Raw genomic sequence first — 279,618 nt, forward strand, 5'->3', positions numbered from 1 at the left:
GGGGACGCAGGATGGAGCAGCACATAAGGATGGGGACGCAGGATGGAGCAGCACATAAGGATGGGGACGCAGGATGGAGCAGCACATAAGGATGGGGACGCAGGATGGAGCAGCACATAAGGATGGGGACGCAGGATGGAGCAGCACATAAGGATGGGGACGCAGGATGGAGCAGCACATAAGGATGGGGACGCAGGATGGAGCAGCACATAAGGATGGGGACGCAGGATGGAGCAGCACATAAGGATGGGGACGCAGGATGGAACAGCACATGAAAGGATGGGGACGCAGGATGGAGCAGCACATAACGATGGGGACGCAGGATGGAGCAGCACATGACAGGATGGGGACGCAGGATGGAGCAGCACATGACAGGATGGGGACACAGGATGGAGCAGCACATAAGGATGGGGACGCAGGATGGGTGCAGCGCATGACAGGATGGGGACGCAGGATGGGAGCAGCGCATGACAGGATGGGGACGCAGGATGGGAGCAGCGCATGACAGGATGGGGACGCAGGATGGAGCAGCGCATGACAGGATGGGGACGAAGGATGGGAGCAGCACATGACAGAATGGAGGCGCAGGATGGAGCAGCACATGACAGGATGGGGACGCAGGATGGAGCAGCACATGACAGGATGGGGACGCAGGATGGAGCAGCGCATGACAGGATGGGGACGCAGGATGGAGCAGCACATGACAGGATGGGGACGCAGGATGGGTGCAGCGCATCACAGGATGGGAGCAGCGCATCACAGGATGGGGACGCAGGATGGGAGCAGCGCATGACAGGATGGGGACGCAGGATGGAGCAGCACATGACAGGATGGGGACGCAGGATGGGAGCAGCGCATCACAGGATGGGAGCAGCGCATGACAGGATGGGGACGCAGGATGGGAGCAGCGCATGACAGGATGGGGACGCAGGATGGGAGCAGCGCATGACAGGATGGGGACGCAGGATGGAGCAGCGCATGACAGGATGGGGACGCAGGATGGAGCAGCGCATGACAGGATGGGGACGCAGGATGGAGCAGCGCATGACAGGATGGGGACGCAGGATGGGAGCAGCACATGACAGAATGGAGGCGCAGGATGGAGCAGCACATGACAGGATGGGGACGCAGGATGGAGCAGCGCATGACAGGATGGGGACGCAGGATGGAGCAGCACATGACAGGATGGGGACGCAGGATGGAGCAGCGCATGACAGGATGGGGACGCAGGATGGGAGCAGCGCATCACAGGATGGGAGCAGCGCATCACAGGATGGGGACGCAGGATGGGAGCAGCGCATGACAGGATGGGGACGCAGGATGGAGCAGCACATGACAGGATGGGGACGCAGGATGGAAGCAGCGCATCACAGGATGGGGACGCAGGATGGGAGCAGCGCATCACAGGATGGGAGCAGCGCATCACAGGATGGGGACGCAGGATGGGAGCAGCGCATGACAGGATGGGGACGCAGGATGGAGCAGCACATGACAGGATGGGGACGCAGGATGGAGCAGCGCATGACAGGATGGGGACGCAGGATGGAGCAGCACATGACAGGATGGGGACGCAGGATGGAGCAGCACATGACAGGATGGGGACGCAGGATGGAGCAGCACATACCAGGATGGAGACCATATACCAATATAAATGCTCGCCACCCGGGCGTAGAACGGGTTCAATAGCTAGTATATATATACAGTGGGGCAAAAAAGTATTTAGTCAGTCAGCAATAGTGCAAGTTCCACCACTTAAAAAGATGAGAGGCGTCTGTAATTTACATCATAGGTAGACCTCAACTATGGGAGACAAACTGAGAAAAAAAAATCCAGAAAATCACATTGTCTGTTTTTTTAACATTTTATTTGCATATTATGGTGGAAAATAAGTATTTGGTCAGAAACAAAATTTCATCTCAATACTTTGTAATATATCCTTTGTTGGCAATGACAGAGGTCAAACGTTTTCTGTAAGTCTTCACAAGGTTGCCACACACTGTTGTTGGTATGTCGGCCCATTCCTCCATGCAGATCTCCTCTAGAGCAGTGATGTTTTTGGCTTTTCGCTTGGCAACACGGACTTTCAACTCCCTCCAAAGGTTTTCTATAGGGTTGAGATCTGGAGACTGGCTAGGCCACTCTAGGACCTTGAAATGCTTCTTACGAAGCCACTCCTTCGTTGCCCTGGCGGTGTGCTTTGGATCATTGTCATGTTGAAAGACCCAGCCACGTTTCATCTTCAATGCCCTTGCTGATGGATGGAGGTTTGCACTCAAAATCTCACGATACATGGCCCCATTCATTCTTTCATGTACCCGGATCAGTCGTCCTGGCCCCTTTGCAGAGAAACAGCCCCAAAGCATGATGTTTCCACCACCATGCTTTACAGTAGGTATGGTGTTTGATGGATGCAACTCAGTATTCTTTTTCTTCCAAACACGACAAGTTGTATTTCTACCAAACAGTTCCAGTTTGGTTTCATCAGACCATAGGACATTCTCCCAAAACTCCTCTGGATCATCCAAATGCTCTCTAGCAAACTTCAGATGGGCCCGGACATGTACTGGCTTAAGCAGTGGGACACGTCTGGCACTGCAGGATCTGAGTCCATGGTGGCGTAGTGTGTTACTTATGGTAGGCCTTGTTACATTGGTCCCAGCTCTCTGCAGTTCATTCACTAGGTCCCCCCGCGTGGTTCTGGGATTATTGCTCACCGTTCTTGTGATCATTCTGACCCCACGGGGTGGGATTTTGCGTGGAGCCCCAGATCGAGGGAGATTATCAGTGGTCTTGTATGTCTTCCATTTTCTAATTATTGCTCCCACTGTTGATTTCTTCACTCAAAGCTGGTTGGCTATTGCAGATTCAGTCTTCCCAGCCTGGTGCAGGGCTACAATTTTGTTTCTGGTGTCCTTTGACAGCTCTTTGGTCTTCACCATTGTGGAGTTTGGAGTCAGACTGTTTGAGGGTGTGCACAGGTGTCTTTTTATACTGATAACAAGTTTAAACAGGTGCCATTACTACAGGTAATGAGTGGAGGAAAGAGGAGACTCTTAAAGAAGAAGTTACAGGTCTGTGAGAGCCAGAAATCTTGATTGTTTGTTTCTGACCAAATACTTATTTTCCACCATAATATGCAAATAAAATGTTAAAAAAACAGACAATGTGATTTTCTGGATTTTTTTTTCTCAGTTTGTCTCCCATAGTTGAGGTCTACCTATGATGTAAATTACAGACGCCTCTCATCTTTTTAAGTGGTGGAACCTTCACTATTGCTGACTGACTAAATACTTTTTTGCCCCACTGTATATATATATATATATATATGTATCTGCGCTGGAGGTACCATAAAATCCAAACAAAGCAATTAATAGAAAAGCTTTCTACATAAAGTTTCTGTCCCCAACATATATAAACAATTGCCTCATTGGGAGATATTAATACGGCATCCAACCTGCATATAAGATGTTAATAATTACCGGATGTTCACATGCAAGTGTACCATGGTCCGGGATTCCTAAATATATGCACAATGGTAGTGTAATCTTCTGCTCTATTTCCAAAAAGTATGCGAGGGAAGGGTGTAAAAAGCCTGTCCCAGCCGGAGACAGTCACCCCCTACCTCACAAGCGTTGTTTCCGGGTCTTCAGCGCGAGACCGCGCTTCCACACGCTGGTTGCCGGAAAAGTGCAGAAAGTCTGCAGGACCTCGCGTGACGTCACATACACGTGATGCTTCACGTGAACGGCTTACGGAGTGCACACAGTGCCAAAAAGGTTCTATCCAACGCGTTTCGGAGTCGGCGGACTCCTTCCTCAGGGATGGACCGGTGCATGTCAGCAATACCTTTTATATCATGTGGCGAGTGGAAGCACTGAGTTTAATTGGCTAAAAGTAAAGAGTTCAAACCCGCTGTTACGCCCATTTAGAATCATATATTGAGTGGAAGCACTGGGTTTTATTTGTTGAAGGCAAAGAGTTCAATCTCGCTATTAAGCCCATTTGGAATCAATGTATTCATTTCAAAGATCCATTTGCTCTCTTCCCTTGACATCTGATGGATGAAGTTACCTTTCCGCCAATCCTTTTTCACTATTTTGATCCCAGTGACCACAATATCTTTTATAGAGCCCTCATGATATTCCTCAAAATGGTGTGATAGGGGATGACCCGCAAATTTTTTGTTGATATTGCGTAGGTCGCCTTTATATGTGAGAATAACTTGCATTTTTAAATGCGGAAGACTGCTGGATATCCTTTCTAATGGTAACGAGATGACTCTGCTCAGTCAGACTTAGTCTACACAACAAAGCTGACAAGTGAGCTGCAAAAAATAGAAAGCCACAGCTTGTTGTGTTTGCTTTAACAAACAAAATACCTCAAATAACCAAGAACCCTCCCGCCCAGATGAATGTATGATTGCTTGGGGTCCACTTGTAATATGGACAATGAGATGACTCTGCAGACCCTGTTCTGTAGGTGCACAGCTTCCTTGTCCAGCTCTCATGCTACCATTGTGGCTTGTGCATGTTCTGATATGACTACGATGAAGCTTTCACTTAGAGTCAACCATAAAATGATTTTTACAACTTTCCCTTCTTGTTGTGGGAACTGGTTTGGCCTCATTAGTTCCAGTACATTTGCAGAGAACTTCAGGTATGCATAAATTACCCGGCAGTATCACGATGTACTGTAATCACCCGCGTTTCTGCTGATTATTAAGAAACCGTACACCAGGAATGGAGACGAGAAAGGAATTTCACTTCCACAGGTGGAGAATCACAAGCAGCAGCCAGAGACGTGACAAAGCAAAAATGCCAAAACACAGAAGAGCTCGCTGCCACCACACTGACATTGTGCTTACACAGTGACGCCTAAAAACGATGGCATCTTCGTATGGACATAGTGACCCCCGTCAGTCCTGTATATGGTGGAATTGGCTATAACCGGATTAAACTAAATTGACGGCGATAAGTCAAGGTCATGAGTCCAGGGTCGGACATATCATTGGTGCAACCTGGGCCGGAGAGGTCAGGGGGCCACTACCACCTACAAAGCAGGTGAAAAAATGCATCATGAGGAGCTATTGGACTGTAAAGGGCCCATATACTATTATTAAACATGGGGGCCCTTCTTGGTCCGTGTCCGCCAGTGCATGTGTCATTGGGGGGATCACCCCCAGCCGCCGTCCTCTGTAGTCATCATTCACATCTGCTCCTTGCAGGTTAACGCATGATCCTGAATATAGTTATCTCCTGCTCCATTTGTCACTGAGAGACCGGGATGTCGCAACAGACATATTTCTTTTACAAGCTCATAATTTACAGTTTCTGCTCAATGCTAACAAGCTGCTTTCCTGGAAGTGCCGGCCTGCAGGACATCACACACGTGCAGAAAAGGAAACAAGAAATTATGGCAAAAATGGGTTTGTTTGGGTCTTTTCCATCATATTCTCGTTTTTTTTTTTTTTTTAACTCGCTGCATTTTTAGACCCCAGAACAACATGACACATTGATACATGGACTACAAGTACCAGCCAGATATCATATCTCCATGAGCCCCCAGGGCTTTATTTACATTAGGATTGGTTAAAAACACCACAAACATAGTGCTGCCTGTGAAGGAAACCCAGTTCCTCCCACGTCACCAATCCGTGACGTCACAACACGGGCACAGCTCTCCGGCGCCCCCTTTGTCTCTCAGGTCAATAAGGGAACTGCACCTAGAGCAAATGGCCGCAGGGGAGACTGCCCTGTTACCCATGCTGGGTATTCTAAGATTCGCAATAAGAGTAAAAGGATCAGCCCAAAATTAATTTATGATTTAATTGCCTTAAGGGAGCACTAGGTAACTACAAGAAATACGGCAAAAATATATCAAGAGTTACAGTCAGAGTAAAATATAACAATAATAATACATGGCTTAAAGGTATAAAGCTGGAGGTCAATTTACCAGGTTGAAGGTCGCTTGTGGAAGCCGGGGAGCTCTGCGTTCCACAGGTATAAGACTTAGTTGCCGGGCAGCCCCAAGAAAGCGTGTGCTTGCTCCCCTCTGGCTGGCATATGCCCTCTTGCTTAGTTCATGGTCATCTTCTTCTGTTGAGTCTCACTCTCCATGTGTCCCAGCTCTTAACCCTGCTGTGTCCCTCCCCCTGTAGCTGGGTGGGCTAAGAATCTCCACCCCTCAGCTTCCCTGCAAGATTTATTCCAATATCTAACTGCTCTCAGGGTGATCGGATCAGTACATGGGCGGTACCAGGGCACGAGGTTTGTTCTGCCGGTCGCCCAGGGACCAAACCCGGACCCATTCGGTCGCTATGGGAGGTTGATCTCCATATCTCAGGTTTCAGAACTCCCATGGACCCAGGAGTTGCACTGTCAGATGCGCAATTTCTTTAGGGCGAGGGGGATATTTTTTATGAGCCTGTACCTCGGACAATGCGTCCATAATTCATGATTCCATGTTGAAGATGGTTCGACTGGAAGGCCATAATACACGTGTATCCTGTGGCCACTTGACAAGCGTGCTTTAATTAAGCCCCCAGGCACCTTCTTGTCCCCTGCTGGTGTGGCTTCCTCATTGAGCTTTGAAGTACCTTCTGCCTGCTACACTGAGCTTAATTCCATTACCATGCTAAAAGGAACTTTATTCATGAGAAAAGGTGGGGGCCAGGAGCACTTATCTCTGCAGACCTGTGACCAGGAGACAAAATGGAGTCACGCCAATCTCTGTTAGTATGCCGGTCCAAGATGGCAGCTGCTCCCTCATCACACCTCCCTGTTTTAGAGGGCGCTAGGGGGCATCACATTCCTGTGTTCCCCCATGCGTCCTTCCGCACCTTCTCCTTGCCTGGACAACCCATCAGCATTACCATGGTCGCAGCCTCTTCTTTCTCTCTCTGAGGCTGTCTCTGCCTCCTCCTCTGTCTCGCTCTGAGGCGGTCTCTGCCTCCTCCTTTCTCTCTGAGGCTGTCTCTGCCTCCTCCTCTGTCTCTCTCTGAGGCTGTCTCTGCCTCCTCTCTCTCTCTCTGAGGCTGCCTCTGCAACCTCTTCTCTCTCTGAGGCTGTCTCTGCCCCCTCCTTTGTCTCTCTCTGAGGCGGTCTCTGCCTCCTCCTCTCTCTCTGAGGCTGTCTCTGCCTCCTCCTCTCTCTCTCTGAGGCTGTCTCTGCCTCCTCCTCTGTCTCTCTCTGAGGCTGTCTCTGCCTCCTCCTATCTCGCTCTAAGGCAGTCTCTGCCTCCTCCTCTGTCCCTGAACGGATAGGGTACCACTGTCGGTCCCTGGGCCACGCCTCTGGTGAACCCTGCTGGACCGTTACCCGGTACAGCCGTCCCTGGTCCCAGACCACCCGCTCGCGGTCTGACTCCGTGGGAGGCTGTGCTGCATGCTCCTTGAGAGCTTTCAGGCTAGGGTCAGCTTCCAACGCTGCCTGAAATCCCTGGCTAGATGTGGCGAGAATGGACGACACTGCCACATCCATTGTCAGCTCCCCGGGATCTGTCTCCTGGCCGCTGTCTGAGGCTCCTTGGGCTCCGACACTCCCACTCCTGGTGACAGCAGCCACGACCTCTGTGCCCATGGGTAGCGCCTGCTTCCCCCCGGCTCCTGAGCAAGTCGCTGGGTCAGGCAGACTTCCCTGCACTCCTGACATCCCGGGTGTGGGGAACTCCTGCCCTGGGGTCTTACCTGGTGGCTCCTCTCCTGGGGCGCCCCGTCCCCCCATGGCCTGTTCCTCTTCCTGCAGGGGCCCTAGACTCAGCAGGCTGGATTCACTTAGGGGCCCTACACTGCCCGTAGCAGCCCCTCCCTCCACCTCTGAGATCTCCCCTACAGTCTCCTCACCTGTCGTGTGTGGTGTCAGGGCATGGAGTACCCTCAGGTTTCACTCCCTCCTCCACTCTTGGAGGCACATTCAACACATCAAAATTCACAGTAGTCATGACATTCTTGGGGAGCCGACCTTGGGGGTTCAGTTGCCACATACTGAGACACTAGCCGCCCCAAATCGGTCCCAAGTAATACTTTGGCAAGAATATTTGACGTTACTCCCACCTCCTGCTTTCCCCTCCCGACACCCAGTCCAAAAACACCTTGGCGACAGGCAGCGCCGGTTCCACGCCTCCAATTCTGGAGACGGAAAGGGTTTTCCCCGGTACCAAGTCTTGAGGGGACACCACCTCAGGACGTATCAGGGTTCGTTCAGCGCCTGTGTCCCGCAGTCTCATGACCGCTGAGCGGCCGATGGTGACGGGTTGGTAATTGTCCAGGGACCTCCCACCACCCCCTCCCACACATGATGAGAGCATTATACTGCCTCTGTACAAATCCCTAGTTAGACCGCACATGGAGTACTGTGTCCAGTTTTGGGCACCGGTGCTCAGGAAGGATATAATGGAACTAGAGAGAGTACAAAGGAGGGCAACAAAATTAATAAAGGGGATGGGAGAACTACAATACCCAGATAGATTAGCGAAATTAGGATTATTTAGTCTAGAAAAAAGACGACTGAGGGGCGATCTAATAACCATGTATAAGTATATAAGGGGACAATACAAATATCTCGCTGAGGATCTGTTTATACCAAGGAAGGTGACGGGCACAAGGGGGCATTCTTTGCGTCTGGAGGAGAGAAGGTTTTTCCACCAACATAGAAGAGGATTCTTTACTGTTAGGGCAGTGAGAATCTGGAATTGCTTGCCTGAGGAGGTGGTGATGGCGAACTCAGTCGAGGGGTTCAAGAGAGGCCTGGATGTCTTCCTGGAGCAGAACAATATTGTATCATACAATTATTAGGTTCTGTAGAAGGACGTAGATCTGGGTATTTATTATGATGGAATATAGGCTGAACTGGATGGACAAATGTCTTTTTTCGGCCTTACTAACTATGTTACTATGTTACTATGTTACATAAAACAGTGGACAGTTTCGGGGACAGGGATGGTGCCTTAAGACGCTGGGGACATACAGCCTTGAAGTGTCCCAGCTGGTTGCAGTGATGACATCTGGGTTCTGCACCTGGCCTGGAGAGGGCAGCAGGGGGGTACACCCCTTGCACTCTGGGGGCTGGGGAAACAGGCAGGATTTGGCTTACCCCCTCTCCAGGAGCTGTTGGCAGGCTTCTTCGGCTCAGGTGCCCTGTTAGTGGCATACTCGTCTGCCAGGGCGGCCGTAGCAGAAGCCCCCTTCGGTTTCCGGTCACGGAGGAATTGCTGGAGGTCCTCTGGGCAGTTCCACAAGAACTGCTCCGTGACGAACAGTTCCTGGACTCCCTGGCGGGTGGTAAGCGCTAGATCCGAGGTCCAGTGCCCTGCAGCTCTCACCAACGCCCGCATGTGGTCGGTCCAGGTGTCCTTTGGGCCCCACTGCAGGCTCCGGAACTTCTTGCGGTAGGACTCCGGGGTGATGTTTTAGTGCCGGATCAGGGCCCGCTTGATGCTGCTGTAGTCCTGCTCCACCCCGGCAGGTAAGTCCCCCAAAACTTCCAGGGACTTATTCCTCAAACGGGGGGTCAGGTATCGTGCCCACTGATCCGGGGCCAGATGGTGTTGAAGGCAGGTCCTTTCAAAGGCCAGCAAGAAGGAATCCAGGTCTCCATCCTTCTCAAGCAGAGAGAATTTCTCGGCCTGGACTTTGGAAGCCCTGGACTCTGGTGGTGCTGGGGCGTCCAGCGGGAGCCCGTGTTGAGCCATCTCCAGTCGGTGCTGGCGCTCCGCTGCTCTCTCTGCCACTGCTTGCTCTGCTACCCACTCTGCAGCTTTCTCTGCTGCTTCACAGTGTTCTGCACACTCTCGCTCCGCCACTTCACGGCGTTCTGCACGCTCGGCCTCCGCTGCTTTCTCTGCAGCTGCCATGAGTCTCATGTAGGCATCTTCATTACCTGCCTCGAGACGTGCCACTGCCGCTGCAACAAGGGCCTCTGATGTGGACAGGCTGGGGCGGGTAGGTGGTGGGTAGTCCCTTGCCAGACTAAGCACGGGTAAATGCCAGATTTATTCAAGTGAATGCTCCTGTGGCATAAATAGAGGGATCCTGCTTAGGGTGGGCCGCAGCATGTGGAGCTGTCCTGTGTCCAGAGGTCAGCGGCGCATCCCGCGCCCAGCTGTGCTGTCCTGGATTGGAGGTGATGCGCCGCTGACCTCCAGACACAGGACAGAGCAGGACAGCTCCACATGCTGCGGCCCACCCTAAGCAGGATCCCTCCATTTATGCCACAGGAGCATTCACTGGACCCATTATAAGGACTTCTTTATATGCTGCGGCTCACCCTAAACAGGACCCCTCTACCTATACCACAGGAGCAATTATTGGACCCACTATAAGGTTATGCCTTAAAAGGACCATTGTCTTGCCTTCTATCACTGCCACTCCTATGTCTGTGCATCAAAAGAGTTAAGTAACCCCATGAATAAGACCCGGGAGGGTCGAAATGTCGGGTTTCTATCTACGAATTATCACAGTGGCAATTGTTGACTTGTTTTCTTGAATAAATCTGGCAAATACCTTTTTGCATCATACCAGCTTCGAGTGTGCGGTATTTTTTCTTCTACTATTGACTTGACCACACGGTCTGTTTTACCAGCACCTCCGTGTCCTTGACCAGAGTGCACACCATTATCCTTGTTCATCTGAAAGCTTGCAAACATATTATTTTCTGGTTAGCCAATAAAGGTATCACTCCCAGAATACTTCTGTCATCATTGGGCAGAAAAGTATTCACATCGATTTTTCTGGCTAACACGGTACCACAATATAATTTGTTATTGTACAACAGATAGTGATGAAATAATACCGCTATACAGTTCTCAAATAACACCAAAGTAGAGCGCTCAAATAATACCATGTGAGACAGTGACCGCTGTCACATGCAAGGGTCGCTATGTGTCCCCCTCAGTATAATACAGGGTGTAACTCAGGATCAGTAATGTAATGTATGTACACTGCGACTGCACCAGCAGAATAGTGAGTGCAGCTCTGGGGTATAATACAGGATGTAACTCAGGATCAGTATTGTAATGTATGTACATAGTGACTGCACCAGCAGAATAGTGAGTGCAGCTCTGGGGTATAATACAGGATGTAACTCAGGATCAGTAATGTAATGTATGTACATAGTGACTGCACCAGCAGAATAGTGAGTGCAGCTCTGGAGTATAATACAGGATGTAACTCAGGATCAGTAATGTAATTTATGTATACAGTGACTGCACCAGCAGAATAGTGAGTGCAACTCTTGAGTATAATACAGGATGTAACTCAGGATCAGTAATGTAATGTATGTACACAGTGACTGCACCAGCAGAATAGCGAGTGCAGCTCTGGGGTATAATACAGGATGTAACTCAGGATCAGTAATGTAATGTATGTACACAGTGACTGCACCAGCAGAATAGTGAGTGCAGCTCTGGGGTATAATACAGGATGTAACTCAGGATCAGTAATGTAATGTATGTACACAGTGACTGCACCAGCAGAATAGTGAGTGCAGCTCTGGGGTATAATACAGGATGTAACTCAGGATCAGTAATGTATGTACACAGTGACTGCACCAGCAGAATAGTGAGTGCAACTCTTGAGTATAATACAGGATGTAACTCAGGATCAGTAATGTAATGTATGTACACAGTGACTGCACTAGCAGAATAGCGAGTGCAGCTCTGGGGTATAATACAGGATGTAACTCAGGATCAGTAATGTAATGTATGTACAGAGTGACTGCACCAGCAGAATAGTGAGTGCAGCTCTGGGGTATAATACAGGATGTAACTCAGGATCAGTAATGTAATGTATGTACACTGCGACTGCACCAGCAGAATAGTGAGTGCAGCTCTGGGGTATAATACAGGATGTAACTCAGGATCAGTAATGTAATGTATGTACATAGTGACTGCACCAGCAGAATAGTGAGTGCAGCTCTGGAGTATAATACAGGATGTAACTCAGGATCAGTAATGTAATGTATGTACACAGTGACTGCACCAGCAGAATAGTGAGTGCAGCTCTGGGGTATAATACAGGATGTAACTCAGGATCAGTAATGTAATGTATGTACACAGTGACTGCACCAGCAGAATAGTGAGTGCAGCTCTGGGGTATAATACAGGATGTAACTCAGGATCAGTAATGTATGTACACAGTGACTGCACCAGCAGAATAGTGAGTGCAGCTCTGGGGTATAATACAGGATGTAACTCAGGATCAGTAATGTAATGTATATACACAGTGACTGCACCAGCAGAATAGTGAGTGCAGCTCTGGGGTATAATACAGGATGTAACTCAGGATCAGTAATGTAATGTATATACACAGTGACTGCACCAGCAGAATAGTGAGTGCAGCTCTGGGGTATAATACAGGATGTAACTCAGGATCAGTAATGTAATGTATGTACACTGCGACTGCACCAGCAGAATAGTGAGTGCAGCTCTGGGGTATAATACAGGAGGTAACTCAGGATCAGTAATGTAATGTATGTACACAGTGACTGCACCAGCAGAATAGTGAGTGCAGCTCTGGAGTATAATACAGGATGTAACTCAGGATCAGTAATGTATGTACACAGTGACTGCACCAGCAGAATAATGAGTGCAGCTGTGGGGTATAATACAGGATATAACTCAGGATCAGTAATGTAATGTATGTACACAGTGACTGCACCAGCAGAATAGTGAGTGCAGCTTTGGAGTATAATACAGGATGTAACTCAGGATCAGTAATGCAATGTATGTACACAGTGACTGCACCAGCAGAATAGTGAGTGCAGCTCTGGGGTATAATACAGGGTGTAACTCAGGATCAGTAATGTAATGTATGTACACAGGGACTGCACCAGCAGAATAGTGAGTGCAGCTCTGGGGTATAATACAGGATGTAACTCAGGATCAGTAATGTAATGTATGTACACAGTGACTGCACCAGCAGAATAGTGAGTGCAGCTCTGGAGTATAATACAGGATGTAACTCAGGATCAGTAATGTATGTACACAGTGACTGCACCAGCAGAATAATGAGTGCAGCTGTGGGGTATAATACAGGATATAACTCAGGATCAGTAATGTAATGTATGTACACAGTGACTGCACCAGCAGAATAGTGAGTGCAGCTCTGGAGTATAATACAGGATGTAACTCAGGATCAGTAATGCAATGTATGTACACAGTGACTGCACCAGCAGAATAGTGAGTGCAGCTCTGGGGTATAATACAGGGTGTAACTCAGGATCAGTAATGTATGTACACAGTGACTGCACCAGCAGAATAGTGAGTGCAACTCTTGAGTATAATACAGGATGTAACTCAGGATCAGTAATGTAATGTATGTACACAGTGACTGCACCAGCAGAATAGCGAGTGCAGCTCTGGGGTATAATACAGGATGTAACTCAGGATCAGTAATGTAATGTATGTACACAGTGACTGCACCAGCAGAATAGTGAGTGCAGCTCTGGGGTATAATACAGGATGTAACTCAGGATCAGTAATGTAATGTATGTACACAGTGACTGCACCAGCAGAATAGTGAGTGCAGCTCTGGGGTATAATACAGGATGTAACTCAGGATCAGTAATGTATGTACACAGTGACTGCACCAGCAGAATAGTGAGTGCAACTCTTGAGTATAATACAGGATGTAACTCAGGATCAGTAATGTAATGTATGTACACAGTGACTGCACTAGCAGAATAGCGAGTGCAGCTCTGGGGTATAATACAGGATGTAACTCAGGATCAGTAATGTAATGTATGTACAGAGTGACTGCACCAGCAGAATAGTGAGTGCAGCTCTGGGGTATAATACAGGATGTAACTCAGGATCAGTAATGTAATGTATGTACACTGCGACTGCACCAGCAGAATAGTGAGTGCAGCTCTGGGGTATAATACAGGATGTAACTCAGGATCAGTAATGTAATGTATGTACATAGTGACTGCACCAGCAGAATAGTGAGTGCAGCTCTGGAGTATAATACAGGATGTAACTCAGGATCAGTAATGTAATGTATGTACACAGTGACTGCACCAGCAGAATAGTGAGTGCAGCTCTGGGGTATAATACAGGATGTAACTCAGGATCAGTAATGTAATGTATGTACACAGTGACTGCACCAGCAGAATAGTGAGTGCAGCTCTGGGGTATAATACAGGATGTAACTCAGGATCAGTAATGTATGTACACAGTGACTGCACCAGCAGAATAGTGAGTGCAGCTCTGGGGTATAATACAGGATGTAACTCAGGATCAGTAATGTAATGTATATACACAGTGACTGCACCAGCAGAATAGTGAGTGCAGCTCTGGGGTATAATACAGGATGTAACTCAGGATCAGTAATGTAATGTATATACACAGTGACTGCACCAGCAGAATAGTGAGTGCAGCTCTGGGGTATAATACAGGATGTAACTCAGGATCAGTAATGTAATGTATGTACACTGCGACTGCACCAGCAGAATAGTGAGTGCAGCTCTGGGGTATAATACAGGAGGTAACTCAGGATCAGTAATGTAATGTATGTACACAGTGACTGCACCAGCAGAATAGTGAGTGCAGCTCTGGAGTATAATACAGGATGTAACTCAGGATCAGTAATGTATGTACACAGTGACTGCACCAGCAGAATAATGAGTGCAGCTGTGGGGTATAATACAGGATATAACTCAGGATCAGTAATGTAATGTATGTACACAGTGACTGCACCAGCAGAATAGTGAGTGCAGCTCTGGAGTATAATACAGGATGTAACTCAGGATCAGTAATGCAATGTATGTACACAGTGACTGCACCAGCAGAATAGTGAGTGCAGCTCTGGGGTATAATACAGGGTGTAACTCAGGATCAGTAATGTAATGTATGTACACAGGGACTGCACCAGCAGAATAGTGAGTGCAGCTCTGGGGTATAATACAGGATGTAACTCAGGATCAGTAATGTAATGTATGTACACAGTGACTGCACCAGCAGAATAGTGAGTGCAGCTCTGGAGTATAATACAGGATGTAACTCAGGATCAGTAATGTATGTACACAGTGACTGCACCAGCAGAATAATGAGTGCAGCTGTGGGGTATAATACAGGATATAACTCAGGATCAGTAATGTAATGTATGTACACAGTGACTGCACCAGCAGAATAGTGAGTGCAGCTCTGGAGTATAATACAGGATGTAACTCAGGATCAGTAATGCAATGTATGTACACAGTGACTGCACCAGCAGAATAGTGAGTGCAGCTCTGGGGTATAATACAGGGTGTAACTCAGGATCAGTAATGTATGTACACAGTGACTGCACCAGCAGAATAGTGAGTGCAACTCTTGAGTATAATACAGGATGTAACTCAGGATCAGTAATGTAATGTATGTACAGAGTGACTGCACCAGCAGAATAGTGAGTGCAACTCTGGAGTATAATACAGGATGTAACTCAGGATCAGTAATGTAATGTATGTACACTGCGACTGCACCAGCAGAATAGTGAGTGCAGCTCTGGGGTATAATACAGGATGTAACTCAGGATCAGTAATGTAATGTATGTACACTGCGACTGCACCAGCAGAATAGTGAGTGCAGCTCTGGGGTATAATACAGGATGTAACTCAGGATCAGTAATGTAATGTATGTACACTGCGACTGCACCAGCAGAATAGTGAGTGCAGCTCTGGGGTATAATACAGGATGTAACTCAGGATCAGTAATGTAATGTATGTACATAGTGACTGCACCAGCAGAATAGTGAGTGCAGCTCTGGGGTATAATACAGGATGTAACTCAGGATCAGTAATGTAATGTATATACACAGTGACTGCACCAGCAGAATAGTGAGTGCAGCTCTGGGGTATAATACAGGATGTAACTCAGGATCAGTAATGTAATGTATGTACACTGCGACTGCACCAGCAGAATAGTGAGTGCAGCTCTGGGGTATAATACAGGAGGTAACTCAGGATCAGTAATGTAATGTATGTACACAGTGACTGCACCAGCAGAATAGTGAGTGCAGCTCTGGAGTATAATACAGGATGTAACTCAGGATCAGTAATGTATGTACACAGTGATTGCACCAGCAGAATAATGAGTGCAGCTGTGGGGTATAATACAGGATATAACTCAGGATCAGTAATGTAATGTATGTACACAGTGACTGCACCAGCAGAATAGTGAGTGCAGCTCTGGAGTATAATACAGGATGTAACTCAGGATCAGTAATGCAATGTATGTACACAGTGACTGCACCAGCAGAATAGTGAGTGCAGCTCTGGGGTATAATACAGGGTGTAACTCAGGATCAGTAATGTAATGTATGTACACAGGGACTGCACCAGCAGAATAGTGAGTGCAGCTCTGGGGTATAATACAGGATGTAACTCAGGATCAGTAATGTAATGTATGTACACAGTGACTGCACCAGCAGAATAGTGAGTGTAGCTCTGGAGTATAATACAGGATGTAACTCAGGATCAGTAATGTATGTACACAGTGACTGCACCAGCAGAATAATGAGTGCAGCTGTGGGGTATAATACAGGATATAACTCAGGATCAGTAATGTAATGTATGTACACAGTGACTGCACCAGCAGAATAGTGAGTGCAGCTCTGGAGTATAATACAGGATGTAACTCAGGATCAGTAATGCAATGTATGTACACAGTGACTGCACCAGCAGAATAGTGAGTGCAGCTCTGGGGTATAATACAGGGTGTAACTCAGGATCAGTAATGTAATGTATGTACACAGGGACTGCACCAGCAGAATAGTGAGTGCAGCTCTGGGGTATAATACAGGATGTAACTCAGGATCAGTAATGTAATGTATGTACACAGTGACTGCACCAGCAGAATAGTGAGTGCAGCTCTGGGGTATAATACAGGATGTAACTCCGGATCAGTAATGTAATGTATGTACACAGTGATCGCACCAGCAGAATAGTGATTGCAGCTCTGGGGTATAATACAGGATGTAACTCAGGATCAGTAATGTAATGTACGTGCACCGTGACTGCACCAGCAGAATAGTGAGTGCAGCCCTGGAGTATAACACAGGAGGTAACTCAGGATCAGTAATGTAATGTATGTACACAGTGACTGCACCAGCAGAATAGTGAGTGCAGCTCTGGAGTATAATACAGGAGGTAACTCAGGATCAGCAATGTAATGTATGTACACAGTGACTGCACCAGCAGAATAGTGAGCGCAGCTCTGGAGTATAATACAGGAGGTAACTCAGGATCAGTAATGTAATATATGTACACAGTGACTGCACCAGCAGAATAGTGAGTGCAGCTCTGGAGTATAATACAGGATGTAACTCAGGATCAGTAATGTAATGTATGCGCACAGTGATCGCACCAGCAGAATAGTGAGTGCAGCTCTGGGGTATAATACAGGATGTAACTCGGGATCAGTAATGTAATGTATGTACACAGTGACTGCACCAGCAGAATAGTGAGTGCAGCTCTGGAGTATAATACAGGCGGTAACTCAGGATCAGTAATGTAATATATGAACACAGTGACTGCACCAGCAGAATAGTGAGTGCAGCTCTGGAGTATAATACAGGATGTAACTCAGGATCAGTAATGTAATGTATGTACACAGTGACTGCACCAGCAGAATAGTGAGTGCAGCTCTGGAGTATAATACAGGATGTAACTCAGGATCAGTAATGTATGTACACGGTGATTGCACCAGCAGAATAGTGAGCGCAGCTCTGGAGTATAGTACAGGATGTAACTCAGGATCAGTAATGTAATGTATGTACACAGTGACCGCACCAGCAGAATAGTGGTTGCAGCTCTGGAGTATAATACAGGATGTAACTCAGGATCAGTAATGTAATAATAATAATAAATAATAATTTTTATTTATATAGCGCCAACATATTCCGCAGCGCTTTACAAATTATAGAGGGGACTTGTACAGACAATAGACATTACAGCATAACAGAAATACAGTTCAAAACAGATACCAGGAGGAGTGAGGACCCTGCTCGCAAGCTTACAAACTATGGGGAAAAGGGGAGACACGAGAGGTGGATGGTAACAATTGCTTTAGTTATTCAGACCAGCTATAGTGTAAGGCTCAGGTGTTCACTCAGGTATGTACACTCACTGCACCAGCAGAATAGTGAGTGCAGCTCTGGGGTATAATACAGGATGTAACTCAGGATCAGTAATGTAATGTATTTACACAGTGACTGCACCAGCAGAATAGTGAGTGCAGCTCTGGGGTATAATACAGGATGTAACTCAGGATCAGTAATGTTATGTATGTACACAGTGACTGCACCAGCAGAATAGTGAGTGCAGCTCTGGAGTATAATACAGGAGGTAACTCAGGATCAGTAATGTAATGTATGTACACAGTGACTGCACCAGCAGAATAGTGAGTGCAGCTCTGGAGTATAATACAGGATGTAACTCAGGATCAGTAATGTAAAGTATGTACACAGCGACTGCACCAGCAGAATAGTGAGTGCAGCTCTGGAGTATAACACAGGATGTAACTCAGGATCAGTAATGTATGTACACAGTGACTGCACCAGCAGAATAGTGAGTGCAGCTCTGGGGTATAATACAGGATGTAACTCAGGATCAGTAATGTAATGTATTTACACAGTGACTGCACCAGCAGAATAGTGAGTGCAGCTCTGGGGTATAATACAGGAAGTAACACAGCCCATGCAGTATATAGCAGCCACGCAGTATATAACACAGGCGATGTAGTATACAGTATAATACTGGCCACGTAATATATAGCACAGGCCACACAGTATATAGCAGCCACGTAGTATATAACACTGCCCACGCAGTATATAGCAGCCACGCAGTATATAACAGCCACACAGTATATAGCACAGCCCACGCAGTATATAACAGTGGCCACGTAATATATAGCCTAGCCCACGCAGTACATAACACTGCCCACATAGTATATAACACTGCCCATGTAGTATATAGCAGCCATGTAGTATATAGCACAGCCCACGCAGTGCATAACACAGCCCACATAGATTATAGCACTGTCTCTGTAGTATATAGCAGCCACGCAGTATCTAACACAGCCCACGTAGTATACAGCAGTGTGGGCACCATATCCCTGTAAAAAAAATAATTAAAATAAAAAATAGTTATATTCTCACCCCCTGGGATCCAGCGAAGCTCTGGCAATACGCGTGCAGCTGCCGCCATCTTCCGTTCCCAGGATGCATTGCGAAATTACCCAGATGACTTAGCGGTCTCGCGAGCGGCTTGGCGGACTACGGAGGGTGAGAATAGCAGGTTTTTTGTTTTTTTTTAATTATTTTTAACAGATCTTTTTACTATTGATGCCGCATAGGCAGCATCAATAGTAAAAAGTTGGGGACACACAGGGTTAATAGCAGCGGATACGGAGTACGTTACACCGCGGCATAACGCGGTCCGTTACCGCTGGCATTAACCCTGTGTGAGCGGTGACTGGAGGGAAGTATGGAATGGGCGCTGACTGCGGGGAGTAAGGAGCGGCCATTTTCTTTTAGACTGTGCCCATCGCTGATTGTCTGTGGCTGTTTTGCCGCGACCAATCAGCGACTTGGATTTCCATGACAGACAGAGGCCGCGACCAATGAATATCCGTGACAGAAGGACAAACAAAAGGACAGACAGAAAGACAGAAGTGACCCTTAGACAATTATATAGTAGATGGGGGTCAGTACATCAAGTTGGGCCCGGGATGGGGATCATTATACCAGAATGGGGGTCATTATACCAGAATGGGGGTCATTATAACAGGATGGGGGTCATAATACCAGGGTGTGGCCCAGGATCTGGGTAATTATATCAGGATGGGATCTTTGTGCCAGAATAGGGGTCATTAGGCCAGTATGTTTCGCAGGATAGGCCCAGGATTGTAGTCATACAAGGATGGGGGCCATCATTACACCAAGATGTGGTCAAGGATGGGACTCATTATTTCAGGATGGGGATATTAATACAAGAAGGGGCCAGGACGGGGTATATTATACCAGAATGGGGACATTATTACAGAATGAGGACCAGGACAGGGGATATTTATTACAAGATGAGGGTCAGGACAAGGGACATTATTACAGAAAGGTGTCAGGACGAGGGACACTTGTTACAGGAGGGGGCAAGGACGAGGGACATTATTACAGGAAGAGGCCAGTGCCGGGAGCATTGTTACATGGAGGGTGAACACAGACGTCTTTATTGGATCTAGAATGCTACAAGGGTCCGTACATCTGACCAACATGCAGGTGGGGGGCCAAGGTCCAAATTTCGCATCAGGGCCCAGTTCCGCCACTGCGTCTGAGCTAATAATTTATCAAAAATATTTGACTCCACTCGGTGAAAAAAAAAAAAAAAATGAAATCTCATAAATGCAATTTTTGGCTCAATTTGCCTTTAGAAAATATGAAAAATAAAAAAAAGAGACCAGAAAGTTGAAAGGATTCCAAAATAGTAAAGACAAAAAACTACAGCTCGTGCCGCGCTGAACGAGACCTGACTATCGAAAAATCAAAATCAAAGTATTAGCTCTTAGATTAGAAGGTGAGGACGAAAGACTGAAAGGGAAGAGGGGGCCCACAAAAAAAAAAACTGGGGACGGTCCTGGGAAAGGTAAATCTGAAGAACTTGACGCCCTCTGCTGATCATTGCATCCTATATGAGCAGAGGGACTCTTTACCTCCTCCCACCCCCCCAGCAGCATTGTACTCAGGATTAGAGGGAAGCAGTGAAAGGGTTAACGCTACTCAACTGTGCAGAGTGGGAGAGGAGTCTGGAACCTTCCATCTGAGTGCACAAATGGGGGAGGAGGGGGCACTTCCTGTATCTGAGCCACACCGGGGTCCTCACAATATTTCTACCTGGTGCTCCATTGTGATACATTGTATCCTAAGGGCCTAGGAAGGGGGGGGAGTGCCCCTGCAGAGGAGACTTTATTAAGGGGCGCTGTAACTTTTGCATCACAGGGATCTCCCCTCCTGCCATGCAGACAATGGTGCACACAAATTCCTGGACTCTCTGCAGCCTCTGAGATTTAGACTGGAGGAAAGATTTGAAGGGTAAGGAGCAGGCGGGCCGCTCTCCTCCTCTGTTCTTTGTATTTTCTTCACAGGGGACAATGCAAACTTTGAACCTGAGCAGAAAAAGGCCGATTCGTTTTGACGTTTCGCTTTTCGAAAAAAAATTTCCATTGTTGGGAGGAGAGAATTTACCAAAATTTTCCATTATTTGTGCCGATTTCACTTGATTTGTTTTCAAATTTTTTGTTGCAAATTTTTGACAAAAATTTTTTTCATCGTGAATTTTGTGCTTTTGCAGCCGATCGTCAGTCCTCAATCCGTAAGGCCGAAGTAAAGTTATGGGAAACTTTTTCTTTCTTTTTTTTTTTCTCCAGGAGTTTACAAATCTTTTCATTTTAAAGCATGAAAAACAGATAGGCCTTTTAATTTATTCTTAGATCCGTCCACCCCCTCTTTCTTTCTTTTTTTTCGTCCTCTTTTTTTTTCCCCTTATGTCAGGAGTTCGAGGCTCCGGGTTTGGGGTTCGGAAAACATTTTGCGATCTGTGACTGCCGTCAGAACTTGCAGGGGTGGGAAAAGCTATTTGCTTGAGAAAAAAGTTTTGAAAAGTTTTTCAAACTTTATTAAGACGTAATGCGATGAATTTAATTTTGAGAAATGTAAAATTTCGTCAAAATTTTTCAAATTTGCAAATGATATTTTGCGCTTTCAACAAAAGGAAAAAAAAAATCATTTTTTACCCCCTTTGAACTCTAATAGCTAATTGCTCAGGTCCAACTGTAGAGGTGAGTGTTTATTTTGACAGTTGACATGTGATGATGTCATCGTATACGACGCTGTGACATCAGCGGTCCCTAGGGGGGTTTACAATGAGCTAAGAGAGAGAACTTGTCCCTAGAGCTTGCAATCTAATATTACGCCTTATGCTATATTGCGTTTGTGTGTATGCACTTAAATATCTCTTGACTACTTCACTTCCAGATTTGTAAATGTATTGGGGACTACAAGTCTCAGCAATCCTTCATGAACCCGTAGCTTATCCTTTAACTAATATTCCATGTATCAAAATCGGTTCTAAATCCAAAAATTGAAAAAAAAAAATTTTTCTATTTTTTTGGAAAAAGGATCATTTTTTGGATGAAAAAAAAAAATAGCATGAAATAGAGGGAATTGTAATACATCCGCCGTCCAGCGAGGGACGCTAAAGTGCAACTTTTTTTTTTGGTTTAAAAAAAAAACTAGTCCTGCAGAAATCAGTTGTGTTTTTTTCTTCTATTCCTTAATACAAAAGCGTAAAGTTTGTCTTTTTTTTTCTTTTTTGGATTTGCAGCATTGCAGTAAATGCTCAGCGCGCTGACCGCTTTAGCTTAAAACGGGGGATGTCCTGATCTCACTATGGGGGGGCGGAATGTTGGCAATTTCCATATATTATTTGTAACAAGATTCCATCTTCTTTTTTTTTCAGGAAGACATTAGAAACAACAACAAAAAAAAATGTTCCCATACTCTCCCCTCCAACCTCGCCTCTTTTAACTTATGCTGTGCTGCTGCTGTTGCAGTGGGTTTTTCTCCCACGTGAAATCAACACACAAGAGACTGTAAAGACCAAAGGATTATTATACAAATATTTTATTTATTTAACTTTAAAAAAAAAAAAAAAATTTTTGGGAGATGTTCAATTCTTGGATACAAGTGCAACAACAGGAACACGTCACCGCAATGCAACGCCAGCCGGAATGGGCATTATTCTAGCTGAAAAGCGGGCGATGGCTACGACTGAAAGCTGGGGCTGAGCTCGAGCCAATAGAGGGTTAAACAGTTGTCAAGGAAACTTTGCGTAAACTTTTTTTTTTTCCCCTCTCGTGATTTTTTTTTTTATCTTACTGCTGAAAAACCAACAGGAACTAAAGTGGAATTAATTGCTGCAATTGTTAAAAGATGAAGATTTATCGACGGTCCGCCGAGGGCTTTTCAGCTCAATCTTTTGGAAACTTTGACGGGATACTATAGTTTTGGAGACGTCCGTTCTTTACCTACATGGATTACACATTTGAATGTATTTTAATTTATTTTTTCAAGACTTTTTATTTTTGCCTTTGAATTTTTTGGGTGGAAATTTTTAGTAAAAGTGAACCTTCCTTCCCTCCCCCCACATCCCATCAACACTACTTTCTTTTTCGGGTGCGTTTGTTTTAAACAATGGCTGAAAAAGATGTGGAGAGAAAAGTTCGAATATACAGGAGCGTGTCTTTTAAAAAACTGGGAAACTGGAATGCAAAAGCTTTTAGTGAAGAGGGAGGCACGGAACTGCCCGGGAAAGGAGATGTCACCCAACCCACATGTCAAAAAACACATCGTCCCCCTGCCAGATCCCTCAGCTTAACTAGGAAGGTGTCCAAGATCTCTTCAGCCAGCAAAGACCAGAATATCCCATCGGTCCGGCAGATTTCTCATCGGTTTTCGCCCCACCAGAGGGACGACGGGGCTGTGAGCGACGATGAAAATTTAAGGAGCTCAGATCATCGTTTTCCGACCGGAGCTTGTGAGGGCAACAGTATAGTGGAACCTTCTCAAGGCACTCAACAAGACTTTATAAACCCTACCGGGAGTGATGGACTCTCCCTGGCACTGCCAGGTAAGTCGCATGATTTTCATAGTCCAAGCTCATGGGAATCTCCGAGCTCAGGGATTTCACTAGATGAAGTGGACACCTTCTGTAGTTTTCTACATCAGCCAGATAACCGGGAACTGTTTGTGACAGAAGGGACTAACTGGCCAAGCGTTACTGAAATGAGAAAACTTTTCGGAGATAGCACTAGGAAAGCTCCATCTAGGGCTTCTTCACTGCCCGATTGTGAAGAACCAAAGCCGGGGTCTTATGTCAGGGAGATGTCAGGGATGGAACCACAAAAATATTGCCCTATTGAAACTGCAACTGCCAAAAACTTTAATCATTACACCAAAGACCAGCCTTCGGGTCCTTCACATTTGCCCAAAAATCCTTCGTCAAAGTTGGAAAGCAACTATTGCAGAACACTGTCGGAGAGTAAAAATGAACAATATACCCTGTGTTTGGATACAAAAGAACACCAAAATATTAACACTGGTCCCAAACCTCAACCTCCTCCCCCTCCTCCAAGAAGCTGTATCCCATTTGGCCTGAAATCTCACACACTTTCATCTGGTCTACCTAAACAAGAGGCAAGGCAGCAATCACTTAGTTTACATTCCTGGCATAGTTCAGGCAAACCACAGACAGCCCCTGATAATGTCAGACTCAAAGACAGCTACAGCATGGATGAGCTGCAGAGGAATACCATGCTGCCCACCATGGGTAATAAAAGCGGTTCCAAGATCAGGTCCCAAGAACCATCGTCAGGAAGTGACGAGGAAGATGGGTTTGATGTCCTCAGGGAAAGTCTCAGGAAACGCTCTACTAGGAAGGAAAATTACTCTTTAGTATGTGATGATAAAGACTTGGATGAGGGGGGATACAATATTGTTAATGTAGCACGTGACTTGGACCAAGGATCAAGTTTGTCAGACTTTTTAGTGCAAAAATTGGTACCAAGTTGCTTAGTTCCTTCAGTCAGTTCTGATGCTTATTCGCCAGAGCTAAGTACTAATGTTTCAACCACTATTCCTCATGAAACACCTAAAAGAAACTCTTCTGAGGCAGTAACGCCAGGTCAGCTGGCCTCGGTGTCTCCAATGCCCACCGTTTCTCGAGTTGCAAAAGTTAACATTCCACCCTTTATGCAAAGTCCTTGCGGATCTAGAAGCAGCAGTAGATATTCAAGTACCGAAACCCTCAAAGATGATGACCACTTCAATGCATATTATGCTGGGCAAGCACGAAACCTTCAGGGAGGGTACAATGTTCATCGATCACCAAGTTTTGGCCAACATGAAAGTATGTCACGACCCTTAGTCCGTTCTAGATCAAAGATATCATGTAGTGTAACCAAACCGAGAAATGAAATTGTTAATGATGGTCTACAGTGTGATCTTGAAAGCGAAGATGCTAAACACAAGAAATCTAGGTCAAACCCAGATATCACATCGGATACCCTAAGCTTACTGAGTTACTTAAAACCAGACTTTTCAGACTTTAAATTAAAAAACAGAGGTCCAGGGACTAGTGAGAAAGAAGGTGCCTGCTCCAGGCTTGAGGCCTGTCAGGAAACTTCTGGACAGCCAAGTTTAATTGTCCGAGGTCGACCTGTTGGGCAGAACCGATTACAACAAGGGAGCCGTCCAACATTAAAAGATTTGACGGCCACATTACGACGTACTAAATCCTTCACATATTCTGAAAAACTGGGATCCCGACGTGTGACCGCTCACAGCTCCATGAAGCAGAGTTCTTCAGAACTCATGCTTGCCACCCTATCCAACAGTGATGGTATATTTTCACATACAGACGTTGCTAATAATGTGAAGGAAAACTATAATGAACCAGAAGCAATGCAGGATAAATACATCCAAGAAGCCAGACAAGTATTTGAGAAAATCAAGCAGATAGGGTCTCAGGAGGACTATAGTTTCGACCAGGAAGTGATTGAACATCTCAAAAATAGAAAAAGACCTGATGTATCTCATGTAAGCGTCACAGAAGATGGTGATGGCAAATGTATAGCGAAATGTACATCCAATGAAATTGGGTCTGATAGGAAGACCTCTGACTTATCTGTACAAGAGTCCAGTTTGACTGATGAAGGCATTGTTACTGAAGTAGACCCTGCGCCTTGTACTTCATATCGAGACCTTGGTCAGAAACTTAAAGTTTGGAAATCAACAGAAATGTACCAAGAAGAAAATGAAATTTTGCATGCCCAGAATGGAGACTATAACACAGGTCAATCCCATACAAGTAATTTAGATAGTACTCAGTGCTCTGACGCCCCACAAATGGATGCTCCACCAACACCTGGAACTGTTAGGCGAAGACGGAAATTTCCTTCACTTGGAAATAGTGGTACAGATTCTAGTAGTGGGAGCAATGGTGAGTCTGGTATTGACGCCTATAGATCTCTAAGCGATCCAATGCCTCACCGGAGTTACTCAATCACGGAAGATGATAAAAAATTCTCTATGGATAGTAACCTCCTCGGATCGTTAAATTCAAAGTCAGGAATCTCAGATTCTTCAGCTACAGCACTATCTGAATGTACTGGTAGTGCTGCCAGTGTACTTTCTTTCAGTAGTGACGGTGTCAAGGATTACAACACAGTCATCCAAAATATCGTTAGTCAACCTGGAGCCCTTGATAAAGTCATTGATGAAAAGGGCAACGGGAAGACCATCAAGAAAAAATCATTCAGCGATCCAAGTCGTCGTGGAGAATTGTCACCTGCTGAAGACTCCAATGAGCCTTCCAAAGAGTTGGAACAAGCCATCTTGGCATCTACCAGTGAACCCATACTATCCGAGCAAAGGGACGAGTTAGAAGAACTGGATGAGATAGAAGAGGAGGCAAAGTTTCACAATGAGCCAGAGCATTCATCTTCTGCTGATCTGGAAGAAAACGGTCTGGAAGGAAGTCAAAGTTTAAGTTTCGACCCAAACCTTGTAAACGTCTTGTCTCCCAGGGTGATTAGACGCAGCTTTAAAAAACGCTCCAACAGAATTGGAAGCCATGATAGCAATAAGGAAGGTGAGGAACCAAAGGAAGCATTTTCTAAAATCAGGCAAGGAAACAAACATATCCGACACACCAGTGAACCGGCAACATTTATTCCAATCGCTCCTCCAGAATGCAAAGTGTTAGTCCACGGTAGTGCCCATTTGACAAACGTAGAGTCTACAAGGCCTACAATCAAACAACACCCAGTTTTAATAACCCCCTTAGAAGATGTGTCCAAGCCAACATCAGCTACCCCAAGTAGCTCTAATAACTTCAATCTCATGGATTTGCCAAGAACAGCACCAAGCACTCCAACCACAACTGAGCTGAAGCCCCTAAGGGTTCCCAAGCCTCTCGAAGAGACCGGTAACAGGAACAAGCCCAATGTGGTGAGTACAAGGCGTTGTTAACTTTCATTCAAATTTACTGTTCATTGTTTCATTATGGTTTGGTTTTTGGTTAATGCTGACCCTTCATAATGTATTTGGTTTTGTTGGCTTTGTTGTACACAACCAGATTATGGCCAATGTGCTACCAAGTGTTGCGGATCACCATTAGTTCATCTAAGGCTGTATTTATCTGGTAGACATCTGTCTAGTTCTACAAAGTTTTACTAAGCAATAGAAGAGGAACATGTTTATCATCCTAATGATAAACATACACCTTATACTACAGTTGTAATCTTCCCTTGTGCCGCCATATGGCATCGTTTTATGAAAGGTAAATTATCCCCAAGATACAGTGTTTCGAAAAGAATTCAGTATGGTCCGATGGACTAGAGTATGGCTCAATAAACTAGAGTATGGCCTGATGGTCCAGAGCATGACCTCTTGGACAAGGGTATGGCCTGATGGACAAGGGTATGGTCCGATGGACTAGGGTATGGTCTAATGGACTATGGTATGGCCCGATAAACTATAGTATGGCCTGATGGACTAGAGCATGACCTCATGGATTAAGGTATGGCCCGGGAAACTATAGTATGGCCTGATGGACTAGAGCATGACCCCATGTATTTGGGTATGGCTCGATGGACTAGGGTATGGCTCGGGAAACTAGAGTATGGCTTGACGGACTAGAGCATGACCTCATGGATTTTGGTATGGCCCGATGTACTAGAGTGTGGCCCGATGGACTAGGGTATGGTCCCATGGACTAGGGTATGGTCCCATGGACTAATGATAGACTACTGTAGGTGCCTTGGGCATGAGCAATTATATAAGCAAAGGTGCATGTTTCAAAATATTTTGATGATATACAATATATCCCAAATGGTCCATGAGCACTCTACATACAGCACCTTTAGAGGACCCTTCATCATGGTGATATTCTCCCAAAAAACAATAATAGTAGAGGAGAAATTCTCCATCATACAGGATGGATGGATAGATGGATGCATGCCATAGGTTGTTTTTTAATTAAGTTGAAGGCATAACGGAGGTACAGTATGGCCCCATAGACTGCTATTGATTGATTGTTCCTTCCAAAACCCAGACACCTTGGCCGTCTGATAACGTAGGTGCTGATAACAAAGTGTGTGAGAAACAGCCTGGAAAACATCTTGAGTGCAGTTTCTACATCAAGGTCCTGGGTGTCTTTCCAAGTTTTGTTTTACGAGTCTGTACTAGAAGTACAGGGTGTATTCAAGAACCTCAGAGTCCTCAGTCATTTATTTAGAGTCTTTTTTATACATATATTGTATTTGCGTATAGTATGAGTTTGTGTTTTTGCTTAGTGATTTATGTATGGAGCAGTCATTTTGGAATTTGACTTGCTCCTATTGAATTAATTACACTCTCCTGAACATTGGCCAAAAAATGTGCAATCGCTACAGAAGTTTAAGGGTTTTGGGCCTGACGGACTTACAGGAGGCTGGCGGCTGGTCTGTGCATCGTGGCCAGTACTTGGACCGTGTCTCACAGGCAAATGAATGGGGCTTTTTGGTCCTGCAATGTAACGTAAAAAAACTTGCTGGCATTTGTCAGAATTAGAATTTGCAGAATTTAACATGGTTTTTTACAATTTCCACTTTTTTTGGGCCTTGGGTAGACTGCGAGGATTGAAAAATGTCTTGATTTTGAAGACCTTGTTTGGGGAGGGAAGTCTTTCACTTTCCTCAATAAGTGCTCGTTTCCTGCTGCGAGGAGTTGGCAGATTAATAAGTGAACGTTGGATCTTTGCAGGGGACATTTTTGAGTGTGTTGTTGAGTAACTCGTGTCATTTATTGATAGTGTTTTTTTGTACTTTTTTTTTGTGCAGTCATACAATTTTTGCTGAGCAATAGCTGTACGGTCCTTAGAGACTCAAGTTCACGATCTCGTAACTTTTCCCAATAATATGGCTTGTATTCTGTATGGAAGAGTACTCACACTACAAAGACCATACTATTACTTGGGTGTGCGTAAATGCCTCACAGGTGGGCTTGTGGATGCAGTATTTGTCTGTTAAAAAGTCCCCGTCACTTGCCATAAATATATAATTTTTCCTACATGGTGTAAATGCCGCTTTTTTCCTGAATCCGGCGATGTTTTTCTTTTGTTCCTGCGCCTCTCCGTTCCTGAGATATGGTCGTATTTCCATCCTTAAATAAATGTTGTTTTTTTTACCAAGTGGGTGTGTTCTTTGTGAAGACGTCCATAAAAGGCTTAATGAACGCACCCATTTGACTAAAATAACTAAATTTCAATACAGAAAAGAGGAGGCCATATCTCAGGAACAGAGTGGCCCAGGAACAAAAGAAAAACATCACCGGTTTCAGGAAAACGGTGGCATTTACACCAGATAAAAAAGTAGACATTTATGACAAGTGACAGGTCCTCTTTAAGAGCACTCATGTGTCAGTGAAAGATACTGTAAGTGGTGGTTCATGTTCAAGAAGGTTTGTTAAAAATTGTTAAAAATTGTGTCTAACTTTTTGGTTTCTCATCTAATGTTGTCTATCATGGTTCAAATTTAAGGCCAATAAATGCCTTTTTGGCTGCTGACCAAGTTGCCTGTGGCTCCTAAAACTTGACATTTGCTGTTCTCCTGACTCAATAGATGGTTGACCACCGTAGATGAGGCGCACAGGAAGACCTTTTGTCTCACACAGGTTTCCTAAAATTTTGGATAATTTCCATATATTGTCAGGTTTGCTCGGAGATTGGTGACTCAATCCCAAATCTTCCTCTCTCAGTTGGACTGGAGACCAATGTTACTTACCTCTCCGTGGTCCAGTGATGGTTTCACGCTGGTGGCCAAGGCTTTCAGCTGTTGGACTTCCCTGGTAATTGTAGCCTGGTGGGAGATTAATGCGGAATTTAGCCTAAGCCTATTACCTGTGAATGCGCAACCCGTTGAGCTAGCCTTTGTCTTAGTCTTGACCTCGACCTTAGTCTTGTCGATGGATTCTGCCTTTGGATCTGTTGTACGGTACTTGTTGCCCAATCCCTTGGGTTAGACCTTTGACCTGTCCTTCTGTTAGTCGAATCCCGACTGCTCTCTCTGCAACGACTCTGGTCTTTGTTCTGGACTGTTGACACCTGCTTTGAATTCCAACCAAGAAACTCCAAACCTCCTCGTGGTCCAGGGTAAAGATTTAGGAAATTTCTTAGATTCTCACTTCAGTTTAGCCAGTCACTAATTGTAGGTGAAAGATACACTTCTCCTGTTAGAATCACCGGTGTCTTACCGCCCATTGGTGCTTGTTGAGGTATCGTAAACTTTAGGCACGTGACATAAAAATAAGTTTTGGCTCCTGTATCTTTCCAGACACATTCTTTACCCCATGTCAGATGGATCACGCAATTTTGGCCAAGTATTCTGATTTTTGATCATTGCCAGTCTCCGTCGTCCAGCCTTGGCTTCTTCTGTTGAGTGGTGTATCTTTGGTGGAGTATTTCCATCTCCTGTAACCGCACATTTTGTCCCCACTTTCCAGACTTGATAAATCTGCCAGTTTATCCCCTGATATTGTGAGGCCTTACCAATCTTCTCTTACTTCCCATGTTCCCTTGTGTTCTCTTTCCTAACACAATAAGTAACATAGAACATTAAAAGAAAAAACTGCAAAAATATGTAAGAAAGTTGTCACGTCACAACTGCTCTACTTCCTGGTTCTTGGCTCGTTCAGATGAAAGTAACATGGAGATTTGGTCTGAAACATAATCCCTTGAATTATTCTTGTCTGGAGACTTTACAAAGATTTGTCAATAAAAAAAAGTAATTCAATAAATTCAATAACGAACGGCTTATGGGCCCCATCAAGTTATAGAATAATCCTGGCAATCCTAGATAATTCTATAACCCAATATCTAAAGGGCGCTGTGCAGACAGCCACTCCCCCTCCTGCTGACAGCCACACCCCCTCCTGCTGACAGCCACACCCCCTCCTGCTGTGCTGATAGGCACGCCCCCTCCTGCTGTGCTGACAGACACACCCCCTCCTGCTGACAGACACACCCCTTCGGCTGACAGGAGCACCCACTCTATTCTTTCTGTGCTGATAGGCCCGCTCTATTCTTTCTGTGCTGATAGGCCCGCTCTATTCTTTCTGTGCTGAGAGGCCCGCTCTATGCTTTCTGAGCTGACAAGAACACCCACTCTATTCTTTCTGTGCTGATAGGCCCGCTCTATTCTTTCTGTGCTGATAGGCCCGCTCTATTCTTTCTGTGCTGATAGGCCCGCTCTATTCTTTCTGTGCTGATAGGCCCGCTCTATTCTTTCTGTGCTGATAGGCCCACTCTATTCTTTCTGAGCTGATAGGCCCCCTCTATTCTTTCTGTGCTGATAGGCCCGCTCTATTCTTTCTGTGCTGATAGGCCCGCTCTATTCTTTCTGTGCTGATAGGCCCACTCTATTCTTTCTGAGCTGATAGGCCCCCTCTATTCTTTCTGTGCTGATAGGCCCGCTCTATGCTTTCTGAGCTGATAGGCCCCCTCTATTCTTTCTGTGCTGATAGGCCCGCTCTATTCTTTCTGTGCTGATAGGCCCGCTCTATTCTTTCTGTGCTGATAGGCCCGCTCTATTCTTTCTGTGCTGATAGGCCCCCTCTATTATTTCTGTGCTGATAGGCCCCCTCTATTATTTCTGTGCTGATAGGCCCGCTCTATGCTTTCTGAGCTGATAGGCCCCCTCTATTCTTTCTGTGCTGATAGGCCCCCTCTATTCTTTCTGTGCTGATAGGCACCCTCTATTCTTTCTGTGCTGATAGGCACCCTCTATTCTTTCTGTGCTGATAGGCCCGCTCTTTTTCTTCTGTGCTATTAGGCCTGTCCTTTTCCCGCCGTTCATGAAAAGCGAAATATCTGCAAAGTTCCAGGATCGTTGTTACCTGGGGAGTGAGAACCAGAACCCCACGAGGAGCCACCGCCACGTGTCCACATCTGCGACAACTTCACAACAGGAGCACGAAGACGTTCTGTTGTCAGCCAACGTTCCTCGCCGCAGTATTCCTCAAAACTAAAGCTTCCTCTCTGTTTTTTGTTTTCGGGAATATTCCAGCTGTCACGCTGCGTCTTATATAGACCAGATCTCTGCAATCGAGCGCAATCAGACCCAATTATAGAAAGCTAAACAAAAAACCAAATCAATCAACCTTCGAGCTGTAAAATGTCGCGGTCCCGGCTGAGACGTCAACCCCGCGCTGCCGTCTCGTAGCATTATAGTCTGTAGGGTCGTGGTACAACTGTGGTCGGGCCGCCCACGTTCACTAACGGGAAACTACAGGTTATTACAGGATAACTCCTGTCATTAACAACATGGGGATAGTCCTCTTTTTTTTTGTACTATATTGCGGTATAATATTGGGGTGATATGGCACTGAGCATTGGCCGATGTGTTTCTGCCTATGGATATATAGTATATTATATTTTGGTCTAATTTACTTTTTATGCACTATATGGCAGTATAATATTTGATCACTGTATAGTGGTATTATTTAGGCAACACGTGACAGTATTGTTTCGGTTCTCTGATAGGATTTCACCTTTGTCTTTTGTGCACTGTGTGGCGCTGTAATATAGGACCAGTTATTTGAGCACTATATTGTAGTACTATTTAGTTGATATATGACGGTATTCTTTTGGTTCTGTTTTGCCAGTTATGAAGCATTATACCGTATTAGTATGACAGTTATTTGGCCACTATATGGTGGTACTTTGGATATAGTTCTGTTACTATTACCGTATATCACCATTTTCAGATCAGCCTCTCTCCCACAGCCGTAAGAATGCTTTTCCAGGGACCTGTTAGGTGGGAGGGCGGTAGGCCTGGCCCAATTCATGCGGCCATTGATGATGTCGCCAGTGGTCCTGGCAGTGGGAGCTCCATGATCAGCCCATCACAGGCTGTAAGAACATCATAAAGGGTTAATCTGAACTTCTGTCCAGGTAATGTCCTAAGGGGTCAAATGCTGCACCTGGCGGGAGAAGACACATTCCTGACAGAGGAGGAGGATCTGGGACTAGTGGTTCTCCTGGGCACCACAGTACCCGCAGGTCTGAGCCGGTGTCACATCCATACAGGAGCTCCATCATAGAAACTGCCGGGGCGCTACTGTCTGCTGAGCTACTGTATCTGATGCTATCCTGGGTGATGCTGTCTGCTGAGCTACTGTATCTGATCCTATCCTGTGTGATGCTGTCTGCTGAGCCGTGTATCTAATCCTATCCTGTGTGATACTGACTGCTGAGCTGTGTATCTAATCCTATCCTGTGTGATACTGTCTGCTGAGCCGTGTATCTAATCCTCTCCTGTGTGATACTGTCTGCTGAGCCGTGTATCTAATCCTATCCTGTGTGATACTGACTGCTGAGCCGTGTATCTGATCCTCTCCTGTGTGATGCTGTCTGCTGAGCCGTGTATCTAATCCTATCCTGTGTGATACTGACTGCTGAGCTGTGTATCTAATCCCATCCTGTGTGATACTGACTGCTGAGCCGTGTGTCTAATCCTATCCTGTGTGATACTGAATGCTGAGCCGTGTATCTAATCCCATCCTGTGTGATACTGACTGCTGAGCCGTGTATCTTATCCTATCCTGCGTGATATTGTCTGCTGAGCCGTGTATCTAATCCTCTCCTGTGTGATACTGACTGCTGAGCCATGTATCTGATCCTATCCTGTGTGATACTGTATGCTGAGCTGTGTATCTAATCCTCTCCTGTGTGATACTGTCTGCTGAGCCGTGTATCTAATCCTCTCCTGTGTGATACTGTCTGCTGAGCTGTGTATCTGATCCTATCCTGTGTGATACTGTCTGCTGAGCTACTGTATCTGATCCTATCCTGTGTGATACTGTCTGCTGAGCCGTGTATCTAATCCTATCCTGTGTGATACTGTGTGCTGAGCCGTGTATCTAATCCTATCCTGTGTGATACTGTCTGCTGAGCCGTGTATCTAATCCTATCCTGTGTGATACTGTCTGCTGAGCTGTGTATCTAATCCTCTCCTGTGTGATACTGTCTGCTGAGCCGTGTATCTGATCCTATCCTGTGTAATACTGTCTGCTGAGCCGTGTATCTAATCCTCTCCTGTGTGATACTGTCTGCTGAGCCATGTATCTGATCCTATCCTGTGTGATACTGTATGCTGAGCTGTGTATCTAATCCTCTCCTGTGTGATACTGTCTGCTGAGCCGTGTATCTAATCCTATCCTGTGTGATACTGTGTGCTGAGCCGTGTATCTAATCCTATCCTGTGTGATACTGTCTGCTGAGCCGTGTATCTAATCCTATCCTGTGTGATACTGTCTGCTGAGCTGTGTATCTAATCCTCTCCTGTGTGATACTGTCTGCTGAGCCGTGTATCTGATCCTATCCTGTGTAATACTGTCTGCTGAGCCGTGTATCTAATCCTCTCCTGTGTGATACTGTCTGCTGAGCTGTGTATCTAATCCTATCCTGTGTGATACTGTCTGCTGAGCTGTGTATCTAATCCTCTCCTGTGTGATACTGTCTGCTGAGCCGTGTATCTAATCCTATCCTGTGTGATACTGACTGCTGAGCCGTGTATCTAATCCTATCCTGTGTGATACTGTCTGCTGAGCCGTATATCTAATCCTCTCCTGTGTGATACTGACTGCTGAGCCGTGTATCTAATCCTCTCCTATGTGATACTGTCTGCTGAGCTGTGTATCTAATCCTATCCTGTGTGATACTGACTGCTGAGCCGTGTATCTAATCCTATCCTGTGTGATACTGTCTGCTGAGCCGTATATCTAATCCTCTCCTGTGTGATACTGTCTGCTGAGCCGTGTATCTAATCCTCTCCTGTGTGATACTGTCTGCTGAGCTGTGTATCTAATCCTATCCTGTGTGATGCTGTCTACTGAGCTGTGTATCTAATCCTCTCCTGTGTGATGCTGTCTGCTGAGCTGTGTATCTAATCCTCTCCTGTGTGATACTGACTGCTGAGCTGTGTATCTAATCCTCACCTGTGTGATACTGTCTGCTGGGCCGTGTATCTAATCCTATCCTGTGTGATGCTGTCTGCTGAGCTGTGTATCTAATCCTCTCCTGTGTGATACTGACTGCTGAGCTGTGTATCTAATCCTCACCTGTGTGATACTGTCTGCTGGGCCGTGTATCTAATCCTATCCTGTGTGATGCTGTCTGCTGAGCCGTGTATCTAATCCTCTCCTGTGTGATACTGTCTGCTGAGCCGTGTATCTAATCCTCTCCTGTGTGATACTGTCTGCTGAGCCGTGTATCTAATCCTCTCCTGTGTGATCCCGTCTGCTGAGCCGTGTATCTAATCCTCTCCTGTGTGATACTGACTGCTGAGCCGTGTATCTAATCCCATCCTGTGTGATGCTGTCTGCTGAGCTGTGTATCTAATCCTCTCCTGTGTGATACTGTCTGCTGAGCTGTGTATCTAATCCTCTCCTGTGTGATACTGTCTGCTGAGTCGTGTATCTAATCCTCTCCTGTGTGATACTGTCTGCTGAGCCGTGTATCTAATCCTCTCCTGTGTGATACTGACTGCTGAGCCGTGTATCTAATCCTCTCCTGTGTGATACTGTCTGCTGAGCCGTGTATCTAATCCTCTCCTGTGTGATACTGTCTGCTGAGCCGTGTATCTAATCCTCTCCTGTGTGATACTGTCTGCTGAGCCGTGTATCTAATCCTCTCCTGTGTGATACTGACTGCTGAGCCGTGTATCTAATCCTCTCCTGTGTGATACTGACTGCTGAGCCGTGTATCTAATCCTCTCCTGTGTGATACTGTCTGCTGAGCCGTGTATCTAATCCTCTCCTGTGTGATACTGTCTGCTGAGCCGTGTATCTAATCCTCTCCTGTGTGATACTGTCTGCTGAGCTGTGTATCTAATCCTCTCCTGTGTGATACTGTCTGCTGAGCTGTGTATCTAATCCTCTCCTGTGTGATGCTGTCTGCTGAGCTGTGTATCTAATCCTCTCCTGTGTGATACTGTCTGCTGAGCTGTGTATCTAATCCTCACCTGTGTGATACTGTCGGCTGGGCCGTGTATCTAATCCTATCCTGTGTGATGCTGTCTGCTGAGCTGTGTATCTAATCCTCTCCTGTGTGATACTGACTGCTGAGCTGTGTATCTAATCCTCTCCTGTGTGATACTGTCTGCTGAGCCGTGTATCTAATCCTCTCCTGTGTGATACTGACTGCTGAGCCGTGTATCTAATCCTCTCCTGTGTGATACTGACTGCTGAGCCGTGTATCTAATCCTCTCCTGTGTGATACTGACTGCTGAGCCGTGTATCTAATCCTATCCTGTGTGATACTGGCTGCTGAGCCGTGTATCTAATCCTCTCCTGTGTGATACTGTCTGCTGAGCCGTGTATCTAATCCTCTCCTGTGTGATACTGGCTGCTGAGCTGTGTATCTAATCCTCTCCTGTGTGATACTGTCTGCTGAGCCGTGTATCTAATCCTCTCCTGTGTGATACTGTCTGCTGAGCCGTGTATCTAATCCTATCCTGTGTGATACTGTCTGCTGAGCCGTGTATCTAATCCTCTCCTGTGTGATACTGTCTGCTGAGCCGTGTATCTAATCCTCTCCTGTGTGATACTGACTGCTGAGCCGTGTATCTAATCCTCTCCTGTGTGATACTGTCTGCTGAGCCGTGTATCTAATCCTCTCCTGTGTGATACTGACTGCTGAGCCGTGTATCTAATCCTCTCCTGTGTGATACTGACTGCTGAGCCGTGTATCTAATCCTCTCCTGTGTGATACTGACTGCTGAGCCGTGTATCTAATCCTCTCCTGTGTGATACTGTCTGCTGAGCCGTGTATCTAATCCTCTCCTGTGTGATACTGTCTGCTGAGCCGTGTATCTAATCCTCTCCCTGGTGACTACACCTCCCATCATGCACTGATGATGAGTTCTGCTTGTTAACCTCTCGCTGCCCTGCCGTCGCTCAGCTCCACATCAGTCGCATTCTTGGGAGATTATACAATAGTTTACGTTTTTTTATGAAGTCGTTTCTGCGCAGACAAAGAGCTGAAGATTCTTCTTCTTCATCTTCTTCTTCTCAGTGTTGGAATTTTTCTTTCTTTTTTCCACGTCAGGTATTTCCAAAAACAAACATGTTGTTCACTGGGAGAAGCCGGAGGTGACGGTATGGGGGGGGAGAGCGGCTCCAAGCCCTCAGGATTGGGGATGGGGAAGTTTAAAGGGGAATTCCACCAGAGCCGAAAGCCTACCGGACCCTCAGAAAAGATAGCGGAGCCCTGGAGGCAAATGTAGGGATGAGGGGGCGGAGCATAACACATGGTTGTCAGGCTCCGCCTCCTGAGGGCAAACATTAGACTTAGGATAGTAAAGCGGGCAGGGGAGCACAGGGGCCAAAGTCTATTAGGGCCCAAATTTGGCCACGGTCAAATGAGCCCTGCAAATGGCACTTTTTTCTTGTAGTGGAGCAGTGAGTTTCCGTCCAGAACCACTAACGCTACTTTCACACTAGCGTTTTCTGCAATCCGACACAATGCGTCGTTTTGCAGAAAAAACGCATCCTGCAAAAGTGCTTGCAGGATGCGTTTTTTCCCCATAGACTTGTATTGACGACGCATTTGCGACGGATTGCCACACGTCGCATCCGTCGAGCGACGGATGCGTCATACTTCTGCGGACCGTCGGGAGCAAAAAACGCTACATGTAATGTTTTTTGCTCCTGACGGACCGCTTTTTCCGACCGCGCATGTGCGGCCGGAACTCCTCCCACACCTCCCCGCACCTCACAATGGGGCAGCGGATGCGCCGGAGAAATGCATCCGCTGCCTCCATTGTGCAATGCGCTAAACGCTAGCGTCGGAATCTCTCCCCGACGCATTGCGACGGGGAGATTCCGACGCTAGTGTGAAAGTAGCTTAACTTTCACACATCAGTTTTTTGCCGTCAGGCAGAATCCGGTGCAAATTGTGAAAAACTGATGCGACTGATCCGTTTTTTTTGCTGGGTCCGTTTTTTTCAAAATACGCCGGATTGTGCCTGACTGCAAAAAAGTGTGAAAGTAGCCTTAAATAGAGCGCAGCAGTCAAAATGGATTTCTCATCGTCTGCTGCACTCTGCGTAAGCGGCAACTGACGAAATAGCAGCTGAACAGATGATGTCAGGCTACTTTCACACTAGCGTCGGAATCTCCCCATCGCAATGCGTCGGGCAGAGATTCCGACGCTAGCGTTTAACGCACTGCACAACGGGTGCAGCGGATGCATTTCTCCGGCGCATCCGCTGCCCCATTGTAAGGTGCGGGGAGGTGGGGGCGGAGTTCCGGCCGCGCATGCGCGGTCGGAAAAAGCGGTCCGTCAGGAGCAAAAAAAGTTACATGTAACGTTTTTTGCTCCCGGCGGTCCGCCACAACACGGCGCAACCGTCATGCGTCGCTAATGTTAATCTATGGGGCAAAAATGCATCCTGCAAACAACTTTGCAGGATGCGTTTTTTTGCCATAAACGACGCATTGCGACGTCTGGCAAAAAACGCCAGTGTGAAAGTAGCCTTAAAGACTCAATACTGTCAGTGTTTAGTGAGAGCGGTTTATGGTTTTTCACACTTTTTCTAACCCTGACTAGGTTTAGAGATAAGGTTATGGATAGGGTTAGGGCTAAGTATAGGCTTAGGGCTAAGGTTATGGATAGGCTTAGGGCTAAATATAGGGTTAGGGTAAGGTTATGGATAGGGTTAGGGCTAAGTATAGGCTTAGGGCTAAGGTTACGGATAGGGTTAGGGCTAAGGTTATGGATAGGGTTAGGGCTAAGGTTATGGATAGGGTTAGGGCTAAATATAGGGTTAGGGTAAGGTTATGGATAGGGTTAGGGCTAAGTATAGGCTTAGGGCTAAGGTTATGGATAGGGTTAGGGCTATGGTTATGGATAGGGTTAGGGCTAAGTATAGGCTTAGGGCTAAGGTTATGGATAGGGTTAGGGCTATGGTTATGGATAGGGTTAGGGCTAAATATAGGGTTAGGGTAAGGTTATGGATAGGGTTAGGGCTAAGTATAGGCTTAGGGCTAAGGTTATGGATAGGGTTAGGGCTATGGTTATGGATAGGGTTAGGGCTATGGTTATGGATAGGGTTAGGGCTAAGTATAGGCTTAGGGCTAAGGTTATGGATAGGGTTAGGGCTATGGTTATGGATAGGGTTAGGGCTAAATATAGGGTTAGGGTAAGGTTATGGATAGGGTTAGGGCTAAGTATAGGCTTAGGGCTAAGGTTATGGATAGGGTTAGGGCTATGGTTATGGATAGGGTTAGGGCTATGGTTATGGATAGGGTTAGGGCTAAGTATAGGCTTAGGGCTAAGGTTATGGATAGGGTTAGGGCTATGGTTATGGATAGGGTTAGGGCTAAATATAGGGTTAGGGTAAGGTTATGGATAGGGTTAGGGCTAAGTATAGGCTTAGGGCTAAGGTTATGGATAGGGTTAGGGCTAAGGTTATGGATAGGGTTAGGGCTAAGTATAGGCTTAGGGCTAAGGTTATGGATAGGCTTAGGGCTAAATATAGGGTTAGGGTAAGGTTATGGATAGGGTAATATCTAAGTATAGGGTTAGGGATATGGTCATAGATGGGGTTAGAGCTAAGTATAGGCTTAGGGCTAAGGTTATGGATAGGGTTAGGGCTAAGTATAGGGTTAGGTTTAATGTTATGGATAGGGTTAGGGTGAAGTATAGAGTTAGGGCTAAGTTGATTTTGAGTAAGGTTAGGTGTACGTTTGGGTTTTGTGCTAGAGATAAGGCTAGGGTTAGGACTAAGGCTACGGTTGGGCTTAAAACTAGGTTTAGGGTTATGGTTTAGTAAAGGGTTAGATATAAGGTTGGGTTTAGGATTAGCATAAGGGTTAAAGCTAAGGCTCGGCCTAGTAATAGAGTTACAGCGAAGTATAGGGTTAAGGCTAAAGGTACCGTCACATTTAGCGACGCTGCAGCGATCTAGACAACGATCCCGATCGCTGCAGTGTTGCTGTTTGGTCGCTGGAGAGCTGTCACACAGACAGCTCTCCAGCGACCAACGATGCCGGTCCCCTGGTAACCAGGGTAAACATCGGGTTACTAAGCGCAGGGCCGCGCTTAATAACCCGATGTTTACCCTGGTTACCTGCGTAAATGTAAAAAAAAAAAAAACACTGCATACTTACCTTCCGCTGTCTGTCCTCCGGCGTTCTGCTTCTCTGCACTGACTGTGAGCGCCAGCCAGAAAGCAGAGCAGTGACGTCACCGCTGTGCTCTGCTTTCCGGCCGGCGCTCACAGTGCAGAGAAGCACAGCGCCGGGGGACAGACACCGGAATGTACTGTAAGTATGTAGTGTTTTTTTTTTTTTACGTTTACGCTGGTAACCAGGGTAAACATCGGGTTACTAAGCGCAGGGCCGCGCTTAGTAACCCGATGTTTACCCTGGTTACCTGCGTAAATGTAAAAAAAAAAAAACACTGCATACTTACCTTCCGCTGTCTGTCCTCCGGCGTTCTGCTTCTCTGCACTGACTGTGAGCGCCAGCCAGAAAGCAGAGCAGTGACGTCACCGCTGTGCTCTGCTTTCCGGCCGGCGCTCACAGTGCAGAGAAGCACAGCGCCGGGGGACAGACACCGGAATGTACTGTAAGTATGTAGTGTTTTTTTTTTTTTACGTTTACGCTGGTAACCAGGGTAAACATCGGGTTACTAAGCGCGGCCCTGCGCTTAGTAACCCGATGTTTACCCTGGTTACCAGTGAAGATATCGCTGAATCGGCGTCACACACGCCGATTCAGCGATGTCTGCAGGGAGTCCAGCGACGAAATAAAGTTCTGGACTTTCTGCACCGACCAGCGATGGCACAGCAGGATCCAGATCGCTGCTGCGTGTCAAACTGAACGATATCGCTAGCCAGGACGCTGCAACGTCACGGATCGCTAGCGATATCGTTGAGTGTGAAGGCACCTTAAGGCTAGAGCTAGGGTTAGGTCTAAGATTAGGTTTAGGGCTAAGGTTAAGGCTAAAGATAGGCATAGGGCTACGGCAAACTTTAGGGTAGGGTTAGGGCTAAGGTTAGACTTAAAGCTAAGGCAACGGTGAGGTATAGGGTTAGGGTTAAGTTTGGGTTTAGGCAGAGTCGGCTCCAGGCTTTCGTGGGCCCCTGGAGAAAGAGTCTCAGTGGGTCGCTTTAAATATTGGGCACCACATACTCCTCCATACAGTATATTGACCCCATATAGTGCTCCATTTAGTATAATGGGCACCACACAGTCCTTCATACTGTATTATGGCCACCACAAAGTACTTCATAGACTATAATGGGCACCATATATTTTTTCAATTCAGTATAATGGGCACAACATAGTCCTACATACATTATAATGGGACCCATATATTGCTCTGTACAGTGTAATGATCCCGATATATTGCTCCATACAGTATAATGGGCCTCATAATATGCTCCATACATACGATAAATAATCAAATACCTCTCCCCGTTCCCTTGCTGCTCTGGTCTCCTCGACATCTTCTGACCCTCTGCACTGGCCTTAACTGAGACATCACAGAGCTCTGATGCAGGGGGAAAATGATGGGAGAGGGAGCATCAGCGAAAGGCTCCCTCTGCCACCATTGTTTTCAACTGTATCAGGATAACGAAACAGTTGCAAGTACGATACGGGGGGGGGGGGGGGGGGGTGAGTGTCAGCACCGACATCAGGCCCCCTTGACCCACGGGCCCTCATGTCAAGCGCTGGTGTCTCAAAAGGCGAGTGCCCCCTCCCTATGTTAGTCCAGGGCCCCAGCATTTGCCTGGGTGCACCAGGTGGTGACGCCAGCCTTGGGTTTAGGGTTAGGACAAGGGTTAGGGCTAAAACTCAGCTTATGAATAGCGTTTTGACAAATTATAGTGTTAGGGATAAGGTTGAGATTAAGGTTAGAAGAAGGGTTAGGGCTAAGGCTAGGCATTGGGTTAGGCATTGGGTTAGGGTTATGACTAAGTATGGGGCTGGGCTTAGAGCTACATTAGGGATAAGGTAATGGTGAAGTAAAGGGTTAGGGTCAGGCTTAGGGATAGGATTATTGTGAAGTATAGGGTTAAGGATAAGGTTGGGTTTAAGGTTAGAACAAGGGTTAGGTCTAAGGCTAGGCATAGGGTTAGGGTTATGGCTAAGTATGGGTCTGGGCTTAGAGCTAGGGTTAGGGCTAAGGTAATGGTGAAGTAAAGGGTTAGGGTCAGGCTTAGGGATAGGATTATTGTGAAGTATAGGGTTAAGGATAAGGTTGGGTTTAAGGTTAGAACAAGGGTTAGGTCTAAGGCTAGGCATAGGGTTAGGGTTATGGCTAAGTATGGGTCTGGGCTTAGAGCTAGGGTTAGGGATAAGGTAATTGTGAAGTAAAGAGTTAGGGTCAGGCTTAGGGATAGAGTTATTATGAAGTATAGGGTTAAGGATAAGGTTGGGTTTAAGGTTAGAACAAAGGTTAGGGCTATGGCTAGGCATAGTGTTAGGGCTACGGCTAAGTATGGGTCTGGGCTTAGAGCTAGAGCTAGGGTTAGGGCTAAGGTAATGGTGAAGTAAAGGGTTAGGGTCAGGCTTAGGGATAGGGTTATTATGAAGTATAGCGTTAAGAATAAGGTTGGGTTTAAGGTTAGAACAAAGGATAGGGTTACAGCTAGGCATAGTGTTAGGGCTACGGCTAAGTATGGGGCTGGGCTCAGAGCTAGAGCTAGGGTTAGGGCTAAGGTAATGGTGAAGTAAAGGGATAGGGCTAGGCTTAGAGATAGGGTTATTGTGAAGTATAGGGATAGGGTTGGGTTTAGGCTTAGGGTAATACAAGTGTTACCTTTAAAAAAAATGTAATAAAATGTAATAAAAAAATTAATAAAAACAACGTATAAATTTTAGTTTTACACTTAAGGTTCAAAGAGCAAATTACAAAGACCTCAATATTAAAACCCATCTGCTTGGGGAGGTAACGGGTCTCATACTGGAAAGTGGCTCAGGTAGAGAACACGGTCACTGGTAAATCTCATCTGAAAAAGATCGATCGCTGGCCGTCGTTACGATTGGGAGACATTGAGAACAATAGTTCATTATGTAGGAGCTGTATGACAGTAGTATAGGTGTTGTATGGCGGCACTATGTACTTATTGTCATCTTAGTGTTTGGTGATAACATGTCAGTGCTTTATAGAGCTATCATATAGATATTTTATGTGTTAGTATCATTGGCAAATGTATTCCATTGCAATGTGCACACTGTAGACTATTGCAATATCATATGGGCACTGTATGGCAGTATAATCACTAATTTATGGAGGTAGGTAATTATAGTATGGAGGTGTAACATGGGCGCTATCGCAGTAGCATGAATATTGCATGTAATACATGGAGCAATCATATGGACCCATATGGGTACTGTATAGCACTACCGTGTAGATATTGTGAGTTACACTATATGGCGGTATGTTGTGGCCACGGTGCAGAAATATTTTAAGCCTGCTTTTTCCTTCTTTCCCCTTTTTGTGTCCAATAACAGAAACATTTCTGTCCCCTAAAATGTAAAGTCTGTATGTGCCCAGTATTAAGCTTTGCATTTCAGCTCCTTCCCAACACAGAACAGCTGTGTAAATCTATTTCAGGCTCTCAGACGCCTCTGTTTTCTCAAGATTGTAACATTATTCCAAGGAGAGCAAAGAAGAAAGCTGAATATTATTCTTATTACTGAGGTGTCGGGATAGTTATGTAAACCCCACAGAAGATAGATGCCCAATTCACAGCGAGTCCAGGATTAGATGACAAAGTGAAGGTTACAAAGACAAATAATCCCGTATACCCCAGATATCAGGATACAACACAGGACCAAAGGATCACAGGAAGAAAAGCCACATTCACCAGGAATACAACTACTATAATCAGGCTCGGACTGGCCCATAGGGCCTCGTCTCCCGGTACTTACCTACCCGCAACCTCCAATCCTCACAAGATCTCCTCCTCTACTCCCCTCTTATCTCCTCTTCCCACAATCGTATACAAGATTTCTCTCGCGTATCACCCCTACTCTGGAACCCTCTACCACAACACATCAGACTCTCGCCTACCATCGAAACCTTCAAAAAGAACCTGAAGACCCACCTCTTCCGACAAGCCTACAACCTGCAGTAGCCACCGATCGACCAAACCGCTGCACGGCCAGCTCTACCCTCACCTACTGTATCCTCACCCATCCCTTGTAGATTGTGAGCCCTCGCGGGCAGGGTCCTCATTCCTCCTGTACCAGTTATGACTTGTATTGTTTAAAATTATTGTACTTGTTTTCATTATGTATACCCCTCCTCACATGTAAAGCGCCATGGAATAAATGGCGCTATAACAATAAATAATAATAATAATAATAGGGGAAAAGGTGAATCCCTGGGCGGGCCCTTCTGTAGGACTGCTCCTAAGTCTAAAAATATAGCTATCATATACTATTATATAACTGCCCCTATGTACAAGAATATAACTACTATAATACTGCCCCTATGTACAATAATATAACTACTATAATACTGCCCCTATGTACAAGAACATAACTACTATAATACTGCTCCTATGTATAAGAATATAACTACTATAATACTGCTCCTATATACAAGAATATAACTACTATAATACTGCCCCCTATGTACAGGAATATAACTACTATAATACTGCTCCTATGTACAAGAATATAACTACTATAATACTGCCCCTATGTACAAGAATACAACTACTATAATACTGCCTCCTATGTACAAGAATATAACTACTATAATACTGCCCCCATGTACAAGAATATAACTACTATAATACTGCCCCTATGTACAAAAATATAACTACTATAATACTGCCCCTGTGTACAAGAATGTAACTACTATAATACTGCTCCTATGTACAAGAATATAACTACTATAATACTGCTCCTGTGTACAAGAATATAACTAATATAATACTGCCCCTATGTACAAGAATATAACTACTATAATACTGCCCCTATGTACAAGAATATAACTACTATAATACTGCCCCTATGTACAAGAATGTAACTACTATAATACTGTCCCTATGTACAAGGATATAACTACTATAATACTGCCCCTATGTACAAGAATATAACTACTATAATACTGCCCCTATGTACAAGAATATAACTACTATAATACTGCCCCTATGTACAAGAATATAACTTCTATAATACTGCCCCTATGTACAAGAATATAACTACTATAATACTGCCCCTATGTACAAGAATATAACTACTATAATACTGCCCCTATGTACAAGAATATAACTACTATAATATTGCCTCTATGTACAAGAATATAACTTCTATAATACTGCTCCTATGTACAAGAATATAACTACTATAATACTGCCCCTATGTACAGGAATATAAGTACTATAAGGCCGGAGTCACACTACAGCGAGATACGACCGAGTCTCGCAGGTTAAAACCAAGCTCTGGCACCGGCACTTCGGAGCGGAGCGTGCAGCTCCATGTATTGCTATGCGGCCGCACGCTCCGCTCTGGAGTGCCGATGCCAGAGCTTGGTTTTAACCTGTGAGACTCAACCGTATCTCACTGTGTGTGATCCCGGCCTAAAGGTACCGTCACACTAGACGATATCGCTAGCGATCCGTGACGTTGCAGCGTCCTGGCTAGCGATATCGTCCAGTGTGACAGGCAGCAGCGATCAGGCCCCTGCTGTGCTGTCGCTGGTCGGGGAAGAAAGTCCAGAACTTTGTTTCGTCGCTGGATCTCCCGCTGACATCGCTGAATCGGTGTGTGTGACGCCGATTCAGCGATGTCTTCGCTGGTAACCAGGGTAAACATCGGGTTACTAAGCGCAGGGCCGCGCTTAGTAACCTGTCATGATCCCAATGGCAGGGGATCACTAAAGGACAAGCACAGATACAAACAAGCTCTAGGGCGATGGAACCTGAGCTGACCGCGACCCTGAACCTAACACACAAATAAAAGTAGCCGGGGAACGTGCCTACGATGATCCTAGACATCTCGCTCCAGCCGAAGATCTAACTTCCCCTATTAGAAGAAACACAGACCTCTCTTGCCTCCAGAGAAATCCCCCACAGAAATTGCAGCCCCCCACATATAATGACGGTGAAATGAGAGGAAAGCACATACGCAGTATGAAAACAGTTTCAGCAAAATGAGGCCCGCTAAAGCTAGATAGCAGAGGATACAAAAGTGAAAAACCCTTCAAAAAAACCATCCTGAAATTACTTGAACTCATGTGCCAACTCATGGTACATGAGGAGCAATTTCAGCCCACTAGAGCAACCAGCAGCAAGAATCACATATCTGCAGGCTGGACTAAAAACCAAATAAAGCAAAACACCAAAACAGGAAAATCCAAACTTAGCTTGACCAGAAGGTTCTAGGAGCAGGGAGCAGAGGTAACAAGACACACTGGATACATTGATAACCGGCGAGGAAATGCCAGCAAAGCCAGGTTAAATAGGAAACTCCCATATGCTGATGGAACAGGTGGAACCCAGAAACCCAGGAAAGACAAGTCACCCAGTACCATCAGTAACCAGCAGAGGGAGCCCAAAAACAGAACTCACAACAGTACCCCCCCCTTGAGGAGGGGTCACCGAACCCTCACGAGAACCACCAGGGCGACCAGGATGAGCCCTATGAAAAGCGCGAACCAAATCATCAGCATGAACATCCGAGGCAACCACCCAAGAATTATCCTCCTGACCATAACCCTTCCACTTGACCAAATACTGGAGTTTCCGTCTGGAAACACGAGAATCCAAGATCTTCTCCACAACATACTCCAATTCTCCCTCCACCAGCACTGGAGCAGGAGGCTCAAGAGAAGGAACAACAGGTACCTCATACTTCCGCAACAACGACCGATGAAACACATTATGAATAGCAAACGATGCCGGGAGATCCAAACGAAACGACACAGGGTTAAGAATTTCCAAGATCCTATAGGGACCGATGAACCGAGGCTTGAACTTAGGAGAAGAGACCTTCATAGGAACAAAACGAGAAGACAACCACACCAAGTCACCAACAAGAAGTCGAGGACCCACGCGGCGACGGCGATTAGCAAACTGCTGAGCCTTCTCCTGGGACAACTTCAAATTGTCCACCACATGACTCCAAATCCGATGCAACCTATCCACCACCATGTCCACTCCAGGACAATCAGAAGGTTCCACCTGACCAGAGGAAAAACGAGGATGAAACCCCGAATTACAAAAGAAAGGAGAAACCAAGGTAGCAGAACTAGCCCGATTATTAAGGGAAAACTCGGCCAGCGGCAAAAAGGTAACCCAGTCATCCTGATCAGCAGAAACAAAACACCTTAAATAAGTTTCCAAGGTCTGATTAGTTCGTTCAGTCTGGCCATTCGTCTGAGGATGGAATGCAGACGAAAAGGACAAATCAATGCCCATCTTAGCACAGAACGTCCGCCAAAATCTAGACACAAACTGGGATCCCCTGTCAGAAACGATGTTCTCAGGAATCCCATGCAAACGAACCACATTCTGAAAAAACAGAGGGACCAACTCAGAGGAGGAAGGCAACTTAGGCAAGGGTACCAGATGAACCATTTTAGAAAAGCGATCACACACAACCCAGATGACGGACATTTTTTGAGAGACAGGGAGATCCGAAATAGAGTCCATGGAAATGTGCGTCCAAGGCCTCTTCGGGATAGACAAAGGTGACAACAATCCACTGGCCCGAGAACAGCAAGGCTTAGCCCGAGCACAAACCTCACAAGACTGCACAAAAGAACGCACATCCCTCGACAAGGAAGGCCACCAAAAAGACCTGGCCACCAAGTCTCTAGTACCAAATATTCCAGGATGACCTGCCAACGCAGAAGAATGGACCTCGGAGATGACTCTACTGGTCCAATTATCCGGAACAAACAGTCTCTCAGGCGGACAACGATCAGGTTTAGCCGCCTGAAACTCCTGCAAAGCACGTCGCAAGTCTGGGGAGACAGCAGACAAAATCACCCCATCCCTAAGGATACCAGAGGGCTCAGAATTTCCAAGGGAGTCAGGCACAAAACTCCTAGAAAGAGCATCCGCCTTCACATTCTTTGAACCTGGCAGGTATGAAACCACAAAATTGAAACGAGAGAAAAACAGTGACCAACGAGCCTGTCTAGGATTCAGACGCCTGGCAGACTCAAGGTAAATCAAATTTTTGTGATCAGTCAAGACCACCACACGATGTCTAGCACCCTCTAGCCAATGACGCCACTCCTCAAATGCCCACTTCATGGCCAAAAGTTCCCGATTACCAACATCATAATTCCGCTCAGCCGGCGAAAACTTTCTAGAAAAAAACGCGCATGGCTTCATCACTGAGCCATCGGAGCTTCTCTGTGACAAAACCGCCCCTGCTCCAATCTCGGAAGCATCAACCTCAACCTGAAAAAGGAGCGAAACATCTGGCTGACGCAACACAGGAGCAGAAGAAAACCGGCGCTTAAGTTCCTGAAAGGCCTCCACAGCCGCAGGAGACCAATTAGCAACATCAGCACCCTTCTTAGTCAAATCCGTCAAAGGCTTAACAACACTAGAAAAATTAGTTATAAAACGACGATAGAAATTAGCAAAGCCCAAGAACTTCTGTAGACTCTTAAGAGATGTAGGCTGCGTCCAGTCACAAATAGCCTGAACCTTGACGGGATCCATCTCAATAGTAGAAGGGGAAAAAATATACCCCAAGAAAGAAATCTTCTGGACTCCAAAGAGACACTTTGAGCCTTTTACAAACAAGGAATTGGCCCGCAGGACCTCAAACACCTTCCTGACCTGCTGAACATGAGACTCCCAGTCATCAGAAAAAACCAAAATATCATCCAAATACACAATCATAAATTTATCCAGATATTCACGGAAAATATCGTGCATAAAGGACTGGAAGACTGAAGGAGCATTAGAAAGTCCAAAAGGCATTACCAAATACTCAAAATGGCCCTCAGGCGTATTAAATGCGGTTTTCCACTCATCACCTTGCTTTATTCGTATAAGATTATACGCACCCCGAAGATCAATCTTAGTGAACCATTTAGCCCCCTTAATGCGAGCAAACAAATCAGTCAACAATGGCAAAGGATACTGATATTTTACGGTAATCTTATTCAAAAGACGATAATCTATACAAGGCCTCAAGGAACCATCTTTTTTGGCCACGAAAAAAAAACCTGCTCCCAAAGGGGACAAAGATGGACGGATATGTCCCTTTTCCAAGGACTCCTTAACATAATCCCGCATAGCAGTATGCTCTGGCAATGACAGATTGAACAAACGACCTTTAGGAAATTTACTGCCTGGAATTAAATTTATAGCACAATCGCAATCCCTGTGAGGAGGAAGCGAACTGAGCTTAGGCTCCTCAAAAACATCCCGATAGTCAGACAAAAACACAGGAATCTCAGAAGGAGTAGATGAAGCAACAGAAATCGGAGGTGCATCATCATGAACCCCCTGACAACCCCAGCTTAACACAGACATTGATTTCCAGTCAAGGACTGGATTATGAGTTTGTAACCATGGCAGACCAAGTACTAGAACATCATGCAAATTATACAGTACCAGGAAGCGAATCACCTCCTGATGAACGGGAGTCATACGCATGGTCACTTGTGTCCAGTACTGAGGTTTATTCATAGCCAAAGGTGTAGAGTCAATTCCCTTCAAAGGAATAGGGACTTCCAGAGGCTCCAGACTAAACCCACAGCGATTGGCAAATGACCAATCCATAAGACTCAGGGCAGCGCCTGAATCCACATAGGCATCGACGGAAATGGATGATAATGAACAAATCAGAGTCACAGACAGAATGAACTTAGACTATAAAGTACTAATGGCAACAGACTTATCAACCTTTTTTGTGCGTTTAGAGCATGCTGATATAACATGAGCTGAATCACCACAATAAAAGCACAACCCCTTTTTCCGCCTATACTTTTGCCGTTCACTTCTGGACTGAATTCTATCACATTGCATTATCTCAGGTGACGGTTCAGACGACACCGCCAAATGATGCACAGGTTTGCGCTCCCGTAAACGCCGATCAATCTGAACAGCCATAGTCATAGACTCATTCAGACCAGCAGGCGCAGGGAACCCCACCATAACATCTTTAATGGCCTCAGAAAGGCCATCTCTGAATTTTGCAGCCAGAGCGCACTCATTCCACTGAGTAAGTACCGACCACTTCCGAAATTTTTGACAATAAATTTCTGCTTCATCTTGCCCCTGAGAGAGGGCCAACAAAGCTTTTTCAGCCTGAATCTCTTGGTTAGGTTCCTCATAGAGCAAACCCAATGCCAGAAAAAACGCATCCGCATTAAGTAACGCAGGGTCCCCTGGTGCCAATGCAAATGCCCAATCCTGAGGGTCACCCCGCAGGAAAGATATAATTATCTTGACTTGCTGAGCAGGGTCTCCAGAGGAGCGAGATTTCAAAGAAAGAAACAACTTGCAATTGTTCCTAAAATTCAGAAAACGAGATCTATCTCCAGAAAAAAACTCTGGGACAGGAATTCTAGGTTCAGACATAGGAGCATGTACAACAAAATCCTGTATATTTTGAACCTTAGTGGCAAGATTATTCAGGCTGGAAGCCAAACTCTGGACGTCCATGATAAACAGCTGGGATCAGAGCCATTCAAAGATTAAGAGGAGGAGGAAGTAGCCAGGCTGCAATAAGGCTAGGCAGCAAACTCTGAGGGAAAGAGAAAGAAAAAAAAAAAAACACTTCCTCAGACTACTTATCCTCCTACTTCAGCCAATACAATTAACACTTTGTGGGCCGGTTATACTGTCATGATCCCAATGGCAGGGGATCACTAAAGGACAAGCACAGATACAAACAAGCTCTAGGGCGATGGAACCTGAGCTGACCGCGACCCTGAACCTAACACACAAATAAAAGTAGCCGGGGAACGTGCCTACGATAATCCTAGACGTCTCGCTCCAGCCGAAGATCTAACTTCCCCTATTAGAAGAAACACAGACCTCTCTTGCCTCCAGAGAAATCCCCCACAGAAATAGCAGCCCCCCACATATAATGACGGTGAAATGAGAGGAAAGCACATACGCAGTATGAAAACAGTTTCAGCAAAATGAGGCCCGCTAAAGCTAGATAGCAGAGGATACAAAAGTGAACTGCGCGGTCAGCGAAAAACCCTTCAAAAAACCATCCTGAAATTACTTGAACTCATGTGCCAACTCATGGTACATGAGGAGCAATTTCAGCCCACTAGAGCAACCAGCAGCAAGAATCACATATCTGCAGGCTGGACTAAAAACCAAATAAAGCAAAACACCAAAACAGGAAAATCCAAACTTAGCTTGACCAGAAAGTTCTAGGAGCAGGGAGCAGAGGTAACAAGACACACTGGATACATTGATAACCGGCGAGGAAATGCCAGCAAAGCCAGGTTAAATAGGAAACTCCCATATGCTGATGGAACAGGTGGAACCCAGAAACCCAGGAAAGACAAGTCACCCAGTACCATCAGTAACCACCAGAGGGAGCCCAAAAAGAGAACTCACAACAGTAACCCGATGTTTACCCTGGTTACCATCGTTAAAGTAAAAAAAACAACCACTACATACTTACCTACCGCTGTCTGTCCCCGGCGCTCAGCTTCTCTGCTCTGGCTGTGAGCACAGCGGCCGGAAAGGAGAGCGGTGACGTCACTGCTGTGCTTTCCGGCTGCCCGGCGCTCACAGCCAGAGCAGAGAAGCAGAGCGCCGGGGACAGACAGCGGTAGGTAAGTATGTAGTGGTTGTTTTTTTTACTTTAACGATGGTAACCAGGGTAAACATCGGGTTACTAAGCGTGGCCCTGCGCTTAGTAACCCGATGTTTACCCTGGTTACCGGCATCGTTGGTCGCTGGAGAGCGGTCTGTGTGACAGCTCTCCAGCGACCAAATAGCGACGCTGCAGCGATCCGGATCGTTGTCGGTATCGCTGCAGCGTCGCTTAGTGTGACGGTACCTTAATACTGCCCCTATGTACAAGAATGTAACTACTATAATACTGTCCCTATGTACAAGAATGTAACTACTATAATACTGCCCCTATGTACAAGAATGTAACTACTATAATACTGCCCCCTATGTACAAGAATATAACTACTATAATACTGCCCCTATGTACAAGAATATAACTACTATAATACTGCTCCTATGTACAAGAATATAACTACTATAATACTGCTACTATGTACAAGAATATAACTACTATAATACTGCTCCTATGTACAAGAATATAACTACTATAATACTGCTACTATGTACAAGAATATAACTACTATAATACTGCCCCTATGTACAAGAATATAACTACTATAATACTGCCCCCTATGTACAAGAATATAACTACTATAATACTGCCCCTATGTACAAGAATATAACTACTATAATACTGCTCCTATGTACAAGAATATAACTACTATAATACTGCCCCTATGTACAAGAATATAACTACTATAATACTGCCCCCTATGTACAAGAATATAACTACTATAATACTGCCCCTATGTACAAGAATATAACTACTATAATACTGCTCCTATGTACAAGAATATAACTATTATAATACTGCTACTATGTACAAGAATATAACTACTATAATACTGCCCCTATGTACAAGAATATAACTACTATAATACTGCCCCTATGTACAAGAATGTAACTACTATAATACTGCCCCTATGTACAAGAATATAACTACTATAATACTGCTCCTATGTACAAGAATATAACTACTATAATACTGCTACTATGTACAAGAATATAACTACTATAATACTGCCCCTATGTACAAGAATATAACTACTATAATACTGCCCCTATGTACAAGAATATAACTACTATAATACTGCCCCTATGTACAAGAATATAACTACTATAATACTGCCCCCTATGTACAAGAATGTAACTACTATAATACTGCCCCTATGTACAAGAATATAACTACTATAATACTGCCCCCTATGTACAAGAATATAACTACTATAATACTGCCCCTATGTACAAGAATATAACTACTATAATACTGCTCCTATGTACAAGAATATAACTACTATAATACTGCTACTATGTACAAGAATATAACTACTATAATACTGCCCCTATGCACAAGAATATAACTACTATAATACTGCCCCTATGTACAAGAATATAACTACTATAATACTGCTACTATGTACAAGAATATAACTACTATAATACTGCCCCTATATACAAGAATATAACTACTATAATACTGCTCCTATGTACAAGAATATAACTACTATAATACTGCTACTATGTACAAGAATATAACTACTATAATACTGCCCCTATATACAAGAATATAACTACTATAATACTGTCCCTATGTACAAAAATATAAAAACTATAATACTGCTCCTATGTACACGAATATAACAACTACTAGATTGTTGCCTGATTCTAACGCATCGGGTATTCTAGAATATGCATGTCCACGTAGTATATTGCCCAGCCACGTAGTATATTTCCCAGCCACGTAGTATATTGCCCAGTCACGTAGTATATTGCCCAGTCATGTAGTATATTGCCCAGCCACGTAGTATATTGCCCAGTCACGTAGTATATTGCCCAGTCATGTAGTATATTGCCCAGCCACGTAGTATATTGCCCAGCCACGTAGTATATTGCCCAGCCACGTAGTATATTGCACAGTGACGGAGTATACAGCACAGAGCCATGTAGTATACAGACTTAAAATAAAAAATAAACATATACTCACCCTCCGAAGGTGCGTTGAAGTCCTGGCCCTGTGTGCGGTACACCCGGCAGCTTCCGGTCCCAGGGTTGGTATGGGCGCAGGACCTGTGATGACGTCGTGGTCACATGACCGTGACGTCATGGCAGGTACTTGTTGCATACCATCCTTGCCACCGGAACCTGCCGCTTGCATGGAGCGGTCACCGGAGCGTCGCGAGGAGCGGGAAAGGCGGCGGAAGGAGAGTATATAATATTTTATTTTTAACATTAGATCTTTTGACTATTGATGCTGCATACTCATCATCAGTAGTAAAACGTTGGTCACACAGGGTTAATAGCTGCGTTAATGGAGTGCGTTACACCGCGGTCCATTAATGCTGGCATTAACCCTGTGTGAGGGCTGACTGGAGGGGAGTATAGAGCGGGCACTGACGGCGGGGAGGAAGGAGCGGCCATTTTTCCGCCGGACTGTGCCGGTCGCTGATTGGTCGTGGCTGTTTTGCCGCGACCAATCAGAGACTTGGATAACTACTATAACACTGATCCTATGTACAAGAATATAACTACTATAATACTGCTCCTATGTACAAGAATATAACTACTATAATACTGCTCCTATGTACAAGAATATAACTACTATAATACTGCCCCCTATGTACAAGAATATAACTACTATAATGCTGCCCCCTATATACAAGAATATAACTACTATAATACTGCTCTTGTGTACAGGAATATAACTACTATAATACTGCTCCTATGTACAAGAATATAACTACTATAACACTGCTCCTATGTACAAGAATATAACTACTATAATACTGCTCCTATGTACAAGAATATAACTACTATAATACTGCTCCTATGTACAAGAATATAACTACTATACTGCTGCTCTTGTGTACAGGAATATAACTACTATAATACTGCCTCCTATGTACAAGAATATAACTACTATAATACTACCCCTGTGTACAAGAATATAACTACTATAATACTGCTCCTATGTACAAGAATATAACTACTATAATACTGCCCCTATGTACAAGAATATAACTACTATAATACTGCTCCTATGTACAAGAATATAACTACTATAATACTGCTCCTATGTACAAGAATATAACTACTATAATACTGCTCTTGTGTACAGGAATATAACTACTATAACACTGCCCCTATGTACAGGAATATAACTACTATAATACTGCCCCCTATGTACAAGAATATAACTACTATAATACTGCTCCCTATATAGAAGAATATAACTACTATAATACTGCTCCTATATACAAGAATATAACTACTATAATACTGCCCCTATGTACAAGAATATAATTACTATAATACTGCCCCCTATGTACAAGAATATAACTACTATAATACTGCTCTTGTGTACAGGAATATAACTACTATAACACTGCCCCTATGTACAGGAATATAACTACTATAATACTGCCCCCTATGTACAAGAATATAACTACTATAATACTGCCCCCTATGTACAAGAATATAACTACTATAATACTGCCCCCTATGTACAGGAATATAACTACTATAATACTGCTCCTGGAATGTCTGTATAATTATATTGAGGGTTTGGTTGTGCTTTGAGCTTCTATATACGGTGTACGCCTGGTTTTGTTACAGTGTGTCAGTGACGATGGTGCTAAGGTTGTTTATTCATAGTGATCTTACTGTCATCATAGTTTTCTCTTCCGTAGATTTGGGGGTCATGTTCCTTTACTGACTCACTCTTCTTGCCTCCGGATGAGTAGCCCTGGATCGTTGCCCTGTTTATCATGCCATATAAAGGCACCCGGCTGCCATAGACAGAGCAAGGGAAGATTTTCAGAAAAACAGCTCTTATATTAAAAATAAACCCTTCACTGAATCTCTTCTGGGTGTTTTTAGCTGAACTTGATTTCTGGAACGACTCCATGGAATAGGAAAGGAGAACAGAGAAGGAGATGGACTGAGCTATGCTTGTTACCAGTCAGCTAATTAGCAACACTCAATGCCAAGAGGCTGCTGCTAAAGCAAAAGGTATTTTAGAGGTTGAAAAATAATAATACAACTATATTCTGACATAATGCTAGGTAAAGCTTCCTCCTCCTTAATATAGGGTGCTAGAGGCCTTTGTAAAGAAAGCGTCAGACATGCACGTGGAAAAGTATGGAGGGGACGCCAAATTTTATGGGTGCGCAAAGTTTTTCCCTATCCACCTTCCCAAAATTCTCATCTTGCTTGCTGTAGCATACAAGGGTAGTGAATCATGTGTGCGGCACTGCCTTCTCCTACAGGTTTCTGCCTCTCATCTATAAGTGTATGAGGTTAGAGATAAGGACCTGCTCAGAGAGCTGTCCCAAAATAAAGAGATAAGTCTCCTGCAAAACAATCAAACATTAATATCATATATGTTTTTGCATACCTTTTCTAGCCCAAACTGAAGCTAATATTACATTTAGGGCAAGGGTTAGGGTTAGGACTATGATTAGGGTTAGGGCTAGGGATATGGCTAGGATTAGGCTTATGGCTAGGACAAGCAATAGGTTTAGGGATTGGACTATGGCTGGAATTATAGATATGGCTAGGATTAGGGTTAGAATTGGGATAAGGGTTAGTGCTAATACTAGAGATATGACTAGGATTAGAGTTAGAGCTATGCTAATGGCTAGGGTAATAGATAGGATTAGAGTAAGAGCCAGGGTTAGAGTTAGGCTAGGGTCACATTGCGTTAGCAGCAGCCCGTTCAGCACATACGCTAACGGGCTGCTGCTAGCGCAAGTGCCTGCGCTACATCACGCTAGCGCAGATGGAGCTTCTGCTAGCTCCATCTGCGCTAGCAGTGACGGACCCGGAAACGCTGCAGCCAGCGTCTCGGGTCCGTCACTCAATGACGGCGCATCACTAGGCGATGCGTCCTGCATTGCATTCAATGGCGGCGTTAACGGAGTACGTTACACTATGCCGCGGTGTAACGTACTCCGTTTAACTTTGCCCCTGAACGCAATGTGAACCAAGCCTTAGGGTTAAGGTTTAGATCTAGTGCTAGGGTTATGTCCAGAAATAAGGTTAGCACTAGATCTAGAACAAGGGTTAGAGCTAAGACTAGGTATGTGGCTAGAATTAGGGCTAGGGTTATGGTTAGGATTAGAGCTAGGGCAATGGTTATGGCTAGGATTAGGGTTAGAGCTAGGGTAATTGGTAGGATTAGACTTAGAGCCAGGGTTAAGGCAAGGATTAGGTTAGAGCTGGGACAAGTGTTAGAGCTAGGGCTCGGGTTATGGCTAGGATTAAGGTTAGGGTTAGGGCTAGAACAAGGGTTAGAGCTAAGACTACGTTTGTGGCTAGGGTTAGGGCTAGGATTAGGGTTAAAACTAGGGTTAGGGCTAGAACAAGGGATAGAGCTAAGACTACATGTGTGGCTAGGATTAGGGTTAGAACTAGGGTTAGGGCTAGAGCAAGGGTTAGAGCAAAGACAACATTTGTGGCTAGGGTTATTGCTAGGGTTAGGGCTAGGATTAAGATTAGGGCTAGAACAAGGGTTAGAGCTAAGACTGTGGCTAGGATTAGGGTTAGAACTAGGGTTAGGGCTAGAACAAGGGATAGAGCTAAGACTACGTTTGTGGCTAGGGTTAGGGCTAGGATTAAGCTTAAGGTTAGGGCTAGAACAAGGGTTAGAGCTAAGACTATGTGGCTAGGGTTAGGGCTAGAACTAGGGTTAGGGCTAGAACAAGGGTTAGAGCTAAGACTAGGTTTGTGGCTATAGTTAGGGCTAAGATTAAGGTTAAGGTTAGGGCTAGAACAAGGGTTAGAGCTAAGACTATGTGGCTAGGGTTAGGGCTAGAACTAGGGTTAGAGCTAAGACTATGTGGCTAGGGTTAGGGCTAGAACTAGGGTTAGAGCTAAGACTATGTGGCTAGGGTTAGGGCTAGAACTAGGGTTAGAGCTAAGACTAGGTTTGTGGCTAGGGTTATGGCTAGGATTCGGGTTAGGGCTAGAACAAGGATTCATGCTAAGGCTAGGGATGTTGTTATGATTAGGGCTAGTGCTAAGGAAAAAAATAGTTGATTAAAAATGAAATAATGAAAAAAGTTTAAAAAAATATATATATTTGTACAGCAACTGTATTGTTTAGCTTTTTATTTTTAACATTTTTTGTCTGATTTAAGCTAAAATCAGAATTAACTAGCCGGTCAGTCTACTTGTTATATCAGTATTTTCTGAAAATACAGGGGATGCGGTTTTGTGATAAGGGGTTCAATACTGGTCTGATGGAAGAGACGCGGAGTGCAGAATAGATGCTTGGCCCGGGCGCTGCAGACCCGCGGAGCGCCACTGGCTGGTCGTCTTATTTTCGGTTTACTCCTGGTTGGTGAGATCATGTGCAAGATTCGAGCCGAGCAATCGAGTGATCACATTGTTAGCAGATAAACATGATACACCGCACTTTACTGGAAAGGAATCGCGGATGCATGGCGGAAAAGGTAGCGCAGTACGCGAGAAAAATTGGTGCAGCACGTGAGGAAAAAGTAGCGCATGCATGCCCGAAAATGTATCGCATCACTTTACAATTTTTTTCCCCATTACTTATGGAATCTTGGACTGAGGCTCAAACTCGGCAGTTTAGAGTCTATATATAGCCCCTTGGCTGTGGTGTCGGTGGGCAGTGATTTGGGGGTGCTCGGTGGTGCCCCCGCGTCACATGACATTCTCTTCCTTTTTTAGTGCTCGAGCTTCTTCTTCTGAGCTAAAAATGTCCATTACGTTGCGTCTCCTCCATAAACAAGTTTCCGACATATCTCGGCTCTATTTGATTCCCCGGCGTTCCGGCCTCAGTTTGGTCTGACCCCTTCGCTGGCACTTCATAAAATACCGGGAGGCTTCTATACTCTGCGGTGTTGGCGGGCGCCTCAGAACATTCTCTATAAATGGGCTAACGATATTTCAGAAACACAATGTAGCGCCCTCCTGACCTACTCAAGCGCAACCAGCAGAGGGTTTGCTGCAATGTATCAGTGTCACCAATACTGTTCAGACTTGGACTTCCATGTTTTCTGAACTGAAACATTGCAACAAACTCCACCTGTGTAAGCAGGACGAGGTTAGGAAAGTCACTGGATGTATCCTGCACCATGAACATGTTTTTTTTTTTTTAACATGCATCCCCAATCCTGACCTAACCCGACACCCCACAAAGCCGTTCCCCGTACACCGCTGCTCTACTCGGACGGATTCTCAGGCTTTTTTTGTGGGGGTAAAATAATTTGTCTGAAAATAGACTGAACAACAGATTTTCAGTTGCAGTTTCCAGGAATAATGTCAGAAAAGGACAATGTCATCATAAAACGAGGATGAGGAGGAGGCGCTGGCTCATTGACTCCATCAACGCTGCCAAATACCCGGTCAAAAGCCCGGCGAGAGGAGAAGAATCCAGGGGTGGACGATGGCTGAGAGAGGTCAGAAGGAACAAGGGTTATTTAGGGATCAGCATGTTATCCTGGCACCCTGGGGCCCTAAAATCTGCGGCCGGGGACCCATCCGTGCCATGGAGGACGTAGGGTGGAAGCCATTGTAGATGTATCAAGCTCCTCACCAGCATCTCCCCACCGCAGGTCAATGGGTGACTTGCCCGAGCGGGTTCTCCTTATACGAGATCCGTTTTATCACTTTCCAAAATGAAGAACAATAATGTGAATACCCACTGGGTTCCTGAGGACACAACGCCAGTGATCTAGAGATGGGTTTCCATCTCAAGGCAAATCATTTGTTCCCCATAACCCATGAATCGCTCGTACTCTCCGAGTCCCTTCCACCAAGCCCCAAACCCCCTTATCCCAAAAGTCCATGACATCTACTGATGTAACTATAGTTTGTCCCCTTTACCCTGTGACTTTTTTTGCTGGAATCTGACATAACATTTTTTAAATTATATTATACTTGATCATTTTTTACTTTTTATTTATGCAGCGCACAGCAGATAAGATAATTTTGTCAGCTGCTGCGCTCTACATAGGCTGCAATCTAAATGGCAAACCTCAATTCATTATAGTGAGAGCTTTTCCATCTTGGTCGCTGACTTTGCAGAGTGCAGCAGCAGATAAGGTGAGTATGTCATGAGCTTCTGCTCTCTACATAGGCAGCAAGTAGGATGACTACGTTTTTAGTTTTTATTTTATTCACTTATATGGTGTCATTAATTCCACAGCGCTTTACAGACATTATTAATTATGAGAGCTTTGCTATCTCGGTCACTGACTATGCAGAGCGCAGCAGCTGATGACAACAAACTCATGCCAAAAAAAGAACCGCCACTCATGTGACAGCTGGGCCGGTGCTTGGTCGGGTATAACTTCGTACTCCATAGACTTTTTTTTTACCAAGGGCAACTGCCTCTGTGGTTCCTACCCAACTCAGCTTCACCAGTGATCTCCATCAGATGTCCCAGTCTCCAAAATCTCCCAGATTAACTCATCACCTTGCCAAGAAGGTGCTTTCCAATAGTCGGGTCTATGACCACTTTTAATAAAAAGCTTAGACCTGACAACTCCTATATAAACAATAAATCATTAGCAGATGTTGAGCCACGTGGATCTCATCACCCCAAGTCCAAACTTTTTTCCAGTTGGTGGAGTCTCCCCTTTAAATGCAGATGACTTCTACATTCTGTCACACTCATCCTCCGGATAGCAGAACTCATCTTGGGTTTTCGGCGCAGCAGGTGTTAACCTTCCCCTAGACCCTCCAAGTCGTTCCTCCTCCTAATTATAATTTTCTTGGCAGTCGGTGTCTCAGACGTTCCGCGATATCCCGTTATCTAATAAAACTTCCGCAGGATTATAAACTTCCTCGGCTCGTGTTTTACACCCCAGCAGTCGGTATAGAGTTGTGAACAGAGTGTTCTTACTACTGACGTGTGTGTAGCTATGGGGCTGACGGGGTCCCTATTCATGGGGGGCTATAGGGGTCCCACACGTATGTAAGAATTGGCAGATTTTGCATAGCCCCATCCATTACAATCTTCTATGGCAAGAAGTCCCCCGGCCACAAGTTGCTCCGAACCTCCCCTTTGTCACAGCAGTCCTTCTGCTTCCTTCTCTGAAGTCCACTCCATCTTTGGAAGGTGGTCCTTCACCTAAGCTCCGCAACGGCTCTCGTCACACCCATCTTCACCCGTTGGTCCAACCTCTCCACTGCCTTCCGTCATTTCTGCCTTCCCACAAAGTCCCAAGCTTGCTATTCACAAGCGACAAGATCCTGCCCTAACTATTGCTCAGACTCACGCAGTACCGCCAAACCGTTCCAAAATGGCACTGAACCTCCTCCTTATCATAACATAAGTCAGAGCTGCCATCTCTCCCGGGAAAAGGGGATACTTTCCAGACCTCTGGATGGATTGCTGAAACCCCCAGATCCTGCCAAAGCCTTCTGGAAACAAGTGATTAAGAATTGGTCCTTTTATCCCATTATCAACTTGAATATTTAAAGAAGACCTCATACCATGCCCTTATGTTATTCCTACTACTCCTCTGAGGATGTTGTTTTTTATTTTTTTAAATTCCTCCATACGGTTCCAGAGATATAGCTCTTTTTATTTATGCATGCTCCTTTTCTGGGGGGTGTGGCTTACAGGATCCTCTGGGGCGTGACCTTAAAAATTTGTTCTAAATAAAAAGACCTATATCTCTAGAACCGTATGGTGGAAATTAACAAAATAAAAACTGGAATAATCAGAAGAACAAAGGAACTGAAACAAGAATAAAAAAAATGGCCACCTGGTGACACGTGTTTCTTAAGGAGGCAGATAATGGGCATGGAATGGTCTGTCCTGTAAAGGGGGCATGGCTACTGCCTTAAAGGCTTTAGTCTCCAGCAATATGACCTGTAACAATGCATGTAGAGGAGATAGTTTATTGATGAAGAGTAGGGGGGTGACCATCACAAATCAAAAACAGAAAATTACCCATGACCACATTGTTCTCTATCATTGACAGGTTCCCGGACTACTAAAAAAAAAATATCATACACCATTTCATATTTCGGCTTCCGGGATTCCATCACAAGCACCCATAGTCATCATTGACCTCCCGCTCTGTAGTGTGGGATTCCTGTATGGGGCAAGTGAAGAAAAGGAGTAGGACCTCTGGGGATCCCACAATCAGGCCTGAAAATTTAGATTTTAAGTGGACCTACGGTTTAATATGGTTGTTTTGAATTTTTCCTGGAATATATTAATACATTTCCTGCAAGGTTTAATCAGTGTCTTTTGGACAATATATCTCTCGAACATTGAAAGTGATGACAGTTTTATTATAAGATACTTCATCAATGAGTAGGGCTGAGAAAACAATCTGACTTCCTCTCTCCTATCAGATAAACTCCGGAATGTTGGGATTTGGGACCTGTGGACTGACTTATTTCTATAGCACCATTGATTCCATGGTGCTGTACATGAGAAGGGGTTACATCAAAATACAAATATTACTTACAGTAAACAAACTAACAATGACGGACTGATACAGAGGGGCGAGGACCCTGCCCTTGCGGGCTCACATTCTACAGGATTATGGGGAAGGAGACAGTAGGTTGAGGGTTGCAGGAGCTCCGGTGTTGGTGAGGCGGTAGCTCCGGTGTTGGTGAGGCGGTAGCTCCGGTGTTGGTGAGGCGGTAGCTCCAGTGTTGGTGAGGCAGTAGCTCCGGTAGTGATGAGGCGGCAGCGGGGTCAGTGCAGGCTGTAGGCTTTCCTGAAGAGATGAGTTTTCAGGTTCCGTCTGAAGGATCCGAATGTGGTTGATAGTCGGACGTGTTGGGGCAGAGAGTTGCAGAGGATGGGGGATATTCGGGAGAAGTCTTGGAGGCGGTTGGATGAGGAGCGAATAAGTGTGAAGGAGAGAAGGAGGTCTTGGGAGGACCGGAGATTACGTGAGGGAAGATATCGGGAGATTAGTTCAGAGATATATGGAGGAGACAGGTTGTGGATGGCTTTGTAGGTCAGTATTAGTAATTTGAACTGGATACGCTGAGGGAATGGGAGCCAGTGAAGAGATTTGCAGAGGGGGGAAGCGGAGGAGTAGCGAGGAGAGAGATGAATTAGTCGGGCAGCAGAGTTAAGGATGGACTGGAGAGGTGCGAGAGTGTTAGCAGGAAGGCCACAGAAAAGGATGTTGCAGTAGTCAAGGCGGGAGATGATGAGGGCATGCACAAGCATTTTAGTAGATTGGGGGTTGAGGAAAGGACGGATCCTGGAGATATTTTTGAGCTGGAGGCGACAGGAGGTGGAAAGAGCTTGGATGTGTGGTTTGAAGGACAGGGCAGAGTCGAAGGTTACTCCAAGGCAGCGGACTTCCGGTACGGGGGAAAGCATGATGTCATTGATTGTGATAGATAGGTCAGGTAAGGAAGATCTATGGGATGGAGGAAAGATGATGAGTTTAGATTTGTCCACATTGAGTTTGAGGAAGCGAGAGGACAAGTAGGATATGGCTGATGGGATTCTGGACAGCAGAGAGGTGACATCTGGGCCAGAGAGGTAGATCTGAGTGTCATCAGCATATAGATGGTACTGGAAGCCATGGGACTTTATGAGTTGTCCGAAGCCAAGTGTATAGATTGAGAAGAGTAAGGATCCAAGAACAGAGCCTTGGGGGACTCCAACAGAGAGAGGGTGGTATGATGAGGTAGTATGGGAGTGGGAGACGCTGAATGTGCGGTTGGAAAGGTACGAGGCGATCCAGGATAGGGCGATGTCTTTGATGCCAAAGGATGAGAGGATCTGTAGTAGGAGGCAGTGGTCAACCGTGTCGAAAGCAGAGGACAGGTCTAGAAGGAGGAGTACAGAGTATTGTCCATTAGCTTTCGCGGTAAGTAGGCCTTTAGTGATTTTGGTCAGGGCAGTCTCAGTTGAGTGATGGGGGGCGGAAACCAGATTGTAGATTGTCAAAGAGCAAGTTAGATGAGAGGTGGGAGGAAAGTTCAGAGTGGACGTGCTGCTCCAGGAGTTTGGAAGCAGTGATATTGGGCGATAGCTGGACATAGCAGTTCGATCGAGGGTTGGCTTTTTAAGGATAGGCGTGATTGTGGCATGTTTGAAAGCAGAAGGGAAAGTAGCAGAAGTTAGTGATAGGTTGAAGAGGTGGGTTAGGGATGGGATAAGTGTGGTATAACTACTATAATACTGCTCCCTATGTACAAGAATAAAACTACTATAATACTGCCCCTATGTACAAGAATATACCTACTATAATACTGTCCCGATGTACAAGAATATAACTACTATAACACTGCCACTATGTACAAGAATATAACTACTATAATACTGCTCCTATGTACAAGAATATAACTACTATAATACTGTTCCTATGTACAAGAATATAACTACTATAATACTGCCCCTATGTACAAGAATATATCTACTATAATACTGCCCCCTATGTACAAGAATATAACTACTATAATACTGCCCCTATGTACAAGAATATAACTACTATAATACTGCCCCTATGTACAAGAATATAACTACTATAATACTGCCCCTATGTACAAGAATATAACTACTATAATACTGCCCCTATGTACAAGAATATAACTACTATAATACTGCCCCTATGTACAAGAATATAACTACTATAATACTGCCCCCAAGAACAAGAATATAACTACTATAATACTGCCCCTAAGTACAAGAATATAACTACTATAATACTGCCCCTAAGTACAAGAATATAACTACTATAATACTGCCCCTAAGTACAAGAATATAACTACTATAATACTGCCCCTAAGTACAAGAATATAACTACTATAATACTGCTCCTATGTACAAGAATATAACTACTATAATACTGCCCCTATGTACAAGAATATAACTACTATAATACTGCCCCTATGTACAAGAATATAACTACTATAATACTGCTCCTATATACAAGAATATAACTACTATAATACTGCCCCTATGTACAAGAATATAACTACTATAATACTGCTCCTGTGGAGCAGCAGTCCCCGTTTGGTGCAGTATAGAGCGGTCCGGCGACTCTCACTCATACTCTCAGGTATCACTGGTGAATGATGGTGGCATGGGGGGACGCCGGGAGGTTTGGGGTACGGGGGTCTCTTCCTCTCTTTGCTGCCTCCAGGTCCCAGTGTGGAGACTTTGTGAGTTTTTCTCTATTCCCAGGAAGGCATGAGAGGGATTTATTACTGCCTGGAAGGAGAAGGGAGGGTGTAAGACACAGGGTTTGTTACTCTTGTGACCTAACCATCTGGAAAGCAGAGACTGTTGGGCTGAATCCTGCATGCAGAAAACTCAAGTGAAAACCATCCATATTTGGTGAAAGCGCTCTTGGTTCAGAGCTCCCAGTCCTATCAGCCTATTAACCCCCAACATGCTGCAGAGCCCATGAACTCGGCAGCAAACTAGTTAATACTAAACACAACGATATGTACAATACATATCATCAATGGCATCTATATACACCGCACATAAAATGTTTCTAAGTAAAATAAAGTTTTGTCCCATGACATACTGCAACATAGTGCCGCTATAATAATACTGCAACACCGTGCCGCTATAATAAGACTGCCCACCACAGTGCCACTATAACAATACTGCCCACCATAGTGCCGCTATAATAATACTGCCCACCACAGTGCCGCTATAATAATACTGCCCACCACAGTGCCGCTATAATAGTACTGCAACACAGTGCCGCTATAATAATACTGCCCACCATAGTGCCGCTATAATAATACTGCCCACCACAGTGCCGCTATAATAATACTGCCCACCACAGTGCCGCTATAATAATACTGCACCACAGTGCCGCTATAATAATACTGCCCACCACAGTGCCGCTATAATAATACTGCCCACCACAGTGCCACTATAATAATACTGCCCACCACAGTGCCGCTATAATAATACTGCCCACCACAGTGCCGCTATAATAATACTGCAACACAGTGCCGCTATAATAATACTGCAACACAGTGCCGCTATAATGAGACTGCCCACCACAGTGCCACTATAATAATACTGCAAAACTGCCGCTATAATAAGACTGCCCACCGCAGTGCCACTATAATAATACTGCCCTCCACAGTGCCGCTATAATAATACTGCCCACCACAGTGCCACTATAACAATACTGTCCACCATAGTGCCGCTATAATAATACTGCCCACCACAGTGCCGCTATAACAATACTGCTCACCAGAGTTCCACTATAATAATACTGCCCACCACAGTGCCGCTATAATAATACTGCCCACCACAGTGCCACTATAACAATACTGCCCACCATAGTGCCGCTATAACAATACTGCTCACCACAGTTCCACTATAATAATACTGCCCACCACAGTGCCGCTATAATAATACTGCCCACCACAGTGCCACTATAACAATACTGCCCACCATAGTGCCGCTATAATAATACTGCCCACCACAGTGCCGCTATAATAATACTGCAACACAGTGCCGCTATAATAAGACTGCCCACCACAGTGCCACTATAATAATACTGCCCACCACAGTGCCGCTATAATACTGCCCACTACAGTGCCACTATAACAATACTGCCCACCACAGTGCCGCTATAATACTGCCCACCACAGTGCCACTATAATAATACTGCCCACCACAGTGCCTGTATAATAACACTGCCCACCACAGTGCCACTATAATAATACTGCCCACCACAGTGCCTGTATAATAACATCCCCTACCATAGTACCTCTATAATACCTCCTATCACCGTTCCTCTATAATCATATCCCCTACCACAGTGCCTCCATAATAATAATAATGTTTTCGGGAGTTCTTTTATAAAGCAGTGTCTACCACAGTGCCTCTGTAATAACAGTACCTCTGTAATAAAAGTGCCTCTGTATTAACAGTACCTCTGTAATAACAGTGCCTCGGTAATAACAGTGCCTCGGTAATAACTGTGCCTCTATAGTAGTAGTGCCTCTGTAATAACAGTGCCTCTGTAATAACAGCGCCTCTGTAATAACAGTGCCTCTGTAATAACTGTGCCTCTGTAATAACTGTGCCTCTATAGTAGTAGTGCCTCTGTAATAACAGTACCTCTGTAATAAAAGTGCCTCTGTAATAAAAGTGCCTCTGTAATAACAGTGCCTCTGTAATAACAGTGCCTCGGTAATAACAGCGCCTCGGTAATAACAGCGCCTCGGTAATAACAGTGCCTGTGTAATAACAGTGCCTCGGTAATAATAGTGCCTCTGTAATAACAGTGCTCGGTAATAATAGTGCCTCGGTAATAACAGTGCCTCTGTAATAGCAGTGCCTCGGTAATAATAGTGCCTCGGTAATAACAGTACCTCTGTAATAACAGTACCTCTGTAATAACAGTATCTCTGTAATAACAGTACCTCTGTAATAACAGTACCTCTGTAATAACAGTGCCTCTGTAATAATAGTGCCTCTGTAATAACAGTGCCTCGGTAATAACAGTACCTCTGTAATAACAGTGCCTCTGTAATAACAGTGCCTCTGTAATAACAGTACCTCTGTAATAACAGTACCTCTCTAATAACAGCGCCTCTGTAATAACAGTGCCTCTGTAATAACAGTACCTCGGTAATAACAGTACCTCTGTAATAACAGTGCCTCTGTAATAACAGTACCTCTGTAATAACAGCACCTCTGTAATAACAGTACCTCGGTAATAACAGTACCTCTGTAATAACAGTGCCTCTGTAATAACAGTACCTCTGTAATAACAGTGCCTCTGTAATAACAGTGCCTCGGTAATAACAGTACCTCTGTAATAACAGCACCTCTGTAATAACAGTGCCTCTGTAATAACAGTACCTCTGTAATAACAGTGCCTCGGTAGTAACAGCACCTCGGTAATAACAGCACCTCTGTAATAACAGTACCTCTGTAATAACAGTACCTCTGTAATAACAGTGCCTCTGTAATAACAGTGCCTCTGTAATAACAGTACCTCTGTAATAACAGTGCCTCGGTAGTAACAGCGCCTCGGTAATAACAGTGCCTCTGTAATAACAGTGCCTCTGTAATAACAGTACCTCTGTAATAGTGCCTCTGTAATAACAGTACCTCTGTAATAACAGTACCTCTGTAATAACAGCACCTCGGTAATAACAGTGCCTCTGTAATAACAGTGCCTCTGTAATAACAGTACCTCTGTAATAGTGCCTCTGTAATAACAGTACCTCTGTAATAACAGCACCTCGGTAATAACAGTACCTCTGTAATAGTGCCTCTGTAATAACAGTACCTCTGTAATAACAGCGCCTCTGTAATAACAGTACCTCTGTAATAACAGTGCCTCGGTAGTAACAGCACCTCGGTAATAACAGTACCTCTGTAATAACAGTACCTCTGTAATAACAGTGCCTCTGTAATAACAGTACCTCTGTAATAACAGCGCCTCTGTAATAACAGTACCTCTGTAATAACAGTGCCTCTGTAATAACAGTACCTCTGTAATAACAGTACCTCTGTAATAACAGTGCCTCTGTAATAACAGTACCTCTGTAATAACAGTACCTCTGTAATAACAGTGCCTCTGTAATAACAGTGCCTCTGTAATAACAGTACCTCTGTAATAGTACCTCTGTAATAACAGTGCCTGGGTAATAACAGTACCTCTGTAATAACAGTACCTCTGTAATAACAGTGCCTGGGTAATAACAGTACCTCTGTAATAGTGCCTCTGTAATAACAGTACCTCTGTAATAACAGTACCTCTGTAATAACAGTGCCTCTGTAATAACAGTACCTCTGTAATAACAGTACCTCTGTAATAACAGTGCCTCTGTAATAACAGTGCCTCTGTAATAACAGTACCTCTGTAATAGTACCTCTGTAATAACAGTGCCTGGGTAATAACAGTACCTCTGTAATAACAGTACCTCTGTAATAACAGTGCCTGGGTAATAACAGTACCTCTGTAATAGTGCCTCTGTAATAACAGTGCCTCTGTAATAACAGTACCTCTGTAATAACAGCGCCTCTGTAATAACAGTACCTCTGTAATAACAGTACCTCTGTAATAACAGTGCCTCTGTAATAACAGTACCTCTGTAATAACAGTGCCTCTGTAATAACAGTACCTCTGTAATAGTGCCTCTGTAATAACAGTACCTCTGTAATAACAGTACCTCTGTAATAACAGTGCCTCTGTAATAACAGTACATCTGTAATAACAGTACCTCTGTAATAACAGTGCCTCTGTAATAACAGTGCCTCTGTAATAACAGTACCTCTGTAATAGTACCTCTGTAATAACAGTGCCTGGGTAATAACAGTACCTCTGTAATAACAGTACCTCTGTAATAACAGTGCCTGGGTAATAACAGTACCTCTGTAATAACAGTACCTCTGTAATAACAGTGCCTGGGTAATAACAGTACCTCTGTAATAACAGTGCCTCTGTAATAACAGTACCTCTGTAATAGTGCCTCTGTAATAACAGTACCTCTGTAATAACAGTACCTCTGTAATAACAGTGCCTCTGTAATAACAGTACATCTGTAATAACAGTACCTCTGTAATAACAGTGCCTCTGTAATAACAGTGCCTCTGTAATAACAGTACCTCTGTAATAGTACCTCTGTAATAACAGTGCCTGGGTAATAACAGTACCTCTGTAATAACAGTACCTCTGTAATAACAGTGCCTGGGTAATAACAGTACCTCTGTAATAACAGTACCTCTGTAATAACAGTGCCTGGGTAATAACAGTACCTCTGTAATAGTGCCTCTGTAATAACAGTGCCTCTGTAATAACAGTACCTCTGTAATAACAGTGCCTGGGTAATAACAGTACCTCTGTAATAACAGTACCTCTGTAATAACAGTGCCTGGGTAATAACAGTACCTCTGTAATAGTGCCTCTGTAATAACAGTGCCTCTGTAATAACAGTACCTCTGTAATAACAGTGCCTGGGTAATAACAGTACCTCTGTAATAGTGCCTCTGTAATAACAGTGCCTCTGTAATAACAGTGCCTCTGTAATAACAGTACCTCTGTAATAGTACCTCTGTAATAACAGTGCCTGGGTAATAACAGTACCTCTGTAATAACAGTACCTCTGTAATAACAGTGCCTGGGTAATAACAGTACCTCTGTAATAGTGCCTCTGTAATAACAGTACCTCTGTAATAACAGTACCTCTGTAATAACAGTGCCTCTGTAATAACAGTACCTCTGTAATAACAGTACCTCTGTAATAACAGTGCCTCTGTAATAACAGTGCCTCTGTAATAACAGTACCTCTGTAATAGTACCTCTGTAATAACAGTGCCTGGGTAATAACAGTACCTCTGTAATAACAGTACCTCTGTAATAACAGTGCCTGGGTAATAACAGTACCTCTGTAATAGTGCCTCTGTAATAACAGTGCCTCTGTAATAACAGTACCTCTGTAATAACAGCGCCTCTGTAATAACAGTACCTCTGTAATAACAGTACCTCTGTAATAACAGTGCCTCTGTAATAACAGTACCTCTGTAATAACAGTGCCTCTGTAATAACAGTACCTCTGTAATAGTGCCTCTGTAATAACAGTACCTCTGTAATAACAGTACCTCTGTAATAACAGTGCCTCTGTAATAACAGTACATCTGTAATAACAGTACCTCTGTAATAACAGTGCCTCTGTAATAACAGTGCCTCTGTAATAACAGTACCTCTGTAATAGTACCTCTGTAATAACAGTGCCTGGGTAATAACAGTACCTCTGTAATAACAGTACCTCTGTAATAACAGTGCCTGGGTAATAACAGTACCTCTGTAATAACAGTACCTCTGTAATAACAGTGCCTGGGTAATAACAGTACCTCTGTAATAACAGTGCCTCTGTAATAACAGTACCTCTGTAATAGTGCCTCTGTAATAACAGTACCTCTGTAATAACAGTACCTCTGTAATAACAGTGCCTCTGTAATAACAGTACATCTGTAATAACAGTACCTCTGTAATAACAGTGCCTCTGTAATAACAGTGCCTCTGTAATAACAGTACCTCTGTAATAGTACCTCTGTAATAACAGTGCCTGGGTAATAACAGTACCTCTGTAATAACAGTACCTCTGTAATAACAGTGCCTGGGTAATAACAGTACCTCTGTAATAACAGTACCTCTGTAATAACAGTGCCTGGGTAATAACAGTACCTCTGTAATAGTGCCTCTGTAATAACAGTGCCTCTGTAATAACAGTACCTCTGTAATAACAGTGCCTGGGTAATAACAGTACCTCTGTAATAACAGTACCTCTGTAATAACAGTGCCTGGGTAATAACAGTACCTCTGTAATAGTGCCTCTGTAATAACAGTGCCTCTGTAATAACAGTACCTCTGTAATAACAGTGCCTGGGTAATAACAGTACCTCTGTAATAGTGCCTCTGTAATAACAGTGCCTCTGTAATAACAGTACCTCTGTAATAACAGTACCTCGGTAATAACAGTACCTCTGTAATAACAGTGCCTCTGTAATAACAGTACCTCTGTAATAACAGTACCTCGGTAATAACAGTACCTCTGTAATAACAGTGCCTCTGTAAGGTGTCGCTCACACGAGAGAAGAAATCGGACGCGTCCAATCCAATAAAAAGTCAGATTGCCCTCGGCCCAGTGTTATTCTATGGGGCAGATCACAATTATTTTCTCATGCTGCGCTGCACTCGGATAGCTTCCGATGCAGTGTGATTCCTGCGGACGCCGGCAGCAGAGGAGATGGAGAAATGACTTTCTCCGTCTCCTCGATTCCGTTGCTGCGATTCTCTGATGTGAGAGAGGCACCGAGCACTGACACTCATCACGATCGCAGCCGAGGGCCATCATCCTCCGATGCCGTACCCCGCTGTGACTCCGGCCTACGCTCAGGACGTAGTGACCTGTTATTGAGTTTAAACACGTTCAAGATCTCTGCTTGCTTTCGTTGAGTGGAAATATTTCTGATTACTTGAAGAACTTTCATTATACAATGATTCTTCTGTATGAAGAGGTTTGGGATCAGTTATGGGGCCCCTTCAGGAGGGTCACCGTGATACTATCACTGCACCTGTAACGCTTGATGGTGGCACATGTGGTTCGTGGGTGAGCCACTGTGCCACAGGACCGTGCCTGCCTAGGAAGGGGGTAACTATGGGGCTACCAGGTGTTCACTGGCCGCACCGGGACCAGGGGACTTTGTATTCAGGACTGGCCGCACCGGGACCAGGGGACTTTGTATTCAGGACTGGGTACAGCGGGACCAGGGGACTTTGTATTCAGGACTGGCCGCACTGGGACCAGGGGACTTTGTATTCAGGACTGGCCGCACTGGGACCAGGGGACATTGTATTCAGGACTGGCCACACCAGGACCAGGGGACTTTGTATTCAGGACTGGCCGCACTGGGACCAGGGGACTTTGTATTCAGGACTGGCCGCACAGGCACCAGGGGACTTTGTATTCAGGACTGGCCGCCCGGGACCAAGGGACTTTGTATTCAGGACTGGCCGCACCGGGACCAGGGGACTTTGTATTCAGGACTGGCCGCACCGGGACCAGGGGACTTTGTATTCAGGACTGGCCGCACCGGGACCAGGGGACTTTGTATTCAGGACTGGCCACACCAGGACCAGGGGACATTGTATTCAGGACTGGCCGCCTGGGACCAGGGGACTTTGTATTCAGGACTGGCCGCACCGGGACCAGGGGACTTTGTATTCAGGACTGGCCACACCAGAACAAGGGGACAACATTCAGGAACTGGCCGAAAGAGAGACCAGGGGACATTGAGACAGGACTGTACGCATTGGGACCAGGGGACAACGTTCAGGCTCTGCCCACATCTGGAGTAGGGGATTTTGAGAACAGGACTGGCCGCACCGGGGCCAAGGAACAATGTTCAGGCACAGGCCACACTGGGACCAGGGGATTTTGAGAACAGGAATGGACTCATGGGTACAAGGGGAGAACGTTCAGGCACTGTCCGCACTGGGAGTAAAGGACTTTGGGAACAGGACTGGCCACACCAGGACCAGGACACAGCATTCAGGCTGCACTGGGACCAGGGATTCGGGTTCAGGACGCTGGCCGCACATGTTGATTTTTATTTTCTAAATTGTATTATATGGCATATTCTAATATAGAAATTAATAAAACCTGCTTTATTAGGGAATCCTGGAATATTGCTGACCTCTCCTTAGGATAAAGCACCCGCCGGTCAGCTAAATGAGCACCGTGTCCAAATGTGTGTTTTACCGTGGAACAGCGCCATACATAGGAATGTGGCGATCCATGGTATTGCAGCTTTCAGCAGCATAGAGTTAACAGTCAGGCATCATAGGGTGAATGTAATATAAGGTAAAGATGCCTAATAGTCCAAAAAATTCCAATAATTTGGCATCATGTGGTTCTGAATATATCGGCCCATCCAAAATCTTGTGAATGACTGCACATTAACTCCTGCCAGCGAATCCATCTCTGTTCCCCCCTTTCCTAAAGCCCCTAGCGTCCCTCTCCGGCCATCTGACGCCTTGGGAAGTATGAGTTAAGATGTAGAGACAGAAGTGCAGAGGGGACGATGAAAAAACAGTTTACTGCCCGAGAGCCTGGGAAAAAATTAGGGAGTATCTGTAGACAACTGGAAAATAAACACACGACTCCGGGGCCGCACATAAACATTCGGGTATTATTAGCAACTTAAATGGATTCAGAGATTTGGAGATTTTTTTTTAAATTTTCCTCTTGTTGAAAAAAAAAAAGTAAAAATAAAAAGCGTGCCTCCGCTCCGACCCCTTTTACCCGTGGGAGAAAAGCTTTATCGGTTAACATCTACAGATTTCCGGAGGAGACGAGGCGAAATGCCATCTACAATGGGAAAATAAAACACTGGGACTTCAACCAAAAAAACTTTACAAGTTTTTTTGAACTTTTTTTTTTAGAAAGTAAAATTCCGTTACAATAAAAATACCCCATAAATGCCATTATGACCCGACCGCAAAGTCCACAAGTAGCAGGGGGCAAAATTCTTCCCTCCTCCAGGTACCAGGTCAGGTCTCTACACTTTGGCCCCGTAGGGTAACTTCTCCCTGCTTTGCCCCTATAGTCACTGCCAACTGCGGCCCGGCCCACTGCAATTCCTATCCACTTTGATCAAGAGAGGACTACAAACATTTTGCTTGCAGGTTCTCCATATTTGCACCCCATGGTAGCTGTCCACTTCAATGTTGTGGCTTATACGTTCTGACTTTGCGGCCTGTGCCCACTGTGGAATTGTACAATCTGCCCACTCTGACTAAGCTGCTCTGCACACTTGGACCATTTGGGCCCTACCAACTTTGTCCTTGCCCTGTCTGCCCACTTTGGCCCTGTGGTTTTATCCCACTTTCACCTTATGGACTTTACACACTCAGTCTCTGAAACCTCAGCCCACTTTGTCCATGTAGCATCCAATCAGTCTAACCTTACGGCTACTGCCCTGTCCTTTCAGTGTCTGCCAGCTTTGGCCCTGAACCTTCTGCCCATTTTGTCCTCCCAGGCTTATTGTCTCTTCCCATTTTGTCCTTGGACCTCTACCCGTGAGTCCTTGTGGCATCTGCACACTTTGTCCTTCCAGCATCCGTCCAGTCTAACCTTATAACAACTGCCCTGTCCTTGCAGTGCCTGCCTGTTTAGCTCTGAGGTCTTTGCCTACTTTGTCCTTATGATCTCTTCCCACTTTGCCCCTATGGTCTCTTTGCACTTTGTCCTTGGACCTCTACCCGGGTGAGTCCTTGTGGCGCCTGTCCACTTTATCCTTCCAGCAACCGTCCAGTTCTTGTGGTGTCTGCATGTTTGGCCCTGAGGTCTCTGCCCATTTTGTCCTTATGGTCTCTTTCCACTTTGTCCTTATGGTCTCTTCCCACTTTGCCCTTATGGTCCCTTTGCACTTTGTCCTTTGGGCCTCTACCGATGAATCCTTGTGGCGTCTGTCCACTTTGTCCTTCTGGTATCTGTCCAATGTAACCTTATGCCCTGTCCTTGCAGTGCCTGCCTGTTTAGCCCTGAGGTCTTTGCCTATTTTGTCCTTTTGATCTCTTCCCACATTGCCCTTATGGTTTCTTCACACTTTGTGGTTCCAGCATTCCTCCAATCTAACCTTATGAATGACAACTGAATGACAACTGCCCTGTCCTTGCAGTGCCTGCCTGTTTAGCCCTGAAACCTCTGCCCACTTCGCCCTCTTGGTCTTTGACCCACATTTGTGCAGCATTTTACCATGATGAGGACTAAATGATGACATATTGGCCCTGTGTCTGGAGCTGCTGCTAATTACTGTATTAATTACTCTGTATCCCATTGAAGGGAGAATTGGGGGGGGCAGGTCGGGCCCACGACCGTTCTCAGGGGAACAGAAGCCATCATTCTCCATGGAGATCAGCGGTGATACTGGAGCAGAGCAGCTTAGTCCTCAGTTTCCCAGTAGGCTTGTCCTGCCCCGGGCTGACCATGAGGTTAGGGGCCCCGGATTATTGCCAACAGCAAGGAGCACAGAGTTAATAAGGGGGATTCCGCTGCGAATTCCGCCCATTTATGAGACCTTGGGATGCTGTGAAGGCATCGGAATATTCTTTACATTCAGAAAATAAAGACCTGAACTGAGCGGCTATTTCTCACTGCTGAGGGTTTGTTACAATTGTATCCAGCTAATTCGCTGAGCTTTGTTGTACCTGTGAGCTGCTAAGTCTCAGATAGTTTGTTACATGTTACCGACGGTGATACATTGTATCAATCTGGAGTCTAAGTGCTTATTTCTGCTGGGTAGAAAGTGCAGAGGGAGCAGCGCTGACATATCTAATTCTGCCCAATCTCACAATTGTGTGTGTTCATGAGGAATAACACTGTTTCTGGCCATTATATAACTTGTATCCTGCACATTTCATCAGTTCCCTCCTCTGTTCTCTCTATCTCTGATTTTCAGTTGTCTCTGAGCTAGTGGGTGGTGTCTGTCCTGACCATACGCAAGGGAAGGGGGTGAGACTGGCTCTCCTAAATTAGACTGGTCAAATATGGAATCTTTTCCTTTCCATTGTATGGAAAAGCTGGGTGAAAGTTATAATGCCAGCCACACAGTCCGTCACCCAGCTTTCCCAGAATCAGATCTGGATCCAAGCAGACGTCTTAAGGGCTATTTACATTTATTTCTATAATTATTGAGTAAACAGAGTTTTATCTGCGGAAAACACTGATGGCAACCGATCCTCCAACAATGGCGTTGTTTATCGAGCCAAAAAAAAAAAAAAAATACTTTTAAGAAGAAGGCAAAATATATACTGCTAGTTTATTACAAAGTGCCAAAGCTGGTAATTAAATTATTTATTCTGTTGTAATGAGAAAATTCCTTTTTGTGTCTGGATTTAAGATTGTCATGTTGGACTTGCCCTTTAAATTGTAGCTCCGCCTCCTGACCACACCCTGTTTTTTTGTTTATGGAACTGTGCAACGATTGGAAGTAAATGGATACAATGTAGAGCTAAGCTCCGCCCAAACCCCGCCCCTGCTTAAATGGATTTTTTTATATAAACTTTTGTCTTAAATAGACACATATTAATCAAAACTTTTTGCTTTTTTTGTGGGGGGGGGGGGGGGGGAGACGACAATTCCTATCGTGGAGCAGGGGTTTTAAGCTACGCCGCTGCCGATGTCGGACTTTCCCTTTAAGTGCGGAGTTTTTGAGCGCCTGTGTTATTTCAGTGTTAAAATAATCATGTTGCTAGGAAATATGTTGTATGTTATCCATCAAACCTTCGGCCGGAGGGTGACAGCATCAGTTTGGCGCAGAAAAATATCCCTAGGTTTTTTGGGGTTTTTTTTGCTACATATTTTGAATGTCTCCATTCGCTTTATTTTTGGCCTTCATTTTTTTTTTTTTGTTTCTGAATCTGCCTGGACGGAGATGCTGTTTATAGCAGCGGAGCGTGAAAGGCCAGCGTTATCCCGGCTTTGTGTGTTCAGCCATGTTGCTAAGAGACTAATAACAACGGATAATGATTCCGCAGAAAACCAGCCATTAATGCACATGTATCAGGTGGAGGAGAGAGGAGCCGGGGACTTCATAATAAACTCCGCGCTGGGAATTTTAGTCCTGGTTCTGTAGCTTTGTAAAGATATAAATACATAGAACCCCAAAAAATGCAGAAAAAAAAATAATGGGCTGGCTATAATATCATATTATGTCCTGCTTATTACCTAACCATCAAAAGTGTGCACAGATGCCAGAAGAAAGTGGTGACATGTGCCGGCAGCTTCACATGTGATGACAATTGGTTTGTTTTTGTTTGTTTTCCATCAGAGATATCCTTTTTCCTCATTGATAGATACAGTATAAGAACAGTGCCCCCCATATACAGTGTGAGCCCCCATATAGCCTCCTATGTACAGTATGATCCCACACACAGTCCCTCATATACAGCATGATCCCACACATAGCCCCCTCGTATACAGTATGATCCCACCCATAACCCCCTCTATACAGCATGAGCCCACACACAACCCCCTGCATACAGTGTGAGCCCCCATGTAGCCTCCTATATACAGTATGATCCCACACATAGCCCCTTCATATACAGCATGATCCCACACATAGCCCCCTCGTATTCAGTATGATCCCACCCATAACCCCCTCTATACAGCATGAGCCCACACACAGCCCCCTATATACAGTGTGAGCCCCCATGTAGCCTCCAATATACAGTGTGATCCCACACACAGCCCCTCATATACAGCATGATCCCACACATAGCCCCCTCGTATACAGTATGATCCCACCCATAACCCCCTCTATACAGCATGAGCCCACACACAGCCCCCTATATACAGTGTGAGTCCCCATGTAGCCTCCTATATACAGTATGATCCCACACATAGCCCCTTCATATACAGTATGATCCCACACATAACCCCCTTCGTATACAGTATGAACCCACACATAGCCCCCTCGTATACAGTATGATCCCACACATAACCCCCTTCGTATACAGTAGGAACCCACACATAGCCCCCTCGTATACAGTATGATCCCACACATAGCCCCTTCATATACAGAATGATCCCACCCATAACCCCCTCTATACAGCATGAGCCCACACAGCCACCTGTATACAGTATGAGCCCCCATATAGCCTCCTATATACAGTATGATCCCACACATAGCCCCCTCTATACAGCATGATCCCACACACAGCCCCCTATAAACAGTATGATCCTACACACAGCCCCTATATACAGTATGAGCCCACACACAGCCCCCTATATACAGTATGATACCACACAGCCTCCTATATACAGTATAAGCCACAACATAGTCTCCTATATACAGTATGATTCCGAACACAACCCCCTATATACAGTATGAGCACACACTCAGCCCCCTATATACATCATGAGCCCACAATCAGCCCCCTATATACAGTATGATCCCACACTCAGCTCCCTTTATACAGCATGAGCCCCACACAGCCCCCTATATACAGTATGATCCCACACTCAGTCCCCTATACAGTATGAGCCCACACACAGTCCCCTATATACAGTATGAGCCCACACTCAGTCCCCTATATACAGTATGAGCCCACACTCAGTCCCCTATATACAGTATGAGCCCACACTCAGTCCCCTATATACAGCATGAACCCACACTCAGCCCCCTATATACAGCATGATCCCACACTCAGCCCCCTATATACAGCATGAGCCCACACTCAGCCCCCTATATACAGTATGATCCCACACTCAGCCCCCTATATACAGTATGATCCCACACTCAGCCCCCTATATACAGTATGATCCCACACTCAGCCCCCTATATACAGTATGATCCCACACTCAGCCCCCTATATACAGCATGAGCCCACACTCAGCCCCCTATATACAGCATGAGCCCACACTCAGCCCCCTATATACAGTATGATACCACACTCAGCCCCCTATATACAGTATGAGCCCACACTCAGCCCCCTATATACAGCATGAGCCCACACTCAGCCCCCTATATACAGTATGAGCCCACACTCAGCCCCCTATATACAGCATGAGACCATATACAGTCCCTATATATAGTATGATCCCACACTCAGCCCCCTATATACAGCATGAGCCCACACTCAGCCCCCTATATACAGCATGAGCCCACACTCAGCCCCCTATATACAGTATGATACCACACTCAGCCCCCTATATACAGTATGAGCCCACACTCAGCCCCCTATATACAGCATGAGCCCACACTCAGCCCCCTATATACAGTATGATACCGCACTCAGCCCCCTATATACAGTATGAGCCCACACTCAGCCCCCTATATACAGCATGAGACCATATACAGTCCCTATATATAGTATACCACACTCAGCCCCCTACAGTCATGGCCAAAAGTATTGACACCCCTGCAATTCTGTCAGATAATACTCAGTTTCTTCCTGAAAATGATTGCAAACACAAATTATTTGTTATTATTATCTTCATTTAATTTGTCTTAAATGAAAAAACACAAAAAGAATTGTCCTAAAGCCAAATTGGATATAATTCCACACCAAACATAAAAAAGGGGGTGGACAGAAGTATTGGCACTGTTCGAAAAATCATGTGCTGCTTCTCTAATTAGTGTAATTAACAGCACCTGTAACTTACCTGTGGCACCTAACAGGTGTTGGCAATCACTAAATCACACTTGCAGCCAGTTGACATGGATTAAAGTTGACTCAACCTCTGTCCTGTGTCCTTGTGTGAACCACATTGAGCATGGAGAAAAGAAAGAAGACCAAAGAACTGTCTGAGGACTTGTGAAACCAAATTGTGAGGAAGCATGAGCAATCTCCAGGCTACAAGTCCATCTCCAAAGACCTGAATGTTCCTGTGTCTACCGTGCGCAGTGTCATCAAGAAGTGTAAAGCCCATGGCACTGTGGCTAACCTCCCTAGATGTGGACGGAAAAGCAAAATTGACAAGAGATTTCAACGCAAGATTGTGCGGATGTTGGATAAAGAACCTCGACTAACATCCAAACAAGTTCAAGCTGCCCTGCAGTCCGAGGGTACAACAGTGTCAACCCGTACTATCCGTCGGCGTCTGAATGAAAAGGGACTGTATGGTAGGAGACCCAGGAAGACCCCACTTCTTACCCCAAGACATAAAAAAAGCCAGGCTGGAGTTTGCCAAAACTTACCTGAAAAAGCCTAAAACATTTTGGAACAATGTTCTCTGGTCAGATGAGACAAAAGTAGAGCTTTGTGGGCAAAGGCATCAACATAGAGTTTACAGGAGAAAAAAAGAGCATGATCCCCACACAGCCTCCCTATATACAGCATGAGCCCCACACAGCCCCCTATATACAGTATGATACCACACTCAGCCCCCTATATACAGCATGAGCCCTTACTCAGCCCCCTATATACAGTATGATCCCACACTCAGCCCCCTATATACAGTATGATCCCACACTCAACCCCCTATAAACAGTATGATCCCACACTCAGCCCCCTATGTACAGTATGATCCCACACTCAGCCCCCTATGTACAGTATGAGCCCACACTCAGCCCCTATATACAGCATGATCCCACTCTCAGCCCCCTATATACAGTATGATCCCACTCAGCCCCCTATATACAGTATGATCCCACACTCAGCCCCCTATAAACAGTATGATCCCACACTCAGCCCCCTATATACAGTATGATCCCACACTCAGCCCCCTATAAACAGTATGATCCCACACTCAGCCCCCTATGTACAGTATGATCCCACACTCAGCCCCCTATGTACAGTATGATCCCACTCTCAGCCCCTATATACAGCATGATCCCACACTCAGCCCCCTATATACAGTATGATCCCACTCAGCCCCCTATATACAGTATGATCCCACACTCAGCCCCCTATATACAGTATGATCCCACACTCAGCCCCCTATATACAGTATGATCCCACACTCAGCCCCCTATATACAGTATGATCCCACTCTCAGCCCCCTATATACAGCATGAGCCCCACACAGCCCCCTATATACAGTATGATCCCACACTCAGCCCCCTATATACAGCATGATCCCACACTCAGCCCCCTATATACAGCATGAGCCCACACTCAGCCCCCTATATACAGTATGATCCCACACTCAGCCCCCTATATACAGTATGATCCCACACTCAGCCCCCTATATACAGTATGATCCCACACTCAGCCCCCTATATACAGTATGATCCCACACTCAGCCCCCTATAAACAGTATGATCCCACACTCAGCCCCCTATGTACAGTATGATCCCACACTCAGCCCCCTATGTACAGTATGAGCCCACACTCAGCCCCTATATACAGCATGATCCCACTCTCAGCCCCCTATATACAGTATGATCCCACTCAGCCCCCTATATACAGTATGATCCCACACTCAGCCCCCTATAAACAGTATGATCCCACACTCAGCCCCCTATATACAGTATGATCCCACACTCAGCCCCCTATAAACAGTATGATCCCACACTCAGCCCCCTATGTACAGTATGATCCCACACTCAGCCCCCTATATACAGTATGAGCCCACACTCAGCCCCCTATATACAGCATGAGCCCACACTCAGCCCCCTATATACAGCATGATCCCACTCTCAGCCCCCTATATACAGCATGAGCCCACACTCAGCCCCCTATATACAGCATGAGCCCCACACAGCCCCCTATATACAGTATGATCCCACACTCAGCCCCCTATATACAGCATGATCCCACACTCAGCCCCCTATATACAGCATGAGCCCACACTCAGCCCCCTATATACAGTATGATCCCACACTCAGCCCCCTATATACAGTATGATCCCACACTCAGCCCCCTATATACAGTATGATCCCACACTCAGCCCCCTATATACAGTATGATCCCACACTCAGCCCCCTATATACAGCATGAGCCCACACTCAGCCCCCTATATACAGCATGAGCCCACACTCAGCCCCCTATATACAGTATGATACCACACTCAGCCCCCTATATACAGTATGAGCCCACACTCAGCCCCCTATATACAGCATGAGCCCACACTCAGCCCCCTATATACAGCATGAGCCCACACTCAGCCCCCTATATACAGCATGAGCCCACACTCAGCCCCCTATATACAGTATGAGCCCACACTCAGACCCCTATATACAGCATGAGACCATATACAGTCCCTATATATAGTATACCACACTCAGCCCCCTACAGTCATGGCCAAAAGTATTGACACCCCTGCAATTCTGTCAGATAATACTCAGTTTCTTCCTGAAAATGATTGCAAACGCAAATTATTTGGTATTTTTATCTTCATTTAATTTGTCTTAAATGAAAAAACACAAAAAGAATTGTCCTAAAGCCATATTGGATATAATTCCACACCAAACATAAAAAAGGGGGTGGACAGAAGTATTGGCACTGTTCGAAAAATCATGTGCTGCTTCTCTAATTAGTGTAATTAACAGCACCTGTAACTTACCTGTGGCACCTAACAGGTGTTGGCAATAACAATCACACTTGCAGCCGATTGACATGGATTAAAGTTGACTCAACCTCTGTCCTGTGTCCTTGTGTGACCACATTGAGCATGGAGAAAGGAAAGACGACCAAAGAACTGTCTGAGGACTTGTGAAACCAAATTGTGAGGAAGCATGAGCAATCTCCAGGCTACAAGTCCATCTCCAAAGACCTGAATGTTCCTGTGTCTACCGTGCGCAGTGTCATCAAGAAGTGTAAAGCCCATGGCACTGTGGCTAACCTCCCTAGATGTGGACGGAAAAGAAAAATTGACAAGAGATTTCAACGCAAGATTGTGCGGATGTTGGATAAAGAACCTCGACTAGGTAGTTTTTTCTTCTATCCTTCCAGTAGACGGGCATGGCACCAGGAGATGGAACAGGATCCTTGATGCAAACAACTGGCTAAGACGATGGTGCAGACAACAAGGATTTGGATTCCTGGACCACGGTGTGAATTACTGGTATGATGGACTCCTCGCCAGAGACGGACTACACCTCAACAAACCTGGGAAACACACATTCGCCAGAAGACTCGCTACACTCATCAGGAGGGCGTTAAACTAGAAGAAGAGGGGACGGGAAGAAAAACATTAGACTCGAACAAAGACGACCCAGGAAAACATACTCAGAAGGGAGGTAAGAACATTTCTAAAACAATCCACAGTGAGGAGATTGGAACAAAACAAAATCCTCTAAACTGCATGCTCGCAAACGCCAGAAGCCTGACAAACAAGATGGAGGAACTAGAAGCAGAAATATCTACAGGTAACTTTGACATAGTGGGAATAACCGAGACATGGTTAGATGAAAGCTATGACTGGGCAGTTAACTTACAGGGTTACAGTCTGTTTAGAAAGGATCGTAAAAATCGGAGAGGAGGAGGGGTTTGTCTCTATGTAAAGTCTTGTCTAAAGTCCACTTTAAGGGAGGATATTAGCGAAGGGAATGAGGATGTCGAGTCCATATGGGTTGAAATTCATGGAGGGAAAAATGGTAACAAAATTCTCATTGGGGTCTGTTACAAACCCCCAAATATAACAGAAAGCATGGAAAGTCTACTTCTAAAGCAGATAGATGAAGCTGCAACCCATAATGAGGTCCTGGTTATGGGGGACTTTAACTACCCGGATATTAACTGGGAAACAGAAACCTGTGAAACCCATAAAGGCAACAGGTTTCTGCTAATAACCAAGAAAAATTATCTTTCACAATTGGTGCAGAATCCAACCAGAGGAGCAGCACTTTTAGACCTAATACTATCTAATAGACCTGACAGAATAACAAATCTGCAGGTGGTTGGGCATTTAGGAAATAGCGACCACAATATTGTGCAGTTTCACCTGTCTTTCACTAGGGGGACTTGTCAGGGAGTCACAAAAACATTGAACTTTAGGAAGGCAAAGTTTGACCAGCTTAGAGATGCCCTTAATCTGGTAGACTGGGACAATATCCTCAGAAATAAGAATACAGATAATAAATGGGAAATGTTTAAGAACATCCTAAATAGGCAGTGTAAGCGGTTTATACCTTGTGGGAATAAAAGGACTAGAAATAGGAAAAACCCAATGTGGCTAAACAAAGAAGTAAGACAGGCAATTAACAGTAAAAAGAAAGCATCTGCACTACTAAAGCAGGATGGCACCATTGAAGCTCTAAAAAACTATAGGGAGAAAAATACTTTATCTAAAAAACTAATTAAAGCTGCCAAAAAGGAAACAGAGAAGCACATTGCTAAGGAGAGTAAAACTAATCCCAAACTGTTCTTCAACTATATCAATAGTAAAAGAATAAAAACTGAAAATGTAGGCCCCTTAAAAAATAGTGAGGAAAGAATGGTTGTAGATGACGAGGAAAAAGCTAACATATTAAACACCTTCTTCTCCACGGTATTCACGGTGGAAAATGAAATGCTAGGTGAAATCCCAAGAAACAATGAAAACCCTATATTAAGGGTCACCAATCTAACCCAAGAAGAGGTGCGAAACCGGCTAAATAAGATTAAAATAGATAAATCTCCGGGTCCGGATGGCATACACCCACGAGTACTAAGAGAACTAAGTAATGTAATAGATAAACCATTATTTCTTATTTTTAGTGACTCTATAGCGACAGGGTCTGTTCCGCAGGACTGGCGCATAGCAAATGTGGTGCCAATATTCAAAAAGGGCTCTAAAAGTGAACCTGGAAATTATAGGCCAGTAAGTCTAACCTCTATTGTTGGTAAAATATTTGAAGGGTTTCTGAGGGATGTTATTCTGGATTATCTCAATGAGAATAACTGTTTAACTCCATATCAGCATGGGTTTATGAGAAATCGCTCCTGTCAAACCAATCTAATCAGTTTTTATGAAGAGGTAAGCTATAGACTGGACCACAGTGAGTCATTGGACGTGGTATATCTCGATTTTTCCAAAGCGTTTGATACCGTGCCGCACAAGAGGTTGGTACACAAAATGAGAATGCTTGGTCTGGGGGAAAATGTGTGTAAATGGGTTAGTAACTGGCTTAGTGATAGAAAGCAGAGGGTGGTTATAAATGGTATAGTCTCTAACTGGGTCGCTGTGACCAGTGGGGTACCGCAGGGGTCAGTATTGGGACCTGTTCTCTTCAACATATTCATTAATGATCTGGTAGAAGGTTTACACAGTAAAATATCGATATTTGCAGATGATACAAAACTATGTAAAGCAGTTAATACAAGAGAAGATAGTATTCTGCTACAGATGGATCTGGATAAGTTGGAAACTTGGGCTGAAAGGTGGCAGATGAGGTTTAACAATGATAAATGTAAGGTTATACACATGGGAAGAGGGAATCAATATCACCATTACACACTGAACGGGAAACCACTGGGTAAATCTGACAGGGAGAAGGACTTGGGGATCCTAGTTAATGATAAACTTACCTGGAGCAGCCAGTGCCAGGCAGCAGCTGCCAAGGCAAACAGGATCATGGGGTGCATTAAAAGAGGTCTGGATACACATGATGAGAGCATTATACTGCCTCTGTACAAATCCCTAGTTAGACCGCACATGGAGTACTGTGTCCAGTTTTGGGCACCGGTGCTCAGGAAGGATATAATGGAACTAGAGAGAGTACAAAGGAGGGCAACAAAATTAATAAAGGGGATGGGAGAACTACAATACCCAGATAGATTAGCGAAATTAGGATTATTTAGTCTAGAAAAAAGACGACTGAGGGGCGATCTAATAACCATGTATAAGTATATAAGGGGACAATACAAATATCTCGCTGAGGATCTGTTTATACCAAGGAAGGTGACGGGCACAAGGGGGCATTCTTTGCGTCTGGAGGAGAGAAGGTTTTTCCACCAACATAGAAGAGGATTCTTTACTGTTAGGGCAGTGAGAATCTGGAATTGCTTGCCTGAGGAGGTGGTGATGGCGAACTCAGTCGAGGGGTTCAAGAGAGGCCTGGATGTCTTCCTGGAGCAGAACAATATTGTATCATACAATTATTAGGTTCTGTAGAAGGACGTAGATCTGGGTATTTATTATGATGGAATATAGGCTGAACTGGATGGACAAATGTCTTTTTTCGGCCTTACTAACTATGTTACTATGTTACTATGACTAACATCCAAACAAGTTCAAGCTGCCCTGCAGTCCGAGGGTACAACAGTGTCAATCCGTACTATCCGTCGGCGTCTGAATGAAAAGGGACTGTATGGTAGGAGACCCAGGAAGACCCCACTTCTTACCCCAAGACATAAAAAAAGCCAGGCTGGAGTTTGCCAAAACTTACCTGAAAAAGCCTAAAACATTTTGGAACAATGTTCTCTGGTCAGATGAGACAAAAGTAGAGCTTTGTGGGCAAAGGCATCAACATAGAGTTTACAGGAGAAAAAAAGAGCATGATCCCCACACAGCCTCCCTATATACAGCATGAGCCCCACACAGCCCCCTATATACAGTATGATACCACACTCAGCCCCCTATATACAGCATGAGCCCACACTCAGCCCCCTATATACAGTATGATCCCACACTCAGCCCCCTATATACAGTATGATCCCACACTCAGCCCCCTATAAACAGTATGATCCCACACTCAGCCCCCTATGTACAGTATGATCCCACACTCAGCCCCCTATGTACAGTATGATCCCACTCTCAGCCCCTATATACAGCATGATCCCACACTCAGCCCCCTATATACAGTATGATCCCACTCAGCCCCCTATATACAGTATGATCCCACACTCAGCCCCCTATATACAGTATGATCCCACACTCAGCCCCCTATATACAGTATGATCCCACACTCAGCCCCCTATATACAGTATGATCCCACTCTCAGCCCCTATATACAGCATGATCCCACACTCAGCCCCCTATATACAGCATGATCCCACACTCAGCCCCCTATGTACAGTATGATCCCACACTCAGCCCCCTATGTACAGTATGATCCCACACTCAGCCCCCTATATACAGTATGATCCCACTCTCAGCCCCCTATATACAGTATGAGCCCACACTCAGCCACCTATATACAGTATGATCCCACTCTCAGCCCCTATATACAGTATGATCCCACACTCAGCCCCTATATACAGTATGATCCCACTCTCAGCCCCTATATACAGCATGATCCCACACTCAGCCCCCTATGTACAGCATTATCCCACACTCAGCCCCCTATGTACAGTATGATCCCACACTCAGCCCCCTATGTACAGTATGATCCCACACTCAGCCCCCTATATACAGTATGATCCCACTCTCAGCCCCCTATATACAGTATGAGCCCACACTCAGCCACCTATATACAGTATGATCCCACTCTCAGCCCCTATATACAGTATGATCCCACTCTCAGCCCCTATATACAGTATGATCCCACACTCAGCCCCCTATATACAGTATGAGCCCACTCTCAGCCCCCTATATACAGTATGAGCCCACTCTCAGCCCCCTATATACAGTATGATCCCACACTCAGCCCCCTATGTACAGTATGATCCCACTCTCAGCCCCTATATACAGTATGAGCCCACACTCAGCCCCCTATATACAGCATGAGCCCACACTCAGCCCCCTATATACAGCATGATCCCACTCTCAGCCCCCTATATACAGCATGAGCCCACACTCAGCCCCCTATATACAGCATGATCCCACACTCAGCCCCCTATATACAGCATGAGCCCACTCTCAGCCCCCTATATACAGCATGAGCCCACTCTCGGCCCCCTATATACAGCATGAGCCCACACTCGGCCCCCTATATACAGTATGAGCCCACACTCGGCCCCCTATATACAGTATGAGCCCACACTTGGCCCCCTATATACAGTATGAGCCCACACTCGGCCCCCTATATACAGTATGATCCCACACTCAGCCCCCTATATACAGTATGATCCCACACTCAGCCCCCTATATACAGCATGAGCCCACTCTCAGCTCCCTATATACAGCATGAGCCCACACTCGGCCCCCTATATACAGTATGAGCCCACACTCGGCCCCCTATATACAGTATGAGCCCACACTCGGCCCCCTATATACAGTATGAGCCCACACTCGGCCCCCTATATACAGTATGAGCCCACACTCGGCCCCCTATATACAGTATGAGCCCACACTCGGCCCCCTATATACAGTATGATACCGCACTCAGCCCCCTATGTACAGTATGATCCCACACTTGGCCCCCTATATACAGTATGAGCCCACACTCGGCCCCCTATATACAGTATGATACCGCACTCAGCCCCCTATGTACAGTATGATCCCACTCTCAGCCCCTATATACAGTATGATCCCACACTCAGCCCCCTATATACAGCATGAGCCCACACTCAGCCCCCTATATACAGTATGATCCCACTCTCAGCCCCCTATATACAGTATGATCCCACTCTCAGCCCCCTATATACAGCATGAACCCCACTCATCCCCCCTCTCCCTATACACAGTATCATTCCACCGTCTTTCCTGAGAGCGTGCGCTCGGTTTGGCAGCCATTGCATTTACCAGTCGGGTTCAGACTCAATAATGGAAAACTTTTTGAAAAGTTTTGAAACTCAATTTAGAGGACGCCGACCCGTGTCTGCCCAAAACCCGGCCCAGGCCTTCCATCTTTATAGTGGGCCTACTGAAATAATCATCCCACAAAAACTGGACTTGGCCAGGGGACAAGGGGTTAAACTCGATCTTATTACATGCCTCGCACATGTAGACCTCTTAATCAAATCCACGTATTCTCCAGATCCGAGCAGCCTGAGAATTCTAGTCGTCTAACGCTGGTTCAGAGTTGAGAGTTCCGTTCCAAGCATGTAATGACATCTTGAGTTATAAGAAACATTATATCACGGCACATCTGCTGCACATCGGTGCATTATTTATGTGGTGGAGCAGAATTCACCATCATTCCTGTCCTCAAACATCATTCAGAGTATGTATCAGTATTTAATTCACGGCAGGCTGTAAATGGAGATGCTTGAGTGCAATCATCGGTGCTGACATCTAGTGGACAGTTGGAGAACTACAATTTTTCCACAATATTCAGAATGAAGGAACAATGTCTGTGTAATCCTTGCTTTGCTCCCGCTATCTCCATTTGCAACGGTGAGAAAAATATATAAGCCGTCGATGTCAAGTCCTGCTAGAAATAACTATGTATATGAATGTGTAAATTCAGAAAAACACCCCCCACACCCCCAAAAAAAGAAATATTCTCCATAGAGAATGCTCACCTCTGTTATGTGGTCATCATAGAGAGGTGAATCTGTCATGGTACAGGGGTGTCATTATGGAGGTGTTGTGATTGCTAAATTGTGGGTGGGATCTGAGTAAGCGGGGGTGGGGTTTTCACCAAAATGGCAAATTTGCCCCTCTGACAACCCTTCCTGTTTTTGCTGTGGAAAAAAATCATCATAAACATTAATGTCTGCACTTGTAAAAAAAAAAAAAAAAGATCAGATCTCGGACAGAAAGTGTTAGTAAAGCCGCCGCCATCTTTGTCCTCCAAGCTTAATGCTGCATTTCATAGGAGTTCATTATTTCACTGCTCCGCTCCGTACACATTCAGCTCCGCTCCGTACATCTCGTACACACATGGCTCCGCTCCATACACCTCATACACACACGGCTCCGCTCCATACACCTCGTACACACACGGCTCCGCTCCGTACATCTCGTACACACATGGCTCCGCTCCATACACCTCGTACACACACGGCTCCGCTCCGTACACCTCGTACACACACGGCTCCGCTCCATACACCTCATACACACACGGCTCCGCTCCATACACCTCATACACACACGGCTCCGCTCCATACACCTCGTACACATTTAGCTCCGCTCCATACATCTCATACACACACGGCTCCGCTCCGTACATCTCGTACACACATGGCTCCGCTCCATACACCTCATACACACACAGCTCCGCTCCATACACCTCGTACACATTTAGCTCCGCTCCATACACCTCATACACACACGGCTCCGCTCCATACACCTCGTACACATTTAGCTCCGCTCCATACACCTCATACACACACGGCTCCGCTCCGTACATCTCGTACACACATGGCTCCGCTCCATACACCTCATACACACACGGCTCCGCTCCATACACCTCGTACACATTTAGCTCCGCTCCATACACCTCATACACACACGGCTCCGCTCCATACACCTCGTACACATTTAGCTCCGCTCCATACACCTCATACACACACGGCTCCGCTCCATACACCTCGTACACACATGGCTCTGCTACATCCACACTGTAAACACCTCCTGACCCCACACACAACAGGCAGCTTACTTACCTCATCCAGCAGCACCATGGCAAGGAAGTTGCAAACCAGCACAGCCGAGTCCTGCAATCCACGGAGGTCCCGATCATGTGACCCCTGACTCCTCCCCTCCTGTGACCTCATCACAGGTCCTGTGCGCACGGAGCAGCCAGTGGTGTGCTGTGTTCAGGCTGCTCTACGGGTGCGGGGATGAGGCTGACCGGCTGATATTGCAGCACACCTCCCAACCACTGCGGGACAACTAATGTCCCGCCCGGGATCACGGGGCTGACTGTCAAAATCGGGACAGTCCCGCTAGATCCGGGACGGTTGGGAGGTATGACGTAATATATAGCACAGCCCACGCAGTATAGAACACAGCTCACATAGTATCTAACACTGGCCAGGTAGTATATAGCAGCCACGCGGTATCTAACACAGCCCATGTAGTATTTAGCAGTGTGGGCACCATATCCCTGTTAAAAAAAATACTTAAAATAAAAAATAGTTCTATACTCACCCGGCGGGATCCAGCATAGATCCAGCAAACCTCTGGCGATGTGCGCGGTTGCCGCCATCTTGCATTCCCAGGATGCATTGTGAAATTATCCAGATCACTTAGCGGTCTCTTGAGACCGCCAAGTCTTCTGGGTAATTTCGCAATGCATCTCTGGGAACGGAAGCTGGCGGCAGGCACGAGCGCATCGTCGGACTACGGAAGGTGAGAATTATGGAGCAGGCACTGACTGCGGGGAGTATGGAGCGGGCACTGACTGCGGGGAGTATGGAGCGGGCACTGACTGCGGGGAGTATGGAGCGGGCACTGACTGCGGGGAGTATGGAGCGGGCACTGACTGGGGAGTATGGAGCGGGCACTGACTGCGGGGAGTATGGAGCGGGCACTGACTGCGGGGAGTATGGAGCGGGCACTGACTGCGGGGAGTATGGAGCAGGCACTGACTGCGGGGAGTATGGAGCGGGCTCTGACTGGGGAGTATGGAGCGGGCACTGACTGCGGGGAGTATGGAGCGGGCACTGACTGGGGAGTATGGAGCGGGCACTGACTGCGGGGAGTATGGAGCGGGTGCTGACTGCGGGGAGTATGGAGCGGGCACTGACTGCGGGGAGTATGGAGCGGGCGCTGACTGCGGGGAGTATGGAGCGGGTGCTGACTGCGGGGAGTATGGAGCGGGCACTGACTGTGGGGAGTATGGAGCGGGCGCTGACTGTGGGGAGTATGGAGCGGGCGCTGACTGTGGGGAGTATGGAGCGGGCGCTGACTGCGGGGAGTATGGAGCGGGCGCTGACTGCGGGGAGTATGGAGTGGGCGCTGACTGCGGGGAGTATGGAGCGGGCGCTGACTGCGGGGAGTATGGAGCGGGCACTGACTGCGGGGAGTATGGAGCGGGCACTGACTGCGGGGAGTATGGAGCGGGCACTGACTGGGGAGTATGGAGCGGGCACTGACTGGGGAGTATGGAGCGGGCACTGACTGCGGAGTATGGAGCGGGCACTGACTGCGGGGAGTATGGAGCGGGCACTGACTGCGGGGAGTATGGAGCGGGCACTGACTGCGGGGAGTATGGAGCGGGCACTGACTGCGGGGAGTATGGAGCGGGCACTGACTGCGGGGAGTATGGAGCGGGCACTGACTGCGGGGAGTATGGAGCGGGCTCTGACTGGGGAGTATGGAGCGGGCGCTGACTGCGGGGAGTATGGAGCGGGCACTGACTGTGGGGAGTATGGAGCGGGCTCTGACTGGGGAGTATGGAGCGGGTGCTGACTGCGGGGAGTATGGAGCGGGCGCTGACTGTGGGGAGTATGGAGCGGGCGCTGACTGCGGGGAGTATGGAGCGGGCACTGACTGCGGGGAGTATGGAGCGGGCACTGACTGTGGGGAGTATGGAGCGGGCACTGACTGCGGGGAGTATGGAGCGGGCACTGACTGCGGGGAGTATGGAGCGGGCACTGACTGCGGGGAGTATGGAGCGGGCACTGACTGCGGGGAGTATGGAGCGGGCACTGACTGGGGAGTATGGAGCGGGCACTGACTGGGGAGTATGGAGCGGGCACTGACTGCGGGGAGTATGGAGCGGGCACTGACTGCGGGGAGTATGGAGCGGGCGCCGGGCACTGACTGCGGGGAGTATGGAGCGGGCACTGACTGCGGGGAGTATGGAGCGGGCACTGACTGCGGGGAGTATGGAGCGGGCACTGACTGCGGGGAGTATGGAGCGGGCACTGACTGGGGAGTATGGAGCGGGCACTGACTGGGGAGTATGGAGCGGGCACTGACTGCGGAGTATGGAGCGGGCACTGACTGCGGGGAGTATGGAGCGGGCACTGACTGCGGGGAGTATGGAGCGGGCACTGACTGCGGGGAGTATGGAGCGGGCACTGACTGCGGGGAGTATGGAGCGGGCACTGACTGCGGGGAGTATGGAGCGGGCACTGACTGCGGGGAGTATGGAGCGGGCTCTGACTGGGGAGTATGGAGCGGGCGCTGACTGTGGGGAGTATGGAGCGGGCACTGACTGTGGGGAGTATGGAGCGGGCTCTGACTGGGGAGTATGGAGCGGGTGCTGACTGCGGGGAGTATGGAGCGGGCGCTGACTATGGGGAGTATGGAGCGGGCGCTGACTGCGGGGAGTATGGAGCGGGCACTGACTGCGGGGAGTATGGAGCGGGCACTGACTGTGGGGAGTATGGAGCGGGCACTGACTGTGGGGAGTATGGAACGGGCACTGACTGCGGGGAGTATGGAGCGGGCACTGACTGCGGGGAGTATGGAGTGGGCACTGACTGCGGGGAGTATGGAGCGGGCACTGACTGGGGAGTATGGAGCGGGCACTGACTGGGGAGTATGGAGCGGGCACTGACTGCGGGGAGTATGGAGCGGGCACTGACTGCGGGGAGTATGGAGCGGGCGCCGGGCACTGACTGCGGGGAGTATGGAGCGGGCACTGACTGCGGGGAGTATGGAGCGGGCACTGACTGCGGGGAGTATGGAGCGGGCACTGACTGGGGAGTATGGAGCGGGCACTGACTGCGGGGAGTATGGAGCGGGCACTGACTGCGGGGAGTATGGAGCGGGCACTGACTGCGGGGAGTATGGAGCGGGCGCCGGGCACTGACTGCGGGGAGTATGGAGCGGGCACTGACTGCGGGGAGTATGGAGCGGGCACTGACTGCGGGGAGTATGGAGCGGGCACTGACTGGGGAGTATGGAGCGGGCACTGACTGCGGGGAGTATGGAGCGGGCACTGACTGCGGGGAGTATGGAGCGGGCACTGACTGCGGGGAGTATGGAGCGGGCGCTGACTGCGGGGAGTATGGAGCGGGCACTGACTGCGGGGAGTATGGAGCGGGCACTGACTGCGGGGAGTATGGAGCGGGCACTGACTGGGGAGTATGGAGCGGGCACTGACTGCGGGGAGTATGGAGCGGGCACTGACTGCGGGGAGTATGGAGCGGGCGCCGGGCACTGACTGCGGGGAGTATGGAGCGGGCACTGACTGCGGGGAGTATGGAGCGGGCACTGACTGCGGGGAGTATGGAGCGGGCACTGACTGCGGGGAGTATGGAGCGGGCACTGACTGCGGGGAGTATGGAGCGGGCACTGACTGCGGGGAGTATGGAGCGGGCACTGACTGCGGGGAGTATGGAGCGGGCACTGACTGCGGGGAGTATGGAGCGGGCACTGACTGGGGAGTATGGAGCGGGCACTGACTGCGGGGAGTATGGAGCGGGCACTGACTGCGGGGAGTATGGAGCGGGCACTGACTGCGGGGAGTATGGAGCGGGCGCCGGGCACTGACTGCGGGGAGTATGGAGCGGGCACTGACTGCGGGGAGTATGGAGCGGGCACTGACTGCGGGGAGTATGGAGCGGGCACTGACTGGGGAGTATGGAGCGGGCACTGACTGCGGGGAGTATGGAGCGGGCACTGACTGCGGGGAGTATGGAGCGGGCACTGACTGCGGGGAGTATGGAGCGGGCACTGACTGCGGGGAGTATGGAGCGGGCACTGACTGCGGGGAGTATGGAGCGGGCGCCGGGCACTGACTGCGGGGAGTATGGAGCGGGCACTGACTGCGGGGAGTATGGAGCGGGCACTGACTGCGGGGAGTATGGAGCGGGCACTGACTGCGGGGAGTATGGAGCGGGCACTGACTGGGGAGTATGGAGCGGGCACTGACTGCGGGGAGTATGGAGCGGGCACTGACTGCGGGGAGTATGGAGCGGGCACTGACTGCGGGGAGTATGGAGCGGGCACTGACTGCGGGGAGTATGGAGCGGGCACTGACTGCGGGGAGTATGGAGCGGGCACTGACTGCGGGGAGTATGGAGCGGGAACTGACTGGGGAGTATGGAGCGGGCACTGACTGCGGGGAGTATGGAGCGGGCGCTGACTGCGGGGAGTATGGAGCGGGCGCCGGGCACTGACTGCAGGGGAGCAGGGGAGGGACTAATCGGACTGTGGCCGTCGCTGATTGGTCGCGGCAGCCATGACAGGCAGCTGGCAAGACCAATCAGCGGCTTGGATTCCATGACAGACAGAGGCCGCGACCAATGAATATCTGTGACAGACAGACAAACAGACAGAAGGACAGACAGAAAGATGGAAGTGACCCTTAGACAATTATATAGTAGATATTAAGAAAAAAGATAAATTAATAATACAATGTTGATCGCGCTGATACATTTTTTGAACACACTTTGGGGTGAAATCATCTCGTGTTTCCTTTATTCTTTAATCACTTTTTTCTTTTTTTGTCTTCGTTTTTAATTTGCTCCAGATATTTCAAGATGGCGCATACGGTTCATGAATTTTAAGCAAATTAAAAAATGTTCTTTATTTTTCTCGTTTTGTTGACTTTTTAGTGGGAAAAAAAAGATTCTTCCCCTAAAATGTTGCAAAATTTGAGCAGAGGTTTCAGAAGTACGTAAAAATCACAGAAGTGGGACCGGACCGGAACACATTGTAGCAAAAAAAAAAAAAAAATATTTTAAAAATGGGACTTTTTAAACCAAGAATAAAGCAAAAATGAAAAATAACAAAAAAGCGAAAATACAACAGTGAAACTTTGTTTTCAATAAATTATATGGTGAAGCGAATGAAGTCATTAAAAACTACGACTCGTCCCGCAAAAATCAAATGGAAAAATAATAAGTTATTGCTCCTGGAAGGAGAGAGGAGAAAAACGAAAAGCGCAAAAAATCCCAGGACGTCAGTGTGTCTGAGTGCTCATCCTCTCGGAGCGGAACGTGGGCTTCACTATCGCGGGCTCAGAGACGCTGGCAGGAAGGTTCTCGCGTGTCTCCGCTGTGGACATAATCCAGACCTCGAGCAGCGCACCGGGCCAGAACACATCGTCCCATTAAGTCATTTTCTCATTAGTAGCGGTAATTGTGTTATTAAACGAGGGTTCTGGTACCTGACGTCTGGCCGGGCCCCGATCATTTCATTACTCCACATAATCACATTCCCACTAACACAATGAAACGTCAGACTTCCTACAGAGACCCCCAATAATAAATGGGCAGTGAGCGCTCATACCTACATACACTATATATATATATTATTATTATTTATAGCACCATTTATTATATGGCACTACACATATACAGTATATTACACTGATCCTGTATTATACTCCAGAGCTGCACTCACTATTCTGCTGGTGCAGTCACTGTGTACATACATTACATTAGGCTACGTTCACACTAGCGTTCGGCTAGTGTGCGTCGCGCTAGCGTCGGGCGACGCAGCGGCGACGCACGCGTCATGAGCCCCTATGTTTAACATGCGTTTTTGCTTGTTGCGTTTTCCGACACGTGCGTCTTTTTTGACGCTAGCGTCGGACCAAGAAAACGCAACAAGTTGCATTTTTCTTGCGTCCGATTTTCGTCAAAAAACGACGCACGCGTCGAAAAACGCAGCGTTTTTGCGTGCGTTTGCACGCGTTTTTCGGTGCGTTGTGCGTCGCGTCGCCGACGCAGCGGCGCACAACGCTAGTGTGAACGTAGCCTTACTGATCCTGAGTTACATCCTGTATTATACTCCAGAGCTGCACTCACTATTCTGCTGGTGCAGTCACTGTGTACATATATTACATTACTGACCCTGAGTTACATCCTGTATTATACTCCAGAGCTGCACTCACTATTCTGCTGGTGCAGTCACTGTGTACATGCATTACATTACTGATCCTGAGTTACATCCTGTATTATTACCCAGAGTTGCACTCACTATTCTGCTGGTGCAGTCACTGTGTACATACATCACATTACTGATCCTGAGTTACATCCTGTACTATTCCCCAGAGCTGCACTCACTATTCTGCTGGTGCAGTCACTGTGTACATACATTACATTACTGATCCTGAGTTACATCCTGTATTATACCCCAGAGCTGCACTCACTATTCTGCTGGTGCAGTCACTGTGTACATACATTACATTACTGATCCTGAGTTACATCCTGTATTATACCCCAGAGCTGCACTCACTATTCTGCTGGTGCAGTCACTGTGTACATACATACATTACTGATCCTGAGTTACATCCTGTATTATACTCCAGAGCTGCATTCACTATTCTGCTGGTGCAGTCACTGTGTACATACATTACATTACTGATCCTGAGTTACATCCTGTATTATACTCCAGAGCTGCACTCACTATTCTGCTGGTGCAGTCACTGTGTACATACGTTACATTACTGATCCTGAGTTACATCCTGTATTATACTCCAGAGCTGCATTCACTATTCTGCTGGTGCAGTCACTGTGTACATACATTACATTACTGATCCTGAGTTACATCCTGTATTATACTCCAGAGCTGCACTCACTATTCTGCTGGTGCAGTCACTGTGTACATACATTACATTACTGATCCTGAGTTACATCCTGTATTATACTCCAGAGCTGCATTCACTATTCTGCTGGTGCAGTCACTGTGTACATACATTACATTACTGATCCTGAGTTACATCCTGTATTATACTCCAGAGCTGCACTCACTATTCTGCTGGTGCAGTCACTGTGTACATACATTACATTACTGATCCTGAGTTACATCCTGTATTATACCCCAGAGCTGCGCTCACTATTCTGCTGGTCCCCTTTTGTCCTTTATGCACCCTCATCTTGCCGTGATGCTGAGAGTTGTAGTCCTTCCCCTTCATACTGATACATTATGGCAGCGCCTGTGTCTTGCACTCAGTGAGCTCATCGCTTCCTCCTCTGCCTTCCTTCGCCCCACATCTTGTGTTTATACAAGGTGAAGCTTTGCACAATGAGCTGACATTGAACTGTCACTGTAGTGGGGAGCGGCGCAGACTTATCTTCCCCACTGATCTCCGCTCTGGAGCACTAAATGGCTGAATTAATAGAATAATACTTAGGGCACCGATAGGGACTCCACAGTATATGTTTGCGTCTACGAATGGCGCCTGCTGCTTGAGAGGGTAATGGGGACGTCCAGGAATCTGTCGGCCCCTGGGAGCTCATATATGGTCATGTCAGATCATCGGGGCCCCACTAGGACTAGAGTAATGAGTATGGCCGCTGTCAGGAGCCGCGTGCGACAGATGTGGCGCCAAACCTCCGATATCCATCTGACTCCCGGCCCACAGTCACTCATATGAAAATCTGAAATGATGGGGTTCCAAACAAACAGTCCTAGAAGTGACATCCCAGAATCACTGAGCCCACCCTCTGTAGGAACAGCAAAGCACATGGCAATGAAAGGGTCCACTAACCAGTATATTTATATGATAATTCAGAGCTGCATTCACAATTCTGCTGCTTGTTTTTTCGAGCCACCTTTCTAACATCACACCTGAGCTCCTATTCTATGCAATACCTGAAGTAAAGATAATATAGTGACACCACCAGCAGAATAGTGAGTGCAGCTCTGGAGTATAATACAGGATGTAACTCAGGATCAGTAATGTAATGTATGTACACAGTAACTGCACCAGCAGAATAGTGAGTGCAGCTCTGGAGTATAATACAGGAGGTAACTCAGGATCAGTAATGTAATGTATGTACACAGTGACTGCACCAGCAGAATAGTGAGTGCAGCTCTGGAGTATAATACAGGATGTAACTCAGGATCAGTAATGTATGTACACAGTGACTGCACCAGCAGAATAGTGAGTGCAGCTCTGGAGTATAATACAGGAGGTAACTCAGGATCAGTAATGTAATGTATGTACACAGTGACTGCACCAGCAGAATAGTGAGTGCAGCTCTGGGGTATAATACAGGGTGTAACTCAGGATCAGTAATGTAATGTATGTACACAGTGATTGCACCAGCAGAATAGTGAGTGCAGCTCTGGAGTATAATACAGGATGTAACTCAGGATCAGTAATGTATGTACACAGTGACTGCACCAGCAGAATAGTGAGTGCAGCTCTGGAGTATAATACAGGATGTAACTCAGGATCAGTAATGTATGTACACAGTGACTGCACCAGCAAAATAGTGAGTGCAGCTCTGGAGTATAATACAGGAGGTAACTCAGGATCAGTAATGTAATGTATGTACACAGTGACTGCACCACCAGAATAGTGAGTGCAGCTCTGGAGTATAATACAGGATGTAACTCAGGATCAGTAATGTAATGTATGTACACAGTAACTGCACCAGCAGAATAGTGAGTGCAGCTCTGGAGTATAATACAGGAGGTAACTCAGGATCAGTAATGTAATGTATGTACACAGTGACTGCACCAGCAGAATAGTGAGTGCAGCTCTGGAGTATAATACAGGATGTAACTCAGGATCAGTAATGTATGTACACAGTGACTGCACCAGCAGAATAGTGAGTGCAGCTCTGGAGTATAATACAGGATGTAACTCAGGATCAGTAATGTAATGTATGTACACAGTGACTGCACCAGCAGAATAGTGAGTGCAGCTCTGGGGTATAATACAGGGTGTAACTCAGGATCAGTAATGTAATGTATGTACACAGTGACTGCACCAGCAGAATAGTGAGTGCAGCTCTGGAGTATAATACAGGAGGTAACTCAGGATCAGTAATGTAATGTATGTACACAGTAACTGCACCAGCAGAATAGTGAGTGCAGCTCTGGAGTATAATACAGGAGGTAACTCAGGATCAGTAATGTAATGTATGTACACAGTGACTGCACCAGCAGAATAGTGAGTGCAGCTCTGGAGTATAATACAGGATGTAACTCAGGATCAGTAATGTATGTACACAGTGACTGCACCAGCAGAATAGTGAGTGCAGCTCTGGAGTATAATACAGGATGTAACTCAGGATCAGTAATGTAATGTATGTACACAGTGACTGCACCAGCAGAATAGTGAGTGCAGCTCTGGGGTATAATACAGGGTGTAACTCAGGATCAGTAATGTAATGTATGTACACAGTGACTGCACCAGCAGAATAGTGAGTGCAGCTCTGGAGTATAATACAGGAGGTAACTCAGGATCAGTAATGTAATGTATGTACACAGTAACTGCACCAGCAGAATAGTGAGTGCAGCTCTGGAGTATAATACAGGAGGTAACTCAGGATCAGTAATGTAATGTATGTACACAGTGACTGCACCAGCAGAATAGTGAGTGCAGCTCTGGAGTATAATACAGGATGTAACTCAGGATCAGTAATGTATGTGCACAGTGACTGCACCAGCAGAATAGTGAGTGCAGCTCTGGAGTATAATACAGGATGTAACTCAGGATCAGTAATGTAATGTATGTACACAGTGACTGCACCAGCAGAATAGTGAGTGCAGCTCTGGGGTATAATACAGGGTGTAACTCAGGATCAGTAATGTAATGTATGTACACAGTGATTGCACCATCAGAATAGTGAGTGCAGCTCTGGGGTATAATACAGGGTGTAACTCAGGATCAGTAATGTAATGTATGTACACAGTGACTGCACCAGCAGAATAGTGAGTGCAGCTCTGGAGTATAATACAGGATATAACTCAGGATCAGTAATGTATGTACACAGTGACTGCACCAGCAGAATAGAGAGTGCAGCTCTGGGGTATAATACAGGATGTAACTCAGGATCAGTAATGTAATGTATGTACACAGTGACTGCACCAGCAGAATAGTGAGTGCAGCTCTGGAGTATAATACAGGAGGTAACTCAGGATCAGTAATATAATGTATGTACACAGTGACTGCACCAGCAGAATAGTGAGTGCAGCTCTGGGGTATAATACAGGGTGTAACTCAGGATCAGTAATGTAATGTATGTACACAGTGATTGCACCATCAGAATAGTGAGTGCAGCTCTGGGGTATAATACAGGGTGTAACTCAGGATCAGTAATGTAATGTATGTACACAGTGATTGCACCATCAGAATAGTGAGTGCAGCTCTAGGGTATAATACAGGAGGTAACTCAGGATCAGTAATATAATGTATGTACACAGTGACTGCACCAGCAGAATAGTGAGTGCAGCTCTGGGGTATAATACAGGGTGTAACTCAGGATCAGTAATGTAATGTATGTACACAGTGATTGCACCATCAGAATAGTGAGTGCAGCTCTGGGGTATAATACAGGATGTAACTCAGGATCAGTAATGTAATGTATGTACACAGTGACTGCACCAGCAGAATAGTGAGTGCAGCTCTGGATTTCTAATCCCATCCTGTGTGATACTTCTTCTATGAGGACGTGGATTGGGTGCACTGGTTTTACCTTCACCAGTGAGTTCTGTCCCGGTGACATACGTGGCGCCGTTCTTGTGTGATTTCCGCTCTTCTCATATTATGTGTCTATACGGAATAACATTCAATAAACTCCTCACAACGGACAATGAAGGGTTAACACGTTTCGCATAGGCAGATCCTTCAGGAGGGGTCCCATTCATTGTTTACATGAGATGGGGCCGCTCTTCTCCACCGGAGGAACAAAAGTATCAAAAATATAATATATGACCATTTAAAGTCATCCCCCATCATCTTCAGCGAGATCACCACCGCCACCGTCCCCGGGGGTCTACGTCCCGCTGTGAAGGGGATTCTCATGGATCAAAGCGCATTTCCTCCAGAATAATAAGAAACATCCCGAATAAGTATAAATCCTGGGAAAGCTGGGAGGGAACCAGAGCCGCCCCATCACAGAGCCTGGGCTTATGGCTACAAGCCGACCAGTAGCCAATCTGGAAAATAACGAGCCATCGGTTCTTGTAATAGGGCTGCAGCTATTAGGGATATCACAGCTATCTGCCATGCAGTCATGAAATGGTTAATACCCAGGAATGGGGGTTCTACTTACAAACTCCTGTGAGAAAGCCAGAGGGTCTCACAATCTGCCCATGAAATAAGCTGCAGAGAGAGCAGATTACTAAGTGCACCCTGGACATAAGGTAACCCAAGTCTCAGAACGCCCGAAACATCAAAGAGGCCTCCCAATATGTGGCTGCAAGGCGTATCAACATTCTACATGCTTCATATGGAAAACATTGACACGTATAAACATTACATTTCTATATCACAAAACTATGCAGCGTTATCAGCAAAAATATAACTAATATAATACTGCTCCTATGTACAAGAATATAACTACTATAATACTGCCCCTATGTACAAGAATATAACTACTATAATACTGCTCCTATGTACAAGAATATAACTACTATAATAATGCCCCTATGTACAAGAATATAACTACTATAATACTGCTCCTATGTACGAGAAAATAACTACTATAATACTGCCCCTGTGTACAAGAATATAACTACTATAATACTGCCCCTATGTACAAGAATATAACTACTATAATACTGCTCCTATGTACAAGAATATAACTACTATAATACTGCTCCTATGTACAAGAATATAACTACTATAATACTGCTCCTATGTACAAGAATATAACTACTATAATACTGCCCCTATGTACAAGAATATAACTACTATAATACTGCCCCTATGTACAAGAATATAACTACTATAATACTGCGCCTATGTACAAGAATATAACTACTATAATACTGCTCCTATGTACAAGAATATAGCTACTATAATACTGTTCCTATGTACAAGAATATAACTACTATAATACTGCCACTATGTACAAGAATATAACTACTATAATACTGCCCCTATGTACAAGAATATAACTACTATAATACTGCTCCTATGTACAAGAATATAACTACTATAATACTGCCCCTATGTACAAGAATATAACTACTATAATGCTGCTCCTATGTACAAGAATATAACTACTATAATACTGCTCCTATGTACAAGAATATAACTACTATAATACTGCCCCTATGTACAAGAATATAACTACTATAATACTGCCCCTATGTACAAGAATATAACTACTATAATACTGCTCCTATGTACAAGAATATAACTACTATAATACTGCTCCTATGTACAAGAATATAGCTACTATAATACTGTTCCTATGTACAAGAATATAACTACTATAATACTGCCACTATGTACAAGAATATAACTACTATAATACTGCCCTTATGTACAAGAATATAACTACTATAATACTGCTCCTATGTACAAGAATATAACTACTAAAATACTGCCCCTATGTACAAGAATATAACTACTATAATACTGCCCCTATGTACAAGAATATAACTACTATAATACTGCTCCTATGTACAAGAATATAACTACTATAATACTGCTCCTATGTACAAGAATATAACTACTATAATACTGTTCCTATGTACAAGAATATAACTACTATAATACTGCCACTATGTACAAGAATATAACTACTATAATACTGCCACTATGTACAAGAATATAACTACTATAATACTGCCCCTATGTACAGGAATATAACTACTATAATACTGCCCCCTATGTACAAGAATATAACTACTATAATACTGCTCCTATGTACAGGAATATAACTACTATAATACTGCCCCTATGTACAGGAATATAACTACTATAATACTGCCCCCTATGTACAAGAATATAACTACTATAATACTGCCCCTATGTACAAGAATATAACTACTATAATACTGCTCCTATGTACAAGAATATAACTACTATAATACTGCTCCTATGTACAAGAATATAACTACTATAATACTGCCCCTATGTACAAGAATATAACTACTATAATACTGCCCCTATGTACAAGAATATAACTACTATAATACTGCTCCTATGTACAAGAATATAACTACTATAATACTGCTCCTATGTACAAGAATATAGCTACTATAATACTGTTCCTATGTACAAGAATATAACTACTATAATACTGCCACTATGTACAAGAATATAACTACTATAATACTGCCCCTATGTACAAGAATATAACTACTATAATACTGCTCCTATGTACAAGAATATAACTACTATAATACTGCCCCTATATACAAGAATATATCTACTATAATACTGCCCCTATGTACAAGAATATAACTACTATAATACTGCTCCTATGTACAAGAATATAACTACTATAATACTGCTCCTATGTACAAGAATATAACTACTATAATACTGTTCCTATGTACAAGAATATAACTACTATAATACTGCCACTATGTACAAGAATATAACTACTATAATACTGCCACTATGTACAAGAATATAACTACTATAATACTGCCCCTATGTACAGGAATATAACTACTATAATACTGCCCCCTATGTACAAGAATATAACTACTATAATACTGCTCCTATGTACAGGAATATAACTACTATAATACTGCTCCTATGTACAAGAATATAACTACTATAATACTGCCCCTATGTACAGGAATATAACTGCTATAATACTGCCCCTATGTACAAGAATATAACTACTATAATACTGCTCCTATGTACAAGAATATAACTACTATAATACTGTTCCTATGTACAAGGATATAACTACTATAATACTGCCCTCTATGTACATGAATATTATTACTATAATACTGCTCCTATATACAAGAATATAACTACTATAATACTGCCCCTTATGTACAAGAATATAACTACTATAATACTGCCCCTTATGTACAAGAATATAACTACTATAATACTGCCCCTTATGTACAAGAATATAACTACTATAATACTGCTCCTATGTACAAGAATATAACTACTGTAATACTGCTCCTATGTACAAGGATATAACTACTATAATACTGCCCCTATGTACAAGAATATAACTACTATAATACTGCCCCTTTGTACAAGAATATAACTACTATAATACTGCCACTATTTACAAGAATATAACTACTATAATACTCCTCCTATGTACAAGAATATAACTACTATAATACTGCCACTATGTACAAGAATATAACTACTATAATACTGCCACTATGTACAAGAATATAACTACTATAATACTGCCCCTATGTACAGGAATATAACTACTATAATACTGCCCCCTATGTACAAGAGTATAACTACTATAATACTGCTCCTATGTACAGGAATATAACTACTATAATACTGCCCCTATGTACAGGAATATAACTACTATAATACTGCCCCTATGTACAAGAATATAACTACTATAATACTGCCCCTATGTACAGGAATACAACTACTATAATACTGCCCCTATGTACAAGAATATAACTACTATAATACTGCCCCTATGTACAAGAATATAACTACTGTAATACTGCCCCTATGTACAGGAATATAACTACTATAATACTGCTCCCTATGTACAAGAATATAACTACTATAATACTGCCCCTATGCACAGGAATATAACTGCTATAATACTGCCCCTATGTACAAGAATATAACTACTATAATACTGGTCCTATGTACAGGAATATAACTACTATAATACTGTTCCCTATGTACAAGAATATAACTACTATAATACTGCCCCTATGTACAGGAATATAACTACTATAATACTGCCCCCTATGTACAAGAATATAACTACTATAATACTGCCCCTATGTACAGGAATATAACTACTATAATAGTGCTCCTATGTACAAGAATATAACTACTATAATACTGCTCCTATGTTCAAGAATATAACTACTATAATACTGCCACTATGTACAAGAATATAACTACTATAATACTGCCCCTATGTACAAGAATATGACTACTATAATACTGCTCCTATGTACAGGAATATAAGTACTATAATACTGCTCCCTATGTACAAGAATATAACTACTATAATACTGCTCCTATGTACATGAATATAACTACTATAATACTGCTCCCTATGTACAAGAATATAACTACTATAATACTGCCCCTATGTACAAGAATATAACTACTATAATACTGCCCTTATGTACAAGAATATAACTACTATAATACTGCCCCCTATGTACAAGAATATAACTACTATAATACTGCCCCAATGTACAAGAATATGACTACTATAATACTGCTCCTATGTACAGGAATATAAGTACTATAATACTGCTCCCTATGTACAAGAATATAACTACTATAATACTGCTCCTATGTACATGAATATAACTACTATAATACTGCTCCCTATGTACAAGAATATAACTACTATAATACTGCCCCTATGTACAAGAATATAACTACTATAATACTGCCCTTATGTACAAGAATATAGCTACTATAATACTGCCCCCTATGTACAAGAATATAACTACTATAATACTGCCCCTATGTACAAGAATATAACTACTATAATACTGCACCTATATACAAGAAAATAACTACTATAATACTGCCCCCTATGTACAAGAATATAACTACTATAATACTGCCCTCTGTTCTAAGAATAGGTTGAGATTTGTACGGCTCATTGCTATCTCTGAGGTATATGGTTCTTCATTCCTCTCTTTTCCTGTGACGTATATTTTGACCTTGTAGTTAGACTAAGGTGAAGGAGATAGTTGTGTCTCTCTGTTTGTCTGTAGTGATAGTTACATTGTGTCCATTTTTTATACGTACATGGATATACAACATAAATGCATGGGGATCTATAGCTCATAGATGTTTGATATTTACCTTTATGTAGATTTGGATGCAATATTACACCACCAGAGGGCGATAATGAGCATTGTAGACCAAGCTCCTCCCACTGTTAGGAGAGACCATGAATTCTCTGCCCTTCATGATTCATGATGGAAGCAATTTTCAGGATAGAAATAATGTGTTTTTGTTAGACGTATTGAATAAATTGTTATTCCTGTGTCATACATGAGTGTTTCCTGTAAAATTCTCTTTACTTTCATCCATTAATGGAGTTGCCCTTTAAGTTTGTTTTATCCTAGTATCAAAGCTCGAGATGAATCGTTTAATCTTAGTGAATATTAATTTCCATAATTAGATCTTGTTTAATGGGATTGACCCGTTCACCATCATCTGTTTGATCCGCGCAGTTACAAGATGTCGCCAAATCTCTTGATTGAATATTCTAAATCTCATAATCATCGTTTTCCTGGAAGGCGAGAGATTATGACTCAGCGGGAACGAAGGTATAATTTGCTGGTGATGTTTACCGGAGTTTGGCAATTAAGGGGGGAAGGGCAGAGCGGTGGGTGGGCTGGCTGCTCCTTGTAAATGGGATTGTTAGTATAGGAAAGTAATGCAAAGATATCCTCTTACATGATGGACGGGGAAGAAAAAATATACTCTTTTTACCCCAAAATTAATAATACTGCCACAGTAACATCAATAGTAATGCTCCCATGCAATGCCTACACAATATTTGTATTCATTGTCCAAATTATCCACCATTATTCATTGTCCAAATAATACCATCACAGAACGTCCAAACAATACTGCCATATAGTCTCATTTTTCCATATAGTGCCTGCTTAATACTGCCAGTCAGTGGCCAAATAATACCGCAATATAATGCCCAAATAATACCATCACATAATATCAAGACAATACTATCTTACACAGTAGTACTATACACCGTTACATTTCCTACACAATATATAATACTGCCAGTCAGTGCCCAAATAATACTGCCATACAATATATAATTAATACCATTACACAACGTCCAAACAATGCTACCATATAGTCTCCTATTTCCATACAGTGCCTGCTTAATACTGCCAGTCAGTGCCCAAATAATACCGCAATATAATGCCCAAATAATACCATCACTACCTTATACAGTAGTACTATACACCCATACAATGCCTACACAATATACAAAACTGCCAGTCAGTGCCCAAATAATACCGCAATATAATGCCCAAATAATACCATCACTACCTTATACAGTAGTACTATACACCCATACAATGCCTACACAATATACAAAACTGCCAGTCCGTGTCCAAATAATACCGCAATATAATGCCCAAATAATACCATCACACGATATCTAGACAATACTACCTTATACAGTAGTTCTATACACCCATACAATGCCTACACAATATACAATACTGCCAGTCAGTGCCCAAATATTACTGCCATATAATACCTAAATAATACCATCAAACAATATCCAAAGAATACAACCCTATGATCTCATAATTGCATACAATGCCTACATAATACTGCCAGTAAGTGCCCAAATAGGACTATATGGCCATTGTATGGACAATGCTATCACATAATATCCAAACAGTCCTTCCAAATACTTCCATGTAGTTTCATAATTCCGAACAATGTTTACACAGTACTGCCAGCCAGTGCTCCAATAACACCGCCATACAAAGCATAAAACAGTATCCACACAATACTACCTTATAATGCTATACTCCCATACAATGCCTACCATAATAGTGACATACTACCATTTGGGCTCATATTTTCCTACAATGACAACACTATACTGCCAGTCACTACCCAAATAATACCTCCATACAATATCTAAAAAATACCAACACACAATATCCAGACAATACTACCATATGGTCTCATATTTCCATGGAATGCCTATGCAAAACTGCCAAACCGTGCCCAATAATACTACCATACAATGTCTAATTAATACCATCACATAGTATCTAGACAATACTGCCATATGCTGCCTGCTTAAAACTAACATACTGTACATTTCCGTCACAAAATACTGCTACCCACCTTCAAATAAAACGGTCATTCATTGTCCACATTATACCGCCATATAATGCATAAATAATGGAACCATACTGTATCTAAATATTGCTGCCACATAGTACATATATAAAGCCATTTATTTGTTCCCCAAGTTATATGCCTACATAATAATCCCTAAGTAATACATCACATGGTTTTCAGAAAATACTACCGTAAAGTGCTGAAATAACCCTGCTATATATTTCCCACACAAATATTGACATCCATGTCCAAATAAAACTGCAATTCACTGTCCACATAGTGCACCGTAGGATGTCTAAATAATGCTGCCATCTAGAGACTAAGTAACAGCGCACATACATACACATAAATAATACCGTCACACAGTATCCAGATAATACTACATTACAGTGCCTACATAATACTGCCATGTATTTCCCATAACATGCTGCTTTCCAGGGTTTAGCAGCATTATCTGTTACAATCTGAAGTACCGTAGTCTAATTTCGAATATCTGCTCTACTGCCATGCTCCTTCTCCATACTTTACACTGCAGCTCTGCTCTTTCAAACTGCCTCCTATGTACAAGCGCAAGCTCAGTAGGCGGTTGATCCTGACAGTGATTAGTACAAAATAAATCTAAACGTTAACTTTAACTATAAGCTGTAAAGTGTTTTTCTTTTGCATCATGCAACCCTTTACCGCCAATTTTCATTTTTGTGATTTCATTTTTCTTCCCGTAATTTTTTTTCCCATCCACGCAGTTGTATTAGGGCTTGATTTTTTTTCTTTGTGGGACGAATTAATTTAACATAATATTCTGAAAAACTGATTAAAAAAAAAATGTAGTAAAATGGTGAAAAAACGGAATTGCGCCATTGTTTTTTTGGGTTTTGTTTTTACTTCGATTATTGTATGGCAAAAATGACCCGATATAATGATTCTTCAGGTCAGTGCGATTATGGCAACACCAAACACGTATGATCCGAGTCTTGCCGCCTCCACCGATCCGCTGATCGAAGGTGCTGTGGTGTCGAATCATAAATGGGACAGCGCCATACCTCCATAGTGGCCTTGAATGGTACTGCTTCTCTGTCCTATACAAGTGAATGGTAGATATTGCATAACTAGCAATTCCCTAATGCAGTGTTCCCCAACTCTGGTCCTCAAGAGCCACCAACAGGTCATGTTTTCAGGATTTCCTTAGTATTGCACAGGTGATTGAATGCTTGCCTGTCCAGGTGACGCAATTATCACCTGTGCAATAGTAAGGAAATCCTGAAAACATGACCTGTTGGTGGCTCTTGAGGACCGGAGTTGGGCAACACTGCCCTAATGCAACGCCGTCATCAGGGGCTTCAGCCCGGACCCCAGGTGGTCTTCTCGCCAGCCCCTTGAGTGTGACATCTCGCACACTGAGGAATGTGTGAAGGGAATTAGTCGCGGTGTGGTAGGCCGGAGATCTCTTGGGTATGGACCACCAGCAAACTGAAATATGAAATCACTTCATCTCCATCTCCGGCCAAGAATGCGAGCGCCACTGACATGGAATGTAATGGGCTGAATGCGGCAAAATCGTGTTTTATTAAATCAGGGGGAGAAGTCATTAAAATAGTAGCAGTAGACTGCAGGGGGTAAAATCCAGAAGGGCGGTGAGGTCCCCGGCCAAGGCCAAGGCCTGTGCATTAGTCTGCTCCAGATTCTGAGCGGTTTTGGCCCCTTTTCTGAGGCCTCGGTTGCAGGCGAGGTTACCCCCTAGATTGGAGACTCGCCAAGAAAAGCTGCTCTGGGACGCCAGTTACCATGGAGACTCACGAGGAGGAATCTGATCTGACAGTCAGACTAATGGACAAGTCTCCGGTTAGAGGGATTGAGGACAGAAGCAGACAGGAGTGATGTTTGGGTGACAGGTGGGTGAGCAGTGTCCAGGTGACATCAGGTCAGGGGGCAGCATTCATATTGTTGTAGTACTCTAGTTTCAGGTGATCATGTGGTGGCCTGGAGCTACGTGATTGTGTGGTGGTCTAGAGTCAGGTAATAATGTGGCGGTGTGGTGTCGGGATCGTGTGGCGGTCTAGAGTCAGGTGATAATGTGGTGGGCTGGTGTCAGGGGATCGTGTGGTGGTCTAGAGTCAGGTAACAATGTGGTGGTGTGGTGTCAGGGGATCGTGTAGTGGTCTAGAGTCAGGTAATATTGTGGTGTGGTGTGGTGTCGGGATCGTGTGGCGGTCTAGAGTCAGGTGATAATGTGGTGGGCTGGTGTCAGGAGATCGTGTGGCGGTCTAGAGTCAGGTAATATTGTGGTGGTGTGGTGTCGTGATCGTGTGGCGGTCTAGAGTCAGGTGATAATGTGATGGGCTAGTGTCAGGAGATCGTGTGGTGGTCTAGAGTCAGGTGATAATGTAGTGGGCTGGTGTCGTGATCGTGTGGCGGTCTAGAGTCAGGTGATAATGTGGTGGGCTGGTGTCGGGATCGTGTGGCGGTCTAGAGTCAGGTGATAATGTGATGGGCTGGTGTCAGGAGATCATGTGGTGGTCTAGAGTCAGGTAATAATGTGGTGGTGTGGTGTCGGGATCATGTGGCGGTCTAGAGTCAGGTGATAATGTGGTGGTGTGGTGTCGGGATCATGTGGCGGTCTAGAGTCAGGTGATAATGTGGTGGTGTGGTGTCGGGATCATGTGGCGGTCTAGAGTCAGGTGATAATGTGGTGGGCTCGTGTCAGGGGATCGTGTGGTGGTCTAGAGTCAGGTAATAATGTGGTGGTGTGGCGTTGGGATCGTGTTGCGGTCTAGAGTCAGGTGATAATGTGGTGGGCTGGTGTCAGGAGATTGTGTGGTGGTCTAGAGTCAGGTGATAATGTGGTGGGCTGGTGTCAGGAGATCGTGTGGTGGTCAAGAGTCAGGTGATAATGTGGTGGGCTGGTGTCAGGGGAGCGTGTGGTCATCTAGAGTCAAGTAAGGTGGTGGTGTGGTGTCAGGGGATCGCGTGGTGGTCTGAAGTCAGGTGATATTGTGGTGGTCTACAATCAGGTAATAATGTGGTGGTGTGGTGTCAGGGGATAGGGTGGTGGTCTGGAGTCAGGTGATAATGTGGTAGTCTGGTGTCAGACAATCGCTTCATGGTCTGGAGTCAGGTGATAATGTGGTGGTCTGGTGTTGGGATCGTGTAGTGGTCAAGAATCAGGTAATAATGTGGTGGTCTGGTGTCAAGGGATCCTATGGTGGTCATGTATCAGGGGGATCACGTGATGGTCTGGAGTCAGATCACCTTTTGGTTGTCATGTGATTGTGTGGTGGTTTGGTGTCAGATGATTATGTGGCGGTCTAGTGTGAAGTGATCATGTGGTGGTCTGGTGTCAGGTGATCATGTGGTGGTCTGGTGTCAGGTGATCATGTGGTGGTCTGGTGTTAGGGATCGTGTGGTGGTCTGGCGTCAGGTGATCATGTGGTGGTTTGGTGTTAGGGATCGCATGGTGGTCTGGTGCTTTGGTGTCAAGTGATCGTGTGGTGTTCTGGTGTAAAGGATCGCCTGGTGTTCTGGTGTCAGGTGATTGTGTGGAGGTCTCTAGTCAGGTGATTGTGTCGTGGTCTGAAGTCAGGTGATTGTGTGGTGATTTGGAGTCAGGTGATCGTGTGGTGGTCTGGTGTCAGGGGATCGCCTGATGTTCTGGTGTCAGTTGATCGTGTGCAGGTCTCTAGTCAGGTGATCATGTGGTGGTCTGGAGTCAGGTGATCGTCTGCTGCTGTAATTTGGTGATCACCTCACACACAGCTTATGGCTCCAGTCACCAGCACCATGGTTTGTCATCACTCTGACAACCCAATATTTGTCTTCCTGCCAATATGAGCTGCGAGCTGTGTGTGTATAGATCACATCTCACCCATCTGTTTACAGACCTAGATCCTGCAGACCTAGACTCTTCCAGTGTGTCATTATCCTGTACCCCAAGTGTCAGTGTTATTATCCAGTACCCCAACTGTCAGTGTCGTTATCCTCTCCCCCAAGTGTCAGTGTCATTATCCTGTACCCCGAGTGTCAGTGTCATTATCCTGTACCCCCAGTGTCAGCGTCATTATCCTGTACGCCAACGTGGGCCGGACGTGGTGGTGACCCATGCCAAAATGGAGAAATGCATTTGGCTTCACTAAAGATGGGCATGTAGACCCCGACTGCAGATACCAACCTGAGGAGCATCATCTGTATTTCTGGATCACAGCGCCCATCATCCTCAGCAACGCAGCTTCTTGTAACCACAGCAATAGACAAAATATTCCATAAATAGCTTCCAATTATAGTCTATTGAGAGGTTACGTTATAGTGACCGATGATACCAATGATTTCGTTCATAGGATCAGCGTAGGTTACCAATAACTTTATTTACAAACTGCCTAAGGCAAAAGATTCCAAATTAAAGACCCCTAAAGTAAAAAAATAATTTTAATTATCATAATACATAAGGCACGTGCTCTATTAACGCCACATAGTGTGAGATCGTTAGACTATATTATACTTTATTACAGGAGATCACGGCTTTATAAAGGTAATCTTTATCAGATACTAGCTGAAGAGCCCGGCATTGCCTGGGCATAGTAAATATCTGTGGTTAGTTATAGCACCTTACTTCTCTTATTTTCCCATCACACCTCTCATTTTCCCCCTCACATCTCTCATTTTCTCCCTTACACCTCTCATTTTCCCCCTCACTCCTCTCATTCTCCCCTAACACTTGTCATTTCGACCTCACATCTGTCATTTTCCGATCACTCCACTATTTTCCCTCAATCCTCTCATTTTGCACTCACACCTTTTCATTTTCACCTCACACCTCTCATTTTCACCTCACACCTCTCATTTTCCCCTTAGTATATACATGTTTGTCATCTCCCTTATATATAGTATACACTTGTTTGTCATCTCCTGTATATAGTATATACCTGTATGTCATCCCCCCTGTAAATAGTATATACCTATGTGTCATCTCCCCTGTATATAGTATATACCTGTGTGTCATCTCTTCTGTATATACTATATACCTGTATGCCAATCAAATGGTGCAACTTCCTACCTCTGATAGCTGTCCCATCTGCTGCAATAGACTCTAATGGTATAAACTCCCACCTCTGCTTGCTGTCTGCTGTCTGTCATCTGCTGCATTACCATCTAGAAACATAATTTAATGTGTTTGCTAATTCATTGGTATAATTCATTTGTTGCATTGTATTTAAAACTTACTGTTGCATATCCATGACTGGGATCAGTGTAGATCTTATCTGGTGGAAGGTGTGAAAGTACATGTAACCAGGTTGAATGTCTTTGATCATCTAAAAAAAAAAAAAAAAAGCCCCTGGTGTGCTGGCCCCAGCTGCCAAATTATCCTCAACCAGTTCCCACAATCCATCTCTTCTGACCCAGCAGTCTGGACTATAAATTTAGAACCATCCTTAGGGGTGCACGCAGGTGGGGGTGCACGCTAGCGTCCCAGAAGCAAAGCGTCACAGAAGATAAGCATCATGATACCGCAGTTATTCCATGGCAGTGGGGGCAGGGCAGGAGTCAGGTACCCCACACTCTGCACTCCCTTCTATCCATGTGCTTTATTCCTATCCTCCTATGTTCCCTTACAATCCACTTTCACCGCCCAATCCCCCCTCCACCACGACTCGTATACATCAGCTCCTCTCTCCTTCCCTCTCCCATGTACAGCTCCCATGCACTTCTCACCTTCTTGAAAAACCTCAGTCCATCTTGCACAAACACACTGCATAAAAAACTTCATACGATTCCAAAAGCTACTTGCTTTTTATATTCCTACTCCTGTTGATTTCAGGGGACATCTCCCCCAACCCCGGTCCACCATCCACCAACCTCAACCCCTACCCTACCTCACATCGAAACCTTAATAATCTTACTAATATTAATTGCCCTCCTTCATCCCCTTCATTTAATTGTGCCCTTTGGAACCACGGTCTGTATGCAACAAGCTTCCTTTCCTATACAATTAATTTCTGAAAAACTCTCTGAATCTGTTGGCCCTCATGGAAACGTGAATTCAGGATTCTAACACTGTCTCTCCTGCTGCCATTTCCCATGGTGGCTTACAATTTTCCCATTCCCCGAGACCAACAAACAGACCTGGTGGTGGAGTTAGCATACTCCTGTCCCCACAATGCACTTTCCAGGTCATCCCCTCAGTTCCATCACTCTCATTCCCTTCTTTTGAGGTCCACACCATCAGGCTCTTTCGCCCCCTCTCCCTCAGAGCAGCGGTCATATACCGGCCCTCAGGCTCACCCACCCGCTTCCTGGACCATTTCTCTGCCTGGCTGCCGCACTTCATGTCCTCAGAACTACCAACCCTTATCCTAGGAGACGTCAACATTCCCATTAACAGCCCCACTTCCACATCTGCATCCCAGCTTCTATCACTAACCACTTCCCAAGGCCTCTCACAGCTCTCAACCTCTGAAACACACAAAGACGGTAACACCCTGGACCTGGTTTTCGCCCGTCTCTGCTCAATCTCCTACCTAGATAACTCACCGCTTCCCCTCTCTGACCACAACATTCTCTCCTTCACACTCACAAATCCTCGCTCACCCCAGCACCCTCCTACCTACCATTCAGTCAGATATCTACAAGCCATTAACCCTCATACACTTTCAGACTCCCTACACTCATCATTGTCCCCAATCTCTTCTTTTTCCTGTCCTGATCTGCTGTACATCACTTCAATGACACTCTTAGAAGCACCTTAGACCTAGTAACTCCCCTCACCCTCAGAACCTCCAAACACAGAGTGAAACAGCCCTGGCTCACATCGCAAACCCGATTTCTCCAGCGATGCTCTAGGCGTGCTGAACGCTTATGGAGGAAAACTCGCACACCAGAAGACTTCATACACTTCAAATTTATGTTAAGGACCTATAACTCTGCCCTTCACCTCGCCAAACAGACCTCCTTCACCACTCTAATCTCCTCTCTATCCAATAACCCCAAGAAACTTTTTGACACCTTTCACTCCCTCCTCAGGCCAAAAGCACAAGCCCCTATCACAGACATTTGTGCTGATGACCTGGCCTCCCACGTTATAGAGAAAATAGACAATATCCGTCAGGAAATCTGCTCCCAATCACCAAGTTCAGTGACTCCCATCCCTCCCCTCATTTCCCCTGGCTCACTCTCCACATTCGATGCCATCACAGAAGAAGTCGTCTCCAAGCTCCTCTCCTCTTCTCGTCGACTACCGACCCCATTCCCTCACACCTCCTCCAGTCTCTCTCTCCAGTCGTCACAAGTCACCTAACTACAATCTTTAATCTCTCCCTCTCCTCTGGCATTTTCCTCTCCTCCTTCAAACACTCTATCATTACTCCATTACTAAAGAAACGCACCCTCGACACATCCTGCACAAACAACTACAGACGGGTCTCCAATCTCTCCTTCATCTCTAAACTCTTGGAGCGCCTGATATACTCCCGCCTTACCCGTTACCTCTCCACTCACTCCCTCCTAGACCCTTCACAGTCTGGTTTCCGCCCCCTACATTCGACAGAAACTGCACTCATCAAAGTGTCCAATGACCTTCTGACAGCAAAACGTAATGGTGACCACTCTCTGATCATTCTTCTCGACCTTTCTGCAGCTTTCGACACTGTTGACCACCCTCTCCTACTCTCTAGGCTCCAGTCACTAGGCATTAAGGACACTGCTCTCTCCTGGTTCTCCTCCTATCTTTCTGACCACTTCTTCAGTGTTCTGTTCTCTGGCTCCACTTCATCTCCTCTTCCTCTCACTGTCGGGGTACCTCAGTGCTCAGTCCTTGGCCCCCTTCTCTTCTTTCTCTACACGGCCCCAATTGGACAGACCATCAGCAGATTTGGCTTTCAGTACCATCTTTATGGTGATGACACACAACTATACACGTCATCCCCTGACCTTACTCCCGCTGTACTACAGAACGCCACTGACTGTCTGCAGTCTCCAACATCATGTCCGCTCTCTATCTGAAACTCAACCTCTCCAAAACTGAACTTCTTCTGCTCCCGCCATCTACTAACCTCCCTAAATCTGACATTTCCCTCTCCGTGGATGGCACCATAATAACACCCCGGCAGCAGGCGCGCTGTCTGGGTGTTATGTTTGACTCCGATCTCTCCTTCACCTCCCATATACAATCTCTTGCCCGCTCGTGCCGCTTACACCTAAAGAACATCTCTAGAATCCGCCCTTTTCTCACCATGGAGACAACTAAAACCCTCACTGTCGCCCTGATCCACTCCCGCCTGGACTACTGCAATGCTCTAATAATTGGCCTCCCCCTTACACGACTTTCCCCTCTCCAGTCCATCCTTAATGCAGCAGCCAGGGTCGTCCATCTGGCTAATCGTTCCTCAAACGTGTCCGCTCTTCGCCAGTCGTTACACTGGCTGCCCATTCATTACAGGATACAATTCAAAGTACTTGTTCTCACCCACAAAGCTCTGCACAGTGCGGCATCCCCATATATCTCCTCACTCATTTCGGTCTATTGGCCTAACCGACCGCTGCGCTCTGCAAATGACTTTCGGCTAACCTCTGCACTAATCCGTACCTCCCACTCCCGACTCCAAGACTTCTCCTGAGCTGCGCCAATCCTCTGGAATGCTCTACCCTAAGATATTAGGACCATCCACAATTTGCATAGTTTTAGGCGCTCGCTCAAAACACATTTGTTTAGAGCGGCCTACCACGTTCACTAATCAAAGTCATGTTTGTGTGTAGCCCATTCACTATCTCCATCTATCCCCCACCCCCTGAAGATGGCTGGACCGTCATTGTAAATACATCATTGTAAATACACACCTGTACTTTGTATCTCCCCCTCCTCATTGTAGATTGTAAGCTCTCACGAGCAGGGTCGCCTTATTTAGCTTTAGTTATTGTATTGTTAACGTTGTTACTTATGACTTTTGTGTTTGAAACTGTTAAACTGTAAAGCGCTGCGGAATATGTTGGCGCTATATAAAGATTATAATTATTATATACCTGTATGTCATCTCCTATATATAGTATATACCTGTATGTCATCTCCCCTGTATATAGTATATACCTGCTGTACGTCATCTCCTCCTGTATATAGTATATACCTGTGTGTCATCTTCTGTATATAGTATATACCTGTATGTCATCTCCTCCTGTATTAGACCTCGTTCACACGTTATTTGCTCAGTATTTTTACGTCAGTATTTGTAAGCTAAATTGGCAGCCTGATAAATCCCCAGCCAACAGGATGCCCTCCCCCCTGGCAGTATATATTAGCTCACACATACACATAATAGACAGGTCATGTGACTGACAGCTGCTGTATTTCCTATATGGTACATTTGTTGCTCTTGTAGTTTGTCTGCTTATTAATCAGATTTTTATTTTTGAAGGATAATACCAGACTTGTGTGTGTTTTAGGGCGAGTTTCATGTGTCAAGTTGTGTGTGTTGAGTTGCGTGTGGCGACATGCATGTAGCGACTTTTGTGAGATGAGTTTTGTGTGGCGACATGCGTGTAGCAACTTTTTGTGTCGAGTTGCATGTGAGAGGTTAGTGTAACAAGTTGTGTGCAGCAAGTTTTGCGCATGGCGAGTTTTGCGCGTGGCGAGTTTTATGTGTGGTGCGTTTTGAGTATGTGCAAGTTTTGTGTGAGGCAACTTTTGTGCATGTGGCAATTTTTCTGCGTGTGTAAGTTTTGCGTGTGGCGAGTTTTCCATGAGGTGAGTTTTGCACGTGTGTCGAATTTTGCGTGAGCCTAGTTTTGCACGTGGCGTGTTTTGCGCGTGGCGAGTTTTGTTTATGTGGCGAGGTTGGTGTATGTGTGGTGAAATGAGTGCTGAGGGTGGTATATCTGTTCAAGCACGTGGTAGTGTGTGGCGCATTTTGTGTGTGTGTTCATATCCCCGTGTGTGGTGAGTATCCCATGTCGGGGCCCCACCTTAGCAACTGTACGGTATATACTCTTTGGCGCCATCGCTCTCATTCTTTAAGTCGCCCTTGTTCACATCTGGTAGCTGTCAATTTGCCTCCAACACTTTTCCTTTCACTTTTTCCCCATTATGTAGATAGGGGCAAAATTGTTTGGTGAATTGGAAAGCGAGGGGTAAAAATTTCGCCTCACAACATAGCCTATGACGCTCTCAGGGTCCAGACATGTGACTGTGCAAAATTGATGAGCTTCGGCCTATAGTGCTATTGCCAAGGTTTGTAGTGCTCTTGTGCTAGCATAGGTATGACAAATGTCTCCACTAGCAAGAATCACCAGAAATCTCTCTGTAGTGTTGATGGTTCTTATAGTTATTGCACCACGTGGCCACAGGCCACACGTTTTTGCTCTATGTCTGTTAGCCTCCCCTAGGATTTGCCACAGGGCAAGTCAGAAGAGTGAGGCTAAGATTTTTTGGGGCAGCTGGGGGCTGATGTTGGTAACCTGGGAGGGGGGCCAATATCTCTGGCCCCTTCCCAGGCTATTAATATAAACCCACCGCTGTCTGTTTAGTCTTTGCTTATTTGAACTTATAGGGCTACCCTGGGTCATTTTTTTTCTTTTCTCTGGGATCCCCCAGAAATTCACTAGTAAAGGCTAAGCAGACAGCTGTGAGCTGTTATTAATAACCTGGGAACCTTTCAGGATATTGTCCCCTTTCCAGATTATTAGATTATTAACATCTGCTCCCAGCCATCGGCTTTACCTTTGCTGGTTATGAAAATTACGTAGGAGCCCATGCCAATTTTTTCATTTAATTATTTATTTTACACAGGAGGGACACAGCTGCTGCTGAATACAACTCCCATCATTATCATCTGGTTGCGCTAATCTCAGGGAAACCAAGTGACAATGATGAGAGCTGCCTGGGATCAGTGAGAACTGTACTGCTTTTTCCCAGGTGCCGGTACGTTTCACGCTGATGATACGTGGATGTCATCTGTGTGTCATCAGTGTGCACGTGTGCGGTACACATTTTGTCCTTGCTGCTGATAAATATGGACATGTCTGCAGGTTTTTCACACAGACACACGGTCAGGAGCACTCATGGTCGTATTTATAGAGTCCGTAAAAGCAGCAGTGACCTTCACTAAACACCCAGCACGAGCCAGGTCTGCAGACCGCCTCTGACCCAATGCCGGCATTGGAACCGCTGACTGAATAGAAGTTGTGGCCTTCTGGGCCAGCACTAACCAAAGCCATGTATCTGTGTCTTTAAGCCACCAACCCAAATGTGGCTGCAGGGCCAAACGCCTTCTGAATTCCTTTTCATAACGCCACCAGGCGCTGCCCCCCTGGGCTTTTTAACAGTTATAGATGGTACTGAGGTAAATGAAGATCTCTGACCATCACTCAGGGCGTTTTTGACCCTTGACAAAATAAGCTTGTAGCCAATTATTCATTGTTTTTGCAACCTGGGGCCTACGGTCGTAAGGCCTATCTGCCTCTCGTCGTTCTTTATGGACTGTATGCCGGTCAGTAGAGGAGGTATGTTGTTGGTCATCGTGAGGATCTGGAGCGATTTCTCCTCCTGGAGGATCTGGAGCAGCGCGACGGAAGTCAGCTGTGCCTGCTATGAGACCTATCGGATCGTCTGTGCCAAATCGGACCACGGGCGGTTGATGGAGAAGATCTAGCGGCCATGAATCTGGGCCAGGGATCCAGCACCCATCAGTGTTAGCAACAGATGGCATAAAGGGGCCAGAGGACGCAGGAGATACTGTAGATAAAATGAGGGGGTCAGGAAAAAATTGTAGAGGGGGAGGGTATGTGGCATAGAATAATCTTTATTAGATGCTTGTGAAGCCTCACATGCTGGCTGTACTGCGAACAGTGATTACAGGTCAGGGGAATCCAATTGATTATTGGAATGCCCCACAAAGTATTTTATATCACCCAGCTGTATTTACAGCTGCATCGCTTAGTACTGTTACGGCTGTATAATGTTCTCTATGTTGCTTCTTTTTAGTAAGTGTAGTACGTCATCACAATGCTGGATTCACTGCTACAATGCTCAGTACCACTGAATAATGACTTCCATGCTGTTTTTCCTTTCCAATAAATGTTTTATCTCTCCCCATAGCTGGATTCACAGCTAAACTGCTCAGTACTTGTACATAATGTCCTCCATACTGCTTTAGCGTTCTAGTACATTTTTTATCTCAAGTGCTGGATTCACTTCTACACTGCTCAGTTGCTGCTGCTTCTGAACATGTGCTACACAGAGGAGAGCAGGAATCCTTCATATCTGTATGTATAGTGTATGGAAAACATCATGACACTTAGTCTCTACCCACTAGCTGAAAATTAGCGATGGAGCCTGCAAAGGAGAAAACCAGTGAAAAATGCAGGATACAAGCCACTTAATGGTCAGAAATAGTGGAATTATTCTTCTAAACACACAACGGCTTATTTTAAAAAGTCACCTGAAACAAAATTAAAATGTAGTTTGCATATTTCTGAAAAATTCAAAACACGTTTTGGGACTCTCAGGACGGCCATAATGATTCTCCCTGTTCCTTAGATCCATTTGCATAGCAGACTACTGAGTAACCAAAGGTTCTCGGGCTCCCAGGGGTGAATGATGATGATGATGAAAGCAGAAAACGTTCTCACACGAACAGCTGTGTTTTTATTTTTCACCCGTGTCCAGTTCAGATGGAGCCCGGAGTCTTCCCAGATATTTCTCATAAAAGAGCTCTCGTCGGCGTAGTGTGCGAGTTAGTGAGGGGAGGTCCACAACGACGGATAAGTGTCTCTTCTATATACCATACACTGTGATGTATGACTTCTCTATCTTAGCGCTATGTTGACCCCCAAAGGATCGATGGCGATCACACAATCATTTGTCTACAGTTCTTTTGGCTCCTGAAAAGCCCAAATGGCAGATGCTTTATTAAGGCATCATGCTAATGCTGAACTTTCAAAGAACCTTCCTTGGTGTGCATATATGCCGATGAGACTTTTCGTCCAGGTCACGAGACCGGTGGTCAGACTGGAGCTTACGGATGAAATTCGGATGAGAAATAAGCTCTAAACTATGCTTTCTACAACTCAAATAACCTGTTATAACTTCTATTCCCACTCACCAGAACATGAAATCAGCTGCTGTCCATTAACATTTTACAAACACATTTTAGTTTGCAAACCAACAGTTGTTTTGGAGCTGATAGCTCCTCGTGGGCGGGCCTAGTACTAGGACCTCCCACAAGCTGCTTTGCTTTGAGTCTAATGAAAATTTCAAGCAGGTAAAACTAGATATTTTGTATCTTATAAGCTCCCCTGTTGCTGATGGTGGGGCCCCATTAACTAAGTTGCCATCTGGCCATGTGATGACTTGTTAAGCTCCTTATGCCCATGGTCAATAGGTGTTTTATGTAGATATCTGCCATTTTAAGTATCGAGATCTGTACCTATTTCCTGTTTAGTCCATTGTGAAACCTAAGAGGGGTTGACAGTGGTGGCCGGGCTTCATCAATCTCAGGAGATATTGTGTTTGGAGCCAGTGAAAATGAAGTCTAAAAATAAAAAAATTAAAAAAAAACACGTTTTTTTACTCCTCCTAAAAATAGGACATAGAGGAAATTCCTTGCGTGTTTCATCTCTAAGTCTTGGGTTAGGGAGTGAAGAAACCGTTCTTCTTGATGTTGCTCACAGCAGAATGATTTATGGCCGTCCTTCTCGGATATTATTCCCCAATCTCTTCGTCATCATCTCCTTAGCCAGATGTCAAGCAGCCGGGAATGTAACACTTCCCCCCTTGTGCCAAGACCTACTTGAAACTCTTTTTAGGGCAAATCTTGTACTTTCTGGTATTTACAGTATATAGGGAGGTATTCTGAGTTGCCAAAGTGACCCGTGACTTAAACATTGCCCAACAAAGTATGTTTGGTATTCATTACAGCTTACAATAACTAAAAATTCTTACAAAAATTGCAAAAAAAAAGATATTAAAAAGTAAAAAATAACTTTTTGCATGGCCAGTCCACCTGGTTAGATCTTTGTTGATGATTTTGCTTCTTGGTAAGGTTTGGGCTCTAGGTGTTTCATGGAGCACATCAGCTGCATTAACTACGGCTTAGGCTGGCAAGTTTAGCCATTTCCTTTGGCTGCCTGGAGCCATTATTCTGTATGGCACTATTATTTCAGTACTATGATGACTAGAATTATTAGACTCTACCCTATAAAACACTTACAGTTCCTTGAAAAAATATTCATACATCTGGCAACATGTTTAGGGTTGTTGTCCTGCTGGAAGGTGAACCTACTCCCCAATCTCAAGTCGTTTGCAGCCTCTAGCAGGTTTTCCTCTAGGATTGCTCGGTGTTTAGCTCCATCCATCTTCCCATCAATTCTGACTAGCTTCCATGTCTCTGCTTGTGAGAAGCCTCCCCACAGAATTATGCTGCCACCACCATGTGTGACAGTGGGGATGATGTTTTCAGGGTGATGTGCAATGTAATTTTTCTGCCACTTGTTGCGTTTTGCACTTAGCCCCAAAAGTTTCCTTTGGTCTCATCTGACCAGAGCCACTTCTTCCACCTTCTCATTGTGCCCCCTACGCTTTCAAAAATGGCTTTCGTCTTACCATTCTCCATAAAGGCCAAATTTACGGAGTATACGACTAAGGCCGGGGTCACACTCAGCGTATAAAAATACGGTCCGTAATTTACGGCCGTAATACGCTGAAAAGTCCCCAAAATAGTGGTCCGTATCTCCTCCGTAGGCAGGGTGTGTCAGCGTTTTTTGCGCATGGCATCCTCCGTATGTAATCCGTATGGCATCCGTACTGCGAGATTTTCTCGCAGGCTTGCAAAACCGACATACGAACAAACAAGGGATCCATGTGCTAAACACATATGTACTGTCTATATATAATATATATATATATATGTTAGTGAGACACATATATGTATATATATTAATATTTCATCCAGCGCGAGATAGCTTTAAAGCCGGTAATTCAATTGCCGGCTTTTGCTATCTCCTCCCAAAACCCGACATGATATGAGACATGTTACATACAGTAAACCATCTCATATTCCCATTTTTTTTGCATATTCCACACTACTAATGTTAGTAGTGTTTATGTGCAAAATTCGTCCGTTCTCGCTATTAAATTAAAGGGTTAAATGGCGGAAAAATTGGCGTGGGCTCCCGCGCAATTTTCTCCGCCAGAGTAGTAAAGCCATTGACTGAGGGCAGATATTAATAGCCTAGTCCATGGTTATTGGCCCCCCTGGCTAAAAACATCTGCCTCCAGCCACACCAGAAAAGGCACATCTGTAAGATGCGCCTATTCTGGCACTTGGCCACTCTCTTCCCATTCCCGTGTAGCAGTGGGATATGGGGTAATGAAGGGTTAATGTCACCTTGCTATTGCATTAATTCGCTGGGGTTTTACAGCCACGAGCACAGCTGCATTATAGCAGAGCTCCTGGCTGTAAAAAAAATTAACCCCTTCAGATGGATGCCATTTGATATCTAATATTCTCGAACAAACAGCTGTAGTTATACTGAGGATAAATTACACACAGATGGACTACTTATGTGACTTCTGGAGGCAATTGGTCACTTGGATGTTGTTTAGGGGTATCAGACTACAGGGGGCTGAATACAAATACATCTCACAATTTTCAGATTTATATTTTTAAAATACTAAGAAAACCTTGTAGAATTTCCTTTACATCTCACACATACTTTATGTTGGTTTCACATAAAATCTCAATAAAATACATTTAAGTTTGTGGGTGTAATGCGAACAAATGTGTAAAAGTTCACAGGGTATGAAGACTTTCTCAAGGCACTATATGTATGCAATATAGTTTATAGCACTGTTACTAAGGCTCTATACGGCATGGCTCTGTTACTTAGGCACCATGACGTATGGAGCTATCTATTTGATACTGTATATTGTATGGCACTTTTGTGTAATATACTGTATGACACTGTTATTTAGGCGCTATACTATGCTCTCACTCTTATATAGGTACAATGCTGTACGGCACGGTTATCTAGGCATTATAATGTGTAACACTGTTAGGCACCATGCAGAATTGCTATACTTTAGGTCCTATACTTTAGGACACTAAAGTTAGGCATTATGTTGCATGGACTATTATTTTAGCATTATACTGTATGGCACTGTTATGTATGTACTATACTGTATGGCACTGTCATGTATGTACTATACTGTATGGCACTGTTATGTATGTATTATACTGTATGGCACTTATGTATGTACTATACTGAATGGCACTGTTATGTATGTACTATACTGTATGGCACTGTCATGTATGTACTATACTGTATGGCACTGTTATGTATGTACTATACTGTATGGCACTGTTATGTATGTACAATACTGTATGGCACTGTTATGTATGTACTATACTGTATGGCACTGTTATGTATGTACTATACTGTATGGCACTTATGTATGTACTATACTGTATGGCACTGTTATGTATGTACAATACTGTATGGCACTGTTATGTATGTACAATACTGTATGGCACTGTTATGTATGTACAATACTGTATGGCACTGTCATGTATGTACTATACTGTATGGCACTGTTATGTATGTACTATACTGTATGGCACTGTTATGTATGTACTATACTGTATGGCACTGTTGTGCATGTACTATACTGTATGGCACTGTTATGTATGTACAATACTGTATGGCACTTATGTATGTACTATACTGTATGGCACTGTTATGTATGTACTATACTGTATGGCACTTATGTATGTACTATACTGTATGGCACTTATGTATGTACTATACTGTATGGCACTGTTATGTATGTACTATACTGTATGGCACTGTTATGTATGTACTATACTGTATCGCACTGTTATGTATGTACAATACTGTATGGCACTGTTGTGCATGTACTATACTGTATAGCACTGTCGTGTATGTACTTTATTGTATGGCACTGTTATGTATGTACTATACTGTATGGCACTGGTATTTAGTCACCACACCGTATGACACTTATTTAGATGATGCTGCTACATTTTATAATTGGAAGATCTACCACTCACTCTACTACTAGTCCTTTACAAGAGTAACAGCCTCCATCACACCGCTATAGTATGACAACACTTCCAGTCATGTGGATTCCAGTTACTAAGTTTTACATTGTGGCGGGAGATCATTCCTGAAACGCGTTTCACGTTTTGGACATTCCATTACAGCTTCTGTACATTCTGTCCTCCGAGAATGAGGAGATATGGAAGGTCTAAATGTAACTGATGACACCACTACAACCAAAAGGTATCCGTATGGTGTGCACCGTCACTCACCCGCCATACTGTGTCTTCTGACGAAAAACTGATAACAGCTGTCAGAGAGCTGTCATCCGGAAGTAAGAATAAAGCAGGGGGTGAAGTGTCATATCTTAGAACTTGGAGCCAAGAGGGATCCAGAAGAATATGTCACTTCTAATGTAGCCAAAAACATATTCATACGAGAAAAACATTCTGGTTCTGATAAACATTATCAATCTTAAAAACCCAGTCTGATCAGTTATATTCTTGTACATAGGGGCAGTATTATAGTAATTATATTCTTGTACATGGGAGCAGTATTATAGTAGTTATATTCTTGTACATAGGAGCAGTATTATAGTAGTTATATTCTTGTAAATAGGGACAGTATTATAGTAGTTATATTCTTGTACATAGGGGCAGTATTATAGTAGTTATATTCTTGTACATAGGAGCAGTATTATAGTAGTTATATTCTTGTACATAGGGGCAGTATTATAGTAGTTATAGTCTTGTATATAGGGGCAGTATTATAGTAGTTATATTCTTGTACATAGGGGCAGTATTATAGTAGTTATATTCTTGTACATATGAGCAGTATTATAGTAGTTATATTCTTGTAAATAGGGACAGTATTATAGTAGTTATATTCTTGTACATAGGAGCAGTATTATAGTAGTTATATTCTTGTACATAGGAGCAGTATTATAGTAGTTATATTCTTGTAAATAGGAGCAGTATTATAGTAGTTATATTCTTGTACATAGGGGCAGTATTATAGTAGTTATATTCTTGTACATAGGGGCAGTATTATAGTAGTTATATTCTTGTACATAGGGGCAGTATTATAGTAGTTATATTCTTGTACATAGGAGCAGTATTATAGTAGTTATATTCTTGTAAATAGGGACAGTATAATAGTAGTTATATTCTTGTACATAGGAGCAGTATTATAGTAGTTATATTCTTGTACATAGGGGCAGTATTATAGTAGTTATATTCTTGTAAATAGGGACAGTATTATAGTAGTTATATTCTTGTACATAGGAGCAGTATTATAGTAGTTATATTCTTGTACATAGGAGCAGTATTATAGTAGTTATATTCTTGTACATAGGAGCAGTATTATAGTAGTTATATTCTTGTACATAGGGGCAGTATTATAGTAGTTATATTCTTGTACATAGGAGCAGTATTATAGTAGTTATATTCTTGTACATAGGGGGCAGTATTATAGTAGTTATATTCTTGTACATAGGGGGCAGTATTATAGTAGTTATATTCTTGTACATAGGAGCAGTATTATAGTAGTTATATTCTTGTACATAGGGGGCAGTATTATAGTTGTTATATTCTTGTACATAGGGGGCAGTATTATAGTAGTTATATTCTTGTAAATAGGGACAGTATTATAGTAGTTATATTCTTGTACATAGGAGCAGTATTTTAGTAGTTATATTCTTGTACATAGGAGCAGTATTATAGTAGTTATATTCTTGTAAATAGGGACAGTATTATAGTAGTTATATTCTTGTACATAGGAGCAGTATTATAGTAGTTATATTCTTGTACATAGGAGCAGTATTATAGTAGTTATATTCTTGTACATAGGAGCAGTATTATAGTAGTTATATTCTTGTACATATGAGCAGTATTATAGTAGTTATATTCTTGTACATAGGAGCAGTATTTTAGTAGTTATATTCTTGTACATAGGAGCAGTATTATAGTAGTTATATTCTTGTACATAGGAGCAGTATTATAGTAGTTATATTCTTGTAAATAGGGACAGTATTATAGTAGTTATATTCTTGTACATAGGGACAGTATTATAGTAGTTATATTCTTGTACATAGGAGCAGTATTATAGTAGTTATATTCTTGTAAATAGGGACAGTATTATAGTAGTTATATTCTTGTACATAGGGGGCACTATTATAGTAGTTATATTCTTGTACATAGGGACAGTATTATAGTAGTTATATTCTTGTACATAGGAGCAGTATTATAGTAGTTATATTCTTGTAAATAGGGACAGTATTATAGTAGTTATATTCTTGTACATAGGGGCAGTATTATAGTAGTTATATTCTTGTACATAGGAGCAGTATTATAGTAGTTATATTCTTGTACATAGGAGCAGTATTTTAGTAGTTATATTCTTGTACATAGGAGCAGTATTATAGTAGTTATATTCTTGTAAATAGGCACAGTATTATAGTAGTTATATTCTTGTACATAGGGGCAGTATTTTAGTAGTTATATTCTTGTACATAGGAGCAGTATTATAGTAGTTATATTCTTGTAAATAGGCACAGTATTATAGTAGTTATATTCTTGTACATAGGAACAGTATTATAGTAGTTATATTCTTGTACATAGGGGGCAGTATTATAGTAGTTATATTCTTGTACATAGGAGCAGTATTATAGTAGTTATATTCTTGTACATAGGAGCAGTATTATAGTAGTTATATTCTTGTACATAGGAGCAGTATTATAGTAGTTATATTCTTGTACATAGGAGCAGTATTATAGTAGTTATATTCTTGTACATAGGAGCAGTATTATAGTAGTTATATTCTTGTAAATAGGCACAGTATTATAGTAGTTATATTCTTGTACATAGGGGCAGTATTTTAGTAGTTATATTCTTGTACATAGGAGCAGTATTATAGTAGTTATATTCTTGTAAATAGGCACAGTATTATAGTAGTTATATTCTTGTACATAGGAACAGTATTATAGTAGTTATATTCTTGTACATAGGGGGCAGTATTATAGTAGTTATATTCTTGTACATAGGAGCAGTATTATAGTAGTTATATTCTTGTAAATAGGCACAGTATTATAGTAGTTATATTCTTGTACATAGGGGCAGTATTTTAGTAGTTATATTCTTGTACATAGGAACAGTATTATAGTAGTTATATTCTTGTACATAGGGGGCAGTATTATAGTAGTTATATTCCTGTACATAGGAGCAGTATTATAGTAGTTATATTCTTGTAAATAGGCACAGTATTATAGTAGTTATATTCTTGTACATAGGGGCAGTATTTTAGTAGTTATATTCTTGTACATAGGAGCAGTATTATAGTAGTTATATTCTTGTAAATAGGCACAGTATTATAGTAGTTATATTCTTGTACATAGGAACAGTATTATAGTAGTTATATTCTTGTACATAGGGGGCAGTATTATAGTAGTTATATTCTTGTACATAGGAGCAGTATTATAGTAGTTATATTCTTGTACATAGGAGCAGTATTATAGTAGTTATATTCTTGTACATAGGAGCAGTATTATAGTAGTTATATTCTTGTACATAGGAGCAGTATTATAGTAGTTATATTCTTGTACATAGGAGCAGTATTATAGTAGTTATATTCTTGTACATAGGGGGCAGTATTATAGTAGTTATATTCTTTTACATAGGGGTAGTATTATAGTTGTTGTTTTCTGCATTTTTGACCCTTGATGAGACAGATGCAGTAGCTGGCAAATGTCTACTAGTGAGTGTATTTAGGCCCCTGTGTAATATCCATTTTAATGTTGGTGTGCGGTATTATTTACAGCTTATAGAGGGGAAGCCTAACACCCTGAGATGATTGGAATACGTCCAAAAATGCAGCATTCTTAGACCGCCATGTTGTGTGATCTCTCACTCGCTGGTCTATTATATAACACAGGCACGTAGGATTTTGGTGGATTTGAGCGTGTGCGGCCCGGAGAGCATCCGCCCTGGTGTAATAACTCCATGATGGATCTCCCCCCAAAGTGACGTCTCTGGAAGTTTTTCCAGCTTTGGCTGCAGCGTCGGATGAGTCTCGGCATCTTTCCTTATTCTGCCTGCTGGATGGGACGGGGTATCAGGATGATCTGTACATTGGGGCACACAGAGAGTACCAGGCCCATGGTGGGGTTATGCTTTTCGAGCAGCACAGGTTCTGGGTTAGCAGGGGACCCCAATCCAAACTAAAGCCATGCTCCACCTGCCTTACAAACATGTTGGGACAATCCCATCACCCAAGACGGAAAGGAATGGGAATTTTACAAATATTGCGCAAAATTGGCCATTTTGGGGGTGTTTGCCTTTTTTTATTCCAGTGGGCTCTCAACTGTCCCAACTTTGGGTTAGTAGGTTTACCTTTAGTCTCCCTTTTTCCTTGATTGTTTCTTTAAGACTCCGTTGACCTAAACAATCACTTTTTTTTTTATAATTTTTTTTTTTTTTTTAATTGTCATTATGTTGCCACATTTTGCTACTTTAGAGACTTTCCTTGACACTCCGGACCCTACTCCGGTGAAAACTAATTGAAATGTTGCAACATCTTTGCATACCTTGCGCTTGCGCGGATACTTTTTAGTTTTCACGCCAGTCTAAGGACAACTTTGCCAACTTTTTTTTTTTAATTCATCATAACTTACATTACAAAAGTGTCGGAAATGACAAGAGACATGTCCGTGCTTATAAATCCTGATGTCTGCTAATAGGAGCGTGTGCGCTCATCATCGCGATCGGACTACAAAGCGCCAGGCTTGATGAATTGAGGACGATATTTATGTATTTCTACTATTTTTAGAGTCTTTTTTTTAAAATGGAAACTCCAGGACATTTTGTCCTTTGCGGTCGATTATAAAGACCCTTCTCGGGGCCCCCCCCCTAGTTTGTGTGAGGATCTCTGGAACAGACTGGGAAAATTGCTCCATTAACCCCGTCACTGCTAAACCTCATCAGACCCCCTCCGTAATTGCTGTCATAGATTGGGTACAGGACGTTTAGTCTCCCCCGTCCCATTAAAATGTGGAGAAACCCTTTAGGCCGAATTCATCTCCTGCCCCCCACCCCCCCTGCTGCACCCCCCAAAGTATAGAACCATCGTGCTGACACAATGTATCAGGAATGTCCTCATTGCTCTGATGCTTTTTGACAATTCTAAACCCGTCACATCATTATACTGCCATCTGCTTAGATTTTTAAAGCCCCCCCGACAAGGAGAGCGGCCATATCACAGCTGCCGGCTCCAGTTTTGGATACGTGTAACATGGACTCTACTTTTCCACACTCCGGATCCCGGATTCTCTGTATCATAAATATTTACTTGTGGAACTAGAGCAGGAATAGAATGCCAGAAACGCAGTGAAGACCGACACAATATGGCTACCTCGTCCATTTCACTATTCAGGAGTGTGGACGAGCTGGGTACAAACCCTTACATATGGCTCATCACCCAGCTTTTCCCAGACCCAGATACAATTAGGACAAACCTAAATAGAGAATAGGATTTGAGCTGAAATCTTCTGATCTGTTTTTTTTTTTTCTGCGTGGTGAAGGCTCTGATTACCGTGAATGAAGGTCGACGTTCACTGCCTGTAAGCAGAGGTCATGAAAATGGCTAAAAATTGAAGCACAAAGTATATTAGAGAGTTGGGGCACTTTTCATCATGGGGTGGGCTTTATTCGCAGCCCCCCATGGCACAGGCGCTTCTATGCTTTACCAGTGGGTGTACTCACTTTCATTGTGAGCTATGGTGGTTAGATGACCTAAACTATAATAATAATAAAAAAAAGAATCAACTTTCTACTAAATTGTTGCAATTTCCCACAATTTTCAAGATCTCTGCTTGCCTTGCTGCAAGTGGGTGCAAGTAGGGTAATGGAAGCTCATGCGCCTCAATGTAACATCTCCCAAGGTCCTCGATAGTATTGGTCTTCACATATGAGCCTAAGGGATCTTTCATCAGAAATGTGCCCCTAAAGTGACTGCACACTTGTAGTTTAAGGCAGGACAATCCCTTTAAACCCTCATGTGAGACTGGTAAATATGCTTTGTGCTGTACCTGAACTCTCCACCAGGTGTCGCTGCCTGCAGTTGGACTTGTTCACCAGTCTGGGGACTCTGGGGGGCTCCCATACAAATAAAGCTATGCTGGTGGGATGAGCGCAGCCTTCCCAGCGCAGGATCAGCTCTGCTATGGTGTAATCGTTTGGAAATGAGTTAATAATTATAGGTGCTTCATTTCATGGAGCATGCTGAGTCTTGTAGTTCTGCAACAGCTGTGGATTGGTAAGCTGCTATAGGAACATATGGATCTATAATATATATATATATATATATATATGTGATTGCGGCTCTGCTGCACAGGTGGGATTCATTGCATCAAGTCTTCACACACAGCGGTGAAGCTAAAGAAAACTGCAGCAGCGCTGCTCCTCCGTAGTCTTGTAACCACTTCATAAACTGTCAGTCATTTTAACAAATTTTGCATAACTCAATATTACAAGCGAATATAAGAAACTTTGGAAATATATATGATCGGAGCTATCTGCTTTTTTTTTCTCCACTTATGAGCCATTTCTTCCTTTCCTCCTACCACCTGATTTTGTCATGCGCTCTGAAAAACCGTCCCCTTGACAAGACTCAGATGTCTGCTCACTTAGTGGTCAGGTTATAGCTACCTATTGAAATCTATGGAGAGAGGAGGAGATTCACGTTTACACTGCTCAGTACTGCTGTATAACATCCTCCATGTTACTGCTTCCTAGAAAGTGTGTATCTTCCCCAGAGCTGTGTTTTTTTTGCTACACAGCTCAGTACTTGTGTTTAATATCATCCATTTTGCTGCTTTTTAGTGTTTTAGCTCACACCAGAGCTGGACTCACATTTACACTGCTCAGTATTGCTGTATAATGTCCACCATTTTGCTGCTTTCTAGTGGATGACATCTCACCTCATCTACACTGCTCAGTATTGGTGTACAATTTCCTCCATGTTGCCGCTTTCTAGTAGGTGTCATCTCACCCCATAGCTAGATTCACATTTACACTGCTGAGTACTGCTGTATAATGTGCATCATATTGCTGCTTTCTAGTAGATGTCATCTCACCTCATCTACACTGCTCAGTATTGCTGTATAATTTCCTCCATGTTGCCGCTTTCTAGGTGTCATCTCACCCCAGAGCTAGAGTCACATTTACACTGCTGAGTACTGCTGTATAATGTGCATAATATTGCTGCTTTCTAGTAGATGTCATCTCACCTCATCTACACTGCTCAGTATTGCTGTATAATTTCCTCCATGTTGCCGCTTTCTAGTAGGTGTCATCGTGTCATCTCACCCCAGAGCTAGATTCACATTTACACTGCTGAGTACTGCTATATAATGTGCATCATATTGCTGCTTTCTAGTAGATGTGATCTCACCTCATCTACACTGCTTAGTATTGCTGTATAATTTCCTCCTTGTTGCCGCTTTCTAGTAGATGTCATCTCACCCCAGAGCTAGATTCACATTTACACTGCTGAGTACTGCTATATAATGTGCATCATATTGCTGCTTTCTAGTAGATTTTATCTCACCTCATCTACACTGATCAGTATTGCTGTATAATTTCCTCCATGTTGCCGCTTTCTAGTAGGTGCCATCTCACCCCAGAGCTAGATTCACATTTACACTGCTGAGTACTGCTATATAATATGTATCATATTGCTGCTTTCTAGTAGATGTCATCTCACCTCATCTACACTGCTCAGTATTGCTGTATAATTTCCTCCATGTTGCTGCTTTCTAGTAGGTGTCATCTCACCCCAGAGCTAGATTCACATTTACACTGCTCAGTACTGCTGTATAATGTGCATCATATTGCTGCTTTCTAGTAGGTGTCATCTCACCCCAGAGCTAGATTCACATCTGCACTGTTCAGTGCTGCTTTATAATATCCTCCATGCTGCTGCTGCTGCCTCTGAACATGTGATATATTTAGATAGGAGCGCAGGAATCTCTCACGGCTGTGTGTGCTGAGTATGGAAGACATCACGGCAGCTTGTCTCCACCCAATAGTTTAGAGACAACTGAAATCAGATATGGATCCTGCAAAAATGGAAAACTACAACATGAAGAGAATGCTAGACGTGCAGTGACAACTGACAGGCAGCAAAGGAATGGCGAATGTGATGTGGTCTCCCAAAGGAAATCAAAGGAAACATCTCTTTAATAGCGTGCTTTTGAAAAAAAAAAAGCCTTGCTGGGACTTGTAGTCCCTTCGGTGGTTTTGTGATCAGGTGCTTCATGTACATAAAGCTCAATCGCTGTGCTTTGAAAAGTTCTACAAGTGTCCAATATACTTTGCTTTTATTTTGGCGCCATGTTCAATATACCTGCTTGCTGTCAGTGAAAGAAAACCCCCCATTATCACTACTAATCTTTAATGTTACAATTGTATCAAGTTTAGAGAAATAAACACATTAGCAGCCACACGTCTCTCCAGCTCTGAGGGTTTGCTACACTGTATCAGTGCAGGTGAAATGTATCAGTCTGAGGTCCAGGGGGGATTTATTTCACAAAGGATTGGATGCAATTGCAGCAAACCCTCAGCGCAGCTGTGTACAGGTTTTCAGCCTCCAGATGTATATAGGCTTCTTTGCATTTTCCAACAGCAAGCAGAGATCTTAATATTGAATTGAAAGGTGAAATCTGTTCGGAAGTTGCAGAACGTTTAGTTCTACAATGATTCAGCTGTGTTTACGTAGACGCGGCGCTCCCCTCTTCGCTGCTGATCATCCGTTACATTGTGTGAGTGTCTGGAGGCGGCCACCACAATAGCGCTTGATTTGCTGACGGCGGTGGAAGCTGAATATGTAACCGTTATATTTACAGCTCTGAATTGCTCCTGAGGAGAAGGTGGGCGGTTTTGCTGTTGGTTTTTTACTCCAGCATATTCTGCACTGTGGCTGCGTCTTTCCGCCTCTCCATGGGGGCTGCACGTTCTCTCCGTGGCGGCTGCACGCTCTCTCCGCGACGGCTGCACGCTCTCTCCGCGACGGCTGCACGTTCTCTCCGCGACGGCTGCACGCTCTCTCCGCGGTGGCTGCACGTTCTCTCCGTGGCGGCTGCACGTTCTCTCCGTGGCGGCTGCACGCTCTCTCCGTGGCGGCTGCACGTTCTCTCCGTGGCGGCTGCACGTTCTCTCCGCGGGGGCTGCACGTTCTCTCCGCGACGGCTGCACGTTCTCTCCGTGGCGGCTGCACGCTCTCTCCGTGGCGGCTGCACGTTCTCTCCGCGACGGCTGCACGTTCTCTCCATGGGGGCTGCACGTTCTCTCCGTGGCGGCTGCACGCTCTCTCCGTGGCGGCTGCACGTTCTCTGTGGTGGGTGCACCTTCTTGCTCTGTGGCGGCTGCACGTTCTCTCCGTGGGGGCTGCACGTTCTCTCCGCAGCGCCTGCACGTTCTCTCCGCAGCGCCTGCACGTTCTCTCCGTGGCGGCTGCACGCTCTCTCCGCGACGGCTGCACGTTCTCTCCGTGACGGCTGCACGTTCTCTCCGTGGGGGCTGCACGCTCTCTCCGTGGCGGCTGCACGTTCTCTCCGTGGCGGCTGCACGTTCTCTCCGCGGGGGCTGCACGTTCTCTCCGCGACGGCTGCACGTTCTCTCCGTGGGGGCTGCACGCTCTCTCCGTGGCGGCTGCACGTTCTCTCCGTGGCGGCTGCACGTTCTCTCCGTGGCGGCTGCACGCTCTCTCCGTGGCGGCTGCACGTTCTCTCCATGGCGGCTGCACGTTCTCTCCGTGGCGGCTGCACGTTCTCTCCGTGGCGGCTGCACGCTCTCTCCGTGGCGGCTGCACGTTCTCTCCGTGGCGGCTGCACGCTCTCTGTGGTGGGTGCACCTTCTTGCTCTGTGGCGGCTGCACGTTCTCTCCGTGGGGGCTGCACGCTCTCTCCGTGGCGGCTGCACGTTCTCTCCGTGGCGGCTGCACGCTCTCTCCGTGGCGGCTGCACGTTCTCTCCGTGGCGGCTGCACGTTCTCTCCGTGGCGGCTGCACGCTCTCTCCGTGGCGGCTGCACGTTCTCTCCGTGGCGGCTGCACGCTCTCTCCGTGGCGGCTGCACGTTCTCTCCGTGGCGGCTGCACGCTCTCTGTGGTCGGTGCACCTTCTTGCTCTGTGGCGGCTGCACGCTCTCTCTGTGGTGGGTGCACCTTCTCTCTCTGTGGCGGCTGCACGCTCTCTCTGTGGTGGGTGCACCTTCTCTCTCTGTGGCGGCTGCACGCTCTCTCTGTGGTGGGTGCACCTTCTCTCTCTGTGGCGGCTGCACGCTCTCTCTGTGACGGCTGCACGCTCTCTCCGTGGCGGCTGCACGCTCTCTCCGTGGCGGCTGCACGTTCTCTCCGTGACGGCTGCACGCTCTCTCCGTGACGGCTGCACGCTCTCTCCGCGACGGCTGCACGTTCTCTCCGCGGCGGCTGCACGCTCTCTCCGTGGCGGCTGCACGTTCTCTCCGTGGCGGCTGCACGTTGTCCGTGGCGGCTGCACGCTCTCTGTGGTGGGTGCACCTTCTCTCTCTGTGGCGGCTGCACGCTCTCTCTGTGACGGCTGCACGCTCTCTCAGTGGTGGCTGCACGCTCTCTCAGTGGTGGCTGCACGCTCTTTCTGTGGCGGCCGCACGCTCTTTCTGTGGCGGCCGCACGCTCTCTCCGTGGCGGCTGCACGTTCTCTCCGTGGCGGCCGCACGCTCTCAGTGGCGGCCGCATGTTCTCTCTGTGGTGTCTGCACGCTCTCTCCGTGGCTGCCGCACGCTCTCTCAGTGGTGTCTGCACGCTCTCTCCGTGGCTGCTGCACGCTCTCTCAGTGGTGGCTGCACGCTCTCTCAGTGGTGGCTGCATGCTCTCTCCGTGTGGCTGTACCCTGGGATTCACCCACTGTAGCCATTGTGGTAATATCACAGCAATCTCTATAGGATGCAAGATAAGGAATGGCGCACCCTCATATACGGCATGCTCTCTGGCATACGACACGCACCCTCATATACGACACGCACCCTCATATACGACACGCACCCTCATATACGACACGCACCCTCATATACGACACGCACCCTCATTTTCTCTACTCCCAATGCTCTCCCTGCCAGAGCTGCATTCATACTTCTGCTCCCAACTCCACACTCTAATCTATACCTGTGCCCCGTACACAGACCGTGTTTCATGGATGTCTAATTTCAGCCTAGCATACTATATGCATTGGTAAAATCTCTTCTTGCTGTAACTGAATGGAAACCTGTCCTGATCTTGTGCTGCTTACACAGGTGCGGGTTTGTTAGATTTTACCTGCCCTGCTACATTGTATCAGCAGCCATAGTATTGCCGAGTCGCTCGTTATGTGTTGTACAACTACAACTCCCAGCATCTGCTGCCAACCTCTGTCCTTGAGACAACGTCCTGGTGTAAATCATTTTGATTGTCAGCTCCGTTTCTATGAGCCAAGGTTATGATTTAATCGTTTGTAGTTAAAGGGTTAATCCCCAGATAAAATCCAGCAATCCCGATACTGGGCTGCAGACCTCCATACTCTGTACTGCTGGGGGTCCCAGCAGTTAAACCCCAGCAATCAGCAAACCTCTATCCAGCAATCCCAGGACTGGAGCTCTGCAACGTCGCCCTTGGAGGAGCCCAGGGACCTCTGCGCCATTCATTGTCTATGGGACTACCGACTGCTGCACTGGGGTACTTCCATCAGTCCCATAGACAATGAATGGATCAGAGCTCAAGTATTCAAGACTGGACTGCAGAACTTGGGGTTCCAGACCTCCATTTTCTGCATTATGAGGGTCTCTGCTGTTGGACAAAGCATTAAACAACTTTTTCCATATCCATAACTTCTTTTTTTTTTTTTAGGGGAACAACATTTAAATAGCACAGAATGACGATCATTGATGAGGCGCTTTACTACATCGGGGCCTATTCCCAATTTTCAAAAGCGAGATTTCAAACGTGGCCTTTTTTTTTTTAAAGTCATTTTAACTTTTTTTTTTTTGTTTTGTTTGTTTGTTTTCCTCTACTAAAGTCCAGTTTCCTTTTTTTTTTTTTTCCTATTTCATCCCACTGTGATTTATTTATTTACTTTCAGGACTTTGTGAATAAGCAGGAAAATTAACAAATTGGGAAGTTGATGATCATTTTCCACAAACTACAAATAAAAAATTGAGAATGATCCAGCTTCAAAGAAAACTAATGAAAGCAAAAAAAAAGAAAAAAAGAAAATTGGCCCTAAAAGAGCGGGATCGTTTATTGGGGTGTGAGATGATATAAATGGGAGAGGTCATCGGGATGATTGGCGCATTGAGGGGAGACTATGCCTCAATGGCCGGAGAATCCTTCGCTGTGGTAGGGCCACCTGCAGTCCCATGTAAAATTGCAGCCAAGCCATTGTGATTTTACCGTACGGCCTGACACGCTCTGCTCTGCTACATCTGTATTCCTAATAGTCAGATGTGTCCACCAGTGAAAGTGTTAACATGGTGCTCAGCCCCTGCTAATCCTTCCCTGCTCAGCCTGTGATTGTCTGTGTCATAGGCAGCAGCAGCATCAGCACCTGTCAGAGCAGCAGCTGCCGCCATGCAGAGGATGCAGCAGCAGCAGCGAGGAGTCAGGGCTGCAGCAACCTGGCAATAGCCTCCTCCCAATCTGCTTTATTTTTTATATAGGGGGCATCGCTGCATCCCTATTTTTTTTTTTTTTTTTTAATATTCTAGTTTTTTTTTTAAATTTTATTTCGTCGTGGTCCTTGCTCGCGTCGGTGAAACCCAGAGGACCCCGCATGCTGCAGATGGTGAGGACGCTCGCCCAGTTCACCATCGCGCTGGAGGACATGAGAGAGATGGGAGACAGCGCCGAAGCGTCGCCGGGGGACAGCGCCGAGGAGATGCAGGAGAAGGACGCAGGCGATGGCGCCGCGCACAGCATCACCGAGGTGACGGACGGGGGGAGGGAGACGGGGGATGCTGCTGCCGACTGTACGACGCAACAGGTGGAGGGATGAGGATTGTAAAGGGGGGGGGTGTAGATTAAAGCAATGCGCCCTAAAGTGAGTATGGGGGAGGGGGGTGTTATATACATCTATACAGGCCGGGACGAGCATGCGTACAAATCATGTCGCCCTATAGAGCCCCACATGTCCTTGAGGCGACCTCTTCTATGAGGACGTTAAGTGTAATGAGCCCCTTCACCAGCGATGTCTGTACCTGGGAAAGCTGGGTAGCCAATATGGTGGCCATTGCAGCCGCATCAGTAGGCGGGTGTGCTGTTCAGGAGTCCGGGAAAGTTTGGTGACTCTTCTGCCGTGACGGAACTGAAACGGATCCACCTACACGTACTGAGAAGTCCGGCACGCTGGACTGGACCTGACGCCTCCGTTTTTTCCACTATTTTCAAGATGTCTGCTCGCTGTCGAGGGACTTAACTACTTTTTTTTTTTTTTTTGTAAGCAAAACTGGTCTGAGGTTTTGTTACAATTGCATCCAGTCTGCATATTACTCCAGTGGCCAGAAATGTGTTGATTTCCTGCACTGTTACATTGTAACAAACCATCAGGTGCTGCAGAGGATTGTCTGGACAAGGTGCAATTGGAACAAACCCTCAGCTGTGGGTACGAGCGATCAGCAGTGCAGGTGGGGTGTGAGCCGGGATCCCCCCGTTGTAGCAATAGTTTGGGGTCCCGGTGCTCCTGCATTTATCACTATTCATCAGGGCCCTGATAAATGCTGGAGTGCCCCTTTATTTCCATCCACAGCTGTGGTAATCTGCTGTTATCCAATGCTCTGGCACCTGCCCCGGGGGCACAAGGTGGTCGCTCAGCACGGGCAAATCGCTAATCCTACAAAACCTGGTGCCGGACATTTGCCTCCCTCTCTCCAGGCTTTGGGGCCAAATGCTGAATGACGTCTTAACTACGCCCCTGCGACCAATGAGGCCGCTGCTTTCATTTTTCATTGCATCGGTGACAACCAATCAGAGCTCCGATAACTGCTGTGTGAAAATAAAAGCTGAACTCTGATTGGTTGTTATGGGCCATCTGTTTATGGCTAGGTTTCCACGGTGATGAACATGAATGGTGGAAAAAAATCTCCGTATTAGGCCCCGTTCACACGGTCAGTATTTGGTCAGTATTTTACATCAGTATTTGTAAGCCCAAACCAGGAGAGGAGCAATCCGAGGAAAGGTATAATAGAAACCCGTCGCCACTCCTGTATTATCACCCAGTGCTGGTTTTGGCTCACAAATACTGATGTGAAATACTGACCAAATACTGAACGTGTGAACGAGGCCTAACGATGACTATAATGATGACTGATGAGATGTTTTGCAGTGACGCATTTATAATGAAAGAAGAATACATCATTCGACCCTGAGGGGCTCCGTACAATGTATGTTATCAGTCCTGGCCGAAAGTGTTGGCACCCTCCCTCAACTTAATATTTGGTGGCACCTTTTGGAATAAATAGCTGCAATCAGTCGCTTCCTATAACCATCCACTATCTTCTTACACCTCTCAGCTGGAATTTTGGGTCACACTTCTTCTTTTACAATCTGCTCCCGGTCTTATATTTCGCCTTCTCCCAGCAGCCTTTTATGATCTCTCCGCTGCCACTTCAGAACTCTCCAGCACTTTGTTTCCATCCGTTTCTTGATGCTTCTTGAAGTATGTTTGTGTCATTGTCCTGCCGTAAGACCTATGACCTAGGATGCAAATCCAGCTTTTCTGACACTGGGCACTACATTGTCACCCAAAGTCCATTGTTAATACTTAGATTTCATGATGGCTTGCATACAATCAAGGCCCCCAATGCCAGAGGCAGCAAAACGGTTCCAAAACATCTTTGAACCTCCACCATATTTGACTGTAGGTACTGTGTTCTTTTCTTTGTAGGCCTCTTTCTGTTTTCGGTAAACAATAGAATGATGTGCTTTTTCCAGAAAGCTCTATCTCTTTCTTATCTGTCCACAAGAGGCTTTCCCCAGAATAATTTTGGCTTACTCACGTGCATTTTGGCAAACTGCTGTCTAGATTTTTTTTTTGTCTGTGTGTCAGCAGTGGGGTCCTCCTGGGTCTCTTCCCATAGCATTTCATTTCATTCACATGTAGACAGTTTACACTGACACTGATGCACTCTGAGGCTGCAGAACAGCTTGAATTTCTTTGGATCTGGGTTGGAGCTGCTTATCCACCATCCGGACTATCCTGTGTTATAACCTTTCAGCAATTCTTCTCTGCCGTCCACATCCGGGGAGATTAGCTACAGTGCCATGGGTTGTAAGCGTCTTGATTATGTTGTGCCCCTTGGATAAAGGAACATCAAAATCTCTGGAGAAGGACCTGGAGATTGATATTTTTTAAAAATGTTGGTTCCCAAGTCCTCAGACCGTTCTCTTCTCCTCTTTCTGTTCTCCATGCTTAGTGCGGCGCACACAGACACAATGCAATGATTGAGTCGCCTTCTTCCCTTGTTTTCTGGTTTCAGGTGCGATTTTCACATTGCCCACACCTGTTGCTTGGGATAGAACGAGCATCATGTGCTTGAAACAAAGTTGTTGGCACATTTACAAAATTGTGGGCTAACAATTATGTGATTCCCATTTTGGGGGTTTGTGTAAAATTCTGTCCAATTTTTTTTCAGTTTTTTTTTGTTGTTGTTGTTTTTTTTTTTTTTTTTTTTGTGTGTTGTTCCAATACACATAGAGGAAATAAACGTGTGAATAACAGAACGTATAATTTTCTGGGAGAAATACATGTTCTGGCCCAATTTAAAGGGTGCCAACACTTTCAGCCATAACTGTACAGTGAGGAAAAAAAGTATTTGATACACTGCCGATTTTGCAAGTTTTTGGTTGTTTTGGTTTTTTTTCTTCTGTAATTTTTATCGTAGGTACACTTCACCCGTGAGAGGCAGAATCTAAAAATAAAACCAGAAAATCACATTGTATGATTTTTTGCGTAATTAATTTGCCATTTTACTGAATATCAATAATGACTCAGACTTTGTTTTTTTTTTGTTTTTTTTTTTTACTAAAAATGTTGGTTCTCATAACTTACACGTCCTTTTGAGGAAATCACTGAGACTTCTGTCTGCGTCCACTGGTATTTACTCATGAGCAGACGGCTCCTCGTGTCTCAGGTGTAGAGGCGTCTCCGCTCCTTCCACAGAAGTTCTGAAGGATTTAGATCAGAACGCCTAGAAACCTCTTCAGAAGAGTCCAATGATTTTCTCTTCTTATTCTTGGATGTTTTTTGCTGTTTTGGGTCATTATCCTGCTGGAGAACCCATGATCTGTGTCTCGGACCGAGCTTTCTGTCGCTGGGCAGCACATTTCACTCCAGAATGCCTTGATGGTCTTGAGATTTCATTGCACCCATCACATAATATTCAGGATCCCCTGCGCCAGATGTAGTTGAACAGCCTCGAACATCCCTGAGCCTCCTCCATGTGTCACAGGAGGTACGATGTTCTTTGTAGGCTTCACTTTTGATTCTGTGAACATATAGCTGATGTGACACCCATAAGCTCCATTCTTGTCTCTTCTGTCCGCAGGACTTTCTACCAGAAGCTTTGTGACTTAATATGCATTTTTTTTTTTATGATTTGCTTTCATCAGTAGTTTTCTCCTCGGTTGTCTTGGCCAAAGTGGACTTCATGGAAGACAAAGGGGCGCTATCATATTTGTCCAGGTCTTTTTCATTAGTTTGTTATTAAAACCACAATTCTGAAGCAATGTCTGATTGTCATTCGCTGATATTCAATAGATTGAAATAATTTGAAACTGTAATTTTTCCATTTTAACGACCATTGTGGGTTTTGCTTACTTTAACAGATGGGTGCCAACAATTTTGTCATTGTTCTTACCCTGTACGTAGCAATATAACAGTGCCACCTGTACTTTTGAGTTGATGTGTATGTGTGTAAAATGTTACTGGGATCTGGACCATTTCAGCTATTTTAGTTCTTACATTCTGTGCAGCTCCTGAGAAATCTGATTTATCTCGGTATCACATAGGATTGGGTACTCGGCTCAGCAGACGGTATCACACATGATAGGCTTCAGCCAAACACAGTATAGAAAATATAATCGACTTGGTCATATATGATGAGCTTAGATACTTCAGCTCGGAGACAAAAGCTCTCACGATCAGCTTAGATGCATGCTCAGCGGACGGTATCCTACACTGACAATGCCCAGGGCATGTGTATCTAAGCCTGATGCTTTTCTATACAAGGAGCAGCAATGCGATAATTATATCAATAATTGGCGTCACGGTTGCATCCAGACACAACCCTCATTATACGGACCAGACGAGCCTCTCGCTCACATGAACGCTGTGGTTTGGGTTCCTCTCCGGAGCGATAATCCAAGCACTTCACCACAATATGTGAAATTTGGGGGTTTTACTCCGCACAGAGAATAAATTGATTTTCCATCAGTCAGAACATTTTGTTACCATAGAAATGCAATTTTTTTATTTATTTTTTCTTAATTTTTCCCAGTAAACTGTATTACTGTATTTGCTGATGTCTGTGTGACAGCGGCTTATCTAGGCTCGGCAGTACATTACACCTGTCATTAATGCCGCTCTTACAGTGCTGTAAGTCACCTTCACAACATGCTGTAAAGTGAGATGCCTTACTGTTACTCTTTGGAGTAAAGTGAGCTGTGCTGCCACCTAGTGGCAATTATATAAATTGCATTGTTATTGAGATTAAAACATTACTCAGCTGGTTCTCTTCATCCTTCGTGTGGCTTCTTGCCTGTTTTGTATTCCAACCTCTGCAAAGTGTTTTGATTAATTAGCTCTGACTTTATATATCCCTGCTCCCCTTTACTGGTTCAGAGTCTGCACAGCATGCTCTGTATTGTGTGAGATGTTGACGTTATATCATGGTGTGGTACAAGCTGATAGGAAGCTGGTTCTTGAATAAACAGTAGCAGATTTGGGAATGCAGCTCTGGAAATGGCCAGACGTTCTAATTTTCGCATGGTAGCTTATGATGGATCTGATCTGCGAAAATGTTTTGCGGTGATCTCTATTGCAAAGCCAAGTAGGCTAAGGTTAAATCCCAACCCTGCAGGTCTTGATTAGATACCTGTGGCAAGCTTTAAGTGAGAACCGAGCCCTGTGTTCACTATAGGTGTCAGTCTGAAAGATGAAGCAGAGTTGAGTGTGATGCTGGTGAGTGTCCAGCCAAAATGTGAGCTGTAGCTGGGAGAGAGACACGGGCAGTCTGTGTGTCGGAGCTGCAGAGAACCGTGTGGAAGGTGCAGCAAGTTCTTCAAAATGGAGCATGCAGTTCATGAATCTTGCACAAAATACTCTTATTTTTGTCTTTAACCTTTTTTTTTTTTTGCAAATTTTTAGCTGTAAGAATCACAAATCCTTAAAGTCATAAGAATGCACCAAACTGAAAAAAAAAATCCTCCAGAAACCTGACTCCAGGCAGGGACTGGAGTGGGACGCGCCAAAAAAAGTGATATTTGGTAAAAGGCGCATTTTATGAATTTGTCAAAAACCTCTGAATAAGCAAAGTCATTCAGGAAAAATAATAAAAAAAGACTGAAGTAGTGGCACAAAACATATAGAAAAAAAAGGGCGCAAATACAAAAGTACGAAAAAGGAGGAAATTGCTCCAGAAAAGTGGAGACAATGAAATGATGAATCGCTGTAATGTGTGGTTTTGCTGAGGGAGTAAGCAAGGGAATTTCATCTTGAACTTCTTGTCAGAGGATCTTTCTAGCAAGTAGGTAAGGGCTCCTTAAAAGGGTTCCCACTTTTTAGTATTTTTTGTTATCTAGGTAGTTGAGATTGTAATTATATTACTGGTTTAGACTGAACCTGCAGATTATGTAACAATTTTGCTGTTTCCCTGCTCTTCCCGTGCTCTTTCCCTGCTCTACCTGTGCTGTTCCCCTGCTCTACCTGTGCTGTCCCTCTGCTCTACCTGTGCTGTCCCTCTGCTTTACCTGTGCTGTCCCTCTGCTCTTCCCGTGCTGTCCCTCTGCTCTTCCCGTGCTGTTCCCTCTGCTCTACCTGTGCTGTCCCTCTGCTTTACCCGTGCTGTCCCTCTGCTTTACCCATGCTGTCCCTCTGCTTTACCCGTGCTGTCCCTCTGCTTTACCCGTGCTGTCCCTCTGCTTTACCCGTGCTGTCCCTCTGCTCTTCCCGTGCTGTTCCCTCTGCTCTTCCCGTGCTGTTCCCTCTGCTCTTCCCGTGCTGTTCCCTCTGCTCTTCCCGTGCTGTTCCCTCTGCTCTTCCCGTGCTGTTCCCTCTGCTCTACCCGTGCTGTTCCCTCTGCTCTACCCGTGCTGCTCTCTGCTCTACCCGTGCTGTTCCCTCTGCTCTTCCCGTGCTGTTCCCTCTGCTCTTCCCATGCTGTTCCCTCTGCTCTTCCCGTGCTGTTCCCTCTGCTCTTCCCGTGCTGTTCCCTCTGCTCTACCCGTGCTGTCCCTCTGCTGACAGCGGCAAAGCACGGGCAGACCAACCCGGTAATGTCATCGCACTGGGGCAAGTGAAGGGCAACAGAGTCCCAGTGTGATGACATCTTACCGCCCTGGACGCTTCCAGTGGTTGCCCTTCTGTTCTGTGGGTCACAGCCCTAAAGCGACCCGCAGAAAGGAGAGCAGTAGTGTAGGGCGTCCATGTCATCACCGTTTACCTATATCTGCTACTGTAGTCACCGGTACAGTTTGGCGGTCGCTCCTGGTGGCCCCTCGGAGTGAAGTTGCCCAAGGCCACCGACCACCACCCTACCTCCCCACCCAATTGGCATGGATCTGTGTAAGAAGTAACAACTACAAAACACATAAAAGATGCAGAAGCACCGCATATGTTGTGTGCAGTGAGGAGGCGGCGAGTGAGAAGTAGGTCAGTCTGTGAGCAGGATACAGCTCTGGAGCATAATACAGCATGTAAGTCAGGATCAGTAATGTAATGTATGTACACAGTGACTGCACCAGCAGAATAGTGAGTGCAGCTCTGGAGTATAATACAGGATGTAACTCAGGATCAGTAATGTAATGTATGTACACAGTGACTGCACCAGCAGAATAGTGAGTGCAGCTCTGGGGTATAATACAGGATGTAACTCAGGATCGGTAATGTAATGTATGTACACAGTGACTGCACCAGCAGAATAGTGAGTGCAGCTCTGGGGTATAATACAGGATGTAACTCAGGATCAGTAATGTATGTACACAGTGACTGCACCAGCAGAATAGTGAGTGCAGCTCTGGGGTATAATACAGCATGTAACTCAGGATCAGTACTGTAATGTATGTACACAGTGACTGCACCAGCAGAATAGTGAGTGCAGCACTGGGGTATAATACAGGATGTAACTCATGTAACTCAGGATAAGTAATGTAATGTATGTACACACTGACTGCACCAGCAGAATAGTGAGTGCAGCTCTTGGGTATAATACAGGATGTAACTCAGGATCAGTAATGTAATGTATGTACACAGTGACTGCACCAGCAGAATAGGGAGTGCAGCTCTGGGGTATAATACAGGATGTAACTCCGGATCAGTAATGTAATGTATGTACACAGTGACTGCACCAGCAGAATAGTGAGTGCAGCTCTGGAGTATAATGCAGGATGTAACTCAGGATCAGTAATGTAATGTATGTACACAGTGACTGCACCAGCAGAGTAGTGAGTGCAGCTCTTGGGTATAATACAGGATGTAACTCAGGATCAGTAATGTAATGTATGTACACAGTGACTGTGCCGCGCCCCCACGTAAGGGCAATGGGGTACTCGGTACAGGGTCCTTCAGTTCCCTCAGCTGGGATGTCACGGTGGCCCAACCCGGACCGTGGCCTTATAAGGGGCGCCCAAATTAAAATAGGATTCAAATAGTTGATAGATGATGGTAGTGTTCGTGACGCCACCTGTGGTATTCGGTCAGGGTGACCGACGCTGCTAAGGGGTCCGCTGGGGTGATGTGATGGCAGCTAGATGGTATACCTTCCCACAGGTGAAGTGTTTCCCCAGGGCTTCCCAGAGTGTAGATGGTGGATGGTGCAAGGCGCGGTGAATAACGAGGACACAAGGTTGCAGTCTCTTTACCTTTACTGAAGGCTTCAGCATCCACAGTCCAGGGTGCCGGATGACAGGGCAGGCAGGGTCCGGCCGGTCTGATGGCAATTCCAGAGTCCCCTTATACAGGTGGAAATCAGTAGCCTTCCCCTTGCGCACAGTAACGTAGTAGGTCCCTACTTGCATTAGCTGCCATAGGGTCCTCACTCTTGTTACTCTTCTCTCTGTCCCCCGGATAGATAGGACAAACCCATATGACGGTGGTGGCCTGTGGCTATTTTATAGGGACCCTAGCGTCGCCCCTCCTCCGCATTGCCACCTTGTCTGCTTAGGTTCTTAGGTCGGACAGCCAACTTGGAATCGACTGTCCTGCCAGTCTCTGAAGTAAAGCGTAGAGTCTATTACTCCCTCGGTGTTCCGGCCACCGGATCTGCGCTCAGTGGGAAGCAGCCTGCTTCTAGCTGGTCTCCCACTGGTCTTGCACTCCTGTTGCTATGACTTCTGTGCTCACTCACTACAGCACACTTCCTTTCTTGTCCTTTCTTAGGAGTCTGCCGCATGGGTTGCAGGCGCAGCTCCGTATCCTTCTTTTCCTTTCCTGGGCCGAGCCCAGTCTGCTCCTCTCCTCCTCCTAAACTGTCTGACTTTCTAACCAAACCCCCAGTTTTACCCAAGTGTGAGGAGTGGCCTAATAGATAGAACCTTTTGCTCCCCCTGGTGGCCGGCGTGTGAAGTGTGTGTGTGGCTGTGATACCTGACAGGGTGAACTCCTTCGGTGCCATCAGATGTAACATCGCTCCCCCTGGTGGAAGAATGACATTACTGCAACAACCAGGATTCTGGGGCGCTGCAACTGCACCAGCAGAATAGTGAGTGCAGCTCTGGGGTATAATACAGGATGTAACTCAGGATCAGTAATGTAATGTATGTACACAGTGACTGCACCAGCAGAATAGTGAGTGCAGCTCTGGAGTATAATACAGGATGTAACTCAGGATCAGTAATGTAATGTATGTACACAGTGACTGCACCAGCAGAATAGTGAGTGCAGCTCTGGGGTATAATACAGCTGTAACTCAGGATCAGTAATGTATGTACACAGTGACTGCACCAGCAGAATATTGAGTGCAGCTCTGGAGAATAATACAGGATGTAACTCAGGATCAGTAATGTAATGTATGTACACAGTGGCTGCACCAGCAGAATAGTAAGTGCAGCTCTGGGGTATAATACAGGATGTAACTCAGGATCAGTAATGTATGTATGTACACAGTGACTGCACCAGCGCCATAGCAGCCAGTTATTATCTATGTGATTCGGAGTCGCCCACCAGGTCTTCCGGGGGGCTCCGTTATGTACCTTGCTTACTATGCGAGGGGCAGTGACTGGCACAGGTGACCTGAGGGCACGAGAGCCCACTACTGTATTACACCAGGTCTTCTCTGTGCCCAGATTACTGAGCAGTAGCCATCCGCATATTCACTGCACGGCCACCCAAACCAATGTGATCAATTAATAGGAAGGAATCGGCACATTATGTTCTTGTGTCACGGCCTTCCCGAAATGGAATTGTACCCAGTAGGTGAGACGCCCCCTGCCCTTTGGGACCGGAACGTACCTACAAAAGCATGGGCCCCAAAGGAAACCAGAGTGTCCTCCGTCCAGCGTAAATATTTAGAAGCTTTGCGTGAATCTAAGGATTAGCAATCAGACTCCTTTATGTATGAGACCAAAGACAAGACCCTTTAACTCTCAAATCTCACACTGGACCAGTAAGCAATGAGAATTGTCATACCCCAGACAAGACCCTCTCAAACCAGACTGTAATTAAAAAGTGTCAATTTATTGGTCTGGTATTGGATCTGATAACTATGGGGTCTGACATAGGTCATGAGATGAAGGAGCCTCTTGAGATGAAGGGGCAGGTCTGGTCCAGGCTCTTTAGATGAAGGGGCAGGTCTGGTCCAGGCTCTTGAGATGAAGGAGCCTGGTCTAGTCCAGGCTCTTGAGATGAAGGGGCCACATTTGGTCCAGGCTCTTGAGATGAAGGGGCCAGGTCTAGTCCAGGCTCTTGAGATGAAGGGGCCACATTTGGTCCAGGCTCTTGAGATGAAGGGGCCAGGTCTAGTCCAGGCTCTTGAGATGAAGTGGCCACATTTGGTCCAGGCTCTTGAGCTGAAGGGGCAGGTCTAGTCCAGGCTCTTGAGATGAAGGGGCAAGGTCTGGTCCAGGCTCTTGAGATGAAGGGGCCACACTTGGTCCAGGCTCTTGAGATGAAGGGGCCAGGTCTGGTCCAGGCTCTTGAGATGAAGGGGCCTGGTTTAGGGTCATAATTATCAGATCACAGACCACTTTGTTAACAGACCTTGGCTCTAAATATATTTGCTTGTCTTTTGGGTCTCTTCATGTTATGATAGGCAATTCAATACCACAATGGACATAGCGGTCAGAGCACATACAGTGATCTGACAATAACCCAAAATCATAGAACGAGCTCTGAGACGTGGGAACTCTGCAGACCGCAATCCCTAATCCTCTCCAAACAACACTAGAGGCAGCCGTGGATTGCGCCTAACTCTGCCTATGCAACTCGGCACAGCCTGAGAAACTAACTAGCCTGAAGATAGAAAATAAGCCTACCTTGCCTCAGAGAAATACCCCAAAGGAAAAGGCAGCCCCCCACATATAATGACTGTGAGTAAGATGAAAAGACAAACGTAGGGATGAAATAGATTCAGCAAAGTGAGGCCCGACTTTCTTAACAGAGCGAGGATAGGAAAGATAACTTTGCGGTCTACACAAAACCCTAAAGGAAACCACGCAAAGGGGGCAAAAAGATCCTCCGTACCGAACTAACGGCACGGAGGTACACCCTTTGCATCCCAGAGCTTCCAGCAAAACAATTAGACAAGCTGGACAGAAAAAATAGCAAACAAATAGCAAAGAAGAACTTAGCTATGCAGAGCAGCAGGCCACAGGAATGATCCAGGGAAAAGCAAGTCCAACACTGGAACATTGACAGGAAGCCAGGATGAAAGCATTAGGTGGAGTTAAGTAGAGCAGTACCTAACGACCTCACCACATCACCTGAGGTAGGAAACTCAGAAGCCGCAATACCACTTTCCTCCACCAACAGAAGCTCACAGAGAGAATCAGCCGAAGTACCACTTGTGACCACAGGAGGGAGCTCTGCCACAGAATTCACAACAGTACCCCCCCCCTTGAGGAGGGGTCACCGAACCCTCACCAGAGCCCCCAGGCCGACCAGGATGAGCCACATAAAAGGCATGAACAAGATCGGGAGCATGGACATCAGAGGCAAAGACCCAGGAATTATCTTCCTGAGCATAACCCTTCCACTTAACCAGATACTGGAGTTTCCGTCTTGAAACACGAGAATCCAAAATCTTCTCCACAATATACTCCAACTCCCCCTCCACCAAAACCGGGGCAGGAGGGTCAACAGATGGAACCATAGGTGCCACGTATCTCCGCAACAATGACCTGTGGAATACATTATGTATGGAAAAGGAATCTGGAAGGGTCAGACGAAAAGACACAGGATTAAGAACCTCAGAAATCCTATACGGACCAATGAAACGAGGTTTAAACTTAGGAGAGGAAACCTTCATAGGAATATGACGAGAAGATAACCAAACCAGATCCCCAACAAGAAGTCGGGGACCCACACAGCGTCTGCGATTAGCAAAACGTTGAGCCCTCTCCTGGGACAAGGTCAAATTGTCCACTACATGAGTCCAAATCTGCTGCAACCAGTCCACCACAGTATCCACACCAGGACAGTCCGAAGACTCAACCTGCCCTGAAGAGAAACGAGGATGGAACCCAGAGTTGCAGAAAAATGGCGAAACCAAGGTAGCCGAGCTGGCCCGATTATTAAGGGCGAACTCAGCCAAAGGCAAAAAGGACACCCAGTCATCCTGATCAGCAGAAACAAAGCATCTCAGATATGTTTCCAAGGTCTGATTGGTTCGTTCGGTCTGGCCATTAGTCTGAGGATGGAAAGCCGAGGAAAAAGACAAGTCAATGCCCATCCTACCACAAAAGGCTCGCCAAAACCTCGAAACAAACTGGGAACCTCTGTCAGAAACGATATTCTCTGGAATACCATGTAAACGAACCACATGCTGGAAGAACAATGGCACCAAATCAGAGGAGGAAGGCAATTTAGACAAGGGTACCAGATGGACCATCTTAGAAAAGCGATCACAGACCACCCAAATGACTGACATCTTTTGAGAAACGGGAAGATCTGAAATATAATCCATAGAGAAATGTGTCCAAGGTCTCTTCGGGACCGGCAAGGGCAAAAGCAACCCACTGGCACGAGAACAGCAGGGCTTAACCCGAGCACAAATCCCACAGGACTGCACAAAAGTACGCACATCTCGCGACAGAGATGGCCACCAAAAGGATCTAGCCACTAACTCTCTGGTACCAAAGATTCCAGGATGACCAGCCAACACCGAACAATGAACCTCAGAGATAACTTTATTCGTCCACCTATCAGGGACAAACAGTTTCTCCGCTGGACAACGATCAGGTTTATTAGCCTGAAATTTTTGCAGCACCCGCCGCAAATCAGGGGAGATGGCAGACACAATTACTCCCTCCTTGAGGATACCCGCCGGCTCGGACAAACCCGGAGAGTCGGGCACAAAACTCCTAGACAGAGCATCCGCCTTCACATTTTTAGAGCCCGGAAGGTACGAAATCACAAAGTCAAAACGGGCAAAAAACAGCGACCAACGAGCCTGTCTAGGATTCAACCGCTTGGCAGACTCGAGATAAGTCAAGTTCTTATGATCAGTCAATACCACCACGCGATGCTTAGCTCCTTCAAGCCAATGACGCCACTCCTCGAATGCCCACTTCATGGCCAGCAACTCTCGGTTGCCCACATCATAATTTCGCACAGCAGGCGAAAACTTCCTGGAAAAAAAAGCGCATGGTTTCATCACTGAGCAATCAGAACCTCTCTGCGACAAAACAGCCCCTGCTCCAATCTCAGAAGCATCAACCTCGACCTGGAACGGAAGAGAAACATCTGGTTGACACAACACAGGGGCAGAAGAAAAACGACGCTTCAACTCTTGAAAGGCTTCCACAGCAGCAGAAGACCAATTGACCACATCAGCACCCTTCTTGGTCAAATCGGTCAATGGTTTAGCAATACTAGAAAAATTGCAGATGGAGCGACGATAGAAATTAGCAAAGCCCAGGAACTTTTGCAGACTTTTCAGAGATGTCGGCTGAGTCTAATCATGGATGGCTTGGACCTTAACAGGATCCATCTCGATAGTAGAAGGGGAAAAAATGAACCCCAAAAATGAAACCTTCTGAACACCAAAGAGACACTTTGATCCCTTCACAAACAAAGAATTAGCACGCAGGACCTGAAAAACCGTTCTGACCTGCTTCACATGAGACTCCCAATCATCCGAGAAGACCAAAATATCATCCAAGTATACAATCAGGAATTTATCCAGGTACTCTCGGAAGATGTTATGCATAAAGGACTGAAACACTGATGGAGCATTGGCAAGTCCGAACGGCATCACTAGATACTCAAAATTACCCTCGGGCGTATTGAATGCAGTTTTCCATTCATCTCCTTGCTTAATTCGCACCAGATTATACGCACCACGAAGATCTATCTTGGTGAACCAACTAGCCCCCTTAATCCGAGCAAACAGATCAGATAACAATGGCAAGGGGTACTGAAATTTAACAGTGATCTTATTAAGAAGGCGGTAATCTATACAAGGTCTCAGCGAACCATCCTTCTTGGCTACAAAAAAAAACCCTGCTCCTAATGGCGACGATGACGGGCGAATATGCCCCTTTTCCAGGGATTCCTTCACATAACTGCGCATAGCGGTGTGCTCAGGCACGGATAAATTAAACAGTCGACCTTTTGGGAATTTACTACCAGGAATCAAATCGATAGCACAATCACAATCCCTATGCGGAGGTAGGGTATCGGACTTGGGCTCATCAAATACATCCCGGTAATCAGACAAGAACTCTGGAACCTCAGAAGGGGTGGATGATGAAATAGACAGAAATGGAACATCACCATGTACCCCCTGACAACCCCAGCTGGACACCGACATGGATTTCCAATCTAATACTGGATTATGGACTTGTAGCCATGGCAACCCCAACACGACCACATCATGCAGATTATGCAACACCAGAAAGCGAATAACCTCCTGATGTGCAGGAGCCATGCACATGGTCAGCTGGGTCCAATACTGAGGCTTATTCTTGGCCAAAGGCGTAGCATCAATTCCTCTCAATGGAATAGGACACTGCAAGTGCGCTTAGGACAATCAGAGATAGCATGAGTGGAATCACCACAGTAGAAACACAGCCCATTCAGACGTCTGTGTTCTTGCCGTTCAACTCTGGTCAAAGTCCTATCGCACTGCATAGGCTCAGGTTTAAGCTCAGGTAATACCGCCAAATGGTGCACAGATTTACGCTCACGCATGCGTCGACCGATCTGAATGGCCAAAGATATAGATTCATTCAGACCAGCAGGCATAGGAAATCCCACCATGACATCCTTAAGGGCTTCAGAGAGACCCTTTCTGAAAATCGCTGCGAGCGCAGCTTCATTCCATTGAGTGAGCACTGACCACTTTCTAAATTTCTGACAATATACCTCTATCTCATCCTGACCCTGACACAGAGCCAGCAAATTTTTCTCTGCCTGATCCACTGAATTAGGCTCATCGTACAGCAATCCGAGCGCCAGGAAAAACGCATCAATATTACTTAATGCAGGATCTCCTGGCGCAAGGGAAAATGCCCAGTCTTGAGAGTCGCCACGCAAAAAAGAAATAATAATTCTCACTTGTTGAGCTGGGTCACCAGAGGAGTGAGGTTTCAAGGCCAGAAACAGTTTGCAATTATTTTTGAAATTCACAAACTTGACTCTATCACCATAAAACAAATCAGGAATAGGAATTCTTGGTTCAAACATAGACTTCTGAACCACCAAATCTTGAATCTTTTGTACATTTATAACGAGATTATCCATTGAAGAGCACAGACCCTGAATGTCCATGTCCACACCTGTGTCCTGAACCACCCAAATGTCTAGGGGAAAAAAAAGGCAAAACACAGTGCAAAGAAAAAAAAATGGTCTCAGAACTTCTCTTTTCCCTCGATTGAGAATCATTAGTACTTTTGGCTTCCTGTACTGTTATGAAAGGCAATTCAGTACCACAATGGACATAGCGGTCAGAGCACATACAGTGATCTGACAATAACCCAAAAACATAGAACGAGCTCTGAGACGTGGGAACTCTGCAGACCGCAATCCCTAATCCTCTCCAAACAACACTAGAGGCAGCCGTGGATTGCGCCTAACGCTCCCTATGCAACTCGGCACAGCCTGAGAAACTAGCTAGCCTGAAGATAGAAAATAAGCCTACCTTGCCTCAGAGAAATACCCCAAAGGAAAAGGCAGCCCCCCACATATAATGACTGTGAGTTAAGATGAAAAGACAAACGTAGAGATGAAATAGATTCAGCAAAGTGAGGCCCGACTTTCTTAACAGAGCGAGGACAGAAAAGGTAACTTTGCGGTCTACACAAAACCCTAAAGAAAACCATGCAAAGGGGGCAAAAAGACCCTCCGTACCGAACTAACGGCACGGAGGTACACCCTTTGCGTCCCAGCGCTTCCAGCAACAAATTTTCCTGGAGCAGAACAATATTGTATCATACAATTATTAGGTTCTGTAGAAGGACGTAGATCTGGGTATTTATTATAATGGAATATAGGCTGAACTGGATGGACAAATGTCTTTTTTCGGCCTTACTAACTATGTTACTATGTTACTATGTAAATTAGACAAGCTGGACAGAAAAAATAGCAAACAAATAGCAAAGAAGAACTTAGCTATGCAGAGCAGCAGGCCACAGGAATGATCCAGGGAAAAGCAAGTCCAACACTGGAACATTGACAGGAAGCCAGGATCAAAGCATTAGGTGGAGTTAAGTAGGGAAGCACCTAATGACCTCACCAGATCACCTGAGGGAGGAAACTCAGAAGCAGCAGTACCACTTCCCTCCACCAACAGAAGCTCACAGAGAGAATCAGCCGAAGTACCACTTGTGACCACAGGAGGGAGCTCTGCCACAGAATTCACAACACTTCAGGCCCGATGACTTTAGGTACCATTTCCTCAATCTTCTGGCAGGATGATATCCTGTATGTGTCCTGACTCTGGTGCCTGGGTATTGTGTCCCTGAGACCACCATGGACTGTAGCGTCCCCTACGGACAGTGTAGTGGTGCTTTATCAAGTGGAAATGAACTAATAGCATGTCCCCTATACTAGAGAAACAGCAGAAATCTACTTATCGGGGAATGTAAGTCCGACTCCCGGTGACGCACACACTTTCGGGCAGGGTTTATGTAAGCTGAGCGCCCTTTTGGCCCATGACTGATGGCTTCAGCAAGCCTGCTCCTTTTAATATTACCCCTGCCCCATCCCCCACCCGGGCACTATGGGGGTACAGTGGGTGCTATGACATCCATCAGCTTAGTTTTATTAGGTGATTTTTTCCCTTTAATTTGCTTTTGTGACCGGCTGAGGATCGGTGCACTCAGTTCTCCGTCCATGTGACTCCTTCACAGCAACACGTATGTGGGGGCGATTCTTGCGTGTTTCCATGGTGATTACTTTTTATTTTTTTTCACAATACATTGTATACCTGGGAAATGTGACACGTCTCAGTGATGATGATGATGATGGTGGTGGCCCCTTCGCACTCCGCTACGTGCGGTCTAGTCATAGTCCTGCTACATCTCTGCACTGTGTCATTGAATAGAACAGCGCCTCCGCCTGCTGGGAATATATACCACCCCACTCACTGTATATGTGCGTTACCACAGGAGGCACAACTGCCCCCCTAAATAGTAATGTCCTCTATTCTGGCCAATAGTGGTCACTTAGTTGAATCCATAAAATTCAACAACTTATTGGGTTGTGTCTTCTCTTGAAACCCTTCATTATCATCTCTGATCTGTGCATCATGTGTTTAATACACTCACAGCGCCGCCACTGGACAAGTGATGTACTGCACCATTGGGGTCCTCCAGAACTAGAGGAACTGGGCCTCCTCTCCGGCTGATGGATGAGTTGGGGATGGCAGATCCCTTTTATCCTCCTGTCTTTACTGGCGTAAATTTACAATGTGTGTTTTGCTTTGTTTTTCTTTCTTTTGGCAACAGACGTATTAAATGTATTTTTTATTTTAGTTGCAATTTATGGGAAAAAAATCTTGCAATTTTTCACACAGGCAGCTGGAGTTATTCTAGACTTGTAATTTAAAGTTTCATGAAATAGACACATGCACATTAGGAGCAACAGACTGACCCGACCCTATGTGTTGTATTGAAGCATCTCAAGAGCGCGTGCAAAGGTCATTGTACAGGAGGTGAGCTGTGACGTCACCTATTGTGAATGGTGGATCCTGTTATCTACTGTATATAGAGGGGTTATCAGTCATTGTACAGGAGGAGGAGGTGAGCTGTGACATCACCTATTGTGAATGGTGGATCCTGTATTATCTACTGTATATAGAGGTGTTATCAGTCATTGTACAGGAGGAGGTGAGCTGTGACATCACCTATTGTGAATGGTGGATCCTGTTATCTACTGTATATAGAGGGGTTATCAGTCATTGTACAGGAGGAGGAGGTGAGCTGTGACATCACCTATTGTGAATGGTGGATCCTGTATTATCTACTGTATATAGAGGTGTTATCAGTCATTGTACAGGAGGAGGTGAGTTGTGACATCACCTATTGTGAATGGTGGATCCTGTTATCTACTGTATATAGAGGGGTTATCAGTCATTGTACAGGAGGAGGAGGTGAGCTGTGACGTCACCTATTGTGAATGGTGGATCCTGTTATCTACTGTATATAGAGGGGTTATCAGTCATTGTACAGGAGGAGGAGGTGAGCTGTGACATCACCTATTGTGAATGGTGGATCCTGTTATCTACTGTATATAGAGGGGTTATCAGTCATTGTACAGGAGGAGGAGGTGAGCTGTGACATCACCTATAGTGAATGGTGGATCCTGTGTTATCTACTGTATATAGAGGGGTTATCAGTCATTGTACAGGAGGAGGTGGTGAGCTGTGACGTCATCTATTGTGAATGGTGGATCCTGTTATCTACTGTATATAGAGGTGTTATCAGTCATTGTACAGGAGGAGGAGGTGAGCTGTGACATCACCTATTGTGAATGGTGGATCCTGTGTTATCTACTGTATATAGAGGGATTATCAGTCATTGTAGAGGAGGAGGAGGTGAGCTGTGACATCACCTATTGTGAATGGTGGATCCTGTGTTATCAGTCATTGTACAGGAGGAGGTGAGCTGTGACATCACCTATTGTGGAGCCGTTATTATCAGCTGTGTATTGAGGTGTTATCAGTCATATTAATCCAGCCTGTGCTAATAATAAAAATAGCTGTCTAGTGTCCATGGAAAGATCTATTTTTGCGCTCAATGGCCTCATGATTACTTTGATGCTACTAAATGGCTGATTTTATGATTTCTCCTCATTCTCTCGTCTTAAAAGATTTTTTTTTTCTTGCAGGACATGAGAAAACATGTGTTCCTGACCCTCCTGGACACGGAGCAGTCCTATGTGGAGTCTCTGCGCACGCTCATGGAGGTAGGGCTCTGTGCACACTTACAGGGCTTCCAGCAATCGTAGCCAGTATGGACAGGCTGAGGGACACTTCATGAAAGCTGCTATTATCGGTACATCAGTGACTCATGGCGGAGTTCACACCCCAAAGGGAAGACTGTGTAACACTTACTACGTTTCCTTCTTTTTCTGACTCTCACAAGATGTTCGGTAGCGACACCAATCTGTCTACACACAAGATCTAGAAGCACAAAGAGTGGGCTGGGATTGGTGCAGAATACTTTGGTGTTCCGTTCTTAAAGAAATCATTACTTGTAAGGAGAATTCAAAGTTACAGCCCCCTCCCCCACTCAAAAGTAGTCCCTGGTGGGCGACACAAGATCAATGAATCCTCATCATCGGCCCATTTCAGGGGCTGAGATAGTCCCTGCTCTACCGAGCGCGTTTGTGCTCAGTATGCGCTCCCTACTCAGTGCGATGTTCTAATTTAGGATAATCTCAAGGCATTTGTCTATAGGGGCATGTACTTCTTCCCCTGCATGAGGTTATCCAGTCATAAGCAGGCAGCCACACACAGGGGTAAAAGAACATGCCCTCCTCTTTTCACTGATTTCTACAGCTACTGTGTACACACGTACCAGAGCTGAGATATGCATCACTACAAACACTTCCAGATCTCCTGTTGCAGAAGTCAGTGTGCAGGCAGCGTGAGAGATATTAGAACTGTGACATGAGACCTGGATGTGTTTGTAATGATACCTGTACCTGTCGGTGGCTCGTTTTGTTCAGGATTATTGTACTTGTTTTTTATTATGTATACCCCTTTTCACATGTAAAGCGCTATGGAATAAATGGTGCTATAATAATACATAACTCTGCATCTACTGTGTAGATGCAACAGATCTAGTAAAAAAAATTACTCGTCTTCCCTCACTCTGACTGAGAGACGAGACCTGGAAGTATTTGTCATGATACATAAATTAGATTTACCATATCTTTATCATTACAAATACTTCCAGATCTTGTCCCCCTGCTGTCAGTGTAGAGGGGGCGAGAGCAGACAGCACTTTAGAGATACAACAGATCTCATCTCACACAGTGGCTGCAGAGTTATGTAGCATTATAAATACTTTCAGGTCTCATGTCACAATGCTGTCAGCTGTCACCCTCCCTGCATACTGACTGTCAGGAGATCAGACCTGGAAGTGTTTGTAATGATACATAACTTAGATTTACTGAATCTTTACAGTAGCGGTCAGTGAGGAGATGAGGGCGTGTTCTTTTTTTTTTTTTTCTGCATTATGCTGCCTGTTTGTGATTGGTCATCCTTATGCAGGAGAAGATGTACACGCTCCCAGAGACAAATCTCTGGTAATGTCACATTGTCATAAATTATAACCTTTAACCCCTTTCTCACATTAGATGTACTATCCCGTCGAGGTGGTCTGGGCCCCTATTACCACCGACGGGATAGTACATCATCACCGATCAGCCGCGCTCACAGGGGGAGTGCAGCCGATCGCGGCCAGGTGTCAGCTGATTATTACAGCTGACATCCTGCACTATGTGCCAGGAGTGGTCACGGACTGCTCCTGGCACATTATCCCCGAAACACTGCGATCAAATATGATCGCAGCGTTCCAGCAGCATAGGGAAGCATTGCGCAGGGAGAGGGCGTCTCCTCCGTCCTACTCCCTGCAGGCCCCGGATCCAAGATGGCCGCAGGGGGCCTTCCGGGTCCTGCAGGGAGGTGGCTTGTCAGTGCCTGCTGAGCAGGCGCCAGCAAGCCTGCAGCACTACCTGTCAGATCGCTGATCTGACACAGTGCTGTGCAAAGTGTCAGATCAGCGATCTGACACTATAGCATGATGTTCCACCCTGAGACAAAGTAAAAAAGTTTAAAAAAAAATATTTACATGTGTGAAAAAAGAAAAAAAATCCTAAATCCTAAACAAAAAAAAAATATTGCTCCAATAAATACATTTCTTTATGTAAATTTAAACAAAACAACAAAAGTACACATTTAGTATCGCCGCGTCCGTATCGACCCGACCTATAAAACTGTCCCACTAGTTAACCCCTTCAGTGAACACCGTAAAAAAAAGGCAAAAAACAATGCTTTATCATACCACCGAACAAAAAGTGGAATAACATGCGATCAGAAAGACAGATATAAATAAACATGGTGCCGCCGAAAGCGTCATCTTGTCCCGCAAAAAAACGAGCCGCCATACAGCATCATCAGCAAAAAAGTTAAAAAGTTATAGCCCTCAGATTAAAGCGATGCAAAAATAATTTTTTTAATAAAAGTTTTTATTGTATAAAAGCGCCAAAATATAAAAAAAAAAGATATAAATGAGGTATCGCTGTAATCGTACTGACCCGAAGAATAAAACTGCTTTTTCAATTTTACCAAACGCAGAACGGTATAAACGGCACCCCCAAAAGAAATTCACCAATTGCTGGTTTTTGTTCATACTGCCTAACAAAAATCGGAATAAAAAGCGATCAAAATATGTCATGTGCCCGGAAATGGTACCAATAGAAACGTCAACTCGTCCCACAAAAAACAAGACCTCACATGACTCTGTGGACCAAAATATGGAAAAATTATCTCTCAGAATGTGGTAACGCAAAAACTATTTTTTGCAATAAAAAGCGTCTTTTAGTGTGTGACGGCTGCCAAACATAAAAACCCGCTATAAATAGTAAATCAAACCCCCCTTCATCACCGCCTTAGGGAAAAATAATATAATTAAAAAAATTGATTTATTTCCATTTTCCCATTATGGTTAGGATTGGGGCTAAAGTTAGGGTTGGGGCTAAAGTTAGGGTTAGGGCTAAAGTTAGGGTTGGGGTTAGGGTTTGGATTACATTTACGGTTGGGTTAGGGGTGTGTTAGGGTTATGGGTATGGTTAGGGTTGGGATTAGGGTTAGGGGAGTGTTGGAGTTAGGGGTGTGTTGGGATTACGGTTAGGGGTGTGTTCGGGTTAGGGTTGTGTTGGGGTTAGAGGTGTGGTTAGGGTTAGGGGTGTGGTTTGGGTTGGGATTAGAGTTAGGGGTGTGTTAGGTTTAGGGTTGGAGTTAGAATTTGGATGTTTCCACTGTTTAGGCACCAGGGGCTCTGCAAACGCAACATGATGTCTGATCTCAATCCATACAATTCTGTGTTGAAAAAGTAAAATGGTGCTCCTTCCCTTCTGAGCTCTGCCATGCGCCCAACCAGTAAATTTTCTCCCACATATAGGGTATCAACGTACTCAGTACAAATTGCACAACAACTTTTGGGGTCCAATTTCTCCAGACACCCTTGGGAAAATACAAAATTGGGAGCTTAAAGATCATTTTTGTTGAAAAAAAATGATTTTTTTAATTTTCACGGCTCTACATTATAAACTTCTGTGAAGCATTTGGGGGTTCAAGGTGCTCACCACACATCTAGATAAGTTCCTTAGGGGGTCTACTTTCCAAAATGGGGTCACTTTGGGGGGGTTTCCACTGTTTAGACACATCAGAGGCTCTGCAAACGAGACATGGCGTCCTATCTCAATTCCAGCCAATTTTGCATTGAAAAGTCAAATGGCGCTCCTTCCCTTCCGAGCTCTCCCATGCGCCCAAACAGTGGTTTACCCCCACATATGGGATATCGGCGTACTCAGGACAAAGTGCACAACAACGTTTGAGGTCCAATTTCTCCTGTTACACTTGGTAAAATAAAACAAATTGAATCTGAAGTAAAAAATTTTGTGAAAAAAAGTTAAATGTTCATTTTTTTTTTAAACATTCCAAAAATTCCCGTGAAACACCTGAAGGGTTAATAAACTTCTTGAATGTGGTTTTGAGCACCTTCAGGGGTGCAGTTTTTAGAATGGTGTCACATTTGGGTATTTTCTATCATATAGACCCCTCAAAGTGACTTCATTGTAAAAATTGGCCCGGTCATCATAATTATTATTATTATTTATTTATATAGCCCCATTGATTCCATGGTGCTGTACATGAGAAGGGGTTACATACGAATTACAGATATCACTTACAGTAAGCAAACTAACAGTGACAGACTAATACAGAGGGGCGAGGACCCTGCCCTTCGGGGCTTACATTCTACAGGATGGTGGCGGTATCTCCAGTAGTGGTGAGGAGGCAGCGGGGTCAGTGCAGGCTTTCCTGAATAGATGGGTTTTCAGGTTCCGTCTGAAGGATCCGAATGTGGTTGATAGTCGGACGTGTTGAGGCGTGGAGTTCCAGAGGATGGGGGATATTCAGGAGAAGTCTTGGAGGCGGTTGGATGAGGAGCGAATAAGTGTGGAGGAGAGAAGGAGGTCTTGGGAGGACCGGAGATCACGTGAGGGAAGATATCGGGATATTAGTTCAGAGATATATGGAGGAGACAGGTTGTGGATGGCTTTGTAGGTCAGTATTAGCAATTTGAACTGGATACGCTGAGGGAATGGGAGCCAGTGAAGAGATTTGCAGAGGGGGGAAGCGGAGGAGTAGCGAGGAGAGAGATGAATTAGTCGGGCAGCAGAGTGAAGGATGGACTGGAGAGGTGCAAGGGTGTTAGCAGGGAGGCCGCAGAAAAGGATGTTGCAGTAGTCGAGGCAGGAGATGATGAGGGCGTGCACAAGCATTTTAGTAGATTGACAGTTGAGGAAAAGACGGATTCTGGAGATATTTTTGAGCTGGAGGCGACAGAAAATGGAAAGAGCTTGGATGTGTGGTTTGAAGGACAGGGCAGAGTCAAGGGTTACTTCGAGGCAGCGGACTTCCGGTACGGGGGAAAGTGTGATGTCATTAATTGCGATAGATAGGTCAGGTAAGGAAGATCTATGAGATGGAGGAAAGATGATGAGTTCAGATTTGTCCACATTGAGTTTGAGGAAGCGAGAGGAGAAGGAGGATATGGCTGATAGACACTCTGGGATTCTGGACATCAGAGAGGTGATGTCTGGGCCAGAGAGATAGATCTGAGTGTCATCAGCATAAAGGTGGTACTGGAATCCATGGGACTTTATGATTTGTCCCAAGCCAAGTGTATAGATTGAGAAGAGTAGGGGTCCTAGAACAGAGCCTTGGGACTCCAACAGAGAGGAGGTAGTGTGGGAGTGGGAGACACTGTGCTGACAATGTGCTGTTGGAAAGGTATGAGGAGATCCAGGATAGGGCGAGGTGTTTCATACCAAAGGAAGAGAGGATCTGTAGTAAGAGACAGTGGTCAACTGTGTCAAAGGCCGAGGACCGGTCTAGAAGGAGGAGTACAGAGTATTGTCCATTAGCTTTGGCGGTAAGTAGGTCATTAGTGATTTTGGTCAGGGCGGTCTCAGTTAAGTGATGGGGGCGGAAACCAGATTGTAGATTATCGAAGAGCAAGTTAGATGAGAGGTGGGAGGAAAGTTCAGCGTGGACGTGCTGCTCCAGGAGTTTGGAAGCGAATGGGGACAGCGATATTGGGCGATAGCTGGACATAGCAGTTGGATCGAGGGTTGGCTTTTTAAGGATAGGCGTGATTGTGGCATGTTTGAACGCAAAGGGGAAGGTGCCAGAAGATAGTGATCAGTTGAAGAGGTGGGTTAGGGATGAGATAAGTGTGGTGGTGAGGTTGGGGAGGAGGTGGGATGGGATGGGTAATGCTTTAGTTTTGGAGTTCTAGCCTAAAAATCTGCAAACAAGTCTACGAACAAACTCCATTTCTGCCATCTGCATCCATACACTGTGCAAGCAGTGGCATGGCCACTGGGTACTTTTGTAGGTAATGGCATTGTTATTGGCTTTCACTTAAAGGCTAGCAGTCAGTTCTTAAGAATGAAACGTTTCATCTCGTGATCTAACCTGGAGATTGTCCTTCACTACACACGACTATCCTCAGCAGCTGCAGTAGCGATGCATCGGCATGGGATAATCTGAGCAGATATTTAGGATAGGCCTTGCTGGCAGTCAGATTTGCTGTAACCATGTGAAGTTTTACATTTTTTGTTATGTATTTGGTTATGTTTTGTTTGTTTTGTTTTTTTTCTCCCCATTTTGCTCTTGTTGCAGTTGCATCATAAATTATATTGTTGATGTTAGGGATTCAGAGACTGAACACAAAATAAAGCTTTTATAAAAAAAAACAAAAAAACACGCAACCACCATTGGGTTAAAGGGGTTAATTTACAAGCAAATATATCCGCAACTCACAGGAAAAATAGTTTTTACTTTTCAAAGTTTAACTCTCCTCTACAGCCTTTATTCCATGTAGTGTCCCATGTTGAAACTGGTCATAGGTCCTCGTTAAGTTTTAGAAAAGAAAGAAAGGCCCCAAAGGTAGCTGGATCACCCCCATGGGGCCGTGGAGTACTCAGTACTGGGTCCTGCGGTTCACAGGGGGACATCACGGTGGCTGACAGTCCGTGGCCCTGGGACGTCCATGTAAAAGGGAAAGGTCTTTAAAGGGATAAAGTTTGTGTTCGTGACGCCACCTGTGGTATTCGGTCAGGGTGACCGACGCTGCTTAGGGGTCTGCTGGGGTGATGTTATGGCAGCTAGATGGTATACCTTCCCACAGGTGACGTATGTCCCCAGGGCTTCCCAGAGTGTAGATGGTGGATGGTGAGAGGCGCAGAGAAGAACGAGGACACAAGGTTGCAGACTCTTTACCTTTTACTGAAGACTTCAGCATCCACAGTCCAGGGGACCAGATCACAGGGCAGGCAGAGTCCGGCCGGTTTGGAGGCAAATCCAGAGTCCCCTTATCCAGGTGGAAATCAGTAGCCTTCCTCTAGCGCCTGGATGTTGTAGTTCCTTACTGCCTAAGGCTTCACATAAGGGTTTCACAGGTGTTGTGTCTTTCTCTGTCCTCCATATAGGATAGGACAAACCCGTATGACTGGTGGCTTGAGGCGGTTTATAGGGACTCTAGCACGCCCCGGCCTCCATGGGTGCCACCGTGCCACCTGGGTGTAGGGCGGACAACTACCTTGCAATTAGCTGTCCTGCCGGTCTCTGGAGCAAAGCATAAAGGTCCTTACTCCCTCGGTGTTCCGACTACCGGGATCCTGCACCTCAGAAGGAGGCAGCCTGTGTAGGGCTGGTCCCCTTCTGGTACCTTCTCCTTTGCTACGACTTCCTTCACGCTCGCTGCAATACAGTTCTGTCTTCTGTGTGTCTTTCTGGGAGCTGCAGCTCTGAGGGCATGCACAGCTCCTTTGAACCATCTGTCCACCTCAGACTACTGTGTAGAACTTTCTGACTTTCCAGACTACCAGTTATATATCTATATGAGGAGTGACCTTATAAACCCCCTGGAGGTCTGGAGTGTGAAATGTGTTGCATGTTTGATACCTGGATGCAGTTATCCTTCTTTGCCTCCAAACGTAGCATCACTCTCCCCGACAGGAAAGCAATACCACTGCGATGACCAGGACCCTGGGGTGCCACATAGCCAGTGCCTTTAAACCTTCCACAGCATCATGTACCATCAGACGTTCTGCTAGCTAGGATAAATTACATTTAATATACCAGTAAATTAAAAAAAAAAAAAAAAAAAAATATATATATATATATATATATATATATATATATATATATATATATATATATATATATATACACACACACATACATATACATGTATTTTGTTCCTATTGGATGCGTTTCTCTTCCGATATTTAGTAAGTGTTCTTGTTCTGACTTTCGTCTACGTCAGCTGACCTTGGACACGATGCTGATGGCAATGACGCTTGAGATCTCCAGAGAAGTATTTCCTTAGACTGTCCTAAGCTAGCGGAAAATTACCAGTGTAATTCCTGCTGCCCGCCGAAATATCACAGAAATGAACGAATGAACGGAGAAAGTGGTCACTGACTGTATATTTCTGGAGGACTATTCTTCCTGCACTGTCACTAAATGCATTAACAGTTATAGAAGAGGGAGACCAGATATAAGAGACAACAGTGTTTGGAGATGGTGACATCAGCAATAAGTAATCCTGCCCAACTCACCCTGATCGCTGTGATATCATCATATCATCTTTCCAAATAACCCATCATACGATTCTGAAATATTCTGTTATGCTTCATTTTATCTTGTTGATCATAGGGGGGCAGTATTATAGTAGTTATATTCTTGTACATAGGGGGCAGTATTATAGTAGTTATATTCTTGTACATAGGGGGCACTATTATAGTAGTTATATTCTTGTACATAGGAGCAGTATTATAGTAATTATATTCTTGTACATAGGGGCAGTATTATAGTAGTTATATTCTTGTACATAGGAGCAGTATTATAGTAGTTATATTCTTGTACATAGGGGCAGTATTATAGTAGTTATATTCTTGTACATAGGAGCAGTATTATAGTAATTATATTCTTGTACATAGGGGGCCGTATTATAGTAATTATATTCTTGTACATAGGAGCAGCATTATAGTAGTTATATTCTTGTACATAGGGGGCAGTATTATAGTAGTAATATTCTTGTACATAGGGGGCAGTATTATAGTAGTAATATTCTTGTACATAGGGAGCACTATTACAGGTCCTTCTCAAAAAATTAGCATATAGTGTTAAATTTCATTATTTACCATAATGTAATGATTACAATTAAACTTTCATATATTATAGATTCATTATCCACCAACTGAAATTTGTCAGGTCTTTTATTGTTTTAATACTGATGATTTTGGCATACAACTCCTGATAACCCAAAAAACCTGTCTCAATAAATTAGCATATCAAGAAAAGGTTCTCTAAACGACCTATTACCCTAATCTTCTGAATCAACTAATTAACTCTAAACACATGCAAAAGATACCTGAGGCTTTTATAAACTCCCTGCCTGGTTCATTACTCAAAACCCCCATCATGGGTAAGACTAGCGACCTGACAGATGTCAAGAAGGCCATCATTGACACCCTCAAGCAAGAGGGTAAGACCCAGAAAGAAATTTCTCAACAAATAGGCTGTTCCCAGAGTGCTGTATCAAGGCACCTCAATGGTAAGTCTGTTGGAAGGAAACAATGTGGCAGAAAACGCTGTACAACGAGAAGAGGAGACCGGACCCTGAGGAAGATTGTGGAGAAGGACCGATTCCAGACCTTGGGGAACCTGGGGAAGCAGTGGACTGAGTCTGGTGTGGAAACATCCAGAGCCACCGTGCACAGGCGTGTGCAGGAAATGGGCTACAGGTGCCGCATTCCCCAGGTAAAGCCGCTTTTGAGCTACAGAGAAGCAGCACTGGACTGTTGCTAAGTGGTCCCAAGTACTTTTTTCTGATGAAAGCAAATTTTGCATGTCATTCGGAAATCAAGGTGCCAGAGTCTGGAGGAAGACTGGGGAGAAGGAAATGCCAAAATGCCTGAAGTCCAGTGTCAAGTACCCAAAGTCAGTGATGGTGTGGGGTGCCATGTCAGCTGCTGGTGTTGGTCCACTGTGTTTCATCAAGGGCAGGGTCAATGCAGCTAGCTATCAGGAGATTTTGGAGCACTTCATGCTTCCATCGGCTGAAATGCTTTACGGAGATGAAGATTTCATTTTTCAGCACGACCTGGCACCTGCTCACAGTGCCAAAACCACTAGTAAATGGTTTACTGACCAAGGTATTACTGTGCTCAATTGGCCTGCCAACTCTCCTGACCTGAACCCCATAGAGAATCTGTGGGATATTGTGAAGAGAAAGTTGAGAGACGCAAGACCCAACACTCTGGATGAGCTTAAGGCCGCTATTGAAGCATCCTGGGCCTCCATAACATCTCAGCAGTGTCACAGGCTGATTGCCTCCATGCCACGCCGCATTGAAGCAGTCATTTCTGCCAAAGGATTCCCGACCAAGTATTGAGTGCATAACTGAACATTATTATTTGTTGTTTTTTTTGTTTGTTATTAAAAAACACTTTTATTTGATTGGATGGGTGAAATATGCTAATTTATTGAGACAGGTTTTTTGGGTTATCAGGAGTTGTATGCCAAAATCATCAGTATTAAAACAATAAAAGACCTGACAAATTTCAGTTGGTGGATAATGAATCTATAATATATGAAAGTTTAATTGTAATCATTACATTATGGTAAATAATGAAATTTAACACTATATGCTAATTTTTTGAGAAGGACCTGTATAGTAGTTATATTCTTGTACATAGGAGCAGTATTATATTAGTTATATTCCTGTACATAGGAGCAGTATTATAGTAGTTATATTCCTGTACATAGGGGCAGTATTATAGTAGTTATATTCTTGTACATAGGAGCAGTATTATAGTAGTTATATTCTTGTACATAGGAGCAGTATTATAGTAGTTATATTCCTGTACATAGGGTCAGTATTATAGTAGTTATATTCTTGTACATAGGGGCAGTATTATAGTAGTTATATTCCTGTACATAGGGTCTGTATTATAGTAGTTATATTCCTGTACATAGGGGACAGTATTATAGTAGTTATATTCCTGTACATAGGGGGCAGTATTATACAGTGGGGCAAAAAAGTATTTAGTCAGTCAGCAATAGTGCAAGTTCCACCACTTAAAAAGATGAGAGGCGTCTGTAATTTACATCATAGGTAGACCTCAACTATGGGAGACAAACTGAGAAAAAAAAATCCAGAAAATCACATTGTCTGTTTTTTTAACATTTTATTTGCATATTATGGTGGAAAATAAGTATTTGGTCAGAAACAAAATTTCATCTCAATACTTTGTAATATGTCCTTTGTTGGCAATGACAGAGGTCAAACGTTTTCTGTAAGTCTTCACAAGGTTGCCACACACTGTTGTTGGTATGTTGGCCCATTCCTCCATGCAGATCTCCTCTAGAGCAGTGATGTTTTTGGCTTTTCGCTTGGCAACACGGACTTTCAACTCCCTCCAAAGGTTTTCTATAGGGTTGAGATCTGGAGACTGGCTAGGCCACTCCAGGATCTTGAAATGCTTCTTACGAAGCCACTCCTTCGTTGCCCTGGTGGTGTGCTTTGGATCATTGTCATGTTGAAAGACCCAGCCACGTTTCATCTTCAATGCCCTTGCTGATGGAAGGAGGTTTGCACTCAAAATCTCACGATACATGGCCCCATTCATTCTTTCATGTACCCGGATCAGTCGTCCTGGCCCCTTTGCAGAGAAACAGCCCCAAAGCATGATGTTTCCACCACCATGCTTTACAGTAGGTATGGTGTTTGATGGATGCAACTCAGTATTCTTTTTCCTCCAAACACGACAAGTTGTGTTTCTACCAAACAGTTCCAGTTTGGTTTCATCAGACCATAGGACATTCTCCCAAAACTCCTCTGGATCATCCAAATGCTCTCTAGCAAACTTCAGACGGGCCCGGACAAGTACTGGCTTAAGCAGTGGGACACGTCTGGCACTGCAGGATCTGAGTCCATGGTGGCGTAGTGTGTTACTTATGGTAGGCCTTGTTACATTGGTCCCAGCTCTCTGCAGTTCATTCACTAGGTCCCCCCGCGTGGTTCTGCGATTTTTGCTCACCGTTCTTGTGATAATTCTGACCCCACGGGGTGGGATTTTGCGTGGAGCCCCAGATCGAGGGAGATTATCAGTGGTCTTGTATGTCTTCCATTTTCTAATTATTGCTCCCACTGTTGATTTCTTCACTCCAAGCTGGTTGGCTATTGCAGATTCAGTCTTCCCAGCCTGGTGCAGGGCTACAATTTTGTTTCTGGTGTCCTTTGACAGCTCTTTGGTCTTCACCATAGTGGAGTTTGGAGTCAGACTGTTTGAGGGTGTGCACATGTGTCTTTTTATACTGATAACAAGTTTAAACAGCTGCCATTACTACAGGTAATGAGTGGAGGAAAGAGGAGACTCTTAAAGAAGAAGTTACAGGTCTGTGAGAGCCAGAAATCTTGATTGTTTGTTTCTGACCAAATACTTATTTTCCACCATAATATGCAAAAAAAATGATAAAAAAACAGACAATGTGATTTTCTGGTTTTTTTTTTCTCAGTTTGTCTCCCATAGTTGAGGTCTACCTATGATGTAAATTACAGACGCCTCTCATCTTTTTAAGTGGTGGAACTTGCACTATTGCTGACTGACTAAATACTTTTTTGCCCCACTGTAGTAGTTATATTCCTGTACATAGGGTCAGTATTATAGTAGTTATATTCCTGTACATAGGGGCAGTATTATAGTAGTTATATTCTTGTACATAGGGGCAGTATTATAGTAGTTATATTCTTGTACATAGGAGCAGTATTATAGTAGTTATATTCTTGTACATAGGAGCAGTATTATAGTAGTTATATTCTTGTACATAGGGGCAGTATTATAGTAGTTATATTCTTGTACATACGGGGCAGTATTATAGTAGTTATATTCTTGTACATAGGAGCAGTATTATAGTAGTTATATTCTTGTACATAGGGGCAGTATTATAGTAGTTATATTCTTGTACATAGGAGCAGTATTATAGTAGTTATATTCTTGTACATAGGGGCAGTATTATAGTAGTTATATTCTTGTACTTAGGGGCAGTTTTGAAATTCTATCCTTTGTCTAGGTGAAATTTTGTTCATTGGAAACTGTATATCTGTATCTGCACCCCAGTGGATTATCAAGACATTTAGGCTGTGTACCCCTCTGTATTGGAGATTCCATGTAAGAATCGGTAAAATATCAGGGCTTGCTGAACTATATCGTCTGGTAAAATACCAGAAACCATTATGGAAACCTAATGAGCCACATTATGGCTAATGATGTCCATCATGCGATGTATCCGCTTGTTATGCCCTGCTCACATAACGTCCTATTTTTGCTTTTTCTAACCAATGATTTCAGTACAATTTTCACACCTTCATCTCTCCAGAAATGCACGTGGCCTCATTACTTTATCTAAAGATTGATCCATCAGATGTGCTGGGAACATGCTGTCCACGGGATATTGTATGCCGGAGAGAGCTCCGATTGTCTGCTGATCCCGGTGACTCAGAAAATCAGGACATCCTGAAATTGTGCCACGACCTAAATGTAACACACATTATACCATACACAAAACTATTTACTTTCAATAATATTTTTCCACTTTTTAAGATATTTGGGCAAATATAGATATTTTTATGGAAAGTCAAATACTTGTCAATTTCAAAAAGATGATTCTGTTCCTATTTTGGAAATATATTTTTCACACCTGATCTAAAAAAAAACAACAAAAAACACCTCAATATTATTCCTTGAATATATCAGTATAAATTCTATGGTTTGCTTTTATTTAGTTTTTTTTTTTTTTTTAAAGACCATCCATTAAGGTTTTACCGCTTAAATCTACAAATTAGGCATCCTCTATCCAAAGATAAATTTGTTTTCAATGAGAGAATTTTTTTGAGTCCCCTCGATCACTGGACACAGTACCGGCGTCACCATCTGGCGCACCCGGGCAAGTGCCGGGACCCTGAGCAAGCTGGAGGGCCCACTCCCTGTCAGGGACATCGGCACACTAAGGGGCCTGTTAGTTGGGGGGCCCGATGCCCTCATCATACTTTAAACTGTTTGAGATACTCACCTCTCCCTGTTCCTCCACAGCTCCGGTCTCTTCCTCGTCTTCTGACTGTGACGTCTCAGGGTAGAGCGTGCGATGATGTCACTACAGAGCATCCTCTGTGCTGAGCACTGCAGAGTCAGAAGATGCTGAGGAGACTGGAGCAGTGGGGAACAAGGAGAGGGGAGTAGTTGATTATTTTTTATGTATGGAACATTATATGGAGCCCATTCTGTATGAAGCATTATATGGGGCTCATTATACTGCATGGAGCATCATATGGGGCTCATTATACTGCACGGAGCATTATATGGGGCCCATTCTGTATGGCGCAATATGCAGAAAGTTTTCAGACGCCTTTAAATTTTTCACACTGTTTCATTGCAGCCATTTGGTAAATTCCAAAAAGTTCATTCTTTCTCATTAATGTTCACTCTGTACCCCATCTTGACTGAAAAAAAGGATGTAGTAATTTTTGCAAATGTATTAAAAAAGAAAAACTGAAATATCACATGGTCATAAGTCTTCAGCCCCTTTGCTCCGTATTGGGTAGAAGCACCTTTTGAGCTCGTACAGCCATGAGTCTTCTTGGGAATGATGCAGCAAGTTTTTCACCCCTGGATTTGGGGATCCTCTCCAGTTCCGTCAGGTTGGATGGTGAACGTTGGTGGACGCCATTTTCAGGTCTCTCCAGTTATGCTCAGTTGGGTTTAGGTCCGGGCTCTGGCTCAGCCGGTCAAGAATGGTCACAGAGTTGTTCTGAAGCCGCTCCTTTGTTATTTTAGCTGTGTGCTTACGTTCATTTTCTTGTTGGAAGGGGAACCTTCGGCCAAGTCTGTGGTCCAGAGCACTCTGGAAGAGGTTTTCATCCAGGATATCTCTGTACTTGGCCGCATTCATGTTTCCTTCAATGACAACCAGTCATCCTGTCCCTGCAGCTGAAATACACCCCCATAGTATGATGCTGCCACCACCATGCTTCACTGTTGGGATTGTATTGGGCAGGTGATGAGCAGTGGCTGGTTTTCTCCACATATACCGCTTAGAATTATCACCAAAAAGGTCTATCTTCGTCTCATCAGACCTGAGAATCTTATTTCTCATAGTCTGGGAGTCCTTCATGTGTTTTTTTTTTTTTTTTAGCAAATTCTATGCGGGCTTTCATGTGTCTTGCTCTGAGGAGAGGCTTCCGTGGGGCCACTCTGCCATAAAGACCCGACTGGTGGAGGCTGCAGTGATAGGTGACTTTGTGGAACTTTCTCCCATCTCCCTACTGCATCTCTGGAGCTCAGCCACAGTGATCTTGGGGTTCTTCTTTACCTCTCTCACCAAGGCTCTGCTCCCACGATTGCTCAGTTTGGCAGGACGGCCAGGCCTAGGAAGACTTCTGGTGGTCCCAAACTTCTTCCATTTAAGGATTATGGAGGCCACTGTGCTCTTAGGAACCTTGAGTGCTGCAGAAATTCTGTTGTAACCTTGGCCAGATCTGAGCCTTGCCACAATTCTGTCTCTGAGCTCCTTGGCCAGTTCCTTTGACCTCATGATTCTCACATGGTCTGACATGCACTGTGAGTTGTGAGGTCTTATATAGACAGGTGGGCGCCTTTCCAAATCAAGTCCTATCAGTTTAGTTACACACAGCAGGACTCCAATGAAGGAGTAGAACCATCTCAAGGAGGATCACAAGGAAATGGACAGCATGTGACTTACATATGAGGGTCTGAGCAAAGGGTCTGAATACTTACGACCATGTAATATTTCAGTTTTTTCTTTTTTTTTAAATTTGCAAAAATTTCTATTGTTTTTTTTTTCAGTCCAGATGGGGTGCAGAGTGAACATTACTGAGAAAAAAATGAACTATTTTGAATTTACCAAATGGCTGCAATGAAACAAAGAGTGAAAAATTTAAAGGGGTTTGAATACTTTCCATACCCACTGTATGGGGCTCATTTTACTGTATGGAACATTATATGGGGCCAATTATACTGTATGGAGCATTATATGGGGCCCATTATACTGTATGGAGCATTATAAGGCCCATTCTGTATGAAGCATTATATCTGTCCCATTCTGTATAAAACATTATGTAGGGCCTATTCTGTATGGAACAATATATGGGGCTCATTATAATATATGGAGCAATATATGGGGCCCATTCTGTATGGAGCATTAAATGGGGCCCATTCTGTATGGAGCATTAAATGGTGCCCATTCTCTATGGAGCATTAAATGGGTCTTGTTACTGTATGGAGCATTATATGCAGCTCGTTATACTGTATGGAGCAATATATGGGGCTTTTTATACTGTATGGAGCAATATATGGACCCATTATTTTGTACAGAGCAATATATGGGGATCATTATACTGAATGGCAGACTATACTGTCTGGTCTAAGATAAAATGTTCTCAATCCCCCCAATTTGTCGATTTCTAAGCTCTTGTAGAATTTACAATAGATATCGTATTTTTTGGACTATAAGACGCACCCCAAATTTTGGGGTGGAAAATAGCAAAAAAAAAAAAAGATTGTATAAGATGGGGGTTCGTCTTGTTGTCCGAATTTAAGGTACCTCACCTGAGGGCTGGCGGTGGTAGAGCGGGATCACAGGAGGCATGGTCCCTTCCTCAAGATGCCAGCGACAGTAGAAATGGGGCAATGCTGCAGTTCCAGCGTATCCCTGTGGGTCCGGTGTTGGCGGTGAGGCAGAGCAGAGTGCGTTGCATGGAGCAGGGTCCCTTCCTAATGATGCCAGCGGCAGAAATGTGGCGATGCTGCAGTCCGGTGTCCACGGTGAGCAGAGCCGAGCGCATCATTGGTTTCTTTGAGGCCAATTTCCTGAGGCCGCGCGTGCGCAGATTGAGATCTCAGCGGCCCTTGGCTTCAGAAAAAATGGCCGCAGAGATCTCAATCTTCACACTCGTGGCCTCCGGTGGCCATTTTCCTGAAGCCGAGGGTCCCTGAGATCTCAAGCCCACATCCTCAGGAAAACTGAGCACGAGAAGTCAGCCGAGATCTCAGTCCGCGCACGCGCCGCCTCCTGCGGCCCACGGCTTCAGGAAGATGGCCGCAGGGAAACCAATGATGCGCTCCGCACTACTCACCGCTGACACGGAGCTTCAGCATCACCACACTTCTGCCGCCGCCAGTTCCCTGAGGAAGGGACGCTGCTACACCACTGCCGCTACCCCCCGGTAAGCCTGCGTTCGGACTATAAGACGCACGCCCCATTTTCTTCCCAAATTTTTTTGGGAAAAAGTGCGTCTTATAGTCCGAAAAATACGGTATCACTCATGTATTGTAAGACGTATGTGAAATCTTTGCATTGTACTATACCTATATTTCTTATCTGTGCATCATGAATTGTGGTGTTAAAGGGGCGCACTGAGACTTTCACCCAGGGCCACGAATACCTGCAGCTTGTTAGGCCAAGATTATTTCTTCAGTTGTGTAGACTAGAAACTCCCATACTTAGTAGATGGCTGTTGGTCGAACAAGGTGGTTTTAACAGATTGTTCGGCTGGTATCTTTGCCGGCTCTCCCATACACAGGAGTACTTGTTTGGCTCAAATGCTGTTAAAGAAATCATAACTTGTAAAGAGAATTCAAAGTTACAGCCCCCACCCCCACTTCCACTCCAAAGAAGTCCCTCGTGGGCAACAAAAGATCAACAGAGCTCCAATGAGTCAGGCGGAGATGGTCCTGGCTCTACTGAGCATGTGCTGGTTGTCAATTCTGGCACATGCTCAGTATGTGGTCACTACTCAGTGCTATATATTAAAAGGCACTGTGTAATTTCTTGTCTTTCCTGCTGTAAATACTTGCACAAAGTTGTAGTTGGCTTCTTATGAAGATATGAAATTAAATATGTATGCATTATGTGATCGTAAAGGCCCTTTCATAATTGATAAGCTAGTGACTGTAATGCTTCCTGTTTATTATCCAAAGAGATTCTAGACAACAGTGCAAAATTACCAAATTATAACTTGGCACAAAGAGCGAATATAGTAGAGACGTTTAGTCATCTGGATTATTTGTGAATTATGGGACCCTGAAGCCTCCACCATCGAGGGGACCTGTGATCGTATTCAGTTTAGGATAGGTGGTCTTGGAGGCCTTTCCGGATGTTCTCGGGAGAATTTTCATGTTTCAATGTTATTTTCATGAAAAAAGTGAAAGGAGGGTGTTTTGTGTAGAGGCCTGATTTGGCGGCCTCTCCTTGAGCAGGTGGTGGAGAATCTGAGGATGACTGAATTCTTCACATTTTGTTGTGTTCTGGGACATTTCAGAAGTTGCACTAGGTGTCCTGAACACCCGCTCCTGGCACACGTGACTGTAAAGAGGGACTACGCTTCTCACACTTGTCCACTTGCCTAAGTGCACGCCACTGCCAGGTCACACTTCTTGCTGCCACCATTCGGCATTTTGTTAGTCCAATAAAACGATTGCCTTCGGCAAAACAATAGTACACACGCACATCCAACTTTCTAGGACCAAACAGGTACACTTCTAGAACTCTGGCACTCACAGAATAACACAACCAGGCTAAACTTTCCCTCTTTGAGGTTGTGGGGACAACCAGGCTAAACTTTCCCTCTTTGAGGTTGTGGGGACAACCAGGCTAAACTTTCCCTCTTTGAGGTTGTGGGCACAATTAGGCTAAACTTTCCCTCTTTGAGGTTCTGGGTACAACCATGCTAAACTTTCCCTCTTTGAGGTTGTGGGGACATCGAGGCTAAACTTTCCCTCTTTGAGGTTGTGGGGACAACCAGGCTAAATTTTCCCTCTTTGAGGTTGTGAGTACAACCAGGCTAAACTTTCCCTCTTTTGAGGTTGTTGGGACAACCAGGCTACACTTTCCCTCTTCGAGGTTGTGGGTACGTTTAGAGAAGCAACAAACAAACTTATTTAAAAAAAAAAAATTTTTTTGATTTAATATAAAAAAAAACGTAAACTGCTTAACCAAAATGACAACGCTGAAATAACAATGAGGCAAAACAGTACAAAAACAAGGCTATAGAAAGCTCTTACTGAATAGATCAACTGAAACATTGTAGAAATTTGGACAGATTCACAATTCTCATTGTATCCCTTGGGTCTAACACGGTCCGTGGATGAGATTTTTATGAATCCCATCCAGAACTCTCACCACTTCTGGTCAGGTGAAAAAAGGATGTCTACTTATACCCAAGGAAAGACAGGTTCAGGACCTGATTTTAACTTCTCTCATATTTCCCTACTTGACCCTACTAGGAGAACAATGACCTGCATGTTTCCGAGCAATATTCTTACCATCCTAAACACACCAAACATGACTATATAATGTCCATAATTCAGGTTCAAAGGCCAAAAGTCCTGGCTCTGGAAACCACAGAAGCAACTATGTTCCCTGATCACGATGATATTTGTGAAATCAGATTATTGTTCAGTGCGCATCGTAAGTGTCTTCTGCCTGTGTAAACGGGCTATTAAACGACCACCGGTCAGTAAATGTTTACTGATCAGTAGTCATTTAATGCTGCAAAATCAGGTAACTACAACCACAGGATTCTGATATTGTCTCCTCCTTCATGGAGATGCATGAATATTGGATAGAAGCCGCTCGTCATCGGCCGTGGACGATTCTTGTCTCCGGTCTCACATTATGGATGTTTTCATTTGGGCAGGAAATCTTCATGAAGCGTCTGGTATAATGACTTCCTGAGGCCTGCTGTCTGGCACTCTGCCCGTTTATTATGTACAGTCAATCCTCTCTGCAAAGTGCTGAAATTGATTTTTCTCCACCCATTTCACTTAATTAATAAGAATTGCGACTGCGGGAGATTCATTAAAATCATGTTACTTGTTCCATATATAACCAAAAAAAAGCAAAAAGTAATAAATGTTATCTATTTTCTCCATCTGAAAATCAATAAAAAGTTGCATTGTTATTGCCACGTAGTATATTGCCCAGGCCACGTAGTATATTGCCCAGCCCATGTAGTATATTGCACAGCCCACGTAGTATATTGCACAGCCCACGTAGTATTTAGCAATGTGGGCATCATATCCCTGTTTAAAAAAAAAAAAGAATTAAAATAAAAAATAGTTAAGTACTCACCTTCCGGAGCCCCCGGATCCAAGCGAAGTGGTTACTGACGCTCCTCGCGCGCTCCGGTCTCGAGTGCATTGCGGTCTCGCGTGATGATGACGTACCGCTACGTCATCATCTCACGAGATCGCAGAATGGACCGGTTACCGGAGCGTCGCGAGCGGAAGAGGCCGGTTGTGGATCCGAGGGGCCGACGGATGGTGAGTGTATAACGATTTTTTATTATTTTTAACATTAGATCTTTTTACTATTGATGCCGCTTAGGCAGCATCAATAGTAAAACGTTGGTCACACAAGGTTAATAGCAGTGTTAACTGAGTGCGTTACACCGCGGCATAGCGCGGTCGGTTAATGCTGCCATTAACCCTGTGTGAGCGCTGACTGGAGGGGAGTATGGAGGGGGCACTGACTGCGGGGAGGAAGGAGCGGCCATGTTGCTGCCGGACTGTGCCCGTCGCTGATTGGTCGTGGCTGTTTTTCCGTGACCAATCAGCGACTTGGATTTCCATGACAGACAGAGGCCGCGACCAATGAATATCTGTGACAGACAGAAGGACAGAAAGACGGAAGTGACCCTTAGACAATTATATAGTAGATGCTAAAAGAATGGGGTAAAACATAAAAGTGCCGTTAAGGGATTAGTGATGGTCACCAGAGAATAGCCGGTCTAGGATGGCCTGAGATCATTGTAAGACAGGTGACACATCAGTACCACACGTACGTGCACCTGGAAAGCAGCGGTACTGTTTGCGCTGTTCCCTGGCGCCGGGTGCTGAAGACAGATCACATCATTCTCACCTGCTCTGCCGGCGATCAGCACGAGCAGCGGAGAATGTTGAGTTGTATTCAGGTGATAACAGCAAGAGCAGGCGGCGGCTGTTGAGACTACTACTTCATCAGCCTTCGCCTGCTGTGGCTAATAACCATGAAAGCTGGCGGTGGCTGATGGGAGTATTCATCAGCCTGAGATAAAAATAATTAAATAAAATTTAAAAAAACAGCATGGGTTCCCCTGTATTTTTGATAACCAGTCAGGCAAAACTGAAAGCTGCGGGCTGGTTATCAAGAATAGAGGGGTCCCCACACTGTTGTTTTTTTAAATTATTTGTGTAATTTTAAAAAACGGCGTGTGGTCCAACCCATTTTTGACAACCAGCCTTGCTACAGCAGACAGCTGGGGGGCTGGTATTCTCAGGCTGGTAAGGGGCCATAAATATTGACCCCCCCAGCCTAAAAATAGCGGCCCGCAACTGTCCAGAAAAGGCACATCTATTAGATGCGCCAATTCTTGCGATTTGCCCGGCTCTTCCCACTTGCCTTGTAGCAGTGGCATGTGGGGTTCATATTGAAGTCACTTTTGTATTGTCTGGTAAAATCCAGCCCACTGATCACTAATGGAGAGACGTCTGTACGACAACTATCCATTATAATCCTACAGTTGTAATGTAAATAAAGACACAGCCAGAATAAAGTATTTTATTAGAAATAAAAACAAATCACAGTATTTCGTATTTATTTAAAAATAACAAACACGCTTATACTCACCTAACGCCTAATTCCACCAAAGCCCTCGTTCTCCTGTAATAAACTATAAAATAAAAGATGACAATATCCCTCACCTCTCCGTTGTTCTGTCCCACGCCGTAATCCATATCTGGGGATAAATAGTTTTCAACCTGGACGGTGCCAAGATGCGACCGTCCAGGCTGAGAACCAGTGATGAATGAGCTGCTGCGAGCTCAGCATCAGAGAGCAGCGGTGACATAATTGAGATTTCTGCCAGTCACTGAGGCTGCGTTCCCAGCTGGGCTGAACTGTGGTGACCTCCGCACTGTGAGAAAATCACTGAGTTCAGCTCAGCGAGTTCACTGCAGATCACCATGAGAATTGTGAACTGCAGTGAACTTGGTTACTTTTTCTTACCAGCCTGAGAATACCAGCCCTCCCCCAGCTGTCTGCTTTAGCAAGACTGGTTGTTAAAACGGGGGGGGGGGGGGGGGGACCACACATTGTTTTTTTTTTAATTTAATCAAATAATAATAATAAAAAAAACAGTATGGGAGGCCCTCTATTCTTGATAACCAGCCTTGCTGACAGCTGAGGGTTGCAGCCCGCAGCTGTCAGTTTTTCCTGGCTGGTTATCAAAAATACATTGGAAACCACGCTGTTTTTTTTTTTTTTTTTTCATTTTATTTACTTATTTATAGAGTAGGCGCCGGCTGATGAATACTCCCATCAGGCACCGCCTGCTTTCACTGTTATCAGTTGAATACAACTCTCAACATTCTCACCTGCTCATGCTGATCTCTGGTAGAGCGCGGGGGAATGATGAGAGCCGTCCTCAGCACCCAGCACTGGGCTACAATGCTAACAGTATTGCTGCTTCCCAGGCGTTGGTAAGTGTCACACTGATGACACACAGATGTGATCCGTGAGTCATCAGTGTGCAGGAAGTATTGTGGTCCATGCTGCTGTTAAAGAACGGACATGTCAGCGTATTTTGCTCACGGACACATGGTCCATGGAAACACACCAACATGTGCACAGACTCATTAACTTCAATGGATAAGTATCTACGGTACGTGTGAAAACTGTCACTACGTGTACTGGACACACACACACACACGTCTGAGCCCGTAGACATTTTTTTTGCCCCTTATCCTCTTCCTGCTTCTTCTACTAAACCTCAAAAACCCTTTCGCCAACACCCCTTGTATTCGCTCCGTGTTCCCTCCATTCAGATGAGGATCTTGATTGGGTCTCGTTTCTCCGAGCTCCAGACTATTTTGGATTTCTAGAGCACCTGTTGCCACTGACTATGAAATGGACAAGGTGGGCGATTATTTCGGGGGTCTAGAGCAGGTGGAGCTTTGTGTTTCTGCCGCTCGTGCTCTGGAACGCTCCCGTTTGGTGGTCCTCTGCCTCGGCAATCTACTGTTCTCATCCGGCATAAGACCCGCGTTGACAGGCTGAACATGTAATGTAACAATCTCCCTGCGTTCCTACAAGCTCCATGGTCGCGTGTGCTCGGTTCTTTGAGGTCTGTCCTCATAAATTCCTTGAATTATACATCGTTTCCTTTTGTGGTGTGATTTTTCACTTGGCACGTTCCGATCCGTGCCTGCTTTTTTTTGTGTTTTTGTGGGTTTTTTTGAGTGATGAGTTTAGCCCTGGAGTTCATTGGCCATCCACATTTTTCGCATATTTGTAGACTTATGAACCCAACGAGTGCGTTACTAACCAATACATGACTAAAATAACCTTTTATATGAATGACAACACTTCTACACAAAATGCTAAAAATAATTAAAAAAAATGCACAAAAATATTCCAGCCCTTCCTTTCTTGATCGCCTCCTTTCCTATAATTCTATTGTCTCATATTACAACTAAAACTAATACATTCCTAAAGAAATAATCTCTAAATTTCCCAAGAGCTCAGCCTTACTCCCTCCTTTTCTTCCTCACTGGCTGCAGCAGGATCCTCCCCCTCCGCAAAATAGAGCCGGAGTATAGGGGACACTTGAGGCTCCAACCATCATCCTTGCCCAGTTCTTCTTCTGTCCCACCACCATATTTTAATTATAACTATATGGGTAGTGTATACATTGGCCATCTCCCACCTGTAATCTGGTTCCCTCCCTATTAACTGGCCGCTTTTCAAAAAGTTGGAGCCTTTTGGCAGAAGACTATGGAAGTCCTCTGGAAAGTGAATTCTTATTGAGGTTGGAAGGGTTCATAGATATATTTGCATTTGAACAGTTTTCGAGTCACTCGTTACAGGGATTTCTCCATGGAAAGTGGTCATATCGGGAGGGTGAATTGTTAGAAAATTTTGTCTGCCTTCTTCCAGAAATCTCACCACCCCAGTTCAGGAGATGTCTGGTATTGCAATAGGCTGCAATACCAAACCCAACCTGTGGATGGGGTGGCACTGTTTAACATTGGTTATCTAATGTCTCGTGATGACTGTTACACACCAGTGATAACTGAATGTTTTGGGTTTTTTTTTTCTTGCGTGCAGGGTTACATGAAACCACTGAAGCAGCCAGAGAATTCCTTCTTGTGTGACCCGTCTTTGGTGGACGAGATCTTTGACCACATCCCAGAGCTGCTGGAGCACCATGAACAATTTCTGGAGCAGGTCAGCTACTGTATGCAGAACTGGGCAGACATCCAGACCGTGGGGGACATCCTGGGCCAGTCGGTGAGTAGCAGAGGCCTGGGGGACCCTGTCCTTGATGTCGAAATTCACCATGTTTTAAATCATTGCAATGAATGCAAACCTATGAAGGCAAGTGCATGGCGAAAAGCAAGACTAAAAAGTATCGGAGGAGGCGACGGGGACCCCAGAGGTGCCGTTCTGGCAGTGAACCAAATCTTTGCATCCTAACTAAGCTGAGACTTGCTTCCTCCTTGAAATTGCTTTTCGACACAACGTCCACACGACAGCCCACAAGCACTATCAGGTGGAAATAAAAATCTTCTTCAGGTTTCCATTAATTTTCACTTTGGGAACATGACAAAATATAACATTTTCATGTGACTTGCATTGTAGTGGTGACTTGACCCCCTCCCCTCCATTTGTTATTTTACTCCGTCTTTTTTTTTTTTGTCCCAGAAGACGTAATATGCAAATAGAAAATCTTCTCATATCTGTAGAAGACTCGGCTACACAGATAGGAGTCGTGTCATACCCGCGAGGCATCTCGTTAATTATCTGTTCCTAATTAATGCTTTGATGTCATACCCTACCAGATCAAAACTTAGAGCGAGTCCCCGGAATATCTAATAATGTGATGTCGGAAGCCACGAATGTAACACCTGGGCGTCCCTACTGGTCTCGTCGTACAGTTGGGTGACTGTCATGTCTGGTGGAATAGTTGTATTATCGTCAGATTGGGGATCTTTTATTTTCTGACATTTTCTTTTTGGAGTCTTCAGTAATTGAGTCCAGATATAAATTTACTCTCTGACGCTTCTCCACACATCACATACGGTAACATTATTCCTGTGGACTCACAGTCTGATCTAGCCATATAATATGGCAGAGCTATTCCAAAAAATTGCCAGAAGACACATATACTGTGACCTAATGTAGAAAGGAGTAACCTCTATATGTAAAGAAACCAGATCCTCAAAGACGTCTTCAAGAAGTGGCCGGAAAAAGACGTAGAAATCTCCTGCTATGGCATCACTGCTTCTTCATTGTGCAAATCCATAGTGGCCCCATTAATGGAGAAATTAATGCAGCAATGTGATGAGAAGCCAGGGCTATTACATATATCAGTCTCTTCTCTAATACTTTGTGTATTCTTGTAGTTTTCCAAGGAAATCCTGGTCAGCATCTACTCAGCTTATATCGATAATTTCCTCAACGCCAAGGATGCAGTCAGGATAGCGAAGGAAGCCCGTCCAGCCTTCATTAAGTTCCTGGAGGTAGGTCAATGCTATGTAAAAGGCGGACACAGCCATAATTGCAGTGTCTTGTACTTGTACCCGTCACAGGGGATTATCTCCACATATATCACCCACACCCAACACAGAGGGTTGTCTCTTCGCCTTGTACCCTACAAAGGGGGTCATCTCCTTGCCTTGTACCCAACAAATGGGGTCGTCTCCTCGCCTTGTACCCAACAAAGGTGGTCGTCTCCTCGCCTTGTACCCAACAAATGGGGTCATCTCCTCGCCTTGTACCCAACAAATGGGGTCATCTCCTCGCCTTGTACCCAACAAAGGGGGTGGTCTTCTCGCCTTGTACCCAACAAAGGGGGTTGTCTTCTCGCCTTGTACCCAACAAAGGGGGTCGTCTTCTCACCTTGTACCCAAAGGGGGTCGTCTCCTCGCCTTGTACCCAACAAATGGGGTCATCTCCTCGCCTTGTACCCAACAAAGGGGATCGTCTCCTTACCTTGTACCCAACACAGGGACTCTTCTCGGCTTGTACCCAACAAAGGGGGTCGTCTCCTCGCCTTGTACCCAACAAAGGGGATCATCTACTCCCCTTGTACCCAACACAGGGGCTCTTCTCGCCTTGTACCCAACACAGGGGGTCGTCTCCTCGCCTTGTACCCAACAATGGGAGTCGTCTCCTCACCTTGTACCCATAAATCTGGAGCTTCTCCAGATAATGGAAGTGTTTTTACTTACGAATTACTTAAGATGGATCCTTAGTAGATCACATTTCCATCTGTACGGGCCACAATATTGGCCACTGGGACAATTGCCCTGCCGCCCATATCGATGTCATATAATATTCTTTCTAGTTTACTGGTAACCCGGACACCATAGAAGATAATTCTCTCTGTCTGTAGCCGTCTTGGTATTTTGGTTGCCAGAATGAGCATAGTAATTGAATTCCCGCTTGCTGACATCAGCCGCTGATTGTCCGCAGCGCCGCCTATTTATCGTTACACTTATTTCCTGTGAATCATCCGCGTGCCGTCTGGGATTATTAGACCTAATTGTGTTGTTGGCCATATTGCTTTTATTGCATCTGGAATGAATTGTCCTCCGTCTCCTCCATCGCTCCATGGTGAAGTGAAATGATTCAATTTAGTTTCCCGTCTCGGTAACGCCATTCAGCTAAGGAAGAAAATGGATGCGAGACACGGCCTGTGGAGCAGAACGCGCTTGAAAGGGGGCCAGCGGACCGGGTGGCTGTGTTCTTGGTCTTCGCAAACATAACACAGGCCAAGTGATGGCTTCTAGATGGAGGATGGCAGGGGAGGGAGTAATAGGATGAAGCTGTCGTGCCCGGGGGCCATAATGTGCCACAGATGCTCAGCGTCAGGTGGGTGAGGAAAGGCCACAGGTACCATGTCCTGCACTGACTGGCGCTAAAATAAGTTACCGTGGTTACGCTTGAACAAAATATCCCGCCGACCCACTGGGTCAGTCCGGGACATGAAACACCCCCCCCCCCCCGAGCCACAGGGTCGGTCCGGGACATGAAACATCGCCCTCGAGCCACTGGGTCAGTCCGGGACATGAAACATCGCCTATGAGCCACTGGATCAGTCCGGTACATGAAACATCGCCCCTGAGCTACAGGGTTAGACCAGGACCTGAAACATCCCCCCTGAGCTACAGGGTCAGTCCGGGACATGAAACATCGCCCCCAAGCCACAGGGTCTGTCCGGGACATGAAACATCACCCCCGAGCCACAGGGTCAGTCCGAGACATGAAACATCCCCCCCCCCCCCCCCCCCCCGAGCTACAGGGTCAGTCCAGGACATGAAACATCCCCCCGAGCCACTGGGTCAGTCTGGGACATGAAACATCCCCCCCGAGCCACAGGGTCTGTCCGGGACATGAAACATCACCCCCGAGCCACAGGGTCAGTACGAGACATGAAACATCCCCCCCCCCCCCCGAGCTACAGGGTCAGTCCGCGACATGAAACATAGCCCCCAAGCCACAGGGTCAGTCCGGGACATGAAACATCCCCCCCGAGCTACAGGGTCAGTCCAAGACATGAAACATCACCCCCGAGCCACAGGGTCAGTCCAGGACATGAAACATCCCATGGGTAATGGTGTACGGGGGGAGGAGCAGGACCCAAGCGATGGTCTACCGGGAGCCGCCATGATCCTCGGCCCCATGTTCTGCTCTCTGAGGTAATTTCTTGTTACATATTTTTCTTCTCTTCACAGCAATGTACCCGGGAGAACAAGGAGAAGCAGGCGCTGTCAGACCTGATGATCAAACCCGTCCAGAGGATCCCACGATACGAGCTCATTGTCAAGGTAAGATGCTCGGGGGCCACGGGTGGGATCAGTCATTGACATCCAGAGCTGCATTCACAGTTCAGCTGGTTGCCCAGGGAAACAAACTGCTATTCGGCTCCGCCCTGTTGTCCAACATGTGACTTATAAGCTGTCACTGAGCTGTGTATCTGTTCCTTCTGACTTCGGCTGCTCATGACCAGACAGTCCCCCATCGTTCTACCTTCCAGAATGGTGTCGACATGACAATCGCCGGCCGCTGATCTCTGCGGCCTTTCAGAGCGGACATCTTTGATCATAACGGCCCACAACAGTCATGTGATATAATGGTGCCAGGAGGCACCGCGCCGAACTCACCAGCGGTTTCTCAGTTAACTCATTCTGTATTCTGTGCAGTGAACCACAGAGCCAATAAAAGCCAAATGTTCAACACGCGGTTCCTATTTTGGCTCCTCAGCCCGGTGCCATATCATCATTGGGTTGTGTGTCACACAGACGACGTCACGCCATGCCGGCTAATCATGTAAGTAGCTATGGATGCCGGGAGGTAGGAGAAAAGATCCCCGGAATACTGACCAGGGTTCTGTAGCACGATCCTCTCACCTCTAGTATTTCTCTTGGGAGAATACCTGCTCTTTATATTGTCGAGATACTAAACCCCGCTGAGATGAGGCGCTTGTGGCCTCGCTCTGATATAGAGACACCGATTGTGCTTTATTGGAATCCTAGGAGAAGATTGTCAAACAAGTGCATTTAGTGTACACTAAAAATGTGAAAACCATTTTAAAATATCTTGTTCCTAGGCCGAGATCTGAGCTCTTCACATTAAAGGCCCAAAGCCTGAGGCTGCACTACTGAGAGCAGTCCATCCTGCATCTTAGGTGGTGTGTGGACGCCGCTCTCCATCTGTTCACGGCATCCTCTCCTACCGGTGTCCATCCTTGTGGTCTCCATGATGAACGTTTTCCTGACTTTCTCAGTAGTGCAGCCTCAAGGCTTTGGACCTGTATCTTCAAAAGACCGTATCTCCGTACTGGAACAAGATATCATGAAACGGTTTTCTCTCTTTTTTTTTTTTTTTTTTTAAATAAAATTCAATATTCATAAAAGGGACATTTTTCTGATCGTTCTATAAGTGTAGAAGAAAGGTGGTTATGGAGTTCCCCTTTAAGAGTGATGGCAGAACACAGTAACAGTAGGGGGCGCTGAAAGCTGCAGGCGGTGGCATCATTGGCTTGATGGTTAGAATGGTCTTAAAGGCACAGTACTTGAATGATACTAAATCTTACCGTGCTGTTCTGCAGGGGATCTTCCCCGGGCCTGGGGACTGTACAATGCTCCACTGGTCCAGCGCTGGTCTGGGTGCTCCTGGGAGAGCAGAGAGCTCCTGCCTGTCCCCCAGTGCTGCTGGAAATCCTTACAGACACCACTAGGAGGAACTCGCAGGAGGGCATCCCTCTCCCGGGGTCTCTCCGCAGTGTTGTGATCTCATCGGGGTGAAGTTCCTTCTGGTCTTATGCTGATGCTGGCAGCCATGGTAATTGCCTTCCCTGCTGCTCGGGATATACAAGGCATACAGCATATACTCCTATTCACAGGACCTACAGTGTCATGTAAAAGTTTTGGCACCCCTGGTTAAAAATACTGTATTGTGAACTGCTAAGCATGTTGAAGATAAAACACAGATGATGACACATTTCCTTTGTGTTTTAAAAATTTCCGAAAAGTAAAATGGGCCACTGCAAAAGTTTGTGCACCCTGCATGGTTAATACCTAGTAGCGCCTGCTTTTGCAAGTATCACAGCTTGTAAACTCTATTTGTAGCCAGACAAGAGTCTTTTTCAGTTCTTGTTTGACGTATTCTCCTCCATTCTTCCTTAGAGAATTCCTCCGGTTCTGTGAGATTCCTGGGGCGTCTTGCCTCCTCTATTTTGAGGTCCAGCCTCAGATTTTCAATGATGTTCAGATCAGGGGACTGTGAGGGCCATTGTAAAACCTTCAGCTTGCGCCTTTTGAGGTTGTCTATTGTGGATTGTGACTTGAGTTTAGGATCTTTCTCCATTTGTAGCAGCCATCCTCTTCCTCTTCTCACCTTCGGCTTTTTTACAGATGGTGTTATGTTTGCATTAAGAATCTGTTGAAATTTCATTAGATCCATTCTTCCCTCTACCCTTGAAATGTTCCCCGTGCCATTGGCTGCAACACAACCCCAGAGCATGATTCATCCACCCCCATGTTAATGGTTGGTAAGATGTTCTTTTCCTGAAATTCTGTGCCCTTTGTTCTCCACACATACCTTTTGATCATTGGGGCCAAGACTTCTATTTTACCTCATCGGTCCACAGGACTTGTTTCCAAAGTGCATCAGGCTTGTTTAGATCTTCTTTTGCATACATCTGACTCTGAATTTTATGGTGAGGATGCAGGAGAGGTTTTCTTCTCATGACTCCACCATGAAGGACATAATTGTGCAGGTATCTCTGGAGTTGTGGTACATTATTCTACTGTTCAGAGTCTGCTAAATCTTTCTGAAGGTCTTGTGCAGTCATGTGGGGGTTCTGAATTGCCTCCTTGGCAATCCTACAAGCAGCTCTCACTGAAATATTGCTTGGTCTTCCAGACCTTATCTTGACCTCTACTGTTCCTGATAATTGCCATTTCTTAATTACATTTGGAACTGAGGAAAGGACAACTTGAAAACACTTTGCTATCTTATTATAGCCTTCTCCTGCTCCACCATTTTCATTTTCAGAGTGCTCGGTAGCTTCTTAGAAGATCCCATGGCTGCTGTTTTTTGTCACAAGGTTAGAGGAGGCTGGGTTTTTAGAAAGTTGGGAAATTTGCATCTCCCGCCTTTCCTAACGATGATGGTGAACAAGCCATAACCCTAACAGGATGATTAAGGTCTGAAACTTATCTAGGGGTGCTAATCTCCTAGGGTGCCCAAACTTTTTCATTCAGCCATTTAACTTTTTGTATTTAAAAAAAAAAAAAAAATGTTCACAATAACCGTAATTTTGACCAGAGGTGCACAAACTTTTACATGCCGTTGTACATACTCATCACTTGCAGTAAAATGTCCTTCGGCGGTTCTGTTAAAGGGGACATAGCTGATACAAGGGCAGATAATGCATTTGCCCCTTTAAGAGACACGTCACTTTGCTGTGCAATCCCTCGGGCACCTTCACACCGACAAACAGAATGTTCCAGAATCCCCCGGAGAGACTGGCGCAGCGACACACAACACTTCAACCTCCTTTGTTACATTTTGTGCAGAGAAGTCAATTAACTCAAGTTGTTTACAAAACGTTTTTCTGTGAGAAGGGAAGATGTTTCCTGATGATTTCACCACAATGTCATGAGAGCTGTGATGTGATGCGCCACGACGAGCTTTACGTGCTCCGAGCAGCTTCTTGACGCTAAAGTCAGTCTCCTACAATCTGGTGCTCTTTACATGGTGAAATTGGCAGAATTTTCAGACTTCTCTTTTTTTATTGGCGTATTGTGGTGAAATATGTGTGTGTATATGTGTGTGTGTATATATATATATATATATATATATATATATATATATATAATATGTGTGTGTGTGGTGACATATGTCTAGGGTTATATGTGTGAATAGTGATAATGTAACATCTGTCCTGAAGGCAAGGCACACCTGGTACTTCCTTGGGACTAGTAGAAATTGTCTCCATATCTCACCGGAAGGTCTAGCTAGGGCCAAGAAGAAAAGTAACATTTGGCACCTCCTAGGTCTTGGAGGGGAGATGCTAATTGCGGCCTGAGGGAATCTATTCCTGAGAACCTTTTCACAAGAGAAAATAATATATTCATTTAGGGCGCGGCCGTGGCCCAATCAAACAGACAGCAGTTATGATATTGACCTGAGGGGCCAGTCTAGAAACCTGACCTCAGACCAAAGTTATAAATTTAGGCTGCAGACAGAGAATTGTGTTCACATGATGGGGGCAGCCTGAGAAGCTGGTGTGATCCAATCTACATAGTCCTACCCTCAGGGAGCAGAAAGCAACTACCAGTTAGATAATTTCTGTAAGTTCTCCTGTTTATTTTGATACTGTTTGCATAAGTTGTATGTCTTTTTATTATCATATTTTTATATCCTTTTTCTTATTGTAAGCATTGAACCTTTTGTTATTAAAGTATAAAACTTTAACAAGTTGAACCTTGAATGTTCTAACAGAATCCATAGCCTAAGGTGTGTGAGCCTTATGAGTGATAGACATATTTTTATTAGTATTATTATTTCCAGGACTCATCGCTCGTGTATTCGATGAGTAGTGGCCGCGTGTATGAGCGGGTGTGTGGCCTGGGTCGGTGTTATGATGCGGTGGTCTAGGAGCAACATGGAACGAGCTCAGAAGGAAGTGGTAACTGTACTGACCGCAGTCCCTAAGCTCAACACAACACTAGAAGTAGCAGTGGAATGCTCCTAACTCTCCCTAGGCATCTCGTCACAGCCTAAGAGCTAACTACCCCTAAAGACAGAAGCAGGAAAACCATCTTGCCTCAGAGAAAATCCCCAAAGGATAGATTAGCCCCCCACAAATAATGACTGTGAGTGGAGAGGAAAAAGACATACACAGAATGAAACCAGGATGAGCACAGGAGGCCAGTCTAGCTTGATAGATAGGACAGGATGGAATACTGTGCGGTCAGTATAAAACACTACAAAAATCCACGCAGAGTTTACAAAAAAATCTCCACACCTGACTAAAGGTGTGGAGGGTAAATCTGTTTCCCAGAGCTTCCAGCAAGACCGAATTAATTCATACTGATAACGCTGGACAAACATAGAAAGCACTGAACGGATAAGTCCACAATCTGTGAACAGAAAAGCGCAAGCAAAAACTTAGCTTTGCAGAACTGGTCAGGATAACAGGGAAATCCAAAGAGATGTGAATGCAACCAGGAACCATTTACGAGTGGCACTGGCTGAAGGAACAGCCAGGCCTAAATAGCCGAGCAGAAGAGACGATAAGTGGAGGCAGCTGATGACAGCTAACTCCAAGGAGCAGCCATACCACTTGAAACCACAAGAGGGAGCCCAAGAGCAGAACTCACAAAAGTGCCACTTACAACCACCGGAGGGAGCCCGAGAGCGGAATTCACACCAGTCGGTGTGTGATTTATGCTCCCATTACAGTATAGGACACAGGTTGAATGCTGGACTGAGAGTGGGGAGATAGATTAACCCTTGCAGGCACAACCCCAAGTCACGTGTGAGAGCAGGCACGTGACGAATGAGTGACACCACGGAGTAGGGATCCGTGACAAGAATTATTGGCCCCAGTGAGTCCAACCACGAGAGCTGTGGATGCCACGCAGGATAGAAGAGCTTGGCGATTATTTTCTTTCCTTCCCCTTTTAGTTTGTTAATGATTCAGTTCCTCAGGGGCGGAGACTTCTCTACAGGTTTTTAAATAATAATAATAATCTTTATTTTTATATAGCGCTAACATATTCCGCAGCGCTTTAGAGTTTTGCACACATTATCATCACTGTCCCCGATTGGGTTCACAATCTAGAATCCCTATCTGTATGTCTTTGGAATGTGGGAGGAAACCAGAGTGCCCGGAGGAAACCCACGCAAACACGGAGAGAATATACAAACTCTTTACAGATGTTGTCCTGGGTGGGATTAGAACCCAGGACCCCAGCGCTGCAAGGCTGTAGTGCTAACCACTGCGCCACCGTGTCTAATCAACCAATAGCAAAAGGGATATAGGACCAACCAGAGCTGGGCAACATAGATGGCACATGATCTGTGTTTAAGGTACATATGGCAGCATATAATCATCCATAGATGTTACCTCGGGGTCCTGGGTTCGAATAGAGTCCAACGTCTGGCCCTCGATTTATGTTCTGTGCGGTGAGTGACAATTTATTTAAAGGGTAATATCTGACGTCCCTTATCTTTTTTAATTCTGATTAACAATTGACGTAAGTTGACATTTTATGCTACGGAAATAACTCAGGCAGAGGAAAGCAACGACCTTCCAGCAAGCAAACAATACCCAGCAATGACAATGGGAAAAGATGAGGTGTGCCACCTGGTGGCCAGATCTGGAAATGCAGCAGCTTTGTGCCTGGAATGTTCCTGTATAAGCACATGTATGGTGCGGATTTATAATGCAGTGCTATGTCTGTGCGTGTACCTATATTCCACACATATACTGTATACTGTGTGCACACCTGTACCTGTATACCGCACATGTATGCCGCACATATATGCACTGTGTGCACACCTGTATACCGCATATATATACACTGTGCACAACTGTACCTGTATACCGCATATACACAGTGTGCACACCTGTATACCGCACATATATACACAGTGTGCACACCTGTACCTGTATACTGCACATATATACACAGTGTGCACACCTGTACCTGTATACCGCACATATATACACAGTGTGCACACCTGTATACCGCATATATATACACTGTGCACAACTGTACCTGTATACCGCATATACACAGTGTGCACATCTGTATACCGCACATATATACACAGTGTGCACACCTGTACCTGTATACTGCACATATATACACAGTGTGCACACCTGTACCTGTATACCGCACATATATACACAGTGTGCACACCTGTACCTGTATACCGCACATATATACACAGTGTGCACACCTGTACCTGTATACCGCACATGTATACACTGTGTGCACACCTATACCTGTATACCGCACATATATACACTGTGTGCACACCTGTATACCGCACATATAATATACACTGTGTGCACACCTGTATACCGCACATATAATATACACTGTGTGCACACCTGTACCTGTATACCGCACATATAATATACACTCTGTGCACACCTGTATACCGCACATATATACACTGTGTGCACACCTGTATACCGCACATATAATATACACTGTGTGCACACCTGTATACTCCTGGTCTGCACACAATACAGATGGAGCTAGTTTGATTGTTTGTTACTGGAGGGTTCTGGCTGCGGCGGCTCCTGGCCGGGATCCTCTGTGTGCCCGATGGTGCTGGCTGAGTGGGTGGTGAACAGACGGGTGTGTGGGCTCCCACTGACTCCTGTTTCTGCTCTTCTTGCAGGATCTGCTGAAGCACACGCCGGAGGACCACCCGGACCACCTGTGCCTTCTGGGTGCCCAGAGAAACATCAAGCAGCTGGCAGAGAGGATCAACAAGGGAATGAGGAGCGCAGAGGAGGCAGAGAGGGACACCCGCATCCTGCAAGAGATAGAGGCTCACATCGAGGGCATGGAGGACGTATGTGATTGCTGCCAAACACCACTGCTGTCCACCTACATTCTGTGCTGTGCCCACCGCTCGCCCTCCTTCTGTGCCCGCTCTGTCCACTGCTTGCCCTCCTTCTGTGCCCGCTCTGTCCACCGCTCGCCCTTCTGTCTGCTCTGTCCACCGCTCGCCCTTCTGTGTCCGCTCTGTCCACTGCTCGCCCTTCTGTGGCCGCTCTGTCCACCGCTCGCCCTTCTGTGCCGCTCTGTCCACTGCTCGCCCTTCTGTGCCACTCTGTCCACCGCTCGCCCTTCTGTGCCGCTCTGTCCACCGCTCGCCCTTCTGTGCCGCTCTGTCCACCGCTTGCCCTTCTGTGTCCGCTCTGTCCACTGCTTGCCCTTCTGTGTCCGCTCTGTCCACCGCTTGCCCTTCTGTGTCCGCTTTGTTCACCGCTTGCCCTTCTGTGTCCGCTCTGTCCACCGCTCACCCTTCTGTGTCCGCTCTGTCCACCGCTTGCCCTTCTGTGTCCGCTCTGTCCACTGCTCGCCCTTCTGTGCCACTCTGTCCACCGCTCGCCCTTCTGTGTCCGCTCTGTCCACTGCTCGCCCTTCTGTGCCACTCTGTCCACCGCTCGCCCTTCTGTGCCGCTCTGTCCACCGCTCGCCCTTCTGTGCCGCTCTGTCCACCGCTTGCCCTTCTGTGTCCGCTCTGTCCACTGCTTGCCCTTCTGTGTCCGCTCTGTCCACCGCTTGCCCTTCTGTGTCCGCTTTGTTCACCGCTTGCCCTTCTGTGTCCGCTCTGTCCACCGCTCACCCTTCTGTGTCCGCTCTGTCCACCGCTTGCCCTTCTGTGTCTGCTCTGTCCACTGCTCGCCCTTCTGTGTCCGCTCTGTCCACCGCTCGCCCTTCTGTGTCCGCTCTGTCCACTGCTCGCCCTTCTGTGTCCGCTCTGTCCACTGCTCGCCCTTCTGTGTCCGCTCTGTCCACTGCTCGCCCTTCTGTGTCTGCTCTGTCCACCGCTCGCCCTTCTGTGCCGCTCTGTCCACTGCTCGCCCTTCTGTGTCCGCTCTGTCCACCACTCGCCCTCCTTCTGTGTCCGCTCTGTCCACCGCTCACCCTTCTGTGTCTGCTCTGTCCACCGCTCGCCCTCCTTCTGTGTCCGCTCTGTCCACCGCTCACCCTTCTGTGTCTGCTCTGTCCACCGCTCGCCCTCCTTCTGTGCCGCTCTGTCCACCGCTCGCCCTTCTGTGTCTTCTCTGTCCACCGCTCGCCCTTCTGTGTCCGCTCTGTCCACCACTCCCCCTTCTGTGTCCGCCCTGTCCACTGCTCGCCCTTCTGTGTCCGCCCTGTCCACCACTCGCCCTTCTGTGTCCGCCCTGTCCACCGCTCTCCCTTCTGTGTCCGCTCTGTCCACCACTCGCCCTCCTTCTGTGTCCGCTCTGTCCACCGCTCACCCTTCTGTGTCTGCTCTGTCCACCGCTCGCCCTCCTTCTGTGTCCGCTCTGTCCACCGCTCACCCTTCTGTGTCTGCTCTGTCCACCGCTCGCCCTCCTTCTGTGCCGCTCTGTCCACCGCTCGCCCTTCTGTGTCTTCTCTGTCCACCGCTCGCCCTTCTGTGTCTGCTCTGTCCACCACTCCCCCTTCTGTGTCCGCCCTGTCCACCGCTCGCCCTTCTGTGTCCGCCCTGTCCACCGCTCTCCCTTCTGTGTCCGCCCTGTCCACCGCTCTCCCTTCTGTGTCCGCTCTGTCCACCGCTCGCCCTCCTTCTGTGCCGCTCTGTCCACCGCTCGCCCTTCTGTGTCTGCTCTGTCCACTGCTCACCCTCCTTTGTGCTTTCTATCCACTGCTCGCCCTCCTTTGTGCTTTCTATCCACCGCTCGCCCTCCTTTGTGCTTTCTATCCACTGCTCGCCCTCCTTTGTGCTTTCTATCCACCGCTCGCCCTCCTTTGTGCTTTCTATCCACTGCTCGCCCTCCTTTGTGCTTTCTATCCACTGCTCGCCCTCCTTTGTGCTTTCTATCCACCGCTCGCCCTCCTTTGTGCTTTCTATCCACCGCTCGCCCTCCTTTGTGCTTTCTATCCACCGCTCGCCCTCCTTTGTGCTTTCTATCCACTGCTCGCCCTTCTTTGTGCTTTCTATCCACTGCTCGCCCTCCTTTGTGCTTTCTATCCACCGCTCGCCCTCCTTTGTGCTTTCTATCCACTGCTCGCCCTCCTTTGTGCTTTCTATCCACTGCTCGCCCTCCTTTGTGCTTTCTATCCACCGCTCGCCCTCCTTTGTGCTTTCTATCCACTGCTCGCCCTCCTTTGTGCTTTCTATCCACTGCTCGCCCTCCTTTGTGCTTTCTATCCACCGCTCGCCCTCCTTTGTGCTTTCTATCCACTGCTCGCCCTCCTTTGTGCTTTCTATCCACCGCTCGCCCTCCTTTGTGCTTTCTATCCACCGCTCGCCCTCCTTTGTGCTTTCTATCCACCGCTCGCCCTCCTTTGTGCTTTCTATCCACTGCTCGCCCTCCTTTGTGCTTTCCATCCACTGCTCGCCCCCCCCTTGTTTGCTGACACATTTACAGGTGGGCTCTTCTCTGTATCTTGGGGGGGGGCACACACCATTTTCTGATCAGACCTTGGGATTTTCTTCTCTGCAGCTTCCCGTTCCTTTCCGGAGATTTGTGCGGCAGGAGATGGTGGTGGAAGTGGTAAGAGCGGGACCGTTTCTTATGTAATGCTGCAGAGGTGGCACTCCCAGGAGCTGTGCGGCCATTGTTATCTGCATGTCTGTGTATGACCTCGGCTTTCTGTCCCGCGTTGCTCCCTCCTGACGTTGGGGTGACGGGTATCTCGTTTCGCTGTCCCACAGAAAGCTGTTGGGGGTAAGAAGGACCGATCGCTCTTCCTCTTCACAGACCTGCTCCTCTGCACCACCCTGAAAAGAAAGTCGGGGTCCCTGCGCCGAAGCTCCATGAACCTGTAAGTGCAGAGCAGCTTCCTGTGGTTGTTATCTACATGTAACGCTCCGCAGCGCTGCCATACATCGTCACTATTCTTACTTCATAGCTAATTATACTCCAGTCACTTCCGAAGCTGCGGTCACACAGGGGCCCAATGGACTGGTAGGATGTCTGAGTCCCCATTACTGAATAAAATGATATCACTAGTATAAACTGGGATGGTGTAGATTTACTTAGGGTTCTGAGACTTTTAGGCTATGTGCACACGTTTCTTGCAGAAATTTCCTGTGAAAAACCTGAAATTTTCTGCAATAAATCCGCATGCGTTTTTTGCGCGTTTTTGGTGCGGTTTTTTTTGCTGATTTTTCCGGACATTTCCCAATGCATTATATAGTGGGAAATCCGCAAAAAATCCGCAAAATTAATGAACATGCTGCGTTTTTTACCGCAATGCATCATGTGCACAAAAATTGTGGAATTCATTCTAAATGATGGGATGCATAATGTATGCTTTTTTTTTTTTGCGGTTTTATAGTGAAAAAAACGCGAAAAAAAATGCGAAAAATCAGCAACGTGTGCACACAGCCTCAAGCTCCTGATCCCTGTAGTGGCCATTGTATCAGGATAAGGAAAGGAGATTTGTTTTAATGCTTCCCATATTTATTAATGTACCCCAGAGCTGCACTCACTATTCTGCTGGTGCAGTCACTGTGTACATACATTAAATTACTGATCCTGAGTTACATCCTGTATTATACCCCAGAGCTGCACTCACTATTCTGCTGGTGCAGTCACTGTGTACATACATTACATTACTGATCCTGAGTTATATCCTGTATTATACCCCAGAGCTGCACTCACTATTCTGCTGGTGCGATCACTGTGTACATACATTACATTACTGATCCTGAGTTACATCCTGTATTATACTCCAGAGCTGCACTCACTATTCTGCTGGTGCAGTCACTGTGTACATACATTACATTACTGATCCTGAGTTACATCCTGTATTATACTCCAGAGCTGCACTCACTATTCTGCTGGTGCAGTCACTGTGTACGTACATTACATTACTGATCCTGAGTTACATCCTGTATTATACTCCAGAGCTGCACTCACTATTCTGCTGGTGCAGTCACTGTGTACATACATTACATTACTGATCCTGAGTTACATCCTGTATTATACTCCAGAGCTGCACTCACTATTCTGCTGGTGCAGTCACTGTGTACATACATTACATTACTGATCCTGAGTCACATCCTGTATAATACTCCAGAGCTGCACTCACTATTCTGCTGGTGCAGTCACTGTGTACATACATTGCATTACTGATCCTGAGTCACATCCTGTATAATACTCCAGAGCTGCACTCACTATTCTGCTGGTGCAGTCACTGTGTACATACAATACATTACTGATCCTGAGTTACATCCTGTATTATACTCCAGAGCTGCACTCACTATTCTGCTGGTGCAGTCACTGTGTACATACATTACATTACTGATCCTGAGTTACATCCTGTATTATACTCCAGAGCTGCACTCACTATTCTGCTGGTGCAGTCACTGTGTACATACATTATATTACTGATCCTGAGTTACATCCTGTATTATACTCCAGAGCTGCACTCACTATTCTGCTGGTGCAGTCACTGTGTACATACAATACATTACTGATCCTGAGTTACATCCTGTATTATACTCCAGAGCTGCACTCACTATTCTGCTGGTGCAGTCACTGTGTACATACATTACTGATCCTGAGTTACCTCCTGTATTATACTCCAGAGCTGCACTCACTATTCTGCTGGTGCAGTCACTGTGTACATACATTACATTACTGATCCTGAGTTACCTCCTGTATTATACCCCAGAGCTGCACTCACTATTCTGCTGGTGCAGTCACTATGTACATACATACATTACTGATCCTGAGTTACATCCTGTATTATACTCCAGAGCTGCACTCACTATTCTGCTGGTGCAGTCACTGTGTACATACATTACATTACTGATCCTGAGTTACCTCCTGTATTATACCCCAGAGCTGCACTCACTATTCTGCTGGTGCAGTCACTGTGTACATACATTACATTACTGATCCTGAGTTACATCCTGTATTATACTCCAGAGCTGCACTCACTATTCTGCTGGTGCAGTCACTGTGTACATACATTACATTACTGATCCTGAGTTACATCCTGTATTATACCCCAGAGCTGCACTCACTATTCTGCTAATGCAGTCACTGTGTACATACATTACTTTACTGATCCTGAGTTACATCCTGTATTATACTCCAGAGCTGCACTCACTATTCTGCTGGTGCAGTCACTGTGTACATACATTTCATTACTGATCCTGAGTTACATCCTGTATTATACCCCAGAGCTGCACTCACTATTCTGCTGGTGCAGTCACTATGTACATACATACATTACTGATCCTGAGTTACATCCTGTATTATACTCCAGAGCTGCACTCACTATTCTGCTGGTGCAGTCACTGTGTACATACATTACATTACTGATCCTGAGTTACCTCCTGTATTATACCCCAGAGCTGCACTCACTATTCTGCTGGTGCAGTCACTGTGTACATACATTACATTACTGATCCTGAGTTACATCCTGTATTATACTCCAGAGCTGCACTCACTATTCTGCTGGTGCAGTCACTGTGTACATACATTACATTACTGATCCTGAGTTACCTCCTGTATTATACCCCAGAGCTGCACTCACTATTCTGCTGGTGCAGTCACTGTGTACATACATTACATTACTGATCCTGAGTTACATCCTGTATTATACTCCAGAGCTGCACTCACTATTCTGCTGGTGCAGTCACTGTGTACATACATTACATTACTGATCCTGAGTTACATCCTGTATTATACTCCAGAGCTGCACTCACTATTCTGCTGGTGCAGTCACTGTGTACATACATTACATTACTGATCCTGAGTTACCTCCTGTATTATACTCCAGAGCTGCACTCACTATTCTGCTGGTGCAGTCACTGTGTACATACATTACATTACTGATCCTGAGTTACCTCCTGTATTATACCCCAGAGCTGCACTCACTATTCTGCTGTACCGTAATATAATTTGGCGTTGTGTGGAGGACAAGGTCTCTGTATGTAATTTGCCCTCAGGCGCCCCCTGTTGGGCAGTGTGGGTGTTGCAGTGACTTTCGGCTTTCTTTCCTTAGGTACACTGCAGCCAGTGTGATTGACATCGCCAGCAAGTACAAGCTGCTCTGGAAACTGCCCCTGGAGGATGTGGATGTTGTGAAAGGTTTGTTACCTACTCTTTCCTCACTGAGTCATTTGGCTCTATAATATCGGACACTACATCACCACATCTCCCACAAACACACTAAATCAGCAGGGGGAGGTGTGAGATCAGGCTGCTCAGATTCAGAAACCGTTATGGTACTTTGTGTAGCTGCCATAATACCGCCAGAGCTGTGGGAAACCACGTCCATACAAATGAGCGGCTCTGCTACATCTGTAAAGTGCGGGCTGTGGCGGTCGCGGGCTGTGGCGGTGACAGGCTGTGGCGGTCGCGGGCTGTGGCGGTGGCGGTCGCGGGCTGTGGCGGTCGCGGGCTGTGGCAGTGACAGGCTGTGGTGGTCGCAGGCTGTGGTGGTCGCGGGCTGTGGCGGTCGCGGTCTGTGGTGGTGACAGGCTGTGGTGGTCGCGGGCTGTGGCGGTCGCGGGCTGTGGTGGTGACAGGCTGTGGTGGTCGCGGGCTGTGGTGGTCGCGGGCTGTGGCGGTCGCGGGCTGTGGTGGTCGCCGGCTGTGGTGGTCGCGGGCTGTGTACATGTGTCTGACTCTGATCGCTTCTCCTATTGGGCAGGAACATCCCAAACCTCCAACAGGGACAGCATCCAGAAGAGCATCAGCCGGCTGGACGAAGACCTCAGCACCATGGGGCAGATCAGCAAACTGTCCGAGACCCTCAGCTTCCCGCACCAGGTGAGGAGCATGTGGGGGTCCAAGGTCACTGCTTATATGGGGGTCTGGGGTGACGTCTTATATGGGGGTCTGGGGTGACTCCTTATGTGGGGGTCTGTGGTGACGGCTTATATGGGGGCCTGGGCTGACGGCTGTGTACTATATTGGAGCCTGTGGTGATGATCTTTTGGTGGGGGGCTGTGACCGTGCCGCAATCTTGTGTTGTCCTCACCGGTCTCCACCACGCAGCCAGATCTCTAATAGTGATGAGCGTGCTCGGATACCGTGTGCTCATGCTCTGGTGTTATCTGACTGTCTTCGGTGTGCTCGAATACTATGGTCGAGTCCCCGCAGCTCCATGTCTCGCGGATGTTAGACAACATATCCAGGGATTGATGTCTAGCAAACAGAAAATCTCCACATGTGTTTGTAGCTGGCGAACAGCCGCAATTCATGCTGGCACGGAAACTCAAACATATTATCTGAGCCCCCGAGCACGCGGGAGACACGGGGATAGCACCCGAGCACGCGGGAGACACGGGGATAGCACCCGAGCACGCGGGAGACACAGGGATAGCACCCGAGCACGCGGGAGACACGGGGATAGCACCCGAGCACGCGGGAGACACGGGGATAGCACCCGAGCACGCCGGAGACACTGGGATAGCACCCGAGCACGCCGGAGACACGGGGATAGCACCCGAACACGCGGGAGACACGGGGATAGCACCCGAGCACGCCGGAGACACTGGGATAGCACCCGAGCACGCCGGAGACACGGGGATAACACCCGAACACGCGGGAGACACGGGGATAGCACCCGAGCACGCGGGAGACACGGGGATAACACCCGAACACGCGGGAGACACGGGGATAGCACCCGAGCACGCCGGAGACACGGGGATAACACCCGAACACGCGGGAGACACGGGGATAGCACCCGAGCACGCGGGAGACACGGGGATAACACCCGAGCACGCGAGAGACACGGGGATAGCACCCGAGCACGCGGGAGACACGGGGATAACACCCGAACACGCGGGAGACACGGAGATAGCACCCGAGCACGCGGGAGACACGGGGATAACACCCGAGCACGCGGGAGACATGGGGATAACACCCGAGTACGACGGAGACACGGGGATAGCACCCGAGCACTCTGGAGACACGGGGATAACACCCGAGCACGCGGGAGACACGGGGATAACACCCGAGCACGCGGGAGACACGGGGATAACACCCGAACACGCGGGAGACACGGAGATAGCACCCGAGCACGCGGGAGACATGGGGATAACACCCGAGCACTCTGGAGACATGGGGATAACACCCGAGTACGCCGGAGACACGGGGATAGCACCCGAGCACTCTGGAGACACGGGGATAACACCCGAGCACTCTGGAGACACGGGGATAACACCCGAGCACGCGGGAGACACGGGGATAACACCCGAACACGCGGGAGACACGGAGATAACACCCGAACACGCGGGAGACACGGAGATAGCACCCGAGCACGCGGGAGACACGGGGATAACACCCGAGCACGCGGGAGACACGGGGATAACACCCGAGCACGCGGGAGACACGGGGATAACACCCGAGCACTCTGGAGACACGGGGATAACACCCGAGCACGCGGGAGACACGGGGATAACACCCGAGCACTCTGGAGACACGGGGATAACACCCGAGCACTCTGGAGACACGGGGATAACACCCGAGCACTCTGGAGACACGGGGATAACACCCGAGCACTCTGGAGACACGGGGATAACACCCGAGCACTCTGGAGACACGGGGATAACACCCGAGCACGCGGGAGACACGGGGATAACACCCGAGCACTCTGGAGACATGGGGATAACACCCGAGCACGCGGGAGACACGGGGATAACATCTGAGCACTCTGGAGACACGGGGATAACACCCGAGCACTCTGGAGACACGGGGATAACACCCGAGCACGCGGGAGACACGGGGATAACACCTGAGCACTCTGGAGACACGGGGATAACACCCGAGCACGCGGGAGACACGGGGATAACACCCGAGCACTCTGGAGACATGGGGATAACACCCGAGCACGCGGGAGACACGGGGATAACACCCGAGCACTCTGGAGACACGGGGATAACACCCGAGCACTCTGGAGACACGGGGATAACACCCGAGCACGCGGGAGACACGGGGATAACACCCGAGCACTCTGGAGACATGGGGATAACACCCGAGTACTCTGGAGACATGGGGATAACACCCGAGTACGCCGGAGACACGGGGATAACACCCGAGCACTCTGGAGACACGGGGATAACACCCGAGCACTCTGGAGACATGGGGATAACACCCGAGTACGCCGGAGACACGGGGATAACACCCGAGCACTCTGGAGACACGGGGATAACACCCGAGCACGCGGGAGACACGGGGATAACATCCGAGCACGCGGGAGACACGGGGATAACATCCGAGCACTCTGGAGACACGGGGATAACACCCGAGCACTCTGGAGACACGGGGATAACACCCGAGCACTCTGGAGACACGGGGATAACACCCGAGCACTCTGGAGACACGGGGATAACACCCGAGCACGCGGGAGACACGGGGATAGCACCAGAGTCATGCTGCACACCGCAAGACCTGTGTCTTTTACTCCCATCACACTCAAACCTGAGATGAGACATTGGTCCATTGCATCAGTCACAGATGTCCAGCCCCCCATGTGCATCAGTCACAGATGTCTGGCCCCCCATGTGCCTCAGTCACAGATGTCCAGCCCCCCATGTGCATCAGTCACAGATGTCCGGCCCCCCATCCTCTGACGTAAGACGTCCGGCCCCCCCATATATATCTGTAATAAACACGCTGGATACAATGGGATATCTAGTGATCCAGAAGAGCTCATTGCTGCCCCCTGCTGGGTAATGCACTGTGTATAAGCTGCAGGCAGAGTGGGCGAAGGGAACTGACAACTGTGCTGATCACATTTCTGAAACATTGGTTGTCGTTGTGCCATGCAGGACATGTTTGTGACATTTGTCTCCCTTGTCTACAGACTTTGGATGACGTCATTAAAGACATGATGGCGTCCGTCCATCGAGATCTGGCCGAGAAGCAGTCGCTCTCCTTCTCCATGTCCTTCCCACCAAACAAGGTGGAGCTGACCACCACCAAGGCGGACGGCACTGAGAGCTTCATCTTCGAGTTCAGTAACCCGGACGCCAGGCTCCACTTTGAGCAGGCCTTCGAGGACGCCAAGAAGAAACTAGGTAATGGCTATAAGAATATGAAGTCTGTGAAATGTATTCAGGGCAGCGGCTTCCAGAGCAGGAGCACAGTGGGCGTAGTAGTCTATGATCAGGTCTTTATACCCATGGAGAGAAGGTCCGCCGATGACCAAGCCTGCAGCTCCATCATTATCAGGATGCGTGGGGTTCCACAGGTAGAAGCCTGATCAGAAAGTGGTGTAGACCAAGGGTCAGAAAGGACCTATTGTGGGCACGGTGCCTAGAGCTGGGGGATTAAAGGGCTCACGATGTGGAGACCCTGGGACAGTTAGTCCTTCTGCCCCAGCTATGACACTACCCCTTCTGGGACCTTATAGGACCAGTTATTTCTCCGTCTGCTCCGTACCGGTGTGCCGTACAATGGTCACATCTGATGTGAAGTGCAGATGTAATGCTGAGTTATTAACCACTTGGTTGTCTTCTCAGCCACCAGCAAGAATCGCTTGGACCCAGAGTTTCTGAAGGCCATCCCCATCATGAAGACCCGCAGTGGAATGCAGGTGAGGAGAATGGGAGTTGTGTTCCCTCTCTGTAAACTCTGTTGTCATGTCTTGTGCGTTTAAAGCACAGAAACAACCTAACAGCATGTGTACGGGGTGAGGATGAGGGAAAACTAAAGACGATCTACAAACCGTCTCATCAGTCAGACACCAATAGGGGTCAGAAGGCCTGAAGCCCATTGTACTACCTTCTGTTCTGTGGAGGCCACTAGTATTGCCCACCATACGAGCTTTTTAGGTGAAGCCCACTGTACCACCTTCTGTTCCATACAAGACTATGGTGAAGACCACTGTACCACCTTCTGCTCCAGGCACGATTATGGTGAAGCCCACTGTACCACCTTCTGCTCCAGGCAGGACTATGGTGAAGCCCACTGTACTACCTTCTGCTCCAGGCAGGACTATGGTGAAGCCCACTGTACCACCTTCTGCTCCAGGCAGGACTATGGTGAAGACCATTGTACCAGCTTCTGCTCCAGGCAGGACTATGGTGAAGACCATTGTACCAGCTTCTGCGCCAGGCAGCACTATGGTGAAGACCATTGTACCACCTTCTGCTCCAGGCAGGACTATGGTGAAGCCCACTGTACTACCTTCTGCTCCAGGCAGGACTATGGTGAAGCCCACTGTACCACCTTCTGCTCCAGGCAGGACTATGGTGAAGACCATTGTACCAGCTTCTGCGCCAGGCAGCACTATGGTGAAGACCATTGTACCACCTTCTGCTCCAGGCAGGACTATGGTGAAGACCATTGTACCAGCTTCTGCGCCAGGCAGCACTATGGTGAGGCCACTGTACCACCTTCTGCTCCAGGCAGGACTATGGTGAAGCCCACTGTACCACCTTCTGCTCCAGGCAGGACTATGGTGAAGCCCACTGTACTACCTTCTGCTCCAGGCAGGACTATGGTGAAGCCCACTGTACCACCTTCTGCTCCAGGCACGATTATGGTGAAGCCCACTGTACCACCTTCTGCTCCAGGCAGGACTATGGTGAAGACCATTGTACCAGCTTCTGCACCAGGCAGCACTATGGTGAGGCCACTGTACCACCTTCTGCTCCAGGCAGGACTGGTGATGCCCACTGTACCACCTTCTGCTCCATGCAAGACTATGGTGAAGCCCACTGTACTACCTTCTGCTCCAGGCAGGACTGTGGTGATGCCCACTGTACTACCTGCTACATACAGGAATATGGTGAAACCCACTGTACCACCTGCTACATGCAGGACTATGGTTATGCCCACTGTGCCACCTGCTACATCCAGGACTATGGTGATGCCCACTGTGCCACCTGCTATATGCAGGACTATGGTGATGCCCACTGTACCACCTGCTACATGCAGGACTATGGTGATGCCCACTGTACCACCTGCTACATGCAGGAATATGGTGAAACCCAATGTACCACCTGCTACATGCAGGACTATGGTTATGCCCACTGTACCAACTGCTACATGCAGGACTATTGTGAAACCCACTGTACCACCTTCTGCTCCTTGTAGGACTATGGTTATGCCCACTGTGTCACCTTCTGCTCCTTGCAGGACTATGGTTATGCCCACTGTACCACCTTCTGCTCCAGGCAGGACTGTGGTGATGCCCACTGTACTACCTGCTACATACAGGAATATGGTGAAACCCACTGTACCACCTGCTACATGCAGGACTATGGTTATGCCCACTGTGCCACCTACTACATCCAGGACCATGGTGATGCCCACTGTACCACCTGCTACATGCAGGACTATGGTGATGCCCACTGTACCACCTGCTACATACAGGACTATTGTGATGCCCACTGTACCACCTGCTACATACAGGACTATGGTGATGCCCACTGTACCACCTGCTACATGCAGGACTATGGTTATGCCCACTGTACCAACTGCTACATGCAGGACTATGTTGAAACCCAATGTACCACCTTCTGCTCCTTGTAGGACTATGGTTATGCCCACTGTGTCACCTTCTGCTCCTTGCAGGACTATGGTTATGCCCACTGTACCACCTGCTTTGTGCAAGCCTAGAAAGCTTTGTTTCTCCAGGTCTTCCTCATAAGATATTTCTGGACTCTCGGGTTCTCTGTGTCGGAGTGCTGCGCTGCCTTTTGTGCTCGCTCTAGTCTATCCCCTGACCAAGTGACCTAAGGGGAAACTTACATGATGAACATGTCACCATCAACATTACTGCTCACAATGATCACAGACGGTTCGTGATGCTGAAAACGTTTCCTAATCCAGACGATTTATCTAGATAAAGGGTAATTCCGTATGTAGAAGTAAGACGTTACTTACATGTAGTTGTTGTTTGTGTCGTCTTCCAGTTCTCCTGCGCGTCTCCCAGCCAGAGCAGCCCTGACAACATGCACGAGGTGTGGGTGTGTAACAGCGACGGATACGTGGGGCAGGTCTGCCTGCTGAGCATCAGGAACGAGCCCACCGTGGAGGCCTGTATCGCCGTCTGCTCGGCCCGCATCCTCTGCATCGCCTCCGTGCCGGGCCTGAAGAGGAACTACAGGTAGGGGCGACTGTCAGAAATAAATCAGAGCCGCACGTTTGGTACAGAGGAATCCATCAACAGCAGCTTGCTGATGGTTTCCATAAAACCACAACCTGTTTGTATCTATGAAATGTCACCAGCGTTCTGAGGGGGTCGAGATTCTGAGGATTTTATGTCTTATAGCAGGGAGCGACCACCGGCCATGGCGAACCGGCCATCAGAGCAGCATCACACGCAGCAGCATCTGGATGAGCCCCCGTCCCAGCAGTGCCTCCACATCTCCATCTCCGGATCCTCCCTGGAGCTCTCTGAAAACACCGACAGCCGGGAACTGGTGCCCTTTGACAGTGACGACACTGACGATGAATCCTCTCCCAGCCCCTCCGGGACCCTCCAGAGTCAGGCCAGCCGCTCCACCATCTCCTCCAGCTTTGGAAGTGAGTATGGAGGTTCTAATGCCCTGGCCTGGTCCACATTGCCGTCCAGTCTGCCGGGGCCCTTGTGTATCTTATTACTCATTTTTCATCCATTTAGTCTTAAATTTGCCTTTTTTTCACCTTTTTCATGATTTTATAGTCACCAACTAAAGCGCCTAAAACCGTTACTGCCACCTAGTGGCCAATTATATAATGGTGGATGAGGAGGAGAGTTTTTATTTTTTGTTGTTGATTTTATTAGATGAAGAGATGACGAGTGCCAAGGACACAACGGCGGAGACCACCAGCTCGGAAGAGGAACAGGAGGCCGGATTCCTGCCCATCCCCAGCAACTTCAACCAGAACCGGGACAGCGAGAGTCCCACTGAGGGGTCCGCAGTGCGGAGGTCCAGCCGGGGGTCCTTCACCCGGGGCAGCTTAGAAGACCTCCTGAGTATCGACCCCGAGGCTTACCAGAGCTCCATGTGGCTGGGAACGGAAGACGGCTGGTATGTGTATTGGGGGGACCTAAATTAAAGGGAAGTTAACCCCTTAATGACAAGGGATATTTCTTTTCCTGCTGTTTGGGTGTTCAAATAACTGACCGTGTAGTGTTAATCTATGGTGGGGACGGTCTGCGCCCGCGGGTTACACCCCTGTACTGACAGTGCACTCTTCTCTGTCCAGCATCCACGTCTATCAGTCGTCTGACAACATCCGAAACCGGAAGAACAGCATGAAGATGCAGCACGCGGCGGCCGTCATGTGTATCCTGTGAGTACCACAAATCTCAGCATGGTCGTCAGCCCCCATTGTTGACCTATTTTAGGTTGGGGGGGTTTCTTAAAAGTCCTGTAGTTTAAAAAAATGTCAGTGGAGGTTTATTAAAAATGTTGCACCATTTTTTTTTATTTTATGCAGAAGGAGTTGACTAAGAATCCATCAGCGAGCTCGTTCTGACGGGAAGCTTGTCACTTTTGTTTTTTTTTTAGCGATTATGAATGAGCTTTGAGGAACTAAGAAAAAGAAAAGGGTCAAAAGAGTTAGGCCGGCGTCACACTAGCGAGTTTTACGGACGTATGAGCGCATAAAATATGTCCGTAAAACACGCCTAACAAACGTCCCAATTATTCTCTATGCCCCTGCTCCTATCTGCCGTATTTTACTGATCAGTATTATACGGCTTTCTACGGCCGTAGAAAATTGCAGCATGCTGCGTTTGTCACCGTATTGCGCAAAAAAAATGCCAATGAAAGTCTATGGGGGCCAGAAAAATACGGATTACACACGGACCAGCAGTGTGACTTGTGAGAAATACGCAGCGCTGTTAGAGAGAAAAGCCGGTAATTCAGTGCGGTGTACAGTAAAATCACACTGACAGCTTACATTAGAATAGGTAGAATAAATGTGTACACATAGAATAGGTATATATATATGTCAGTGAGACACATACTGTATTTTTCGGACTATAAGACGCACCGGACCATAAGACGCACCCCAAATTTGGGGTGAAAATTGCAGAAAAAAAGATTTTTTTATAAGATGGGGGTCCGTCTTATTGTCCGAATGTACAGTATCTTACCTGAGGGCTGGCGGTGGCAGAGCAGGGTCACAGGAGGCATGGTGTCGGCAGAGGTGGGGAGGTGCTGGGATGAGGAGGTGCTGGGATGAGGAGGTGCTGGGATGAGGAGGTGCTGGGATGAGGAGGTGCTGGAATGAGAAGGCGCAGTGAGAGGTATGGCGTGAGAGGGGTCCCTTTCCCCGGTATGGTGATGCAGCAGTCCGGTAAGCAGCAGAGCCGGTTGAATCCTGCGGTGGCAGAGGTGTGGCAGCAGAGGAGGCGCAGTAAGCAGGGTCCCTTTCTCCGGTGAGGTGATGCAGCAGCCCGGTAAGCAGCAGAGCCGGGTGAATCCTGTTGTTATCGGTGGGGGCGGCCATCTTCCTGAGGCCGCGCGTGTGCAGATGAAGCGCTCTGCTTCCCGGGGCTTCAGGAAAATGGCCGCGGGAGGCCGCGAGTGCGCAGATGGAGATCGCGGCGGCCATTTTCCTGAAGCCCCGGGAAGCCCCCCCCCCCCTGGCTAAAAACATCTGCCCCCAGCCACCCCAGAAAAGGCAGATCTGGAAGATGCGCCTATTCTGGCACTTGGCCACTCTCTTCCCATTCCCGTGTAGCGGTGGGATATGGGGTAATGAAGGGTTCATGCCACCTTGCTATTGTAAGGTGACATTAAGCCAAATTAATAATGGAGAGGCGTCAATTATGACACCTATCCATTATTAGTCCAATACTAGTAAAGGGTTTAAAAAAACACAAACACATTATTAAACATTATTTTAATGAAAAAAATCACAAAGGTTGTTGTAATATTTTATTCTACGCTCAATCCACTCACTGAAGACCCTCGATCTGTAACTAAAAAAAAATAATAAACCAACAATATCTATACCTTCCGAGGATCTGTAACGTCCAACGATGTAAATCCATCTGAAGGGGTTAAAATATTTTGCAGCCACGAGCTCCGCTAATGCAGCTGCTCCTGGCTGCAAAACCCCGGGGAATGAAGGTAAAGTAGGTCAATGACCTATATTTACCTTCATTCGCGGTGATGCGCCCTCTGCTGGCTGTTCCTGGAGCGTGGGAACTTTCCTAGAAAGCTCCCTTGCTCGAGATCATAAGAGGACAACCAGCAGAGGGCGCCTCACCGCAAATGAAGGTAAATATAGGTCATTGACCTACTTTATCTTCATTCCCCAGGGTTTTGCAGCCACGAGCAGAGCTGCATTATAGCAGAGCTCCTGGCTGCAAAATATTTTAACCCCTTCAGATGGATTTACATCGTGGGACCTTACAGATCTTCGGAAGGTATGTATATTGTTGGTTTATTATTTTTTCTTTGTTACAGAGCGAGGGTCTTCAGAAGGATTGAGCGTAGAATAAATGATTACAACAACCTTTATTAAAAATTATTTTAATGAAATAAAAACAATGTGTTTGTGTTTTTTTAACCCTTTACTAGTATTGGATTAATAATGGATAGGTGTCATAATTGACGCCTCTCCATTATGAATCTGGCTTAATGTCACCTTACAATAGCAAGGTATGTTGGTTTTGCAAGCCTGCGAGAAAAACACGCAGTACGGATGCCATACGGATTACATACGGAGGATGCCATGCGCAAAAAACGCTTAAACACCCTGCCTACGGAGGAGCTACGGACCACTATTTTGGGGACTTTTCAGCGTATTACGGCCGTCATATACGGACCGTATTGTCTTACGCCGAGTGTAACGCCGGCCTTACAAACAATCAGAAGGAGCTCGCTGATGGATTCTTAGTCAACTCCTTTGCGGCCATTCCTTGGAACAGACAAATAGTGAAACATTTTGTATAATATCAAAGTGGGAAAAATATTCTTCACCCCAAAATTATGGATTTCACAAAAAAAATGACCCCAAGGATAACCTTTTATTGGAGGAGTATTGAGAATAATGAGGGTCGTCCTGGTTAAGTAGTAGTATACATACACGGCGTTTGTAGGGGTCATAAGTACTTGGGCCCGAGACCCCAGACGCTTAAGGGCCACCCGTCTGCTACGACAGAGGCGTTGTGACGTCTGTAAGTGCCTGGATCTAACCCTGCGTGCAGTACCCGGGGCGTATACAGGTCCGACGGGCAGGAGACCCTCCGTGCTGGCCGGGGGAGAGGGCCCCGAAGTGACGGTGTGAGCCTTGTGAGATAAACGCTGTGTCTCCTCCGCAGATATCTGGATAATCAGGTGTTTGTGTCCGTAGCGAATGGAGACGTGATCGTCTATCAGAGAGAAGCAGGTAATGAGGCCGCGGGCTGGGAGCGCTCCCCGGGAAGGCTTGTAATGGCGCCCCCTGCTGTCACACACATGTAATGGCGCCCCCTGCTGTCACACACCTGTAATGGCGCCCCCTGCTGTCACACACTTGGTATGGTGCCCCCTGCTGTCACACACCTATAATGGCACCCCCTGCTGTCACACCTATAATGGCGCCCCCTGCTGTCACACACTTGTTATGGTGCCCCCTGCTGTCACACACCTGTAGTGGTGCCCCCTGCTGTCACACCTATAATGGCGCCCCCTGCTGTCACACACTTGGTATGGTGCACCCTGCTGTCACACACCTATAATGGCACCCCCTGCTGTCACACCTATAATGGCGCTCCCTGCTGTCACACACTTGTTATGGCGCCCCCTGCTGTCACACACTTGTTATGGTGCCCCCTGCTGTCACACACCTATAATGGCGCCCCCTGCTGTCACACCTATAATGGCGCCCCCTGCTGTCACACACTTGTTATGGTGCCCCCTGCTTTCGCACACTTGTAATGGCTCCCCCTGCTGTTACACACCTATAATGGCTCCCCCTGCTGTCACACACCTATAATGGCGCCCCCTGCTGTCACACACTTGGTATGGTGCCCCCTGCTGTCACACACCTATAATGGCTCCCCCTGCTGTCACACCTATAATGGCGCCCCCTGCTGTCACACACTTGTTATGGTGCCCCCTGCTGTCACACACCTGTAGTGGTGCCCCCTGCTGTCACACCTATAATGGCGCCCCCTGCTGTCACACACTTGGTATGGTGCACCCTGCTGTCACACACCTATAATGGCACCCCCTGCTGTCACACCTATAATGGCGCTCCCTGCTGTCACACACTTGTTATGGCGCCCCCTGCTGTCACACACTTGTTATGGTGCCCCCTGCTGTCACACACCTATAATGGCGCCCCCTGCTGTCACACCTATAATGGCGCCCCCTGCTGTCACACACTTGTTATGGTGCCCCCTGCTTTCGCACACTTGTAATGGCTCCCCCTGCTGTTACACACCTATAATGGCTCCCCCTGCTGTCACACACCTATAATGGCGCCCCCTGCTGTCACACACTTGGTATGGCTCCCCCTGCTGTCACACACCTATAATGGCTCCCCCTGCTGTCACACACCTATAATGGCGCCCCCTGCTGTCACACACTTGGTATGGTGCCCCCTGCTGTCACACACCTGTAATGGCGCCCCCTGCTGTCACACACCTATAATGGCGCCCCCTGGTGTCACACACCTGTAATGGCTCCCCCTGCTGTCACACACCTATAATGGTGCCCCCTGCTGTCACACACTTGTAATGGCGCCCCCTGCTGTCACACACTTGTAATGGCGTACCCCTGCTGTCACACACCTATAATGGTGCCCCCTGCTGTCACACACCTGTAATGGCGCCCCCTGCTGTCACACACCTATAATGGTGCCCCCTGCTGTCACACACCTGTAATGGCGCCCCCTGCTGTCACACACTTGTAATGGCGTACCCCTGCTGGCACACACCTATAATGGCGCTCCCTGCTGTCACACACCTATAATGGTGCCCCCTGCTGTCACACACCTATAATGGTGCCCCCTGCTGTCACACACCTGTAATGGCGCCCCCTGCTGTCACACACCTATAATGGCGCTCCCTGCTGTCACACACTTGTAATGGCGCCCCTTGCTGTCACACACATGTAATGGCGCCCCCTGCTGTCACACACCTGTAATGGCGCCCCCTGCTGTAACACACTTGGTATGGTGCCCCCTGCTGTCACACACCTATAATGGCACCCCCTGCTGTCACACCTATAATGGCGCCCCCTGCTGTCACACACTTGTTATGGTGCCCCCTGCTGTCACACACCTGTAGTGGTGCCCCCTGCTGTCACACCTATAATGGCGCCCCCTGCTGTCACACACTTGGTATGGTGCACCCTGCTGTCACACACCTATAATGGCACCCCCTGCTGTCACACCTATAATGGCGCTCCCTGCTGTCACACACTTGTTATGGCGCCCCCTGCTGTCACACACTTGTTATGGTGCCCCCTGCTTTCGCACACTTGTAATGGCTCCCCCTGCTGTTCCACACCTATAATGGCTCCCCCTGCTGTCACACACCTATAATGGCGCCCCCTGCTGTCACACACTTGGTATGGTGCCCCCTGCTGTCACACACCTATAATGGCTCCCCCTGCTGTCACACACCTATAATGGCTCCCCCTGCTGTCACACACCTATAATGGCGCCCCCTGCTGTCACACACTTGGTATGGTGCCCCCTGCTGTCACACACCTGTAATGGCGCCCCCTGCTGTCACACACCTATAATGGCGCCCCCTGGTGTCACACACCTGTAATGGCTCCCCCTGCTGTCACACACCTATAATGGTGCCCCCTGCTGTCACACACTTGTAATGGCGCCCCCTGCTGTCACACACTTGTAATGGCGTACCCCTGCTGGCACACACCTATAATGGCGCTCCCTGCTGTCACACACCTATAATGGTGCCCCCTGCTGTCACACACCTGTAATGGCGCCCCCTGCTGTCACACACCTATAATGGTGCCCCCTGCTGTCACACACCTGTAATGGCGCCCCCTGCTGTCACACACTTGTAATGGCGTACCCCTGCTGGCACACACCTATAATGGCGCTCCCTGCTGTCACACACCTATAATGGTGCCCCCTGCTGTCACACACCTGTAATGGCGCCCCCTGCTGTCACACACCTATAATGGTGCCCCCTGCTGTCACACACCTGTAATGGCGCCCCCTGCTGTCACACACCTATAATGGCGCTCCCTGCTGTCACACACTTGTAATGGCGCCCCTTGCTGTCACACACTTGTAATGGCGCCCCCTGCTGTCACGCACTTGGTATGGTGCCCCCTGCTGTCACACATCTGTAATGGCGCCCTCTGCTGCCACACACCTGTAATGGCGCCCCCTACTGTCACACACCTATAATGGCGCCCTCTGCTGTCACACACCTATAATGGCGCCCCCTGCTGTCACACACCTATAATGGCGCCCCCTGCTGTCACACACCTATAATGGCGCCCCCTGCTGTCACACACTTGGTATGGTGCCCCCTGCTGTCACACACCTATAATGGCGCCCCTGCTGTCACACACCTGTAATGGCGCCCCCTGCTGCCACACACCTGTAATGGCACCCCTTGCTGTCACACACCTATAATGGCGCCCCTTGCTGTCACACACCTATAATGGCGCCCCCTGCTGTCACACACCTATAATGGCGCCCCTGCTGTCACACACCTATAATGGCGCCCACTGCTGTCACACACCTATAATGGTGCCCCCTGCTGTCACACACCTGTAATGGTGCCCCTGCTGTCACACACCTATAATGGCGCCCCTGCTGTCACACACCTGTAATGGTGCCCCCTGCTGTCACACACCTATAATGGCGCCCCCTGCTGCCACACACTTGTAATGGTTCCGCCTGCTGCCGCACACTTGTAATGGCGCCCCCTGCTGTCAAACACCTGTAATGGCGCCCCCTGCTGCTGCACACTTGTAATGGCGCCCCCTGCTGTCACACACCTGTAATGGCGCCCCCTGCTGTCACACACCTGTAATGGCGCCCCCTGCTGTCACACACCTATAATGGCGCTCCCTGCTGTCACACACTTGTAATGGCGCCCCTTGCTGTCACACACTTGTAATGGCACCCCCTGCTGTCACAACCTTGTAATGGCGCCCCCTGCTGTCACGCACTTGGTATGGTGCCCCCTGCTGTCACACACCTGTAATGGCGCCCCCTGCTGTCACACCTGTAATGGCGCCCCCCTGCTGTCACACACCTGTAATGGCGCCCCCTGCTGTCACATACCTGTAATGGCGCCCCCTGCTGTCACACACCTGTAATGGCGCCCCCCTGCTGTCACACACCTGTAATGGCGCCCCCTGCTGTCACGCACTTGGTATGGTGCCCCCTGCCGTCACACACCTATAATGGCGCCCCCTGCATTCACACACCTATAATGGCGCCCCCTGCTGTCACACATTTGTTATGGCGCCCTCTGCTGTTACACACCTATAATGGCGCCCCCTGCTGTCACATACCTATAATGGCGCCCACTGCTGTCACACACCTATAATGGCGCCCCCTGCTGTCACACACTTGTTATGGCGCCCTCTGCTGTTACATGGAGCAAATGATGCTGAGCTTTTGAGGATGCGTGACCAGTGACAACTGGCATTGATTGAGCTGCGTTTTATGTCTTCTCTTTCTAGGGAGTTTTTGGGACTCTCAGAATTCCAAGATTCTGCCCCTGGGTTCTCCCGGGAGCCCGATCACTAAGATGGTGTCCATCTCTGGGAAGCTTTGGTGCGGCTGTCAGAACAGGGTCATCATCCTGAACACGTCGTCCCTACTGCAGGAGGTAAATGGCGGCGGGTGGCCGACCTCAGATCTGTGTGCCTTGGTCAGACCTGCGGGACGATGGATGAATGCGCACCGACGCTCAGCGGGCCTCATATCGGGCTCTGATGTGGCGGTTATGTGGACGTCGGCAGACTTCTTCCTGATCCTTCTGTCCTTCTCCGCTTTCAGCACACGTTCCACATTGGACAGGATCAGAACCGCTGCGTCACGTGTATGGTCACCAGTAACGTCGGGATGTGGATCGCTCTGCAGGGCAGTGCTCAGGTTCGCCTTTATCACGCCACCACCTTTGAGCAGTTGTCGGAGGTGGACATCGCTCCACCCGTGCACAAGATGCTAGCAGGTAACAGCGGCCAGGACCATATGTCGCCCACCATGGTGTCCTCGGAGGGTCCATGTAACTTACGTGGTCATCTCTTCTTCTTCTCCCCCCCTCAAGGCTCCGATGCCATCATCCGCCAGCACAAGTCTGCGTGTCTGAGGATCACCGCTCTCCTGGCCTGCAAGGATCTCCTGTGGATAGGGACGAGTGCCGGAGTGGTCCTCACCCTCACCATCACCTCCACCACTAGCTCTTCGAAGGGCCCGATCAGCCCGGTGGGACTCTCGCAGGGACACACGGGTCATGTCCGGTTCCTCACCTCGGTGGAGCTGCCAGATGGGTTTGACGTGCACTTTCCTCTGCCTGTAGATCAAGGTGAGTGCTTGCTGCTCCCTGTCCCACAGCGTGGCAGTGCGACAACCCTAAGAAGCACTCTGCAAACGTGTCACCATGGTAGTTGTCACCCTGATGGTCTTTGGTCCATGGTGGTCACATCTCTCGGTTATCCCAAGTGTCCGTTTCACTCTTAATTTTAACTCTTTTCTTTCAGGAAACGAACAGACATGCGACACAGAAAAGAGAGATTCCACCCGACACCGACCAAAATCCAAGCTGCTTGTGATCAGCGGAGGAGACGGCTACGAGGACTTCAGGCTCACCAGCAGCAGCGAGACTGTGGGCAGAGACGACAGCACCAACCACTTGCTGCTATGGCGGGTGTGAAGACCCCACGGCACAGTACTCCAAGCTAGACCCTCTGCTGCCCGTACCTTCGTCTTTGGCTTTTTGTCTTTTGACGTATTCCATGCTTACACCTCCATCGTCCATCAAACATCTCCATGACGCTGGTTCCAGGAGCTTCTCTGGAGGGGTCTAAAGGGGTCCCGAGGGGCCTTCAGTCCAAAGAGCCAATGAACTAAGCATGAGAGTTTTAGGGTGGTGCAGTGGGGTGGGATTGCCAAAGTCTTCACGGTGATAAATTCCGGTACTCATGTGCCTACAGCTGAATCCTTAGGATGGTGAGAACGTTGGATGTGGTCGGTGGCTCAACACTGGCTCTCGGCACCTTCGGTAAAAGGTATTAACCACTGGTGGGTGAGCAGTGACCCCAGGGACGCGTCTCGCTGCTGTCCGTCAGCCCTCCGGGTTCTGGTTTCTGTCCGCGTTTCTTACAGACAACAAAACGGGACCCGACCAGACTAAGCGTCCGGAGGGTCCGACTGTTCACTCCGAATCTGTGGCTATTAATGAACTGTGTACACGTGTCGTCAGCCCAGCAGGCAACATGTTGTTTTTTGTTTTGTTTTTTTTTATTGTTCTTATTTATTGTCCAGTGGAAAAAAAAACTTATGTTCTGAAAGTTTTCCTTTTTTTTTAGTGCTGTAACTGGGTCACGTATTTTCTACGTCCAGTGCTGATCGAGACAAGGGGGAGGGGGCACTAAGGTTACGAGCAACTCAAGACTCAAAGCTGACAGACCAAATTCATTCCAATAGGAGCAACCAGTGGCTGAGACTTGTAGTACTTGTGCGACTGAGGATCAACTCGATCCCATCTGCTATGAATCGACCTCTACAGAGGCTTTAAGGAGGATCCGTCTCGGCTCCAATATGTCTTTTTTAGTAAATACACGTATTCTCCATGAACTAACAATTCTGGAGCCACTTTTTTCGTAGCTCTGAGTTTCGTCGTTCCTCTGCTATTCCTCCTGGAAGTTAATGAATTGACAATTGATGTTACCAGTTGTGGGCGTGTCCTGACACAATCTATCCCTGACCAATCAGTGCTGACCGTATCAGACACGCCCCCCTCCAACAAGAGGAATGGCAGCACCATTCTCACCATTCATGAACACATTGCCAGGAGGAATAGTGGGAAAAACGCTTTCGAATTGTGAAATAATGAAGTATTTACTAAAAGAAGGATATGAGGAGAAAAAGATTAGACTGATTTCAGGATGGCTGCGGCATCTTTTCCGTATACTGTACGTGATTGGTCGGACGACGCTAAACATTGTGCCTTGTGGAAGTAGAACTTGGATCGTTCATGTAGAGACGTCACAGAATGTACGATGGACGGTGATGAGATCACGGCCTCGGCGGACACAGGGTGTATAGGATGGACGGTGATGAGATCACGGCCTCGGCGGATACAGGGTGTATAGGATGGACGGTGATGAGATCACGGCCTCGGCGGATACAGGGTGTATAGGATGGACGGTGATGAGATCACGGCCTCGGCGGATACAGGGTGTAGTGACGCGGGCTCAGCATGGAGGGCGGCAGTGAAGGGATCGGACTAGCAATTACACAATGAGCTGTCGTATATTTGGCATTTTTCTTCTGCCCTACAGGTCGTTAAGGTCTCATAGGATCACGCAGAGACCATTTCCCAACATGTAATTACTTTTACAGATATGGGCGGTTTTAATTAACAGTGGACATCCCCTTTTAAAATTTTTTTTTACGGTATTAGCTAGTCCTTTAAATTGCAGTATCTGAAGTTAACACTAGACGGCGCTGCTGCTCCTCCCCCGTTGTGTTTTTGGCGCACACTCAAGGAACTCCAGATGCGCAATTTTTTTTTTAAATGCTTTTTAATTAAATCAGGGTGTATAGGAGATAGTAGAATAAATGCTAAATGGGGCGGCAATGGCCGTCTCCTCACTGGGCCCTCTCTTAGTCCAGAATATAAAAGTCCAAAGATCTAAATCCTCCCTCCATTCAGGGGACTGCCAGGGTCTGGCTGGCACAGGAACATCTTCAGAGCCTGTCGGGCAAAGGGACATCTTCAGGGTCCAATGAGCTTTGGGACATCTTGGTGCAGAACCGCTGCAGTTCCGCAGAAAGAAGTGACATGCTGTGGAATGTAAACCGCGGCGTTTCTGCGCGTTTTTTTCTGCAGCATGTGCACAACGGTTTGCGGTTTCCATAGGTTTACATCTAAATGTAAACGCTGTGGAATCTGCAGCGGACCCGCAGCGGCAAAATTGCTGCGGTTCCGCAGTAAAAACCGCAAGGTGTGAACATAGCCTTAGAGGCCGGAGGGCGCAGGGACATCTTTAGGGACTGGCGGGCGCCGGGAAATCTTTAGAGGCCCGGAGGGCGCAGGGACATCTTTAGGGGCCGATGAGTACAGGGACATCTTTAGGGGCCAATGAGTACAGGGACATCTTTAGGGGCCGATGAGTGCAGGGGCATCTTTAGGGGCCGATGGGCGCAGCGATATCTTTAGGGACTGGCGGGCGCAGGGACATCTTTAGGGGCCGATGGGGGCAGGGATATCTTTAGGGACTGGCGGGCGCAGGGACATCTTTAGGGGCCAATGAGTACAGGGACATCTTTAGGGGCCGATGAGTGCAGGGGCATCTTTAGGGGCCGATGGGCGCAGGGATAGCTTTAGGGACTGGCGGGCGCAGGCACATCTTTAGGGGCCGATGAGTACAGGGGCATCTTTAGGGGCCGGCGGGCGCAGGGACATCTTTAGGGGCCAATGAGTACAGGGACATCTTTAGGGGCCAATGAGTACAGGGGCATCTTTAGGGGCCGGCGGGCGCAGGGATATCTTTAGGGGCCAATGAGTACAGGGACATCTTTAGGGGCCAATGAGTACAGGGGCATCTTTAGGGGCCGGCGGGCGCAGGGACATCTTTAGGGGCCAATGAGTACAGGGGCATCTTTAGGGGCCAATGAGTACAGGGGCATCTTTAGGGGCCAATGAGTACAGGGACATCTTTAGGGGCCAATGAGTACAGGGGCATCTTTAGGGGCCGGCGGGCGCAGGGACATCTTTAGGGGCCGGCGGGCGCAGGGACATCTTTAGGGGCCGATGGGCGCAGGGATATCTCCAGGGTCTGATGGGCGCAGGGACATCTTTAGGGGCCGATTCCCCATATATCCCTCTGGATGGAATCTTCTTAGAATGTTGGGTGTCTTTGCAATGTATCACTGCTGCAGTCACATTCCGCTGCTTTCCTGTTGGCTCTCGGACTCTGCAGACCCTCACATCTGCCGGGACGTTGTGTGCGGAGCATGCTTTGCAGATTTGCGCTGTGAGATGTGTAGTCTGCAGGCTCTGCACCACAGCTTGTCTCCCATAATGCAGTGCGGCGTATTCCGCTGCAGTTTATCTCCTTACCGCTAATAATGCAACACGCTCTAACAAGAACACCATTAGAATGATTGAATTGTGAGTGCAGCTTTGGGTGTAAGTGGAGCAGATCTAACTCCCGATCCGTGGAATAGAAATATTCAGCTACATTCTGCTACATCACATCTGATCCTGTGGCCGCCGCCATTGCACCGCTGTATATATGCACCTAATGCCGCTTTATGGCGCCTCACTGTACATAATCGCTGTCACGTTACATTGTATCATAAGAAGACATTGGACCCTTTGTTATACAAAACACCGCCTCGTATCAATGCATTACATGGGCGAAAACCGCCATAACTCTGCGCTGTGTGCCATGAAGCCGCGCATGTCGGCTCCCAGGAGAAGTGGTCACACATGGGTGGTCTGCCTCATTTGTGCAGGACCACCGCTGATAATGAATCTGAGACTGCCCCTTTAAATTATATACATCACCCTTGTGTTTATGGGGATCAGAAAGATCAAGGAAACCAGACCTGAGTGTGACTTTTGTGTTTTCTATTCTTTCAGGAGCTCTGCTTGCTGCCACTGAACAGTAACATTACTGGTTTCCGTTCACAGGGTTTTTAGCTTCAGGGTATACAGTACATTTGAATGTTCCCATTTATCAAACAAGTTAACATTGTGATTACAAAAATCTGTTTTGTAGTTCCGGAGAAATCCAATGTTGAAATTTTATGCAAATGAGCTGCAAGTGCTTCAGGGCGGGACATCGCACTTGCAGCTCTCCTCCCCGCCTGCCTCATGTCTCTGAAACCAGAGTGACCTGTCAGTCATTCCCCTGCCTCCCCTGACCTGTGAGTCAAAGAGACAAGATAGCTGGTGGGTGAGGAATAAGGAAGGAAAAGTGCAAGTGCAACATCCCACCCTGAAGCACTCGCAGTTCTTGTCCTTATCTGCTTTTTGTCTCTGAAACCAGAGTGACCTGTCAGTCATTCCCCTGCCTCCCCTGACTTGTCAATCCAAAGGAGACAGCCAATGGGTGGGGAATAAGGAAGGAAAGCTGCAAGTGCAACGTCCCACCCTGAAGCACTTGCAGTTCATTTGCATTCAATTTAAATTCTAGATTTGTATAAAACTACAAAACAGATTTAAATAGATTTCACAATTAAGGCGTGGATTTAATTGGCACGAATGCATCTGTACATACATTAGTTTGAGATGTAAAATCCCCTTAAGCATGATGAGCTCTTTATGTAAAATTAACATCAGAAATTAATTGACTTGTTCTTAAAAAAAAAAAAAATTAAACTCCAGTGCTTTGAAGGGATTCTGTGGGCTTCCGTCATTGAGACCCCCTTATCCCCAATCATGAGAATTAAAGAAATTGGTCCTCTGTTCTGGTTTGAGAGGTCACCATATATCTTGATATAAGCATTGTATCCAATGAACTGGTGCTGCCTCCTCTTCACCAACAATGGGGACCACATCTTAAATTGTCAGCATTTGCGGTGGTGGGTTATATTAACTAGTGCCAATCAAAGTAGCCTTATAAATAAAGACCTTGCTCTGAGGCTTGCAGACTATGGGTACAATATCAATGGTCGATTTACAGATGGAAACTATTCCCGTTTTGACCACAAGAGGGAGACGGAGGTCCAATTAAGTTACAGAGGATTCTGGGTGATGGATGAAGGGTCAGCGTTAAGGCTAATGGGGGAATTTAGAAAGGATATTAAGTATAAAAACGGTACTTGAAGAGTTAAGTAAAGTTATATGTGAAGAGGTCCATCCCTTAAAATAAGGTGTGTGTGGCTATTCCAATAAAGGTACATTTACTGTATAGATTCATCTAGTATATGAAAGTGATAAGAAAATATGGACATTGCTAAAAAAAAAAAAAATACAGACAGTTGTTTCTTCCAGCTAAACTGTTGCCATTTACTCCCTGCAGCATAAGCTGGTCATTTACTCCCTGCAGCGTGGGCCGGTCATTTACTCCCTGCAGCGTGGGCCGGTCATTTACTCCCTGCAGCGTGGGCCGGTCATTTACTCCCTGCAGCATAAACTGGTCATTTACCCCCTGCAGCGTGGGCCGGTCATTTACTCCCTGCAGCGTGGGCCGGTCATTTACTCCCTGCAGCGTGGGCCGGCCATTTACTCCATGCAGCGTGGGCCGGTCATTTACTCCCTGCAGCGTGGGACGGTCATTTACACCCTGCATTGTGGGCCGGTCATTTACTCCCTGCAGCGTGGGCCGGTCATTTACTCCCTGCAGCGCGGGACGGTCATTTACTCCCTGCAGCGTGGGCCGGTCATTTACTCCCTGCAGCGTGGGCCGGTCATTTACTCTCTGCAGCGCGGGACGGTCATTTACTCTCTGCAGCGCGGGACGGTCATTTACTCTCTGCAGCGCGGGCCGGTCATTTACTCTCTGCAGCGCGGGACGGTCATTTACTCCCTGCAGCGTGGGACGGTCATTTACTCCCTGCAGCGTGGGCCGGTCATTTACTCCCTGCAGCGCGGGACGGTCATTTACTCCCTGCAGCATAGGCCGGTCATTTACTTCCTGCAGTATAAGCCGGTCATTTACACCCTGCAGCGTTGGCCGGTCATTTACTCCCTGCAGCGTGGGACGGTCATTTACTCCCTGCAGCATAGGCCGGTCATTTACTTCCTGCAGTATAAGCCGGTCATTTACTCCCTGCAGCGTTGGCCAGTCGTTTACTCCCTGCAGCGTGGGACGGTCATTTACACCCTGCAGCGTGGGCCGGTCATTTACTCCCTGCAGCGCGGGCCAGTCATTTACTCCCTGCAGCGTGGGACGGTCATTTACTCCCTGCAGCGCGGGCCGGTCATTTACTCCCTGCAGCGCGGGACGGTCATTTACTCCCTGCAGCGCGGGCCGGTCATTTACTCCCTGCAGCGCGGGCCGGTCATTTACTCCCTGCAGCGTGGTACGGTTATTTACACCCTGCAGCGCGGGCCGGTCATTTACTCCCTGCAGCGTGGTACGGTTATTTACACCCTGCAGCGTGGGACGGTCATTTACTCCCTGCACCATGGATTGATAAAGGAGGAATCCAAATACTGTGCTCAATCACTTTTTTATGAAAAACAAACCGAGAAAATATAATCATAAATGTGATTTTTATTTTTTTGTGTAAATGTAATATATATATTTTATTTTCAATAAAAGCCGGTCACGGTCGCAGCCATTTTACCATAAATGTAATCCGGTGTCCTGTGGCCAATCCACTAAGCGTCGCTCTCCAGCACTGATGTTCCCAGTACGACTGTCAGTGATGCGATGTCTTGCACTGTAATAAGCCCCTTCAGCACTTATGGGGGGACAGAACATAATTTTTTTGGGGGTGGAGTAAAACTACGGACTACCCTTGTGTAATGTACATAGGAGCGGACAGTATGTTGCCTTTTCTGTAAATAATATTTTAAGCGTCTGATTGTCCATTTTGATGGCTTATTTTTATATATATAAATCTATAATGTCGGCAGTCTGCGTCCGGACAGGGGGCTGTAACCACTCTGGCACCGTCGAGGGATGGCTGAAGTCCCCTCGGTGTATTGTTTGAGTCGATGACTGCCGTACTATTCTGTCTTATTTTGTCACTGTGGATTCTTTGTAAATAAAGTTCACCAGTGTTGAATCCGAATTTTGTTCCTTGTGTCTGTTAATAATAAATAAAAGTAATCCATCAGGAAGACAAAACCTGGTGGCACAAAGATAATAAAATATTGCAGACTAGTGGTGCACAATAATAACCGGCATCGTTAGGTTTGGGCTTCAGCATCACATTTCCTCTCTGAGACATTGTGTGACGGTATTATTAAAGCACGGCTGGCAGTATTATATGGGTATTGTACGGAGGTATTTGGGGGCTGATTGGCAGTATTATATGGGTATTGTACGGAGGTATTTGGGTACAAAATGGCAGTATTATATGGTGTGGTGAAATATGTGTATATATACAGTGGGGCAAAAAAGTATTTAGTCAGTCAGCAATAGTGCAAGTTCCACCACTTAAAAAAATGAGAGGCGTCTGTAATTTACATCATAGGTAGACCTCAACTATGGGAGACAAACTGAGAAAAAAAAATCCAGAAAATCACATTGTCTGTTTTTTTTAACAATTTATTTGCATATTATGGTGGAAAATAAGTATTTGGTCAGAAACAAAATTTCATCTCAATACTTTGTAATATATCCTTTGTTGGCAATGACAGAGGTCAAACGTTTTCTGTAAGTCTTCACAAGGTTGCCACACACTGTTGTTGGTATGTTGGCCCATTCCTCCATGCAGATCTCCTCTAGAGCAGTGATGTTTTTGGCTTTTCGCTTGGCAACACGGACTTTCAACTCCCTCCAAAGGTTTTCTATAGGGTTGAGATCTGGAGACTGGCTAGGCCACTCCAGGACCTTGAAATGTTTCTTACGAAGCCACTCCTTCGTTGCCCTGGCGGTGTGCTTTGGATCATTGTCATGTTGAAAGACCCAGCCACGTTTCATCTTCAATGCCCTTGCTCATGGAAGGAGGTTTGCACTCAAAATCTCACGATACATGGCCCCATTCATTCTTTCATGTACCCGGATCAGTCGTCCTGGCCCCTTTGCAGAGAAACAGCCCCAAAGCATGATGTTTCCACCACCATGCTTTACAGTAGGTATGGTGTTTGATGGATGCAACTCAGTATTCTTTTTCCTCCAAACACGACAAGTTGTGTTTCTACCAAACAGTTCCAGTTTGGTTTCATCAGACCATAGGACATTCTCCCAAAACTCCTCTGGATCATCCAAATGCTCTCTAGCAAACTTCAGATGGGCCAGGACATGTACTGGCTTAAGCAGTGGGACACGTCTGGCACTGCAGGATCTGAGTCCATGGTGGCGTAGTGTGTTACTTATGGTAGGCCTTGTTACATTGGTCCCAGCTCTCTGCAGTTCATTCACTAGGTCCCCCCGCGTGGTTCTGGGATTTTTGCTCACCGTTCTTGTGATCATTCTGACCCCACGGGGTGGGATTTTGCATGGAGCCCCAGATCGAGGGAGATTATCAGTGGTCTTGTATGTCTTCCATTTTCTAATTATTGCTCCCACTGTTGATTTCTTCACTCCAAGCTGGTTGGCTATTGCAGATTCAGTCTTCCCAGCCTGGTGCAGGGCTACAATTTTGTTTCTGGTGTCCTTTGACAGCTCTTTGGTCTTCACCATAGTGGAGTTTGGAGTCAGACTGTTTGAGGGTGTGCACAGGTGTCTTTTTATACTGATAACAAGTTTAAACAGGTGCCATTACTACAGGTAATGAGTGGAGGAAAGAGGAGACTCTTAAAGAAGAAGTTACAGGTCTGTGAGAGCCAGAAATCTTGATTGTTTGTTTCTGACCAAATACTTATTTTCCACCATAATATGCAAATAAATTGTTAAAAAAACAGACAATGTGATTTTCTGGATTTTTTTTTCTCAGTTTGTCTCCCATAGTTGAGGTCTACCTATGATGTAAATTACAGACGCCTCTCATCTTTTTAAGTGGTGGAACTTGCACTATTGCTGACTGACTAAATACTTTTTTGCCCCACTGTATATCTATATGTGTGTAGTGACATATGTCTAGGGTTATATGTGTGACTAGTGATAATGTAACATCTGTCCTGAAGGCAAGTCGCACCTAGGTGTTAATAGGTACTTCCTTGGGACTAATAGAAATTATGTCTCCATATTTCACCAGGAGGTCTGGCTATGGCCAAGAAGAAAGGAACATTTGGCACCTTCTAGGTCTTGGAGAGGAGGTGTTAATTGTGGCCTGAGGGAATCTATTCCTGGGAACCATCTCACAAGTGTCTCCAGAGGAAAATAATATATATTCATTAGTAGGCGCGGCCGTGGCCCAATCAAACAGGCAGCAGTTATGATATTGATCTGAGGGGCCGGTCTAGAAACCTGACCTCCAGACCAAAGTTATAAATTTAGGCTGCAGACAGAGAATTGTGTTCACATGATGGGGGCAGCCTGAGAAGCTGGTGTGATCCAATCTACATCGTCCTACCCTCAGGGAGCAGAAAGCAACTACCAGTTAGATAATTTCTCTGTTATCCTGTTTATTTTGATACTGTTTGCATAAGTTGTATGTCTTTTATTATCATATTTTTATACCTTTTTCTTATTGTAAGCATTGAACCTTTTGTTATTAAAGTATAAAACTTTAACAAGTTGAACCTTGAATGTTCTAAAAGAATCCATAGCCTAAGGTATGTGAGCCTTATGAGTGAAAGACATTTTTATTAGTATTATTATTTCCGGGGCTCATCGCCTGTGTATTCGGTGAGTGGTGGCAGCGTGTATGAGCGGGTGTGTGGCCTGGGTCGGTGTGATTTATGCTCCCATTACAGCCTAGGACAGAGGTTGAATGCTGGTCTGAGAGTGGGGAGATAGATTAACCCTTGCAGGCACAACCCCAAATCACGTGTGAGAGCAGGCACGTGATGAATAAGTGGCACCACGGAGTAGGGATCCATGATAATTGGTGGCAGAGCCGTGGGATAGAATTATTTCTATTAGAGCATTAGTGCATGGTTTAAGCAATTATTCCCTGTACTAAAGAATTGGTATCCTTGCGAGGAGTGCACCATTTCTTCAAGGTTCAACTCAGTGCTTACTTGGACATACGTGCAAACAGTTTCCCCTCCCCGTTTTTCTTTTCTATCTTTTACTTGGCAAAGGCTGTTCATCGATATGGCAGCCCAGTACAAGAAGCAGAGCAAAGAGGCTCTGACCAACCTCTGTGAGCAGAGAGGAATAGAGCCAACAGATCCAGGGAGCTGCTGATACACACCCTGGTCAAGCAGGACATAGAGCAAAGTGCTGGAACATCTGGGCAAGGAGAGAGTCTACCTCAGAGAGACCCAGCAATGCCAGCTCTTGCATCGGAGATGCCTGATGGAAATGTCAGCAATGCCAGTGCTGAGGAGCCTATGGACTGTACTTTGCAAATGGACTTACAACGGCTGGGAACAAGTGATCCCAATCTGCGCATGCAGCTGATTCTACAGTACCGACAGGCTGCAGAATGCCAGCCTGAGAGAGAGGCTGCAGAACGCCAGGCTGCTGCTGCAGAACGCCGGGATCGGGCTGAGAGAGAGGCTGCAGAACGCCGGGAGGACAGAGATTTCCAGCATCAGATGTGTTATGATACGGTGGTCTAGGAGCAACATGGAACAAGCTCTGAAGGACGTGGTAACTGTACTGACCGCAGTCCCTAAGCTCAACACAACACTAGAAGTAGCCGTGGAATGCTCTTAACTCTCCCTAGGCATCTCATCACAGCCTAAGAGCTAACTACCCCTAAAGAAAGAAGTAGGAAAACTATCTTGCCTCAGAGAAAATCCCCAAAGGATAGATTAGCCCCCCACAAATAATGACTGTGAGTGGAGAGGGAAAAGACATACACAGAATGAAACCAGGATGAGCACAGGAGGCCAGTCTAGCTAAATAGGACAGGATGGAATACTGTGCGGTCAGTATAAAACACTACAAAAATCCACGCAGAGTTTACAAAAAATCTCCACACCTGACTAAAGGTGTGGAGGGCAAATCTGCCTCCCAGAGCTTCCAGGAAGACAGAATTAATTCACACTGATAAGCTGGACAAGCATAGAAAGTACAGAATGGATAAGTCCACAATCTATGGACAGAAAAGAGCAAGCAAAAACTTAGCTTAGCTGAACTGGTCAGGATAACAGGGAACTCCAAAGAGATGTGAATCCAACCAGGAACCATTTACAAGTGGCACTGGCTGAAGAAAGAGCCAGACTTAAATAGCTGAGCAGAAGAGACGATAAGTGGAGGCAGCTGAAGACAGCTAACTCCAAGGAGCAGCCATACCACTAAAAACCACAAGAGGGAGCCCAAGAGCAGAACTCACAAAAGTGCCACTTACAACCACCGGAGGGAGCCCAAGAGCGGAATTCACAACAGTACCCCCCCTTGAGGAGGGGTCACCGAACCCTCACCAGAGCCCCCAGGCCGATCAGGACGAGCCAAGTGAAAAGCACGAACCAAATCGGTGGCATGGACATCGGAGGCAACAACCCAAGAATTATCCTCCTGGCCATAACCCTTCCACTTGACAAGATACTGAAGCCTCCGCCTCGAAAAACGAAAATCTTCTCAACCTCATATTCCAACTCTCCCTCAACCAACAGCGGGGCAGGAGGGTCAACCGAGGGAACAACGGGCACCACATAACTCCGCAACAAAGATCTATGGAAAACATTACGAATGGCAAAAGAGGCAGGAAGAGCCAAACGAAAAGACACCGGATTAATAATTTCAGAAATTTTATAAGGACCAATAAACCGAGGCTTAAACTTAGGAGAAGAAACCTTCATAGGAACATGACGAGAAGACAACCAAACCAAATCCCCCACACGAAGCCGGGGACCAACACACCGACGGCGGTTAGCAAAACGTTGAGCCCTTTCCTGAGACAACGTCAAATTGTCCACCACATGAGTCCAAATCTGCTGCAGCCTGTCCACCACAGAATTAACACCAGGACAATCAGAAGGCTCAACCTGCCCAGAAGAAAAACGAGGATGAAAACCAAAATTACAAAAGAAAGGTGAAACCAAAGTAGCCGAACTAGCCCGACTATTAAGGGCAAACTCGGCCAACGGCAAGAAAGACACCCAATCATCCTGATCAGCAGACACAAAGCATCTCAAATAGGTCTCCAAGGTCTGATTAGTTCGCTCAGTTTGGCCATTAGTCTGAGGATGAAACGCCGAAGAAAAAGACAAATCAATGCCCATCCTAGCACAAAAGGCCCGCCAAAATCTAGAGACAAACTGAGAACCTCTGTCAGACACAATATTCTCTGGAATGCCATGCAAACGAACCACATGCTGAAAAAATAATGGAACCAGATCTGAGGAGGAAGGCAACTTAGGCAAAGGTACCAGTTGGACCATTTTAGAGAACCGGTCACAAACAACCCAGATAACAGACATCTGGGAAACAGGAAGATCCGAAATAAAATCCATGGAAATATGCGTCCAGGGCCTCTCAGGGACCGGCAAAGGCAAAAGCAACCCACTAGCGCGGGAACAGCAAGGCTTGGCCCGGGCGCAAGTCCCACAGGACTGCACAAAAGCAGGAAGGCCACCAAAAGGACCTAGCAACCAAATCTCTGGTACCAAAAATCCCAGGATGACCAGCCAACACTGAACAATGAACCTCAGAAATTACCTTACTTGTCCATCTATCAGGAACAAACAGCTTCCCCACTGGACAGCGGTCAGGCCTATCAGCCTGAAATTCCTGAAGCACCCGCCGCAAATCAGGGGAGATAGCAGAAAGAATCACCCCCTCCTTAAGAATGCCAACCGGCTCAAGGACTCCAGGAGAATCAGGCGAAAAACTCCTAGAGAGGGCATCAGCCTTAACATTCTTAGATCCCGGAAGATACGAGACCACAAAATCAAAACGGGAGAAAAACAGGGACCATCGAGCCTGTCTAGAATTCAGCCGCTTGGCCGACTCGAGGTAAATCAGATTCTTATGATCGGTCAGGACCAGAACACGGTGTTTAGCTCCCTCAAGCCAATGTCGCCACTCCTCAAACGCCCACTTCATAGCCAACAACTCCCGATTGCCGACATCATAATTGCGTTCCGCAGGTGAAAACTTTCTGGAAAAAAAAGCACACGGTTTCATCAAAGAACCATCAGACTCCCTCTGAGACAAAACGGCCCCTGCCCCAATCTCAGAAGCGTCGACCTCAACCTGAAAAGGAAGAGAAACATCCGGTTGACGCAACACAGCGGCAGAAGTAAATCGGCGTTTAAGCTCCTGAAAGGCCTCAACAGCCTCAGAGGACCAATTCGTCACATCAGCGCCTTTCTTCGTCAAATCAGTAAGGGGCTTAACCACACTGGAAAAGTTGGCAATGAAACGGCGATAGAAATTAGCAAAGCTCAAAAATTTTTGAAGACCCTTCACAGATGTGGGTTGGATCCAATCATGAATAGTTTGGACCTTAACAGGATCCATTTCTATAGACGAGGGAGAAAAAATAAAACCCAAAAAAGAGACCTTCTGAACTCCGAATAGGCACTTAGACCCCTTCACAAATAAAGCATTATCACGAAGGATCGGGAACACCATCCTGACCTGCTTCACATGAGACTCCCAATCATCGGAAAAAATCAAAATATCATCCAAATATACGACCATGAATTTATCAAGATAATTGCAGAAAATATCATGCATGAAAGACTGGAACACAGATGGAGCATTAGAGAGCCCAAATGGCATCACGAGGTATTCAAAATGGCCTTCTGGCGTATTAAATGCAGTTTTCCATTCGTCACCCTGTTTAATACGAACAAGATTATATGCCCCTCGGAGGACAATCTTAGTAAACCAACTAGCCCCCTTAATCTGAGCAAACAAATCAGTAAGCAAAGGCAAGGGGTATTGGAATTTGACCGTGATCTTATTAAGAAGACGATAATCAATACAGGGTCTCAAGGAGCCATCCTTCTTAGCAACAAAAAAGAAACCCGCTCCCAATGGTGACGAAGAGGGCCGAATATGCCCTTTCTCCAAAGATTCCTTAACATAGCTCCGCAAGGCGGCATGCTCTGGCACAGACAGATTGAAAAGTCGGCCCTTAGGGAACTTACAACCAGGAATCAAGTTAATAGCACAATCACAGTCCCTATGTGGAGGAAGGGAACTGGACTTGGGCTCATCAAATACATCCTGGAAATCCGACAAAAACTCAGGGACCTCAGAAGAGGGGAAGAGGATATTGACATCAAAGGAACGTCACTATGTACTCCTCGACAACCCCAACTAGTCACCGACATAGTTTTCCAATCCAGCACCGGATTATGTTCCTGTAACCATGGAAATCCCAGTACAACAACATCATGCAGGTTATGCAACACCAGAAAATGGCAATCTTCCTGATGTGCAGGAGCCATGTACATAGTCATCTGCGTCCAGTACTGAGGTTTATCCTTGGCCAAGGGTGTAGCATCAATGCCCCTCAAAGGAATAGGGCTCTGCAAAGACTGCAAGGAAAAACCACAGCGCCTGGCGAATTCTAAGTCCATTAAGTTCAGGGCAGCGCCTGAATCCACAAATGCCATGACAGAAAAGGACGACAATGAGCAAATCAGGGTCACAGATAAGAGAAATTTAGGCTGTATAGTACTAATGGTAACAGACCTAGCGACTCTCTTAGTACGCTTAGGGCAATCAGAGATAACATGAGCCGAATCACCACAGTAAAAACACAGCCTATTCTGACGTCTGAATTCCTGCCGTTCTATTCTAGTCAAAATCCTATCACATTGCATAGGTTCTGGACTCTGCTCAGAGGACACTGCCATATGGTGCACAGCTTTGCGCTCGCGCAGACGCCGATCAATCTGAATGGCTAGAGACATAGATTCGCTCAAACTGGCAGGCGTAGGAAAGCCCACCATAACATCTTTAAGGGTTTCAGAAAGACCTTTTCTGAAAATAGCAGCCAGAGCCTCTTCATTCCATTTAGTGAGCACAGACCATTTTCTAAATTTCTGGCAGTATAACTCTGCCGCTTCCTGACCTTGACACAAGGCCAACAGGGTTTTTTCTGCATGATCCACAGAATTAGGTTCGTCATAAAATAATCCGAGCGCTTGAAAAAATGCATCTACATTCAATAATGCCGGATCCCCTGTTTCAAGAGAAAAAGCCCAGTCTTGAGGGTCACCACGCAGCAAGGATATGATGATTTTTACTTGCTGAATGGGATCACTAGAAGAACGGGGTTTCAAAGCAAAAAACTATTTGCAGTTATTTTTAAAGTTCAAAAACTTGGATCTGTCCCCCCCCAAAAAAATCAGGAGTAGGAATTCTGGGCTCTAAAGCCGGAGTCTGGACAACATAGTCCTGGATACTCTGTACTCTTGCAGCAAGTTGATCCACACGAGAAAACAAACCCTGAACATCCATGCCAAAGCATATATCCTGAACCACCCAGAGATCAAGAGGAAAAAAAAAAGACAAACCAAAGCACAGAAAAAAAATGGTTCAGAACTTTCTTTTCCTTCTTTTGAGATGCATTTAATTCATTTTTGGCCACTTGTACTGTTATGATACGGTGGTCAAGGAGCAACATGGAACGAGCTCTGAAGGACGTGGTAACTGTACTGACAGCAGTCCCTAAGCTCAACACAACACTAGAAGTAGCCGTGGAATGCTCCTAACTCTCCCTAGGCATCTCATCACAGCCTAAGAGCTAACTACCCCTAAAGAAAGAAGCAGGAAAACTATCTTGCCTCAGAGAAAATCCCCAAAGGATAGATTAGCCCCCCACAAATAATGACTGTGAGTGGAGAGGGAAAAGACATACACAGAATGAAACCAGGATGAGCACAGGAGGCCAGTCTAGCTAAATAGATAGGACAGGATGGAATACTGTGCGGTCAGTATAAAACACTACAAAAATCCACACAGAGATTACAAAAAAATCTCCACACCTGACTAAAGGTGTGGAGGGTAAATCTGCCTCCCAGAGCTTCCAGCAAGACAGAATTAATTCACACTGATAAGCTGGACAAGCATAGAAAGCACAGAATGGATAAGTCCACAATCTATGGACAGAAAAGAGCAAGCAAAAACTTAGCTTAGCTGAATTGGTCAGGATAACAGGGAACTCCAAAGAGATGTGAATCCAACCAGGAACCATTTACAAGTGGCACTGGCTGAAGAAAGAGCCAGACTTAAATAGCTGAGCAGAAGAGACGATAAGTGGAGGCATGGAGGCAGCTGAAGACAGCTAACTCCAAGGAGCAGCCATACCACTAAAAACCACAAGAGGGAGCCCAAGAGCAGAACTCACAAAAGTGCCACTTACAACCACCGGAGGGAGCCCAAGAGCGGAATTCACAACACAGATGGCTCAAATAGAGCGGGGTATCAGTCCTCAGATAACCCCCCTCCCAGGACATAAATCCAAGGAGGCCACGTCTTGAAAACTTCCCTGTGATGGAGAAGGATACGGACTTAGATACTTTCCTTCAGGGGTTTGAAAAAACCTGCAGGCAGTACCATCTACCCCGTGAGCAGTGGGCACAGTATCTAACCCCAGGGTTGAGAGGCAAAGCCCTGGAAGTTTTTGCTGGCCTCCCACCAGAGCTAGATGCGAACTATGAGGCCATTAAAGAGGCCCTGATCAGGAAATACAACCTGACACCAGAAGAGTATCGTAGAAAGTTCCGGAACCTACATCGTAGATCCACTGACAGCTATGCGGATGTTGTGAGCACCTTGAGGACCACGTTCCACCAATGGATTAAGGGACTTTCTGTTAACAGTTTTGAGGACTTAACGGATCTTATGGTCAAGGATCAATTTCTTTACATGTGCCCCACGGATCTACGACAATTTGTGTGTGATCGGGAGCCACAAACTGCGGATCAGGCGGCAAGGATTGCGGACTGCTATGTGGCTAACAGGATGCCTGAGGTGCGGAAGCCATCGGAATTCAGCTGGAGGGGAGGAAAGCCAAACGGGGACCCTTCTCCCTCTGCCGGCCGATCACCAGTGCTGTCCAACCCTACCTTCTATGGGGCCCCGGGGAACAGACATTCTCTAGGCAATGCACACCGGTGCTTCTCCTGCCACAAAGTGGGACATGTTAGCGCTGTCTGCCCTGATAGGGAGAAACGCCCAACTACCACCACAAAGCCGTCTGTGTCCCCACCGTCTGTCCTCTGTGTAGCCGGCTCTGATGCGAGGGCGAATGAGAACTGTCAATCTGACACTGTTGGCAATAAAGTCACCATTGGTCTCAGAGACACTGGGGCAGAGGTGACCCTGGTGCGTCCAGCCATGATAAACCCTGCCGATATCATACCAGGAAAGACTATGTCTATAACCGGGATTGGAGGGGTCAGCCCTGCCGTGCCCATGGCCCATGTGTACCTGGACTGGGGAGCAGGGAAGGGACTGAGAGAAGTGGGAGTATCAGAGGCCATTCCCACCAACGTGTTGCTAGGCATGGACCTGGGGAGGATGGTGTCCCACTATGTTCCTCCCTTGCAAGTAAATGATGCAGAGAAGGTGGAAGAAAGTGACCCACCCGAGATCCCGTGCAAGGAGGGAAAATGTCCCAATGCACAGGACTGTAATTATGTGGCATCTGTGACCCGGAGTAAGGCTGCGGCTTAGACTCAGGCCCAGAGATTAGAGGATGAGTCTCAGACAGAACTGCCAGGACAGGAGGCCCATACTGTGGTCCCGGAGCTTCCATACATGGCAGACCCACCAAGGTCCCTGATAACAGACACTGAAACTCAGCTTCAGACCAGGGCCTGGCAGTTATACTAGGCCAGGGCCTGCAGGCTGACCGTCAGAGCTTCCAGGAGGCCCTGCAGACAGATGTCAGTCTGGACGAGCTCAGATGTCTTGCAGACCGACCCCCTGCTGCTTCTGACAGAGAGAGTATACTGGGACCAGGGCAGACTGTATACAGAGACTATCCCCACGGATACTACAGAATCTTGGGACTATGAACGGTGGCTGATCGTCCCTTATCCATTTAGGGAACAATTATTGAGAATTGCCCATGAAATTCCTTTGGCCGGACACCTTGGAATACAAAAGACTAAAGCTCGCCTGACACACAACTTCTATTGGACCAAGATGGGGACAGATATTGCCAATTACTGCCGATCGTGCGTAGTTTGTCAGACAGTTAGGAAGTCCGGGAATATACAGAAAGCTCCATTGATACCACAGCCTGTGATCGATGAACCTTTCCAGCGCGTGGCTGTGGATATTATAGGGCCACTTGCAATCCCTAGCAGCTCTGGCAAAAAGTACATCCTCACAGTGGTGGACTATGCTACACGATACCCGGAAGCTGTGGCACTGTCCTCCATCCGAGCAGACAAAGTGGCGGACGCTTTACTAACTGTGTTCTCTCGTGTGGGTTTCCCCAGGGAAATGTTGACCGATCAGGGAACCCAGTTCATGTCTGATCTGATGGAAAGCCTCTGTGAAAGAATACAAGTACAGCATTTTGTGGCCAGCGCCTATCATCCCCAAACCAACGGACTCTGCGAGCGTTTTAATGGAACATTAAAGCAAATGCTCAAAATGTTGGTGGAGACTGAAGGGAGAGACTGGGAGCGGTACCTCCCCTATTTGTTGTTTGCCTACAGAGAGGTACCCCAGGCGTCTACTGGATTCTCCCCCTTTGAACTGGTTTATGGGAGGAGGGTCAGGGGGACACTTGATTTGATTAAGGACTGTTGGGAGGACGACCCCAGAACTACTGGAGTCTCAGTGGTCGAATATGTACTGCGGCTCAGAGAGAGAATGCATAAACTGAGCAACCTGGCCCATGAGAATGTGACCCAGGCCCAAATCAACCAGAAGGTCTGGTACGACCGTAATGCCAGACTGAGGGCCTACGAGGAAGGGCAGAAGGTTTGGGTGTTGGTCCCTATGTTACAGAATAAATTGCAGGCCGCATGGGAGGGACCATATACTGTACATAAGCGGCTGAATGATGTTAATTATGTGGTGACACTAGATGAGCATGCAAAGCGTCAGAAAGTGTTTCATGTAAATATGTTGAAGGCTCATCATGCCAGGGAGGCCTGTGTCTTACCTGTTTGTAGCCTGCCTGAAGAGGGGTAGGCTGATCTGTTACTTGATGAGGGGGCCGGGACTCAGTGCATGGAGTCCCTGGAGTCAGCAGAGTTTAACCCTGAGCTATCCCACAGTCAGAGGTCAGAGCTGATGGGTGCGCTCAGCGAGTTCACCGAAGTCTTCACAGGGGAGCCTGGGAGGACACACTTAGCAATTCACCATGTGGACACTGGTACTAATCCCCCCAGTACGGCAGTCTGCATATGGATCGCCCCCAAGGGCTAGGGGAACTCGGTACCGGGCCCTTCGGTTCTCAAGTGGGATGTCACGGTGACTGACCCGGTCCGTGGCCCTCAGGACGTCCGTAGACAAAGGGGGGTTTGGTCTTTAAAAGGATAATGTTCGTGACGCCACCTGTGGTATTCGGTCAGGGTGACCGACGCTTTTTAGGGGTCCGCTGGGGTGATGGTATGACAGCTAGATGGTATACCTTCCCACAGGTGAAGTATATCCCCAGGGCTTCCCAGAGTGTAGATGATGGATGGTGTGAGGCGCAGTGAAGAACGAGGACACAAGGTTGCAGTCTCTTTACCTTTACTGAAGGCTTCAACATCCACAGTCCAGGGCACCAGACCACAGGGTAGGGAGAGTCCGGCCGATCTGAAGGCACATCCAGAGTCCCCTTTTCCAGGTGGAATTCAGTAGCCTTCCTCTAGCGCCTGGGTGTTGTAGTACCTCCCTGCTGAGCAACTCGGTAAGGTCCTCACAACTGTTGTAGATGTTCTAGATGTTATTTCTTCCTCTCTGTCCCCCAGATGGTGTGGATAGGACAACCCGTATGACTGATGGCCTGAGGCTTGTTTATAGGGACCCTATAGATGCCCCGACCCCCACAATTTGCCACCGTGTCTTCTTAGGTATTTAGGTCGGGCAGCCAACTTGGAATTGACTGTCCTGCCGGTCTCTGAAATAAAGCGTAGAGTCTATTACTCCCTCGGTGTTCTGGCCACCGGCGACACGCCTCAGAAGGCAGCCTCTCACAGGACAGGACTCCTTCTGGTTTTCTCCTTGTGCTATGACTTCATGTCTCACTTTCTACAGTACAATTCTATTCTTGTCCTTTCTTAGGATGCTGCCGCACGTGGGGCAAGCGCAGCTCCGTGTCTTTCTGTCTCGTGCTAGGCCTGCGACAGGATCACACCCCTGTCTGGGGCCCTCTGTCTGCAGCTTTGTGGTGTTCCTCCTTTCCCGCTGTCTGCCTGACAGGTGTTGCCTGGGCTAAGCCCAGTCAGCTTCTGACTAACTTTCTATCCAACCCACCAGTTTTACCCTAACGTAAGGAGTGCCCTAATAGATAGGAGCAAGGCTCCCCCTAGTGGACTGGAGTGTGAAGTGTGGTGTATGGTTTGTGATACCTGGCAGGGTGGACTCCTTTAGTGCCATCAGAAGTAATATCACTCCCCCTGGTGGAAGAATAACATTACTGCAACGAACCAGGACTCTGGGGCGCTGCACATACCGTGTGTCAGCAGAGGTGAAGGCACACATGAGGGAACAGGTAGAAGAGATGCTGAAACTCAAGGTGATTCAAAAATCCCAGAGTGCCTGGGCCTCGCCTGTGGTTCTTGTCCCAAAAAAGGACCGTACTACCCGGTTCTGTGTAGACTACAGGAAATTAAATGTACTGACTACATGTGAGGTCTACCCCATGCCGAGGATAGATGAGCTGTTAAAGCAGCTAATTAAAGCATCGTACCTCACCATCATGGAACTAAGTAGAGGTCTGTACCTAAGCAGGAAACTCCTGCCCAGAGAAGTGGCTTATGCCACCATTGGAAAAGAATGTTTGGCAATTGAGTGGGCTCTGCAGAAGCTGCAGCCATACCTCTATGGGCGCAACTTCACCGTGATCACAGATCATAACCCAGTGAGTTGGCTCCACAGAGTAGTTGGGGACAATGGGAAATTGCTTAGATGGAGTTTGATACTTCAGCAATATGATTTCACAATTCAGCACAAGAAGGGAGTTGATCATGGCAATGCTGATGGCCTGTCTCGCCAAGACAGGGCAGAACCAGATATGTGCTCAGGAGCTGACGTGTAAGTCAACCCCCATGCACGTTCATAAGGAGAGAGGTATGGTGAAATATGTGTTATATATATCTATATGTGTAATAATAAGCAGAATCCCAAAACCATGTCGACGGTCCAGGTGAAGGTACACTAGAGTAGTGCACCAATTAATTCGCTCCATAAAATACGTATAGAAAAAAGGAGAACAAGGAGCATAAAATAGGATTATATATAAACAAAATCTTTATTGATATAAATATAAGGATTAAAATTCCAATCAGTAATGCGTCATAATATACATGTTCCAATGAAAAACAGAAGGAAAACTGCCACTCCAATGTACCCCAATATTGCTACAAAGTAACCCGGGGGAGGAAAAAAACCCACAATGCACTCCCCACATAAGGTATAGAGATAGGTAAGCCCATATAAGAGAGTTATATTCGGTATGCCTATCGCATATCTCAGCCCATAAGTAAAGTGCACACCTATCTGTTGTGAATTCTGCTTTTGGGTTCCCTCCAGTGGTAGTAGGTGGTAATGCAGTTGTCCCTGAGTCGCAGTCTTGGCCAGGTGTATCTGCTGATTGCAGTTCTGACTGGGATATTTAGGTGTGCAGGATTCATTAGTCTTTGCCAGTTGTCCATGGTTCTGGGAGGTTTTGGATCTTTGTCTGGTTCCTCCTGCCTTGCTGTCAATTCAGCAAAGATAAGTGTCTGGTTTTTGTTCCTGTGACACACATGCTGTGTGCTTAATAATTCTGTGCTATTCATTTTTTTTCTCTTGTCCAGCTTAGATTGTGTCAGTAACATAGTAACATAGTAACATAGTTAGTAAGGCCGAAAAAAGACATTTGTCCATCCAGTTCAGCCTATATTCCATCATAATAAATCCCCAGATCTACGTCAGTGTTTTCTCAGTCTTGTTGGATTCTCTGGAGTTGCAGATATACGCTCCACATCTTTAGTTAGATGGTGGAATTTTTTGTATCTTCTGCTGTGGATATTTTTGGAAGGGTTTTAATACTGACTGCTTAGTATTCTGTCCTATCCTTTCCTATTTTAGCTAGGGTGGCCTCTTTTGCTAAATCCTGCTTCCTGCCTGCGTGTGTCTTTTCCTCTACTACTCACAGTCAATATTTGTGGGGGGCTGCCTATCCTTTGGGGTTCTGCTCTGAGGCAAGGTAGAATTCCTATTTCCATCTATAGGGGTATTTAGTCCTCCGGCTGTGTCGAGGTGTCTAGGATTTGTTAGGCACACCCCACGGCTACTTCTAGTTGCGGTGTTAAGTTCAGGATTTGCGGTCAGTACAGTTTCCACCAACTCAGAGAAAGTTCCATGCGGCTCCAAGGTCACCGGATCATAACACCTATCTAAGGCATCATATCAATGGTAAAAAGTGGGCTTACCAGCAGATGGGTAGAGAGGAGGAATACAGCCGGAGAGAAGACCCCCGACGCGATTTTCGCTGCACTGCCACGCCACTTTCTCAAGGGGATATAGAAAAGCATCACCCAGGACCTTCTAATAACCCGCCTGACCCCAGTCACATGTGTATCTTTGGCCAATAACGGTGGCGCAAGCGGCGCATGCACACTGTGATGGCCGGGTCAGAGAATGGAGGCAGGGCGTCAGACCAAGTGCGCACGCGTCGGGAAATAGTCCCGGAGCGAGCACACCGAGCAAAGAGACGCCCGCCCACACACCCGAACCAGCCATACACAGCGCGATGTGCACTGCCACCAATGAGAACGTGCTGCTAAGAATGTAATAGCCACGAACAGATAAAAAGAGCCATGTCCCATAGTGTACAATATTTTGTTCTCAAAGAGAGCACAGTATATAAATAATATAGATGGTTACATAGATATACAAGACTCTGTTCGCACATTAAGAAAATATATACATAGGCAGCGCGTTCTTGATTCATGGTGCAAGTCCATATTTGCAGATGGCAGAGGTGCAGGTCAATTGAGTCCATAAGGAAGGCAAAGGAAGGCCCATAGGAGGTATTACTGATAATGAAAGGAAAAGAACAGTTAAAAGCAATTAAACACAAAACAATGAATCCGGACAAAAATGGTGGTATGCAGCAAGTTAGAGGAACAGAGGAACAACAACAAACCAGATAATTAATTAAGACGGGTCAAATTACAAATACGAGGCAAAACTCAAAGATTCATTAAGACCTCGAGGGGTCAGAGTGTCCAACAGGACAATCCACTTGGTTTCAATCTGTGCCAAACGTTTTTTATTATCGCCACCTCTAATACCCAAGTGGAGTGCGTCTATCCCCCTAACAGAAAGTAACCTCCCATCACAATTGTGATGTGACTTAAAGTGACGGGGGATCGTCTTTAGATCTAACGTAGTGGGGGCTGTCTTGGCCGCGCCAATGTCCCGCGCATGCTCCCGTACACGAACACGAAGTTCATGGGTAGTAAGAACTACGTATACCTTTGGACACGGGCAGGTGGCGTAATAAATCACATTGGTAGTACTGCAGGTTATACGTTGTCTTATTTTAAATTCTTTGGACCCATCACTGGAGGTAAAATTCGAGCAGCGCAGGACATTGGCGCAGGCAAGACAGTGCCCACACGGTGTGGAACCCGGACGGGGGCCACTCGTGCCGAAGATGTTTGTTGGAGCAGAGATGTAGTGGCTCCTAACCAGCATATCGCTCAGATTCTTACACCTTTTCGGGGTCATAAGGGGAAGGCTACCCAATGTGGCACACAGAGAGGGTTCTGTTTGGAGAACAGCCCAGTGTTTCTTAAGGATAGAGCGCATGCTCTCCCATTCGTGGTTGTAGGTGGAAATAAACCTGATGGGTGCATTCCCATCCACAGCACGACGTCGTTTAGTAGAGTGTAATAAATGACTACGGGGGGGTTTTCTGGCACGAACATATCCAGCCTTAACCGATCTATGGCTATAGCCGCGAGCCAGAAACCTCTGTTTTAGGTCACCAGCCCGTAGTTCAAATTTCGCCTCAGAGGAGCAAATCCGCCGCATCCTGAGGAACTGTCCAACCGGGACGGCCCTAATTGTGGCCGGATAGTGGGCAGAGGTAGCGTGCAATAGGGAATTTACAGAGGTGGGCTTCCTGAATACGTCCGTCTGGATACGCCGGCCAGTATCAACCTCCAGGCGAACGTCCAGGAAGTCAACCGTGACCGCATTGGACGTATATGTAAGTCTTATATTGCAAGCATTGTCATTAAGACCCCTCATAAACTCGAGCTGGTGGACGGATCCCCCCCACAAAAACAGAGTGGCAGTTTTCCTTCTGTTTTTCATTGGAACATGTATATTATGACGCATTACTGATTGGAATTTTAATATTTATATTTATATCAATAAAGATTTTATTTATATATATTCATATTTATATGTGTGTAGTGACATATGTCTAGGGTTATATGTGTGACTAGTGATAATGTAACATCTGTCCTGAAGGCAAATCGCACCTAGGTGTTAGGCTACGTTCACATTTGCGTTGTGCGGTGCAGCGTCGGCGACGCAACGCACAACGCAAATGTAAACGCATGCACAACGCAGCGTTTTGTGACGCATGCGTTCACTTTTGCATGCTTTTTGGCGCAGAAAAAACTGCATCATGCAGCGTCCTCTGCACCCTGACAGTTGCGCCACAGTGACGCATGCATCACAAAACGCAAGAGCAACGCATGTCCATGCGCCCCCATGTTAAATATAGGGGCACATGACTCATGCGTCGCCGCGGCTGCGCCCGACGCAATGCTAATGTGAACGTAGCCTTAATAGGTAATTCCTTGGGATTAGTAGAAATTGTGTCTCCATATCTCACCAGGAGGTCTGGCTATGGCCAAAAAGAAAGGAACATTTGGCACCTTCTAGGTCTTGGAGGATGGTGTTAATTGCGGCCTGAGGGAATCCAGAGGAAAATAATATATTCATTAGTAGGCGCGGCCGTGGCCCAATCAAACAGGCAGCAGTTATGATATTGACCTGAGGGGCCAGTCTAGAAACCTGACCTCCAGACCAAAGTTATAAATTTAGGCTGCAGACAGAGAATTGTGTTCACATGATGGGGGTAGCCTGAGAAGCTGGTGTGATCCAATCTACATCGTCCTACCCTCAGGGAGCAGAAAGCAACTACCAGTTAGATAATTTCTGTAAGTTATCCTGTTTATTTTGATAATGTTTGCATAAGTTGTATATCTTTTATTATCATATTTTTAGACTTTTTTCTTATTGTAAGCATTGAACCTTTTGTTATTAAAGTATAAAACTTTAACAAGTTGAACCTTGAATGTTCTAAAAGAATCCATAGCCTAAGGTATGTGAGCCTTATGAGTGAAAGACCTTTTTATTAGGATTATTATTTCTGGGGCTCATCGTATTCGGTGAGTGGTGGCAGCGTGTCTGAGCGGGTGTGTGGCCTGGGTCGGTGTGTGATTTATGCTCCCATTACAGCATAGGACAGAGGTTGAATGCTGGTCTGAGAGTGGGGAGATAGATTAACCCTTGCAGGCACAACCCCAAGTCACGTGTGAGAGCAGGCACGTGACGAATAAGTGGCACCATGGAGTAGGGATCCGTGACATATGGGTATTGTATGGAGGTGTTTGGGTACTGATTGGCAGTATTATATGGGTATTGTACGGAGGTATTTGGGTACTGATAGGTAGTATTATATGGGTATTGCACAGAGGTATTTGGGTACTGATTGACAGTATTATATGGGTATTGTATGAAGGTATTTGGGTACTGATTGGGAGTATTATATGGGTATTGTACGGAGGTATTTGGGGGCTGATTGGCAGTATTATATGGGTATTGTATGGAGGTGCTTGGGTACTGATTGGCAGTTTTATATGGGTATTGTATGGAGGTTTTTGGGGGCTGATTGCTAGTATTATATGAGTATTGTACGGAGGTATTTGAGTACTGATTGGCAGTATTATATGGGTATTGTACGGAGGTATTTGGGTACTGACGCTGCAGGGAGAAAATGAACTTTATTTCCCCCGGGAGCATTCAATTTTTCAACTGTGAGAGACAGAATCTAAAAATGAAACCATAAAATCTCATTGCAGGATTTTTACATAATTAAATTATGTGCCCTCTGCTGGATGTCCTTCGAGCATGGGAAAAAAATCTGAAAAGTTCCCAGGGTCGAGTTCATATGAGGACAACCAGCAGAGGGAGCATCACCGCAACTGAAGGTAACTACAGGTCATTGACCTACTTTACATTCATTCGCTGGGGTTTTACAGCCAGGAGCACAGCTGCATTATAGCAGAGCTCCTGCCTGTAAAATTTTTTAACCCCTTCAGATGGATTTACAGCGTGGGACGTGACAGATCATCGGAAGGTATGAGATATTGTTGTTTTTTTATTTTTACTTTGTTACAGAATGAGGGTCTTCAGGTGGATTAAGAGAGCAATAAAATATAATAATAATAATAATTATGATAATTTTTATTTATATAGCGCCAACATATTCCGCAGCGCTTTACAAATTATAGAGGGGACTTGTACAGACAATAGACATTACAGCATAACAGAAATACAGTTCAAAACAGATACCAAGAGGAATGAGGGCCCTGCTCGCAAGCTTACAAACTATGAGGAAAAGGGGAGACACGAGAGGTGGATGGTAACAATTGCTTTAGTTATTCGGACCAGCCATAGTGTAAGGCTCGGGTGTTCATGTAAAGCTGCATGAACCAGCTAACTGCCTAAGTATGTAGCAGTACAGACACAGAGGGCTATTAACTGCATAAAGTGAATGAGAACATAATGCGAGGAACCTGATTTTTTAATTTATTTATTTATTTATTTATTTATTTTTTTAAATAGGCCACACAGGGATCGTTAGGTTAATGCATTGAGGCGGTAGGCCAGTCTGAACAAATGAGTTTTTAGGGTACGATTAAAACTGTGGGGATTGGGGATTAATCATATTAACCTAGGTAGTGCATTCCAAAGAATCGGCGCAGCACGTGTAAAGTCTTGGAGACGGGAGTGGGAGGTTCTGATTATTGAGGATGCTAACCTGAGGTCATTAGTGGAGCGGAGGGCACGGGTAGGGTGCCAGCTCCCCCTAGTGGTGGCTGCTGGCACAGAACTCTCAGGATTGAGGCAGGGCAGGTGGCCGACGCGCAGCACGCACCTTCACCCCTAAGGAAGGTGAGGCTGGCTCTTCAGGAACGCTTTGCCCAAACTAAGATGTTACTTTCCCGTCCCATCAGTACTAATAGTGAGTGAGGGGAGAAGGCGGCTCCCTGTACCCTCAGCACTGTCAAGTCTTTCCCTCCTTGCCCAAGTGCAGCTCAGGATAGCAAGAAGAAGAGTTAAAGGGGTTTTCCATGACAAATAAAATATGTATATTTTTTTGTATGTGAGAAAAGGAAATAATTGCTCAGATTTCCAGCACCAGCATTGTGGTGGTCCGCAGTGACTTCCTTACATCTCATCATGTGCAGTTTATCCATCTGACCTTTAGGGTCAATCAATGGACGCCGCAGCCCAGAGCTGTACGTGGCTCGCAAGTCAGTGTCCTATAGTGAAGAGTTACGTCCTGTTCTTTCTACAGCGCCAACACACCCCGTGGCGCTGTACGCAGATGGTCACCATACACCGGCGTTCTCCTTTTCAGCATAGGAACATTTCTTAGCCATTTAGATGTTTTTGCAGAGTCCGGGGGTCCGTACTGTGTATGTCCTGTGTGGAGCTACTGACCTTCAAAATATTACAACAACCTGTGTTTTTATTTAATTAAAAGACTTTGTAATAATGTGTGTGTGTGTTTTTAACCATTTCATGCTATTGGATTAATAATGGATAGGTGTCATAATTGACGCCTCTCCATTATTAATCTGGCTTAATGTCACCTTACAATAGCAAGGTGACATTAAACCTTCATTACCCCATATCCCACCGCTACATGGGAGTGGGAAGAGAGTGGCCAAGTGCCAGAATAGGTGCATCTTCCATATGTGCCTTTTCTGGGGTGGCTGGGGGCAGATGTTTTTAGCCAGGGGGGGCCAATAACCGTGGACCCTCTCCAGGCTATATATATCTGCCCTCAGTCACTGGCTTTACTATTCTGGCAGAGAACATTTTTTCCGCCATTTAACCCTTAAATTTAAGAGCTAGAGCGCACGAATTTTGCACATACACATTACTAACATTAGTAGTGTGGAATATGCAAAAAAAATGGTGATATGAGATGGTTTACTGTATGTAACATGTCTCATATCATGTCGGGTTTAGGAAGGAGATAGCAAATGCCGGCAACTGAATTACCGGCGTTTAAGCTGTCTAGCGCTGAATGAAATATTAATATATATATATATGTGTCTCAATGACATATATATACAGTGGGGCAAAAAAGTATTTAGTCAGTCAGCAATAGTGCAAGTTCCACCACTTAAAAAGATGAGAGGCGTCTGTAATTTACATCATAGGTAGACCTCAACTATGGGAGACAAACTGAGAAAAACAAATCCAGAAAATCACATTGTCTGTTTTTTTAACATTTTATTTGCATATTATGGTGGAAAATAAGTATTTGGTCAGAAACAAACAATCAAGATTTCTGTCTCTCACAGACCTGTAACTTCTTCTTTAAGAGTCTCCTCTTTCCTCCACTCATTACCTGTAGTAATGGCTCCTGTTTAAACTTGTTATCAGTATAAAAAGACACCTGTGCACACCCTCAAACAGTCTGACTCCAAACTCCACTATGGTGAAGACCAAAGAGCTGTCAAAGGACACCAGAAACAAAATTGTAGCCCTGCACCAGGCTGGGAAGACTGAATCTGCAATAGCCAACCAGCTTGGAGTGAAGAAATCAACAGTGGGAGCAATAATTAGAAAATGGAAGACATACAAGACCACTGATAATCTCCCTCGATCTGGGGCTCCACGCAAAATCCCACCCCGTGGGGTCAGAATGATCACAAGAACGGTGAGCGAAAATCCCAGAACCACGCGGGGGGACCTAGTGAATGAACTGCAGAGAGCTGGGACCAATGTAACAAGGCCTACCATAAGTAACACACTACGCCACCATGGACTCAGATCCTGCAGTGCCAGACGTGTCCCACTGCTTAAGCCAGTACATGTCCGGGCCCGTCTGAAGTTTGCTAGAGAGCATTTGGATGATCCAGAGGAGTTTTGGGAGAATGTCCTATGGTCTGATGAAACCAAACTGGAACTGTTTGGTAGAAACACAACTTGTCGTGTTTGGAGGAAAAAGAATACTGAGTTGCATCCATCAAACACCATACCTACTGTAAAGCATGGTGGTGGAAACATCATGCTTTGGGGCTGTTTCTCTGCAAAGGGGCCAGGACGACTGATCCGGGTACATGAAAGAATGAATGGGGCCATGTATCGTGAGATTTTGAGTGCAAACCTCCTTCCATCAGCAAGGGCATTGAAGATGAAACGTGGCTGGGTCTTTCAACATGACAATGATCCAAAGCACACTGCCAGGGCAACGAAGGAGTGGCTTCGTATGAAGCATTTCAAGGTCCTGGAGTGGCCTAGCCAGTCTCCAGATCTCAACCCTATAGAAAACCTTTGGAGGGAGTTGAAAGTCCGTGTTGCCAAGCGAAAAGCCAAAAACATCACTGCTCTAGAGGAGATCTGCATGGAGGAATGGGCCAACATACCAACAACAGTGTGTGGCAACCTTGTGAAGACTTACAGAAAACGTTTGACCTCTGTCATTGCCAACAAAGGATATATTACAAAGTATTGAGATGAAATTTTGTTTCTGACCAAATACTTATTTTCCACCATAATATGCAAATAAAATGTTAAAAAAACAGACAATGTGATTTTCTGGATTTTTTTTTCTCAGTTTGTCTCCCATAGTTGAGGTCTACCTATGATGTAAATTACAGACGCCTCTCATCTTTTTAAGTGGTGGAACTTGCACTATTGCTGACTGACTAAATACTTTTTTGCCCTATATATATATATATATATATATATATATATATATATATATATATATATATATATACCTATTCTATGTGTACACATTTATTCTACCTATTCTATTGTAAGCTGTCAGTGTGATTTTACTGTACACCGCAATGAATTGCCGACTTTTCTCTCTAACACCGCTGCGTATTTCTCACAAGTCACACTGCTGGTCCGTGTGTAATCCGTATTTTTCTCGCCCCCATAGACTTTCATTGGTGTATTATTTGTGCAATAAGGTGACAAACGCAGCATGCTGCGATTTTCTACGGCCGTAGAAAGCCGGATAATATGGATGCGTAATATACGGCTGATAGGACCTGACCCATTGAGAATCATTGGGCCGTGTGTAATGCGTGTTTTACAGACGTATTTTATGCGCTCATACGTCCGTAAAACTCGCTAGTGTGATGCCGGCCTTAGTGTTTCTGTAAGAATCCCTCCTACTCTGCACTCATTACCTTTAATAATTGCACCTGTTTGATCTCATTACCTGTATAAATGACACCTGTCCACACAATCAATCACACTCCAACCTCTCCATCATGGCCAAGACCAAAGAGCTGTCTAAGGACACCAGGGACAAAATTGTAGACCTGTACAAGGCTGGGATGGGCTACAGGACAATAGGCAAGCAGTGAGAAGGCAATAACTGTTGGCACAATGATTAGAAAATGGAAGAAGATGACTGTTAATCTTCCTCGATCTGGGGCTCCATGTAAGATCTGGCCTCGTGGGGTAACAATGATTCTGAGAAAGGTCAGGAATCATCCCAGAACTACACAGGAGGACCTGGTCAATGACCTGAAGAGAACTGGGACCACAGTCTCAAACATTACCATTAGTAACACACTACGACTTCATGGATTATAATCCTGCAGGACACGTAAGGTCCCCCTGCTCACACCAGCACATGTCCAGGAACGTTTGAAGTTCACCAATGACCATCTGGATGATCCAGAGGAGACATGGGAGAAGGTCATGTGCTCAGAGGAGAGCAAAATAGAACTTTTTGGTATTAACTCCACTCGTCGTGTTTGGAGGAAGAAGTAGGATGAGTACAACCCAAAGAACACCCTCCCAACCGTGTAGCATAGTGGGGGAAATATCATACTTTAGGGGTGCTTTTCTGCAAAGGGGACGACAGGACAACTGCACCCTATTGAAGGAAGGTGTCACGATCCATGTTTGGATCTGTGGCAGATCTGGTTTCCCTCTGATTTAAACCTTCTTTCCTTTCTGGTCATTGGGGGTTAATGTAGTTCCCCCCCCCCCCCACCGTGGCCGCTGGTGTTGTTGCACTTCATTGCTGCTGGGTCAGCTGATGTTTGTGACCACTCCCACCATCCTTTATAAGGTCACCTGGTGCATCAGCTGACTGTTGGTTATACAGGTCCTTTTAGGAGACCAACCTTGCAGTAGCAACTCCCTGGTGTCAGCCAAGTCTGGTGTTTGGAGCTCAGTTGCTGTACTATCTGTGTTGTGGAGTCTGCAGCGGCGTGCACAAGCTAAGTTCTGAGTTTGTTTCTTTGTAGTTTGTGCATTCACCTTTATATCGTGTCTTATCGTGTTCCCTTCTGTCTCATATTGTTTATTCCTGTTTATTTGCTTTGTGGTGCTGTTTACACTGTTCACCTCCTGGGGTGGGGGTTGGGGGTTTAGTTCAGGGTTTAACAGGAGACGGGGACAGGTCGGTGACTTGGGCCTCCCTACCTTCAAGGGTACCCCTAAGTTAAGGAAAGACAGGGCTACCCCTAGCCTGAGGGGCAGTTCAGGGGCCCAGATTCCTAATCTGTCTTCCTAAACCTTGCTTCGTGACAGAAGGATTGAAGGGGTCATGTATCACGAGATTTTAGCCAACAACCTCCTTCCTTCAGTAAGAACATTGAAGATGGGTCGTGGCTGGGTCTTCCAGTGTGACAATAACCTGAAACACCCATCCAGGGAAGCTAAGGAGCTGCTCCATAAGAAGCATTACAAGGTTCTGGAGTGGCCTTGTCAGTCTCCAGACCTGAACCCAATAGAAAATCTTTGGAGGCAGCTGAAACTCAGTGTTGACCAGCCACAGCCCCGAAACCTGAAAGATCTGGAGAAGATCTGTATGGAGGAGGGGGCCAAAATCCCTACTGCAGTGTGTGCAAACCTGGTCAAGAACTACAGGAAACGTCAGGGGAAGAAGGTATGTACAGTATATTCAGGGGACACAGTATATTGAGGACCACACTATATTTGGGGGCACAATATGTGAATTTCTTGCTCAGAATTCAAACAATCTTCTGGAAACAATCATGCCTCCACTGTTTTCCGTTGAAGAATTGTAAGTGCGTAAAAAAATTGTAAAAAAAAAAAAAAAAAAGCTGTTTGCTAATGATGCCCCAAAGTATTTATTTTAATAATTTATTTTTTATCAGTGCACGGCGGCCACAAGGCCAAAAAGATTTAGAAAAACTGCTGTAATCAATGATGTCTGAAATGCCTGTGCTAAACAAAAGTATCAACTACAGGAATAATAGTAACAATGAAAGTAAAATACAAAAACCCGCTTCACCCCAGGGCGTGGATTATTTAGGTTTGTTATGGGAGTATTATCTCTGCACGGATTTGCCCCATTGTGTGCGCACTTTATGGAGGTATTATTTGGGCACTTTATGATGGTATTATCTGTGCACTGGATGGCGGCATTATATAGGACTTGTATGAATGTATTAAGTCAACAACAAACATTTGTTCTGCTCTTGTCTCACAATGGCCTCAGCGCAGTCTGGGGGGGATTATCAGTTGTGTGTCCTCTGGAGAGGGCGGGGGGAGTTATTTGCCCTCAGGTGAATTTTGAGTCACGTTTTAAATATTTCCAGTGATTTCTCTCTGATTGATCCCGGCAAAGAGTTCCAGAGAGAAGGGGCGGCATAGCACAATGCACCATGTGGAAATGTACGGTATAGACACTATATTCCTATTAGATCTGGCATACAGGGGCTTCTCACAAAATTAGAATATCGTCAAAAAGTTAATTTATTTCAGTTCTTCAATACAAAAAGTGAATCTTATATATTCTGTAGCGTCATTACACACAGAGTGATCCATTTCACGTGTTTATTTCTGTTAATATTGATGATTATGGCTTACAGCCAATGAAAACCCAAAAATCATTATCTCAGTAAATTAGAAAAATTAACAAAAAACACCTGCAAAGGCTTCCTAAGCATTTATAAAGGTCCCTTAGTTTGTTTCAGTAGCTCCACAATCATGGGGAAGACTGCAGACCTGACAGGTGTCCAGAAGGCGTCATTGACACACTCCACAAGGAGGGGAAGCCACAAACGGTCATTGCTAAAGAAGCCGGCTGTTCACACAGTGCTGTATCCAAGAATATTAATGGAGAGTGGAGTGGAAGGAAAAAGTGTGGTAGAAAAAGGTGCACAAGCAACCGGGATAATCGGTCCCAGAGTCTGGAGGAAGAGTGGAGAGGCCACAATCCAAGCTGCTGGAGGTCTGGTATGAAGTGTCCACAATCAGTGATGGTTTGGGAGCCATGTCATCTGCTGGTGTAGGTCCACTGTGTTTTATCAAGACCAAAGTCAGCGCAGCCGTCTACCAGGACATTTTAGAGCACTTCATGCTTCCTTCTGCCGACAAGCTTTTTGGAGATGGAAATGTCATTCTCCAGCAGGACTTGCACCTGTCCACACTGCCAAAAGTACCAATACCTGGTTTACAAACAACAGTATCACTGTGCTTGATTAGCAGCAAACTCACCTGACCTTAACCCCATAGATCTCTATGGGGTATTGTCAAGAGGAAGATGAGACACCAGACCCAACAATGCAGACGAGCTGAGGGCTGCTATCAAAGCAACCTGGGCTTCCATAGACCCTCAGCAGTACCACAGTCTGATCGCCTCCATGCCACGCCGCACTGATGCAGTAATTGATACAAAAGGAACCGCGACCAAGTATTGAGTGCATTTACTGAACATACATTTCAGTAAGCCATTTTGGATTTTAAAATAATTTTTTCAAGCTGGTGTTATAAATTATTCTAATTTACAGAGATAATGACTTTTGGGTTTTCATTGTCTGTAAGCCATAATCATCAACATTAACAGAAATAAACACGGAAATAGATTGCTCTGTAATGACTGTATAATGAGTTTCACTTTTTGTATTGTATTGAAGAACTAAAATTAACTTTTTGATGATATTATAATTTAGTGAGATGCACTTGTATAAAGTGGACAGCAGTGTGAGCAGCCTCTTCTTACTTCAACACCCCTGGTATCTCCAGTATTAGATCAGATAGACAGGGTGGACAGCAGTGTGAGCAGCCTCTTCTTTCCTCAGCTCCCCTGGTATCTCCAGTATTAGATCAGACACGGTGGACGGCAGTGTGAGCAGCCTCTTCTTCCCTCAGCACCCCGAGTGTCTCCAGAATTAGATCAGATAGACAGGGTGGACAGCAGTGTGAGCAGCCTCTTCTTAAACAAAAGCACAACAAAGTATAACATAGCTAGAGATGATCTAAATATAATTGTCACCCCAAGCAAAAATGCAACTATGTTATAACTACAATTCAGAACCAATCGCTGAAAAATATAACAAAAAGGAGGTGGGTCACAAGGACCCAGAAGAAACGATCAATAAGTCCAAGTCATAAAAATAAACAACTTTATTAATATAACATATACAAACCAAATACAAATGTACAAATACATATAATATGAAGAACAGAGTAGATGAAAAGTGCCACCAGGTGTACTAGGACACCACCAAGACATAAAAACATATTAGGGGCGCAAGGAACCAGACACATCCATACCTATACCGGTATATGGGATCAGGGGTACAATAACCTCATACATCACATGTTCAATATATAGGAAACCATCCTTAATCAAATGTGATGAGATGTGGATGACCCCCATATGATCAACCATACCCAATAACAGATAATATATATCACAAAGAGAACCAATGATCCACGGTGTCAGATCTATACCAAATGCATATGTATATCATTACCTCTAAATAGAGCACCGGGTAGGATGTGCACAGGGACCGTGCGCCCTCCCCAACGCACGTTTCGGCTATCACACCTTCCTCAGGGGGAATAAGGTGGACAACTAGATGTGTGATTAAATACCAATCGGTACCGGAAGTACCCGGGACAGACCCGGAAGTAACATATCGTAACCCTGGTAACCATGATATATATCCCCCAATACAAAAGATAAATACATAAAAGACGGAGAAATCAGCCCGAACCTACCAGGCAGTGCACGCGCCGCAGATCGCCGACCGCCAGTCAATCACAGGGCCCTGTGAAGACCGGCGACGGACGAACACACAGCGCAGACACCAACCTGGCAGGGGAACACAAACGCGCATGCACAGAATAGCGATACTAGCCCGCAGCCAGGAAGACAATAGCAAGCCTAGCAGCCGCGCCACCAACACACACGGCGCAGGCGCCAACCAGGCACAGAGACATGAATACGCGTGCGCAAAATGGCAATACACCGCCGCAGCAGAATGGAAAAAAGCGTGTACAGCGCAGACGCCAATAAAACAAGCAGCGCACGCGCGCATGCGCAGAATGATATCGAGGACCGATACCACCATGATGAAAAAGGGAAAGAGGTACCCAAATAAAAACAATGAACAAATACAAGAACGCAATACGGTACATATATACAGAAACACATAAGTGAAAATACACATGGAGTATGGATAATTGTGCAATATCTTGTTATATAATAATAACACGCAAGTCAACGTGTAAATTATTAAACCGGAGTAGTCCAAAAAGTCCTTAACCCCTTCCCGACCTGTGACACAGCGTATGCGTCATGAAAGTCGGTGCTAATCCGACCTGTGACGCATATGCTGTGTCACAGAAAGATCGCGTCCCTGCAGGCCGGGTGAAAGGGTTAACTCCCATTTCACCCGATCTGCAGGGACAGGGGGAGTGGTAGTTTAGCCCAGGGGGGGTGGCTTCACCCCCTCGTGGCTACGATCGCTCTGATTGGCTGTTGAAAGTGAAACTGCCAATCAGAGCGATTTGTAATATTTCACCTAAAAAAATGGTGAAATATTACAATCCAGCCATGGCCGATGCTGCAATATCATCGGCCATGGCTGGAAATACTAATGTGCCCCCACCCCACCCCACCGATCGCCCCCCCAGCCCCCCGATCTGTGGCCCGCTCCCCTCCGTCCTGTGCTCCGCTCCCCCGTCCTCCTGCCCGCTCCCCCCGTGCTCCAATCACACCCCCCCGTGCTCCAATCAAACCCCCCCGCACTCCGATCCCCCCCCGTGCTCCGAACCACCCCCCCTGCACACCGATCCACCCCCCCTGCACACCGATCCACCCGCCCGAACACCGATCACTCTCCCCCATGCTCCGATCCCTCCCCCCCCGTGCTCCGACGCCCCCCCGTGCCCTGATCTCCCCCCCCCTGTGCCCTGATCTCCCCCCCTTATACTTACCGATCCTGGCGGGGTCCCGTCCGTCTTCTTCCCCGAGCGCCGCCATGTTCCAAAATGGCGGGCGCATGCGCAGTGCGCCCGCCGAATCTGCCGGCCGGCAGATTCGTTCCAATGTGAATTTTGATCACTGTGATATAATCTATCACAGTGGTCAAAATAAATAAACAGTAAATGACCCCCCCCATTTGTCCCCCATAGATAGGGACAATAATAAAATAAAGAATTTTTTTTTTTTTCACTAAGGTTGGAGTTAGAACTAGGGTTAGGGTTAGGGGTAGGGTTAGGGGTAGGGTTAGGGGTAGGGGTAGGGTTAGGGTTAGGGTTAGGGGTAGGGTTAGGGGTAGGGGTAGGGTTAGGGGTAGGGGTAGGGTTAGGGGTAGGGTTAGGGGTAGGGTTAGGGTTTCGGTATGTGCACACGTATTCTGGTCCTCTGCGGATTTTTCCGCAGCGGATTTGATAAATCCGCAGTGCTAAACCGCTGCGGATTTATGGCAGATTTACCGCGGTTTTTCTGCGCATTTCACTGCGGTTTTACAACTGCGATTTTCTATTGGAGCAGTTGTAAAACCGCTGTGGAATCCGCAGAAAGAAGTGACATGCTGCGGAATGTAAACCGCTGCGTTTCCGTGCAGTTTTTCCGCAGCATGTGTACAGCGATTTTTGTTTCCCATAGGTTTACATTGAAATGTAAACTCATGGGAAACTGCTGCGGATCCGCAGCGTTTTCCGAAGCGTGTGCACATACCTTTAGAATTAGGCTATGTGCACACGGTGCGGATTTGGCTGCGGATCCGCAGCGGATTGGCCGCTGCGGATCCGCAGCAGTGTTCCATCAGGTTTACAGTACCATGTAAACCTATGGAAAACCAAATCCGCTGTGCCCATGGTGCGGAAAATACCGCACGGAAACGCTGCGTTGTATTTTCCGCAGCATGTCAATTCTTTGTGCGGATTCCGCAGCGTTTTACACCTATTCCTCAATAGGAATCCGCAGGTGAAATCCGCAGTAAATCCGCAGGTAAAACGCAGTGCCTTTTACCCGCGGATTTTTCAAAAATGGTGCGGAAAAATCTCACACGAATCCGCAACGTGGGTACATAGCCTTAGGGTTAGGGTTGGGTTGGAATTAGGGTTGTGGTTAGGGTTAGGGGTGTGTTGGGGTTAGGGTTGTGGTTAGGGGTGTGTTGCGGTTAGGGTTGTGGTTAGGGTTACGGCTACAGTTGGGATAAGGGTTAGGGGTGTGTTGGCGTTAGAATTGAGGGGTTTCCACTGTTTAGGCACATCAGGGGGTCTCCAAACGCAACATGGCGCCACCATTGATTCCAGCCAATCTTTTATTCAAAAAGTCAAATGGTGCTCCTTCCCTTCCGAGCCCCGACGAGTGCCCAAACAGTGGTTTACCCCCACATATGGGGTACCAGCATACTCAGGACAAACTGGGCAACAATTACTGGGGTCCAATTTCTCCTGTTACCCTTGAGAAAATAAAAAATTGCTTGCTAAAACATCATTTTTGAGGAAAGTAAAATGATTTTTTATTTTCACGGCTCTGCGTTGTAAACGTCTGTGAAGCACTTGGGGGTTCAAAGTGCTCACCACATATCTAGATAAGTTCCTTGGGTGGTCTAGTTTCCAAAATGGGGTCACTTGTGGGGGGTTTCTACTGTTTAGGCACACCAGGGGCTCTGCAAACGCAACGTGACGCCCGCAGACCATTCCATCAAAGTCTGCATTTCAAAACGTCACTACTTGACTTCCGAGCCCCGACATGTGCCCAAACAGTGGTTTACCCCCACATATGGGGTATCAGCGTACTCAGGACAAACTGGGCAACAATTACTGGGGTCCAATTTCTCCTGTTACCCTTGAGAAAATAAAAAATTGCTTGCTAAAACATCATTTTTGAGGAAAGAAAAATGATTTTTTATTTTCACGGCTCTGCGTTGTAAACGTCTGTGAAGCACTTGGGGGTTCAAAGTGCTCACCACATATCTAGATAAGTTCCTTGGGGGGTCTAGTTTCCAAAATGGGGTCACTTGTGGGGGGTTTCTACTGTTTAGGCACACCAGGGGCTCTGCAAACGCAACGTGACGCCCGCAGACCATTCCATCAAAGTCTGCATTTCAAAAGTCACTACTTCCCTTCTGAGCCCCGACGTGTGCCCAAACAGTGGTTTACCCCCACATATGGGGTATCAGCGTACTCAGGAGAAACTGGACAACAACTTTTGGGGTCCAATTTCTCCTGTAACCCTTGGGAAAATAAAAAATTCTGGGCTAAAAAATTATTTTTGAGGAAAGAAAACGTATTTATTATTTTCACTGCTCTGTGTTATAAACTTCTGTGAAGCACTTGGGGGTTCAAAGTGCTCACCTCACATCTAGATAAGTTCCTTTCGGGGTCTAGTTTCTAAAATGGGGTCACTTGTGGGGGGTTTCTACTGTTTAGCCACATCAGGGGCTCTGCAAACGCAACGTAACGCCCGCAGAGCATTCCATCAAAGTCTGCATTTCAAAATGTCACTACTTGACTTCCGAGCCCCGACATGTGCCCAAACTGTGGTTTACCCCCACATATGGGGTATCAGCGTACTCAGGAGAAACTGTACAACAACTTTTGGGGTCAAATTTCTCCTTTTACCCTTGGGAAAATAATAAATTGCAGGCTAAAAAATCATTTTAGAGAAAATAAAATTTTTATTTTATTTTCATGGCTCTGCGTTATAAACTTCTGTGAAGCACTTGGAAGTTCAAAGTCCTCACCACACATCTAGATTAGTTCCTTTGGGGGTCTAGTTTCCAAAATGGGGTCATATGTGGGGGATCTCCAATGTTTAGGCACACAGGGGCTCTCCAAACGTGACATGGTGTCCGCTAATGATTGGAGCTAATTTTCCATTTAAAAAGCCAATTGGCGTGCCTTCCCTTCCGAGCCCTGCCGTGCGCCCAAACAGTGGTTTACCCCCACATATGGGGTATCAGCGTACTCAGGACAAACTGGACAACAACATTTGCGGTCCAATTTCTCCTATTACCCTTGGCAAAATAGGAAATTCCAGGCTAAAAATCATTTTTGAGGAAAGAAAAATTATTTTTTATTTTCATGGCTCTGCATTATAAACTTCTGTGAAGCACCTGGGGGTTTAAAGTGCTCAATATGCATCTAGATAAGTTCCTTGGGGGGTCTAGTTTCCAAAATGGGGTCACTTGTGGGGGAGCTCCAATGCATAGGCACACAGGGGCTCTCTAAACGCGACATGGTGTCCGCTAACAATTGGAGCTAATTTTCCATTCAAAAAGTCAAATGGCGCGCCTTCCCTTCCGAGCCCTGCCGTGTGCCCAAACAGTGGTTTACCCCCACATATGAGGTATCGGCGTACTCGGGAGAAATTGCCCAACAAATTTTAGGATTCATTTTATCCTATTGCCCATGTGAAAATGAAAAACTGAGGCGAAAAGAATTTTTTTGTGAAAAAAAAAGTACTTTTTCATTTTTACAGATCAATTTGTGAAGCACCTGAGGGTTTAAAGTGCTCAATATGCATCTAGATAAGTTCCTTGGGGGGTCTAGTTTCCAAAATGGGGTCATTTGTGGGGGAGCTCCAATGTTTAGGCACACGGGGCTCTCCAAACACGACATGGTGTCCGCTAACGATGGAGATAATTTTTCATTCAAAAAGTCAAATGGCGCTCCTTCCCTTCCGAACCTTACCATGTGCCCAAACAGTGGTTTACCCCCACATGTGAGGTATCGGTGTACTCATGAGAAATTGCCCAACAAATTTTAGGATCCATTTTATCCTGTTACCCATGTGAAAATGAAAAAAATTGAGGCTAAAAGAATTATTTTGTGAAAAAAAAGTACTTTTTCATTTTTACGGATCAATTTGTGAAGCCCCCGGGGGTTCAAAGTTCTCACTATGCATCTAGATAAGTTCCTTGGGGCGTCTAGTTTCCAAAATGGGGTCACGTGTGGGGGAGCTCCAATTTTTAGGCACACGGGGGCTCTCCAAACGTGACATGGTGTCCGCTAAAGAGTGGAGCCAATTTTTCATTCAAAAAGTCAAATGGCGCTCCTTCCCTTCCAAGCCCTGCCGTGCGCCCAAACAGTGGTTTACCCCCACATATGAGGTATCAGCGTACTCAGGACAAATTGGACAACAACTTTCGTGGTTCAGTTTCTCCTTGTACCATTGGGAAAATAAAAAAAATGTTGCTAAAAGATAATTTTTGTGACTAAAAAGTTAAATGTTCATTTTTTCCTTCCATGTTGCTTCTGCTGCTGTGAAGCACCTGAAGGGTTAATAAACTTCTTGAATGTGGTTTTGAGCACCTTGAGGGGTGCAGTTTTTAGAATGGTGTCACTTTTGGGTATTTTCAGCCATATAGACCCCTCAAACTGACTTCAAATGTGAGGTGGTCCCTAAAAAAAATGGTTTTGTAAATTTCGTTGTAAAAATGAGAAATCGCAGGTCAAATTTTAACTCTTATAACTTCCTAGCAAAAAAAAATTTTGTTTCCAAAATTGTGCTGGTGTAAAGTAGACATGTGGGAAATGTTATTTATTAACTATTTTGTGTCACATAACTCTCTGGTTTAACAGAATAAAAATTCAAAATGTGAAAATTGCGAAATTTTCAAAATTTTCGCCAAATTTCCGTTTTTATCACAAATAAACGCAGAATTTATTGACCTAAATTTACCACTAACATGAAGCCCAATATGTCACGAAAAAACAATCTCAGAACCGCTAGGATCCGTTGAAGCGTTCCTGAGTTATTACCTCATAAAGGGACACTGGTCAGAATTGCAAAAAACGGCCAGGTCATTAAGGTCAAAATAGGCTGGGTCATGAAGGGGTTAAACTTGGAGATAGCTTCAAGGGAATCAACCGGCAGCCCTTAGTGTCGCTCCATAATGGAAGCTACCAATCCGGTGAAACATTACATGGAGTCTTGAAAGGTAAGTGTATCCACTCCTCCTCAAAGTGCAGAAAAAACGATGTAAACATAACCAACAACACCTAGTCAAAAACAAAATGTAAAAATTAATAACATATAAAAACAAAAAATACATAAAAGCCGCAGCAGTATCCCGCAAAGATGTAAAAAGTGGACGGTGATCACAAAAAGGATGAGAAATTAAGCGCCTCATTGAGCCCCCGTGGATAAACCGTGCCCAAAGTCCATATCCAGCGAGACTCAAGCTGGGCCAGACGTTGAGAAATATTGCCACCCCGAATACCCAGGTCAATAATATCAATGCCCTTTACACGTAACTCCTTACTATTACAGCTATGATGTGTTTTAAAATGCCTTGGTATAGTTTTGAGAAGGGCTATATCCACCTGGTCGCTGGCCGCCTGAATGCCACGCACGTGCTCCCTGACCCGTACCTTAAGTTGGCGTGTGGTAAGACCTACGTAAATCAGGGAGCACGGACACGTGGCATAATAGATAACATTCCTAGACTCACAGGTGATGGACTTCTCGATTTTATAGGTCTTACACCCCGATGAATCAACAAATGAGTCACTACGATCCACATTTATACAGGCAACACAGCGACCACAGGGCCTACAGCCCCTCCTAGCCGGAAAGTCATCCAAAAACGTTCTGGGAGAACCGCCATTATAATGGCTACGAGTAAGACGATCTCGCAGGTTTCTAGCACGTCGAAAGGTGATGGCGGGCTTATTAGGAAGAATCTTAGCGATGGTATTATCAGTCATCAGTATAGGCCACGCTCTTTTAAGAGCTGCACGTACTGACTCTGATTGGGTATTAAAATTGGTAATAAACCTTACCACACCAGAGTCATTTGTGCCCTTTTTCGTTTGGTATAATAGTGAATTCCTCTCTGACCACTTAGCTTTATGATAAGCCCTTTTAACAGCCCTACGACTATACCCTCTCTCGATAAATCGTTGCTTTAATTTATCTGCCTCGGCCTCAAAAAGTTGCTGCGTCGAACATATACGCCGGAGACGTAAAAATTGTCCCACAGGTACGGCGCGAATCATGTGAGCAGGATGTGAGGAGGAGGCGTGGAGCAGCATATTTGTAGATGTAGGTTTTCGGTATATATTAGTACTGACGTACCCGCCAACATCCTTCCGGAGCATAACATCTAGAAACTCAACTTTGTCAGGATGATAATTGACCGTAAGGCGTATGTTCAGATCATTATTATTAACCGCCTTAAAGAAAAGGTCAAGAGCTGAAGAAGAACCCTGCCAGATAAGGAAGACGTCGTCGATGTACCGCGCCCAGGATAGGACGCAGCACACCGACGACGAACAACCATCTGACAGGAAGAGGTCCCTCTCCCACAGCCCTTCTTAGCCTAGCACCCTTGGTATCACCAGTATTAGATCAGATAGGCAGGGTGAACAGCAGTGTGAGCAGCCTCTCCTTACCTCAGCACCCCTGGTATCTCCAGTATTAGATCAGACAGACAGGGTGGACAGCAGTGAGAGCAGCCTCTTCTTACCTCAGCACCCCAGGTATCTCCAGTTTTAGCTCAGACAGACAGGGTGGACAGCAGTGTGAGCAGCCTCTTCTTACCTCAGCACCCCTGGTATCTCCAGTATTAGATCAGACAGACAGGGTGGACAGCAGTGTGAGCAGCCTCTTCTTACCTCAGCACCCCTGGTATCTCCAGTATTAGATCAGACAGACAGGGTGGACAGCAGTGAGAGCAGCCTCTTCTTACCTCAGCACCCCAGGTATCTCCAGGTTTAGATCAGATAGACAGGGTGGACAGCAGTGTGAGCAGCATCTTCTTACCTCAGCACCTCTGGTATCTCTACTATTAGATCAGATAGACATGGTGGACAGCAGGGTGAGCAGCCTCTTCTTACCTCAGCACCCCTCAGCAGCCATGGTATCTCCAGTATTACATCAGATAGACAGGGTGGACAGCAGTGAGAGCAGCCTCTTCTTACCTCAGCTCCCCTGGTATCTCCAGCATTAGATCAGATAGACAGGGTGGACAGCAGTGTGAGCAGCATCTTCTTACCTCAGCACCCCTGGTATCTATACTATTAGATCAGATAGACATGGTGGACAGCAGGGTGAGCAGCCTCTTCTTACCTCAGCACCCCTCAGCACCCATGGTATCTCCAGTATTACATCAGATAGACAGGGTGGACAGCAGTGAGAGCAGCCTCTTCTTACCTCAGCTCCCCTGGTATCTCCAGCATTAGATCAGAAGAGCAGCCTCTTCTTACCTCAGCACCCTTGTGTATCTCCAGCACTAGATCATACAGACAGGGTGGACAGCAGTGTGAGCAGCCTCTTCTTACGTCAGCACCCCTGGTGTATCCAGTATTAGATCAGATAGGGTGGACAGCAGTGTGAGCAGCCTCTTCTTACGTCAGCACCCCTGATGTCTCCAGTATTAGATAAGATAGGGTGGACAGCAGTGTGAGCAGCCTCTTCTTACCTCAGCACCCCTGTGTATCTCCAACATTAGATCAGATAGACAGGATGGACAGCAGTGTGAGCAGACTCTTCTTACGTCAGCACCCCTGGTGTCTCCAGTATTAGATCAGAGAGGGTGGACAGCAGTGTGAGCAGCTTCTTCTTACCTCATCACTCCTGGTATCTCCAGCATTAGATCTGATAGACAGGGAGGACAGGAGTGTGAGCAGCCTCTTCTTACCTCAGCACCCCTGGTATCTCCAGTATTAAATCAGACTGGGTGGACAGCAGTGTGAGCAGCCTCTTCTTCCCTCAGCACCCCAGGTATCTCCAGTTTTAGATCAGATAGACAGGGTGGACAGCAGTGTGAGCAGCCTCTTCTTAGCCTAGCACCCTTGGTATCACCAGTATTAGATCAGATACACAGGGTGGACAGCAGTGTGAGCAGCCTCTTCTTACCTCAGCACCCCTGTGTATCTCCAGCAGTAGATCAGACAGACAGCATGGACAGCAGTGTGAGCAGCCTCTTCTTACCTCAGCTCCCCTTGGTCTCTCCAGCACTAGATCAGAAGAGCAGCCTCTTCTTACCTCAGCACCCCTGTGTATCTCCAGCACTAGATCAGACAGACAGGGTGGACAGCAGTGTAAGCAGCCTCTTCTTATGTCAGCACCCCTGGTGTCTCCAGTATCAGATCATATAGGGGGACAGCAGTGTGAGCAGCCTCTTCTTACCTCAGCACCCCTGTGTATTTCCAGCATTAGATCAGATAGACAGGGTGGACAGCAGTGTGAGCAGATTCTTCTTACCTCATCACTCCTGGTATCTCCAGCATTAGATCTGATAGACAAGGAGGACAGCAGTGTGAGCAGCCTCTTCTTACCTCAGCACCCCTGGTATCTCCAGTATTAGATCAGATAGACAGGGTGGACAGCAGTGTGAGCAGCCTCTTCTTACCTCATCACTCCTGGTATCTCCAGCATTAGATCTGATAGACAGGGTGGACAGCAGTGTGAGCAGCCTCTTCTTACCTCAGCACCCCTGGTATCTCCAGCATTAGATCAGATAGACAGGGTGGACAGCAGTGTGAGCAGCCTCTTCTTACCTCAGCACCCCTGTGTATCTCCAGCATTAGATCAGATAGACAGGGTGGACAGCAGTGTGAGCAGCTTCTTCTTACCTCATCACTCCTGGTATCTCCAGCATTAGCGGCTTGTGTGGAGCTTTGCTGCAGAGCTTGTACCTGCCACTAACAGCAGCAACCAGTGCTAGTGCAGATCACTTAAATCCCACCGTCTTTCTCTAACAGCGGCATTTATCTGACCTGATTGTCTGGTGCCATCATTCTCTCCCTTTCTTTTTGCAATGGCAGCCAAGGGCCTTTTTAATGCCCCCATTGCGGCCATCTTGGTGCACCCATTAGCTGTGATTGGGCTTCATAGAAGATCAGTAATTTTACTCTCAATAATAGAAGCAATAAAATGATCAGACTCAAGTCTCCTTGGGAGACTAAAACATTGACCAAAAAATATATTTAAAAAGTTTTAAAACTATAAAAAATCATTAAAAATATAAAAAGTATAAAAATATTTTTTCGAAAGGAAAAAAAAAGAAAAAAAATTAACATTCTGTATGGCCGAGTCCATAAAATTCAAGTGTATAAAATTATTCATCCCAGGTGTAAAGAAAAATAAATGCAAACATGAAAACTGATTTTTTTTTTTTAATGACTCCCTTTTCGCCAAAAATGGAATAAAAAGTGATCAACACGTTTTTGCAACACAAAATGGTATCAATAAAACTGACGGCTGAAACACAATCCCTAACCTCAATCTATGATGGAAAAAGTAACAACTTATAGGTCTCCGAAATTGGTAACAGACCCCCATCCCCCCCGTTAATTTCAGTACATCAGCAAGAAGGGGTTAAATGGTGATAAAAAAGTGATATTGTTCATGTAAATCCACTGATGGGCGGAAAAAACAATAACAGAAGAAGCTGAGACGAATCTCCAACCGCAAAGATTACAGAGGCCGGGAAATAAAGAGCGTGTATCTAATCCTATCCTGTGTGATACTGACTGCTGAGCCGTGTATCTAATCCTATCCTGTGTGATACTGTCTGCTGAGCCGTGTATCTAATCCTCTCCTGTGTGATACTGACTGCTGAGCCGTGTATCTAATCCTATCCTGTGTGATACTGTCTGCTGAGCTGTGTATCTAATCCCATCCTGTGTGATACTGTCTGCTGAGCCATGTATCTAATCCTATCCTGTGTGATACTGACTGCTGAGCCGTGTATCTAATCCTCTCCTGTGTGATACTGACTGCTGAGCCGTGTATCTAATCCTATCCTGTGTGATACTGTCTGCTGAGCTGTGTATCTAATCCCATCCTGTGTGATACTGTCTGCTGAGCCATGTATCTAATCCTATCCTGTGTGATACTGACTGCTGAGCCGTGTATCTAATCCTCTCCTGTGTGATACTGACTGCTGAGCCGTGTATCTAATCCTATCCTGTGTGATACTGACTGCTGAGCCGTGTATCTAATCCTATCCTGTGTGATACTGTCTGCTGAGCTGTGTATCTAATCCTATCCTGTGTTATACTGTCTGCTGAGCTGTGTATCTAATCCTATCCTGTGTGATACTGTCTGCTGAGCTGTGTATCTAATCCTATCCTGTGTGATACTGTCTGCTGAGCTGTGTATCTAATCCTATCCTGTGTGATACTGACTGCTGAGCCGTGTATCTAATCCTATCCTGTGTGATACTGACTGCTGAGCCGTGTATCTAATCCTCTCCTGTGTGATACTGACTGCTGAGCGTGTATCTAATCCTATCCTGTGTGATACTGACTGCTGAGCCGTGTATCTAATCCTATCCTGTGTGATACTGACTGCTGAGCCGTGTATCTAATCCTCTCCTGTGTGATACTGACTGCTGAGCCGTGTATCTAATCCTATCCTGTGTGATACTGACTGCTGAGCCGTGTATCTAATCCTATCCTGTGTGATACTGTCTGCTGAGCTGTGTATCTAATCCTCTCATGTGTGATACTGACTGCTGAGCCGTGTATCTAATCCTATCCTGTGTGATACTGACTGCTGAGCCGTGTATCTAATCCTCTCCTGTGTGATACTGTCTGCTGAGCCGTGTATCTAATCCTATCCTGTGAGATACTGTCTGCTGAGCCGTGTATCTAATCCTCTCCGGTGTGATACTGTCTGCTGAGCCGTGTATCTAATCCTCTCCTGTGTGATACTGTCTGCTGAGCTGTGTATCTAATCCTCTCCTGTGTGATACTGTCTGCTGAGCTGTGTATCTAATCCTCTCCTGTGTGATACTGTCTGCTGAGCTGTGTATCTAATCCTATCCTGTGTGATACTGACTGCTGAGCCGTGTATCTAATCCTATCCTGTGTGATACTGTCTGCTGAGCCGTGTATCTAATCCTCTCCTGTGTGATACTGTCTGCTGAGCCGTGTATCTAATCCTCTCCTGTGTGATACTGTCTGCTGAGCCATGTATCTAATCCTATCCTGTGTGATACTGACTGCTGAGCCGTGTATCTAATCCTCTCCTGTGTGATACTGTCTGCTGAGCTGTGTATCTAATCCTATCCTGTGTGATACTGACTGCTGAGCCGTGTATCTAATCCCATCCTGTGTGATACTGACTGCTGAGCCGTGTATCTAATCCTCTCCTATGTGATACTGTCTGCTGAGCCGTGTATCTAATCCTATCCTGTGTGATACTGGCTGCTGAGCCGTGTATCTAATCCTCTCCTGTGTGTTACTGTCTGCAGAGCTGTGTATCTAATCCTATCCTGTGTGATACTATCTGCTGAGCTGTGTATCTACTCCCATCCTGTGTGATACTGACTGCTGAGCTGTGTATCTAATCCTCTCCTGTGTGATACTGTCTGCTGAGCTGTGTATCTAATCCCATCCTGTGTGATACTGACTGCTGAGCCGTGTATCTAATCCCATCCTGTGTGATACTGACTGCTGAGCTGTGTATCTAATCCTCTCCTGTGTGTTACTGTCTGCTGAGCCGTGTATCTAATCCTCTCCTGTGTGATACTGTCTGCTGAGCCGTGTATCTAATCCTATCCTGTGAGATACTGTCTGCTGAGCTCTGTATCTAATCCTATCCTGTGTGATACTATCTGCTGAGCCGTGTATCTAATCCTATCCTGTGCGATACTGACTGCTGTGCTGTGTATCTAATCCTATCCTGTGTGATACTGTCTGCTGAGCCGTGTATCTAATCCTCTCCTGTGTGATATTGTCTGCTGAGCCGTGTATCTAATCCTTTCCTGTGTGATAATGTCTGCTGAGCCGTGTATCTAATCCTCTCCTGTGTGATACTGTCTGCTGAGCTGTGTATCTAATCCTATCCAGTGTGATACTGTCTGCTGAGCTGTGTATCTAATCCTATCCTGTGTGATACTGTCTGCTGAGCCGTGTATCTAATCCTATCCTGTGTGATACTGTCTGCTGAGCCCTGTGTCTAATCCTATCCTGTGTGATACTGTCTGCTGAGCCGTGTATCTAATCCTCTCCTGTGTGATACTGTCTGCTGAGCTCTGTATCTAATCCTATCCTGTGTGATACTGTCTGCTGAGCCCTGTGTCTAATCCTATCCTGTGTGATACTGTCTGCTGAGCCGTGTATCTAATCCTATCCTGTGTGATACCGACTGCTGAGCTGTGTATCTAATCCTCTCCTGTGTGATACTGTCTGCTGAGCTCTGTATCTAATCCTATCCTGTGTGATACTGTCTGCTGAGCCGTGTATCTAATCCTATCCTGTGTGATACTGTCTGCTAAGCTGTGTATCTAATCCTATCCTGTGTGATACTGTCTGCTGAGCTCTGTATCTAATCCTATCCTGTGTGATACTGTCTGCTGAGCCGTGTATCTAATCCTATCCTGTGTGATACTGTCTGCTGAGCTGTGTATCTAATCCTCTCCTGTGTGATACTGTCTGCTAAGCTGTGTATCTAATCCTATCCTGTGTGATACTGTCTGCTAAGCTGTGTATCTAATCCTATCCTTTGTGATACTGACTGCTGAGCCGTGTATCTAATCGTATCCTGTGTGATACTGGCTGCTGAGCTGTGTATTTAATCCTATCCTGTGTGATACTGTCTGCTGTAATGATGTATCTAATCCCATCCTGTGTGATACTGTCTGCTGAGCCGTGTATCTAATCCTATCCTGTGTGATACTGTCTGCTGAGCCGTGTATCTAATCCTATCCTGTGTGATACTGTCTGCTGAGCCGTGTATCTAATCCCATCCTGTGATACTGAATGCTGAGCCGTGTATCTAATCCCATCCTGTGTGATACTGACTGCTGAGCCGTGTATCTAATCCTATCCTGTGTAATGCTGTCTGCTGAGCCGTGTATCTAATCCTATCCTGTGTGATGCTGTCTGCTGAGCCGTGTATCTAATCCTATCCTGTGTAATGCTGTCTGCTGAGCCGTGTATCTAATCCTATCCTATGTGATACTGTCTGCTGAGCCGTGTATCTAATCCTATCCTGTGTGATACTGTCTGCTGAGCCGTGTATCTAATCCCATCCTGTGTGATGCTGTGTGCTGTATCTAAGCCCCTCCGCGTTCTTGTTTTGCTGCAGGTGCCATCTTGCCTGAATAATAGATTTGCCATCGGTCGGCCGCTCCTGACATCAGCACAATTATCTGCTCTGCACACAAACATGCGGTGAGCTGCAGACACAATATTCCTGGGGGCGCCCTGTGGTCGGACACGTTTGGGTCACGGTGGACATTTCCCAGTAATTGATAATCTAGACAAACAAAAAGAACATTAAATACTGAAAAATATCCCAAATATAGAAAGAATGTAGAGTCATAAAGAAACTGACTATGGAGAACGTGCTGTGTATTCACCAACATGTCACTTTAAAATAAAGAAAATCATTTCTTTGGAAATATAAATGAAACAATGAGTTGTAGATGTGGTCATTTACTCTCTGCAGCATAGGTCCCACAATGTAGAACTTACAGTAACTCTCCAAGGGCTGCTCCACTATGTTCCTGTGGTTGTAGATGTGGTCATTTACTCTCTGCAGCATAGACCCTACAATGGAGAACTTACAGTAACTCTCCCAGGGCTGCTCCACTATGTTCCTGTGGTTGTAGATGTGGTCATTTACTCTCTGCAGCATAGACCCTACAATGGAGAACTTACAGTAACTCTCCCAGGGCTGCCTCACTATGTTCCTGTGGTTGTAGATGTGGTCATTTACTCTCTGCAGCATAGGCCCCACAATGTAGAACTTACAGTAATTCTCCCAGGGCTGCCTCACTATGTTCCTGTGGTTGTAGATGTGGTCATTTACTCTCTGCAGCATAGGTCCCACAATGTAGAACTTACAGTAACTCTCCAAGGGCTGCTCCACTATGTTCCTGTGGTTGTAGATGTGGTCATTTACTCTCTGCAGCATAGACCCTACAATGGAGAACTTACAGTAACTCTCCCAGGGCTGCTCCACTATGTTCCTGTGGTTGTAGATGTGGTCATTTACTCTCTGCAGCATAGACCCTACAATGGAGAACTTACAGTAACTCTCCCAGGGCTGCTCCACTATGTTCCTGTGGTTGTAGATGTGGTCATTTACTCTCTGCAGCATAGACCCTACAATGGAGAACTTACAGTAATTCTCCCAGGGCTGCCTCACTATGTTCCTGTGGTTGTAGATGTGGTCATTTACTCTCTGCAGCATAGGTCCCACAATGTAGAACTTACAGTAACTCTCCCAGGGCTGCTCCACTATGTTCCTGTGGTTGTAGATGTGGTCATTTACTCTCTGCAGCATAGACCCTACAATGGAGAACTTACAGTAACTCTCCCAGGGCTGCTCCACTATGTTCCTGTGGTTGTAGATGTGGTCATTTACTCTCTGCAGCATAGACCCTACAATGGAGAACTTACAGTAATTCTCCCAGGGCTGCCTCACTATGTTCCTGTGGTTGTAGATGTGGTCATTTACTCTCTGCAGCATAGGTCCCACAATGTAGAACCTACAGTAACTCTCCCAGGGCTGCTCCACTATGTTCCTGTGGTTGTAGATGTGGTCATTTACTCTCTGCAGCATAGGCCCCACAATGGAGAACTTACAGTAACTCTCCCAGTGCTGCCTCACTATGTTCCTGTGGTTGTAGATGTGGTCATTTACTCTCTGCAGCATAGGCCCCACAATGTAGAACTTACAGTAATTCTCCCAGGGCTGCCTCACTATGTTCCTGTGGTTGTAGATGTGGTCATTTACTCTCTGCAGCATAGGTCCCACAATGTAGAACTTACAGTAACTCTCCCAGGGCTGCTCCACTATGTTCCTGTGGTTGTAGATGTGGTCATTTACTCTCTGCAGCATAGACCCTACAATGGAGAACTTACAGTAACTCTCCCAGGGCTGCTCCACTATGTTCCTGTGGTTGTAGATGTGGTCATTTACTCTCTGCAGCATAGACTCTACAATGTAGAACTTACAGTAAGTCTCCCAGTGCTGCCTCACTATGTTCCTGTGGTTGTAGATGTCGTCATTTACTCCCTGCAGCATAGGTCCCACAATGTAGAACTTACAGTAACTCTCCCAGGGCTGCTCCACTATGTTCCTGTGGTTGTAGATGTGGTCATTTACTCTCTGCAGCATAGGTCCCACAATGTAGAACTTACAGTAACTCTCCCAGTGCTGCCCCACTATGTTCCTGTGGTTGTAGATGTGGTCATTTACTCTCTGCAGCATAGGCCCCACAATGTAGAACTTACAGTAATTCTCCCAGGGCTGCTCCACTATGTTCCTGTAGTTGTAGATGTGGTCATTTACTCTCTGCAGCATAGGCCCCACAATGTAGAACTTACAGTAATTCTCCCAGGGCTGCCTCACTATGTTCCTGTAGTTGTAGGTGTGGTCATTTACTCTCTGCAGCATAGGTCCCACAATGTAGAACTTACAGTAACTCTCCCAGGGCTGCTCCACTATGTTCCTGTGGTTGTAGATGTGGTCATTTACTCTCTGCAGCATAGACCCTACAATGGAGAACTTACAGTAACTCTCCCAGGGCTGCTCCACTATGTTCCTGTGGTTGTAGATGTGGTCATTTACTCTCTGCAGCATAGACCCTACAATGGAGAACTTACAGTAACTCTCCCAGGGCTGCTCCACTATGTTCCTGTGGTTGTAGGTGTGGTCATTTACTCTCTGCAGCATAGACCCTACAATGGAGAACTTACAGTAACTCTCCCAGGGCTGCTCCACTATGTTCCTGTGGTTGTAGATGTGGTCATTTACTCTCTGCAGCATAGGCCCCACAATGTAGAACTTACAGTAATTCTCCCAGGGCTGCTCCACTATGTTCCTGTAGTTGTAGATGTGGTCATTTACTCTCTGCAGCATAGGCCCCACAATGTAGAACTTACAGTAATTCTCCCAGGGCTGCCTCACTATGTTCCTGTAGTTGTAGGTGTGGTCATTTACTCTCTGCAGCATAGGTCCCACAATGTAGAACTTACAGTAACTCTCCCAGGGCTGCTCCACTATGTTCCTGTGGTTGTAGATGTGGTCATTTACTCTCTGCAGCATAGACCCTACAATGGAGAACTTACAGTAACTCTCCCAGGGCTGCTCCACTATGTTCCTGTGGTTGTAGATGTGGTCATTTACTCTCTGCAGCATAGGCCCCACAATGGAGAACTTACAGTAACTCTCCCAGTGCTGCCCCACTATGTTCCTGTGGTTGTAGATGTGGTCATTTACTCTCTGCAGCATAGGCCCCACAATGGAGAACTTACAGTAACTCTCCCAGTGCTGCCTCACTATGTTCCTGTGGTTGTAGATGTGGTCATTTACTCTCTGCAGCATAGGCCCCACAATGTAGAACTTACAGTAATTCTCCCAGGGCTGCCTCACTATGTTCCTGTGGTTGTAGATGTGGTCATTTACTCTCTGCAGCATAGGCCCCACAATGTAGAACTTACAGTAATTCTCCCAGGGCTGCCTCACTATGTTCCTGTGGTTGTAGATGTGGTCATTTACTCTCTGCAGCATAGGCCCCACAATGTAGAACTTACAGTAATTCTCCCAGGGCTGCTCCACTATGTTCCTGTAGTTGTAGATGTGGTCATTTACTCTCTGCAGCATAGGCCCCACAATGGAGAACTTACAGTAACTCTCCCAGTGCTGCCCCACTATGTTCCTGTGGTTGTAGGTGTGGTCATTTACCTTCTGCAGCATAGGCCCCACAATGGAGAACTTACAGTAACTCTCCCAGGGCTGCTCCACTATGTTCCTGTGGTTGTAGATGTGGTCATTTACCTTTTGCAGCATAGACCCCACAATGGAGAACTTACAGTAACTCTCCCAGGGCTGCCCCACTATGTCCCTGTTGTTGTAGATGTGGTCATTTACCTTCTGCAGCATAGGTCCCACAATGTAGAACTTACAGTAACTCTCCCAGTGCTGCCTCACTATGTTCCTGTGGTTGTAGATGTGGTCATTTACTCTCTGCAGCATAGGCCCCTGTTGTGAATTCTGTTGTCGAGCTCCCTCCTGTGGTCGTGAATGGTACTTCGGCGAGTTCTGTCCATGGACTCCCTCTGGTAGCTGTGAGTGGAGCTGCTGCTTCTGAGGTTCCTTACACAGGTGACGTGGTTTATCCTGTGGTTGGCTGCTCTATTTAACTCCACTCAGATCGTTATTCCATGCCAGCTGTCAATGTTCCTGCATTGGTTCAGTTCGCTCTTGGATCTTTCTGGTGACCTGTCTTCTCCAGCAGAAGCTAAGTTCCTGATAGTTATTATTTGTTCATTGTTTCCTTGTCCAGCTGGTTATCATGATTTTGTCTTGCTAGCTGGAAGCTCTGGGATGTAGAGTGGCATCTCCGCACCGTTAGTCGGTGCGGAGGTCTTTTTGCACACTCTGCGTGGTCTTTTGTAGTTTTTTGTGCTGACCGCAAAGATACCTTTCCTATCCTCTGTCTGTTTAGTAAGTCTGGCCTCCCTTTGCTGAAACCTGTTTCATTTCTGCGTTTGTGACTTTCATTTTTACTCACAGTCAATATATGTGGGGGGCTGCCTTTTCCTTTGGGGAATTTCTATGAGGCAAGGTAGGCTTTATTTTTTATCTCTAGGGCTAGCTAGCTCTTAGGCTGTGAATAGGCATCTAGGGAGAGTCAGGAACGCTCCACGGCTATTTCTAGTTGTTGTGATAGGATTAAGGGTTGCGGTCAGCAGAGCTCCCTCATCCCAGAGCTTGTCCTGTTGAGTTTAACTATCAGGTCGTGCCGGGTGCTCTTAACCACCAGGTCCATAACATTACAGCTGGCCCAAAGTATTAATGCATCTCAATAGAGGGATCAGAGAAGTTCTGAGACCATTTATTTTTCTTTGCACTGTGTTTTGTCTTTCTTTTCCCCTAAACCTTTGCGTGGTTCAGGATACAGGTGTAGATATGGATATTCAAGGTCTGTCCTCTTGTGTGGATCATCTCACTGCAAGGGTACAAAACATTCAAGATTTTGTGGTTCAGAATCCGATGTTAGAGCCTAGAATTCCTATTCCTGATTTATTTTCTGGGGATAGATCTAGGTTCCTGAATTTCAAAAATAATTGTAAACTGTTTCTAGCTTTGAAACCCCGCTCCTCTGGTGACCCCGTTCAACAAGTAAAAATCATTATTTCTTTGTTGCGTGGTGACCCTCAAGACTGGGCATTTTCTCTTGCGCCAGGAGATCCTGCATTGCGTGATGTTGATGTGTTTTTTCTGGCGCTTGGATTGCTTTATGATGAACCTAATTCAGTGGATCAGGCAGAGCAAATCTTGCTGGCTTTGTGTCAGGGTCAGGATGAAGCGGAGGTATATTGTCAGAAGTTTAGAAAGTGGTCTGTGCTTACTCAGTGGAATGAGTGTGCCCTGGCGGCAATTTTCATAAAGGGTCTTTCTGAAGCCCTTAAGGATGTCATGGTGGGATTTCCCACGCCTGCTGGGCTGAATGAGTCTATGTCCTTGGCCATTCAGATCGATCGGCGCTTGCGTGAGCGCAAAGCTGTGCACCATTTGGCGGTATTCTCTGAGCATAGGCCTGAGCCTATGCAGTGTGATAGGACTTTGACCAGAGCTGAACGGCAAGAACACAGACGTCGGAATGGGCTGTGTTTTTACTGTGGTGAATCCACTCATGCTATCTCTGATTGTCCTAAGCGCACTAAGCGGTTCGCTAGGTCTGCCACCATTGGTACGGTACAGTCTAAATTTCTTTTGTCCGTTACTCTGATTTGCTCTCTGTCGTCCTATTCTGTTATGGCATTTGTGGATTCAGGCGCTGCCCTGAATTTGATGGACTTGGAGTTTGCCAGGCGCTGTGGTTTTTTCTTGGAGCGCTTGCAGTATCCTATTCCATTGAGAGGAATTGATGCTACGCCTTTGGCCAAGAATAAGCCTCAGTACTGGACTCAATTGACCATGTGCATGGCTCCTGCACATCAGGAGGATATTCGCTTTTTGGTGTTGCATAATCTGCATGATGTGGTCGTTTTGGGGTTGCCATGGCTACAGGTCCATAATCCAGTGTTGGATTGGAAATCTATGTCTGTGTCCAGCTGGGGTTGTCAGGGGGTACATGGTGATGTTCCATTGCTGTCAATTTCGCCTTCCACTCCTTCTGAAGTCCCTGAATTTTTATCAGATTACCGGGATGTATTTGAAGAGCCCAAATCCAGTGCCCTACCTCCTCATAGGGATTGCGATTGTGCTATTAATTTGATTCCTGGTAGTAAGTTTCCTAAGGGCCGACTGTTTAATTTATCTGTGCCAGAGCACGCCGCTATGCAGAGTTATATAAAGGAATCCTTGGAGAAGGGTCATATTCGCTCGTTGTCGTCACCATTGGGAGCAGGGTTCTTTTTTTGTGGCCAAGAAGGATGGTTCGCTGAGACCTTGTATTGATTACCGCCTTCTTAATAAGATCACAGTCAAATTTCAGTATCCTTTGCTGCTGCTGTCTGATTTGTTTGCTCGTATTAAGGGGGCTAGTTGGTTCACCAAGATAGATCTTCGTGGTGCGTATAATCTTGTGCGAATTAAACAGGGCGATGAATGGAAAACAGCATTTAATACGCCCGAGGGCCTTTTTGAGTACCTGGTTATGCCATTCGGGCTTTCTAATGCTCCATCTGTGTTTCAGTCCTTTATGCATGACATCTTCCGAGAGTACCTGGATAGATTCATGATTGTACATTTGGATGACATTTTGGTCTTTTCGGATGATTGGGAGTCTCATGTGAAGCAGGTCAGAATGGTGTTCCAGGTCCTTCATGCGAATTCCTTGTTTGTGAAGGGGTCAAAGTGTCTCTTTGGAGTTCAGAAGGTTTCATTTTTGGGTTTCATTTTTTCCCCTTCTACTATCGAGATGGACCCTGTTAAAGTTCAGGCCATTTATGATTGGACTCAGCCGACATCTGTGAAGAGCCTGCAGAAGTTCCTGGGCTTTGCTAATTTTTACCGTCGCTTCATCGCTAATTTTTCTAGTATTGCTAAACCGTTGACTGATTTGACCAAGAAAGGTGCTGATGTGGTCAATTGGTCTTCTGCTGCTGTGGAAGCTTTTCAGGAGTTGAAGCGTCGGTTTTCTTCTGCTCCTGTGTTGTGCCAGCCAGATGTTTTGCTCCCGTTTCAGGTCGAGGTTGATGCTTCTGAGATTGGAGCAGGGGCTGTTTTGTCGCAAAGAAGTTCTGATGGCTCGGTGATGAAACCATGTGCCTTCTTTTCTAGAAAATTCTCGCCTGCTGAGCGCAATTATGATGTTGGCAATCAAGAGTTGTTGGCCATGAAGTGGGCATTCGAGGAGTGGCGACATTGGCTTGAAGGAGCTAAACATCGCGTGGTGGTCTTGACGGATCACAAGAATTTGACTTATCTCGAGTCTGCCAAACGGTTGAATCCTAGACAGGCTCAATGGTCGCTCTTTTTCTCCCGTTTTGATTTTGTGGTTTCATACCTTCCGGGATCTAAGAATGTGAAGGCTGATGCCCTGTCAAGGAGTTTTGTGCCTGACTCTCCGGGTGTTCCTGAGCCGGCGGGTATTCTCAAAGAGGGGGTAATTTTGTCTGCCATCTCCCCTGATTTGCGGCGGGTGCTGCAGAAGTTTCAGGCTGATAGACCTGACCGTTGTCCTATGGAGAAACTGTTTGTCCCTGATAGATGGACTAGTAGAGTTATCTCTGAGGTTCATTGTTCGGTGTTGGCTGGTCATCCTGGAATCTTTGGTACCAGAGATTTGGTGGCTAGATCCTTTTGGTGGCCTTCTTTGTCACGGGATGTGCGTTCTTTTGTGCAGTCCTGTGGGACTTGTGCTCGGGCTAAGCCCTGCTGTTCTCGTGCCAGTGGGTTGCTTTTGCCCTTGCCGGTCCCGAAGAGGCCCTGGACGCATATTTCCATGGATTTTATTTCTGATCTCCTTGTTTCTCAAAGGATGTCGGTCATTTGGGTGGTTTGTGATCGCTTCTCTAAGATGGTCCATTTGGTACCCTTGTCTAAATTGCCTTCCTCCTCTGATTTGGTGCCATTGTTTTTCCAGCATGTGGTTCGTTTGCATGGCATTCCAGAGAACATCGTCTCGGATAGAGGTTCCCAGTTTGTTTCGAGGTTTTGGTGGTCCTTTTGTGCTAAGATGGGCATTGATTTGTCTTTTTCTTCGGCTTTCCATCCTCAGACTAATGGCCAAACCGAACAAACTAATCAGACTTTGGAAACATATCTGAGATGCTTTGTTTCTGCTGATCAGGATGATTGGGTGTCCTTCTTGCCTTTGGCTGAGTTCGCCCTTAATAATCGGGCCAGCTCGGCTACTTTAGTTTCTCCTTTTTTCTGTAATTCTGGTTTCCATCCTCGTTTCTCTTCAGGGCAGGTTGAGTCTTCGGACTGTCCTGGTGTGGATACGGTGGTGGACAGGTTGCAGCAGATTTGGACTCATGTGGTGGATAATTTGACATTGTCCCAGGAGAAGGCTCAACATTTCGCTAACCGCCGGCGCTGTGTTGGTCCCCGACTTCGTGTTGGGGATTTGGTTTGGTTGTCATCTCGTCATGTTCCTATGAAGGTTTCCTCTCCTAAGTTTAAGCCTTGTTTCATTGGGCCATATAAGATTTCTGAAGTTCTTAATCCTGTGTCATTTCGTTTGGACCTTCCAGCTTCTTTTGCCATCCATGTGTTCCATAGGTCATTGTTGCGGAGATACGTGGCGCCTATGGTTCCCTCCGTTGATCCTCCTGCCCCGGTGTTGGTCGAGGGGGAGTTGGAGTATGTGGTGGAGAAGATTTTGGATTCTCGTGTTTCGAGACGGAAATGCCAGTACCTAGTCAAGTGGAAGGGTTATGGTCAGGAAGATAATTCCTGGGTTTTTGCCTCTGATGTTCATGCTGCCGATCTAGTTCGTGCCTTTCATTTGGCTCATCCTGATCGGCCTGGGGGCTCTGGTGAGGGTTCGGTGACCCCTCCTCAAGGGGGGGGGTACTGTTGTGAATTCTGTTGTCGAACTCCCTCCTGTGGTCGTGAATGGTACTTCGGCGAGTTCTGTCCATGGACTCCCTCTGGTGGCTGTGAGTGAAGCTGCTGCTTCTGAGGTTCCTTACACAGGTGACGTGGTTTATCCTTTGGTTGGCTGCTCTATTTAACTCCACTCAGATCGTTATTCCATGCCAGCTGTCAATGTTCCTGCATTGGTTCAGTTCGCTCTTGGATCTTTCTGGTGACCTGTCTTCTCCAGCAGAAGCTAAGTTCCTGATAGTTATTATTTGTTCATTGTTTCCTTGTCCAGCTGGTTATCATGATTTTGTCTTGCTAGCTGGAAGCTCTGGGATGTAGAGTGGCATCTCCGCACCGTTAGTCGGTGCGGAGGTCTTTTTGCACACTCTGCGTGGTCTTTTGTAGTTTTTTGTGCTGACCGCAAATATACTTTTCCTATCCTCTGTCTGTTTAGTAAGTCTGGCCTCCCTTTGCTGAAACCTGTTTCATTTCTGCGTTTGTGACTTTCATCTTTTCTCACAGTCAATATATGTGGGGGCTGCCTTTTCCTTTGGGGAATTTCTCTGAGGCAAGGTAGGCTTTATTTTCTATCTCTAGGGCTAGCTAGCTCTTAGGCTGTGAAGAGGCGTCTAGGGAGAGTCAGGAACGCTCCACGGCTATTTCTAGTGTGTGTGATAGGATTAGGGTCTGCGGTCAGCAGAGCTCCCACATCCCAGAGCTTGTCCTGTGTGAGTTTAACTATCAGGTCGTGCCGGGTGCTCCTAACCACCAGGTCCATAACAGGGACCACAGACCACATCTCAGTACCAATGCTTTCTGGCTGATGTTTTGGTCACTTTTGAATGTTGTTTGTGCTTTCACACTCGTGGTAGCATGAGAGGGACTCTACAACCCACCCAAGTGGCTCAGGTAGTGCAGCTCATCCAGGATGGCACATCAATGCAAGCTGTGGCAAGAAGGTTTGCTGTGTGTCAGCGTAGTGTCCAGAGGCTGGAGGCGCTACCAGGAGACAGGTCAGTACACCAGGAGACGTGGAGGGGGCCGTAGGAGGGCAACAACCCAGCAGCAGGACCGCTACCTCAGCCTTTGTGCAAGGAGGAACAGGAGGAGCACTGCCCGAGCCCTGCAAAATGACCTCCAGCAGGCCACAAATGTGCATGTGTCTGCACAAATGGTTAGAAACCGACTCCATGAGGATGGTCTGAGTGCCCGACGTCCACAGATGGGGGTTGTGCTCACAGCCCAACACCGTGCAGGACGCTTGGCATTTGCCACAGAACACCAGGATTGGCAAATTCGCCACTGGCGCCCTGTGCTCTTCACAGATGAAAGCAGGTTCACACTGAGCACATGTGACAGACGTGACAGAGTCTGGAGACACCGTGAAGAGCGATCTGCTGCCTGCAACATCCTTCAGCATGACCGGTTTGGCAGTGGGTTAGTAATGGTGTGGGGTGGCATTTCTTTGGAGGGCCGCACCGCCCTCCATGTGCTCGCCAGAGGTAGCCTGACTGCCATTAAGAACCGAGATGAGATCCTCAGACCCCTTGTGAGACCATATACTGGTGCGCTGGGCCCTGGGTTCCTCCTAATGCAGGACAATGCCAGAACTCATGTGGCTGGAGTGTGTCCGCAGTTCCTGAAAGATGAAAGCATTGAAGCTATGGACTGGCCCGCCCGTTCCCCAGACCTGAATCCAATTGAACACATCTGAGACATCATGTCTCGCACCATCCACCAACGTCACGTTGCACCACAGACTGTCCAGGAGTTGGCGGATGCTTTAGTCCAGGTCTGGGAGGAGATCCCTCAGGAGACCATCCGCTGCCTCATCAGGAGCATGCCCAGGCATTGTAGGGAGGTCATACAGGCACGTGGAGGCCACACACACTACTGAGCATCATTTCCTTGTCTTGAGACATTTCCACTGAAGTTGGATGAGCCTGAAACTTCATTTTTCACTTTGATTTTGAGTATCATTCCAACTCCAGACCTCCGTGGGATATTAGTTGTGATTTACATTGATCATTTTTAGGTTTTATTGTTCTCAACACATAATGAATAAAGATTTACAACTGGAATATTTCATTCAGTGATATCTAGGATGTGGGATTTTACTGTTCCCTTTTTTTTGAGCAGTGTATATCACAATGAGAGACATATATACCAGGATGGAAGATGGGGGAAGTTCTGTGTTAGGAGTCTCTGATCCATTCATTTTATATTGTTTAAATTTTATTCTATAAATCTGAGAATAATAAAATGAAGCCAAAGAGAAAAAGTTCTAATGAAAAGAAGAAAATCTACTATATAATTGTCTAAGGGTCACTTCCGTCTGTCTGTTGTTCTGTCTGTCACGGATATTCATTGGTCGCGGCCTCTGTCTGTCATGGCTGCCACGACCAATCAACGACGGCCTCAGTCCGATTAGTCCCTCCCCAACTCCCCTGCAGTCTCAGTGCCCGGCGCCCGCTCCATACTCCCCGCAGTCAGTGCCCGCTCCATACTCCCCTCCGGTCACCGCTCACACAGGGTTAATACCAGCGGTAACGGACCGCGTTATGCCACGGGTACCGCACTCTGTAACCGCTGCTATTAACCAAGTGTGTGACCAAGTTTTTACTATTGATGCTGCATATGCAGCGTCAATAGTAAAAAGATCTAATGTTAAAAATAATAAAAAAACAAAAAACCTGCTATTCTCAACTTCCGTCGTCAGACGATGTGCTCGTGCCGCCGCCATCTTCTGTTCCCAGAGATGCATTGCGAACTTACCCAGAAGACTTAGCGGTCTTGCGAGACCGCTAAGTCTTCTGGGTAATTTCGCAATGCATCCTGGGAACGGAAGATGGCGGCCGCATGACACAGCTTCGCTGGATCCCAGGGGTGAGTATAGAACTATTTTTTTTTTTTTTTAACAGGGATATGGTGCACACACTGCTAAATACTGCGTGGGCTGTGTTATACAGTTAGGGCCAGAAATATTTGGACAGTGACACAATTTTCGCGAGTTGGGCTCTGCATGCCACCACATTGGATTTGAAATGAAACCTCTACAACAGAATTCAAGTACAGATTGTAACGTTTAATTTGAAGGGTTGAACAAAAATATCTGATAGAAAATGTAGGAATTGTACACATTTCTTTACAAACACTCCACATTTTAGGAGGTCAAAAGTAATTGGACAAATAAACATAACCCAAACAAAATATTTTTATTTTCAATATTTTGTTGCAAATCCTTTGGAGGCAATCACTGCCTTAAGTCTGGAACCCATGGACATCACCAAACGCTGGGTTTCCTCCTTCTTAATGCTTTGCCAGGCCTTTACAGCCGCAGCCTTCAGGTCTTGCTTGTTTGTGGGTCTTTCCGTCTTAAGTCTGGATTTGAGCAAGTGAAATGCATGCTCAATTGGGTTTAGATCTGGAGATTGACTTGGCCATTGCAGAATGTTCCACTTTTTGGCACTCATGAACTCCTGGGTAGCTTTGGCTGTATGCTTGGGGTCATTGTCCATCTGTACTATGAAGCGCCGTCCAATCAACTTTGCAGCATTTGGCTGAATCTGGGCTGAAAGTATATCCCGGTACACTTCAGAATTCATCCGGCTACTCTTGTCTGCTCTTATGTCATCAATAAACACAAGTGACCCAGTGCCATTGAAAGCCATGCATGCCCATGCCATCACGTTGCCTCCACCATGTTTTACAGAGGATGTGGTGTGCCTTGGATCATGTGCCGTTCCCTTTCTTCTCCAAACTTTTTTCTTCCCATCATTCTGGTACAGGTTGATCTTTGTCTCATCTGTCCGTAGAATACTTTTCCAGAACTGAGCTGGCTTCTTGAGGTGTTTTTCTGTCTATTTTTGGTATTGATGAATGGTTTGCATCTAGATGTGAACCCTTTGTATTTACTGTCATGGAGTCTTCTCTTTACTGTTGACTTAGAGACAGATACACCTACTTCACTGAGAGTGTTCTGGACTTCAGTTGATGTTGTGAACGGGTTCTTCTTCACCAAATTAAGTATGCGGCGATCATCCACCACTGTTGTCATCCGTGGACGCCCAGGCCTTTTTGAGTTCCCAAGCTCACCAGTCAATTCCTTTTTTCTCAGAATGTACCCAACTGTTGATTTTGCTACTCCAAGCATGTCTGCTATCTCTCTGATGGATTTTTTCTTTTTTTTCAGCCTCAGGATGTTCTGCTTCACCTCAATTGAGAGTTCCTTTGACCGCATGTTGTCTGCTCACAGCAACAGCTTCCAAATGCAAAACCACACACCTGGAATCCACCCCTGACCTTTTAACTACTTCATTGATTACAGGTTAACGAGGGAGACGCCTTCAGAGTTAATTGCAGCCCTTAGAGTCCATTGTCCAATTACTTTTGGTCCCTTGAAAAAGAGGACGCTATGCATTACAGAGCTATGATTCCTAAACCCTTTCTCCGATTTGGATGTGGAAACTATCATATTGCAGCTGGGAGTGTGCACTTTCAGCCCATATTATATATATAATTGTATTTCTGAACATGTTTTTGTAAACAGCTAAAATAACAAAACTTGTGTCACTGTCCAAATATTTCTGGCCCTAACTGTATATCTATGTGTCTGGGCAATATACTACGTGGCTCTGTGCTGAATACTAAGTCACTGGGCAATATACTACGTGACTGGGCAATATACTACGTGGCTGGGCAATATACTACGTGACTGGGCAATATACTACGTGGCTGGGCAATATACTACGTGACTGGGCAATATACTACGTGGCTGGGCAATATACTACGTGACTGGGCAATATACTACGTGGCTGGGCAATATACTACGTGGCTGGGCAATATACTACGTGGCTGGGCAATATACTACATTGCTGGGCAATATACTACGTGGCTGGGAAATATACTATGTGACTGGGCAATATACTACGTGGTTGGGCAATATACTACGTGGCTGGGCAATATACTATGTGACTGGGCAATATACTACGTGGCTGGGAAATATACTACGTGACTGGGCAATATACTACGTGACTTGGCAATATACTACGTGACTGGGCAATATACTACGTGGCTGGGCAATATACTACATTGCTGGGCAATATACTACGTGGCTGGGAAATATACTATGTGACTGGGCAATATACTACGTGGTTGGGCAATATACTACGTGGCTGGGCAATATACTATGTGACTGGGCAATATACTACGTGGCTGGGAAATATACTACGTGGCTGGGCAATATACTACGTGACTTGGCAATATACTACGTGGCTGGGCAATATACTACGTGACTGGGCAATATACTACGTGGCTGGGCAATATACTACGTGGCTGGGCAATATACTACATTGCTGGGCAATATACTACGTGGCTGGGAAATATACTATGTGACTGGGCAATATACTACGTGGTTGGGCAATATACTACGTGGCTGGGCAATATACTATGTGACTGGGCAATATACTACGTGGCTGGGAAATATACTACGTGGCTGGGCAATATACTACGTGACTTGGCAATATACTACGTGGCTGGGCAATATACTACGTGACTGGGCAATATACTACGTGGCTGGGCAATATATTACGTGACTGGGCAATATACTACGCGACTGGGCAATATACTACGCGACTGGGCAATATACTACGTGGCTGGGCAATATACTACGTGACTGGGCAATATACTACGTGGCTGGGCAATATACTACGTGACTGGGCAATATACTACGCGACTGGGCAATATAGTACGTGGCTGGGCAATATACTACGTGACTGGGCAATATACTACGTGACTGGGCAATATAGTACGTGGCTGGGCAATATACTATGTGGCTGGGCAATATACTTTGTCACTGGGCAATATACTACGTGGCTGGGCAATATACTACGTGGCTGGGCAATATACTATGTGGTTGGACAATATACTACGTGGCTTGGGAAATATACTACGTGACTGGGCAATATACTACGTGGCTGGACAATATACTACGTGACTGGGCAATATACTACGTGGCTGGACAATATACTACGTGGCTGGGCAATATACTACGTGACTGGGCAATATACTACGTGGCTGGGCAATATATTACGTGGCTGGGCAATATACTACGTGGCTGGGCAATATACTACGTGGTTGGGCAATATACTACGTGACTGGGCAATATACTACGTTGCTGGGCAATATACTACGTGGCTGGGCAATATACTACGTGGTTGGGCAATATACTACGTGACTGGGCAATATACTACGTGGCTGGGCAATATACTACGTGGCTGGGCAATATACTATGTGGTTGGGCAATATACTACGTGACTGGGCAATATACTACGTTGCTGGGCAATATACTACGTGGCTGGGCAATATATTACGTGGCTGGGCAATATACTACGTGGCTGGGCAATATACTACGTGACTGGGCAATATACTACGTGACTGGGCAATATACTACGTGGCTGGGCAATATACTACGTGACTGGGCAATATATTACGTGACTGGGCAATATACTACGTCGCTGGGCAATATACTACGTGACTGGGCAATATACTACGTGGC

General features: G+C 46.0%; 2 protein-coding genes across 2 annotated transcripts; both read left to right on the top strand.

Moving 5' to 3' along the window:
- Positions 1 to 23,106: 23,106 nt before the first annotated feature.
- On the top strand, positions 23,107 to 215,140 carry ARHGEF17 (Rho guanine nucleotide exchange factor 17). Its single transcript, XM_069759424.1, has 21 exons — positions 23,107 to 27,031; positions 156,967 to 157,044; positions 180,608 to 180,790; positions 181,906 to 182,022; positions 184,240 to 184,332; positions 191,435 to 191,611; positions 194,223 to 194,273; positions 194,435 to 194,544; positions 197,743 to 197,828; positions 198,394 to 198,512; positions 201,553 to 201,766; positions 202,211 to 202,284; positions 204,611 to 204,804; positions 204,970 to 205,223; positions 205,465 to 205,711; positions 205,890 to 205,976; positions 208,963 to 209,030; positions 213,308 to 213,456; positions 213,627 to 213,801; positions 213,898 to 214,155; positions 214,331 to 215,140. The coding sequence occupies exons 1-21, from the start codon at positions 23,216 to 23,218 to the stop codon at positions 214,501 to 214,503; spliced, it is 6,723 nt and encodes a 2,240-aa protein (XP_069615525.1). The 5' UTR covers positions 23,107 to 23,215; the 3' UTR covers positions 214,504 to 215,140.
- A 15,786-nt stretch (positions 215,141 to 230,926) lies between these two features.
- Positions 230,927 to 232,114, top strand: LOC138671800 (uncharacterized). The gene has a single exon (XM_069759936.1). It carries the CDS (start codon positions 230,930 to 230,932, stop codon positions 232,112 to 232,114), a length of 1,185 nt encoding a protein of 394 aa, XP_069616037.1. The 5' UTR covers positions 230,927 to 230,929.
- Positions 232,115 to 279,618: the final 47,504 nt, after the last annotated feature.

This window comes from Ranitomeya imitator, chromosome 3 (assembly GCF_032444005.1).
Source record: "Ranitomeya imitator isolate aRanImi1 chromosome 3, aRanImi1.pri, whole genome shotgun sequence".
Classification (NCBI taxonomy): Eukaryota; Metazoa; Chordata; class Amphibia; order Anura; family Dendrobatidae; genus Ranitomeya; species Ranitomeya imitator.

Coding starts and splice junctions, on each gene's coding strand:
- LOC138671800 (XM_069759936.1), top strand. CDS start 230,930: ATGGAGAAGGATACGGACTTAGATACTTTCCTTCAGGGGTTTGAAAAA.
- ARHGEF17 (XM_069759424.1), top strand. CDS start 23,216: ATGGCTGAAAAAGATGTGGAGAGAAAAGTTCGAATATACAGGAGCGTG. Junction 198,513..201,552: donor CCCTCAGCTTCCCGCACCAG/GTGAGGAGCATG, acceptor CCTTGTCTACAG/ACTTTGGATGACGTCATTAA. Junction 202,285..204,610: donor AGACCCGCAGTGGAATGCAG/GTGAGGAGAATG, acceptor GTCGTCTTCCAG/TTCTCCTGCGCGTCTCCCAG.